The sequence below is a fragment of the Scyliorhinus torazame genome, chromosome 20 (genome assembly GCF_047496885.1).
Source record: "Scyliorhinus torazame isolate Kashiwa2021f chromosome 20, sScyTor2.1, whole genome shotgun sequence".
NCBI lineage: Eukaryota > Metazoa > Chordata > Chondrichthyes > Carcharhiniformes > Scyliorhinidae > Scyliorhinus > Scyliorhinus torazame.
Window position 1 is genome coordinate 104,966,459 of NC_092726.1, and position 288,358 is coordinate 105,254,816.

At 53.0% G+C, this 288,358-nt stretch overlaps 1 long non-coding RNA gene across 1 annotated transcript; it reads left to right on the forward strand.

Moving 5' to 3' along the window:
• The first annotated feature begins 33,716 nt into the window (after nucleotides 1-33,716).
• Nucleotides 33,717-195,530, forward strand: LOC140396765 (uncharacterized). Its single transcript, XR_011936631.1, has 5 exons — nucleotides 33,717-33,866; nucleotides 41,132-41,285; nucleotides 47,143-47,296; nucleotides 53,484-53,637; nucleotides 194,518-195,530. It is a non-coding gene; the product is annotated as an uncharacterized lncRNA (long non-coding RNA).
• Nucleotides 195,531-288,358: the final 92,828 nt, after the last annotated feature.

Sequence of the window (288,358 nt, forward strand, 5' to 3'; positions counted from 1 at the left end):
AAAATTATGAGGGGCATAGACAGAGTGGATAGTCAGAGGCTTTTCCCCAGGGTAGAGGGGTCAATTACTAGGGGGCATAGGTTTAAGGTGAGAGAGGCAAGGTTTAGAGTAGATGTACGAGGCAAGTTTTTTACGCAGAGGGTAGTGGGTGCCTGGAACTCACTACCGGAGGAGGTAGTGGAAGCAGGGACGATAGGGACATTTAAGGGGCATCTTGACAAATATATGAATAGAATGGGAATAGAAGGATACGGACCCAGGAAGTGTAGAAGATTGTAGATTAGTCGGGCAGTATGGTCGGCACGGGCTTGGAGGGCCGAAGGGCCTGTTCCTGTGCTGTACATTTCTTTGTTCTTTGTTTGTTCTTTGTAATTTCCCGCGTCTCTCCTTTCTCTCTCTGACAGTTAATATACTGGGAATTGTGATTCTGTGTCGGGGGAAGTGTGGCCTCTGTACCTGCACCACTCGCTACCTGGTGGCCATGGCCACGGCGGATCTGCTGTTTATTATCACTCGTATCATACTGAGCAAGATCAGTTATTATTATTTCCCCGTGAGTATCCTGTCCCTCACCCCTGTGTGTAGTGTTAACGGTGTCCTGCAGGCTGCAGCCACTGACTGTTCTGTCTGGTTCACCCTCACTTTCTCCTTTGATCGATTTGTGGCCATTCGCTGCCAGAAACTGAAAACTAAATATTGCACCGGGAAAACTGCGGCTGTGGTTCTGTCCACAAGCGGCCTCCTGCTCTGTGTAAAAAACATCCCCTGGTACTTTACATTGGAACCTTGGGAGATAATCGACAATGTCCAGTCGGGATGTCGGACAAAGAGCAGCTATTACACTGACCCGGGATGGGGTGGATATAACTGGTTTTCTCGGGTTTTAACCCCATTGATGCCGTTCTTCTCAATCCTGTTGACCAACGCTCTGACAGTCAGACACATTTTACTCAGCAGTCGGGTCCGGAAGGCACTGAGGGCTCAGAGTCAGGGAGACAATCGCACCGACCCAGAGATGGAGAGCAGAAGGAAGTCAATGATTTTACTCTTCAGCATTTCTGGAGCTTTCATCCTCCTCTGGACCGTGTCTGTTTTAAAAATTTTCTATATGGATGTGAGAGGATTAGTTTACCTCACCCTTCCTCAATATAATTTACAAGTCGGATTTATGCTGCGGGATTTAAATTGCTGCACAAACACATTTATTTATGTGGTTACTCAGTCCAGGTTCAGGGAGCAGATCAAGATCGCGGTGAAATATCCGGTTAAATCAATTATTAAATTAATGAGAAAATAAAACTGACTGACAGCATCTCAGCCAATCAGGAATTCCACTCGCTGACTGACAGCCTCTCAGCCAATCAGGAGTTCCAGCCACTGATTGACAGCCGTTCAGCCAACCAGGAGCTCCAGCCGCTGACTCACAACCTGTCAGCCAATCATGAACTCCAGCGCCTGAGTGACAGCATCTCAGCCAATCAGGATCTCCAGTCGCTGACTCACAGCCTCTCAGCCAATCAGGAGGTGCAGCGCCAGACAGACAGCGTCTCAGCCAATCAAAAGCTCCAGCCGTTGACTCACAGCCTCACAGAAAATCAGCAGCTCCAGCCACAGACTGACAGCATCTCAGCCAATCAGCAGCTCCAGCGCCTGACTGACAATCTTTGAGTCAATCAGCAGCTCCAGTGGTTGACTGACAGCCTATCAGACAATCAGCAGCCCCAGCCGCTGTAACAGCCCCTCAGCCAATCAGCTGCTCCAGCCGCTGTGACAGCCCCTCAGCCACTCAGCATCTCCAACCGCTGCTGACAATTGTGTGGAGAGCACTGGCAGTGCTTGCTTTGGGGAGCACTGGCAGTGCTGGCTGTGGGGGGCACTGGCAGTGCTGGATGTAGGGAGCACTGGCAGTGCTGGCTGTGGGGAGCACTGGTACTCCTGGCTGTGGGGGTGGGGTGGTGGCACTGGCAGTGCTGGCTGTTGGTGGAGGGCACTGGCAGTGCTGGCTGGGGGACACTGCCAGAGCTGGATGTGTGGGAGCACTGGCAGTGCTGGCTGAGTGTGGGGGGGAGGGCACTGACAGTGCTGGCTGCGGGGTGGGGTGGCACTGGCAGTGCTGGCTGTGGTGGGGAGCACTGGCATTGCAAGCTGTGGGGGGTGGCACTGGCAGTGCTGGCTGCGGGTGGGGGGTGGCACCGGCAGTGCTGGATGTGTGGGGAGCACTGGCAGTGCTGGCTGTGGGGGGTGGCACTGGCAGTGCTGGCTGCGGGGGTGGGGTGGCACCGGCAGTGCTGGATGTGTGGCGAGCACTGGCAGTGCTGGCTGTAGGGGGATAAGCACTGGCAGTGCTGGTTGTGGGGGGTTCGGGAGTACTGGCAGTGCTGGATGTGGGTAGCACTGGCTGTCCTGGCTTTCGGGAGGTTGCGGAGCACTGACAGTACTGGTTGTGGGGTTGCACCGGCAGTGCTGGGTGGATAGGGGAGCACAGGCAATACTGGCTGTGTGAGGAGCACTGGGAGGGCTGGCTGTGGGGAGCACTGGCAGTGCTGGATGTGGGAGTACAGGAGCACTGGCAGTGCTGGATGTGGGGGAGGGAGCGAAGGCTGTGGGGAGCACTGACAGAGCTGGCTGTGGGGGATCACTGCCAGTGCTGGCCTTGTGGGGGATCACTGCCAGTGCTGGACTTGTGGGGGAGCACAGGCATTGCTGTCTGTGTGTGGGAGCACTGGCAGTGTAGGATGTGTGTGGGGAGCACTGGCAGTACTGGGTGTGGAGAGGCACTCGAAGTGCTGGCTGTGGGGGTGGGTACTGGCAGTGCTGGCTGTGGGGGGTGGAACACTGTCACTGCTGGTCGTGGGCAGCAATGGCACTGCTGGTTGTGAGGAGCACTGGCAGTGCTGGCTGCGTGGGGGAGGGAGCGGTGGCTGTGTGGGGACCACTGGCTGTGCTGGCTGTGTTGGGGCAGCACTGGCTGCTGGATAAGTGGAGGAGTTCTGGCTGTGGGAGCACTGGCAGTGCTAGCTGTGGAGCTGAGCACTGCAAGTGCTAGCATTAGGTGGGAGCGCTGGCTGTGCTGGCAATGGGGGCAGCACTGGAAGTGCTGGCTGTGGGGAGCACCAAGAGTGCTGGGTGTGGGGAGCACTGTCAGGGCTGGCTGTGAGGCGGAGAACTAGCAGTGCTGGCTGTGGGGGGCAGTGGCAGTGCTTGCTGTGGGGAGCACTGGCAGTGATGGCAGTGAGGGGGAGCACTGGAAGTGTTGGCTTGGGGGAGCACTGCAAGTGCTGGCTGTGAGGGGAGCATTGGCAGTGCTGGTTGTGGGGAGGATCTCTGGCAGTGCTGGTTATGGGGAGTAGTGGCAGTGCTTGCTGTAGGGGAGCACTGGCAATGATGGCTGTGTGGGGTGTGCACAGGCAGTGCTGGCTGTGGGGGAGCACTGGCAATGTTGGCTTTGTGTGGGAGCATTGGCAGTGCTGGTTATGGGGGTGCGCACTGGCATTGCTGGCTGTGGGGAGCACTGGCAGTGCTGGCTGTGTGGGGGGTGCACAGGAAATACTGGCTGTCGGGGAGCACTGGCAATGCTGGCTTTGTGTGCGACCAATGGCAGTAATGGCTGTGGTGGAGGGAGCGCTGGCTGTGTGGGGAGCAGTGGCAGTGCTGGCTTTGTTTTGAGGGAGTGCTGGATGTGGGGAGCGCTGGCTGTGGGATCACTGGCGGTGCAGGCTGTGGGGGAGCACAGGCAGTACTGGCTGTGGGGAGCACTGGCAGTGCTGGCAGTTGGGGAGCACTGGCAGTGCTGGCTGCGTTGGGAGTAGCATTCGGTTCTGGATACGTGTGGGGCTGCACAGGCGGTGCTGGCTGTGCGGGGCGGGAGCACTGACAGTGCTATCTGTGGGGATAGCGCAGGCAGTGCTGGCTGTGGGGGAGCACTGGAAGTGCTGCCTGTGGGGGGGGAGCACTGACAGTGCTGGCTGTGTGGTGGGAGCACTGACAGTGCTGGCTGTGTGGGGGGAGCACTGACAGTGCTGGCTGTGTGGGGGGAGCACTGACAGTGCTGGCTGTGTGGGGGAGCACTGACAGTACTAGCTGTGTGGGGAGCACTGACACTGCTGGCTGTGTGGGGGGAGCACTGACAGTGCTGGCTGTGTGGTGGGAGCACTGACAGTACTAGCTGTGTGGGGAGCACTGACACTGCTGGCTGTGTGGAGGGAGCACTGACAGTGCTGGCTGTGTGGAGGGAGCACTGACAGTGCTGGCTGTGTGGCGGATTCAGAGAAAGTTGTAATGTGAAAGATTGCAAGGACTTAGTGATGGATAACCGATGCAAATCCATTGTTTCACTGTTCCGTCTATCCAGCAGTTTTCTTCTGCTGTGGGTGACTCAAGTGATATTCTACACCTACCAGAGAATTGCTAATGTGCATTCTTATTCTACCACTGACAGACTTTACGTTGTGGAGGTTGTCGCCAGCATGCTTCAGGTTTTCAGTTCTTGTACTAACACGGGTAGCTATGTCCTGACACAGAGGAAGTTCCGAGAGGAGTTGAAGATGATGCTGAAATACCCACTAAAACTAATTGTTAATTTATTAGCATCACATCACAGTAAGGATCGTTTCTTGCAATGAAGCAACAGAATACAATCGGCATCCACTGCGCACCTTTATTTAAGGACATTATTAGTCCTCAAAAAACATTGAAATTTGCTTGTTACATATCACAAGGAAAGGAAGAGATGGAGAGGAAGGGTATGTGTGGGAGAGAGGGTGTGGGAGATTGAGTGAGGGGGTGGGGAAGAGAAAGCGAGATTAGTAACTAAATGGTTGGTGACTGATATCGATGAGGATAAGGTAATATGAACTCGAAGGAACGATAAGCAGAGAGAAATACAGTAACCAAATGGCGAAGTGACGGTAATGTAGATAGTGGGCGTACAGAATGATAGATCAAAATGATAACTGACGAATAGATACTAAATTAGAACGAGAAATAGAACATGAAGATAATAAGTAGATATCAGTAGAAGAAGACCCGTAAGGGAAGGGCTTTGTAACATAATATGCTGTTAAGGAAATACATGTGGAAAGAGAAAACAGATCTTACAATATCCGAAATTAAGATTTGAAAAATGTGATCGGAAACACGGAGGATAACAAATTACATATTTCTGCAGGTATTTTAAACAGAAACAATCGCATCCTCAATGCCAGCAAAACTAAAGATCTGGTCATTGACTTCAGGAAGCAAAGTACTGTACACACCCCTGTCAGCATCAATGGGGCCGAGGTGGAGATGATTAGCAGTTTCTAATTCCTCGGGGTGCTCATCTCCAAAAATCTGTCCTTGTCCACCCACGTCAACGCTACCACCAAGAAAGCACAACAGCGCCTATACTTCCTGAGTAAACTAAGGAAATTCGGCATGTCCACATGAACCCTTACCAACTTTTACAGATGCACCATAGAAAGCATCCTATCTGGCTGCATCACAGCCTCGTATGGCAACTGCTCGGCCCAGGGCCGAAACTGCAGAGAGTCGTGGACATCACCCAGTCCATCACACGAACCATCCTCCCATCCATTGAGTCTATCTACACCTCCCGCTGCCTGGGGAAAGTGGGCAGCATACTCAAAGGCCCCTCCCACCCGGCTTACTCACTCTTCCAACTTCTTCCATGGGGCAGGAGCTACAGAAGTCTGAGAACACGCACGAACAGACTCAAAAACAGCTTCTTCCCCGCTGTCACCAGATTCCTAAACGACACTCTTATGGACTGACCTCATTAACGCTACACCCCTATATGCTTCATCCGATGCCGGCGCTTATGCAGTTAGATTATATACCTCGTGTTGCTCTATTATGGATTTTCTTTTATTCCCTTTTCTTCCCATGTACTTAATGAACTGTTGAGATACTCGCAGAAAAATACTTTTCACTGTACCACGGTACAAGAGGCAATAAACAAATCCAATCCAATCCAAAACAAAGTGGGGGATGGCATTAATTAGACGTCTGTTTTGCTCTTTGCCTCGACATGACAGCAGAATCGAAAGTCCACAGTCCTTTCAATTCAGTTATATCAGGCTTGCTTCATTCAATCAGTAACTTCTGAATTGTATTGAGAGATGTGCAACCGAATGGGTGAAGCAACAACATAATTGTTCATCTGTTAACGGAAATAAAAAAACGTGCGACAATATTGACTTATAAACTGACAAATGTACCGTCATTGACTTACATAAACAATATAATTATCCACAAACACAGAATAATTAGTAACACGGTTAAATTACATGTGAATAAACAATTTAGGAATATTGTGAATTCAATTGGAAAATATCGTGCGCTGTGTGTAGGAGGCGAGGGGCAGACTGTCAGAGGCACTGAAAGGATAATGCAACAAACAGGATGGGCAGAGGTCGAGAATTATTACTGAGAGAAGCAACAGGGATGCTGACAGAGGGCGCTCTAATCGATGTATATAAGATCGATGCAAGGACGGGCGGGGGTAAATATAAATATAGTGTCCCTTGGGAACTTACCTTAACAGGAACAACAGGAGCAGCTAGGAATCATGGGAGCAGTGACCGGAGGGCGGAGCCTCGCGACCGGTTCACAGGGCAGAATCTCAGCTATATTCTGCAAGGTAAGAGTTGTGGTTTTTTGAAGGGGGCAGCAAGCTACAGTTATATCATACAGCAGAATCACCAATTTTAGAGGGTTCACTAGAGAGTAGCAACAATATTTTTAAGGGCCTAACGGGTGTTAACCTTGCTTTTATTTCCTTTTGCATCACTTTAGGAATTCGGATCAGAAGGGATGAAACTTAAGGCTCCTCCTGTAGGATGTGGGAGGTAAGGGAAACGACTGGAAAGAATGCTTCACATCTGCAGAAACGGAGGTATCGAGGAAGGCTTGTCTACTGAGTCAGTATGGGTGGAAGTCAGAAACAAGAAACGAGCCGTCACTTTATTTGGAGTCTTCTATAGATCTCCCAATAGCAACAGATATCTGGAGAAACAGGTTGGGCGGCAGATCTTGAAAAGGTGCAGAAGTAACAGAGACGTCGTGGGTGACTTCCAGTTGCCTAACATTGACTGCAACATCCTTAGTGCAAATGGTTTTGTGGAGCAGATTTTGTCAGGTGTGTCGATGAAGGATTCCTGACTCATTATGCCATATTTGATTTGGTGCTTGGCAACGAACCAGGCCAGGTTTCAGATGTCTCGGTGAGAGAGCATTTCAGTGACAGTGACCACAACCCTTGACCCGTACCATAGTCATGGCGAGGGAGATGAACAGTCAGTATGGGAAGGTATTTAATTGGGGGACATTATGCTGTTTTAAACAGGAACTTAGGAGCATTAACAGGGAACAGTTGTTCTTGGGGAAATGTACAATGGTAATGTGGGGATTGTTTAATGAGCATTTGCTGCGTGCGCTGAATAGTTTTGTCCCACTGAGACGAGGAAGGAATGGTAAGGTGAAGGAGCTTTGGTTGACAAGAGAAGTGGAGCTTCAGGTCATGAGAAAGAAGGAAGCTTACGTAAGGTTGAGGAAGCAAGAATCTGACTCGGCTCTAGAGCGTTACAGGGTCGCCAGAAAGGAAATAAAAAATGGACTGAGGAGAGCTAGAATGGGGCATGAAAAAGTCCAGGCGGGAAGGGTTAGGGGAAACCCCAAGGCGTTCTACACGTATGTGAGAAGTAAGATGATGATAAGAGTGAGAGTGGGGGCGATCAGGGATAGTGGAGGGAACATGTGCCGAGAGTCTGAGGAGGTAGGGGCGGCCCGAAGTGAATATATTATTTCAGTATTCACTAGAGAGAGGGACATTGTTGCCCATGAGAACAGTGTGAACCAGGTTAATAGGCTCAAATAGGTTGATATTAAGAAGGAGGATGTGCTGGATATTTTGAAAAGCATCAGGATAGATACGTCCCCTGCGCATGACGGGATATACCCAAGGTTACTACGGGAAGCCAGGATGGAGATTGCTGCTCCGTTGCCCATCACCTTTGCGTCCAGACTCTCCACTGGAGTAGTACCGGATGATTGGAGGGAGGCGAATGTTGTTACCCTGTTTAAAAAAGGAATAGGGAAATCCCTGGGATTTACAGATTATTGGAAAGGATTCTGAGAGATAGGATTTACGATTATTTAGAAAAACATAGTTTGCTTAAAGATAGTTAGAATGGCTTTGTGACGGGCAGGTCGTGCCTCACAAGCCTCATGAATTCTTTGAGGATGTGACGAGAAACATTGATGAAGATCGGGCAGTGGATGTAGTGTATATGGATTTCAGTAAGGCATTTGATAAGATTCCCCATGGTATGCTCATTCAGAAATTTACGAGACATGGGTTCCAGGGAAAATTGGATGACTGGATACAAAATTGGTTAACCAAAAGAAGATAAGAATATAAGAACTAGGAGAAAGCCATCTGGCCCCTCGAGCCTGCTCCGCCATTCAATGAGATCATGGCTGATCTTTTGTGGACTCAGCTCCGCTTTCCGGCACGAACACCATAACCCTTAATCCCTTAATTCTTCAAAAAACTATCTCTCTTTCTCTTAAAAACATTTAATGAAGAAGCCTCCACTGCTTCACTGGGCAAGGAATTCCATAGATTCACAACTCTTTGGGTGAAGAAGTTCCTCCTAAACTCAGTCCTAAATCTACTTCCCCTTATTTTGAGGCTATGTTCTGCTTTCACCTGCTAGTGGAAACAACCTGCGCGCATCTATCCTATCTATTCCCTTCATAATTTTATGTGTTTCTATAAGACCCCCCCCCCCCATCCTTCTAAATTCCAACGAGTACAGGCCCAGTCTACTCAACCTCTCCTCGTAATCCAATCCACTTAACTCTGGGATTAACCTAGTGAGTCTCCTCTGCACATCCTCCAGCGCCAGTATGTTTTTTCTCAGGCAAGGAGGCCAAAACGGAACACAATACTCCAGGTGTGGACTCACAATACTCCAGGTGTGGCCTCGTACAATAGCAGCATTACATCCCTAGTCTTAAACTCCATCCCTCTCGCAATGAAGGACAACATTCCATTTTCCTTCTTAATCACATGTTGCACCTATAAACCAACTTTTTGCGACTCATGCACTAGCACACCCAGGTCTCTCTGCACGGCAGCATGTTTTAATAATACACCCCACTCTTGGAAAAAGCTTGTTGCTATCCACCCTGTCCATACCTCTCATATTCCCTTTTGCTGTTATTCCTCCCAAAATGGATCACCTCACATTTGTCAACATTGTATTCCATCTGCCAGACCTTTGCCCATTCACTTAGCCTATCCAAATCCCTCTGCAGACTTCTGGTATTCTCTGCACTTTTTGCATTATCACTCATCCTACTGTCGTCTGCAAACTTGGACACATTGCACTTGGTCCCTAACTCCAAATCATATATATAGGTTGTGCACAATTGTGGGCCCAAAACTGATGCCCGAGGGACACCACTATCTGCTAATTGCCAACCAGAGAAACACCCATTAAACCGCACTCTTTGCTTTCCATACATTAACCAATCACCTATCCAAGCTACTACTTTCCCCTTAACGCCATGCATCTTAATCTTATGCAGCAACCTTTTTTGTGGCACCTTGTCAAAAGATTTCTGGAAATCCAGGTATACCTCATCCATTGGCTCCCCGTTATCTACCATAATGATAAAGTCCTAAACAAATTCCACTAAATTAGTTAGGCACGACCTGCCCTTTATGAACCCATGCTGCGTCTGCCCAATGGGACAATTTCAATCCAGATGCCTCGCTATTTCTTCCTTGATGATGGATTCCCTGCTACCGAAGTTCTGCTCGCTGGCCTATAATTAGCCGCTTTTGGCCGACCTCCTTTTTTAAATAGTGGTGTCACGTTTGCTAATTTACAATCCGCCGACCCACCCCAGAGTCTAGTGAATTTTGGTAACTTATCGCTAGTGCATTTGCAATTTCCCAAGCCATCTCTTTTAGCACTCTTGGATGCATTCCATCAGGGTCAGGAGACCCGTCTACCGTCAGCCCCATTAGCTTGCCCATCACTCCCTCTTTAGAGTTAACAATCCTCTCAAAGTCCTCACCTGTCATAGCCTCATTTCTATCAGTCACTGGCATGTTATTTGTGTCTTCCACTGTGAAGACCGACCCAAAAAATCTGTTCAGATCCTCAGCCATTCCCTGATCTCCCATTATTAAATCTACTTTGTCATACTTTAAAGGACCAATATTTACTTCAGCCATTCTTTTTTATTTTATATATTTGTAGAAACGTTTAGTATCTGTTTTTATATTCTGAGCAAGTTTACTCTCATAAACTATCTACTTTATAACTTATTTAGTAGCTTTCTGTTGCCCCCTAAAGATTTCCCAGCCCTCTAGTTTCCCACTAATCATTGCCGCTTTGTATGCAATCCTTCAATTTGATACTGCTGCACGATCAATCACTACTGAAGCGAGATTGTAGTCCAATTGAAGGCTGTAATGAACAAGTAGTTACCCCGGCAGCTCCGGTGCAGAATGACTGCTGTGGGTGAAACACAGAATCTTATGCTCCGCCTGCTGGGCGGAACCAGCAGGCAGGTTCTACCACTCATACTACAGTATAAGGTACATACTACCTAGGTACCGCGATACCTCTAATATAGCTTACCACATTCATCCCCTGTTTTAAAAAGCGTCCGGCGGGGGCGTTGGCCTTGCTTTTACAGTGGTAGAGGTTATAGCAGTACCCTTCGGTGCCTTTACATGCAATACACATATTTACAGACAATTATTTACAAGTTCATTTTACAATGAAGCTATCAGCCGGTGGGGGGCCCTGGTCATCCACTGCGATCGTCGCAGTCCCGGCAGTAATGCTGGCGTCGACTCTGGGAACCGTGGCTCTGGGGGGCGGGGGGAGGGGGGGCGTCAAAGAACAAAGAATATTATAGCCCAGGAATTCCATAGATTCACAGCCTGCGCCGATCCAGATCCTTTATCTAAACCTTTCTTCTATTTTCCAAGGATCTACTTCCCTCTGTTCCCCGACCGTTCATATATCTGTCTAGCTGTATCAGAAATGGTGCGATCGTTTCCGCCTCTACAACCTCCGCTGGCAAAGCGTTCAAGGCACCTACCACCCTCTGTGTAAAAAACCCTCCACGCACATCTCGCTTAAACCTTCCCCTCTCAACTTGAAATCGTGACCCCTTGTAATTGACACCCCAACTCTTGGAAAAGGCTTGTTGCTATCCATCCTGTCCATACCTCTCGTAATTTTGTAGACCTCAATCAGGTCCCCCCTCAACCTCCGTCTTTCCAACGAAAACAATCCTAATCTACTCAACCTTTCTTCATAGCTAGCACCCTCCATACCAGGCAATATCCTGGTGAACCTCCTCTGCACCGTCTCTAAAGCATCCACATCCTTCTGGTAATGTGGCGACCAGAACTGCATGCAGTATTCCAAATGTGGCCTAACCAAAGTCCTGTACAACTGTAACATGACCTGCCGACTCTTGTACACAATACCCCGTCCGATGAAAGCAAGCATGCTGTATGCCTTCTTGACCACTCTATCGACCTGCGTTGTCACCTTCAGGGTACAATGGACCTGAACACCCAGATCTCTCTGTACATAAATTTTCCCCAGGACTCTTCATTGACCGTATAGTCCACTCTTGAACTCGATCTTACAAAATGCATCACCTCCCATTTGCCTGGATTGAACTCCATCTACTTATTCTCTGCCCAACTCTCCAATCTACCTATATTTTGCTGTATTCTCTGACAGTCCTCCTCGCTATCTGCAACTCCACCAATCTTAGTATCATCTGCAAACTTGCTAATCAGAGCAACTGTACCTTCGTCCAGATCATTTATGTATACCACAAACAACAGTGGTCCGAGCACGGATCCCTATGGAACACCAATAGTCACCTTTCCCCATTTTGAGACACTCCCTTCTACCACTTTTCTCTGTCTCCTGTTGCCCAACCAGTTCTTTATCCATCTAGCTAGTCCACCCTGAACCCCATACGAATTCACTTTTTCCATCAACCTGCCATGGGAAGCTTTATCAAAAGCATTACTGAAGTCCATGTGTATGACATCTAGAGACCTTCCCTCATTAATTAACTTTGTCATTTCCTCAAAGAATTCTATTAGGTTTGTAAGACATGACCTTCCCTGCACAAAATCTATCACTGACAAGTCTATTTTCTTCCAAATGTGAATAGAACCTATCCCTCAGTATCTTCTCCAACAGTTTGCCTACCACTGACGTCAAGGTCACAGGTCTATAATTCCCTGGATTATCCCTGCTACCCTTCTTAAACAAAGGGAAAACATTCGTAATTCTCCAGTCCTCCGGGACCTCACCCGTGCTCAAGGATGCTGGAAAGATATCTGTTAAGGCCACGGGTATTTCGTCCCTCGCTTCCCTCAGTAACCTGGGATAGATCCCATTCGGACCTGGGGACTGGTTCATCTTAATGCCTTTTAGAATATCCCAAACTTCCCCCTTCCTTATGCCGACCTGACCTAGAGTATTTAAACATCCACCCCTAGCCTCAACATCCGTCATGTTCCGGTCCTTGGTGAATACCGATGCTAAGTACTCATTCGGAATCTCACCCATTTCCTCTGACTCCACGCATAAATTCCCTCTTTTGTCTTTGAGTGGGCCAATCCTTTCTCTAGTTACCCTCTTGCTCCTTATATACGAATAAAAGGCTTTGGGAATTTCCTTAACCCTGTTAGCCAAAGACATTTCATGACCCCTTTTAGCCCTCTTTATTGCGCCTTTGAGATTTGTCCTACTTTCCCGATATTCCTCCAAAGCTTCATCAGTTTTAAGTCGCCTAGATCTCATGTATGCGTCCTTTTTCGTCTTAGCTAGTCTCACAATTCCACCCAATTTAGCACTCTTCCTTTTGGCCCACGCTCGTCTTTGTCCATGAGTATTCTAAAACTTACGGAACTGTGATCGTTATTCCCAAAGTAATCACCGCTTGAAACTTCAACCACCTGGCCGGGATCATTTCCTTATACCAGGTCCAGTATGGACCCTTCCCGAGTTGGACTATTTACTTATAGCTCTAAAAAAAACTCTCCTGGATGCTCCTTACAAATTTTGCTCCATTTACGCCTCCAACACTACATGAGTCCCATTCAATGTTGGGGAATTTCAAATCTCCCATCACGACCACCGTATTGCTCCTACATTTTTCAATAATCTGTCCACATATTTGTTCCTCTACTTCACACTCGCTTTTGGTAGGTCTGTAGTAAAATCCCAACAATGTTACTGCACCCTTCCTACGTCTTAGCTCTACCCATTTTGCTTCAGTGCTCGAATCCATCATCGTTCCCTCCTTCATCACAGCTGTGATATCATCTCTGACCAGTAATCCAACTCCTCCACTCATTTTACCTCCCTCTCCATCCTTCCTGAAGCATCTATACACTGGGATATTTAGTTGCCAGGCTTGCCCTTCCCTGAACCAAGTCTCAGTAATACCATAAACATCATATTGCCAGGTACTAATCCAAGCCTAAATTCATCTGCCTTACCTGCTACACTTCTCGCATTGAAACAAATGCACCTCAGACCACCTGTCCCTTTGCGTTCATCATCTCTTCCCTGTCTACTCTTCCCCTTAGTCACATTGAGTTCCTTATCTAGTACCTTACTGGCTTTAGTTGCTGCCTCTTTACTGACCTCTAACTTCCTAACCTGGTTCCGATCCCCTTGCCACATTAGTTTAAAACCTCCCCAACGGTGTTAGGAAAAGCGGTGTTAGGACAATCGTTCCAGTCCTGCCCAGGTGTAGCCCATCTGATTTGTAATGGTTCCACCGCCCCCAGAACCGGTTCCATTGTCCCAAAAATCTGAACCCCTCCCTACCGCACCATCTCTCAACACACGTATTCATTCTGAATATTCTTGAATTGCTACTCTGACAGTCTCGTCGCACTGGTAGCAATCCTGAGATGACTAGCTTTGAGGTCCTACTTTTTAACTTATCTCCTAACTCCCTAAATTCTGATTGTAGGACCTCATCCCGTTTTTCTACCTATATCGCTGGTGCCTATATGCACCAGGACAACTGGCTATTCACCTTCCCCCTTCAGCATGTCCTGCAGCCGATCTGAGACATTTCTGAGCCGTGCACCCGCGAGGCAACATACAATTCGGGAGTCTCGTTTGTTTTCGACACAGAAACGCCTGTCTACTCCCCTTACGATTGAATCCCCTGTGACTAAACCCCTGCCAGTCTTTTTCCCGCCGTTCTGTGCAACAGAGCCAGACACGGTGCCATGAGCCTGGCTACTACTGCCTTCCCCTGGTGAGTAATCTCCCCCAACAGTATCCAAAACAGTATACCTGTTTTGGAGGGAGATGACCGCAGGGGAGACCTGCACTGCCTTCCTGCTCTTTCTCTGCCTTTTGGTCACCTATTCCCTGTCTCCCTCACCAGTCCTAATCTGCGGTGTGACCAGCTCACTGAACATGCTATCCACGACCTCCTCAGCATCGTGGTTGCTCCAAAGTGAGTCCATCGCCAGCTCCAGAGCTGTCATTCGGTATAACAGGAGTTGCAGCTGGACACACTTCCCGCACATGAAGGAGTCAGGGGCATCGGCCGCGTCCCTGAACTCCCACATTGAGCACGAGGAGCATAGCACGGGTCTAAGATCTCCTGACATTTTTACACTTTACCTTAACTGATTACAAATATAATATCAACTAATGAATAAGTGAAAGGAATAAAGATTTTACTTACCAATCACAATACTTACCAACACACGAAGAGTTACATTTCTCCCAGCTACTACTAATTGGAGCACTTTCCTTACCAGCCAATCAGGTCACAGCTTTTGTCACTCTTCATGGTAAGTTTTTAAAGAGGAAATCTTACCTTCCCGACAGATCCCTGGCCACTGCTTCTGCCGAAATTCTGAAGGCCGCTTCTCCGGGAGCTGTGCCCCGCCACCCTCCTCGCGCTTATTTATCCTGTGTCCCCGCCGCTCTCCTCGCGCTCTTTCACTGCAGGCTGTGACGTCACTGTTCAACTTCTTCCTACTTCTACCTGCCCTCGAGTCTCCCTCTTGATCTTTACTCGGCTGGGATCCTTACAGTGATTGTTTTTCTATGGTTAGAGGAGGATAACACCGTTGTCATGTGAGAGTACCTTTCAGAAATGGGTGTTTACGAAATGTACCTTTAAGAAAATCGGTGTTGATCAGTGATGTCAGAGTGTGGGTGGAGCTGGGCTGTCTGTCAGCTTTCTACTTTCGTTTTAGGCTGTTTGCAACAGGGTGTGTTTTAGTTTAGTTTTCAGAGCTGGATAGCTGCAGCCACAGCCAGAAGGGGTACTAGTCTATTTCTCTGTAATCGAAAGATTCTAAATCGATCCTTTGGTGATTAAAAACTAGTGACTGCTCTCAGTAGTGACATTAACCTGATGTGCATCTGTTAAAATATATTTTTTAAGTCTTATGGATGTTAAAACGACAGCGTAAGTATCACTTAGTGTTGTATTCTTTGGGGCTTGTATTTGAATTAATGGTTGCTAATATGTTCTCTGTATGTTTTAAAAAGGTTAACTTGAGTTCATAGAATAAACATTGTTTTGCTTTAAAAAATGCTTTTCCATTTCTGCTGTACCACACCTGTAGAGTGGGCCGTGTGCTCCCCATACCACAATCTATTAAATCTCAGGTCAGGTAAACTCCGTGATACACTTTGGGGTTCTCTAAATCTTGGCCCATGACAAATTTGGGGCTCCAGGGGGATAAAAGTCTATCTGTTGGATTGGCTGAGTGAACTTCAAGCACTGAGGGGTGAGAATATTGTGGTTCCTTTTCAAGTGTTGTATTTCAGTTTACATACTTAGTGTGTTGTGGACAATGGCTCTTTCAGAGGCTCTGAGGTTTCTGGGGTTGGAGTCGGTCACACGCAGTTCCTTATGGACAGAGACTAAAAGCAGACTGTTCGATTTGGCAACAATATAGCACTTGCTATTACCTGACAAAATGCGAAAAGATGAGGTAATTATGACGGTGGCTAAGCATTTAAAGTTCTCTGAGACACAGTTTGACTCATTGGAAATGGCAAAAAATCAGTTACAAATTAAACAAATGGAACATGAGAAAGAATTAAAGCAGCTTTAATACGAAAGACAGGATAAAGAAAAGGGGAGAGAAGAAAGGAGAAAAGAAAGAATAGCCCTAGCAGGACAAAAAGAAAGAGAAAGGGAGATACAGATCAGGGAAAAAGATAAAGAGAGAGAGTTTGAACTTCAGAAAATGGCCATGAAGCATGCCAGTCAGTTAAAATTGGCAGACGTAAAGGGAAATGTACAGTTGGATGATAGTAATGAGGATAGTGAGAAAGAGCGTCAAAGTCGAAGGCGGGGTGGGGACCTATTTAAATATGTCCAAGCATTGCCAAGGCTCGACGAGAAGGAGGTAGAAGCCTTTTTCATTTCATTTGAGAAGGTAGCTAAACAAGTATAATGGCTACAAACATGTGGGTGCTACTGATTCAAACAACGTTAATAGGGAGGGCTAGTGAAGTGTTTTCATCACTACCGGAGGAGGTATCTGGTGCGTATGAGGAGGTGAAAAATTCCATCTTAGGTGCATATGAACTAGTGCCTGAAGCCTACAGACAAAGGTTTAGAAATGTAAGGAAAGAACTTGGTCAAACACACATCGAGTTTGAAAGGCTCAAACAGAGAAATTTTGATAGGTGGATAAGGGCTTTTAAAATGGACCAAACGTATGAAGCTCTCAGAGAAATTATACTTTTGGAGGAGTTTAAAAATTCAACTCCTCATGTAATGAGAACTCACGTGGAAAGCAGAGGGTTAAAACTGCGAGATTAGCAGCAGAAGTGGCAGAGGCTTGTGACTTAGTTCAAAAATCAAAGCTTTGTTTCCGACATCCGCTTCAGCCTGTGAAGGACAGCAACTGGGGATATGAGAAAATCACAAGGGGGAGAGGTAAAGGTGATCAGATGGGAGATAATTAAGAGAGCGTACCTCATATTAAAAAGGAAATCCAGGCGGGTGGAAAAGAAATCAAAAGTTTCAAATGTTTTCACTGTAATAAACTAGGCCATGTAAAGTCACAGTGTTGGTGGTTAAAGAAAAGCACTGGGAAGGCTGACGTGGTAAAACAGGATAAGATAAGTGGGGTTTGCTTAAGTGGTAAAGGAAAGCCCAAGTGAAGCGAAGCAGGTGTAATAGATTGTGCAGCCTGATCAAGAGGTGATTGATAAGAAGGTGCCAGATCTCTTTAAAGAATTTACTTATGTGGCTATAGTTTACTCATGTGTGTCCGAAGGAGAGGTAAGGAAGACACAATTTTAAGAGATACGGCAGGTAGTCAATCTTTAATGGTAAGAGATGAGGAGTTATGTAGTTTGGGAAGAATATTGCCAGAAAAGGTGGTAATATGTGGAATTCAGGGTGAGAGGAGTAGTGTTCCATTATAGAAGATAAGGTTGGAAAGTCCAGTGAAGAGTGGTGAGGTGGTAGTCGGAGAAATAGAGAAATTACCTTGTCCAGGAATAGACTTTATCTTGGGTAATGATAGAGCTGGATCGAAGGTGGGAGTGATGCCTACTGTGGTTGAAAAGCCAATGGACAATCAGACAACTGAAGTGGTGGAGGACGAGTATCCTAGGATTTTTCTGGATTGTGTAGTAACAAGGCGCAAAATCACAGGTTAAGACAAGAGTATAATTCAAAGAGTGAAGATGACGTTGTCGTGCAATTATCAGAAACGATTTTTGATCAGATGGTTGCAAAAAGAACAAGAACAGGTGAAGGATGGGGCGGATATTTTTAGTTCAGGAAAATTGGCGGAGTTACAACAGAAAGCTATAGAATTAAAACGGATGTATCAGAAAGCATACACAGAAGAGGAATATGACTATATACCAGAGTGTTATTACATTAAAAGTAGTGTCTTGATGAGATAATGGAAGACCTTTACATATGCAGGCGGATGAAAAGTGGGCTGAATTTCATCATTTAGTATTGCCAGTAGGGTATAGAAAAGAGGTATTGCGAGTTGAACATCAGGTACCAATGGGAGACCATTTGGGAATAAGGAAATCTCAAGCTAAAATCTAGAAACATTTTTATTGGCCTGGACTACATAATGATGTAGTTCAATTTTGTCAATCATGTCACACATGTCAAGTGATAGGGAAACCTCAAGCAGTGATAAAACCAGCGCACTTAATACACATTCCAGCATCTGAGGAACCGTTTACAAGGGTCCTAATTGATTGCGTAGCACTTAAAACAAAACGTGGGAGTCAATATCTTTTGACTATAATGGATGTGTCTACTAGGTTTCCAGAGGCCATTCCAGTATGTAATATTACAGCTAAAAAGATTGTGGAAGAGGTACTTCAATTATTTACTAGATATGGACTACCCACAGAAATACAATCGGATCAAGGATCAAATTGTACCTCAAGGTTATTCAAAGTAGTTATAGACATTTTAGGAATAAAACAATTTATATCAACTGCGTACCCTGCAGAATCGCAGGGAGCGTTAGAATGGTGGCATCAGACATTAAAGACAATGTTGTGGGCTTATTGTCAAGATTATCCAGAGGATTGGGATAAAGGAATTCCATTCGTTCTGTTAGCATTAGGGATGCACTTAATGAGTCAACCAAATGCAGTGTATTTGAACGAATTTTTCAGCATCTGGTAAGAGGACAAATTAAATTGATTAAAGAAAAATTGGTGAGTAAGAAATCGGAACTTACATTATTGGATTACGTGTCAAATTTTAGGGAAGGATTAAATAGAGCAGATAAGTTGACTGGACAACATTTAAAAGCTGCACAAAATGTGATGGAACGGGTAGCGCACAAGAATTCCAAAGTTCGTAGTTTTGCCAGTGGAGGTAAAGTTTTAGTGTTGTTGCCAGTGGCAGGTGAACCTTTAATAGCTAGGTTTTGTGGACCTTATCAGATTGAAAGGAAATTAAGTGAGGTGAATTATGTGGTAAAAACACCAGATGGAAGTGAGACTCACCGAGTGTGTCATATGAATATGTTTAAAAGTTACTTTGAAACGGAAGGAGAGAAAAAGCAGGAGGTTTTAATGATTCTAACTCAAAGTGACGAACCAAATCCAGATGACCTAATTTGACATACCTCAAATAAAATTGGAAAACGAGGATGTTCTTAAAAATTGGGCTAAATTGTTTAGTTACCTTCCAGAGGAAAAACGGACCGACCTGAAAGAGTTATTGATATCACGTGGGCAAGTTTGTAGAGATAAATTGAGAATTACAAAAATGGCTATACATGATGTAGATGTGGGAAATGCTGTTCCAATCAAACAACATCCATACAGACTTAACTCTTCAACATTGGCACAGGTTAACAAAGAGATTGAGAGTCTGCTTAATAATGACAGAATTGAAGTGGGCTGCAGCTGATTCAGTGACTGAGTGATCCGGCCGAGGAAAAAATAACCTGAAAAGTGGCATCACAGGAAGGCTTTCATTTGATTCGCTAATAAGGAATCTGTGCAACTTTGAAAAAACGTTTTACATTTTACATGTAACCTAATACATTTAGGGTAAAAAACTAGTGCTGAGAAGCATATAGTGAACTGCAGCTTATTTTAGTTTAATAAGTATTTATTTTTCAATTAATGTATTAATTATTTCTAGAAATGACAGTTAGAGGGTTGAAATGCTTCACTTGTGAGATGTAGGAGATCTGTCAATATTACTGCATTCGGGACAACTAGATCTACAGGAAGTGTACTCAATTGCAGCTACTCGCAGACCACAGGGGTCGGCTTGAGCAGCAATTGGTTGCACTTCAGAGCATGCAGGTGGCGGAAAGCGCCATAGATAGGAGTTTTGGAGACGTGGTTACACCCAAGATGCAGGAAGAGTGACAGGTGACCGCCATATAGGGAGACAGTCAATTCAGGAATTGCATGTGGCTGCCCTTCCCTTTAACAAGACAATCGTTTTGGATATTGTTGGAGTGGATGGCCTATCAGGGAAAACAGCAGCAGCATTTAGAGCAGTGGCACAATGACTGGCTCTGTATTTAAGTAGGAGGTACAAAGCGCAGAAGGGAAATAGTTATAGTGGACTGTATAGTCATGGGCACAGACCGACGCTTTTGAGGCAGTGAACGGGCCTCAAAATTGGCATGTTGACTCCATGGTGCGAGGGTACAGGATGTATCTGAATGGCAGAAATCATCCTGACGGAAGAGGGTGAACAGCAAGATGCCGTGGTACATATTGGTACCAACGATAGACCAGAGGAGTGACGGGGTCCTAGAGCAGGCGTACAGGAGTGTAAAGTTAAAAATAAAACAGGATATCCCTGTACTGACTGCTTCCTCCCAGCCCCTCTCACCGTCACCCATCTATCTTGATTCTTCGGAGTAGCTACATCCCTGAAGCTACTATCTTTGACCACCTCTGCCTCCCGAATGATCCGATGTTCATCCAGCTCCAGCTCCAGCTCCTTAACGCGGTTTCTGAGGAGCTGGAGATGGGTGCACTTCCCACAGGTGAAATCAGCAGGGACACTGACGGTGTCCCTCACCTCAAAGATTCTGCAGGAGGAACATTGCACTGCCTTCCCCCCTAGATTGGCAACCGCCCAACTTAAATACAGGTGAAAATAAAACACTTAAGCAGCAACCACTGCGTCCCGCACGATAACAGGAATCAGCTTTTGCGGACCCGCGCAAATAATTTAAATCTGTACTACTTACCCAGCAGTCACTCTTTCCTCACTCTGACAGGATTCAGTTGAAAACACCCGACGGTAAGATTTTTAAAAATTCGGTCGCCTTCCTAGAAGCACTCGGCAACCACTGCGTCCCGCACTATAACAGCAATCAGCTGTACCTTTCAATAAGATCCCCCTAATCCTTCTAAACTCCGAGAAGTACAGACTCAGATATCTCAACCCTTCCAAATATGAGATGGTCTTCATTGCTTCTTGTGAACCTCCTCTGGCCCCTTTCCAAGGCCAGCACATGCTTTCCTAGATATGGAGCCCAATATTGCTCACAATACTCCAAATGGGATCTGACCAGGGCCTTGTATAGCCTCGGAATGACATGCCCGCTCTTGTATTCTATTGTATGACAATCACTGATGAAATCGGTGTAGATTAGATGGACCGAATAGCTCTAGTGGCGTCTTTCTCCACTGTTGGGCTTCTCTGATTCCATGGTGTGTGAACCCATGCCAGGAGTCACAGAGCCTAATTCCATATGGGAAGTCACAGATTCACACTGGCGGTGTGTGGGGTAACATGTCTCCACAGGGGAAGCAGGTATTTTCTGCCTACTCCTCCTGAGCCTCTCAGCATATCGTACACGCCAATAAAAACACCCTTGCGTCTCCAAATAATATAACATTGACCTGTCCGATTCTTCCACGTAGCTGTAATTTAGAAGCTTCGGCAGCTTCAAAAGAAAGTAACATTTGTCTGACAGCAGCAAATCCCTCCTTCCTCTAACGTCGCGCCCATACATGCGCAGACAACTCCAGGCTTTTCCTAACAACCGTTTCATTCGGTTGCATCGTTACATCATTGATTTTCTACTTTACACTTTTAAATTGCTGACTCTGTGCAGTAGATTTGTCCTCAAGTGTTCTGTGCATTTCCTCAGAAAAATATAATAATATCGAGGCGACCCCGGGCATCACCATCATCAAGTCTGGTGAGATTCCCGCGTTGTAACATTTCCCAACAATAAGTTCTCTGGTTCCACTTTTTTTCTTCTAATTTGTACCTTAAGTTTTTTGGTTCATGGTGCGGCGCGGGGAGGGAGGCTGCAACGTCTCAGCGCGTCGGGCAGCATCAGTGAAACGAAAAACAGAGCAAACGGGGAGGAGTAATCTCGATAACCCTGCACCAGATATTTTGGTTTGCTGTTTTTTTAGTTCTTTCCAGAGACAGGTGTTTCCAGTCTCGTTTGTATTGATTTTGATCAGATATGTTTTTGTAACATTGAACAGACGCAAAGCGGTGCGTGTTTTACCAGAAGCAGCGGCCTGGTTGGTTTTAACACTGTGTGATGTGAAAATGCGATGCTTGTCGAGTTGCTTTGAAAGCGGTGTGAGCCTCCTGCCCTGACGTTGTTGCTGTAGTGTTGGACACGGCAAGCAGGTCAGCAAGGCTGCAACACAGAATGTTCCAACAGAGCTCCGAAAAAATAAATATCCCTGCTCCATTTCTTTGAACCAGTGTCAGTTGCAAGATAATATTGGAATCGGTCCCTGACAATTCATGCAGACTCCAGTTTAAGATGTACGAACTCCTCGTATAAGGAACAAAGGACAAGGAAATGTGCAGCGCAGGCACCGGCCCTTCGGCTTTCCAAGCCTCCGGCGATCATGTTGCCCGTCTTATAAAATATCGTCTACACTTCCGGGTTCCACCTCACACTTTCTCCATCCTATTCATGTATTTGGAAAGACCCTCCTTAAACGTTGCTATTGTACGTGCTTCCATAATCTACTTCGGCAGCGGGTTCCAGGCATCCACTACCCTCTGCGTAAAACACTTTCCTCACATCTCCTTTAAATGTTGCCCCTCTCACCTTATCAATATGCGCCCTAGTAATTAGCACTTACTCCCTTGAAAAATGCTGAGAACTATCCACATTGCCCATGGCCCTCAGAATTTGGTAGGCTTTAAGTCGGTTGCCCCTCAACATCCGTCGTTACAGTGAGAACAAATGGAGTAGATCCAATCGCCTCTCAAAGGAAATGCCCGCCATTCCAGGCAACATCCTGGTAAATCTCTTCTGTGTCCTCTCCAACGCCTCCACATCCTTCTGGAAGTGTTGCGACCAGAATTGAATGCTATATTCCAAGTGCGGCCGAACTAAAGTTCTGCACAGCCGCAGTACGACGTGCTAACTATTATACTCAATGCCACGGCCGATGAAGGCCAGCATGCTGTATACCTTCTTGTCTACGCTCTCCACCTGCATCTCCGCTTTCAGTGACCCGTGGGCCTGTACTCCAGATCCCTCTGCCTATAAATACTCTCAATGGTTTCACCATTTACTGCATATTTCCCATCTGTATTAGACCTTGCATAATGCATTACCTCACATTTGTCCGGATTAAACTCCACCTGTCATCTCTCCGCCCACGTCTCCAACTGGTCTATAACCTGTTGTATCCTCTGACTGTCCTTATTGCTATCTGCTATTCTACCAAACTTTCTGTCATCCACAAAGCTACTGCTCAGACCAGTTACATTGTTCTCCTAATCGATCGTATATACTACAATCTGCAAAGGTCCCAACATTGATCGCTGTGGAAGCACCCCTATTTACAGCACTCCATTCAGAAAAACAAACTTCTACTGCTATCCTCTGTCTTCTATGACCGAACCAGTTCTGTCTCATTCTTGCCAGCTCACCTCTGATCCCGTGTGACGTCACCTTCTGTACCAGCCTGACAGGAGGTACCTTGTAACAGTCTTTCCTGAAGAGCGTGTAGACAACTGGCCTACCTTCATGATTCATCTTCGTCACTTCCTTTAAAACACTGGATCAAGTTACTGAGACATGACCTCCCCTTCACAAAACCGTGCTGCATCTTGCCTATACGTCCAATTGCTTTCGAATGTGTGAAAATGATGACGCGAGGAATCCTCTCCAATAATTTACGTACCACTGACGTAAGGATCACTCACTCTAAGTTACCTGATTATCCACGATACCCTTCTTAATCAATGGAACAACTTTGGCTCCTCTCCAAGCTATTCTCCAGGAAGTCCTGTCCGATTAGGAACTAGGGAGACCATCTCAGAATGTGACTTTTACGATTTAAAATGAAGATGAGGAATGATTTCCTATCCCAAGGCTTTAATCTTTAATCGATTGTATTTTCTTTCCCAGAGAGGGGGAGAGAGAGAGAGAGAGAGAGAGCAGAGGAGGTTGACCTTCGAATACATTTTACTCTAATGTCGTTTCATTGAAGTTATTTGCAGTGGTGATTGGGATTAGGCAGGATGGAAATTGGGCTCTTGAACAAGCTCCACATTTCCATTGTGCCCATCCCCTGCAGTTTTCCTCTCCATCCGATGCATCCTAAGTCTTGCCTCATCGCATCATAATTGCCTTTCCCCATGACCCCAAAATGACCCCAATTATCCAGAAATCTGAAATGCTCCCTCCTGCACATGGGAGTGAGAGTGGGTGACAGTGAGGGGAGTGAGAGTGGGAGACAGTGAGGGGAGTGGGAGTGGGAAACAGTGAGGGGAGTGAGCGTGGGAGACAGTGAGGGGAGTGAGAGTGGGAGACAGTGAGGGGAGTGAGAGTGGGAGACAGTGAGGTGAGTGAGAGTGGGAGACAGTGAGGGGTGTGAGAGTGGGAGTCAATGAGGGGAGTGAGAGTGGGAGACAGTGAGGGGAGTGTGAGGGGGAGACAGTGAGGGGAGTGAGATTGGGTGACAGTGAGGGGAGTGAGAGTGCGAGACAGTGAGGGGTGTGAGAACGGGAGACAGTGAGGGGAGTGAGAGTGGGAGACAGTGAGGGGTGTGAGAGTGGGAGACAGTGAGGGGAGTGAGAGTGGGAGACAGTGAGGTGTGTGAGAGTGGGAGACAGTGAGGGGAGTGAGAGTGGGAGACAGTGAGGGGAGTGAGAGTGGGAGACAGTGAGGGGAGTGAGAGTGGGAGACAGTGAGGGGGTGAGAGTGGGAGACAGTGAGGGGAGTGAGGGTGAGAGACAGTGAGGGGTGTGAGAGTGGGAGACAGTGAGGGGAGTGAGAGTGGGAGACAGTGAGGGGTGTGAGAGTGGGAGACAGTGAGGGGAGTGAGAGTGGGAGACAGTGAGGTGTGAGAGATTGGGAGACAGTGAGGGGAGTGAGAGTGGGAGACAGTGAGGGGAGTGAGATTGAAGACAGTGAGGGGGGTGAGAGTGGGAGACAGTGAGGGGAGTGAGAGTGAGAGACAGTGAGGTGTGTGAGAGTGGGAGACAGTGAGGGGAGTGAGAGTGGGAGACAGTGAGGTGTGTGAGATTGGGAGACAGTGAGGGGAGTGAGAGTGGGAGACAGTGAGGGGAGTGAGATTGCAGGCAGTGAGGGGTGTGAGAGTGGGAGACAGTGAGGGGAGTGATAGTGGGAGACAGTGAGATTTGTGAGCGTGGGAGACAGTGACGGGAATGAAAGTGGAGACTGTAAAGGGTGTGAGAGTGGGTGTCAATGAGGGAGTGAGAGCGGAGACTGTGAGGGTGGGGCACCGTGACCCGTGTGAGCGTGGGAGACAGTGAGGTGTGTGAGAGTGGGGCAAAGTGAGGGGTGAGCGTGGGAGACAGTGAGGGGTCTGAAGTGGGGAGACAGTGAGGAGAATGAGTGTGGGGCACAGTGAGGGGTGGGAGAGTGGGAGGCAGTGAGGGGAATGAGAGTGGGAGACAGTGAGGGGAGTGAGAGTGGGAGACAGTGAGGGGAGTTAGAGTGGGTGACAGTGAGGGGAGTGAGAGTGGGAGGCAGTGAGGGGAGTGAGAGTGGGAGACAGTGAGGGGAGTGAGAGTGGGAGACAATGAGGTTTGTGAGAGTGGGAGACAGTGACGGGAATGAAAGTGGAGACTGTAAAGGGTGTGAGAGTGGGTGTCAATGAGGGAGTGAGAGCGGAGACTGTGAGGGTGGGGCACCGTGACCCGTGTGAGCGTGGGAGACAGTGAGGTGTGTGAGAGTGGGGCAAAGTGAGGGGTGAGCGTGGGAGACAGTGAGGGGTCTGAAGTGGGGAGACAGTGAGGAGAATGAGTGTGGGGCACAGTGAGGGGTGGGAGAGTGGGAGGCAGTGAGGGGAATGAGAGTGGGAGACAGTGAGGGGAGTGAGAGTGGGAGACAGTGAGGGGAGTGAGAGTGGGAGACAGTGAGGGGAGTTAGAGTGGGTGACAGTGAGGGGAGTGAGAGTGGGAGGCAGTGAGGGGAGTGAGAGTGGGAGACAGTGAGGGGAGTGAGAGTGGGAGACAGTGAGGGGTGTGAGTCTGGGAGACAGTGAGGGGAGTGAGAGCAGGAGAAAGTGAGGGCGTGAGAGTGGGAGACTACACACACATCAGTTAAAACACACACATCCTTTAACACGAAAACATCCATTAACACACACACATCCATTAACACACACACATTAACACACACACATCCAGTGACACACATATCCATTAACACACTTCCAGTGACACACACATCCATTAACACACACACACACACATCCAGTGACACAAACTGATCCAGTGACACTCACATCCAATAACACACACACATCCATTAACACGCACACACATCCATGAACACACACACACACATCCAGTGACACATACACATCCAGTGACACACGCATCCATTGCCGGACATACACAGCCATTAACACACACACGAATCCATTAGCACACACATACGTCCACAAAACACACACACACAATAATGGAACATCAGGAAAGCAGCAGAATAAATCGTGCTGGTGTTTCAACCATTCTGCAATGTGGGTGATTGGAGAAGGCAGTGCGCTGCATCCCACCTTCGGGCAGCAACAACAACTGAGTGACAACCAAGTTGTTCTGGAAACCCGAGCGGTTTCTCTTTATACATTTGAACCTGGCTCACTGTGGTGCCTGTTTGGAACAATTTTATTTCATCTCTTTTCTCCCGTAGGATGTTGGACACTTCACTAACAGTGTTTTGGAGATTCAAGAATTGGTTTTCAAACCTGGTTTACTTCCCTCCTGTAGGATCAAAGTATTTTTAAAACTCCTAATTCAGCAAAGGATGATCAAGACAGAATTCGGAAAAAACACAATGGAGCAGGTGTATTATACGGTCTGTCTGAGAGGCCAGCGATTGGCTGGTCTCCAGGGAATTGGAAAGCGTCATAAACAGCAGCTGTTGGAAGTGAGCTTCACTCAGTGTCCCCGCAGGAGACAGACAGCTTTTCACAATACAAGAGCCGCCTTTACAAAATGTAAAATACAGCATAATTCTAGAAACAGGCTCAACGGCAGCGAGGCTCAAAGACAGTTATTACATTCATAGAGAGAAAATCAGCAAGTATTGAAACATTCACCTGCAACAACAATCGAGTTGAGCAACCTGCCTTTCTAATCTGGCCACTGAATTCTCTCAATCCCACTGAATTCTCTCAATCCCACTGAATTCTCTCAATCCCAATCTGTGCGCTGACTCTCAGCCGCCAGAGCTCATTTCAAACGCTCAAACAATCCATCAGTTTACGGACTGATTTAGTTCAGTTCTCTAACCCGCTGCCTGCGCCAAATCAAAAACCCAGGTTTACCTGTCCGGCAGACTGCAGCTGATCCATCTCCTTCACCCTGCAGCAGTGTTGTCCTGGGAAACAGGCAGCTTGGAGTTTCAGTGTGAACCAGGTGAGGAGCCGCCCCGATTGACAAAGGGAGTTACAGACACGCCCCTTAAACTGGCATTCAGATCTTGAGCAGAAAAATATATTTAAATATCTAGCAATATTTAAATGGTATAGAAAACTTTTTAAAAGTTGTTACATTTTAAATACAATTAACATTTCAAAAATGTGTTTAAAACTGAGAAACAGCGATGAAATCATTACTCCGACAGATTCGGGGTTTCTGTTAAACTATTAATTCAGCAAAGAATCTGCAAAACTGACATCTGAAAAGCACAATAGTTTGCGAATGTTACTCATTCCGCCTGACAGGGAGAGATTGACTGGTGTCCAGGGAATGGGAAAGCGTCATAAACAACAGATGTTGCAAGACAGCGTCGCTCAGTGTAACCGCAGGGGAGAGACATCGGAGAGTTAAAATATAGCTTTTTGTAATACAAGAGCAGCCTTTACAACATGTATCGTTTAGTACGATCAGGGAGACAGGCACAAGGATAGGAAGGTTGAATACAATTAATACACTTATATGATAAAATGAACAAATATTTCAACATTCACCGACAACAACTATCGAGTTGAGCATTCTGCATTTCCAGTCTGCTCACTGAATCCTCTCAATCCCAATCTGCGTACTGTATCTCAGCCGCTTGCACAATATCATTTCATTTCAAAGGTTCAAATAATTCAACATAGAACATAGAATATTACAGCGCAGTACAGGCCCTTCGGCCCTCGATGTTGCGCCGACCTGTGAAACCACTTTGTACTGCTGCAACATGACCTCATGGCTCTGAAACTCAGTCCCTCTACCAATAAACGCTAACACCGCCTTCTTAACAACCCTCTCAACCTGGGTGGCAACTTTCAGGGATCTATGTGCATGGACACCGAGATCTCTCTGCTCATCCACACTACCAAGAATCTTACCATTAGCCCAGTACTCTGTCTTCCTGTTATTCCTTCCAAAATGAATCACCTCACACTTTTCTGCATTAAACTCGATTTGACAGTTCTCAGCCCAGATCTGTAGCTTATCTATGCCCCTCTGTAACTTGGAACATGCTTCCTCACTGTCACAACTCTACCGACTTTAGTGTCATCTGGAAATGTACTCACCCATCCTTCTACGCCCTCCTCCAGGTCATTTATAAAAATGACAAACAGCAGTGGCCCCAAAACAGATGCTTGTGGCACACCACTAGTAACTTGACTGCAGGCTGAACATTTCCCATCAACCACCGCACTTTGTCTGATTCCGCTAGCCAATTTCTGATCCAAACTGCTAAATCACCCTGAATACCATGCCTCCGTATTTTCTGCAATAGCCTACCGTGGGGAACCTTATCAAATGATTTAGTGAAATGCATATACACCACATTAACTGCTTTACCCTCATCCACCTGCTTGGTCACCTTCTCAAAGAACTCAATAAGGTTTGTGAGGTACGACCTACCTTTCACAAAACCATGTTGAATGTCTCTAATCAAATTATTCCCTTTCCAGATGATTATACATACTATCTCTCATTACTCTTTCCAAGACATTGCAAACAACTGAAGTAAGGCTCACTGGTCTATACTTACCGGGGTTGTCTCTACTCCCCTTCTTGAACAAGGGAACAACATTTGCTATCCTCCAGTCTTCTGGCACTATTACTGTAGACAAAGATGACTTAAAGATCAGAACCAAGGGCTTAGCAATCTCCTCCCTAGCTTCCCAGAGAATCCTAGGATAAATCCCATCCGGCCCAATTGACTTATCTATTTTCACACTTTCCAGAATCACTCCCCTCACTATCTCCCACTCTCACTCACTTCACTGTCTCCCAAGCTCACTCCCCTCACTGTCTCCCACTCTCACCTCCCTCACTGTCTCCCACTCTCACTCCCCTCACTGTCTCCCACTCTCACTCCCCTCACGGTCTCCCACTCTCACTCCTCTCACTGTCACCCACTCACACTCCCCTCACTGTCTCGCACTCTCACTCCCCTCACTGTCTCCCACTGTCACTCCCCTCACTGTCTCCCACTTTCACTCCCTCAACTGTCTCCCACTCTCACACCCATCACTGCCTCCCACTCTCATTCCCCCTACTGTCTCCCACTCTCAGACCCCTCACTGTCTCTCCCTCTCGCTCCCCTCACTGTCTCCCACTCTCACACGCCTCACTGTCTCCCACTCTCACTCCCCTCACTGTCGCCCACTCGCACACCCCTCACTGTCTCTCCCTCTCACTCCCCTCAGTGTCTCCCCCTCTCACACCCCTCACTACCTCCCACTCTCACTCCCCTCACTGTTTCACACTCTCACTCCCCCCACTGTTTCCCACTCTCACAACCTCATTGTCTCCCACTCTCACACCCCTCACTGTCTCCCACTCTCACTCCCCTCACTGTCTCCCACTCTCACTCCCCTCACTGTCTCCCACTCTCACTCCTCTCACTGTCACCCACTCTCACTCCCCTCACTGTCCCGCACTCTCACTCCCCTCACTGTCTCTCACTCTTACACACCTCACTGTCTCCCACTCTCACTCCCCTCACTGTCTCCCACTCTCGCTCCCCTCACTGTCTCCCACTCTCACGCCCCTCACTGTCTCCCACTTTCACTCTCCTCACTGTCTCCCAATCTTACACCCATCACTGTCTTTCACTCTCATTCCCCTCACTGTCTCCCAATCTCACTCCCCTCACTGTCTCCCACTCTCACTCCTCTCACTGTATCCCACTCTCACTCACCTGACTGTCTCCCACTCTCACTCCCCTCACTGTCTCCCACTCTCACTCACCTCACTGTCTCCCTCGCTCACTCCCCTCACTGTCTGCCACTCTCATCTCCCTCACTGTCTCCCACTCTCACTCCGCTCACTGTCTCCCACTCTCACTCCCCTTTCGATTTCGGCGGCGTGAGAGCAGCTGGTTAGTCAATTTCAGCGGGAGCATTGCGGAAGGAGGTTGCTGGGAGGTAAGTCAACCTTTAAAAGCACTTCTCTTTGCAGGGGCAGGCCAGTCGATTTCGGCGGCGTGAGAGCAGCTGGTTAGTCAATTTCAGCGGGAGCATTGCGGAAGGAGGTTGCTGGGAGGTAAGTCAACCTTTAAAAGCACTTCTCTTTGCAGGGGCAGGCCAGTCGATTTCGGCGGCGTGAGAGCAGCTGGTGAGTCAGTTTCAGCGGGAGCATTGCGGAAGGAGGTTGCTGGGAGGTAAGTCAACCTTTAAAAGCACTTCTCTTTGCAGGGGCAGGCCAGTCGATTTCGGCGGCGTGAGAGCAGCTGGTGAGTCAGTTTCAGCGGGAGCATTGCGGAAGGAGGTTGCTGGGAGGTAAGTCAACCTTTAAAAGCACTTCTCTTTGCAGGGGCAGGCCAGTCGATTTCGGCGGCGTAAGAGCAGCTGGTTAGTCAATTTCAGCGGGAGCATTGCGGAAGGAGGTTGCTGGGAGGTAAGTCAACCTTTAAAAGCACTTCTCTTTGCAGGGGCAGGCCAGTCGATTTCGGCGGCGTGAGAGCAGCTGGTGAGTCAGTTTCTGCGGGAGCATTGAGGAAGGAGGGGGCAGGCCAGTCGATTTCGGCGGGAGTGGAGCTGGCTGGTTAGTCAATTTCAGCAGGAGCTGAGAATTTTTCTTTTTTTTTTTAAATTAGTTTTTTAGGCGGGATCAGGAAGTCGACCCGCGGACGTCTGGGAAGACCCTCACCAATAAATTCCCACTCTCACTCCCCTCACTGTCTCCCACTCTCACTCCTCTCACTGTCACCCACTCACACTCCCCTCACTGTCTACCACTCTCACTCCCCTCACAGTCTCCCACTCTCACACGCCTCACTATCTTCAATTCTGATACCCCTCACTCTGTCCCATTCTCACACCACTTTTTGTCTCCCATTCACACACCTCATTCTTTCCCAACATCACACATTTTACTGTCCCCGTCTTTCATTCCTTCACTGTATCCCACCCTCACTCCTCACTGTGTCCCTCGCTCACAACCCTCACTGTCTCCCACTCAAACGTCTCTGTTACCTACTCTCACAGCCCTCATTATCTTCCACTCTCACACCCCTCACTGACTCTCACTCTAAAACACCTCACTCTCTCCCACTCTCACTCCCCTCACTGCCTCCCACTCTCACTCCCCTCACTTTCTCCCACTCTCACACCCCTCACAGTCACCCACTCACACTCCCCTCACTGTCTCCCACTCTCACTCCCCTCACTGTCTCCCACTCTCACACCCCTCACTGTCTCCCACTCTCACTCCCCTCACTGTCTCCCACTCTCACTCCCCTCATTGTCTACCACTCGCACACCCCTCACAGTCACCCACTCTCACTCCCCTCACTGTCTCCCACTCTCACACCCCTCACTGTCTCCCACTCTCACTCTCCTCACTGTCTCCCACTCTCACTCCCCTCATTGTCTACCACTCGCACACCCCTCACAGTCACCCACTCTCACTCCCCTCACTGTCTCCCACTCTCACTCCCCTCACTGTCTCCCACTCTCACACCCCTCACTGTCTCCCACTCTCACTCCCCTCACTGTCTCCCACACTCACTCCCCTCATTGTCTACCACTCTCACACCCCTCACTGACTCCCACTCTAAAACACCTCACTGTCTCCCACTCTCACTCCCCTCACTGTCTCCCACTCTCACACCCCTCACTGTCTCCCACTCTCACTCCCCTCACTGTCTCCCACTCTCACTCCCCTCATTGTCTACCACTCTCACACCCCTCACTGATTCCCACTCTCACTCCCCTCACTGTCTCTCACTCTAACAACCCTCACAGTCTTCCTCTCTAACATCCCTCACTGTCTCCCACTCTCATTCGCCTCACTGTATCCCACACTCACACCCCTCACTCTCTCCCTCTCTCACGCCCCTCACTGTCTCTCAATCCCACTCTCCTCACTGTCTCCTTCTCTCATTCCCCTCACTGGCTCCCACTCTCACAACCCACACCCTCTCCCGCTCTCACTCCCCTCACTGCCTCCTACCTTAATATCCCTCACTCTCACCCACTCTCACACCCCTCACTATCTACCACGCTCACACACCTCATTCTGTCCCACTCCCATTCGCCTCTCGGTCTCCCACTCTCACTCCCCTCACTGTCTCCCACTCTCACACACCTCACTGTCTCCCATTCTCACACCCCTCACTGTCACAAACTCTCACACCCCTCACTGCCTGCACTCGAACTCCCCTCACTGTCTCCCACTCTCACTCCCCTCACTGTCACCCAGTCTCACACCCCTCACTGTCTGAACTCTCACTCCCCTCACTGTCCCCCACTCTCACACCCCTCACTGCCTTCCACTCTAACTCCCCTCACTGTCTCCCACTCTAACTCCCCTCATTGTCTGCCACTCTCACTCCCATCACTGTCTCCCACTATCATACACCTCACTCTCAACTCTCACTCCCCTCACTGCCTTCCACTCTAACTCCCCTCACCGTCCCCCACTCTTACTCACCTCACCCTCAACTCTCACTTTCCTCACTGCCTTCCACTCTCACTCCCCTCACTGCCTCCAACTCTCACACCCCACACTCTCTCAAAACCTAACTCCCAATCTCACACGCATTAGTAAGGAGATTGTGTAAACGGCTGAGATACAGACAGAGATCGGGATTTAGAGATTTCAGTGAGCAGGCTGGAAAAGCAGAATGCTCAACTCGGTTATGGTTGTCGGTGAATGTTGAAATATTTGTATTTTTATCATACAAGTGTATTAATTGTATTCAAGCATCCCGATCCTTGCGCCTGTCTCCCTGATTGTACTAAACTATACGTTTTGTAAAGTACGCTCTTGTATTACGAAAAGCTTTATTTTAACTCTCCGAGGTCTCTCCCCTGCGGTTACACTGAGCGACGCTGTCTTGCAACATCTGTTGTTTATGACGCTTTCCCATTCCCTGGACACCAGTCAATCTCTCCCTGTCAGGCGGACTGAGTAACATTCGCAAACTATTGTGCTTTTCAGAAGTCAGTTTTGCAGATATTTGCTGAATTAATAGTTTAAATGAAAAGCACATAACAAAATACGAATCTTTGTCCTCACAGACAGACCGAATAACATTTGCAGCCTATTGTGCTTTTCAGATGTTAGTTTTGCAGATTCTTTGCTGAACTAATAGTTTTAAAGGAACCCCGAAACTGTCGGAGTCATGATTTCATCGTTGTTTCTATGCTTTTAACGCATTTTAGAAGTGCTAATTGTATTTAAAAAGTAATAACTTTAAAAGTTTTCTATACCATTTAAATATTGATAGGTATTTAAATGTGTATTTCTGCTCAAGATCTGAATGCCAGTTTAAGGGGCGTGTCTGTAACTCCCTTTGTCAATCGGGGCGGATCCTCACCTGGTTCACACTGAAACTCCAAGCTGCCTGTTTCCCAGGACAACACTGCTGCAGGGTGAAGGAGATGGATCAGCTGCAGTCTGCCGGACAGGTAAACCTGGGTGTTTGATTTGGCGCAGGCAGCGGGTTAGAGAACTGAACTAAATCAGTCCGTAAACTGATGGATTGTTTGAGCGTTTGAAATGAGCTCTGGCGGCTGAGAGTCAGCGCACAGATTGGGATTGAGAGAATTCAGTGGGATTAAGAGAATTCAGTGGGATTGAGAGAATTCAGTGCCCAGACTAGAAAGGCAGGATGGTCAACTCGATTGTTGTTGCAGGTGAATGTTTCAATACTTGCTGATTTTCTCTCTATGAATGTAATAACTGTCTTTGAGCCTCGCTGCCGTTGAGCCTGTTTCTAGAATTATGCTGTATTTTACATTTTGTAAAGGCGGCTCTTGTATTGTGAAAAGCTGTCTGTCTCCTGCGGGGACACTGAGTGACGCTCACTTCCATCAGCTGCTGTTTATGACGCTTTCCAATTCCCTGGAGAGCAGCCAATCGCTGGCCTCTCAGACAGACCGTATAATACACCTGCTCCATTGTGTTTTTTCCGAATTCTGTCTTGATCATCCTTTGCTGAATTAGGAATTTTAAAAATACTTTGATCCTGCAGGAGGGGAGTAAGCCAGGTTTGAAAACCAATTCTTGAATCTCCAAAACACTATTAGTGAAGTGTCCAACATCCTGCTGGAGACAAGAGATGAAATCAAATTGTTCCAAACAGGCACCACAGTGAGCCAGGTTCAAATGTATACAGAGAAATCGCTCGGGTTTCCAGAACAACTTGGTTGTCACTCAGTTGTTGTTGCTGCCCGAAGGTGGGATGCAGCGCACTGCCTTCTCCAATCACCCACATTGCAGAATGGTTTAAACACCAGCAAGATTTATTCTGCTGCTTTCCTGATGTTCCATTATTGTGGGTGTGTGTTTTGTGGACGTATGTGTGTGCTAATGGATTCGTGTGTGTGTTAATGGATGTGTATGTCCGTTAATGGATGCGTGTGTCACTGGATGTGTATGTGTCACTGGAGGTGTGTGTGTTAATGGATGTGTGTGCGTGTCACTGGATGTGTGTGTGTTAATGGATGTGTGTGCGTGTCACTGGATGCCTGTGAGTGTGTTCATGTGTGTGTTAATGGATGTGTGTGCGTGTCACTGGATGCCTGTGAGTGAGTTCATGTGTGTGTCTTAATGGATGTATGTGCGTGTTAATGGATGTATGTGTGCTAATGGACGTGAGTGTCACTGGATCAGTGTGTGCGTTAATGGATGTGTGTGTCACTGGAAGAGTGTGTGTGTTAATGGAAGTGTGTGTTGTCTCCTCCACTCACTACTTCACTCTCTCTCACTCTCACTCCCCTCACTGTCTCCCACTGTCACACACCTCACTGTCTCCCACTTTCACTCCCCTCACTGTCTCCTACTCTCACTCCCCTCACTGTCTCCCACTCTCACTCCCCTCACTGTCTCCCAATCTCACTCCCCTCAGTGTCTCCCCCTCTCACACCCCTCACTGTCACCCACTCTCACTCCCCTCACTGTCTCCCCACACTCACACCCCTCACTGTCTCCCACTCTCACACCCCTCACTGTCTCCCACTCATACTCCCCTCACTGTCTCCCACTCTCACACCCCTCACTGTCTCCCCACTCTCACAGCCCTCACTGTCTCCCACACTCACACGCCTCACTGTCTCCCACTCTCACACGCCTCACTGTCTCCCCACTCTCACGCCTCACTGTCACCCACTCAGAAACCCCTCACTGTCTCCCACTCAGAAACCCCTCACTGTCTCCCACTCCCACTCCCCTCACTGTCTCCCACTCTCACACACCTCACTGTCTCTCCCTCTCGCTCCCCTCACTGACTCCCACTCTCACAAACCTCACTGTCTCCCACTCTCACTCCCCTCACTCCCACTCTCACACCCCTCACTGTCTCACCCTCTCACTCACCTCAGTGTCTCCCCCTCTCACAACCCTCACTGTCTCCCACTCTCACACACCTCACTATCTACCACTCTCACTCCCCTCACTGTCTCCCATTCTCACACCCCTCACTATCTCCCACTATCACTCCCCTCACTGTCTCCCGCTCTCACTCCCCTCACTATCTCCCACGCTCACTCCCCTCACTGTCTCCCACTCCCACCTCCCTCACTGCCTCCCACTCTCACTCCCCTCACTGTCTCCGACTCTCACTCCCCTCACTCTCTCCCACTGTCACTCCCCTCACTGTCACACACTGTCACTCCCTTCACTGTCTCGCACTCTCACTCCGCTCACTGTCTCCCACTCTTACACACCTCACTGTCTCCCACTCTCACTCTCCTCACTGTCTCCCACTCGCGAACCCCTCACGGTCTCCCACTCTCACTCCTCTCACTGTCCCCCACTCTCACTCCCCTCACTGTCTCCCACTCTCAAACACCTCACTGTCTCCCACTCTCATTCCCCTCACTGTCGCCCACTCTCACTCCCCTCACTGCCTCCCCCTCTAACTCCCCTCACTGCCTCCCCCTCTAACTCCCCTCACTGTCTCCCACTCTCACTCACCTCACTGTCTCCTACTCTCACTCCCCTCACTATCTCCCAGTCTCACTCCACTCACTGTCTCCCACTCTCACACCCCTCACTGTCTCCCACTCTCACTCCCCTCACTGTTTCCCACTCTCACTCCCCTCACTGTCACCCACTCTCACTCCCCTCACTGTCTCGCACTCTCACTCCCCTCACTGTCTCCCACTCTCACTCCCCTCACTGTCTCCCACTCTCACTACCCTCACTGCCTCCCACTCTAACTCCCCTCACTGTCGCCCACCTCTCACACCCCTCACTGTCTCCAACTCTCACTCCCCTCACGGTTCCCCACTCTCACTCCCCTCACTGTCTCTCACTCTCACTCCCCTTAATGTCTCCCACTCTCACAACACTCACTCTCTCCCACTCTTACACCCCTCACTGTTTCCCACTCTCACTCGCCTCACTGTCTCCCACTCTCACTCCCCTCACTGTCTCCCACTCTCACTCCCCACAGTGTCTCCCACTCTCACTCCCCTCACTGTCTCCCACTCTCACTCCCCTCACTGTCTCCCACTCTCACTCCTCTCACTGTTTCCCACTCTCACTCCCCTCACTGTTTCCCACTCTCACTCCCCTCACTGTCACCCACTCTCACTCCCCTCACTGTCTCGCACTCTCACTCCCCTCACTGTTTCCCACTCTCACTCCCCTCACTGTCACCCACTCTCACTCCCCTCACTGTCTCGCACTCTCACTCCCCTCACTGTCTCCCACTCTCACTCCCCTCACTGCCTCTCACTCTCACTCCCCTCACTGTCTCCCACTCTCACTCCCCTCACTGTCTCCCACACACACACACCTCACTGCCTCCCACTCTCACACCCCTCACTGTCTGCACTCACAGCCCTCACTGTCTCCCACTCTCACTCCCCTCACTGTCTCCCACTCTCACTCCCCTCACTGTTTCCCACTCTCATTCCCCTCACTGTCTCCCACTCTCACTCCCCTCACTGTCTCCCACACTCATTCCCCTCACTGTCTCCCACCCTCACTCCCCTCACTGTCTCCCACTCTCACACACCTCAATGTCTGAACTCTCACTCACCTCATTGTCTCCAACTCTCACGACCCTTACTGTCTCCCACTCTCACTCCCCTCACTGTCTCCCACTCTCACTCCCCTTACTGTCTCCCACTCTCCCACCCCTCATTGTCTCCCACTCTCACTCCCCTCAATGTCTCCCAATCTCACTCCCCTCACTTTCTCCCACTCTCACAACCCTGACTGTCTCCCACTCGCACTCCCTCAATGTCTCGCACTCTCACTCCCCTCACTGTTTCCCTCTCTTACTCCCCTCACTGACTCCCACTCTCACTCCCTCACTGACTCCCAACCCTCACTGTCACCCGCTCTCACTCTCCTCACTGTCACACACTCTCACACCCCTCACTGTCTGCACTCTCACTCCCCTCACTGTCTCCACTCTCACTCCCCTCACTGTCTCCCACTCCCTCTCCCCTCACTGTCTGTGAATCTCACTCCCCTCACTGTCTCCCACTCTCACTCCCCTCGCTGTCTCCCACTCTCACACGCCTCACTGTCTCCCACTCTCATTCCCCTCACTGCCTCCCACTCTCACTCCCCTCACTGTCGCCCACTCTCACACCCCTCACTCTCTCTCACTCTCACTCCCCTCACTGTCACCCACTCTCACACCCCTCACTGTCACCCACTCTCACTCCCCTCACTGTCTCCCACTCTCATTCCCCTCACTGACTCCCACTCTCACTCCCCTCACTGTCTCCCACTCTCACTCCCCTCCCTCTTTCCCACTCTCACTCCCTTCACTGGCTCCCACTCATCTCTCTGTCTCCCACTCACACTACCCTCACTGTCTCCCACTCTCACTCCATACACTGTCTCCCACTCAGAATCCCCTCACTGTCTCCCACTCTCACTCCCGTAACTGTCTCCCACTCTCACTCCCCTCACTGTCTCCCACTCTCACTCCCCTCACTGTCTCCCACTCTCACTCCCCTCACTGTTTCCCACTAACACTCCCCTCACGGTCACCCAGTCTCACTCCCCGTAATGTCTCCCAGTCTGACACTCTTCAATGTCTCCACACTCACTAATCTCACTGTCTCCCACTCTCGCACCCCTCACCGATTCCCACTCAAACCCTCTCTGTTACCTACTCTCACGCCCCTTCTTATCTTCCATTGTCACTCCCCTCATTGCCTCACAGTCGAAAACACCGCACTGTCTCCCATTCTCACAAAACTCACCGTCTCACACTCTCACTCCCCTCACTGTCTCCTACCTTAATAACCCAAACTGTCATCCACTCTCCCACACCTCACTGTCTCCCACTCTCACTCCCCACACTGTCTCCCACTTTCACTCCCCTCACTGCCTCCCACTCTCACACCCCTCACTGTCACACACTCTCACACCCCTCACTGTCTGCACACTCACTCCCCTCACTGTCTCCCACTCTCACTACCCTCACTGTCTCCCACTCTCACTCCCCTCACTGTTTGTGAATCTCACTCCCCTCACTGTCTCCCACTCTCACACCCCTCACTGTCTCCCACTCTCATTCCCCTCACTGCCTCCCACTCTCACTCCCCTCACTGTCTCCCACTCTCACACCCCTCACTATCTCCCACTCTCACTCCCCTCCCTGTCACCCACTCTCACACCCCTCACTGTCACCCTCTCTCACTCCCCTCACTGTCTCCCACTCTCACTCCCCTCACTGTCTCCCACTCTCACACCACTCAATGTCTCCCACTCTCATTCCCCTCACTGTCTCCCACTCTCAATCCCCTCACTGTCTCCCACTCTCACTCCCCTCACTGTCTCCCACTCTCACTCTCCTCACTGTCTACCACTCTCACTCCCCTCACTGTCGCCCACTCTCACACGCCTCACTATCTTCAATTCCGACACCCCTCACTCTGTCCCATTCTCACACCTCTTTTTGTCTCCCATTCACACACCTCATTGTTTCCCAACATCACACATTTTACTGTCCCCGTCTTTCATTCCCTCACTGTATCCCACCCTCACTCCTCACTGTATCCCTCGCTCACAACCCTCACTGTCTCCCACTCAAACGTCTCTGTTACTTACTCTGACAGCCCTCATTATCTTCCACTCTGACACGCCTCACTGACTCCCACTCCAAAACACCTCACTCTCTCCCACTCTCACGCACCTCACTTTCTCCCACTCTAACAACCCTCACAGTCTTCCTCTCTAACATCCCTCACTGTCTCCCACTCGTAGTCGCCTCACTCTATTCCACACTCACACCCCTCACTCTCTCCCTCTCTCAAGCCCCTCATTGTCTCTCAATCCCACTCTCCTCACTGTCTCCTTCTCTCATTCCCCTCATTGGCTCCCACTCTCACAACCCACACCCTCTCCCGCTCTCACTCCCCTCACTGTCTCCTACCTTAATATCCCTCACTCTCACCCACTCTCCCACACCTCACTGTCTCTCACTCTTAAACCCCTCACTATCTCTCATTCTCGCTCTCCTCATTATCTCCCACTCTCACACCCCTCACTATCTACCACTCTCACACACCTCATTGTGTCCCACTCTCATTCGCCTCTCGGTCTCCCACGCTCACTCCCCTCACTGTCTCCCACTCTCACACACCTCACTGTCTCCCACTCTCACACCCCTCATTGTCACACACTCTCACACCCCTCACTGCCTGCACTCGCACTCCCCTCACTGTCTCCCACTCTTACTCCCCTCACTGTCACCCACTCTCACACCCCTCACTGCCTACCACTCTAACTCCCCTCACTGTCTCCCACTCTAACTCCCCTCATTGTCTGCCACTCTCACTCCCATCACTGTCTCCCACTATCACACACCTCACTCTCAACTCTCACTCCCCTCACTGCCTTCCACTCTAACTCCCCTCACCGTCTCCCACTCTTACTCACCTCACGCTCAACTCTCACTTTCCTCACTGCCTTCCACTCTCACTCCCCTCACTGTCTCCAACTCTCACACCCTACAATCTCTGAAAACCTAACTCCCAATCTCACACGCATTAGTAAGGAGATTGTGTAAACGGCTGAGATACAGACAGAGATCGGGATTGAGAGATTTCAGTGAGCAGGCTGGAAAAGGAGAATGCTCAACTCGATTATGGTTGTCGGTGAATGTTGAAATATTTTTATCATACAAGTGTATTAATTGTATTCAAGCCTCCCGATCCTTGTGCCTGTCTCCCTGATTGTACTAAACTATACGTTTTGTAAAGGATGCTCTTGTATTACGAAAAGCTTTATTCTTACTCCCCGAGGTCTCTCCCCTGCGGTTACACTGAGCGACGCTGTCTTGCAACATCTGTTGTTTATGACGCTTTCCCATTCCCTGGACACCAGTAAATCTCTCCCTGTCAGGCGGACTGAGTAACATTCGCAAACTATTGTGCTTTTCAGAAGTCAGTTTTGCAGATATTTGCTGAATTAATAGTTTAAAAGAAAAGCACATAACAAAATACGAATCTTTGTCCTCACAGACAGACCGAATAACATTTGCAGCCTATTGTGCTTTTCAGATGTTAGTTTTGCAGATTCTTTGCTGAACTAATAGTTTTAAAGGAACCCCGAAACTGTCGGAGTCATGATTTCATCGCTGTTTCTATGCTTTTAACGCATTTTAAAAGTGCTAATTGTATTTAAAAAGTAATAACTTTAAAAGTTTTCTATACCATTTAAATATTGATAGGTATTTAAATGTGTATTTCTGCTCAAGATCTGAATGCCAGTTTAAGGGGCGTGTCTGTAACTCCCTTTGTCAATCGGGGCGGATCCTCACCTGGTTCACACTGAAACTCCAAACTGCCTGTTTCCCAGGACAACACTGCTGCAGGGTGAAGGAGATGGATCAGCTGCAGTCTGCCGGACAGGTAAACCTGGGTGTTTGATTTGGCGCAGGCAGCGGGTTAGAGAACTGAACTAAATCAGTCCGTAAACTGATGGATTGTTTGAGCGTTTGAAATGAGCTCTGGCGGCTGAGAGTCAGCGCACAGATTGGGATTGAGAGAATTCAGTGGGATTAAGAGAATTCAGTGGGATTGAGAGAATTCAGTGCCCAGACTAGAAAGGCAGGATGGTCAACTCGTTGTTGTTGCAGGTGAATGTTTCAATAGTTGCTGATTTTCTCTCTATGAATGTAATAACTGTCTTTGAGCCTCGCTGCCGTTGAGCCTGTTTCTAGAATTATGCTGTATTTTACATTTTGTAAAGGCGGCTCTTGTATTGTGAAAAGCTGTCTGTGTCCTGCGGGGACACTGAGTGACGCTCACTTCCATCAGCTGCTGTTTATGACGCTTTCCAATTCTCTGGAGAGCAGCCAATCGCTGGCCTCTCAGACAGACCGTATAATACACCTGCTCCATTGTGTTTTTTCCGAATTCTGTCTTGATCATCCTTTGCTGAATTAGGAGTTTTAAAAATACTTTGATCCTGCAGGAGGGAAGTAAGCCAGGTTTGAAAACCATTTCTTGAATCTCCAAAACACTATTAGTGAAGTGTCCAACATCCTGCTGGAGAAAAGAGATGAAATCAAATTGTTCCAAACAGGCACCACAGTGAGCCAGGTTCAAATGTATACAGAGAAATCGCTCGGGTTTCCAGAACAACTTGGTTGTCACTCAGTTGTTGTTGCTGCCCGAAGGTGGGATGCAGCGCACTGCCTTCTCCAATCACCCACATTGCAGAATGGTTTAAACACCAGCACGATTTATTCTGCTGCTTTCCTGATGTTCCATTATTGTGTGTGTGTGTTTTGTGGACGTATGTGTGTGCTAATGGATTCGTGTGTGTGTTAATGGATGTGTATGTCCGTTAATGGATGCGTGTATCACTGGATGTGTATGTGTCACTGGAGGTGTGTGTGTTAATGGATGTGTGTGCGTGTCACTGGATGTGTGTGTGTTAATGGATGTGTGTGCGTGTCACTGGATGCCTGTGAGTGTGTTCATGTGTGTGTTAATGGATGTGTGTGCGTGTCACTGGATGCCTGTGAGTGAGTTCATGTGTGTGTCTTAATGGATGTATGTGCGTGTTAATGGATGTATGTGTGCTAATGGACGTGAGTGTCACTGGATCAGTGTGTGCGTTAATGGATGTGTGTGTCACTGGAATAGTGTGTGTGTTAATGGAAGTGTGTGTTGTCTCCTCCACTCACTACTTCACTCTCTCTCACTCTCACTCCCCTCACTGTCTCCCACTGTCACACCCCTCACTGTCTCCCACTTTCACTCCCCTCACTGTCTCCTACTCTCACTCCCCTCACTGTCTCCCACTCTCACTCCCCTCACTGTCTCCCACTCTCACTCCCCTCAGTGTCTCCCCCTCTCACACCCCTCACTGTCACCCACTCTCACTCCCCTCACTGTCTCCACACACTCACACCCCTCACTGTCTCCCACTCTCACACCCCTCACTGTCTCCCACTCACACTCCCCTCACTGTCTCCCACTCTCACACCCCTCACTGTCTCCCCACTCTCACACCCCTCACTGTCTCCCACACTCACACGCCTCACTGTCTCCCACTCTCACACGCCTCACTGTCTCCCCACTCTCACGCCTCACTGTCTCCCCACACTCACACCCCTCACTGTCTCCCACTCTCACTCCCCTCACTGTCTCCCACTCTCACAAACCTCACTGTCTCCCACTCTCACTCCCCTCACTGTCTCCCACTCTCACAAACCTCATTGTCTCCCACTATCACTCACCTCACGGTCTCGCAGTCTCACTCCCTTCAATGTCTCCACACTCACTAATCTCACTGTCTCCCACTCTCGCACCACTCACCGTTTCCCACTCAAACCGGCTCTGTTACACATTCTCACACCCCTTCTTATCTTCCACTGTCACTCCCCTCATTCTCTCACAGTCTAAAACACCGCACTGTCTCCCATTCTCACAAAACTCACCGTTTCCGACTATCATACCCCTCACTTTCTCAAACTCTCAGAAACCTCACTATCTCCCACTCTCACACCCCTCACTGTATCCCACTCTCACTCCCCTCACTGTCTCCCACTCTCACACCCCTCACTGTCACGTTTTCTCACTCCCCTCACTGTCTGCACTCAGCCCCCTCACTGTCTCCAACTCTCACTCCCCTCACTGTCTCCCACTCTCACTCCCCTCACTGTCTCGCACTCTCACTCCCCTCACTGTCTCCCACTCTCACTCCCCTCACTGTCTCCCACTCTTACTCCCCTCACTGTTCCCACTCTCACTCCCCTCACTGTCTCCCACTCTCACTCACCTCACTGTCTCCCACTCTCACTCCTCTCACTGTCTCCCACTCTCACTCCCCTCACTGTCTCCCACTCTCACTCCCCTCACTGTCTCCCACTCTCACTCCCCTCCCTGTCACCCACTCTCACACCCCTCACTGTCTCCCACTCTCACTCCCCTCACTGTTCCCACTCTCACTCCCCTCACTGTCTCCCACTCTCACTCACCTCACTGTCTCCCACTCTCACTCCTCTCACTGTCTCCCACTCTCACTCCCCTCACTGTCTCCCACTCTCACTCCCCTCACTGTCTCCCACTCTCACTCCCCTCCCTCTCTGCACTCACACCCCTCACTGTATGCCACTCTCACTCCCCTCACTGTCTCCCACTCTCACACCCCTCACTGTCACGTTTTCTCACTCCCCTCACTGTCTGCACTCAGCCCCCTCACTGTCTCCAACTCTCACTCCCCTCACTGTCTCCCACTCTCACTCCCCTCACTGTCTCGCACTCTCACTCCCCTCACTGTCTCCCACTCTCACTCCCCTCACTGTCTCCCACTCTCACTCCCCTCACTGTTCCCACTCTCACTCCCCTCACTGTCTCCCACTCTCACTCACCTCACTGTCTCCCACTCTCACTCCTCTCACTGTCTCCCACTCTCACTCCCCTCACTGTCTCCCACTCTCACTCCCCTCACTGTCTCCCACTCTCAGTCCCCTCCCTGTCTGCACTCACTCTCCTCACTGTCTCCCACTCTCACTCCCCTCACTGTCTCACACTCTCACTCCCCTCACTGTCTCCCACTTTCACTCCCCTCACTGTCTCCCACTCTCACTCCCCTCACTGTCTCCCACTCCCACTCCCCTCACTGTCTGCACTCTCACTCCCCTCACTGTCTCCCACTCTCACTCCCCTCACTGTCTCCCACTCTCACTCCCCTCACTGTCTACACTCTCACTCACCTCACTGTCTCCTACTCTCACTCCCCTCACTATCTCCCAGTCTCACTCCACTCACTGTCTCCCACTCTCGCTCCCCTCCCTGTCGCCCACCTCTCACACCCCTCACTGTCTCCCACTCTCACTCCCCTCACTGTTCCCCACTCTCACTCCCCTCACTGTGTCCCACTCTCACTCCCCTCACTGTCTCCCACTCTCACTCCCCTCACTGTCTCCCACTCTCACTACCCTCACTGTCTCCCACTCTAACTCCCCTCACTGTCGCCCACCTCTCACACCCCTCACTGTCTCCAACTCTCACTCCCCTCACGGTTCCCCACTCTCACTCCCCTCACTGTCTCTCACTCTCACTCCCCTCACTGTCTCCCACTCTCACAACACTCACTTTCTCCCACTCTTACACCACTCACTGTCTCCCACTGTCACTCGCCTCACTGTCTTCCACTCTCACTCCCCTCACTGTCTCCCACTCACACCACTCACTGTCACGTTTTCTCACTCGCCTCACTGTCTCAAACTCTCACTCCCCTCACTGTCTCCCACTCTCACTCCCCTCACTGTCTCCCACTCTCACTCCCCTCACTGTCTCCCACTCCCCCTCCCCTCACTGTCTCCCTCTCTCACTCCCCTCATTGTCTCCCACTCTCACTCACCTCACTGTCTCCCACTCTCACTACCCTCAGTGTCTCTCCCTCTCGCTCCCCTCACTGTCTCCCACTCTCACACCCCTCACTGTCTCCCACTCTCACTCCCCTCACTGTCTCCCACTCTCACACACCTCACTGTCTCTCCCTCTCACTCCCCTCAGTGTCTCCCCCTCTCACACCCTCACTGCCTCCCACTCACACTCCCCTCACTGTCTCCCCCTCTCACTCCCCTCACGGTCTCCCACTCTCACTCCCCTCACTGTTTCCCACTCTCACTCCCCTCACTGTTTCCCACTCTCACACCCTCATTGTCTCCCACTCTAACACCCCTCACTATCTCCCACTCTCACTCCCCTCACTGTCTCCCATTCTCACACCCCTCACTATCTCCCACTCTCACTCCCCTCACTGTCTCCCACTCTCACTCCCCTCACTGTCTCCCACCCTCACTCCCCTCACTGTCTCCCACTCTCACTCCCCTCACTGTCTCCCACTCTCACTCCTCTCACTGTGCCCCACTCTCACACCACTCACTGTCTCCCACTCACACTCCACTCACTGTCTCCCCCTCTCACTCCCCTCACGGTCTCCCACTCTCGCACCCCTCACTGTCTCCCACTCTCACACCCCTCACTGTCTCCTATTCTCACTCCCCTCACTGTCTCCCAGTCTAACTCCCCTCACTGTCTACCTCTCTCACTCCCCTCACTGTCTCCCTCTCTCACACCCCTCACTGTCTCCCACTCTCACACCCCTCATTGTCACACACTCTCACACCCCTCACTGCCTGCACTCGCACTCCCCTCACTGTCTCCCTCTCTCACTCCCCTCACTGTCACCCAGTCTGACTCCCCTCACTGTCTCCCACTCTCACTCCAATCACTGATTGCACTTTCACTCCCCTCACTGCCTACCACTCTAACTCCCCTCACTGTCTCCCACTCTAACTCCCCTCATTGTCTGCCACTCTCACTCCCATCACTGTCTCCCACTATCACACACCTCACTCTCAACTCTCACTCCCCTCACTGCCTTCCACTCTAACTCCCCTCACCGTCTCCCACTCTTACTCACCTCACGCTCAACTGTCACTTTCCTCACTGCCTTCCACTCTCACTCCCCTCACTGTCTCCAACTCTCACACCCTTCAATCTCTCAAAACCTAACTCCCAATCTCACACGCATTAGTAAGGAGATTGTGTAAACGGCTGAGATACAGACAGAGATCGGGATTTAGAGATTTCAGTGAGCAGGCTGGAAAAGCAGAATGCTCAACTCGATTATGGTTGTTGGTGAATGTTGAAATATTTTTATCATACAAGTGTATTAATTGTATTCAAGCCTCCCGATCCTTGTGCCTGTCTCCCTGATTGTACTAAACTATACGGTTTGTAAAGGATGCTCTTGTATTACGAAAAGCTTTATTCTTACTCCCCGTTGTCTCTCCCCTGCGGTTACACTGAGCGACGCTGTCTTGCAACATCTGTTGTTTATGACGCTTTCCCATTCCCTGGACACCAGTCAATCTCTCCCTGTCAGGCGGACTGAGTAACATTCGCAAACTATTGTGCTTTTCAGAAGTCAGTTTTGCAGATATTTGCTGAATTAATAGTTTAAAAGAAAAACACATAACAAAATACGAATGTTTGTCCTCACAGACAGACCGGATAACATTTGCAGCCTATTGTGCTTTTCAGGTGTTAGTTTTGCAGATTCTTTGCTGAACTAATAGTTTTAAAGGAACCCCGAAACTGTCGGAGTCATGATTTCATCGTTGTTTCTATGCTTTAAACGCATTTTAGAAGTGCTAATTGTATTTAAAATGTAATAACTTTTTAAAAGTTTTCTATACCATTTAAATATTGATAGATATTTAAATATATTTTTCTGCTCAAGATCTGAATGCCAGTTTAAGGGGCGTGTCTGTAACTCCCTTTGTCAATCGGGGCGGCTCCTCACCTGGTTCACACTGAAACTCCAAGCTGCCTGTTTCCCAGGACAACACTGCTGCAGGGTGAAGGAGATGGATCAGCTGCAGTCTGCCGGACAGGTAAACCTGGGTGTTTGATTTGGTGCAGGCAGCGGGTTAGAGAACTGAACTAAATCAGTCCGTAAACTGTTGGAGTGTTTGAACGTTTGAAATGAGCTCTGGCAGCTGAGAGTCAGCGCACAGATTGGGATTGAGAGAATTCAGTGGGATTAAGAGAATTCAGTGGGATTGAGAGAATTCAGTGCCCAGACTAGAAAGGCAGGATGGTCAACTCGATTGTTGTTGCAGGTGAATGTTTCAATAGTTGCTGATTTTCTCTCTATGAATGTAACAACTGTCTTTGAGCCTCGCTGCCGTTGACCCTGTTTCTAGAATGATGCTCCCACTCTCACTCCCCTCACTGTCACACACTCTCACTCCCCTCACTGTCTCCTACTCTCACTCCCCACACTGTGCCCCACTCTCACACCACTCACTGTCTCCCACTCTCACTCCCCTCACTGACTCCCACTCTCACTCCCCTCACTGTCTCCCACTCTCACTCCCCTCACTGTCTCCCACTCTCACTCCCCTCACTGTCTCCCACTCTCACTCCCCTCACTGTCTCCCACTCTCACTCCCCTCACTGTCTCCCACTCTCACTCCCCTCACTGTCTCCCATTCTCACTCCCCTCACTGTCTCCCACTCTCACTCCCCTCACTGTCTCACACTCTCACCCCCTCACTGTCTCCCACTCTCACTCCCCTCACTGTCTCCCTCTCTCACTCCCCTCACTGACTCCCACTCTCACTCCCCTCACTGTCTCCAACTCTCACTCCCCTCACTGTCTCCCACTCTCACTCCTCTCACTGTCTCCCACTCTCACTCCCCTCACTGTCTCCAACTCTCACTCCCCTCACTGTCTCCCACTCTCACCCCCCTCACTGTATCCCAACTCTCACACAGCTCACTGTCTCCCAACTCTCACACCCCTCACTGTCTCCCACTCTCACTCCCCTCACTGTCTCCCAATCTCACTCCCCTTACTGTCTCCCACTATCACCCCCTCACTGTCTCCCAACTCACACACCCCTCACTGTCTCCCACTCTCTCCCCCCTCACTGTCTCACACTCTCACAACCCTCACTGTCTCCCACTCCCCCTCCACTCACTGTCTCACACTCTCACTCCCCTCACTGTCTCCCAACTCTCACACCCCTCACTGTCTCCCACTCTCACTCCCCTCACTGTCTCCCACCTCTCACTCCCGTTACGGTCGCCCCTCTCACTCCCTCATTGTCACCCACTCCTTCTCCCTTTACAGTCTCCACTTTCATTCCCGTCACTGTCTCCCACTCTCACAAACCTCATTGTCTCCCACTCTCACTCCCCTCACTGTCTCCCAATCTCACTCCCCTTACTGTCTCCCACTATCACCCCCTCACTGTCTCCAAACTCTCACACCCCTCACTGTCTCCCACTCTCTCCCCCCTCACTGTCTCACACTCTCACAACCCTCACTGTCACCCACTCTCACTCCCCTCACTGTCTCTCACTCTCACTCCCCTCACTGTCTCCCACTCCCACTCCACTCACTGTCTCCCACTCTCACTCCCCTCACTGTCTCCCAACTCTCACACCCCTCACTGTCTCCCACTCTCACTCCCCTCACTGTCTCCCACTCTCACTCCCCTCACTGTCTCCCACTCCCACTCCACTCACTTTCTCCCACTCTCACTCCCCTCACTGTCTCCCAACTCTCACACCCCTCACTGTCTCCCACTCTCACTCCCCTCACTGTCTCCCACTCCCACTCCACTCACTGTCTCCCACTCTCACTCCCCTCACTGTCTCCCAACTCTCACACCCCTCACTGTCTCCCACTCTCACTCCCCTCACTGTCTCCCACCTCTCACTCCCGTTACGGTCGCCCCTCTCACTCCCTCATTGTCACCCACTCCTTCTCCCTTTACAGTCTCCACTTTCACTCCCGTCACTGTCTCCCACTCTCACAAACCTCACTGTCTCCCACTCTCACAAACCTCATTGTCTCCCACTATCACTCACCTCACGGTCTCGCAGTCTCACTCCCTTCAATGTCCACACTCAGTAATATCACTGTCCCCCACTGTCGGACCCCTCACCGTTTCCCACTCAAGCCCTCTCTGTTACCCACTCTCACACCCCTTCTTATCTTCCACTGTCACTTCCCTCATTGCCTCACAGTCTAAAACACCTCACTGTCTCCCATTCTCACAAAACTCACCGTTTCCCACTATCATACCCCTCACTTTCCCAAACTCTCAGAAACCTCACTATCTCCCACTCTAACACCCTTCACGGTCCCCAACTCTCATTCACCTCACTGTATCCCACTCTCACAACCCACACCCTCTCCCACTCTCACTCCACTCACTGTCACCTACCTTAATACCCCTCACTGTCACACAATCTCCCACACCTCACTGTCTCTCACTCGAAAACCCCTCACTGTCTCTCATTCTCGCTCTCCTCACTGTCTCACAATTTCACTCCCCTCACTCTCTCCCACTCTCACCCCCCCAATCTCTCCCACTTTCATTCGCCTCTCTGTCTCCCACTCTCACACCCCTTACTGTCTCCCACTCTCACACACCGCACTGTCTCCCACTCTCACTCCCCTCACTGTCTCCCACTCTCACTCCCCTCACTGTCTCCCGTTCTCACTCCCCTCACTGTCTCCCAACCTCACTCCCCTCACTGTCTCCCACTCTCACTCCCCTCACTGTCTCCCACTCTCACTCCCCTCACTGTCTCCTACTCTCACACATCTCACTGTCTCCCACTCTCACTCCCCTCACTGTCTCCCACTCTCACTCCCCTCACTGTCTCCCACTCTAACTCCCCTCACTGTCTCCCACTCTCACTCCCCTCACTGTCTCCCACTCTCACTCCCCTCACTGTCTCCTACTCTCACTCCCCTCACTGTCTCCCACTCAAACCCTCTCTGTTACCCACTCTCACACTCCTCACTGTCTCCCTCTCTCACACATCTTACTCTCTCCCACTCTCACTCCCCTCACTGTCTCCCACTCTCACTCCCCTCACTGTCTCCCACTCTCACTCCCCTCACTGTCTCCCACTCTCACTCCCCTCACTGTCTCCCACTCTCACTCCCCTCACTGTCTTCCACTCTCACTCCCCTCACTGTCTCCCACTCTCACTCCCCTCACTGTCTCCCAGTCTCACTCCCCTCACTGTCTCCCACTCTCTCTCCCCTCACTGTCCCCCACTCTCGCTCTCCTCACTGTCTCCCACTCTCACTCCCCTCACTGTCTCCTACTCTCACACATCTCACTGTCTCCCACTCTCACTCCCCTCACTGTCTCCCACTCTATCTCACCTCTCTGTCTCCCATTCTCACTCCCCTCACTGTCTCCCACTCTCACTCCCCTCACTGTCTCCCACTCTCACTCCCCTCACTGTCTCCAACTCTCACTCCCCTCACTGTCTCCCACTCTCACTCCCCTCACTGTCTCCCACTCTCACTCCCCTCACTGTCTCCCACTCTCACTCCCCTCACTGTCTCCCACTCTCACTCCCTTCACTGTCTCCCACTCTCACTCCCCTCACTCTCTCCCACTCTCACTCCCCTCACTGTCTCTCACTCTCACTACCCTCACTGTCTCCCACTCTCACCCCCTCACTGTCTCCCACTCTAACTCCCGTCACTGTCTCCCACTCTCACTCGCCTCACTGGCTACCACTCAAACCCTCTCTGTTACCCACTCTCACACTCCTCACTGTCTCCCTCTCTCACACATCTTACTGTCTCCCACTCTCACTCCCCTCACTGTCTCCCACTCTCACTCCCCTCACTGTCTCCCACTCTCACTCCCCTCACGGTCTCCCACTCTCACTCCCTCACTGTCTCCCACTCTCACTCCCCTCACTGTCTTCCACTCTCACTCCCGTCACTGACTCCCACTCTCACTCCCCTCACTGTCTCCCAGTCTCACTCCCCTCACTGTCTCCCACTCTCTCTCCCCTCACTGTCCCCCACTCTCGCTCCCCTCACTGTCTCCCAGTCTCACTCCCCTCACTGTCTCCCACTCTCAATCCCCTCACTGTCTCCCACTCTCACTCCCCTCACTGTCTCCCACTCTCACTCCCCTAACTGTCTCCCACTCTCACTCCCCTCACTGTCTCCCACTCTCACTCCCTTCACTGTCTCCGACTCTCACTCCCCTCACTCTCTCCCACTCTCACTCCCCTCACTCTCTCCCACTCTCACTCCCCTCACTGTCTCTCACTCTCACTCCCCTCACTGTCTCCCACTCTTACCCCCTCACTGTCTCCCACTCTCACTCCCGTCACTGTCTCCCACTCTCACTCCCCTCACTGTCTCCCACTCTCACTCCCCTCACTGTCTCCCACTCTCACTCCCCTCACTGTCTCCCATTCTCACTCCCCTCACTGTCTCCCACTATCACTCCCCTCACTGTCTCCCACTCTCACTCCCCTCACTGTCTCCCACTCTCACTCCCCTCACTGTCTCCCACACCCACTCCCCTCACTGTCTTCCACTCTCTCTCCCCTCACTGTCTCCCACTCTCATTCCCCTCACTATCTCCCACTTTCACTCCCCTCACTGTCTCCCACTCTCACTCCCCTCACTGTCTCCCACTCTCACTCCCCTCACTGTCTCCCACTCTCACTCCTCTCACTGTCTCCCACTCTCACTCCCCTCACTGTCTCCCACTCTCACTCCCCTCACTGTCTCCCACTGTCACTCCCCTCACTGTCTCCCACTCTCACACCCCTCGCTATCTCCCACTCTCACTCTCCTCATTGTCTCTTACTCTCACACCCCTCACTGTCTCCCACTCTCACTCCCATTACAGTCTCCTCTTTCATTCCCTTTACTGTCTCCCACTCTCACTCCCCTCAAAATCTCCCACTCTCACTCCCCTCACTGTCTCCCACACTCACTCCCCTCACTGTCTCCCACTCTCACTCCCCTCACTGTCTCCAACTCTCACTCCCCTCACTGTCTCCCACTCTCACTCCCCTCACTGTCTCCCACTCTCACTCCCCTCACTGTCTCCCACTCTCAATCCCCTAACTGTCTCCCACTCTCACACCCCTCACTGTCTCCCACTCTCTCACCCCTCACTGCCTGCACTCGCACTCCCCTCACTGTCTCCCTCTCTCACTCCCCTCACTGTCACCCAGTCTGACTCCCCTCACTGTCTCCCACTCTCACTCCAATCACTGATTGCACTTTCACTCCCCTCACTGCCTACCACTCTAACTCCCCTCACTGTCTCCCACTCTAACTCCCCTCATTGTCTGCCACTCTCACTCCCATCACTGTCTCCCACTATCACACACCTCACTCTCAACTCTCACTCCCCTCACTGCCTTCCACTCTAACTCCCCTCACCATCTCCCACTCTTACTCACCTCACGCTCAACTGTCACTTTCCTCACTGCCTTCCACTCTCACTCCCCTCACTGTCTCCAACTCTCACACCCTTCAATCTCTCAAAACCTAACTCCCAATCTCACACGCATTAGTAAGGAGATTGTGTAAACGGCTGAGATACAGACAGAGATCGGGATTTAGAGATTTCAGTGAGCAGGCTGGAAAAGCAGAATGCTCAACTCGATTATGGTTGTTGGTGAATGTTGAAATATTTTTATCATACAAGTGTATTAATTGTATTCAAGCCTCCCGATCCTTGTGCCTGTCTCCCTGATTGTACTAAACTATACGGTTTGTAAAGGATGCTCTTGTATTACGAAAAGCTTTATTCTTACTCCCCGTTGTCTCTCCCCTGCGGTTACACTGAGCGACGCTGTCTTGCAACATCTGTTGTTTATGACGCTTTCCCATTCCCTGGACACCAGTCAATCTCTCCCTGTCAGGCGGACTGAGTAACATTCGCAAACTATTGTGCTTTTCAGAAGTCAGTTTTGCAGATATTTGCTGAATTAATAGTTTAAAAGAAAAACACATAACAAAATACGAATGTTTGTCCTCACAGACAGACCGGATAACATTTGCAGCCTATTGTGCTTTTCAGGTGTTAGTTTTGCAGATTCTTTGCTGAACTAATAGTTTTAAAGGAACCCTGAAACTGTCGGAGTCATGATTTCATCGTTGTTTCTATGCTTTAAACGCATTTTAGAAGTGCTAATTGTATTTAAAATGTAATAACTTTTTAAAAGTTTTCTATACCATTTAAATATTGATAGATATTTAAATATATTTTTCTGCTCAAGATCTGAATGCCAGTTTAAGGGGCGTGTCTGTAACTCCCTTTGTCAATCGGGGCGGCTCCTCACCTGGTTCACACTGAAACTCCAAGCTGCCTGTTTCCCAGGACAACACTGCTGCAGGGTGAAGGAGATGGATCAGCTGCAGTCTGCCGGACAGGTAAACCTGGGTGTTTGATTTGGTGCAGGCAGCGGGTTAGAGAACTGAACTAAATCAGTCCGTAAACTGTTGGAGTGTTTGAACGTTTGAAATGAGCTCTGGCGGCTGAGAGTCAGCGCACAGATTGGGATTGAGAGAATTCAGTGGGATTAAGAGAATTCAGTGGGATTGAGAGAATTCAGTGCCCAGACTAGAAAGGCAGGATGGTCAACTCGATTGTTGTTGCAGGTGAATGTTTCAATAGTTGCTGATTTTCTCTCTATGAATGTAACAACTGTCTTTGAGCCTCGCTGCCGTTGACCCTGTTTCTAGAATTATGCTCCCACTCTCACTCCCCTCACTGTCACACACTCTCACTCCCCTCACTGTCTCCTACTCTCACTCCCCACACTGTGCCCCACTCTCACACCACTCACTGTCTCCCACTCTCACTCCCCTCACTGACTCCCACTCTCACTCCCCTCACTGTCTCCCACTCTCACTCCCCTCACTGTCTCCCACTCTCACTCCCCTCACTGTCTCCCACACTCACTCCCCTCACTTTCTCCCACTCTCACTCCCCTCACTGTCTCCCACTCTAACTTTCCTCACTGTCTCTCACTCTCATTCCCCTCACTGTCTCCCACTCTCACTCCCCTCACTGTCTCCCACTCTCACTCCCCTCACTGTCTCCCATTCTCACTCCCCTCACTGTCTCCCACTCTCACTCCCCTCACTGTCTCACACTCTCACCCCCTCACTGTCTCCCACTCTCACTCCCCTCACTGTCTCCCTCTCTCACTCCCCTCACTGACTCCCACTCTCACTCCCCTCACTGTCTCCAACTCTCACTCCCCTCACTGTCTCCCACTCTCACTCCTCTCACTGTCTCCCACTCTCACTCCCCTCACTGTCTCCAACTCTCACTCCCCTCACTGTCTCCCACTCTCACCCCCCTCACTGTATCCCAACTCTCACACAGCTCACTGTCTCCCAACTCTCACACCCCTCACTGTCTCCCACTCTCACTCCCCTCACTGTCTCCCAATCTCACTCCCCTCACTGTCTCCCAATCTCACTCCCCTTACTGTCTCCCAACTCACACACCCCTCACTGTCTCCCACTCTCTCCCCCCTCACTGTCTCACACTCTCACAACCCTCACTGTCTCCCACTCCCCCTCCACTCACTGTCTCCCACTCTCACTCCCCTCACTGTCTCCCAACTCTCACACCCCTCACTGTCTCCCACTCTCACTCCCCTCACTGTCTCCCACCTCTCACTCCCGTTACGGTCGCCCCTCTCACTCCCTCATTGTCACCCACTCCTTCTCCCTTTACAGTCTCCACTTTCATTCCCGTCACTGTCTCCCACTCTCACAAACCTCATTGTCTCCCACTCTCACTCCCCTCACTGTCTCCCAATCTCACTCCCCTTACTGTCTCCCACTATCACCCCCTCACTGTCTCCAAACTCTCACACCCCTCACTGTCTCCCACTCTCTCCCCCCTCACTGTCTCACACTCTCACAACCCTCACTGTCACCCACTCTCACTCCCCTCACTGTCTCTCACTCTCACTCCCCTCACTGTCTCCCACTCCCACTCCACTCACTGTCTCCCACTCTCACTCCCCTCACTGTCTCCCAACTCTCACACCCCTCACTGTCTCCCACTCTCACTCCCCTCACTGTCTCCCACTCTCACTCCCCTCACTGTCTCCCACTCCCACTCCACTCACTGTCTCCCACTCTCACTCCCCTCACTGTCTCCCAACTCTCACACCCCTCACTGTCTCCCACTCTCACTCCCCTCACTGTCTCCCACTCCCACTCCACTCACTGTCTCCCACTCTCACTCCCCTCACTGTCTCCCAACTCTCACACCCCTCACTGTCTCCCACTCTCACTCCCCTCACTGTCTCCCACCTCTCACTCCCGTTACGGTCGCCCCTCTCACTCCCTCATTGTCACCCAGTCCTTCTCCCTTTACAGTCTCCACTTTCACTCCCGTCACTGTCTCCCACTCTCACAAACCTCATTGTCTCCCACTATCACTCACCTCACGGTCTCGCAGTCTCACTCCCTTCAATGTCCACACTCAGTAATATCACTGTCCCCCACTGTCGGACCCCTCACCGTTTCCCACTCAAGCCCTCTCTGTTACCCACTCTCACACCCCTTCTTATCTTCCACTGTCACTTCCCTCATTGCCTCACAGTCTAAAACACCTCACTGTCTCCCATTCTCACAAAACTCACCGTTTCCCACTATCATACCCCTCACTTTCCCGAACTCTCAGAAACCTCACTATCTCCCACTCTAACACCCTTCACGGTCCCCAACTCTCATTCACCTCACTGTATCCCACTCTCACAACCCACACCCTCTCCCACTCTCACTCCACTCACTGTCACCTACCTTAATACCCCTCACTGTCACACAATCTCCCACACCTCACTGTCTCTCACTCGAAAACCCCTCACTGTCTCTCATTCTCGCTCTCCTCACTGTCTCACAATTTCACTCCCCTCACTCTCTCCCACTCTCACCCCCCCAATCTCTCCCACTTTCATTCGCCTCTCTGTCTCCCACTCTCACACCCCTTACTGTCTCCCACTCTCACACACCGCACTGTCTCCCACTCTCACTCCCCTCACTGTCTCCCACTCTCACTCCCCTCACTGTCTCCCGTTCTCACTCCCCTCACTGTCTCCCAACCTCACTCCCCTCACTGTCTCCCACTCTCACTCCCCTCACTGTCTCCCACTCTCACTCCCCTCACTGTCTCCTACTCTCACACATCTCACTGTCTCCCACTCTCACTCCCCTCACTGTCTCCCACTCTCACTCCCCTCACTGTCTCCCACTCTAACTCCCCTCACTGTCTCCCACTCTCACTCCCCTCACTGTCTCCCACTCTCACTCCCCTCACTGTCTCCTACTCTCACTCCCCTCACTGTCTCCCACTCAAACCCTCTCTGTTACCCACTCTCACACTCCTCACTGTCTCCCTCTCTCACACATCTTACTCTCTCCCACTCTCACTCCCCTCACTGTCTCCCACTCTCACTCCCCTCACTGTCTCCCACTCTCACTCCCCTCACTGTCTCCCACTCTCACTCCCCTCACTGTCTCCCACACTCACTCCCCTCACTGTCTTCCACTCTCACTCCCCTCACTGTCTCCCACTCTCACTCCCCTCACTGTCTCCCAGTCTCACTCCCCTCACTGTCTCCCACTCTCTCTCCCCTCACTGTCCCCCACTCTCGCTCTCCTCACTGTCTCCCACTCTCACTCCCCTCACTGTCTCCTACTCTCACACATCTCACTGTCTCCCACTCTCACTCCCCTCACTGTCTCCCACTCTATCTCACCTCTCTGTCTCCCATTCTCACTCCCCTCACTGTCTCCCACTCTCACTCCCCTCACTGTCTCCCACTCTCACTCCCCTCACTGTCTCCAACTCTCACTCCCCTCACTGTCTCCCACTCTCACTCCCCTCACTGTCTCCCACTCTCACTCCCCTCACTGTCTCCCACTCTCACTCCCCTCACTGTCTCCCACTCTCACTCCCTTCACTGTCTCCCACTCTCACTCCCCTCACTCTCTCCCACTCTCACTCCCCTCACTGTCTCTCACTCTCACTACCCTCACTGTCTCCCACTCTCACTCCCCTCACGGTCTCCCACTCTCACTCCCCTCACTGTCTCCCACTCTCACTCCCCTCACGGTCTCCCACTCTCACTCCCCTCACTGTCTCCCACTCTCACTCCCCTCACTGTCTTCCACTCTCACTCCCGTCACTGACTCCCACTCTCACTCCCCTCACTGTCTCCCAGTCTCACTCCCCTCACTGTCTCCCACTCTCTCTCCCCTCACTGTCCCCCACTCTCGCTCCCCTCACTGTCTCCCAGTCTCACTCCCCTCACTGTCTCCCACTCTCAATCCCCTCACTGTCTCCCACTCTCACTCCCCTCACTGTCTCCCACTCTCACTCCCCTAACTGTCTCCCACTCTCACTCCCCTCACTGTCTCCCACTCTCACTCCCTTCACTGTCTCCGACTCTCACTCCCCTCACTCTCTCCCACTCTCACTCCCCTCACTCTCTCCCACTCTCACTCCCCTCACTGTCTCTCACTCTCACTCCCCTCACTGTCTCCCACTCTTACCCCCTCACTGTCTCCCACTCTCACTCCCGTCACTGTCTCCCACTCTCACTCCCCTCACTGTCTCCCACTCTCACTCCCCTCACTGTCTCCCACTCTCACTCCCCTCACTGTCTCCCACTCTCACTCCCCTCACTGTCTCCCATTCTCACTCCCCTCACTGTCTCCCACTATCACTCCCCTCACTGTCTGCCACTCTCACTCCCCTCACTGTCTCCCACTCTCACTCCCCTCACTGTCTCCCACACCCACTCCCCTCACTGTCTTCCACTCTCTCTCCCCTCACTGTCTCCCACTCTCATTCCCCTCACTATCTCCCACTCTCACTCCCCTCACTGTCTCCCACTCTCACTCCCCTCACTGTCTCCCACTCTCACTCCCCTCACTGTCTCCCACTCTCACTCCTCTCACTGTCTCCCACTCTCACTCCCCTCACTGTCTCCCACTCTCACTCCCCTCGCTGTCTCCCACTGTCACTCCCCTCACTGTCTCCCACTCTCACACCCCTCGCTATCTCCCACTCTCACTCTCAACATTGTCTCTTACTCTCACACCCCTCACTGTCTCCCACTCTCACTCCCATTACAGTCTCCTCTTTCATTCCCTTTACTGTCTCCCACTCTCACTCCCCTCAAAATCTCCCACTCTCACTCCCCTCACTGTCTCCCACACTCACTCCCCTCACTGTCTCCCACTCTCACTCCCCTCACTGTCTCCAACTCTCACTCCCCTCACTGTCTCCCACTCTCACTCCCCTCACTGTCTCCCACTCTCACTCCCCTCACTGTCTCCCACTCTCAATCCCCTAACTGTCTCCCACTCTCACACCCCTCACTGTCTCCCACTCTCTCACCCCTCACTGTCGCACACTCTCACTCACTCACTGTCTCTCACTCTCACGCCCCTCACTGTCTCCCACTCTCACTCCCCTCACTGTCTCCCACTCTCACTCCCCTCACTGTCTCCCACTCTCACTCCCCTCACTGTCTTCCACTCTCACTCCCCTCACTGTCTCCCACTCTCACTCCCCTCACTGTCTCCCAGTCTCACTCCCCTCACTGTCTCCCACTCTCTCTCCCCACACTGTCCCCCACTCTCGCTCTCCTCACTGTCTCCCACTCTCACTCCCCTCACTGTCTCCTACTCTCACACATCTCACTGTCTCCCACTCTCACTCCCCTCACTGTCTCCCACTCTATCTCACCTCTCTGTCTCCCATTCTCACTCCCCTCACTGTCTCCCACTCTCACTCCCCTCACTGTCTCCCACTCTCACTCCCCTCACTGTCTCCAACTCTCACTCCCCTCACTGTCTCCCACTCTCACTCCCCTCACTGTCTCCCACTCTCACTCCCCTCACTGTCTCCCACTCTCACTCCCCTCACTGTCTCCCACTCTCACTCCCTTCACTGTCTCCCACTCTCACTCCCCTCACTCTCTCCCACTCTCACTCCCCTCACTGTCTCTCACTCTCACTACCCTCACTGTCTCCCACTCTCACTCCCCTCACGGTCTCCCACTCTCACTCCCCTCACTGTCTCCCACTCTCACTCCCCTCACGGTCTCCCACTCTCACTCCCCTCACTGTCTCCCACTCTCACTCCCCTCACTGTCTTCCACTCTCACTCCCGTCACTGACTCCCACTCTCACTCCCCTCACTGTCTCCCAGTCTCACTCCCCTCACTGTCTCCCACTCTCTCTCCCCTCACTGTCCCCCACTCTCGCTCCCCTCACTGTCTCCCAGTCTCACTCCCCTCACTGTCTCCCACTCTCAATCCCCTCACTGTCTCCCACTCTCACTCCCCTCACTGTCTCCCACTCTCACTCCCCTAACTGTCTCCCACTCTCACTCCCCTCACTGTCTCCCACTCTCACTCCCTTCACTGTCTCCGACTCTCACTCCCCTCACTCTCTCCCACTCTCACTCCCCTCACTCTCTCCCACTCTCACTCCCCTCACTGTCTCTCACTCTCACTCCCCTCACTGTCTCCCACTCTTACCCCCTCACTGTCTCCCACTCTCACTCCCGTCACTGTCTCCCACTCTCACTCCCCTCACTGTCTCCCACTCTCACTCCCCTCACTGTCTCCCACTCTCACTCCCCTCACTGTCTCCCACTCTCACTCCCCTCACTGTCTCCCATTCTCACTCCCCTCACTGTCTCCCACTATCACTCCCCTCACTGTCTGCCACTCTCACTCCCCTCACTGTCTCCCACTCTCACTCCCCTCACTGTCTCCCACACCCACTCCCCTCACTGTCTTCCACTCTCTCTCCCCTCACTGTCTCCCACTCTCATTCCCCTCACTATCTCCCACTCTCACTCCCCTCACTGTCTCCCACTCTCACTCCCCTCACTGTCTCCCACTCTCACTCCCCTCACTGTCTCCCACTCTCACTCCTCTCACTGTCTCCCACTCTCACTCCCCTCACTGTCTCCCACTCTCACTCCCCTCACTGTCTCCCACTGTCACTCCCCTCACTGTCTCCCACTCTCACACCCCTCGCTATCTCCCACTCTCACTCTCCTCATTGTCTCTTACTCTCACACCCCTCACTGTCTCCCACTCTCACTCCCATTACAGTCTCCTCTTTCATTCCCTTTACTGTCTCCCACTCTCACTCCCCTCAAAATCTCCCACTCTCACTCCCCTCACTGTCTCCCACACTCACTCCCCTCACTGTCTCCCACTCTCACTCCCCTCACTGTCTCCAACTCTCACTCCCCTCACTGTCTCCCACTCTCACTCCCCTCACTGTCTCCCACTCTCACTCCCCTCACTGTCTCCCACTCTCAATCCCCTAACTGTCTCCCACTCTCACACCCCTCACTGTCTCCCACTCTCTCACCCCTCACTGTCGCACACTCTCACTCACTCACTGTCTCTCACTCTCACGCCCCTCACTGTCTCCCACTCTCACTCCCCTCACTGTCTCCCTCTCCCACTTCCATCACTGTCTCCCATTCTCACTCCCCTCGCTGTCTCCCACTCTCACACCCCTCACTGTCTACACTCTCACTCCCCTCACTGTCTCCCACTCTCACTCCCCTCACTGTCTCCCACTCTCACTCCCCTCATTGTCTCCCACTCTCACACCCCTCACTGTCTCCCACTCTCACTCCCCTCACTGTCTCCCACTCTCACTCCCCTCACTGTCTCCCACTCTCACACCCCTCACTGTCTCCCTCTCTCTCACCCCTCACTGTCTCCCACACTCACTCCCCTCACTGTCTCACACTCTCACACCCCTCCCTGTCTCCCACTCTCACTCACCTCACTGTCTCCCAGTTTCACTCCCCTCACTGTCTCCCACTCTCACTCACCTCACTGTCTCCCACTCTCACTCCCCTCACTGTCTCCCACTCTCACACCCCTCACTGTCTCCCACTCTCACTCCCGTCACTGTCTCCCACTGTCACTCCCCTCACTGTCTCCCACTCTCACTCCCCTCACTGTCTCCCACTCTCACTCCCCTCACTGTCTCCCACTCTCACTCCCCTCACTGTCTCCCATTCTCACTCCCCTCACTGTCTCCCACTATCACTCCCCTCACTGTCTCCCACTCTCACTCCCCTCACTGTCTCCCACTCTCACTCCCCTCACTGTCTCCCACACCCACTCCCCTAACTGTCTTCCACTCTCTCTCCCCTCACTGTCTCCCACTCTCACTCCCCTCACTATCTTCCACTCTCACTCCCCTCACTGTCTCCCACTCTCACTCCCCTCACTCTCTCCCACTCTCACTCCCCTCACTGTCTCTCACTCTCACTACCCTCACTGTCTCCCACTCTCACCCCCTCACTGTCTCCCACTCTCACTCCCGTCACTGTCTCCCGCTCTCACTCCCCTCACTGTCTCCCACTCTCACTCCCCTCACTGTCTCCCACTCTCACTCCCCTCACTGTCTCCCACTCTCACTCCCCTCACTGTATCCCATTCTCACTCCCCTCACTGTCTCCCACTATCACTCCCCTCACTGTCTCCCACTCTCACTCCCCTCACTGTCTCCCACTCTCACACCCCTCACTGTCTCCCACACCCACTCCCCTCACTGTCTTCCACTCTCTCTCCACTCACTGTCTCCCACTCTCACTCCCCTCACTATCTCCCACTCTCACTCCCCTCACTGTCTCCCACTCTCACTCCCCTCACTGTCTCCCACTCTCACTCCCCTCACTGTCTCCCACTCTCACTCCTCTCACTGTCTCCCACTCTCACTCCCCTCACTGTCTCCCACTCTCACTCCCCTCACTGTCTCCCACTGTCACTCCCCTAACTGTCTCCCACTCTCACTCCCCTCACTGTCTCCCACTCTCACTCCCTTCACTGTCTCCGACTCTCACTCCCCTCACTCTCTCCCACTCTCACTCCCCTCACTCTCTCCCACTCTCACTCCCCTCACTGTCTCTCACTCTCACTCCCCTCACTGTCTCTCACTCTCACTCCCCTCACTGTCTCCCACTCTTACCCCCTCACTGTCTCCCACTCTCACTCCCGTCACTGTCTCCCACTCTCACTCCCCTCACTGTCTCCCACTCTCACTCCCCTCACTGTCTCCCACTCTCACTCCCCTCACTGTCTCCCACTCTCACTCCCCTCACTGTCTCCCATTCTCACTCCCCTCACTGTCTCCCACTATCACTCCCCTCACTGTCTGCCACTCTCACTCCCCTCACTGTCTCCCACTCTCACTCCCCTCACTGTCTCCCACACCCACTCCCCTCACTGTCTTCCACTCTCTCTCCCCTCACTGTCTCCCACTCTCATTCCCCTCACTATCTCCCACTCTCACTCCCCTCACTGTCTCCCACTCTCACTCCCCTCACTGTCTCCCACTCTCACTCCCCTCACTGTCTCCCACTCTCACTCCTCTCACTGTCTCCCACTCTCACTCCCCTCACTGTCTCCCACTCTCACTCCCCTCGCTGTCTCCCACTGTCACTCCCCTCACTGTCTCCCACTCTCACACCCCTCGCTATCTCCCACTCTCACTCTCAACATTGTCTCTTACTCTCACACCCCTCACTGTCTCCCACTCTCACTCCCATTACAGTCTCCTCTTTCATTCCCTTTACTGTCTCCCACTCTCACTCCCCTCAAAATCTCCCACTCTCACTCCCCTCACTGTCTCCCACACTCACTCCCCTCACTGTCTCCCACTCTCACTCCCCTCACTGTCTCCAACTCTCACTCCCCTCACTGTCTCCCACTCTCACTCCCCTCACTGTCTCCCACTCTCACTCCCCTCACTGTCTCCCACTCTCAATCCCCTAACTGTCTCCCACTCTCACACCCCTCACTGTCTCCCACTCTCTCACCCCTCACTGTCGCACACTCTCACTCACTCACTGTCTCTCACTCTCACGCCCCTCACTGTCTCCCACTCTCACTCCCCTCACTGTCTCCCACTCTCACTCCCCTCACTGTCTCCCACTCTCACTCCCCTCACTGTCTTCCACTCTCACTCCCCTCACTGTCTCCCACTCTCACTCCCCTCACTGTCTCCCAGTCTCACTCCCCTCACTGTCTCCCACTCTCTCTCCCCACACTGTCCCCCACTCTCGCTCTCCTCACTGTCTCCCACTCTCACTCCCCTCACTGTCTCCTACTCTCACACATCTCACTGTCTCCCACTCTCACTCCCCTCACTGTCTCCCACTCTATCTCACCTCTCTGTCTCCCATTCTCACTCCCCTCACTGTCTCCCACTCTCACTCCCCTCACTGTCTCCCACTCTCACTCCCCTCACTGTCTCCAACTCTCACTCCCCTCACTGTCTCCCACTCTCACTCCCCTCACTGTCTCCCACTCTCACTCCCCTCACTGTCTCCCACTCTCACTCCCCTCACTGTCTCCCACTCTCACTCCCTTCACTGTCTCCCACTCTCACTCCCCTCACTCTCTCCCACTCTCACTCCCCTCACTGTCTCTCACTCTCACTACCCTCACTGTCTCCCACTCTCACTCCCCTCACGGTCTCCCACTCTCACTCCCCTCACTGTCTCCCACTCTCACTCCCCTCACGGTCTCCCACTCTCACTCCCCTCACTGTCTCCCACTCTCACTCCCCTCACTGTCTTCCACTCTCACTCCCGTCACTGACTCCCACTCTCACTCCCCTCACTGTCTCCCAGTCTCACTCCCCTCACTGTCTCCCACTCTCTCTCCCCTCACTGTCCCCCACTCTCGCTCCCCTCACTGTCTCCCAGTCTCACTCCCCTCACTGTCTCCCACTCTCAATCCCCTCACTGTCTCCCACTCTCACTCCCCTCACTGTCTCCCACTCTCACTCCCCTAACTGTCTCCCACTCTCACTCCCCTCACTGTCTCCCACTCTCACTCCCTTCACTGTCTCCGACTCTCACTCCCCTCACTCTCTCCCACTCTCACTCCCCTCACTCTCTCCCACTCTCACTCCCCTCACTGTCTCTCACTCTCACTCCCCTCACTGTCTCCCACTCTTACCCCCTCACTGTCTCCCACTCTCACTCCCGTCACTGTCTCCCACTCTCACTCCCCTCACTGTCTCCCACTCTCACTCCCCTCACTGTCTCCCACTCTCACTCCCCTCACTGTCTCCCACTCTCACTCCCCTCACTGTCTCCCATTCTCACTCCCCTCACTGTCTCCCACTATCACTCCCCTCACTGTCTGCCACTCTCACTCCCCTCACTGTCTCCCACTCTCACTCCCCTCACTGTCTCCCACACCCACTCCCCTCACTGTCTTCCACTCTCTCTCCCCTCACTGTCTCCCACTCTCATTCCCCTCACTATCTCCCACTCTCACTCCCCTCACTGTCTCCCACTCTCACTCCCCTCACTGTCTCCCACTCTCACTCCCCTCACTGTCTCCCACTCTCACTCCTCTCACTGTCTCCCACTCTCACTCCCCTCACTGTCTCCCACTCTCACTCCCCTCACTGTCTCCCACTGTCACTCCCCTCACTGTCTCCCACTCTCACACCCCTCGCTATCTCCCACTCTCACTCTCCTCATTGTCTCTTACTCTCACACCCCTCACTGTCTCCCACTCTCACTCCCATTACAGTCTCCTCTTTCATTCCCTTTACTGTCTCCCACTCTCACTCCCCTCAAAATCTCCCACTCTCACTCCCCTCACTGTCTCCCACACTCACTCCCCTCACTGTCTCCCACTCTCACTCCCCTCACTGTCTCCAACTCTCACTCCCCTCACTGTCTCCCACTCTCACTCCCCTCACTGTCTCCCACTCTCACTCCCCTCACTGTCTCCCACTCTCAATCCCCTAACTGTCTCCCACTCTCACACCCCTCACTGTCTCCCACTCTCTCACCCCTCACTGTCGCACACTCTCACTCACTCACTGTCTCTCACTCTCACGCCCCTCACTGTCTCCCACTCTCACTCCCCTCACTGTCTCCCTCTCCCACTTCCATCACTGTCTCCCATTCTCACTCCCCTCGCTGTCTCCCACTCTCACACCCCTCACTGTCTACACTCTCACTCCCCTCACTGTCTCCCACTCTCACTCCCCTCACTGTCTCCCACTCTCACTCCCCTCATTGTCTCCCACTCTCACACCCCTCACTGTCTCCCACTCTCACTCCCCTCACTGTCTCCCACTCTCACTCCCCTCACTGTCTCCCACTCTCACACCCCTCACTGTCTCCCTCTCTCTCACCCCTCACTGTCTCCCACACTCACTCCCCTCACTGTCTCACACTCTCACACCCCTCCCTGTCTCCCACTCTCACTCACCTCACTGTCTCCCAGTTTCACTCCCCTCACTGTCTCCCACTCTCACTCACCTCACTGTCTCCCACTCTCACTCCCCTCACTGTCTCCCACTCTCACACCCCTCACTGTCTCCCTCTCTCTCACCCCTCACTGTCTCCCACACTCACTCCCCTCACTGTCTCACACTCTCACACCCCTCACTGTCACCCACTCTCACTCACCTCACTGTCTCCCAGTCTCACTCCCCTCACTGTCTCCCACTCTCAATCCCCTCACTCTCTCCCACTCTCACTCCCCTCACTGTCTCTCACTCTCACTACCCTCACTGTCTCCCACTCTCACCCCCTCACTGTCTCCCACTCTCACTCCCGTCACTGTCTCCCACTGTCACTCCCCTCACTGTCTCCCACTCTCACTCCCCTCACTGTCTCCCACTCTCACTCCCCTCACTGTCTCCCACTCTCACTCCCCTCACTGTCTCCCATTCTCACTCCCCTCACTGTCTCCCACTATCACTCCCCTCACTGTCTCCCACTCTCACTCCCCTCACTGTCTCCCACTCTCACTCCCCTCACTGTCTCCCACACCCACTCCCCTAACTGTCTTCCACTCTCTCTCCCCTCACTGTCTCCCACTCTCACTCCCCTCACTATCTTCCACTCTCACTCCCCTCACTGTCTCCCACTCTCACTCCCCTCACTCTCTCCCACTCTCACTCCCCTCACTGTCTCTCACTCTCACTACCCTCACTGTCTCCCACTCTCACCCCCTCACTGTCTCCCACTCTCACTCCCGTCACTGTCTCCCGCTCTCACTCCCCTCACTGTCTCCCACTCTCACTCCCCTCACTGTCTCCCACTCTCACTCCCCTCACTGTCTCCCACTCTCACTCCCCTCACTGTATCCCATTCTCACTCCCCTCACTGTCTCCCACTATCACTCCCCTCACTGTCTCCCACTCTCACTCCCCTCACTGTCTCCCACTCTCACACCCCTCACTGTCTCCCACACCCACTCCCCTCACTGTCTTCCACTCTCTCTCCACTCACTGTCTCCCACTCTCACTCCCCTCACTATCTCCCACTCTCACTCCCCTCACTGTCTCCCACTCTCACTCCCCTCACTGTCTCCCACTCTCACTCCCCTCACTGTCTCCCACTCTCACTCCTCTCACTGTCTCCCACTCTCACTCCCCTCACTGTCTCCCACTCTCACTCCCCTCACTGTCTCCCACTGTCACTCCCCTCACTGTCTCCCACTCTCACACCCCTCGCTATCTCCCACTCTCACTCACCTCATTGTATCTTACTCTCACACCCCTCACTGTCTCCCACTCTCACTCCCATTACAGTCTCCTCTTCCATTCCCTTTACTGTCTCCCACTCTCACTCCCCTCAAAATCTCCCACTCTCACTCCCCTCACTGTCTCCCACACTCACTCCCCTCACTGTCTCCCACTCTCACTCCCCTCACTGTCTCCAACTCTCACTCCCCTCACTGTCTCCCACTCTCACTCCCCTCACTGTCTCCCACTCTCAATCCCCTCACTGTCTCCCACTCTCACCCCCTCACTGTCTCCCACTCTCACACCCCTCACTGTCTCCCACTCTCTCACCCCTCACTGTCGCACACTCTCACTCACTCACTGTCTCTCACTCTCACGCCCCTCACTGTCTCCCACTCTCACTCCCCTCACTGTCTCCCTCTCCCACTTCCATCACTGTCTCCCACTCTCACTCCCCTCGCTGTCTCCCACTCTCACTCCCCTCACTGTCTACAATCTCACTCCCCTCACTGTCTCCCACTCTCACTCCCCTCACTGTCTCCCACTCTCACTCCCCTCACTATCTCCCACTCCCACTCCCCTCACTGTCTCCCACTATCACTCCCCTCACTGTCTCCCACTCTCACTCCCATCACTGTCTCCCACACTCACTCCCCTCACTGTCACCCTCTCTCACTCCCCTCACTGTCTCCCACTCTCACTCCCCTCACTGTCTCCCACACTCACTCCCCTCACTGTCTCCCACTCTCACTCCCCTCACTGTCACCCTCTCTCACTCCCCTCACTGTCTCCCACTCTCACTCCCCTCACTGCCTCCCACTCTCACTCCAATCACAGTCTCCCACTCTCACTCCCCTCACTGTCTCCCACTCTCACTCCCCTCACTCTCTCCCACTCTCGCTCCCGTCACTGTCTCCCTCTCTCACTCCCCTCACTGTCTCCCACTCCCACTCCCCTCACTGTCTCCCACTCTCACTCCCCTCATTGTCTCCCACTCTCACTCCCCTCACTGTCTCCCACTCTCACTCCACTCACTGTCTCCCACTCTCACTCCCCTCACTGTCTCCCACTCTCACTCCACTCACTGTCTCCCACTCTCACCCCCTCACTGTCTCCCACTCTCACTCCGCTCACTGTCACCCACTCTCACACCCCTCACTGTCTTCCACTCTCACTCCCCTCACTGTCTCCCACTCTCACTCTCCTCACTGCCTCCCACTCTCACTCCCCTCACTGTCTCCCACTCTCACACACCTCACTGTCTCCAACTATCTCTCCCCTCACTGTCTCCAACTCTCACTCCCCTCACTGTCTCCCACTCTCACTCCCCTCACTGTCTCACACTTTCACTCCTCTCATTGTCAACTACTCTCACTCCCCTCACTGTCTCCCACTCTCACTCCCCTCACTGTGCCCCACTCTCACACCGCTCACTGTCTCCCGCTCTCACTCCCCTCACTGTCCCCCCCTCTCACTCCCCTCACTGTCTCCCACTCTCGCACCCCCCACTGTCTCCTACTCTCACTCCCTTCACTGTCTCCCAGTCTCTCTCCCCTCACTGCCTCCTCTCTCACTCCCCTCACTGTCTCCCACTCTCACTCCCCTCACTGTTTCCCTCTCTCACGCCCCTCACTGTCTCACACTCTCACTCCCCTCACTGTCTCACACTCTCACTTCCCTCACTGTCTCCCACTCTCACTCCCCTCACTGTATCCCAGTCTCACTCCCCTCACTGTCTCCCACGCTCACTCCCCTCACTGTCTCCCACTCTCACTCCCCTCACTGTCTCCCACTCTCACTCCCCTCACTGTCTCCCACTCTCACTCCCCTCACTGTCTCCCACTCTCACTCCCCTCACTGTCTCCCACTCTCACTCCTCTCACTGTCTCCCACTCTCACTCCCCTCACTGTCTCCCACTCTCACTCCCCTCACTGTCTCCCACTGTCACTCCCCTCACTGTCTCCCACTCTCACACCCCTCGCTATCTCCCACTCTCACTCTCCTCATTGTCTCTTACTCTCACACCCCTCACTGTCTCCCACTCTGACTCCCATTACAGTCTCCTCTTTCATTCCCTTTATTGTCTCCCACTCTCACTCCCCTCAAAATCTCCCACTCTCACTCCCCTCACTGTCTCCCACACTCACACCCCTCACTGTCTCCCACTCTCACTCCCCTCACTGTCTCCAACTCTCACTCCCCTCACTGTCTCCCACTCTCACTCCCCTCACTGTCTCCCACTCTCAATCCCCTCACTGTCTCCCACTCTCACCCCCTCACTGTCTCCCACTCTCACACCCCTCACTGTCTCCCACTCTCTCACCCCTCACTGTCGCACACTCTCACTCACTCACTGTCTCTCACTCTCACGCCCCTCACTGTCTCCCACTCTCACTCCCCTCACTGTCTCCCTCTCCCACTTCCATCACTGTCTCCCATTCTCACTCCCCTCGCTGTCTCCCACTCTCACTCCCCTCACTGTCTACACTCTCACTCCCCTCACTGTCTCCCACTCTCACTCCCCTCACTGTCTCCCACTCTCACTCCCCTCATTGTCTCCCACTCTCACTCCCCACACTGTCTCCCACTCTCACACCCCTCACTGTCTCCCTCTCTCTCACCCCTCACTGTCTCCCACACTCACTCCCCTCACTGTCTCACACTCTCACACCCCTCACTGTCTCCCACTCTCACTCACCTCACTGTCTCCCAGTCTCACTCCCCTCACTGTCTCCCACTCTCACTCCCCTCACTGTCTCCCACTCTCACTCCCCTCACTGTCTCCCACTCTCACACCCCTCACTGTCTCCCTCTCTCTCACCCCTCACTGTCTCCCACACTCACTCCCCTCACTGTCTCACACTCTCACACCCCTCACTGTCACCCACTCTCACTCACCTCACTGTCTCCCAGTCTCACTCCCCTCACTGTCTCCCACTCTCAATCCCCTCACTCTCTCCCACTCTCACTCCCCTCACTGTCTCTCACTCTCACTACCCTCACTGTCTCCCACTCTCACCCCCTCAATGTCTCCCACTCTCACTCCCGTCACTGTCTCCCACTGTCACTCCCCTCACATTCTCCCACTCTCACTCCCCTCACTGTCTCCCACTCTCACTCCCCTCACTGTCTCCCACTCTCACTCCCGTCACTGTCTCCCACTCTCACTCCCCTCACTGTCTCCCACTCTCACTCCCCTCACTGTCTCCCACACCCACTCCCCTCACTGTCTTCCACTCTCTCTCCCCTCACTGTCTCCCACTCTCACTCCCCTCACTATCTCCCACTCTCACTCCCCTCACTTTCTCCCACTCTCACTCCCCTCACTCTCTCCCACTCTCACTCCCCTCACTGTCTCTCACTCTCACTACCCTCACTGTCTCCCACTCTCACCCCCTCACTGTCTCCCACTCTCACTCCCGTCACTGTCTACCACTCTCACTCCCCTCACTGTCTCCCACTCTCACTCCCCTCACTCTCTCCCACTCTCACTCCCCTCACTGTCTCCCACTCTCACTCCCCTCACTGTATCCCATTCTCACTCCCCTCACTGTCTCCCACTATCACTCCCCTCACTGTCTCCCACTCTCACTCCCCTCACTGTCTCCCACTCTCACTCCCCTCACTGTCTCCCACACCCACTCCCCTCACTGTCTTCCACTCTCTCTCCCCTCACTGTCTCCCACTCTCACTCCCCTCACTATCTCCCACTCTCACTCCCCTCACTGTCTCCCACTCTCACTCCCCTCACTGTCTCCCACTCTCACTCCACTCACTGTCTCCCACTCTCACTCCTCTCACTGTCTCCCACTCTCACTCCCCTCACTGTCTCCCACTCTCACTCCCCTCACTGTCTCCCACTGTCACTCCCCTCACTGTCTCCCACTCTCACACCCGTCGCTATCTCCCACTCTCACTCTCCTCATTGTCTCTTACTCTCACACCCCTCACTGTCTCCCACTCTCACTCCCATTACAGTCTCCTCTTCCATTCCCTTTACTGTCTCCCACTCTCACTCCCCTCAAAATCTCCCACTCTCACTCCCCTCACTGTCTCCCACACTCACTCCCCTCACTGTCTCCCACTCTCACTCCCCTCACTGTCTCCAACTCTCACTCCCCTCACTGTCTCCCACTCTCACTCCCCTCACTGTCTCCCACTCTCAATCCCCTCACTGTCTCCCACTCTCACCCCCTCACTGTCTCCCACTCTCACACCCCTCACTGTCTCCCACTCTCTCACCCCTCACTGTCGCACACTCTCACTCACTCACTGTCTCTCACTCTCACGCCCCTCACTGTCTCCCACTCTCACTCCCCTCACTGTCTCCCTCTCCCACTTCCATCACTGTCTCCCATTCTCACTCCCCTCGCTGTCTCCCACTCTCACTCCCGTCACTGTCTACAATCTCACTCCCCTCACTGTCTCTCACTCTCACTCTCCTCACTGTCTCCCACTCTCACTCCCCTCACTGTCTCCCACTCCCACTCCCCTCACTGTCTCCCACTCCCACTCCCCTCACTGTCTCCCACTCTCACTCCCATTACTGTCTCCCACTCTCACTCCCCTCACTGTCACCCTCTCTCACTCCCCTCACTGTCTCCCACTCTCACTCCCCTCACTGTCTCCCACTCTCACTCCCCTCACTGTCTCCCACTCTCACTCCAATCACAGTCTCCCACTCTCACTCCCCTCACTGTCTCCCACTCTCACTCCCCTCACTCTCTCCCACTCTCGCTCCCGTCACTGTCTCCCTCTCTCACTCCCCTCACTGTCTCCCACTCCCACTCCCCTCACTGTCTCCCACTCTCACTCCCCTCATTGTCTCCCACTCTCACTCCCCTCACTGTCTCCCACTCTCACTCCACTCACTGTCTCCCACTCTCACTCCCCTCACTGTCTCCCACTCTCACTCCACTCACTGTCTCCCACTCTCACCCCCTCACTGTCTCCCACTCTCACTCCGCTCACTGTCACCCACTCTCACACCCCTCACGGTCTTCCACTCTCACTCCCCTCACTGTCTCCCACTCTCACTCTCCTCACTGCCTCCCACTCTCACTCCCCTCACTGTCTCCCACTCTCACACACCTCACTGTCTCCCACTACCTCTCCCCTCACTGTCTCCAACTCTCACTCCCCTCACTGTGTCCCACTCTCACTCCCCTCACTGTCTCACACTATCAATCCTCTCACTGTCTACTACTCTCACTCCCCTCACTGTCTCCCACTCTCACTCCCCTCACTGTGCTCCACTATCACACCGCTCACTGTCTCCCGCTCTCACTCCCCTCACTGTCTCCCCCTCTCACTCCCCTCACTGTCTCCCACTCTCGCACCCCCCACTGTCTCCTACTCTCACTCCCTTCACTGTCTCCCAGTCTCTCTCCCCTCACTGCCTCCTCTCTCACTCCCCTCACTGTCTCCCACTCTCACTCCCCTCACTGTTTCCCTCTCTCACGCCGCTCACTGTCTCACACTCTCACTTCCCTCACTGTCTCCCACTCTCACTCCCCTCACTGTATCCCAGTCTCACTCCCCTCACTGTCTCCCACGCTCACTCCCCTCACTCTCTCCCACTCTCACTCCCCTCACTGTCTCCCACTCTCACTCCCCTCACTGTCTCCCACTCTCACTCCCCTCACCTTCTCCCACTCTCACTCCCCTCACTCTCTCCCACTCTCACTTTCCTCACTGTCTCTCACTCTCATTCCCCTCACTGTCTCCCACTCTCACTCCCCTCACTGTCTCCCACTCTCACTCCCCTCACTGTCTCCCATTCTCACTCCCCTCAATGTCTCCCACTCTCACTCCCCTCACTGTCTCCCACTCTCACCCCCTCACTGTCTCCCACTCTCACTCCCCTCACTGTCTCCCACTCTCACTCCCCTCACTGACTCCCACTCTCACTCCCCTCACTGTCTCCAACTCTCACTCCCCTCACTGTCTCCCACTCTCACTCCCCTCACTGTCTCCCACTCTCACTCCCCTCACTGTCTCCCCCTCTCACTCCCCTCACTGTGCCCCACTCTCACACCACTCACTGTCTCCCACTCTCACTCCCCTCACTGTCTCCCCCTCTCACTCCCCTCACTGTCTCCCACTCTCGCACCCCCCACTGTCTCCTACTATCACTCCCTTCACTGTCTCCCAGTCTCTCTCCCCTCACTGCCTCCCTCTCTCACTCCCCTCACTGTCTCCCACTCTCACTCCCCTCACTGTCTCCCTCTCTCACGCCCCTCACTGTCTCCCACTCTCACTCCCCTCACTGTCTCCCACTCTCACCCCCCTCACTGTCTCCCACTATCACTCACCTCACGGTCTCGCAGTCTCACTCCCTTCAATGTCCACACTCAGTAATATCACTGTCACCGACTCTCGGACCCCTCACCGTTTCCAACTCAAGCCCTATCTGTTACCCACTCTCACACCCCTTCTTATCTTCCACTGTCACTTCCCTCATTGCCTCACCGTCTAAAACACCTCACTCTCTCCCATTCTCACAAAACTCACCGTTTCCCACTATCATACCCCTCACTTTCCCAAACTCTCAGAAACCTCACTATCTCCCACTCTCACACCCCTCACGGTCCCCCACTCTCATTCACCTCACTGTATCCCACTCTCACAACCCACACCCTCTCCCACTCTCACTCCACTCACTGTCACCTACCTTAATACCCCTCACTGTCACACACTCTCCCACATCTCACTGTCTCCCACTCTCACTCCCCTCACTGTCTCCCACTCTCACTCCCCTCACTGTCTCCCACTCTCACTCCCCTCACTGTCTCCCACTCTCACACCCCTCACTGTCTTCCTCTCTCTCACCCCTCACTGTCTCCCACACTCACTCCCCTCACTGTCTCACACTCTCACACCCCTCACTGTCTCCCACTCTCACTCACCTCACTGTCTCCCAGTCTCACTCCCCTCACTGTCTCCCACTCTCACTCCCCTCACTGTCTCCCACTCTCACTCCCCTCCCTGTCTCCCACTCTCACTCCCCTCACAGTCTCCCACTCTCACTCCACACACTGTCTCCTACTCTCACTCCCCTCACTGTCTCCCACTCAAACCCTCTCTGTTACCCACTCTCACACTCCTCACTGTCTCCCTCTCTCACACATCTTACAGTCTCCCACTCTCACTTCCCTCACTGTCTCCTACTCTCACTCCCCTCACTGTCTCCCACTCTCACTCCCCTCACTGTCTCCCACTCTCACTCTCTTCACTGTCTCCCACTCTCTCACCCCTCATTGTCTCCCACTCTCACTCCCCTCACTGTCTCCCACTCTCACTCCCCTCACTGTCTCCCAGTCTCACTCCACTCACTGTCTCCCACTCTCACACCCCTCACTGTCTCCCTCTCTCTCACCCCTCACTGTCTCCCACACTCACTCCTCTCACTGTCTCACACTCTCACTCCCCTCACTGTCTCCCACTCTCACTCCCCTCACTGTCTCCCACTCTCACTCCCCTCACTCTCTCCCACTCTCACCCCCCCCAATCTCTCGCACTTTCATTCGCCTCTCTATCTCCCACTCTCACACCCCTCACTGTCTCCCACTCTCACTCCCCTCACTGTCTCCCACTCTCACTCCCCTCACTGTCTCCCACTCTCACTCCCCTCACTGTCTCCCACTCTCTCTCCCCTCACTCACTCTCACTCCCCTCACTGTCTCCCACTCCCACTCCACTCACTGTCTCCCACTCTCACTCCCCTCACTGTCTCCCACTCTCTCTCCCCTCACTATTACCCACTCTCACTCCCCTCACTGTCTCCCATTCTCACTCCCCTCACTGTCTCCCAACCTCACTCCCCTCACTGTCTCCCACTCTCACTCCCCTCACTGTCTCCCGCTCTCACTCCCCTCACTGTCTCCCACTCTCACTCCCCTCACTGTCTCCCACTCTCACTCGCCTCACTGTCTCCCACTCTCACTCCCCTCACTGTCTCCCACTCTCACTCCCCTCACTGTCTCCCACTCTCACCCCCCTCACTGTCTCCCAACTCTCACTCAACTCACTGTCTCCCACTCTCACTCCCCTCACTGTCTCCCACTCTCACTCCCCTCACTGTCTCACACTCTCACAACCCTCACTGTCTCCCACTCCCACTCCACTCACTGTCTCCCACTCTCACTCCCCTCACTGTCTCCCAACTCTCACACCCCTCACTGTCTCCCACTCTCACTCCCCTCATTGTCTGCCACTATCACTCACCTCACTGTCTCACATTCTCGCTCTCCTCACTATCTCCCGCTCTCACACCCCTCACTGTCTCCCAGTCTCACTCCCCTCACTGTCTCCCACTCTCACTCCCCTCACTGTCTCCCACTCTCACTCCACTCACTGTCACCTACCTTAATACCCCTCACTGTCTCTCATTCTCGCTCTCCTCACTGTCTCACAATCTCACTCCCCTCACTGTCTCCCACTCTAACTCCCTTCTCTGTCTCCCACTCTCACTCCCCTCACTGTCTCCCACTCTCACTCCCCTCACTGTCTCTCATTCTCGCTCTCCTCACTGTCTCACAATCTCACTCCCCTCACTGTCTCCCACTCTCACTCCCCTCACTGTCTCCTACTCTCACTTCCCTCACTGTCTCCCACTCTCACTCCCCTCACTGTCTCCCACTCTCTCTCCCCTCACTGTCTCCCACTCTAACTCCCTTCTCTGTCTCCCACTCTCACTCCCCTCACTGTCTCCCACTCTCACTCCCCTCACTGTCTCCTACTCTCACTCCCCTCACTGTCTCCCACACAAACCCTCTCTGTTACCCACTCTCACACTCCTCACTGTCTCCCTCTCTCACACATCTTACTGTCTCCCACTCTCACTCCCCTCACTGTCTCCCACTCTCACTCCCCTCACTGTCTCCCAGTCTCACTCCCCTCACTGTCTCCCACTCTCACTCCCCTCACTGTCTCCCACTCTCACTCCCCTCACTGTGTTCCACTCTCACTCCCCTCACTGTCTCCCACTCACACTCCCCCACTGTCTCCCAGTCTCACTCCCCTCACTTTCTCCCACTCTCTCTCCCCTCACTGTCCCCCACTCTCGCTCCCCTCACTGTCTCCCACTCTCACTTTCTTCACTGTCTCACAATCTCACTCCCCTCACTGTATCCCACTCTCACTCCCCTCACTGTCTCCTACTCTCACTTCCCTCACTGTCTCCTTCTCTCACTCCCCTCACTGTCTCCCACTCTCACTCCCCTCACTGTCTCCCACTCTAACTCCCTTCTCTGTCTCCCACTCTCACTCCCCTCACTGTCTCCCACTCTCACTCCCCTCGCTGTCTCCTACTCTCACTCCCCTCACTGTCTCCCACACAAACCCTCTCTGTTACCCACTCTCACACTCCTCACTGTCTCCCTCTCTCACACATCTTACTGTCTCCCACTCTCACTCCCCTCACTGTCACCCACTCTCACTCCCCTCACTGTCTCCCACTCTCACTCCCCTCACTGTCTCCTACTCTCACTCCCCTCACTGTCTCCCACTCTCACTCCCCTCACTGTGTTCCACTCTCACTCCCCTCACTGTCTCCCACTCACACTCCCCCACTGTCTCCCAGTCTCACTCCCCTCACTGTCTCCCACTCTCTCTCCCCTCACTGTCCCCCACTCTCGCTCCCCTCACTGTCTCCCACTCTCACTTTCTTCACTGTCTCACAATCTCACTCCCCTCACTGTCTCCCACTCTCACTCCCCTCACTGTCTCCTACTCTCACTTCCCTCACTGTCTCCTTCTCTCACTCCCCTCACTGTCTCCCACTCTCACACCTCTCACTGTCTCCCTCTCTCTCACCCCTCACTGTCTCCCACACTCACTCCTCTCACTGTCTCACACTCTCACACCCCTCACTGTCTCCCACTATCACTCCCCTCACTGTCTCCCACTCTCACTCCCCTCACTGTCTCCCACTCTCACTCCCCTCACTGTCTCCCACTCTCACTCCCCTCACTGTCTCCCACTCTCACTCCCCTCTCTGTCTCCCACTCTCACTCCTCCCCTCACTGTCTCCCACTCTCACTCCCCTCACTGTCTCCCACTCTCACACCCCTCACTGTCTCCCACTCTCACTCCCCTCACTGTCTCCCACTCTCACTCCCCTAACTGTCTCCCACTCTCACACCCCTCACTGTCTCCCTCTCTCTCACCCCTCACTGTCTCCCACACTCACTCCCCTCACTCTCTCACACTCTCACACCCCTCACTGTCTCCCACTCTCACTCACCTCACTGTCTCCCAGTCTCACTCCCCTCACTGTCTCCCACTCTCACTCCCCTCACTGTCTCCCACTCTCAATCCACTCACTGTCTCCCACTCTCACTCCCCTCACTGTCTCCCACTCTCACTCCCCAAACTGTCTCCCACTCTCACTCCCCTCACTGTCTCCCACTCTCACTCCCCTCACTGTCTCCCACTCTCACTCCCCTCACTGTCTCCTACTCTCACTCCCCTCACTGTCTCCCACTCAAACCCTCTCTGTTACCCACTCTCACACTCCTCACTGTCTCCCTCTCTCACACATCTTACTGTCTCCCACTCTCACTCCCCTCACTGTCTCCCACTCTCACTCCCCTCACTGTCTCCCACTCTCACTCCCCTCACTGTCTCCCACTCTCACTCCCGTCACTGTCTCCCACTCTCACTCCCCTCACTGTCTCCCACTCTCACTCCCCTCACTGTCTTCTACTCTCACTCCCCTCACTGTCTCCCACTCTAACTCCCCAACTGTCTCCCACTCACACTCCCCCACTGTCTCCCAGTCTCACACCCCTCACTGTCTCCCACTCTCACTCCCCTCACTGTCTCCCACTCTCACTCCCCTCACTGTCTCCCACTCTCACTCCCCTCACTGTCTCCCACTCTCACTCCCCTCACTGTGTTCCACTCTCTCTCCCCTCACTGTCCCCCACTCTCGCTCCCCTCACTGTCTCCCACTCTCACTTTCTTCACTGTCTCCCACTCTCACTCCCCTCACTGTCTCCTACTCTCACTCCCCTCACTGTCTCCCACTCTCACTCCCCTCACTGTCTCCCACTCTCTCACCCCTCATTGTCTCCCACTCTCACTTCCCTCACTGTCTCCCACTCTCACTCCCCTCACTGTCTCCCACTCTCACTCCCCTCACTGTCTCCCACTCTCATACCTCTCACTGTCTCCCTCTCTCTCACCCCTCACTGTCTCCCACACTCACTCCCCTCACTGTCTCACACACTCACACCCCTCACTGTCTCCCACTCTCACTCACCTCTCTGTCTCCCACTCTCACTCCTCCACTCACTGTCTCCCACTCTCACTCCCCTCACTGTCCCCCACTCTCACACCCCTCACTGTCTCTCACTCTCACTCCCCTCACTGTCTCCCACTCTCACTCCCCTCACTGTCTCCCACTCTCACACCCCTCACTGTCTTCCTCTCTCTCACCCCTCACTGTCTCCCACACTCACTCCCCTCACTGTCTCACACTCTCACACCCCTCACTGTCTCCCACTCTCACTCACCTCACTGTCTCCCAGTCTCACTCCCCTCACTGTCTCCCACTCTCACTCCCCTCACTGTCTCCCACTCTCAATCCCCTCACTGGCTCCCACTCTCACTCCCCTCACTGTCTCCCACTCTCACTCCCCAAACTGTCTCCCACTCTCACTCCCCTCACTGTCTCCCACTCTCACTCCCCTCACTGTCTCCCACTCTCACTCCCCTCACTGTCTCCTACTCTCACTCCCCTCACTGTCTCCCACTCAAACCCTCTCTGTTACCCACTCTCACACTCCTCACTGTCTCCCTCTCACACATCTTACTGTCTCACACTCTCACTCCCCTCACTGTCTCCCACTCTCACTCCCCTCACTGTCTCCCACTCTCACGCCCCTCACTGTCTCCCACTCTCACTCCCCTCACTGTCTCCCACTCTCACTCCCCTCACTGTCTCCCACTCTCACTCCCCTCACTGTCTTCCACTCTCACTCCCCTCACTGTCTCCCACTCTAACTCCCCAACTGTCTCCCACTCTCACTCCCCTCACTGTCTCCCACTCTCACTCCCCTCACTGTCTCCCACTCTCACTCCCCTCACTGTCTCCTACTCTCACACTTCTCACTGTCTCCAACTCTCACTCCCCTCACTATCTCCCACTCAAACCCTCTCTGTTACCCACTCTCACACTCCTCACTGTCTCCCTCTCTCACACATCTTTCTGTCTCCCACTCTCACTACCCTCACTGTCACCCACTCTCACTCCCCTCACTGTCTCCCACTCTCACTCCCCTCACTGTCTCCCACTCTCACTCCCCTCACTGTCTCCCACTCTCACTCCCCTCACTGTCTTCCACTCTCACTCCCATTACTGTCTCCCACTCTCACCCCCCCTCACTGTCTCCCAAGTCTCACTCCCCTCACTGTCTCCCACTCTCACTCCCCTCACTGTCTCCCACTCTCACTCCCCTCACTGTCTCACACTCTCACAACCCTCACTGTCTCCCACTCCCACTCCACTCACTGTCTCCCACTCTCACTCCCCTCACTGTCTCCCAACTCTCACACCCCTCACTGTCTCCCACTCTCACTCCCCTCACTGTCTCCCACTCTCATACCTCTCACTGTCTCCCTCTCTCTCACCCCTCACTGTCTCCCACACTCACTCCTCTCACTGTCTCACACACTCACACCCCTCACTGTCTCCCACTATCACTCCCCTCACTGTCTCCCACTCTCACACCCCTCACTGTCTCCCACTCTCACTCCCCTCACTGTCTCCCACTCTCACTCCCCTCACTGTCTCCCACTCTCACTCCCCTCTCTGTCTCCCACTCTCACTCCTCCCCTCACTGTCTCCCACTCTCACTCCCCTCACTGTCCCCCACTCTCACACCCCTCACTGTCTCCCACTCTCACTCCCCTCACTGTCTCCCACTCTCACTCCCCTCACTGTCTCCCACTCTCACACCCCTCACTGTCTTCCTCTCTCTCACCCCTCACTGTCTCCCACACTCACTCCCCTCACTGTCTCACACTCTCACACCCCTCACTGTCTCCCACTCTCACTCACCTCACTGTCTCCCAGTCTCACTCCCCTCACTGTCTCCCACTCTCACTCCCCTCACTGTCTCCCACTCTCAATCCCCTCACTGTCTCCCACTCTCACTCCCCTCACTGTCTCCCACTCTCACTCCCCAAACTGTCTCCCACTCTCACTCCCCTCACTGTCTCCCACTCTCACTCCCCTCACTGTCTCCCACTCTCACTCCCCTCACTCTCTCCTACTCTCACTCCCCTCACTGTCTCCCACTCAAACCCTCTCTGTTACCCACTCTCACACTCCTCACTGTCTCCCTCTCACACATCTTACTGTCTCCCACTCTCACTCCCCTCACTGTCTCCCACTCTCACTCCCCTCACTGTCTCCCACTCTCACGCCCCTCACTGTCTCCCACTCTCACTCCCCTCACTGTCTCCCACTCTCACTTCCCTCACTGTCTCCCACTCTCACTCCCCTCACTGTCTTCCACTCTCACCCCCCTCACTGTCTCCCACTCTAACTCCCCAACTGTCTCCCACTCTCACTCCCCTCACTGTCTCCCACTCTCACTCCCCTCACTGTCTCCCACTCTCACTCCCCTCACTGTCTCCTACTCTCACACTTCTCACTGTCTCCTACTCTCACTCCCCTCACTATCTCCCACTCAAACCCTCTCTGTTACCCACTCTCACACTCCTCACTGTCTCCCTCTCTCACACATCTTTCTGTCTCCCACTCTCACTACCCTCACTGTCTCCCACTCTCACTCCCCTCACTGTCTCCCACTCTCACTCCCCTCACTGTCTCCCACTCTCACTCCCCTCACTGTCTCCCACTCTCACTCCCTTCACTGTCTTCCACTCTCACTCCCCTTACTGTCTCCCACTCTCACCCCCCCTCACTGTCTCCCAAGTCTCACTCCCCTCACTGTCTCCCACTCTCACTCCCCTCACTGTCTCCCACTCTCACTCCCCTCACTGTCTCACACTCTCACAACCCTCACTGTCTCCCACTCCCACTCCACTCACTGTCTCCCACTCTCACTCCCCTCACTGTCTCCCAACTCTCACACCCCTCACTGTCTCCCACTCTCACTCCCCTCACTGTCTGCCACCTCTCACTCCCGTTACGGTCTCCCCTCTCACTCCCTCATTGTCACCCACTCCTTCTCCCTTCACAGTCTCCACTTTCATTCCCGTCTCTGTCTCCCACTCCCACACACCTCATTGTCTGCCACTATCACTCACCTCACTGTCTCACATTCTCGCTCTCCTCACTATCTCCCGCTCTCACACCCCTCACTGTCTTCCAGTCTCACTCCCATCACTGTCTCCCACTCTCTCTCCCCTCACTGTCCCCCACTCTCGCTCCCCTCACTGTCTCCCACTCTCACTCCCCTCACTGTCTCCCACTCTCACTCCACTCACTGTCACCTACCTTAATACCCCTCACTGTCTCTCATTCTCGCTCTCCTCACTGTCTCACAATCTCACTCCCCTCACTGTCTCCCACTCTCACTCCCCTCACTGTCTCCCACTCTCACTCCCCTCACTGTCTCATACTCTCACTCCCCTCACTGTCTCTCATTCTCGCTCTCCTCACTGTCTCACAATCTCACTCCCCTCACTGTCTCCCACTCTCACTCCCCTCACTGTCTCCTACTCTCATTTATTTCACTGTCTCCCACTCTCACTCCCCTCACTGTCTCCCACTCTCACTCCCCTCACTGTCTCCCACTCTAACTCCCTTCTCTGTCTCCCACTCTCACTCCCTTCACTGTCTCCCACTCTCACTCCCCTCACTGTCTCCCACTCTCACTCCCCTCACTGTCTCCTACTCTCACACTTCTCACTGTCTCCCACTCTCACTCCCCTCACTGTCTCCCACTCACACTCCCCTCACTGTCTCCCACTCTAACTCCTCTCACTGTCTCCCACTCTCACTCCCCTCACTGTCTCCCACTCTCACTCCCCTCACTGTCTCCTACTCTCACTCCCCTCACTATCTCCCACTCAAACCCTCTCTGTTACCCACTCTCAAACTCCTCACTGTCTCCCCCTCTCACACATCTTACTGTCTCCCACTCTCACTCCCCTCACTGTCTCCTACTCTCACTCCCCTCACTGTCTCCCACTCTCACTCCCCTCACTGTCTCCCACTCTCACTCCCCTCATTGTCTCCCACTCTCACTCCCCTCACTGTCTTCCACTCTCACTCCCCTTACTGTCTCCCACTCTCACCCCCCTCACTGTCTCCCAACTCTCACTCCCCTCACTGTCTCCCACTCTCACTCCCCTCACTGTCTCCCACTCTCACTCCCCTCACTGTCTCACACTCTCACAACCCTCACTGTCTCCCACTCCCACTCCACTCACTGTCTCCCACTCTCACTCCCCTCACGGTCTCCCAACTCTCACACCCCTCACTGTCTCCCACTCTCACTCCCCTCACGGTCTCCCAACTCTCACACCCCTCACTATCTCCCGCTCTCACACCCCTCACTGTCTCCCAGTCTCACTCCCCTCACTGTCTCCCACTCTCACTCCCCTCACTGTCTCCCACTCTCAACCCACTCATTGTCACCTACCTTAATACCCCTCACTGTCTCTCATTCTCGCTCTCCTCACTGTCTCACAATCTCACTCCCCTCACTGTCTCCCACTCTCACTCCCCTCACTGTCTCCCACTCTAACTCCCTTCTCTGTCTCCCACTCTCACTCCCCTCACTGTCTCCCACTCTCACTCCCCTTACTGTCTCTCATTCTCGCTCTCCTCACTGTCTCACAATCTCACTCCCCTCACTGTCTCCCACTCTCACTTCCCTCACTGTCTCCTACTCTCACTTCCCTCACTGTCTCCCACTCTCACTCCCCTCACTGTCTCCCACTCTCACTGCCCTCACTGTCTCCCACTCTAACTCCCTTCTCTGTCTCCCACTCTCACTCCCCTCACTGTCTCCCACTCTCACTCCCCTCTCTGTCTCCTACTCTCACTCCCCTCACTGTCTCCCACACAAACCCTCTCTGTTACCCACTCTCACACTCCTCACTGTCTCCCTCTCTCACACATCTTACTGGCTCCCACTATCACTCCCCTCACTGTCTCCCACTCTCACTCCCCTCACTGTCTCCCACTCTCACTCCCCTCACTGTCTCCCACTCTCACTCCCCTCACTGTCTCCCACTCTCACTCCCCTCACTGTGTTCCACTCTCACTCCCCTCACTGTCTCCCACTCAAACTCCCCCACTGTCTCCCAGTCTCACTCCCCTCACTCTCTCCCACTCTCTCTCCCCTCACTGTCCCCCACTCTCGCTCCCCTCACTGTCTCCCACTCTCACTTTCTTCACTGTCTCACAATCTCACTCCCCTCACTGTCTCCCACTCTCACTCCCCTCACTGTCTCCTACTCTCACTTCCCTCACTGTCTCCCACTCTCACTCCCCTCACTGTCTCCCACTCTCACTCCCCTCACTGTCTCCCACTCTAACTCCCTTCTCTGTCTCCCACTCTCACTCCCCTCACTGTCTCCCACTCTCACTCCCCTCGCTGTCTCCTACTCTCACTCCCCTCACTGTCTCCCACACAAACCCTCTCTGTTACCCACTCTCACACTCCTCACTGTCTCCCTCTCTCACACATCTTACTGTCTCCCACTCTCACTCCCCTCACTGTCTCCCACTCTCACTCCCCTCACTGTCTCCCACTCTCAATCCCCTCACTGTGTCCCACTCTCACTCCCCTCACTGTCTCCCACTCTCACTCCCCTCACTGTGTTCCAATCTCACTCCCCTCACTGTCTCCCACTCACACTCCCCCACTGTCTCCCAGTCTCACTCCCCTCACTGTCTCCCACTCTCTCTCCCCTCACTGTCCCCCACTCTCGCTCCCCTCACTGTCTCCCACTCTCACTTTCTTCACTGTCTCCCACTCTCACTCCCCTCACTGTCTCCCACTCTCACTCCCCTCACTGTCTCCCACTCTCACTCCCCTCACTGTCTCCCACTCTCTCACCCCTCATTGTCTCCCACTCTCACTCCCCTCACTGTCTCCCACTCTCACTCCCCTCACTGTCTCCCACTCTCACTCCCCTCACTGTCTCCCACTCTCACACCTCTCACTGCCTCCCTCTCTCTCACCCCTCACTGTTTCCACACTCTCACCCCTCACTGTCTCCCACACTCACTCCTCTCACTGTCTCACACTCTCACACCCCTCACTGTCTCCCACTATCACTCCCCTCACTGTCTCCTACTCTCACTTCCCTCACTGTCTCCCACTCTCACTCCCCTCACTGTCTCCCACTCTCACTCCCCTCACTGTCTCCCACTCTAACTCCCTTCTCTGTCTCCCACTCTCACTCCCCTCACTGTCTCCCACTCTCACTCCCCTCACTGTCTCCCACTCTCACTCCCCTCACTGTCTCCCACTCTCACTCCCCTCACTGTCTCCCACTCTCACTCCCCTCACTGTCTTCCACTCTCACTCCCCTTACTGTCTCCCACTCTCACCCCCCTCACTGTCTCCCAACTCTCACTCCCCTCACTGTCTCCCACTCTCACTCCCCTCACTGTCTCCCACTCTCACTCCCCTCACTGTCTCACAATCTCACAACCCTCACTGTCTCCCACTCCCACTCCACTCACTGCCTCCCACTCTCACTCCCCTCACTATCTCCCAACTCTCACACCCCTCACTGTCTCCCACTCTCACTCCCCTCATTGTCTGCCACTATCACTCACCTCACTGTCTCACATTCTCGCTCTCCTCACTATCTCCCGCTCTCACACCCCTCACTGTCTCCCAGTCTCACTCCCCTCACTGTCTCCCACTCTCACTCCCCTCACTGTCTCCCACTCTCACTCCACTCACTGTCACCTACCTTAATACCCCTCACTGTCTCTCATTCTCGCTCTCCTCACTGTCTCACAATCTCACTCCCCTCACTGTCTCCCACTCTCACTCCCCTCACTGTCTCCTACTCTCACATCCCTCACTGTCTCCCACTCTCACTCCCCTCACTGTCTCCCACTCTAACTCCCTTCTCTGTCTCCCACTCTCACTCCCCTCACTGTCTCCCACTCTCACTCCCCTCACTGTCTCTCATTCTCGCTCTCCTCACTGTCTCACAATCTCACTCCCATCACTGTCTCCCACTCTCACTCCCCTCACTGTCTCCTACTCTCACTTCCCTCACTGTCTCCCACTCTCACTCCCCTCACTGTCTCCCACTCTCACTGCCCTCACTGTCTCACACTCTAACTCCCTTCTCTGTCTCCCACTCTCACTCCCCTCACTGTCTACCACTCTCACTCCCCTCACTGTCTCCTACTCTCACTCCCCTCAGTGTCTCCCACACAAACCCTCTCTGTTACCCACTCTCACACTCCTCACTGTCTCCCTCTCTCACACATCTTACTGTCTCCCACTCTCACTCCCCTCACTGTCTCCCACTCTCACTCCCCTCACTGTCTCCCACTCTCACTCCCCTCACTGTCTCCCACTCTCACTCCCCTCACTGTCTCCCACTCTCACTCCCCTCACTGTGTTCCACTCTCACTCCCCTCACTGTCTCCCACTCACACTCCCCCACTGTCTCCCAGTCTCACTCCCCTCACTGTCTCCCACTCTCTCTCCCCTCACTGTCTCCCACTCTCACTCCCCTCACTGTCTCCTCTTCTCACTTCCCTCACTGTCTCCCACTCTCACTCCCCTCACTGTCTCCCACTCTCACTCCCCTCACTGTCTCCCACTCTAACTCCCTTCTCTGTCTCCCACTCTCACTCCCCTCACTGTCTCCCACTCTCACTCCCCTCGCTGTCTCCTACTCTCACTCCCCTCACTGTCTCCCACACAAACCCTCTCTGTTACCCACTCTCACACTCCTCACTGTCTCCCTCTCTCACACATCTTACTGTCTCCCACTCTCACTCCCCTCACTGTCTCCCACTCTCACTCCCCTCACTGTCTCCCACTCTCACTCCCCTCACTGTCTCCCACTCTCACTCCCCTCACTGTCTCCCACTCTCACTCCCCTCACTGTGTTCCACTCTCACTCCCCTCACTGTCTCCCACTCACACTCCCCCACTGTCTCCCAGTCTCACTCCCCTCACTGACTCCCACTCTCTCTCCCCTCACTGTCCCCCACTCTCGCTCCCCTCACTGTCTCCCACTCTCACTTTCTTCACTGTCTCCCACTCTCACTCCCCTCACTGTCTCCCACTCTCACTCCCCTCACTGTCTCCCACTCTCACTCCCCTCACTGTCTCCCACTCTCTCACCCCTCATTGTCTCCCACTCTCACTCCCCTCACTGTCTCCCACTCTCACTCCCCTCACTGTCTCCCACTCTCACTCCCCTCACTGTCTCCCACTCTCACACCTCTCACTGTCTCCCACTCTCACTCCCCTCACTGTCTCCCACTCTCACTCCCCTCTCTGTCACCCACTCTCACTCCTCCCCTCACTGTCTCCCACTCTCACTCCCCTCACTGTCTCCCACTCTCACACCCCTCACTGTCTCCCAATCTCACTCCCCTCACTGTCTCCCACTCTCACTCCCCTCACTGTCTCCCACTCTCACACCCCTCACTGTCTCCCTCTCGCTCACCCCTCACTGTCTCCCACACTCACTCCCCTCACTGTCTCACACTCTCACACCCCTCACTGTCTCCCACTCTCACTCACCTCACAGTCTCCCAGTCTCACTCCCCTCACTGTCTCCCACTCTCACTCCCCTCACTGTCTCCCACTCTCAATCCACTCACTGTCTCCCACTCTCACTACCCTCACTGTCTCCCACTCTCACTCCCCAAACTGTCTCCCACTCTCACTCCCCTCACTGTCTCCCTCTCTCACTCCCCTCACTGTCTCCCACTCTCACTCCCCTCACTGTCTCCTACTCTCACTGCCCTCACTGTCTCCCACTCAAACCCTCTCTGTTACCCACTCTCACACTCCTCACTGTCTCCCTCTCTCACACATCTTACTGTCTCCCACTCTCACTCCCCTCACTGTCTCCCACTCTCACTCCCCTCACTGTCTCCCACTCTCACTCCCCTCACTGTCTCCCACTCTCACTCCCGTCACTGTCTCCCACTCTCACTCCCCTCACTGTCTCCCACTCTCACTCCCCTCACTGTCTTCCACTCTCACTCCCCTCACTGTCTCCCACTCTAACTCCCCAACTGTCTCCCACTCTCACTCCCCTCACTGTCTCCCACTCTCACTCCCCTCACTGTCTCCCACTCTCACTCACCTCACTGTCTCCCACTCTCGCTCCCCTCACTGTCTCCCAATCTCACTCCCCTCACTGTCTCCTACTCTCACACATCTCACTGTCTCCCACTCTCACTCCCCTCACTGTCTCCCACTCTCACTCCCCTCACTGTCTCCAACTCTCACTCCCCTCACTGTCTCCCACTCTCACTCCCCTCACTGTCTCCCACTCTCACTCCGCTCACTGTCTCCCACTCTCACTCCCCTCACTGTCTCCCACTCTCTCACCCCTCAGTGTCTCCCACTCTCACTCCCCTCACTGTCTCCCACTTTCACTCCCCTCACTGTCTCCCACTCTCACACCCCTCACTGTCTCTCTCTCTCTCACCCCTCACTGTCTCCCACAATCACTCCTCTCACTGTCTTACACTCTCACACCCCTCACTGTCTCCCTCTCTCATTCACCTCACTGTCTCCCAGTCTCACTCCCCTCACTGTCTCCCATCTCACTCCCCTCACTGTCTCTCACTCTCACTCCCCTCACTGTCTCCCACTCTCACTCCCCTCACTGTCTCCCACTCTCACTCCCCTCACTGTCTCCCACTCTCACTCCCCTAACTGTCTCCCACTCTCACTCCCCTCACTGTCTCCCACTCTCACTCCCTTCACTGTCTCCCACTCTCACTCCCCTCACTCTCTCCCACTCTCACTCCACTCACTGTCTCTCACTCTCACTCCCCTCACTCTCTCCCACTCTCACTCCCCTCACTGTCTCTCACTCTCACATCCCTCACTGTCTCCCACTCTCACTCCCCTCACTGTCTCCCACTCTCACTCCCCTCACTGTCTCCCACTCTAACTCCCTTCACTGTCTCCCACTCTCACTCCCCTCACTGTCTCCCACTCTCACTCCCCTCACTGTCTCCTACTCTCACTCCCCTCACTGTCTCCCACTCAAACCCTCTCTGTTACCCACTCTCACACTCCTCACTGTCTCCCTCTCTCACACATCTTACTGTCTCCCACTCTCACTTCCCTCACTGCCTCCCACTCTCACTCCACTCACTGTCTCCCACTCTCACTCCCCTCAATGTCTCCCACTCTCACTCTCTTCACTGTCTCCCACTCTCTCACCCCTCATTGTCTCCCACTCTCACTCCCCTCACTGTCTCCCACTCTCACTCCCCTCACTGTCTCCCAGTCTCACTCCCCTCACTGTCTCCCACTCTCACACCCCTCACTGTCTCCCTCTCTCTCACCCCTCACTGTCTCCCACACTCACTCCTCTCACTGTCTCACACTCTCACACCCCTCACTGTCTCCCACTATCACTCCCCTCACTGTCTCCCACTCTCACTCCCCTCACTGTCTCCCACTCTCACTCCCCTAACTGTCTCCCACTCTCACTCCCCTCACTGTCTCCCACTCTCACTCCCCTCACTGTCTCCCACTCTCACTCTCTTCACTGTCTCCAACTCTCTCACCCCTCATTGTCTCCCACTCTCACTCCCCTCACTGTCTCCCACTCTCACTCCCCTCACTGTCTCCCAGTCTCACTCCCCTCACTGTCTCCCACTCTCACACCCCTCACTGTCTCCCACACTCACTCCTCTCACTGTCTCACACTCTCACACCCCTCACTGTCTCCCACTATCACTCCCCTCCCTGTCTCCCACTCTCACACCCCTCACTGTCTCCCTCTCTCTCACCCCTCACTTTCTCCCACACTCACTCCCCTCACTGTCTCACACTCTCACACCCCTCACTGTCTCCCACTCTCACTCACCTCACTGTCTCCCAGTCTCACTCCCCTCACTGTCTCCCACTCTCACTTCCCTCACTGTCTCCACTCTCAATCCCCTCACTGTCTCCCACTCTCACTCCCCTCACTGTCTCCCAGTCTCACTCCCCTCACTGTCTCCCACTCTCACACCCCTCACTGCCTCTCTCTCTCTCACCCCTCACTGTCTCCCACACTCACTCCCCTCACTGTCTCACACTCTCACACCCCTCACTGTCTCCCACTCTCACTCACCTCACTGTCTCCCAGTCTCACTCCCCTCACTGTCTCCCACTCTCACTCCCCTCACTGTCTCCCACTCTCAATCCCCTCAATGTCTCCCACTCTCACTCCCCTCACTGTCTCCCAGTCTCACTCCCCTCAAAATCTCCCACTCTCACTCACCTCACTGTCTCCCACACTCACTCCCCTCACTGTCTCCCACTCTCACTCCCCCCACTGTCTCCCACTCTCACTCCCCTCACTGTCTCCCACTCTCACCCCCTCACTGTCTCCCACTCTCACTCCCCTCACTGTCTCCCACTCTCACTCCCCTCACTGTCTCCCACTCTCACTCCCCTCACTGTCTCCCACTCTCACTCCCCTCACTGTCTCCCACTCTCACTCCCCTCACTGTCTCCCACACTCACTCCCCTCACTGTCTCCCACTCTCACTCCCCTCTGTCTCCCACTCTCACTCCCCTCACTGTCTCCCACTCACACTCCCCTCACTGCCTCCCACTCTCATCCCCTCACTGTCTCCCACTCTCACTCCCCTCACTGTCTCCCACTCTCACTCCCCTCACTGTCTCCCACTCTCACTCCCCTCACTGTCTCCCACTCTCACTCCCCTCACTATCTCATACTCTCACTCCCCTCACTGTCTCTCATTCTCGCTCTCCTCACTGTCTCACAATCTCACTCCCCTCACTGTCTCCCACTCACACTCCCCTCACTGTCTCCTACTCTCACTTCCCTCACTGTCTCCCACTCTCACTCCCCTCACTGTCTCCCACTCTCACTCCCCTCACTGTCTCCCACTCTAACTCCCTTCTCTGTCTCCCACTCTCACTCCCCTCACTGTCTCCCACTCTCACTCCCCTCACTGTCTCCCACTCTCACTCCCCTCACTGTCTCCTACTCTCACACTTCTCACTGTCTCCCACTCTCACTCCCCTCACTGTCTCCCACTCACACTCCCCTCACTGTCTCCCACTCTAACTCCCTTCACTGTCTCCCACTCTCACTCCCCTCACTGTCTCCTACTCTCACTCCCCTCACTGTCTCCCACTCAAACCCTCTCTGTTACCCACTCTCACACTCCTCACTGTCTCCCTCTCTCACACATCTTACTGTCTCCCACTCTCACTTCCCTCACTGCCTCCCACTCTCACTCCACTCACTGTCTCCCACTCTCACTCCCCTCAATGTCTCCCACTCTCACTCTCTTCACTGTCTCCCAGTCTCACTCCCCTCACTGTCTCGCACTCTCACACCCCTCACTGTCTCCCTCTCTCTCACCCCTCACTGTCTCCCACACTCACTCCTCTCACTGTCTCACACTCTCACACCCCTCACTGTCTCCCACTATCACTCCCCTCACTGTCTCCCACTCTCACTCCCCTCACTGTCTCCCACACTCACTCCCCTAACTGTCTCCCACTCTCACTCCCCTCACTGTCTCCCACTCTCACTCCCCTCACTGTCTCCCACTCTCACTCCCCTCACTGTCTCCCACTCTCACTCTCTTCACTGTCTCCAACTCTCTCACCCCTCATTGTCTCCCACTCTCACTCCCCTCACTGTCTCCCACTCTCACTCCCCTCACTGTCTCCCAGTCTCACTCCCCTCACTGTCTCCCACTCTCACTCCCCTCACTGTCTCCCTCTCTCTCACCCCTCACTGTCTCCCACACTCACTCCTCTCACTGTCTCACACTCTCACACCCCTCACTGTCTCCCACTATCACTCCCCTCCCTGTCTCCCACTCTCACACCCCTCACTGTCTCCCTCTCTCTCACCCCTCACTTTCTCCCACACTCACTCCCCTCACTGTCTCACACTCTCACACCCCTCACTGTCTCCCACTCTCACTCACCTCACTGTCTCCCAGTCTCACTCCCCTCACTGTCTCCCACTCTCACTCCCCTCACTGTCTCCACTCTCAATCCCCTCACTGTCTCCCAATCTCACTCCCCTCACTGTCTCCCAGTCTCACTCCCCTCACTGTCTCCCACTCTCACTCCCCTCACTGTCTCCCACTCTCACACCCCTCACTGTCTCCCTCTTTCTCACCCCTCACTGTCTCCCACACTCACTCGCCTCACTGTCTCACACTCTCACACCCCTCACTGTCTCCCACTCTCACTCACCTCACTGTCTCCCAGTCTCACTCCCCTCACTGTCTCCCACTCTCACTCCCCTCACTGTCTCCCACTCTCAATCCCCTCACTGTCTCCCACTCTCACTCCCCTCACTGTCTCCCAGTCTCACTCCCCTCAAAATCTCCCACTCTCACTCACCTCACTGTCTCCCACACTCACTCCCCTCACTGTCTCCCACTCTCACTCCCCGCACTGTCTCCCACTCTCACTCCCCTCACTGTCTCCCACTCTCACCCCCTCACTGTCTCCCACTCTCACTCCCCTCACTGTCTCCCACTCTCACTCCCCTCACTGTCTCCCACTCTCACTCCCCTCACTGTCTCCCACTCTCACTCCCCTCACTGTCTCCCACTCTCACTCCCCTCACTGTCTCCCACACTCACTCCCCTCACTGTCTCCCACTCTCACTCCCCTCTGTCTCCCACTCTCACTCCCCTCACTGTCTCCCACTCACACTCCCCTCACTGCCTCCCACTCTCATCCCCTCACTGCCTCTCACTCTCACTCCCTTCACTGTCTCCCACTCTCACTCCCCTCACTGTCTCCCACTCTCACTCCCCTCACTGTCTCCCACTCTCACTCCCCTCACTGTCTCCCACTCTCACCCCCTCACTGTCTCCCACTCTCACTCCCCTCACTGTCTCCCACTCTCACTCCCCTCACTGTCTCCCACTCTCACTCCCCTCACTGTCTCCCACTCTCACTCCCCTCACTGTCTCCCACTCTCACTCCCCTCACTGTCTCCCACACTCACTCCCCTCACTGTCTCCCACTCTCACTCCCCTCTGTCTCCCACTCTCACTCCCCTCACTGTCTCCCACTCACACTCCCCTCACTGCCTCCCACTCTCATCCCCTCACTGCCTCTCACTCTCACTCCCTTCACTGTCTCCCACTCTCACTCCCCTCACTGTCTCCCACTCTCACTCCCCTCACTGTCTCCCACTCTCACTCCCCTCACTGTCTCCCACTCTCACTCCCCTCACTGTCTCCCACTCTCACTCTCTTCACTGTCTCCAACTCTCTCACCCCTCATTGTCACCCACTCTCACTCCCCTCACTGTCTCCCACTCTCACTCCCCTCACTGTCTCCCAGTCTCACTCCCCTCACTGTCTCCCACTCTCACACCCCTCACTGTCTCCCTCTCTCTCACCCCTCACTGTCTCCCACACTCACTCCTCTCACTGTCTCACACTCTCACACCCCTCACTGTCTCCCACTATCACTCCCCTCCCTGTCTCCCACTCTCACACCCCTCACTGTCTCCCTCTCTCTCACCCCTCACTTTGTCCCACACTCACTCCCCTCACTGTCTCACACTCTCACACCCCTCACTGTCTCCCACTCACACTCACCTCACTGTCTCCCAGTCTCACTCCCCTCACTGTCTCCCACTCTCACTCCCCTCACTGTCTCCACTCTCAATCCCCTCACTGTCTCCCACTCTCACTCCCCTCACTGTCTCCCAGTCTCACTCCCCTCACTGTCTCCCACTCTCACACCCCTCACTGTCTCCCTCTCTCTCACCCCTCACTGTCTCCCACACTCACTCCCCTCACTGTCTCACACCCCTCACTGTCTCCCACTCTCACTCACCTCACTGTCTCCCAGTCTCACTCCCCTCAGTGTCTCCCACTCTCACTCCCCTCACTGTCTCCCACTCTCAATCCCCTCACTGTCTCCCACTCTCACTCCCCTCACTGTCTCCCAGTCTCACTCCCCTCAAAATTTCCCACTCTCACTCACCTCACTGTCTCCCACACTCACTCCCCTCACTGTCTCCCACTCTCACTCCCCCCACTGTCTCCCACTCTCACTCCCCTCACTGTCTCCCACTCTCACCCCCTCACTGTCTCCCACTCTCACTCCCCTCACTGTCTCCCACTCTCACTCCCCTCACTGTCTCCCACTCTCACTCCCCTCACTGTCTCCCACTCTAACTCCCTTCTCTGTCTCCCACTCTCACTCCCCTCACTGTCTCCCACTCTCACTCCCCTCACTGTCTCCCACTCTCACTCCCCTCACTGTCTCCTACTCTCACACTTCTCACTGTCTCCCACTCTCACTCCCCTCACTGTCTCCCACTCACACTCCCCTCACTGTCTCCCACTCTAACTCCCTTCACTGTCTCCCACTCTCACTCCCCTCACTGTCTCCCACTCTCACTCCCCACACTGTCTCCTACTCTCACTCCCCTCACTGTCTCCCACTCAAACCCTCTCTGTTACCCACTCTCACACTCCTCACTGTCTCCCACTCTCACTCCCCTCACTGTCTCCTACTCTCACACTTCTCACTGTCTCCCACTCTCACTCCCCTCACTGTCTCCCACTCACACTCCCCTCACTGTCTCCCACTCTAACTCCCTTCACTGTCTCCCACTCTCACTCCCCTCACTGTCTCCCACTCTCACTCCCCTCACTGTCTCCCACTCTCACTCCCCTCACTGTCTCCCAGTCTCACTCCCCTCACTGTCTCCCACTCTCACACCCCTCACTGTCTCCCTCTCTCTCACCCCTCACTGTCTCCCTCACTCACTCCTCTCACTGTCTCACACTCTCACACCCCTCACTGTCTCCCACTATCACTCCCCTCACTGTCTCCCACTCTCACTCCCCTCACTGTCTCCCACTCTCACTCCCCTAACTGTCTCCCACTCTCACTCCCCTCACTGTCTCCCACTCTCACTCCCCTCACTGTCTCCCACTCTCACTCCCCTCACTGTCTCCCACTCTCACTCTCTTCACTGCCTCCAACTCTCTCACCCCTCATTGTCTCCCACTCTCACTCCCCTCACTGTCTCCCACTCTCACTCCCCTCACTGTCTCCAAGTCTCACTCCCCTCACTGTCTCCCACTCTCACACCCCTCACTGTCTCCCTCTCTCTCACCCCTCACTGTCTCCCACACTCACTCCTCTCACTGTCTCACATTCTCACACCCCTCACTGTCTCCCACTATCACTCCCCTCCCTGTCTCCCACTCTCACACCCCTCACTGTCTCCCTCTCTCTCACCCCTCACTTTCTCCCACACTCACTCCCCTCACTGTCTCACACTCTCACACCCCTCACTGTCTCCCACTCTCACTCACCTCACTGTCTCCCAGTCTCACTCCCCTCACTGTCTCCCAGTCTCACTCCCCTCACTGTCTCCACTCTCACTCCCCTCACTGTCTCCACTCTCAATCCCCTCACTGTCTCCCACTCTCACTCCCCTCACTGTCTCCCAGTCTCACTCCCCTCACTGTCTCCCACTCTCACACCCCTCACTGTCTCCCACTCTCACTCCCCTCACTGTCTCCCACTCTCAATCCCCTCACTGTCTCCCACTCTCACTCCCCTCACTGTCTCCCAGTCTCACTCCCCTCAAAATCTCCCACTCTCACTCACCTCACTGTCTCCCACACTCACTCCCCTCACTTTCTCCCACTCTCACTCCCCCCACTGTCTCCCACTCTCACTCCCCTCACTGTCTCCCACTCTCACCCCCTCACTGTCTCCCACTCTCACTCCCCTCACTGTCTCCCACTCTCACTCCCCTCACTGTCTCCCACTCTCACTCCCCTCACTGTCTCCCACTCTCACTCCCCTCACTGTCTCCCACTCTCACTCCCCTCACTGTCTCCCACTCTCACTCCCCTCTGTCTCCCACTCTCACTCCCCTCACTGTCTCCCACTCACACTCCCCTCACTGCCTCCCACTCTCATCCCCTCACTGCCTCTCACTCTCACTCCCTTCACTGTCTCCCACTCTCACTCCCCTCACTGTCTCCCACTCTCACTCCCCTCACTGTCTCCCACTCTCACTCCCCTCACTGTCTCCCACTCTCACTCCCCTCACTGTCTCCCACTCTCACTCTCTTCACTGTCTCCAACTCTCTCACCCCTCATTGTCTCCCACTCTCACTCCCCTCACTGTCTCCCACTCTCACTCCCCTCACTGTCTCCCAGTCTCACTCCCCTCACTGTCTCCCACTCTCACACCCCTCACTGTCTCCCTCTCTCTCACCCCTCACTGTCTCCCACACTCACTCCTCTCACTGTCTCACACTCTCACACCCCTCACTGTCTCCCACTATCACTCCCCTCCCTGTCTCCCACTCTCACACCCCTCACTGTCTCCCTCTCTCTCACCCCTCACTTTCTCCCACACTCACTCCCCTCACTGTCTCACACTCTCACACCCCTCACTGTCTCCCACTCTCACTCACCTCACTGCCTCTCACTCTCACTCCCCTCACTGTCTCCACTCTCAATCCCCTCACTGTCTCCCACTCTCACTCCCCTCACTGTCTCCCAGTCTCACTCCCCTCACTGTCTCCAACTCTCACACCCCTCACTGTCTCCCTCTCTCTCACCCCTCACTCTCTCCCACACTCACTCCCCTCACTGTCTCACACTCTCACACCCCTCACTGTCTCCCACTCTCACTCACCTCACTGTCTCCCAGTCTCACTCCCTTCAGTGTCTCCCACTCTCACTCCCCTCACTGTCTCCCACTCTCAATCCCCTCACTGTCTCCCACTCTCACTCCCCTCACTGTCTCCCAGTCTCACTCCCCTCAAAATCTCCCACTCTCACTCACCTCACTGTCTCCCACACTCACTCCCCTCACTGTCTCCCACTCTCACTCCCCCCACTGTCTCCCACTCTCAGTCCCCTCACTGTCTCCCACTCTCACCCCCTCACTGTCTCCCACTCTCACTCCCCTCACTGTCTCCCACTCTCACTCCCCTCACTGTCTCCCACTCTCACTCCCCTCACTGTCTCCACTCTCACTCCCCTCACTGTCTCCCACTCTCACTCCCCTCACTGTCTCCCACACTCACTCCCCTCACTGTCTCCCACTCTCACTCCCCTCTGTCTCCCACTCTCACTCCCCTCACTGTCTCCCACTCACACTCCCCTCACTGCCTCCCACTCTCATCCCCTCACTGCCTCTCACTCTCACTCCCTTCACTGTCTCCCACTCTCACTCCCCTCACTGTCTCCCACTCTCACTCCCCTCACTGTCTCCCACTCTCACTCCCCTCACTGTCTCCCACTCTCACTCCCCTCACTGTCTCCCACTCTCACTCCCCTCACTGTCTCCCACTCTCACTCCCCTCACTGTCTCCCACTCTCACTCCCCTCACTGTCTCCCACTCTCACTCCCCTCACTGTCTCATACTCTCACTCCCCTCACTGTCTCTCATTCTCGCTCTCCTCACTGTCTCACAATCTCACTCCCCTCACTGTCTCCCACTCTCACTCCCCTCACTGTCTCCTACTCTCACTTCCCTCACTGTCTCCCACTCTCACTCCCCTCACTGTCTCCCACTCTCACTCCCCTCACTGTCTCCCACTCTAACTCCCTTCTCTGTCTCCCACTCTCACTCCCCTCACTGTCTCCCACTCTCACTCCCCTCGCTGTCTCCTACTCTCACTCCCCTCACTGTCTCCCACACAAACCCTCTCTGTTATCCACTCACACACCTCACTGTCTCCCTCTCTCACACTCCCCTCACTGTCTCCCACTCTAACTCCTCTCACTGTCTCCCACTCTCACTCCCCTCACTGTCTCCCACTCTCACTCCCCTCACTGTCTCCTACTCTCACTCCCCTCACTATCTCCCACTCAAACCCTCTCTGTTACCCACTCTCACACTCCTCACTGTCTCCCCCTCTCACACATCTTACTGTCTCCCACTCTCACTCCCCTCACTGTCTCCCACTCTCACTCCCCTTACTGTCTCCCACTCTCACTCCCCTCACTGTCTCCCACTCTCACTCCCCTCACTGTCTCCCACTCTCACGCCCCTCACTGTCTTCCACTCTCACTCCCCTTACTGTCTCCCACTCTCACCCCCCTCACTGTCTCCCAACTCTCACTCCCCTCACTGTCTCCCACTCTCACTCCCCTCACTGTCTCCCACTCTCACTCCCCTCACTGTCTCACACTCTCACAACCCTCACTGTCTCACACTCCCACTCCACTCACTGTCTCCCACTCTCACTCCCCTCACTGTCTCCCAACTCTCACACCCCTCACTGTCTCCCACTCTCACTCCCCTCACTGTCTCCCACTCTCACTCCCCTCACTGTCTCCCACTCTCACTCTCCTCACTATCTCCCGCTGTCACACCCCTCACTGTGTTCCACTCTCACTCCCCTCACTGTCTCCCACTCTCACTCCCCTCACTGTCTCCCACTCTCACTCCCCTCACTGTCTCCCACTCTCACACCTCTCACTGTCTCCCTCTCTCTCACCCCTCACTGTCTCCCACACTCACTCCTCTCACTGTCTCACACTCTCACACCCCTCACTGTCTCCCACTATCACTCCCCTCACTGTCTCCCACTCTCACTCCCCTCACTGTCTCCCACTCTCACTCCCCTCACTGTCTCCCACTCTCACTCCCCTCACTGTCTCCCACTCTCACTCCCCTCTCTGTCTCCCACTCTCACTCCTCCCCTCACTGTCTCCCACTCTCACTCCCCTCACTGTCTCCCACTCTCACACCCCTCACTGTCTCCCACTCTCACTCCCCTCACTGTTTCCCACTCTCACTCCCCTCACTGTCTCCCACTCTCACACCCCTCACTGTCTCCCTCTCTCTCACCCCTCACTGTCTCCCACACTCACTCCCCTCACTGTCTCCCACTCTCAATCCACTCACTGTCTCCCACTCTCACTCCCCTCACTGTCTCCCACTCTCACTCCCCAAACTGTCTCCCACACTCACTCCCCTCACTGTCTCCCACTCTCACTCCCCTCACTGTCTCCCACTCTCACTCCCCTCACTGTCTCCTACTCTCACTCCCCTCACTGTCTCCCACTCAAACCCTCTCTGTTACCCACTCTCACACTCCTCACTGTCTCCCTCTCTCACACATCTTACTGTCTCCCACTCTCACTCCCCTCACTGTCTCCCACTCTCACTCCCCTCACTGTCTCCCACTCTCACTCCCCTCACTGTCTCCCACTCTCACTCCCGTCACTGTCTCCCACTCTCACTTCCCTCACTGTCTCCCACTCTCACTCCCCTCACTGTCTTCCACTCTCACTCCCCTCACTGTCTCCCACTCTAACTCCCCAACTGTCTCCCAGTCTCACTCCCCTCACTGTCTCCCACTCTCACTCACCTCACTGTCTCCCACTCTCGCTCCCCTCACTGTCTCCCAATCTCACTCCCCTCACTGTCTCCTACTCTCACACATCTCACTGTCTCCCACTCTCACTCACCTCACTGCCTCCCACTCTCACTCCCCTCACTGTCTCCAACTCTCACTCCCCTCACTGTCTCCCACTCTCACTCCCCTCACTGTCTCCCACTCTCACTCCGCTCACTGTCGCCCACTCTCACTCCCCTCACTGTCTCCCACTCTCTCACCCCTCAGTGTCTCCCACTCTCACTCCCCTCACTGTCTCCCACTTTCACTCCCCTCACTGTCTCCCACTCTCACACCCCTCACTGTCGCCCTCTCTCTCACCCCTCACTGTCTCCCACACTCACTCCTCTCACTGTCTTACACTCTCACACCCCTCACTGTCTCCCTCTCTCATTCACCTCACTGTCTCCCAGTCTCACTCCCCTCACTGTTTCCCATCTCACTCCCCTCACTGTCTCTCACTCTCACTCCCCTCACTGTCTCCCACTCTCACTCCCCTCACTGTCTCCCACTCTCACTCCCCTCACTGTCTCCCACTCTCACTCCCCTAACTGTCTCCCACTCTCACTCCCCTCACTGTCTCCCACTCTCACTCCCTTCACTGTCTCCCACTCTCACTCCCCTCACTCTCTCCCACTCTCACTCCCCTCACTGTCTCTCACTCTCACTCCCCTCACTCTCTCCCACTCTCACTCGCCTCACTGTCTCTCACTCTCACTACCCTCACTGTCTCCCACTCTCACTCCCCTCACTGTCTCCCACTCTCACTCCCCTCACTGTCTCCCACTCTAACTCCCTTCACTGTCTCCCACTCTCACTCCCCTCACTGTCTCCCACTCTCACTCCCCTCACTGTCTCCTACTCTCACTCCCCTCACTGTCTCCCACTCAAACCCCCTCTGTTACCCACTCTCACACTCCTCACTGTCTCCCTCTCTCACACATCTTACTGTCTCCCACTCTCACTTCCCTCACTGCCTCCCACTCTCACTCCCCTCACTGTCTCCCACTCTCACTCCCCTCAATGTCTCCCACTCTCACTCTCTTCACTGTCTCCCACTCTCTCACCCCTCATTGTCTCCCACTCTCACTCCCCTCACTGTCTCCCACTCTCACTCCCCTCACTGTCTCCCAGTCTCACTCCCCTCACTGTCTCCCACTCTCACACCCCTCACTGTCTCCCTCTCTCTCACCCCTCACTGTCTCCCACACTCACTCCTCTCACTGTCTCACACTCTCACACCCCTCACTGTCTCCCACTATCACTCCCCTCACTGACTCCCACTCTCACTCCCCTCACTGTCTCCCACTCTCACTCCCCTAACTGTCTCCCACTCTCACTCCCCTCACTGTCTCCCACTCTCACTCCCCTCACTGTCTCCCACTCTCACTCTCTTCACTGTCTCCAACTCTCTCACCCCTCATTGTCTCCCACTCTCACTCCCCTCACTGTCTCCCACTCTCACTCCCCTCACTGTCTCCCAGTCTCACACCCCTCACTGTCTCCCTCTCTCACACATCTTACTGTCTCCCACTCTCACTCCCCTCCCTGTCTCCCACTCTCACTCCCCTCACTGTCTCCCACTCTCAATCCACTCACTGTCTCCCACTCTCACTCCCCTCACTGTCTCCCACTCTCACTCCCCAAACTGTCTCCCACACTCACTCCCCTCACTGTCTCCCACTCTCACTCCCCTCACTGTCTCCCACTCTCACTCCCCTCACTGTCTCCTACTCTCACTCCCCTCACTGTCTCCCACTCAAACCCTCTCTGTTACCCACTCTCACACTCCTCACTGTCTCCCTCTCTCACACATCTTACTGTCTCCCACTCTCACTCCCCTCACTGTCTCCCACTCTCACTCCCCTCACTGTCTCCCACTCTCACTCCCCTCACTGTCTCCCACTCTCACTCCCGTCACTGTCTCCCACTCTCACTTCCCTCACTGTCTCCCACTCTCACTCCCCTCACTGTCTTCCACTCTCACTCCCCTCACTGTCTCCCACTCTAACTCCCCAACTGTCTCCCAGTCTCACTCCCCTCACTGTCTCCCACTCTCACTCACCTCACTGTCTCCCACTCTCGCTCCCCTCACTGTCTCCCAATCTCACTCCCCTCACTGTCTCCTACTCTCACACATCTCACTGTCTCCCACTCTCACTCACCTCACTGCCTCCCACTCTCACTCCCCTCACTGTCTCCAACTCTCACTCCCCTCACTGTCTCCCACTCTCACTCCCCTCACTGTCTCCCACTCTCACTCCGCTCACTGTCGCCCACTCTCACTCCCCTCACTGTCTCCCACTCTCTCACCCCTCAGTGTCTCCCACTCTCACTCCCCTCACTGTCTCCCACTTTCACTCCCCTCACTGTCTCCCACTCTCACACCCCTCACTGTCGCCCTCTCTCTCACCCCTCACTGTCTCCCACACTCACTCCTCTCACTGTCTTACACTCTCACACCCCTCACTGTCTCCCTCTCTCATTCACCTCACTGTCTCCCAGTCTCACTCCCCTCACTGTTTCCCATCTCACTCCCCTCACTGTCTCTCACTCTCACTCCCCTCACTGTCTCCCACTCTCACTCCCCTCACTGTCTCCCACTCTCACTCCCCTCACTGTCTCCCACTCTCACTCCCCTAACTGTCTCCCACTCTCACTCCCCTCACTGTCTCCCACTCTCACTCCCTTCACTGTCTCCCACTCTCACTCCCCTCACTCTCTCCCACTCTCACTCCCCTCACTGTCTCTCACTCTCACTCCCCTCACTCTCTCCCACTCTCACTCGCCTCACTGTCTCTCACTCTCACTACCCTCACTGTCTCCCACTCTCACTCCCCTCACTGTCTCCCACTCTCACTCCCCTCACTGTCTCCCACTCTAACTCCCTTCACTGTCTCCCACTCTCACTCCCCTCACTGTCTCCCACTCTCACTCCCCTCACTGTCTCCTACTCTCACTCCCCTCACTGTCTCCCACTCAAACCCCCTCTGTTACCCACTCTCACACTCCTCACTGTCTCCCTCTCTCACACATCTTACTGTCTCCCACTCTCACTTCCCTCACTGCCTCCCACTCTCACTCCCCTCACTGTCTCCCACTCTCACTCCCCTCAATGTCTCCCACTCTCACTCTCTTCACTGTCTCCCACTCTCTCACCCCTCATTGTCTCCCACTCTCACTCCCCTCACTGTCTCCCACTCTCACTCCCCTCACTGTCTCCCAGTCTCACTCCCCTCACTGTCTCCCACTCTCACACCCCTCACTGTCTCCCTCTCTCTCACCCCTCACTGTCTCCCACACTCACTCCTCTCACTGTCTCACACTCTCACACCCCTCACTGTCTCCCACTATCACTCCCCTCACTGACTCCCACTCTCACTCCCCTCACTGTCTCCCACTCTCACTCCCCTAACTGTCTCCCACTCTCACTCCCCTCACTGTCTCCCACTCTCACTCCCCTCACTGTCTCCCACTCTCACTCTCTTCACTGTCTCCAACTCTCTCACCCCTCATTGTCTCCCACTCTCACTCCCCTCACTGTCTCCCACTCTCACTCCCCTCACTGTCTCCCAGTCTCACTCCCCTCACTGTCTCCCACTCTCACACCCCTCACTGTCTCCCTCTCTCTCACCCCTCACTGTCTCCCACACTCACTCCTCTCACTGTCTCACACTCTCACACCCCTCACTGTCTCCCACTATCACTCCCCTCCCTGTCTCCCACTCTCAATCCCCTCACTGTCTCCCACTCTCACTCCCCTCACTGTCTCCCAGTCTCACTCCCCTCACTGTCTCCCACTCTCACTCCCCTCACTGTCTCCCACTCTCACTCCCCTAAAAGTCTCCCACTCTCACTCCCCTCACTGTCTCCCACTCTCACTCCCTTCACTGTCTCCCACTCTCACTCCCCTCACTCTCTCCCACTCTCACTCCCCTCACTGTCTCTCACTCTCACTCCCCTCACTCTCTCCCACTCTCACTCCCCTCACTGTCTCCCACTCAAACCCTCTCTGTTACCCACTCTCACACTCCTCACTGTCTCCCTCTCTCACACATCTTACTGTCTCCAACTCTCACTTCCCTCACTGCCTCCCACTCTCACTCCCCTCACTGTCTACCACTCTCACTCCCCTCAATGTCTCCCACTCTCACTCTCTTCACTGTCTCCCACTCTCTCACCCCTCATTGTCTCCCAGTCTCACTCCCCTCACTGTCTTCCACTCTCACTCCCCTCACTGTCTCCCAGTCTCACTCCCCTCACTGTCTCCCACTCTCACACCCCTCACTGTCTCCCTCTCTCTCACCCCTCACTGTCTCCCACACTCACTCCTCTCACTGTCTCACACTCTCACACCCCTCACTGTCTCCCACTATCACTCCCCTCACTGTCTCCCACTCTCACTCCCCTCACTGTTTCCCACTCTCACTCCCCTAACTGTCTCCCACACTCACTCCCCTCACTGTCTCCCACTCTCACTCCCCTCACTGTCTCCCACTCTCACTCTCTTCACTGTCTCTAACTCTCTGATCCCTCATTGTCTCCCACTCTCACTCCCCTCACTGTCTCCCACTCTCACTCCCCTCACTGTCTCCCAGTCTCACTCCCCTCACTGTCTCCCACTCTCACACCCCTCACTGTCCCCCTCTCTCTCACCCCTCACTGTCTCCCACACTCACTCCTCTCACTGTCTCACACTCTCACATCCCTCACTGTCTCCCACTATCACTCCCCTCCCTGTCTCCCACTCTCACACCCCTCACTGTCTCCCTCTCTCTCACCCCTCACTTTCTCCCACACTCACTCCCCTCACTGTCTCACACTCTCACACCCCTCACTGTCTCCCACTCTCACTCACCTCACTGTCTCCCAGTCTCACTCCCCTCACTGTCTCCCACTCTCACTCCCCTCACTGTCTCCCACTCTCAATCCCCTCACTGTCTCCCACTCTCACTCCCCTCACTGTCTCCCAGTCTCACTCCCCTCACTGTCTCCCACTCTCACACCCCTCACTGTCTCCCTCTCTCTCACAACTCACTGTCTCCCACACTCACTCCCCTCACTGTCTCACACTCTCACACCCCTCACTGTCTCCCACTCTCACTCACCTCACTGTCTCCCAGTCTCACTCACCTCACTGTCTCCCACTCTCACTCCCCTCACTGTCTCCCAATCTCAATCCCCTCACTGTCTCCCACTCTCACTCCCCTCACTGTCTCCCAGTCTCACTCCCCTCACTGTCTCCCACTCTCACACCCCTCACTGTCTCCCTCTCTCTCACCCCTCACTGTCTCCCACACTCACTCCTCTCACTGTCTCACACTCTCACACCCCTCACTTTCTCCCACTATCACTCCCCTCACTGTCTCCCACTCTCACTCCCCTCACTGTCTCCCACTCTCACTCCCCTAACTGTCTCCCACTCTCACTCCCCTCACTGTCTCCCACTCTCACTCCCTTCACTGTCTCCCACTCTCACTCCCCTCACTCTCTCCCACTCTCACTCCCCTCACTTTCTCTCACTCTCACTACCCTCACTGTCTCCCACTCTCACCCCCTCACTGTCTCCCACTCTCACTCCCCTCACTGTCTCCCACTCTCACTCCCCTCACTGTCTCCCACTCAAACCCTCTCTGTTACCCACTCTCACACTCCTCACTGTCTCACTCTCTCACACATCTTACTGTCTCCCACTCTGACTCCCCTCACTGTCTCCCACTCTCACTCCCCTCACTGTCTCCCACTCTCACTCCCCTCACTGTCTCCCAATCTCACTCCCCTCACGGTCTCCCACTCTCACTCCCCTCACTGTCTCCCACTCTCACTCCCCTCACTGTCTTCCACTCTCACTCCCCTCACTGTCTCCCACTCTCACTCCCTTCACTGTCTCCCAGTCTCACTCCCCTCACTGTCTCCCACTCTCTCTCCCCTCACTGTCCCCCACTCTCGCTCCCCTCACTGTCTCCCACTCTCACTCCCCTCACTGTCTCCTACTCTCACACATCTCACTGTCTCCCACTCTCACTCCCCTCACTGACTCCCACTCTTTCTCACCTCACTGTCTCCCACTCTCACTCCCCTCACTGTGTCCCACTCTCACTCCCCTCACTGTCTCCAACTCTCACTCCCCTCACTGTCTCCCACTCTCACTCCCCTCACTGTCTCCCACTCTCACACCCCTCACTGTCTCCCACTCTCACTCCCCTCACTGTCTCCCACTCTCACTCCCCTCACTGTCTCCCACTCTCACACCCCTCACTGTCTCCCTCTCTCTCACCCCTCACTGTCTCCCACACTCACTCCCCTCACTGTCTCACACTCTCACACCCCTCACTGTCTCCCCCTCTCACTCACCTCACTGTCTCCCAGTCTCACTCCCCTCACTGTCTCCCACTCTCACTCCCCTAACTGTCTCCCACTCTCACTCCCCTCACTGTCTCCCACTCTCACTCCCCTCACTGTCTCCCACTCTCACCCCCTCACTGTCTCCCACTCTGACTCTCTCACTGTCTCCCACTCTCACTCCCCTCACTGTCTCCCACTCTCACTCCCCTCACTGTCTCCCACTCTCACACCCATCACTGTCTCCCTCTCTCTCACCCCTCACTGTCTCCCACACTCACTCCTCTCACTGTCTCACACTCTCACATCCCTCACTGTCTCCCACTATCACTCCCCTCCCTGTCTCCCACTCTCACACCCCTCACTTTCTCCCTCTCTCTCACCCCTCACTTTCTCCCACACTCACTCCCCTCACTGTCTCACACTCTCACACCCCTCACTGTCTCCCACTCTCACTCACCTCACTGTCTCCCAGTCTCACTCCCCTCACTGTCTCCCACTCTCACTCCCCTCACTGTCTCCCACTCTCAATCCCCTCACTGTCTCCCACTCTCACTCCCCTCACTGTCTCCCAGTCTCACTCCCCTCACTGTCTCCCACTCTCACACCCCTCACTGTCTCCCTCTCTCTCACAACTCACTGTCTCCCACACTCACTCCCCTCACTGTCTCACACTCTCACACCCCTCACTGTCTCCCACTCTCACTCACCTCACTGTCTCCCAGTCTCACTCCCCTCACTGTCTCCCACTCTCACTCCCCTCACTGTCTCCCACTCTCAATCCCCTCACTGTCTCCCACTCTCACTCCCCTCACTGTCTCCCAGTCTCACTACCCTCACTGTCTCCCACTCTCACACCCCTCACTGTCTCCCTCTCTCTCACCCCTCACTGTCTCCCACACTCACTCCTCTCACTGTCTCACACTCTCACACCCCTCACTGTCTCCCACTATCACTCCCCTCACTGTCTCCCACTCTCACTCCCCTCACTGTCTCCCACTCTCACTCCCCTAACTGTCTCCCACTCTCACTCCCCTCACTGTCTCCCACTCTCACTCCCTTCACTGTCTCCCACTCTCACTCCCCTCACTCTCTCCCACTCTCACTCCCCTCACTGTCTCTCACTCTCACTACCCTCACTGTCTCGCACTCTCACCCCCTCACTGTCTCCCACTCTCACTCCCCTCACTGTCTCCCACTCTCACTCCCCTCACTGTCTCCCACTCAAACCCTCTCTGTTACCCACTCTCACACTCCTCACTGTCTCCCTCTCTCACACATCTTACTGTCTCACAATCTCACTCCCCTCACTGTCTCCCACTCTCACTCCCCTCACTGTCTCCCACTCTCACTCCCCTCACTGTCTCCCAATCTCACTCCCCTCACGGTCTCCCACTCTCACTCCCCTCACTGTCTCCCACTCTCACTCCCCTCACTGTCTTCCACTCTCACTCCCCTCACTGTCTCCCACTCTCACTCCCCTCACTGTCTCCCAGTCTCACTCCCCTCACTGTCTCCCACTCTCTCTCCCCTCACTGTCCCCCACTCTCGCTCCCCTCACTGTCTCCCACTCTCACTCCCCTCACTGTCTCCTACTCTCACACATCTCACTGTCTCCCACTCTCACTCCCCTCACTGACTCCCACTCTATCTCACCTCACTGTCTCCCACTCTCACTCCCCTCACTGTCTCCCACTCTCACTCCCCTCACTGTCTCCAACTCTCACTCCCCTCACTGTCTCCCACTCTCACTCCCCTCACTGTCTCCCACTCTCACTCCCCACACTGTCTCCCACTCTCACTCCCCTCACTGTCTCCCACTCTCACTCCCCTCTCTGTCTCCCACTCTCACTCCTCCCCTCACTGTCTCCCACTCTCACTCCCCTCACTGTCTCCCACTCTCACACCCCTCACTGTCTCCCACTCTCACTCCCCTCACTGTCTCCCACTCTCGCTCCCCTCACTGTCTCCCACTCTCACACCCCTCACTGTCTCCCTCTCTCTCACCCCTCACTGTCTCCCACACTCACTCCCTTCACTGTCTCACACTCTCACACCCCTCACTGTCTCCCACTCTCACTCACCTCACTGTCTCCCAGTCTCACTCCCCTCACTGTCTCCCACTCTCACTCCCCTCACTGTCTCCCACTCTCAATCCCCTCACTGTCTCCCACTCTCACTCCCCTCACTGTCTCCCACTCTCACTCCCCTAACTGTCTCCCACTCTCACTCCCCTCACTGTCTCCCACTCTCACTCCCCTCACTGTCTCCCACTCTCACTCACTCACTGTCTCCCACTCTCACCCCCTCACTGTCTCCCACTCTCACTCTCTCACTGTCTCCCACTCTCACTCCCCTCACTGTCTCCCACTCTCACTCCCCTCACTGTCTCCCACTCGCACACCCCTCACTGTCACCCACTCTCACTCCCCTCACTGTCTCCCACTCTCACTCCCCTCACTGTCTCCCACTCTCACTCCCCTCACTGTCTCCCACTCTCACTCCCCTCACTGTCTGCCACTCTCACTCCCCTCACTGTCTCCCACACTCACTCCCCTCACTGTCTCCCACTCTCACTCCCCTCTGTCTCCCACTCTCACTCCCCTCACTGTCTCCCACTCTCACTCCCCTCACTGTCTCCCACTCTCCCTCCCCTCACTGTCTCCCACTCTCACACCCCTCACTGTCTTCCACTCTCACTCCCCTCACTGTCTCCCAGTCTCACTCCCCTCACTGTCTCCCACTCTCACACCCCTCACTGTCTCCCTCTCTCTCACCCCTCACTGTCTCCCACACTCACTCCTCTCACTGTCTCACACTCTCACACCCCTCACTGTCTCCCACTATCACTCCCCTCACTGTCTCCCACTCTCACTCCCCTCACTGTTTCCCACTCTCACTCCCCTAACTGTCTCCCACACTCACTCCCCTCACTGTCTCCCACTCTCACTCCCCTCACTGTCTCCCACTCTCACTCTCTTCACTGTCTCTAACTCTCTGATCCCTCATTGTCTCCCACTCTCACTCCCCTCACTGTCTCCCACTCTCACTCCCCTCACTGTCTCCCAGTCTCACTCCCCTCACTGTCTCCCACTCTCACACCCCTCACTGTCCCCCTCTCTCTCACCCCTCACTGTCTCCCACACTCACTCCTCTCACTGTCTCACACTCTCACATCCCTCACTGTCTCCCACTATCACTCCCCTCCCTGTCTCCCACTCTCACACCCCTCACTGTCTCCCTCTCTCTCACCCCTCACTTTCTCCCACACTCACTCCCCTCACTGTCTCACACTCTCACACCCCTCACTGTCTCCCACTCTCACTCACCTCACTGTCTCCCAGTCTCACTCCCCTCACTGTCTCCCACTCTCACTCCCCTCACTGTCTCCCACTCTCAATCCCCTCACTGTCTCCCACTCTCACTCCCCTCACTGTCTCCCAGTCTCACTCCCCTCACTGTCTCCCACTCTCACACCCCTCACTGTCTCCCTCTCTCTCACAACTCACTGTCTCCCACACTCACTCCCCTCACTGTCTCACACTCTCACACCCCTCACTGTCTCCCACTCTCACTCACCTCACTGTCTCCCAGTCTCACTCACCTCACTGTCTCCCACTCTCACTCCCCTCACTGTCTCCCAATCTCAATCCCCTCACTGTCTCCCACTCTCACTCCCCTCACTGTCTCCCAGTCTCACTCCCCTCACTGTCTCCCACTCTCACACCCCTCACTGTCTCCCTCTCTCTCACCCCTCACTGTCTCCCACACTCACTCCTCTCACTGTCTCACACTCTCACACCCCTCACTTTCTCCCACTATCACTCCCCTCACTGTCTCCCACTCTCACTCCCCTCACTGTCTCCCACTCTCACTCCCCTAACTGTCTCCCACTCTCACTCCCCTCACTGTCTCCCACTCTCACTCCCTTCACTGTCTCCCACTCTCACTCCCCTCACTCTCTCCCACTCTCACTCCCCTCACTTTCTCTCACTCTCACTACCCTCACTGTCTCCCACTCTCACCCCCTCACTGTCTCCCACTCTCACTCCCCTCACTGTCTCCCACTCTCACTCCCCTCACTGTCTCCCACTCAAACCCTCTCTGTTACCCACTCTCACACTCCTCACTGTCTCACTCTCTCACACATCTTACTGTCTCCCACTCTGACTCCCCTCACTGTCTCCCACTCTCACTCCCCTCACTGTCTCCCACTCTCACTCCCCTCACTGTCTCCCAATCTCACTCCCCTCACGGTCTCCCACTCTCACTCCCCTCACTGTCTCCCACTCTCACTCCCCTCACTGTCTTCCACTCTCACTCCCCTCACTGTCTCCCACTCTCACTCCCTTCACTGTCTCCCAGTCTCACTCCCCTCACTGTCTCCCACTCTCTCTCCCCTCACTGTCCCCCACTCTCGCTCCCCTCACTGTCTCCCACTCTCACTCCCCTCACTGTCTCCTACTCTCACACATCTCACTGTCTCCCACTCTCACTCCCCTCACTGACTCCCACTCTATCTCACCTCACTGTCTCCCACTCTCACTCCCCTCACTGTGTCCCACTCTCACTCCCCTCACTGTCTCCAACTCTCACTCCCCTCACTGTCTCCCACTCTCACTCCCCTCACTGTCTCCCACTCTCACACCCCTCACTGTCTCCCACTCTCACTCCCCTCACTGTCTCCCACTCTCACTCCCCTCACTGTCTCCCACTCTCACACCCCTCACTGTCTCCCTCTCTCTCACCCCTCACTGTCTCCCACACTCACTCCCCTCACTGTCTCACACTCTCACACCCCTCACTGTCTCCCCCTCTCACTCACCTCACTGTCTCCCAGTCTCACTCCCCTCACTGTCTCCCACTCTCACTCCCCTAACTGTCTCCCACTCTCACTCCCCTCACTGTCTCCCACTCTCACTCCCCTCACTGTCTCCCACTCTCACCCCCTCACTGTCTCCCACTCTGACTCTCTCACTGTCTCCCACTCTCACTCCCCTCACTGTCTCCCACTCTCACTCCCCTCACTGTCTCCCACTCTCACACCCATCACTGTCTCCCTCTCTCTCACCCCTCACTGTCTCCCACACTCACTCCTCTCACTGTCTCACACTCTCACATCCCTCACTGTCTCCCACTATCACTCCCCTCCCTGTCTCCCACTCTCACACCCCTCACTTTCTCCCTCTCTCTCACCCCTCACTTTCTCCCACACTCACTCCCCTCACTGTCTCACACTCTCACACCCCTCACTGTCTCCCACTCTCACTCACCTCACTGTCTCCCAGTCTCACTCCCCTCACTGTCTCCCACTCTCACTCCCCTCACTGTCTCCCACTCTCAATCCCCTCACTGTCTCCCACTCTCACTCCCCTCACTGTCTCCCAGTCTCACTCCCCTCACTGTCTCCCACTCTCACACCCCTCACTGTCTCCCTCTCTCTCACAACTCACTGTCTCCCACACTCACTCCCCTCACTGTCTCACACTCTCACACCCCTCACTGTCTCCCACTCTCACTCACCTCACTGTCTCCCAGTCTCACTCCCCTCACTGTCTCCCACTCTCACTCCCCTCACTGTCTCCCACTCTCAATCCCCTCACTGTCTCCCACTCTCACTCCCCTCACTGTCTCCCAGTCTCACTACCCTCACTGTCTCCCACTCTCACACCCCTCACTGTCTCCCTCTCTCTCACCCCTCACTGTCTCCCACACTCACTCCTCTCACTGTCTCACACTCTCACACCCCTCACTGTCTCCCACTATCACTCCCCTCACTGTCTCCCACTCTCACTCCCCTCACTGTCTCCCACTCTCACTCCCCTAACTGTCTCCCACTCTCACTCCCCTCACTGTCTCCCACTCTCACTCCCTTCACTGTCTCCCACTCTCACTCCCCTCACTCTCTCCCACTCTCACTCCCCTCACTGTCTCTCACTCTCACTACCCTCACTGTCTCGCACTCTCACCCCCTCACTGTCTCCCACTCTCACTCCCCTCACTGTCTCCCACTCTCACTCCCCTCACTGTCTCCCACTCAAACCCTCTCTGTTACCCACTCTCACACTCCTCACTGTCTCCCTCTCTCACACATCTTACTGTCTCACAATCTCACTCCCCTCACTGTCTCCCACTCTCACTCCCCTCACTGTCTCCCACTCTCACTCCCCTCACTGTCTCCCAATCTCACTCCCCTCACGGTCTCCCACTCTCACTCCCCTCACTGTCTCCCACTCTCACTCCCCTCACTGTCTTCCACTCTCACTCCCCTCACTGTCTCCCACTCTCACTCCCCTCACTGTCTCCCAGTCTCACTCCCCTCACTGTCTCCCACTCTCTCTCCCCTCACTGTCCCCCACTCTCGCTCCCCTCACTGTCTCCCACTCTCACTCCCCTCACTGTCTCCTACTCTCACACATCTCACTGTCTCCCACTCTCACTCCCCTCACTGACTCCCACTCTATCTCACCTCACTGTCTCCCACTCTCACTCCCCTCACTGTCTCCCACTCTCACTCCCCTCACTGTCTCCAACTCTCACTCCCCTCACTGTCTCCCACTCTCACTCCCCTCACTGTCTCCCACTCTCACTCCCCACACTGTCTCCCACTCTCACTCCCCTCACTGTCTCCCACTCTCACTCCCCTCTCTGTCTCCCACTCTCACTCCTCCCCTCACTGTCTCCCACTCTCACTCCCCTCACTGTCTCCCACTCTCACACCCCTCACTGTCTCCCACTCTCACTCCCCTCACTGTCTCCCACTCTCGCTCCCCTCACTGTCTCCCACTCTCACACCCCTCACTGTCTCCCTCTCTCTCACCCCTCACTGTCTCCCACACTCACTCCCTTCACTGTCTCACACTCTCACACCCCTCACTGTCTCCCACTCTCACTCACCTCACTGTCTCCCAGTCTCACTCCCCTCACTGTCTCCCACTCTCACTCCCCTCACTGTCTCCCACTCTCAATCCCCTCACTGTCTCCCACTCTCACTCCCCTCACTGTCTCCCACTCTCACTCCCCTAACTGTCTCCCACTCTCACTCCCCTCACTGTCTCCCACTCTCACTCCCCTCACTGTCTCCCACTCTCACTCACTCACTGTCTCCCACTCTCACCCCCTCACTGTCTCCCACTCTCACTCTCTCACTGTCTCCCACTCTCACTCCCCTCACTGTCTCCCACTCTCACTCCCCTCACTGTCTCCCACTCGCACACCCCTCACTGTCACCCACTCTCCCCTCACTGTCTCCCACTCTCACTCCCCTCACTGTCTCCCACTCTCACTCCCCTCACTGTCTCCCACTCTCACTCCCCTCACTGTCTGCCACTCTCACTCCCCTCACTGTCTCCCACACTCACTCCCCTCACTGTCTCCCACTCTCACTCCCCTCTGTCTCCCACTCTCACTCCCCTCACTGTCTCCCACTCTCACTCCCCTCACTGTCTCCCACTCTCCCTCCCCTCACTGTCTCCCACTCTCACACCCCTCACTGTCTCCCTCTCTCTCACCCCTCACTGTCTCCCACACTCACTCCTCTCACTGTCTCACACTCTCACAGCCCTCACTGTCTCTCACTCTCACTCCCCTAACTGTCTCCCACTCTCACTCCCCTAACTGTCTCAAAATCACTCCCCTCACTGTCTCCCACTCTCACTCCCCTCACTGTCTCCCACACTCACTCACTCACTGTCTCCCACCCTCACCCCCTCACAGTCTCCCACTCTCACTCTCTCACTGTCTCCCACTCTCACTCCCCTCACTGTCTCCCACTCTCACTCCCCTCACTGTCTCCCAATCTCACTCCCCTCACTGTCTCCCACTCTCACTCCCCTCACTGTCACCCTCTCTCACTCCCTTCACTGTATCCCACTCTCACTCCCCTCACTGTCTCCCACTCTCACTCCCCTCACTGTCTCCCATTCTCACTCCCCTCACTGTCTCCCACTCTCACTCCCCTCACTGTCTCCCACACTCACTCCCCTCACTGTCTCCCACTCTCACTCCCCTCTGTCTCCCACTCTCACTCCCCTCACTGTCTCCCACTCTCACTCCCCTCACTGTCTCCCACTCTCCCTCCCCTCACTGTCTCCCACTCTCACACCCCTCACTGTCTCCCTCTCTCTCACCCCTCACTGTCTCCCACACTCACTCCTCTCACTGTCTCACACTCTCACAGCCCTCACTGTCTCCCACTATCACTCCCCTCACTGTCTCCCACTCTCACACATCTTACTGTCTCCCACTCTCACTCCCCTCACTGTCTCCCACTCTCACTCCCCTCACTGTCTCCCACTCTCACTCCCCTCACTGTCTCCCACTCTCACTCCCCTCACGGTCTCCCACTCTCACTCCCCTCACTGTCTCCCACTCTCACTCCCCTCACTGTCTCTCACTCTCACACCCCTCACTGTCTCCCACTCTCACTCCCCTCACTGTCTTCCACTCTCACTCCCCTCACTGTCTCCCACTCTCACTCCCCTCACTGTCTTCCACTCTCACTCCCCTCACGGTCTCCCACTCTCACTCCCCTCACTGTCTCCCACTCTCACTCCCCTCACTGTCTTCCACTCTCACTCCCCTCACTGTCTCCCACTCTCACTCCCCTCACTGTCTCCCACTCTCACTCACTCACTGTCTCCCACTCTCACCCCCTCACTGTCTCCCACTCTCACTCTCTCACTGTCTCCCACTCTCACTCCCCTCACTGTCTCCCACTCTCACTCCCCTCACTGTCTCCCACTCACACTCCCCTCACTGTCTCCCACACTCACACCCCTCACTGTCACCCACTCTCACTCCCCTCACTGTCTCCCACTCTCACTCCCCTCACTGTCTCCCACTCTCACTCCCCTCACTGTCTCCCACTCTCACTCCCCTCACTGTCTCCCACACTCACTCCCCCCACTGTCTCCCACTCTCACTCCCCTCTGTCTCCCACTCTCACTCCCCTCACTGTCTACCACTCTCACTCCCCTCACTGTCTCCCACTCTCCCTCCCCTCACTGTCTCCCACTCTCACACCCCTCACTGTCTCCCTCTCTCTCACCCCTCACTGTCTCCCACTCTCACCCCCTCACTGTCTCCCACTCTCACTCCCGTCACTGTCTCCCACTCTCACTCCCCTCACTGTCTCCCACTCTCACTCCCCTCACTGTCTCACACTCTCACCGTCTCCCAAGTCTCACACCGCTCACTGTCTCCCACTCTCACTCACCTTACTGTCTCCCACTCTCACACACCTCACTGTCTCCCACTCTCACACACCTCACTGTCTCCCACTCTCACTCCCCTCACTGTCTCCCACTCAAACCCTCTCTGTTACCCAGTCTCACACTCCTCACTGTCTCCCTCTCTCACACATCTTACTGTCTCCCACTCTCACTCCCCTCACTGTCTCCCACTCTCACTCCCCTCACTGTCTCCCACTCTCACACCCCTCACTGTCTCCCACTCTCACACCCCTCACTGTCTTCCACTCTCACTCCCCTCACGGTCTCCCACTCTCACTCCCCTCACTGTCTCCCACTCTCACTCCCCTCACTGTCTTCCACTCTCACTCCCCTCACTGTCTCCCACTCTCACTCCCCTCACTGTCTCCCAGTCTCACTCCCCTCACTGTCTCCCACTCTCACTCCCCTCACTGTCTCCCACTCTCACTCCCCTCACTGTCTCCCACTCTCACTCCCCTCACTGTCTCCCACTCTCACTCCCCTCACTGTCTCCCACTCTCACTCCCCTCACTGTCTACCACTCTCACTCCCCTCACTGTCTCCCGCTCTCACTCCCCTCTCTGTCTCCCACTCTCACTCCTCCCCTCACTGTCTCCCACTCTCACACCCCTCACTGTCTCCCACTCTCACTCCCCTCACTGTCTCCCACTCTCACTCCCCTCACTGTCTCCCACTCTCACACCCCTCACTGTCTCCCTCTCTCTCACCCCTCACTGTCTCCCACTCTCACCCCCTCACTGTCTCCCACTCTCACTCCCGTCACTGTCTCCCACTCTCACTCCCCTCACTGTCTCCCACACAAACCCTCTCTGTTACCCACTCTCACACTCCTCACTGTCACCCTCTCTCACACATCTTACTGTCTCCCACTCTCACTCCCCTCACTGTCTCAAACTCTCACTCCCCTTACTGTCTCTCACTCTCACTAACCTCACTGTCTCCGACTCTCACTCACCTCACTGTCTCCCACTCTCATTCCCGTCACTGTCTCAAACTCTCACTCCCCTTACTGTCTCCCACTCTCACTCCCCTCACTGTCTCCCACTCTCACTCCCCCCTTACTGTGTTCCACTCTCACTCCCCTCACTATCTCCCACTCTCACTCCCCTCACTGTCTCCCACTCTCACTCCCCTTACTGTCTCCCACTCTCTCTCCCCTCACTGTCCCCCACTCTCGCTCCCCTCACTGTCTCCCACTTTCACTCCCCTCACTGTCTCCTACTCTCACACATCTTACTGTCTCCCACTATCACTCCCCTCACTGACTCCCACTCTATCTCACCTCACTGTCTCCCACTCTCACTCCCCTCACTGTCTCCCACTCTCACTCCCCTCACTGTCTCCCACTCTCACTCCCCTCACTGTCTCCAACTCTCACTCCCCTCACTGTCTCCCACTCTCACTCCCCTCACTGTCTCCCACTCTCACACCCCTCACTGTCTCCCACTCTCACTCCCCTCTCTGTCTCCCACTCTCACTCCCCTCACTGTCTCCCACTCTCACTCCCCTCACTGTCTCCCACTCTCACACCCCTCACTGTCTCCCACTCTCACTCCCCTCACTGTATCCCACTCTCACTCCCCTCACTGTCTCCCACTCTCACTCCCCTCACTGTCTCCCACTCTCACTCCCCTCACTGTCTCCCACACTCACTCCCCTCACTGTCTCCCACTCTCACTCCCCTCTGTCTCCCACTCTCACTCCCCTCACTGTCTCCCACTCACACTCCCCTCACTGCCTCCCACTCTCATCCCCTCACTGTCTCTCACTCTCACTCCCTTCACTGTCACCCACTCTCACTCCCCTCACTGTCTCCCACTCTCACTCCCCTCACTGTCTCTCACTCTCACTCCCCTCACTGTCTCCCACTCTCACTCCCCTCACTGTCTGCCACTCTCACTCCACTCACTGTCTCCCACTCTCACTCCCCTCACTGTCTCCCACTCTCACTCCCCTCACTGTCTCCCACTCTCAGTCCCCTCACTGTCTCCCACTCTCACTTCCCTCACTGTCTCCCACTCTCACTCCCCTCACTGTCTCCCACTCTCACTCCCCTCACTGTCTCCCACTCTCACTCCCCTCACTGTCTCCCACTCTCACACCCCTCGCTATCTCCCACTGTCACTCTCCTCATTGTCTCTTACTCTCACACCCCTCACTGTCTCCCACTCTCACTCCCATTACAGTCTCCTCTTTCATTCCCTTTACTGTCTCCCACTCTCACTCCCCTCAAAATCTCCCACTCTCACTCCCCTCACTGTCTCCCACACTCACTCCCCTCACTGTCTCCCACTCTCACTCCCCCCACTGTCTCCCACTCTCACTCCTGTCACTGTCTCCCACTCTCACCCCTCACTGTCTCCCACTCTCACTCCCCTCACTGTCTCCCACTCTCACTCCCCTCACTGTCTCCAACTCTCACTCCCCTCACTGTCTCCCACTCTCACTCCCCTCACTGTCTCCCACTCTCACTCCCCTCACTGTCTCCCACTCTCACTCCCCTCACTGTTTGCCACTCTCACCCCCCTCACTGTCTCCCACTCTCACACCCCTCACTGTCTCCCACTCTCTCACCCCTCACTGTCTCCCACACTCACCCCCTCACTGTCTCCCACTATCACTCCCCTCACTGTCTCCCTCTCTCACTCCCCTCACTGTCTCCCACTCTCACTCCCCTCACTGTCTCCCACTCTCACTCCCCTCACTGTCTCCCACTCTCACTCCCCTCACTGTCTCCCACTCTCACTCCCCTCACTGTCTCCCACTCTCACTCCCCTCACTGTCTCCCACTCTCACTCCCCTCACTGTCTCCCACTCTCACTCCCCTCACTGTCTACCACTCTCACTCACCTCACTGTCTCCCACTCTCACACCCCTTGCTATCTCCCACTCTCACTCTCCTCATTGTCTCTTACTCTCACACCCCTCACTGTCTCCCACTCTCACTCCCATTACAGTCTCCTCTTTCATTCCCTTTACTGTCTCCCACTCTCAGTCCCCTCAAAATCTCCCACTCTCACTCCCCTCACTGTCTCCCACACTCACTCCCCTCACTGTCTCCCACTCTCACTCCCCCCACTGTACCCACTCTCACTCCCCTCACTGTCTCCCACTCTCACCCCCTCACTGTCTCCCACTCTCACTCCCCTCACTGTCTCCCACTCTCACTCCCCTCACTGTCTCCAACTCTCACTCCCCTCACTGTCTCCCACTCTCACTCTCCTCACTGTCTCCCACTCTCACTCCCCTCACTGTCTCCCACTCTCACTCCCCTCACTGTTTGCCACTCTCACCCCCCTCACTGTCTCCCACTCTCACACCCCTCACTGTCTCCCACTCTCTCACCCCTCACTGTCTCCCACACTCACTCCCCTCACTGTCGCACACTCTCAAACCACTCACTGTCTCCCACTCTCTCAACTCACTGTCTCACAGTCCCACTCCCCTCACTGTCTCCCACTCTCACTCCCCTCACTGTCTCCCACACTCACTCCCCTCACTGTCTCCCACTCTCACTCCCCTCTGTCTCCCACTCTCACTCCCCTCACTGTCTCCCACTCACACTCCCCTCACTGCCTCCCACTCTCATCCCCTCACTGTCTCTCACTCTCACTCCCCTCACTGTCTCCCACTCTCACTCCCCTCACTGTCTCCCACTCTCACTCCCCTTACTGTCTCCCACTCTCACTCCCCTCACTGTCTCCCACTCTCACTCCCCTCACTGTCTCCCACTCTCACTGCCCTCACTGTCTCCCACTCTCACTCCCCTCACTGTCTCCCACTCTCACTCCCCTCACTGTCTCCCACTCTCACTCCCCACACTGTCTCCCACTCTCACTCCCCTCACTGTCTCCCACTCTCACTCCCCTCACTGTCTCCCACTCTCACACCCCTCGCTATCTCCCACTCTCACTCTCCTCATGGTCTCTTACTCTCACACCCCTCACTGTCTCCCACTCTCACTCCCCTCACTGTCTCCCTCTCTCACTCCCCTCACTGTCTCCCACTCTCACTCCCCTCACTGTCTCCCACTCTCACTCCACTCACTGTCTCCCACTCTCACTCCCCTCACTGTCTCCCACTTTAACTCCCCTCACTGACTCCCACTCTCACTCCCCTCACTGTCTCCCACTCTCACTCCCCTCGCTGTCTCCCACTCTCACTGCCCTCACTGTCTCCCACTCTCACTCCCCTCACTGTCTCCCACTCTCACTCCCCTCACTGACTCCCACTATCACTCCGCTCACTTTCACCCACTCTCACCCCTCACTGTCTCCCACTCTCACTCCCCTCAATGTCTCCCACACTCACCCCCTCACTGTCTCCCACTATCACTCCCCTCACTGTCTCCCTCTCTCACTCCCCTCACTGTCTCCCACTCTCACTCCCCTCACTGTCTCCCACTCTCACTCCCCTCACTGTCTCCCACTCTCACTCCCCTCACTGTCTCCCACTCTCACTCCCCTCACTGTCTCCCACTCTCACTCCCCTCACTGTCTCCCACTCTCACTCCCCTCACTGTCTCCCACTCTCACTCCCCTCACTGTCTACCACTCTCACACCCCTTGCTATCTCCCACTCTCACTCTGCTCATTGTCTCTTACTCTCACACCCCTCACTGTCTCCCACTCTCACTCCCATTACAGTCTCCTCTTTCATTCCCTTTACTGTCTCCCACTCTCAGTCCCCTCAAAATCTCCCACTCTCACTCCCCTCACTGTCTCCCACACTCACTCCCCTCACTGTCTCCCACTCTCACTCCCCTCACTGTCTCCCACTCTCACTCCCCTCACTGTTTGCCACTCTCACCCCCCTCACTGTCTCCCACTCTCACACCCCTCACTGTCTCCCACTCTCTCACCCCTCACTGTCTCCCACACTCACTCCCCTCACTGTCGCACACTCTCAAACCACTCACTGTCTCCCACTCTCTCAACTCACTGTCTCACAGTCCCACTCCCCTCACTGTCTCCCACTCTCACTCCCCTCACTGTCTCCCACACTCACTCCCCTCACTGTCTCCCACTCTCACACCCCTCTGTCTCCCACTCTCACTCCCCTCACTGTCTCCCACTCACACTCCCCTCACTGCCTCCCACTCTCATCCCCTCACTGTCTCTCACTCTCACTCCCCTCACTGTCTCCCACTCTCACTCCCCTCACTGTCTCCCACTCTCACTCCCCTCACTGTCTCCCACTCTCACTCCCCTCACTGTCTCCCACTCTCACTCCCCTCACTGTCTCCCACTCTCACTCCCCTCACTGTCTCCCACTCTCACTCCCCTCACTGTCTCCCACTCTCACTCCCCTCACTGTCTCCCACTCTCACTCCCCTCACTGTCTCCCACTCTCACTCCCCTCACTGTCTCCCACTCTCACTCCCCTCACTGACTCCCACTATCACTCCGCTCACTTTCACCCACTCTCACCCCTCACTGTCTCCCACTCTCACTCCCCTCAATGTCTCCCACACTCACCCCCTCACTGTCTCCCACTATCACTCCCCTCACTGTCTCCCTCTCTCACTCCCCTCACTGTCTCCCACTCTCACTCCCCTCACTGTCTCCCACTCTCACTCCCCTCACTGTCTCCCACTCTCACTCCCCTCACTGTCTCCCACTCTCACTCCCCTCACTGTCTCCCACTCTCACTCCCCTCACTGTCTCCCACTCTCACTCCCCTCACTGTCTCCCACTCTCACTCCCCTCACTGTCTACCACTCTCACTCACCTCACTGTCTCCCACTCTCACACCCCTTGCTATCTCCCACTCTCACTCTGCTCATTGTCTCTTACTCTCACACCCCTCACTGTCTCCCACTCTCACTCCCATTACAGTCTCCTCTTTCATTCCCTTTACTGTCTCCCACTCTCAGTCCCCTCAAAATCTCCCACTCTGACTCCCCTCACTGTCTCCCACACTCACTCCCCTCACTGTCTCCCACTCTCACTCCCCTCACTGTCTCCCACTCTCACTCCCCTCACTGTTTGCCACTCTCACCCCCCTCACTGTCTCCCACTCTCACACCCCTCACTGTCTCCCACTCTCTCACCCCTCACTGTCTCCCACACTCACTCCCCTCACTGTCGCACACTCTCAAACCACTCACTGTCTCCCACTCTCTCAACTCACTGTCTCACAGTCCCACTCCCCTCACTGTCTCCCACTCTCACTCCCCTCACTGTCTCCCACACTCACTCCCCTCACTGTCTCCCACTATCACACCCCTCTGTCTCCCACTCTCACTCCCCTCACTGTCTCCCACTCACACTCCCCTCACTGCCTCCCACTCTCATCCCCTCACTGTCTCTCACTCTCACTCCCCTCACTGTCTCCCACTCTCACTCCCCTCACTGTCTCCCACTCTCACTCCCCTCACTGTCTCCCACTCTCACTCCCCTCACTGTCTCCCACTCTCACTGCCCTCACTGTCTCCCACTCTCACTCCCCTCACTGTCTCCCACTCTCACTCCCCTCACTGTCTCCCACTCTCACTCCCCTCACTGTCTCCCACTCTCACTCCCCTCACCGTCTCCCACTCTCACTCCCCTCACTGTCTCCCACTCTCACACCCCTCGCTATCTCCCACTCTCACTCTCCTCATGGTCTCTTACTCTCACACCCCTCACTGTCTCCCACTCTCACTCCCCTCACTGTCTCCCACTCTCACTCCCCTCACTGTATCCCACTCTCACTCCCGTCACTGTCTCTCACTCTCACTACCCTCACTGTCTCCCACTCTCACCCCCCTCACTGTCTCCCACTCTCACTCCCCTCACTGTATCCCACTCTCACTCCCCTCACTGTCTCCCACTCTCACTCCCCTCACTGTCTCCCACTCTCTCACACCTCACTGTCTCCCACTCTCACTCTCCTCACTGTCTCACACTCTCACTCCCCTCACTGTCTCCCACTCTCACTCCCCTCACTGTCTCCCACTCTCACTCCCCTCACTGTCTCCCACTCTCACTCCCCTCACTGTCTCCCACTCTCACTCCCCTCACTGTCTCCCTCTCTCACTCCCCTCACTGTCTCCCACTCTCACTCCCCTCACTGTCTCCCACTCTCACTCCACTCACTGTCTCCCACTCTCACTCCCCTCACTGTCTCCCACTTTAACTCCCCTCACTGACTCCCACTCTCACTCCCCTCACTGTCTCCCACTCTCACTCCCCTCGCTGTCTCCCACTCTCACTGCCCTCACTGTCTCCCACTCTCACTCCCCTCACTGTCTCCCACTCTCACTCCCCTCACTGACTCCCACTATCACTCCGCTCACTTTCACCCACTCTCACCCCTCACTGTCTCCCACTCTCACTCCCCTCACTGTCTCCCACAATCACCCCCTCACTGTCTCCCACTATCACTCCCCTCACTGTCTCCCTCTCTCACTCCCCTCACTGTCTCCCACTCTCACTCCCCTCACTGTCTCCCACTCTCTCACCCCTCACTGTCTCCTCTTTCATTCCCGTTACTGTCTCCCACTCTCACTCACCTCATAATCTCCCACTCTAACTCCCCTCACTGTCTTCCACACTCTCTCCCCTCACTGTCTCCCACTCTCACTCCCCTCACTGTCTCCCACTCTCACTCCCCTCACTGTCTCCCACTCTCACCCCTCACTGTCTCCCACTCTCACTCCCCTCACTGTCTCCCACTCTCTCACCCCTCACTGTCTCCCACACTCACCCCCTCACTGTCTCCCACTATCACTCCCCTCACTGTCTCCCTCTCTCACTCCCCTCACTGTCTCCCACTCTCACTCCCCTCACTGTCTCCCACTCTCACTCCCCTCACTGTCTCCCACTCTCACTCCCCTCACTGTCTCCCACTCTCACTCCCCTCACTGTCTCCCACTCTCACTCCCCTCACTGTCTCCCACTCTCACTCCCCTCACTGTCTCCCACTCTCACTCCCCTCACTGTCTACCACTCTCACTCACCTCACTGTCTCCCACTCTCACACCCCTTGCTATCTCCCACTCTCACTCTCCTCATTGTCTCTTACTCTCACACCCCTCACTGTCTCCCACTCTCACTCCCATTACAGTCTCCTCTTTCATTCCCTTTACTGTCTCCCACTCTCAGTCCCCTCAAAATCTCCCACTCTCACTCCCCTCACTGTCTCCCACACTCACTCCCCTCACTGTCTCCCACTCTCACTCCCCCCACTGTACCCACTCTCACTCCCCTCACTGTCTCCCACTCTCACCCCCTCACTGTCTCCCACTCTCACTCCCCTCACTGTCTCCCACTCTCACTCCCCTCACTGTCTCCAACTCTCACTCCCCTCACTGTCTCCCACTCTCACTCTCCTCACTGTCTCCCACTCTCACTCCCCTCACTGTCTCCCACTCTCACTCCCCTCACTGTTTGCCACTCTCACCCCCCTCACTGTCTCCCACTCTCACACCCCTCACTGTCTCCCACTCTCTCACCCCTCACTGTCTCCCACACTCACTCCCCTCACTGTCGCACACTCTCAAACCACTCACTGTCTCCCACTCTCTCAACTCACTGTCTCACAGTCCCACTCCCCTCACTGTCTCCCACTCTCACTCCCCTCACTGTCTCCCACACTCACTCCCCTCACTGTCTCCCACTCTCACTCCCCTCTGTCTCCCACTCTCACTCCCCTCACTGTCTCCCACTCACACTCCCCTCACTGCCTCCCACTCTCATCCCCTCACTGTCTCTCACTCTCACTCCCCTCACTGTCTCCCACTCTCACTCCCCTCACTGTCTCCCACTCTCACTCCCCTTACTGTCTCCCACTCTCACTCCCCTCACTGTCTCCCACTCTCACTCCCCTCACTGTCTCCCACTCTCACTGCCCTCACTGTCTCCCACTCTCACTCCCCTCACTGTCTCCCACTCTCACTCCCCTCACTGTCTCCCACTCTCACTCCCCACACTGTCTCCCACTCTCACTCCCCTCACTGTCTCCCACTCTCACTCCCCTCACTGTCTCCCACTCTCACACCCCTCGCTATCTCCCACTCTCACTCTCCTCATGGTCTCTTACTCTCACACCCCTCACTGTCTCCCACTCTCACTCCCCTCACTGTCTCCCTCTCTCACTCCCCTCACTGTCTCCCACTCTCACTCCCCTCACTGTCTCCCACTCTCACTCCACTCACTGTCTCCCACTCTCACTCCCCTCACTGTCTCCCACTTTAACTCCCCTCACTGACTCCCACTCTCACTCCCCTCACTGTCTCCCACTCTCACTCCCCTCGCTGTCTCCCACTCTCACTGCCCTCACTGTCTCCCACTCTCACTCCCCTCACTGTCTCCCACTCTCACTCCCCTCACTGACTCCCACTATCACTCCGCTCACTTTCACCCACTCTCACCCCTCACTGTCTCCCACTCTCACTCCCCTCAATGTCTCCCACACTCACCCCCTCACTGTCTCCCACTATCACTCCCCTCACTGTCTCCCTCTCTCACTCCCCTCACTGTCTCCCACTCTCACTCCCCTCACTGTCTCCCACTCTCACTCCCCTCACTGTCTCCCACTCTCACTCCCCTCACTGTCTCCCACTCTCACTCCCCTCACTGTCTCCCACTCTCACTCCCCTCACTGTCTCCCACTCTCACTCCCCTCACTGTCTCCCACTCTCACTCCCCTCACTGTCTACCACTCTCACACCCCTTGCTATCTCCCACTCTCACTCTGCTCATTGTCTCTTACTCTCACACCCCTCACTGTCTCCCACTCTCACTCCCATTACAGTCTCCTCTTTCATTCCCTTTACTGTCTCCCACTCTCAGTCCCCTCAAAATCTCCCACTCTCACTCCCCTCACTGTCTCCCACACTCACTCCCCTCACTGTCTCCCACTCTCACTCCCCTCACTGTCTCCCACTCTCACTCCCCTCACTGTTTGCCACTCTCACCCCCCTCACTGTCTCCCACTCTCACACCCCTCACTGTCTCCCACTCTCTCACCCCTCACTGTCTCCCACACTCACTCCCCTCACTGTCGCACACTCTCAAACCACTCACTGTCTCCCACTCTCTCAACTCACTGTCTCACAGTCCCACTCCCCTCACTGTCTCCCACTCTCACTCCCCTCACTGTCTCCCACACTCACTCCCCTCACTGTCTCCCACTCTCACACCCCTCTGTCTCCCACTCTCACTCCCCTCACTGTCTCCCACTCACACTCCCCTCACTGCCTCCCACTCTCATCCCCTCACTGTCTCTCACTCTCACTCCCCTCACTGTCTCCCACTCTCACTCCCCTCACTGTCTCCCACTCTCACTCCCCTCACTGTCTCCCACTCTCACTCCCCTCACTGTCTCCCACTCTCACTCCCCTCACTGTCTCCCACTCTCACTCCCCTCACTGTCTCCCACTCTCACTCCCCTCACTGTCTCCCACTCTCACTCCCCTCACTGTCTCCCACTCTCACTCCCCTCACTGTCTCCCACTCTCACTCCCCTCACTGTCTCCCACTCTCACTCCCCTCACTGACTCCCACTATCACTCCGCTCACTTTCACCCACTCTCACCCCTCACTGTCTCCCACTCTCACTCCCCTCAATGTCTCCCACACTCACCCCCTCACTGTCTCCCACTATCACTCCCCTCACTGTCTCCCTCTCTCACTCCCCTCACTGTCTCCCACTCTCACTCCCCTCACTGTCTCCCACTCTCACTCCCCTCACTGTCTCCCACTCTCACTCCCCTCACTGTCTCCCACTCTCACTCCCCTCACTGTCTCCCACTCTCACTCCCCTCACTGTCTCCCACTCTCACTCCCCTCACTGTCTCCCACTCTCACTCCCCTCACTGTCTACCACTCTCACTCACCTCACTGTCTCCCACTCTCACACCCCTTGCTATCTCCCACTCTCACTCTGCTCATTGTCTCTTACTCTCACACCCCTCACTGTCTCCCACTCTCACTCCCATTACAGTCTCCTCTTTCATTCCCTTTACTGTCTCCCACTCTCAGTCCCCTCAAAATCTCCCACTCTGACTCCCCTCACTGTCTCCCACACTCACTCCCCTCACTGTCTCCCACTCTCACTCCCCTCACTGTCTCCCACTCTCACTCCCCTCACTGTTTGCCACTCTCACCCCCCTCACTGTCTCCCACTCTCACACCCCTCACTGTCTCCCACTCTCTCACCCCTCACTGTCTCCCACACTCACTCCCCTCACTGTCGCACACTCTCAAACCACTCACTGTCTCCCACTCTCTCAACTCACTGTCTCACAGTCCCACTCCCCTCACTGTCTCCCACTCTCACTCCCCTCACTGTCTCCCACACTCACTCCCCTCACTGTCTCCCACTATCACACCCCTCTGTCTCCCACTCTCACTCCCCTCACTGTCTCCCACTCACACTCCCCTCACTGCCTCCCACTCTCATCCCCTCACTGTCTCTCACTCTCACTCCCCTCACTGTCTCCCACTCTCACTCCCCTCACTGTCTCCCACTCTCACTCCCCTCACTGTCTCCCACTCTCACTCCCCTCACTGTCTCCCACTCTCACTGCCCTCACTGTCTCCCACTCTCACTCCCCTCACTGTCTCCCACTCTCACTCCCCTCACTGTCTCCCACTCTCACTCCCCTCACTGTCTCCCACTCTCACTCCCCTCACCGTCTCCCACTCTCACTCCCCTCACTGTCTCCCACTCTCACACCCCTCGCTATCTCCCACTCTCACTCTCCTCATGGTCTCTTACTCTCACACCCCTCACTGTCTCCCACTCTCACTCCCCTCACTGTCTCCCACTCTCACTCCCCTCACTGTATCCCACTCTCACTCCCGTCACTGTCTCTCACTCTCACTACCCTCACTGTCTCCCACTCTCACCCCCCTCACTGTCTCCCACTCTCACTCCCCTCACTGTATCCCACTCTCACTCCCCTCACTGTCTCCCACTCTCACTCCCCTCACTGTCTCCCACTCTCTCACACCTCACTGTCTCCCACTCTCACTCTCCTCACTGTCTCACACTCTCACTCCCCTCACTGTCTCCCACTCTCACTCCCCTCACTGTCTCCCACTCTCACTCCCCTCACTGTCTCCCACTCTCACTCCCCTCACTGTCTCCCACTCTCACTCCCCTCACTGTCTCCCTCTCTCACTCCCCTCACTGTCTCCCACTCTCACTCCCCTCACTGTCTCCCACTCTCACTCCACTCACTGTCTCCCACTCTCACTCCCCTCACTGTCTCCCACTTTAACTCCCCTCACTGACTCCCACTCTCACTCCCCTCACTGTCTCCCACTCTCACTCCCCTCGCTGTCTCCCACTCTCACTGCCCTCACTGTCTCCCACTCTCACTCCCCTCACTGTCTCCCACTCTCACTCCCCTCACTGACTCCCACTATCACTCCGCTCACTTTCACCCACTCTCACCCCTCACTGTCTCCCACTCTCACTCCCCTCACTGTCTCCCACAATCACCCCCTCACTGTCTCCCACTATCACTCCCCTCACTGTCTCCCTCTCTCACTCCCCTCACTGTCTCCCACTCTCACTCCCCTCACTGTCTCCCACTCTCTCACCCCTCACTGTCTCCTCTTTCATTCCCGTTACTGTCTCCCACTCTCACTCACCTCATAATCTCCCACTCTAACTCCCCTCACTGTCTTCCACACTCTCTCCCCTCACTGTCTCCCACTCTCACTCCCCTCACTGTCTCCCACTCTCACTCCCCTCACTGTCTCCCACTCTCACCCCTCACTGTCTCCCACTCTCACTCCCCTCACTGTCTCCCACTCTCACTCCCCTCACTGTCTCCCAGTCTCATACCCTCACTGTCTCCCACACTCACTCCCCTCACTGTCTCGCACCCTCACTCTCCTCACTGTCTCCCACTCTCACTCCCCTCACTGTCTCCCACTCTCACTCCCTTCACTGTCTCCCACTCTCACTCCCCTCACTGTCTCCCACTCTCACTCCCCTCACTGTCTCCCACTCTCACTCCCCTCATTGTCTCCCACTCTCACTCCCTTCACTGTCTCCCACTCTCACTCCCCTCACTGTCTCCCACTCTCACTCCCCTCACTGTCTCCCACTCTCACTCACCTCACTGTCTCCCACTCTCACTCCCCTCGCTGTCTCCCACTCTCACTCCCCTCACTGTCTCCCACTCTCACTCTCCTCACTGTCTCCCACTCTCACTCCCCTCACTGTCACCCACTCTCACTCCCTTCACTGTCTCCCACTCTCACTCCCCTCACTGTCTCCCACTCTCACTCCCCTCACTGTCTCCCACTCTCACTCCCCTCACTGTCTCCCACTCTCACTCCCCTCACTGTCTCTCACTCTCACTAACCTCACTGTCTCCCACTCTCTCCCCCCTCACTGTCTCCCACTCTCACTCCCCTCACTGTCTCCCACTCTCACTCCCCTCACTGTCTCCCACTCTCACTCCCCTCACTGTCTCCCACTCTCTCACCCCTCACTGTCTCCCGCTCTCACTCTCCTCACTGTCTCACACTCTCACTCCCCTCACTGTCTCCCACTCTCACTTCCCTCACTGTCTCCCACTCTCACTCCCCTCACAGTCTCCCACTCTCACTCCCCTCACTGTCTCCCACTCTCACTCCCCTCACTGTCTCCCTATCTCACTCCCCTCACTGTCTCCCACTCTCACTCCCTTCACTGACTCCCAGTCTCACTCCCCTCACAGTCTCCCACTCTCACTCCCCTCACTGTCTCCCACTCTCACTGCCCTCACTGTCTCCCACTCTCACTCCTCTCACTGTCTCCCACTCTCACTCCCCTCACTGTCTCCCACTCTCACTCCCCTCACTGACTCCCACTCTCACTCCACTCACTTTCACCCATTCTCACCCCTTACTGTCTCCCACTCTCACTCCCCTCACTGTCTCCCACACTCACCCCCCTCACTGTCTCCCACTATCACTCCCCTCACTGTCTCCCTCTCTCACTCCCCTCACTGTCTCCCACTCTCACTCCCCTCACTGTCTCCCACTCTCACTCTCCTCACTGTCTCCCACTCTCACTCCCCGCACTGTCTCCCACTCTCACTCCCTTCACTGTCTCCCACTCTCACTCCCCTCACTGTCTCCCACTCTCACTCCCCTCACTGTCTCCCAAACTCACTCCCCTCACTGTCTCTTACTCTCACTCCCTTCACTGTCTCCCACTCTCACTCCCCTCACTGTCTCCCACTCTCACTCCCCTCACTGTCTCCCACTCTCACTCCCCTCAATGTCTCCCAGTCTCACCCCCCTCACTGTCTCCCACTCTCACTCCCCTCACTTTCTCACAACTCTCACTCCGCTCACTGTCTCCCACTCTCACTCCCCTCACTGTCTCCCAGTCTCACTCCCCTCACTGTCTCCACTCTCACTCCCCTCACTTTCTCCCAACTCTCACTCCGCTCACTGTCTCCCACTCTCACTCCCCTCACTGTCTCCCACTCTCATTCCTCTCACTGTCTCCCACTCTCACTCCCCTCACTGTCTCCCACTCTCACTCCCCTCACTGTCTCCCACTCTCACTCCGCTCACTGTCTCCCACTCTCACTCCCCTCACTGTCTCCCACTCTCACTCCCCTCACTGTCTCCCACTCACACTCCCTTCACTGTCTCCCACTCTCACTCCCCTCACTGTCTCCCACTCTCTCACACCTCACTGCCTCCCACTCTCTCACCCCTCACTGTCTCCCACTCTCACTCCCCTCACTGTCTCCCACTCTCACTCCCCTCACTGTCTCCCACTCTCACTCCCCTCACTGTCTACCACTCTCACTCACCTCACTGTCTCCCACTCTCACACCCCTTGCTATCTCCCACTCTCACTCTCCTCATTGTCTCTTACTCTCACACCCCTCACTGTCTCCCACTCTCACTCCCATTACAGTCTCCTCTTTCATTCCCTTTACTGTCTCCCACTCTCAGTCCCCTCAAAATCTCCCACTCTCACTCCCCTCACTGTCTCCCACACTCACTCCCCTCACTGTCTCCCACTCTCACTCCCCCCACTGTACCCACTCTCACTCCCCTCACTGTCTCCCACTCTCACCCCCTCACTGTCTCCCACTCTCACTCCCCTCACTGTCTCCCACTCTCACTCCCCTCACTGTCTCCAACTCTCACTCCCCTCACTGTCTCCCACTCTCACTCTCCTCACTGTCTCCCACTCTCACTCCCCTCACTGTCTCCCACTCTCACTCCCCTCACTGTTTGCCACTCTCACCCCCCTCACTGTCTCCCACTCTCACACCCCTCACTGTCTCCCACTCTCTCACCCCTCACTGTCTCCCACACTCACTCCCCTCACTGTCGCACACTCTCAAACCACTCACTGTCTCCCACTCTCTCAACTCACTGTCTCACAGTCCCACTCCCCTCACTGTCTCCCACTCTCACTCCCCTCACTGTCTCCCACACTCACTCCCCTCACTGTCTCCCACTCTCACTCCCCTCTGTCTCCCACTCTCACTCCCCTCACTGTCTCCCACTCACACTCCCCTCACTGCCTCCCACTCTCATCCCCTCACTGTCTCTCACTCTCACTCCCCTCACTGTCTCCCACTCTCACTCCCCTCACTGTCTCCCACTCTCACTCCCCTTACTGTCTCCCACTCTCACTCCCCTCACTGTCTCCCACTCTCACTCCCCTCACTGTCTCCCACTCTCACTGCCCTCACTGTCTCCCACTCTCACTCCCCTCACTGTCTCCCACTCTCACTCCCCTCACTGTCTCCCACTCTCACTCCCCTCACTGTCTCCCACTCTCACTCCCCTCACTGTCTCCCACTCTCACTCCCCTCACTGTCTCCCACTCTCACACCCCTCGCTATCTCCCACTCTCACTCTCCTCATGGTCTCTTACTATCACACCCCTCACTGTCTCCCACTCTCACTCCCCTCACTGTCTCCCTCTCTCACTCCCCTCACTGTCTCCCACTCTCACTCCCCTCACTGTCTCCCACTCTCACTCCACTCACTGTCTCCCACTCTCACTCCCCTCACTGTCTCCCACTTTAACTCCCCTCACTGACTCCCACTCTCACTCCCCTCACTGTCTCCCACTCTCACTCCCCTCGCTGTCTCCCACTCTCACTGCCCTCACTGTCTCCCACTCTCACTCCCCTCACTGTCTCCCACTCTCACTCCCCTCACTGACTCCCACTATCACTCCGCTCACTTTCACCCACTCTCACCCCTCACTGTCTCCCACTCTCACTCCCCTCAATGTCTCCCACACTCACCCCCTCACTGTCTCCCACTATCACTCCCCTCACTGTCTCCCTCTCTCACTCCCCTCACTGTCTCCCACTCTCACTCCCCTCACTGTCTCCCACTCTCACTCCCCTCACTGTCTCCCACTCTCACTCCCCTCACTGTCTCCCACTCTCACTCCCCTCACTGTCTCCCACTCTCACTCCACTCACTGTCTCCCACTCTCACTCCCCTCACTGTCTCCCACTCTCACTCCCCTCACTGTCTACCACTCTCACTCACCTCACTGTCTCCCACTCTCACACCCCTTGCTATCTCCCACTCTCACTCTGCTCATTGTCTCTTACTCTCACACCCCTCACTGTCTCCCACTCTCACTCCCATTACAGTCTCCTCTTTCATTCCCTTTACTGTCTCCCACTCTCAGTCCCCTCAAAATCTCCCACTCTCACTCCCCTCACTGTCTCCCACACTCACTCCCCTCACTGTCTCCCACTCTCACTCCCCCCACTGTACCCACTCTCACTCCCCTCACTGTCTCCCACTCTCACCCCCTCACTGTCTCCCACTCTCACTCCCCTCACTGTCTCCCACTCTCACTCCCCTCACTGTCTCCAACTCTCACTCCCCTCACTGTCTCCCACTCTCACTCTCCTCACTGTCTCCCACTCTCACTCCCCTCACTGTCTCCCACTCTCACTCCCCTCACTGTTTGCCACTCTCACCCCCCTCACTGTCTCCCACTCTCACACCCCTCACTGTCTCCCACTCTCTCACCCCTCACTGTCTCCCACACTCACTCCCCTCACTGTCGCACACTCTCAAACCACTCACTGTCTCCCACTCTCTCAACTCACTGTCTCACAGTCCCACTCCCCTCACTGTCTCCCACTCTCACTCCCCTCACTGTCTCCCACACTCACTCCCCTCACTGTCTCCCACTCTCACACCCCTCTGTCTCCCACTCTCACTCCCCTCATTGTCTCCCACTCACACTCCCCTCACTGCCTCCCACTCTCATCCCCTCACTGTCTCTCACTCTCACTCCCCTCACTGTCTCCCACTCTCACTCCCCTCACTGTCTCCCACTCTCACTCCCCTCACTGTCTCCCACTCTCACTCCCCTCACTGTCTCCCACTCTCACTGCCCTCACTGTCTCCCACTCTCACTCCCCTCACTGTCTCCCACTCTCACTCCCCTCACTGTCTCCCACTCTCACTCCCCTCACTGTCTCCCACTCTCACTCCCCTCACCGTCTCCCACTCTCACTCCCCTCACTGTCTCCCACTCTCACACCCCTCGCTATTTCCCACTCTCACTCTCCTCATGGTCTCTTACTCTCACACCCCTCACTGTCTCCCACTCTCACTCCCCTCACTGTCTCCCACTCTCACTCCCCTCACTGTATCCCACTCTCACTCCCGTCACTGTCTCTCACTCTCACTACCCTCACTGTCTCCCACTCTCACCCCCCTCACTGTCTCCCACTCTCACTCCCCTCACTGTATCCCACTCTCACTCCCCTCACTGTATCCCACTCTCACTCCCCTCACTGTCTCCCACTCTCTCACACCTCACTGTCTCCCACTCTCACTCTCCTCACTGTCTCACACTCTCACTCCCCTCACTGTCTCCCACTCTCACTCCCCTCACTGTCTCCCACTCTCACTCCCCTCACTGTCTCCCACTCTCACTCCCCTCACTGTCTCCCACTCTTACTCCCCTCACTGTCTCCCTCTCTCACTCCCCTCACTGTCTCCCACTCTCACTCCCGTCACTGTCTCCCACTCTCACTCCACTCACTGTCTCCCACTCTCACTCCCCTCACTGTCTCCCACTTTAACTCCCCTCACTGACTCCCACTCTCACTCCCCTCACTGTCTCCCACTCTCACTCCCCTCGCTGTCTCCCACTCTCACTGCCCTCACTGTCTCCCACTCTCACTCCCCTCACTGTCTCCCACTCTCACTCCCCTCACTGACTCCCACTATCACTCCGCTCACTTTCACCCACTCTCACCCCTCACTGTCTCCCACTCTCACTCCCCTCACTGTCTCCCACAATCACCCCCTCACTGTCTCCCACTATCACTCCCCTCACTGTCTCCCTCTCTCACTCCCCTCACTGTCTCCCACTCTCACTCCCCTCACTGTCTCCCACTCTCTCACCCCTCACTGTCTCCTCTTTCATTCCCGTTACTGTCTCCCACTCTCACTCACCTCATAATCTCCCACTCTAACTCCCCTCACTGTCTTCCACACTCTCTCCCCTCACTGTCTCCCACTCTCACTCCCCTCACTGTCTCCCACTCTCACTCCCCTCACTGTCTCCCACTCTCACCCCTCACTGTCTCCCACTCTCACTCCCCTCACTGTCTCCCACTCTCACTCCCCTCACTGTCTCCCAGTCTCATACCCTCACTGTCTCCCACACTCACTCCCCTCACTGTCTCGCACACTCACTCTCCTCACTGTCTCCCACTCTCACTCCCCTCACTGTCTCCCACTCTCACTCCCTTCACTGTCTCCCACTCTCACTCCCCTCACTGTCTCCCACTCTCACTCCCCTCACTGTCTCCCACTCTCACTCCCCTCATTGTCTCCCACTCTCACTCCCTTCACTGTCTCCCACTCTCACTCCCCTCACTGTCTCCCACTCTCACTCCCCTCACTGTCTCCCACTCTCACTCACCTCACTGTCTCCCACTCTCACTCCCCTCGCTGTCTCCCACTCTCACTCCCCTCACTGTCTCCCACTCTCACTCTCCTCACTGTCTCCCACTCTCACTCCCCTAACTGTCACCCACTCTCACTCCCTTCACTGTCTCCCACTCTCACTCCCCTCACTGTCTCCCACTCTCACTCCCCTCACTGTCTCCCACTCTCACTCCCCTCACTGTCTCCCACTCTCACTCCCCTCACTGTCTCTCACTCTCACTAACCTCACTGTCTCCCACTCTCTCCCCCCTCACTGTCTCCCACTCTCACTCCCCTCACTGTCTCCCACTCTCACTCCCCTCACTGTCTCCCACTCTCACTCCCCTCACTGTCTCCCACTCTCTCACCCCTCACTGTCTCCCGCTCTCACTCTCCTCACTGTCTCACACTCTCACTCCCCTCACTGTCTCCCACTCTCACTTCCCTCACTGTCTCCCACTCTCACTCCCCTCACAGTCTCCCACTCTCACTCCCCTCACTGTCTCCCTCTCTCACTCCCCTCACTGTCTCCCTATCTCACTCCCCTCACTGTCTCCCACTCTCACTCCCTTCACTGACTCCCAGTCTCACTCCCCTCACAGTCTCCCACTCTCACTCCCCTCACTGTCTCCCACTCTCACTGCCCTCACTGTCTCCCACTCTCACTCCTCTCACTGTCTCCCACTCTCACTCCCCTCACTGTCTCCCACTCTCACTCCCCTCACTGACTCCCACTCTCACTCCACTCACTTTCACCCATTCTCACCGCTTACTGTCTCCCACTCTCACTCCCCTCACTGTCTCCCACACTCACCCCCCTCACTGTCTCCCACTATCACTCCCCTCACTGTCTCCCTCTCTCACTCCCCTCACTGTCTCCCACTCTCACTCCCCTCACTGTCTCCCACTCTCACTCTCCTCACTGTCTCCCACTCTCACTCCCCGCACTGTCTCCCACTCTCACTCCCTTCACTGTCTCCCACTCTCACTCCCCTCACTGTCTCCCACTCTCACTCCCCTCACTGTCTCCCACTCTCACTCCCCTCACTGTCTCTTACTCTCACTCCCTTCACTGTCTCCCACTCTCACTCCCCTCACTGTCTCCCACTCTCACTCCCCTCACTGTCTCCCACTCTCACTCCCCTCAATGTCTCCCAGTCTCACTCCCCTCACTGTCTCCCACTCTCACTCCCCTCACTTTCTCACAACTCTCACTCCGCTCACTGTCTCCCACTCTCACTCCCCTCACTGTCTCCCAGTCTCACTCCCCTCACTGTCTCCACTCTCACTCCCCTCACTTTCTCCCAACTCTCACTCCGCTCACTGTCTCCCACTCTCACTCCCCTCACTGTCTCCCACTCTCACTCCTCTCACTGTCTCCCACTCTCACTCCCCTCACTGTCTCCCACTCTCACTCCCCTCACTGTCTCCCACTCTCACTCCGCTCACTGTCTCCCACTCTCACTCCCCTCACTGTCTCCCACTCTCACTCCCCTCACTGTCTCCCACTCACACTCCCTTCACTGTCTCCCACTCTCACTCCCCTCACTGTCTCCCACTCTCTCACCCCTCACTGCCTCCCACTCTCTCACCCCTCACTGTCTCCCACTCTCACTCCCCTCACTGTCTCCCACTCTCACTCCCCTCACTGTCTCCCACTCTCACTCCCCTCACTGTCTACCACTCTCACTCACCTCACTGTCTCCCACTCTCACACCCCTTGCTATCTCCCACTCTCACTCTCCTCATTGTCTCTTACTCTCACACCCCTCACTGTCTCCCACTCTCACTCCCATTACAGTCTCCTCTTTCATTCCCTTTACTGTCTCCCACTCTCAGTCCCCTCAAAATCTCCCACTCTCACTCCCCTCACTGTCTCCCACACTCTCTCCCCTCACTGTCTCCCACTCTCACTCCCCCCACTGTACCCACTCTCACTCCCCTCACTGTCTCCCACTCTCACCCCCTCACTGTCTCCCACTCTCACTCCCCTCACTGTCTCCCACTCTCACTCCCCTCACTGTCTCCAACTCTCACTCCCTTCACTGTCTCCCACTCTCACTCCCCTCACTGTCTCCCACTCTCACTCCCCTCACTGTCTCCCACTCTCACTCCCCTCACTCTCTCCCACTCTCACTCCCCTCACTGTCTCCCACTCTCACTCCCCTCACTGTCTACCACTCTCACTCACCTCACTGTCTCCCACTCTCACACCCCTTGCTATCTCCCACTCTCACTCTCCTCATTGTCTCTTACTCTCACACCCCTCACTGTCTCCCACTCTCACTCCCATTACAGTCTCCTCTTTCATTCCCTTTACTGTCTCCCACTCTCAGTCCCCTCAAAATCTCCCACTCTCACTCCCCTCACTGTCTCCCACACTCTCTCCCCTCACTGTCTCCCACTCTCACTCCCCCCACTGTACCCACTCTCACTCCCCTCACTGTCTCCCACTCTCACCCCCTCACTGTCTCCCACTCTCACTCCCCTCACTGTCTCCCACTCTCACTCCCCTCACTGTCTCCAACTCTCACTCCCCTCACTGTCTCCCACTCTCACTCTCCTCACTGTCTCCCACTCTCACTCCCCTCACTGTCTCCCACTCTCACTCCCCTCACTGTTTGCCACTCTCACCCCCCTCACTGTCTCCCACTCTCACACCCCTCACTGTCTCCCACTCTCTCACCCCTCACTGTCTCCCACACTCACTCCCCTCACTGTCGCACACTCTCAAACCACTCACTGTCTCCCACTCTCTCAACTCACTGTCTCACAGTCCCACTCCCCTCACTGTCTCCCACTCTCACTCCCCTCACTGTCTCCCACACTCACTCCCCTCACTGTCTCCCACTCTCACTCCCCTCTGTCTCCCACTCTCACTCCCCTCACTGTCTCCCACTCACACTCCCCTCACTGTCTCCCACTCTCATCCCCTCACTGTCTCTCACTCTCACTCCCCTCACTGTCTCCCACTCTCACTCCCCTCACTGTCTCCCACTCTCACTCCCCTCACTGTCTCCCACTCTCACTCCCCTCACTGTCTCCCACTCTCACTGCCCTCACTGTCTCCCACTCTCACTCCCCTCACTGTCTCCCACTCTCACTCCCCTCACTGTCTCCCACTCTCCCTCCCCTCACTGTCTCCCACTCTCACTCCCCTCACTGTCTCCCACTCTCACTCCCCTCACTGTCTCCCACTCTCACTCCCCTCACTGTCTCCCACTCTCACACCCCTCGCTATCTCCCACTCTCACTCTCCTCATGGTCTCTTACTCTCACACCCCTCACTGTCTCCCACTCTCACTCCCCTCACTGTCTCCCACTCTCACTCCCCTCACTGTATCCCACTCTCACTCCCGTCACTGTCTCTCACTCTCACTACCCTCACTGTCTCCCACTCTCACCCCCCTCACTGTCTCCCACTCTCACTCCCCTCACTGTATCCCACTCTCACTCCCCTCACTGTCTCCCACTCTCACTCCCCTCACTGTCTCCCACTCTCTCACACCTCACTGTCTCCCACTCTCACTCTCCTCACTGTCTCACACTCTCACTCCCCTCACTGTCTCCCACTCTCACTCCCCTCACTGTCTCCCACTCTCACTCCCCTCACTGTCTCCCACTCTCACTCCCCTCACTGTCTCCCACTCTCACTCCCCTCACTGTCTCCCTCTCTCACTCCCCTCACTGTCTCCCACTCTCACTCCCCTCACTGTCTCCCACTCTCACTCCACTCACTGTCTCCCACTCTCACTCCCCTCACTGTCTCCCACTTTAACTCCCCTCACTGACTCCCACTCTCACTCCCCTCACTGTCTCCCACTCTCACTCCCCTCGCTGTCTCCCACTCTCACTGCCCTCACTGTCTCCCACTCTCACTCCCCTCACTGTCTCCCACTCTCACTCCCCTCACTGACTCCCACTATCACTCCGCTCACTTTCACCCACTCTCACCCCTCACTGTCTCCCACTCTCACTCCTCTCACTGTCTCCCACACTCACCCCCTCACTGTCTCCCACTATCACTCCCCTCACTGTCTCCCTCTCTCACTCCCCTCACTGTCTCCCACTCTCACTCCCCTCACTGTCTCCCACTCTCTCACCCCTCACTGTCTCCTCTTTCATTCCCGTTACTGTCTCCCACTCTCACTCACCTCATAATCTCCCACTCTAACTCCCCTCACTGTCTTCCACACTCTCTCCCCTCACTGTCTCCCACTCTCACTCCCCTCACTGTCTCCCACTCTCACTCCCCTCACTGTCTCCCACTCTCACCGCTCACTGTCTCCCACTCTCACTCCCCTCACTGTCTCCCACTCTCACTCCCCTCACTGTCTCCCAGTCTCATACCCTCACTGTCTCCCACACTCACTCCCCTCACTGTCTCGCACCCTCACTCTCCTCACTGTCTCCCACTCTCACTCCCCTCACTGTCTCCCACTCTCACTCCCTTCACTGTCTCCCACTCTCACTCCCCTCACTGTCTCCCACTCTCACTCCCCTCACTGTCTCCCACTCTCACTCCCCTCATTGTCTCCCACTCTCACTCCCTTCACTGTCTCCCACTCTCACTTTCCTCACTGTCTCCCACTCTCACTCCCCTCACTGTCTCCCACTCTCACTCACCTCACTGTCTCCCACTCTCACTCCCCTCGCTGTCTCCCACTCTCACTCCCCTCACTGTCTCCCACTCTCACTCTCCTCACTGTCTCCCACTCTCACTCCCCTCACTGTCACCCACTCTCACTCCCTTCACTGTCTCCCACTCTCACTCCCCTCACTGTCTCCCACTCTCACTCCCCTCACTGTCTCCCACTCTCACTCCCCTCACTGTCTCCCACTCTCACTCCCCTCACTGTCTCTCACTCTCACTAACCTCACTGTCTCCCACTCTCTCCCCCCTCACTGTCTCCCACTCTCACTCCCCTCACTGTCTCCCACTCTCACTCCCCTCACTGTCTCCCACTCTCACTCCCCTCACTGTCTCCCACTCTCTCACCCCTCACTGTCTCCCGCTCTCACTCTCCTCACTGTCTCACACTCTCACTCCCCTCACTGTCTCCCACTCTCACTTCCCTCACTGGCTCCCACTCTCACTCCCCTCACTGTCTCCCACTCTCACTCCCCTCACTGTCTCCCACTCTCACTCCCCTCACTGTCTCCCTATCTCACTCCCCTCACTGTCTCCCACTCTCACTCCCTTCACTGACTCCCAGTCTCACTCCCCTCACAGTCTCCCACTCTCACTCCCCTCACTGTCTCCCACTCTCACTGCCCTCACTGTCTCCCACTCTCACTCCTCTCACTGTCTCCCACTCGCACTCCCCTCACTGTCTCCCACTCTCACTCCCCTCACTGACTCCCACTCTCACTCCACTCACTTTCACCCATTCTCACCCCTTACTGAATCCCACTCTCACTCCCCTCACTGTCTCCCACACTCACCCCCCTCACTGTCTCCCACTATCACTCCCCTCACTGTCTCCCTCTCTCACTCCCCTCACTGTCTCCCACTCTCACTCCCCTCACTGTCTCCCACTCTCACTCTCCTCACTGTCTCCCACTCTCACTCCCCGCACTGTCTCCCACTCTCACTCCCTTCACTGCCTCCCACTCTCACTCCCCTCACTGTCTCCCACTCTCACTCCCCTCACTGTCTCCCACTCTCACTCCCCTCACTGTCTCTTACTCTCACTCCCTTCACTGTCTCCCACTCTCACTCCCCTCACTGTCTCCCACTCTCACTCCCCTCACTGTCTCCCACTCTCACTCCCCTCAATGTCTCCCAGTCTCACTCCCCTCACTGTCTCCCACTCTCACTCCCCTCACTTTCTCACAACTCTCACTCCGCTCACTGTCTCCCACTCTCACTCCCCTCACTGTCTCCCAGTCTCACTCCCCTCACTGTCTCCACTCTCACTCCCCTCACTTTCTCCCAACTCTCACTCCGCTCACTGTCTCCCACTCTCACTCCCCTCACTGTCTCCCACTCTCACTCCTCTCACTGTCTCCCACTCTCACTCCCCTCACTGTCTCCCACTCTCACACCCCTCACTGTCTCCCACTCTCTCACCCCTCACTGTCTCCCACTCTCACTGCCCTCACTGTCTCCCACTCTCACTCCTCTCACTGTCTCCCACTCTCACTCCCCTCACTGTCTCCCACTCTCACTCCCCTCACTGACTCCCACTCTCACTCCACTCACTTTCACCCATTCTCACCCCTTACTGAATCCCACTCTCACTCCCCTCACTGTCTCCCACACTCACCCCCCTCACTGTCTCCCACTATCACTCCCCTCACTGTCTCCCTCTCTCACTCCCCTCACTGTCTCCCACTCTCACTCCCCTCACTGTCTCCCACTCTCACTCTCCTCACTGTCTCCCACTCTCACTCCCCGCACTGTCTCCCACTATCACTCCCTTCACTGTCTCCCACTCTCACTCCCCTCACTGTCTCCCACTCTCACTCCCCTCACTGTCTCCCACTCTCACTCCCCTCACTGTCTCTTACTCTCACTCCCTTCACTGTCTCCCACTCTCACTCCCCTCACTGTCTCCCACTCTCACTCCCCTCACTGTCTCCCACTCTCACTCCCCTCAATGTCTCCCAGTCTCACTCCCCTCACTGTCTCCCACTCTCACTCCCCTCACTTTCTCACAACTCTCACTCCGCTCACTGTCTCCCACTCTCACTCCCCTCACTGTCTCCCAGTCTCACTCCCCTCACTGTCTCCACTCTCACTCCCCTCACTTTCTCCCAACTCTCACTCCGCTCACTGTCTCCCACTCTCACTCCCCTCACTGTCTCCCACTCTCACTCCTCTCACTGTCTCCCACTCTCACTCCCCTCACTGTCTCCCACTCTCACTCCCCTCACTGTCTCCCACTCTCTCACCCCTCACTGTCTCCCACACTCACTCCCCTCACTGTCGCACACTCTCAAACCACTCACTGTCTCCCACTCTCTCAACTCACTGTCTCACAGTCCCACTCCCCTCACTGTCTCCCACTCTCACTCCCCTCACTGTCTCCCACACTCACTCCCCTCACTGTCTCCCACTCTCACACCCCTCTGTCTCCCACTCTCACTCCCCTCACTGTCTCCCACTCACACTCCCCTCACTGCCTCCCACTCTCATCCCCTCACTGTCTCTCACTCTCACTCCCCTCACTGTCTCCCACTCTCACTCCCCTCACTGTCTCCCACTCTCACTCCCCTCACTGTCTCCCACTCTCACTCCCCTCACTGTCTCCCACTCTCACTGCCCTCACTGTCTCCCACTCTCACTCCCCTCACTGTCTCCCACTCTCACTCCCCTCACTGTCTCCCACTCTCACTCCCCTCACTGTCTCCCACTCTCACTCCCCTCACCGTCTCCCACTCTCACTCCCCTCACTGTCTCCCACTCTCACACCCCTCGCTATCTCCCACTCTCACTCTCCTCATGGTCTCTTACTCTCACACCCCTCACTGTCTCCCACTCTCACTCCCCTCACTGTCTCCCACTCTCACTCCCCTCACTGTATCCCACTCTCACTCCCGTCACTGTCTCTCACTCTCACTACCCTCACTGTCTCCCACTCTCACCCCCCTCACTGTCTCCCACTCTCACTCCCCTCACTGTATCCCACTCTCACTCCCCTCACTGTCTCCCACTCTCACTCCCCTCACTGTCTCCCACTCTCTCACACCTCACTGTCTCCCACTCTCACTCTCCTCACTGTCTCACACTCTCACTCCCCTCACTGTCTCCCACTCTCACTCCCCTCACTGTCTCCCACTCTCACTCCCCTCACTGTCTCCCACTCTCACTCCCCTCACTGTCTCCCACTCTCACTCCCCTCACTGTCTCCCTCTCTCACTCCCCTCACTGTCTCCCACTCTCACTCCCCTCACTGTCTCCCACTCTCACTCCACTCACTGTCTCCCACTCTCACTCCCCTCACTGTCTCCCACTTTAACTCCCCTCACTGACTCCCACTCTCACTCCCCTCACTGTCTCCCACTCTCACTCCCCTCGCTGTCTCCCACTCTCACTGCCCTCACTGTCTCCCACTCTCACTCCCCTCACTGTCTCCCACTCTCACTCCCCTCACTGACTCCCACTATCACTCCGCTCACTTTCACCCACTCTCACCCCTCACTGTCTCCCACTCTCACTCCCCTCACTGTCTCCCACAATCACCCCCTCACTGTCTCCCACTATCACTCCCCTCACTGTCTCCCTCTCTCACTCCCCTCACTGTCTCCCACTCTCACTCCCCTCACTGTCTCCCACTCTCTCACCCCTCACTGTCTCCTCTTTCATTCCCGTTACTGTCTCCCACTCTCACTCACCTCATAATCTCCCACTCTAACTCCCCTCACTGTCTTCCACACTCTCTCCCCTCACTGTCTCCCACTCTCACTCCCCTCACTGTCTCCCACTCTCACTCCCCTCACTGTCTCCCACTCTCACCCCTCACTGTCTCCCACTCTCACTCCCCTCACTGTCTCCCACTCTCACTCCCCTCACTGTCTCCCAGTCTCATACCCTCACTGTCTCCCACACTCACTCCCCTCACTGTCTCGCACCCTCACTCTCCTCACTGTCTCCCACTCTCACTCCCCTCACTGTCTCCCACTCTCACTCCCTTCACTGTCTCCCACTCTCACTCCCCTCACTGTCTCCCACTCTCACTCCCCTCACTGTCTCCCACTCTCACTCCCCTCATTGTCTCCCACTCTCACTCCCTTCACTGTCTCCCACTCTCACTTTCCTCACTGTCTCCCACTCTCACTCCCCTCACTGTCTCCCACTCTCACTCACCTCACTGTCTCCCACTCTCGCTCCCCTCGCTGTCTCCCACTCTCACTCCCCTCACTGTCTCCCACTCTCACTCTCCTCACTGTCTCCCACTCTCACTCCCCTCACTGTCACCCACTCTCACTCCCTTCACTGTCTCCCACTCTCACTCCCCTCACTGTCTCCCACTCTCACTCCCCTCACTGTCTCCCACTCTCACTCCCCTCACTGTCTCCCACTCTCACTCCCCTCACTGTCTCTCACTCTCACTAACCTCACTGTCTCCCACTCTCTCCCCCCTCACTGTCTCCCACTCTCAATCCCCTCACTGTCTCCCACTCTCACTCCCCTCACTGTCTCCCACTCTCACTCCCCTCACTGTCTCCCACTCTCTCACCCCTCACTGTCTCCCGCTCTCACTCTCCTCACTGTCTCACACTCTCACTCCCCTCACTGTCTCCCACTCTCACTTCCCTCACTGTCTCCCACTCTCACTCCCCTCACTGTCTCCCACTCTCACTCCCCTCACTGTCTCCCACTCTCACTCCCCTCACTGTCTCCCTATCTCACTCCCCTCACTGTCTCCCACTCTCACTCCCTTCACTGACTCCCAGTCTCACTCCCCTCACAGTCTCCCACTCTCACTCCCCTCACTGTCTCCCACTCTCACTGCCCTCACTGTCTCCCACTCTCACTCCCCTCACTGACTCCCACTCTCACTCCACTCACTTTCACCCATTCTCACCCCTTACTGAATCCCACTCTCACTCCCCTCACTGTCTCCCACACTCACCCCCTCACTGTCTCCCACTATCACTCCCCTCACTGTCTCCCTCTCTCACTCCCCTCACTGTCTCCCACTCTCACTCCCCTCACTGTCTCCCACTCTCACTCTCCTCACTGTCTCCCACTCTCACTCCCCGCACTGTCTCCCACTCTCACTCCCTTCACTGTCTCCCACTCTCACTCCCCTCACTGTCTCCCACTCTCACTCCCCTCACTGTCTCCCACTCTCACTCCCCTCACTGTCTCTTACTCTCACTCCCTTCACTGTCTCCCACTCTCACTCCCCTCACTGTCTCCCACTCTCACTCCCCTCACTGTCTCCCACTCTCACTCCCCTCAATGTCTCCCAGTCTCACTCCCCTCACTGTCTCCCACTCTCACTCCCCTCACTTTCTCACAACTCTCACTCCGCTCACTGTCTCCCACTCTCACTCCCCTCACTGTCTCCCAGTCTCACTCCCCTCACTGTCTCCACTCTCACTCCCCTCACTTTCTCCCAACTCTCACTCCGCTCACTGTCTCCCACTCTCACTCCCCTCACTGTCTCCCACTCTCACTCCTCTCACTGTCTCCCACTCTCACTCCCCTCACTGTCTCCCACTCTCACTCCCCTCACTGTCTCCCACTCTCACTCCGCTCACTGTCTCCCACTCTCACTCCCCTCACTGTCTCCCACTCTCACTCCCCTCACTGTCTCCCACTCAAACTCCCTTCACTGTCTCCCACTCTCACTCCCCTCACTGTCTCCCACTCTCTCACCCCTCACTGCCTCCCACTCTCTCACCCCTCACTGTCTCCCACACTCACTCACCTCACTGTCTCACACTCTCAAACCCCTCACTGTCTCCCACTCTCTCACCTCACTGTCTCCCAGTTTCACTCCCCTCACTGTCTCCCACTCTCACTCCCCTCACTGTCTCCCACTCTCACTCTCCTCAATGTCTCCCACTCTCACTCCCCTCACTGTCTCCCACTCTCACTCCCTTCACTGTCTCCCACTCTCACTCCCCTCACTGTCTCCCACTCTCACTCCCCTCAATGTCTCCCACTCTCACTCCCCTCACTGTCTCCCACTCTCTCACCCCTCACTGTCTCCCACTCTCACTCTCCTCACTGTCTCACACTCTCACTCCCCTCACTGTCTCCCACTCTCACTCCCCTCACTGTCTCCCACTCTCACTCCCCTCACTGTCTCCCACTCTCACTCCCCTCACTGTCTCCCACTCTCACTCCCCTCACTGTCACCCTCTCTCACTCCCCTCACTGTCTCCCACTCTCACTCCCCTCACTGTCTCCCACTCTCAATCCCCTCACTGACTCCCACTCTCACTCCCCTCACTATCTCCCACTCTCACTCCCCTCACTGTCTCCCACTCTCACTGCCCTCACTGTCTCCCACTCTCACTCCTCTCACTGTCTCCCACTCTCAGTCCCCTCACTGTCTCCCACTCTCACTCCCCTCACTGACTCCCACTCTCACTCCACTCACTTCGACCAACCTCACCCCTCACTGTCTCCCACTCTCACTCCCCTCAATGTCTCCCACACTCACCCCCTCACTGTCTCCCACTATCACTCCCCTCACTGTCTCCCTCTCTCACTCCCCTCACTGTCTCCCACTCTCACTCCCCTCACTGTCTCCCACTCTCACTCCCCTCACTGTCTCCCACTCTCACTCCCCTCACTGTCTCCCACTCTCACTCCCCTCACTGTCTCCCACTCTCACTCCCCTCACTGTCTCCCACTCTCACTCCCCTCACTGTCTCCCACTCTCACTCCCCTCACTGTCTACCACTCTCACTCACCTCACTGTCTCCCACTCTCACACCCCTTGCTATCTCCCACTCTCACTCTGCTCATTGTCTCTTACTCTCACACCCCTCACTGTCTCCCACTCTCACTCCCATTACAGTCTCCTCTTTCATTCCCTTTACTGTCTCCCACTCTCAGTCCCCTCAAAATCTCCCACTCTCACTCCCCTCACTGTCTCCCACACTCACTCCCCTCACTGTCTCCCACTCTCACTCCCCCCACTGTACCCACTCTCACTCCCCTCACTGTCTCCCACTCTCACCCCCTCACTGTCTCCCACTCTCACTCCCCTCACTGTCTCCCACTCTCACTCCCCTCACTGTCTCCAACTCTCACTCCCCTCACTGTCTCCCACTCTCACTCTCCTCACTGTCTCCCACTCTCACTCCCCTCACTGTCTCCCACTCTCACTCCCCTCACTGTTTGCCACTCTCACCCCCCTCACTGTCTCCCACTCTCACACCCCTCACTGTCTCCCACTCTCTCACCCCTCACTGTCTCCCACACTCACTCCCCTCACTGTCGCACACTCTCAAACCACTCACTGTCTCCCACTCTCTCAACTCACTGTCTCACAGTCCCACTCCCCTCACTGTCTCCCACTCTCACTCCCCTCACTGTCTCCCACACTCACTCCCCTCACTGTCTCCCACTCTCACACCCCTCTGTCTCCCACTCTCACTCCCCTCACTGTCTCCCACTCACACTCCCCTCACTGCCTCCCACTCTCATCCCCTCACTGTCTCTCACTCTCACTCCCCTCACTGTCTCCCACTCTCACTCCCCTCACTGTCTCCCACTCTCACTCCCCTCACTGTCTCCCACTCTCACTCCCCTCACTGTCTCCCACTCTCACTGCCCTCACTGTCTCCCACTCTCACTCCCCTCACTGTCTCCCACTCTCACTCCCCTCACTGTCTCCCACTCTCACTCCCCTCACTGTCTCCCACTCTCACTCCCCTCACCGTCTCCCACTCTCACTCCCCTCACTGTCTCCCACTCTCACACCCCTCGCTATCTCCCACTCTCACTCTCCTCATGGTCTCTTACTCTCACACCCCTCACTGTCTCCCACTCTCACTCCCCTCACTGTCTCCCACTCTCACTCCCCTCACTGTATCCCACTCTCACTCCCGTCACTGTCTCTCACTCTCACTACCCTCACTGTCTCCCACTCTCACCCCCCTCACTGTCTCCCACTCTCACTCCCCTCACTGTATCCCACTCTCACTCCCCTCACTGTCTCCCACTCTCACTCCCCTCACTGTCTCCCACTCTCTCACACCTCACTGTCTCCCACTCTCACTCTCCTCACTGTCTCACACTCTCACTCCCCTCAGTGTCTCCCACTCTCACTCCCCTCACTGTCTCCCACTCTCACTCCCCTCACTGTCTCCCACTCTCACTCCCCTCACTGTCTCCCACTCTCACTCCCCTCACTGTCTCCCTCTCTCACTCCCCTCACTGTCTCCCACTCTCACTCCCGTCACTGTCTCCCACTCTCACTCCACTCACTGTCTCCCACTCTCACTCCCCTCACTGTCTCCCACTTTAACTCCCCTCACTGACTCCCACTCTCACTCCCCTCACTGTCTCCCACTCTCACTCCCCTCGCTGTCTCCCACTCTCACTGCCCTCACTGTCTCCCACTCTCACTCCCCTCACTGTCTCCCACTCTCACTCCCCTCACTGACTCCCACTATCACTCCGCTCACTTTCACCCACTCTCACCCCTCACTGTCTCCCACTCTCACTCCCCTCACTGTCTCCCACAATCACCCCCTCACTGTCTCCCACTATCACTCCCCTCACTGTCTCCCTCTCTCACTCCCCTCACTGTCTCCCACTCTCACTCCCCTCACTGTCTCCCACTCTCTCACCCCTCACTGTCTCCTCTTTCATTCCCGTTACTGTCTCCCACTCTCACTCACCTCATAATCTCCCACTCTAACTCCCCTCACTGTCTTCCACACTCTCTCCCCTCACTGTCTCCCACTCTCACTCCCCTCACTGTCTCCCACTCTCACTCCCCTCACTGTCTCCCACTCTCACCCCTCACTGTCTCCCACTCTCACTCCCCTCACTGTCTCCCACTCTCACTCCCCTCACTGTCTCCCAGTCTCATACCCTCACTGTCTCCCACACTCACTCCCCTCACTGTCTCGCACCCTCACTCTCCTCACTGTCTCCCACTCTCACTCCCCTCACTGTCTCCCACTCTCACTCCCTTCACTGTCTCCCACTCTCACTCCCCTCACTGTCACCCTCTCTCACTCCCCTCACTGTCTCCCACTCTCACTCCCCTCACTGTCTCCCACTCTCAATCCCCTCACTGACTCCCACTCTCACTCCCCTCACTATCTCCCACTCTCACTCCCCTCACTGTCTCCCACTCTCACTGCCCTCACTGTCTCCCACTCTCACTCCTCTCACTGTCTCCCACTCTCAGTCCCCTCACTGTCTCCCACTCTCACTCCCCTCACTGACTCCCACTCTCACTCCACTCACTTCGACCAACCTCACCCCTCACTGTCTCCCACTCTCACTCCCCTCAATGTCTCCCACACTCACCCCCTCACTGTCTCCCACTATCACTCCCCTCACTGTCTCCCTCTCTCACTCCCCTCACTGTCTCCCACTCTCACTCCCCTCACTGTCTCCCACTCTCACTCCCCTCACTGTCTCCCACTCTCACTCCCCTCACTGTCTCCCACTCTCACTCCCCTCACTGTCTCCCACTCTCACTCCCCTCACTGTCTCCCACTCTCACTCCCCTCACTGTCTCCCACTCTCACTCCCCTCACTGTCTACCACTCTCACTCACCTCACTGTCTCCCACTCTCACACCCCTTGCTATCTCCCACTCTCACTCTGCTCATTGTCTCTTACTCTCACACCCCTCACTGTCTCCCACTCTCACTCCCATTACAGTCTCCTCTTTCATTCCCTTTACTGTCTCCCACTCTCAGTCCCCTCAAAATCTCCCACTCTCACTCCCCTCACTGTCTCCCACACTCACTCCCCTCACTGTCTCCCACTCTCACTCCCCCCACTGTACCCACTCTCACTCCCCTCACTGTCTCCCACTCTCACCCCCTCACTGTCTCCCACTCTCACTCCCCTCACTGTCTCCCACTCTCACTCCCCTCACTGTCTCCAACTCTCACTCCCCTCACTGTCTCCCACTCTCACTCTCCTCACTGTCTCCCACTCTCACTCCCCTCACTGTCTCCCACTCTCACTCCCCTCACTGTTTGCCACTCTCACCCCCCTCACTGTCTCCCACTCTCACACCCCTCACTGTCTCCCACTCTCTCACCCCTCACTGTCTCCCACACTCACTCCCCTCACTGTCGCACACTCTCAAACCACTCACTGTCTCCCACTCTCTCAACTCACTGTCTCACAGTCCCACTCCCCTCACTGTCTCCCACTCTCACTCCCCTCACTGTCTCCCACACTCACTCCCCTCACTGTCACCCACTCTCACACCCCTCTGTCTCCCACTCTCACTCCCCTCACTGTCTCCCACTCACACTCCCCTCACTGCCTCCCACTCTCATCCCCTCACTGTCTCTCACTCTCACTCCCCTCACTGTCTCCCACTCTCACTCCCCTCACTGTCTCCCACTCTCACTCCCCTCACTGTCTCCCACTCTCACTCCCCTCACTGTCTCCCACTCTCACTGCCCTCACTGTCTCCCACTCTCACTCCCCTCACTGTCTCCCACTCTCACTCCCCTCACTGTCTCCCACTCTCACTCCCCTCACTGTCTCCCACTCTCACTCCCCTCACCGTCTCCCACTCTCACTCCCCTCACTGTCTCCCACTCTCACACCCCTCGCTATCTCCCACTCTCACTCTCCTCATGGTCTCTTACTCTCACACCCCTCACTGTCTCCCACTCTCACTCCCCTCACTGTCTCCCACTCTCACTCCCCTCACTGTATCCCACTCTCACTCCCGTCACTGTCTCTCACTCTCACTACCCTCACTGTCTCCCACTCTCACCCCCCTCACTGTCTCCCACTCTCACTCCCCTCACTGTATCCCACTCTCACTCCCCTCACTGTCTCCCACTCTCACTCCCCTCACTGTCTCCCACTCTCTCACACCTCACTGTCTCCCACTCTCACTCTCCTCACTGTCTCACACTCTCACTCCCCTCACTGTCTCCCACTCTCACTCCCCTCACTGTCTCCCACTCTCACTCCCCTCACTGTCTCCCACTCTCACTCCCCTCACTGTCTCCCACTCTCACTCCCCTCACTGTCTCCCTCTCTCACTCCCCTCACTGTCTCCCACTCTCACTCCCGTCACTGTCTCCCACTCTCACTCCACTCACTGTCTCCCACTCTCACTCCCCTCACTGTCTCCCACTTTAACTCCCCTCACTGACTCCCACTCTCACTCCCCTCACTGTCTCCCACTCTCACTCCCCTCGCTGTCTCCCACTCTCACTGCCCTCACTGTCTCCCACTCTCACTCCCCTCACTGTCTCCCACTCTCACTCCCCTCACTGACTCCCACTATCACTCCGCTCACTTTCACCCACTCTCACCCCTCACTGTCTCCCACTCTCACTCCCCTCACTGTCTCCCACAATCACCCCCTCACTGTCTCCCACTATCACTCCCCTCACTGTCTCCCTCTCTCACTCCCCTCACTGTCTCCCACTCTCACTCCCCTCACTGTCTCCCACTCTCTCACCCCTCACTGTCTCCCACTATCACTCCCCTCACTGTCTCCCTCTCTCACTCCCCTCACTGTCTCCCACTCTCACTCCCCTCACTGTCTCCCACTCTCTCACCCCTCACTGTCTCCTCTTTCATTCCCGTTACTGTCTCCCACTCTCACTCACCTCATAATCTCCCACTCTAACTCCCCTCACTGTCTTCCACACTCTCTCCCCTCACTGTCTCCCACTCTCACTCCCCTCACTGTCTCCCACTCTCACTCCCCTCACTGTCTCCCACTCTCACCCCTCACTGTCTCCCACTCTCACTCCCCTCACTGTCTCCCACTCTCACTCCCCTCACTGTCTCCCAGTCTCATACCCTCACTGTCTCCCACACTCACTCCCCTCACTGTCTCGCACCCTCACTCTCCTCACTGTCTCCCACTCTCACTCCCCTCACTGTCTCCCACTCTCACTCCCTTCACTGTCTCCCACTCTCACTCCCCTCACTGTCTCCCACTCTCACTCCCCTCACTGTCTCCCACTCTCACTCCCCTCATTGTCTCCCACTCTCACTCCCTTCACTGTCTCCCACTCTCACTCCCCTCACTGTCTCCCACTCTCACTCCCCTCACTGTCTCCCACTCTCACTCACCTCACTGTCTCCCACTCTCACTCCCCTCGCTGTCTCCCACTCTCACTCCCCTCACTGTCTCCCACTCTCACTCTCCTCACTGTCTCCCACTCTCACTCCCCTCACTGTCACCCACTCTCACTCCCTTCACTGTCTCCCACTCTCACTCCCCTCACTGTCTCCCACTCTCACTCCCCTCACTGTCTCCCACTCTCACTCCCCTCACTGTCTCCCACTCTCACTCCCCTCACTGTCTCTCACTCTCACTAACCTCACTGTCTCCCACTCTCTCCCCCCTCACTGTCTCCCACTCTCACTCCCCTCACTGTCTCCCACTCTCACTCCCCTCACTGTCTCCCACTCTCACTCCCCTCACTGTCTCCCACTCTCTCACCCCTCACTGTCTCCCGCTCTCACTCTCCTCACTGTCTCACACTCTCACTCCCCTCACTGTCTCCCACTCTCACTTCCCTCACTGTCTCCCACTCTCACTCCCCTCACAGTCTCCCACTCTCACTCCCCTCACTGTCTCCCACTCTCACTCCCCTCACTGTCTCCCTATCTCACTCCCCTCACTGTCTCCCACTCTCACTCCCTTCACTGACTCCCAGTCTCACTCCCCTCACAGTCTCCCACTCTCACTCCCCTCACTGTCTCCCACTCTCACTGCCCTCACTGTCTCCCACTCTCACTCCTCTCACTGTCTCCCACTCTCACTCCCCTCACTGTCTCCCACTCTCACTCCCCTCACTGACTCCCACTCTCACTCCACTCACTTTCACCCATTCTCACCCCTTACTGTCTCCCACTCTCACTCCCCTCACTGTCTCCCACACTCACCCCCCTCACTGTCTCCCACTATCACTCCCCTCACTGTCTCCCTCTCTCACTCCCCTCACTGTCTCCCACTCTCACTCCCCTCACTGTCTCCCACTCTCACTCTCCTCACTGTCTCCCACTCTCACTCCCCGCACTGTCTCCCACTCTCACTCCCTTCACTGTCTCCCACTCTCACTCCCCTCACTGTCTCCCACTCTCACTCCCCTCACTGTCTCCCACTCTCACTCCCCTCACTGTCTCTTACTCTCACTCCCTTCACTGTCTCCCACTCTCACTCCCCTCACTGTCTCCCACTCTCACTCCCCTCACTGTCTCCCACTCTCACTCCCCTCAATGTCTCCCAGTCTCACTCCCCTCACTGTCTCCCACTCTCACTCCCCTCACTTTCTCACAACTCTCACTCCGCTCACTGTCTCCCACTCTCACTCCCCTCACTGTCTCCCAGTCTCACTCCCCTCACTGTCTCCACTCTCACTCCCCTCACTTTCTCCCAACTCTCACTCCGCTCACTGTCTCCCACTCTCACTCCCCTCACTGTCTCCCACTCTCACTCCTCTCACTGTCTCCCACTCTCACTCCCCTCACTGTCTCCCACTCTCACTCCCCTCACTGTCTCCCACTCTCACTCCGCTCACTGTCTCCCACTCTCACTCCCCTCACTGTCTCCCACTCTCACTCCCCTCACTGTCTCCCACTCACACTCCCTTCACTGTCTCCCACTCTCACTCCCCTCACTGTCTCCCACTCTCTCACCCCTCACTGCCTCCCACTCTCTCACCCCTCACTGTCTCCCACTCTCACTCCCCTCACTGTCTCCCACTCTCACTCCCCTCACTGTCTCCCACTCTCACTCCCCTCACTGTCTACCACTCTCACTCACCTCACTGTCTCCCACTCTCACACCCCTTGCTATCTCCCACTCTCACTCTCCTCATTGTCTCTTACTCTCACACCCCTCACTGTCTCCCACTCTCACTCCCATTACAGTCTCCCCTTTCATTCCCTTTACTGTCTCCCACTCTCAGTCCCCTCAAAATCTCCCACTCTCACTCCCCTCACTGTCTCCCACACTCTCTCCCCTCACTGTCTCCCACTCTCACTCCCCCCACTGTACCCACTCTCACTCCCCTCACTGTCTCCCACTCTCACCCCCTCACTGTCTCCCACTCTCACTCCCCTCACTGTCTCCCACTCTCACTCCCCTCACTGTCTCCAACTCTCACTCCCTTCACTGTCTCCCACTCTCACTCCCCTCACTGTCTCCCACTCTCACTCCCCTCACTGTCTCCCACTCTCACTCCCCTCACTGTCTCCCACTCTCACTCCCCTCACTGTCTCCCACTCTCACTCCCCTCACTGTCTACCACTCTCACTCACCTCACTGTCTCCCACTCTCACACCCCTTGCTATCTCCCACTCTCACTCTCCTCATTGTCTCTTACTCTCACACCCCTCACTGTCTCCCACTCTCACTCCCATTACAGTCTCCTCTTTCATTCCCTTTACTGTCTCCCACTCTCAGTCCCCTCAAAATCTCCCACTCTCACTCCCCTCACTGTCTCCCACACTCTCTCCCCTCACTGTCTCCCACTCTCACTCCCCCCACTGTACCCACTCTCACTCCCCTCACTGTCTCCCACTCTCACCCCCTCACTGTCTCCCACTCTCACTCCCCTCACTGTCTCCCACTCTCACTCCCCTCACTGTCTCCAACTCTCACTCCCCTCACTGTCTCCCACTCTCACTCTCCTCACTGTCTCCCACTCTCACTCCCCTCACTGTCTCCCACTCTCACTCCCCTCACTGTTTGCCACTCTCACCCCCCTCACTGTCTCCCACTCTCACACCCCTCACTGTCTCCCACTCTCTCACCCCTCACTGTCTCCCACACTCACTCCCCTCACTGTCGCACACTCTCAAACCACTCACTGTCTCCCACTCTCTCAACTCACTGTCTCACAGTCCCACTCCCCTCACTGTCTCCCACTCTCACTCCCCTCACTGTCTCCCACACTCACTCCCCTCACTGTCTCCCACTCTCACTCCCCTCTGTCTCCCACTCTCACTCCCCTCACTGTCTCCCACTCACACTCCCCTCACTGTCTCCCACTCTCATCCCCTCACTGTCTCTCACTCTCACTCCCCTCACTGTCTCCCACTCTCACTCCCCTCACTGTCTCCCACTCTCACTCCCCTCACTGTCTCCCACTCTCACTCCCCTCACTGTCTCCCACTCTCACTGCCCTCACTGTCTCCCACTCTCACTCCCCTCACTGTCTCCCACTCTCACTCCCCTCACTGTCTCCCACTCTCCCTCCCCTCACTGTCTCCCACTCTCACTCCCCTCACTGTCTCCCACTCTCACTCCCCTCACTGTCTCCCACTCTCACTCCCCTCACTGTCTCCCACTCTCACACCCCTCGCTATCTCCCACTCTCACTCTCCTCATGGTCTCTTACTCTCACACCCCTCACTGTCTCCCACTCTCACTCCCCTCACTGTCTCCCACTCTCACTCCCCTCACTGTATCCCACTCTCACTCCCGTCACTGTCTCTCACTCTCACTACCCTCACTGTCTCCCACTCTCACCCCCCTCACTGTCTCCCACTCTCACTCCCCTCACTGTATCCCACTCTCACTCCCCTCACTGTCTCCCACTCTCACTCCCCTCACTGTCTCCCACTCTCTCACACCTCACTGTCTCCCACTCTCACTCTCCTCACTGTCTCACACTCTCACTCCCCTCACTGTCTCCCACTCTCACTCCCCTCACTGTCTCCCACTCTCACTCCCCTCACTGTCTCCCACTCTCACTCCCCTCACTGTCTCCCACTCTCACTCCCCTCACTGTCTCCCTCTCTCACTCCCCTCACTGTCTCCCACTCTCACTCCCCTCACTGTCTCCCACTCTCACTCCACTCACTGTCTCCCACTCTCACTCCCCTCACTGTCTCCCACTTTAACTCCCCTCACTGACTCCCACTCTCACTCCCCTCACTGTCTCCCACTCTCACTCCCCTCGCTGTCTCCCACTCTCACTGCCCTCACTGTCTCCCACTCTCACTCCCCTCACTGTCTCCCACTCTCACTCCCCTCACTGACTCCCACTATCACTCCGCTCACTTTCACCCACTCTCACCCCTCACTGCCTCCCACTCTCACTCCTCTCACTGTCTCCCACACTCACCCCCTCACTGTCTCCCACTATCACTCCCCTCACTGTCTCCCTCTCTCACTCCCCTCACTGTCTCCCACTCTCACTCCCCTCACTGTCTCCCACTCTCTCACCCCTCACTGTCTCCTCTTTCATTCCCGTTACTGTCTCCCACTCTCACTCACCTCATAATCTCCCACTCTAACTCCCCTCACTGTCTTCCACACTCTCTCCCCTCACTGTCTCCCACTCTCACTCCCCTCACTGTCTCCCACTCTCACTCCCCTCACTGTCTCCCACTCTCACCGCTCACTGTCTCCCACTCTCACTCCCCTCACTGTCTCCCACTCTCACTCCCCTCACTGTCTCCCAGTCTCATACCCTCACTGTCTCCCACACTCACTCCCCTCACTGTCTCGCACCCTCACTCTCCTCACTGTCTCCCACTCTCACTCCCCTCACTGTCTCCCACTCTCACTCCCTTCATTGTCTCCCACTCTCACTCCCCTCACTGTCTCCCACTCTCACTCCCCTCACTGTCTCCCACTCTCACTCCCCTCACTGTCTCCCACTCTCACTCTCCTCACTGTCTCCCACTCTCACTCCCCTCACTGTCACCCACTCTCACTCCCTTCACTGTCTCCCACTCTCACTCCCCTCACTGTCTCCCACTCTCACTCCCCTCACTGTCTCCCACTCTCACTCCCCTCACTGTCTCCCACTCTCACTCCCCTCACTGTCTCTCACTCTCACTAACCTCACTGTCTCCCACTCTCTCCCCCCTCACTGTCTCCCACTCTCACTCCCCTCACTGTCTCCCACTCTCACTCCCCTCACTGTCTCCCACTCTCACTCCCCTCACTGTCTCCCACTCTCTCACCCCTCACTGTCTCCCGCTCTCACTCTCCTCACTGTCTCACACTCTCACTCCCCTCACTGTCTCCCACTCTCACTTCCCTCACTGTCTCCCACTCTCACTCCCCTCACTGTCTCCCACTCTCACTCCCCTCACTGTCTCCCACTCTCACTCCCCTCACTGTCTCCCTATCTCACTCCCCTCACTGTCTCCCACTCTCACTCCCTTCACTGACTCCCAGTCTCACTCCCCTCACAGTCTCCCACTCTCACTCCCCTCACTGTCTCCCACTCTCACTGCCCTCACTGTCTCCCACTCTCACTCCTCTCACTGTCTCCCACTCTCACTCCCCTCACTGTCTCCCACTCTCACTCCCCTCACTGACTCCCACTCTCACTCCACTCACTTTCACCCAGTCTCACCCCTTACTGAATCCCACTCTCACTCCCCTCACTGTCTCCCACACTCACCCCCCTCACTGTCTCCCACTATCACTCCCCTCACTGTCTCCCTCTCTCACTCCCCTCACTGTCTCCCACTCTCACTCCCCTCACTGTCTCCCACTCTCACTCTCCTCACTGTCTCCCACTCTCACTCCCCGCACTGTCTCCCACTCTCACTCCCTTCACTGTCTCCCACTCTCACTCCCCTCACTGTCTCCCACTCTCACTCCCCTCACTGTCTCCCACTCTCACTCCCCTCACTGTCTCTTACTCTCACTCCCTTCACTGTCTCCCACTCTCACTCCCCTCACTGTCTCCCACTCTCACTCCCCTCACTGTCTCCCACTCTCACTCCCCTCAATGTCTCCCAGTCTCACTCCCCTCACTGTCTCCCACTCTCACTCCCCTCACTTTCTCACAACTCTCACTCCGCTCACTGTCTCCCACTCTCACTCCCCTCACTGTCTCCCAGTCTCACTCCCCTCACTGTCTCCACTCTCACTCCCCTCACTTTCTCCCAACTCTCACTCCGCTCACTGTCTCCCACTCTCACTCCCCTCACTGTCTCCCACTCTCAATCCTCTCACTGTCTCCCACTCTCACTCCCCTCACTGTCTCCCACTCTCACACCCCTCACTGTCTCCCACTCTCTCACCCCTCACTGTCTCACACACTCACTCCCCTCACTGTCGCACACTCTCAAACCACTCACTGTCTCCCACTCTCTCAACTCACTGTCTCACAGTCCCACTCCCCTCACTGTCTCCCACTCTCACTCCCCTCACTGTCTCCCACACTCACTCCCCTCACTGTCTCCCACTCTCACACCCCTCTGTCTCCCACTCTCACTCCCCTCACTGTCTCCCACTCACACTCCCCTCACTGCCTCCCACTCTCATCCCCTCACTGTCTCTCACTCTCACTCCCCTCACTGTCTCCCACTCTCACTCCCCTCACTGTCTCCCACTCTAACTCACCTCACTGTCTCCCACTCTCACTCCCCTCACTGTCTCCCACTCTCACTGCCCTCACTGTCTCCCACTCTCACTCCCCTCACTGTCTCCCACTCTCACTCCCCTCACTGTCTCCCACTCTCACTCCCCTCACTGTCTCCCACTCTCACTCCCCTCACCGTCTCCCACTCTCACTCCCCTCACTGTCTCCCACTCTCACACCCCTCGCTATCTCCCACTCTCACTCTCCTCATGGTCTCTTACTCTCACACCCCTCACTGTCTCCCACTCTCACTCCCCTCACTGTCTCCCACTCTCACTCCCCTCACTGTATCCCACTCTCACTCCCGTCACTATCTCTCACTCTCACTACCCTCACTGTCTCCCACTCTCACCCCCCTCACTGTCTCCCACTCTCACTCCCCTCACTGTATCCCACTCTCACTCCCCTCACTGTCTCCCACTCTCACTCCCCTCACTGTCTCCCACTCTCTCACACCTCACTGTCTCCCACTCTCACTCTCCTCACTGTCTCACACTCTCACTCCCCTCACTGTCTCCCACTCTCACTCCCCTCACTGTCTCCCACTCTCACTCCCCTCACTGTCTCCCACTCTCACTCCCCTCACTGTCTCCCACTCTCACTCCCCTCACTGTCTCCCTCTCTCACTCCCCTCACTGTCTCCCACTCTCACTCCCCTCACTGTCTCCCACTCTCACTCCACTCACTGTCTCCCACTCTCACTCCCATCACTGTCTCCCACTTTAACTCCCCTCACTGACTCCCACTCTCACTCCCCTCACTGTCTCCCACTCTCACTCCCCTCGCTGTCTCCCACTCTCACTGCCCTCACTGTCTCCCACTCTCACTCCCCTCACTGTCTCCCACTCTCACTCCCCTCACTGACTCCCACTATCACTCCGCTCACTTTCACCCACTCTCACCCCTCACTGTCTCCCACTCTCACTCCCCTCACTGTCTCCCACAATCACCCCCTCACTGTCTCCCACTATCACTCCCCTCACTGTCTCCCTCTCTCACTCCCCTCACTGTCTCCCACTCTCACTCCCCTCACTGTCTCCCACTCTCTCACCCCTCACTGTCTCCTCTTTCATTCCCGTTACTGTCTCCCACTCTCACTCACCTCATAATCTCCCACTCTAACTCCCCTCACTGTCTTCCACACTCTCTCCCCTCACTGTCTCCCACTCTCACTCCCCTCACTGTCTCCCACTCTCACTCCCCTCACTGTCTCCCACTCTCACCCCTCACTGTCTCCCACTCTCACTCCCCTCACTGTCTCCCACTCTCACTCCCCTCACTGTCTCCCAGTCTCATACCCTCACTGTCTCCCACACTCACTCCCCTCACTGTCTCGCACCCTCACTCTCCTCACTGTCTCCCACTCTCACTCCCCTCACTGTCTCCCACTCTCACTCCCTTCACTGTCTCCCACTCTCACTCCCCTCACTGTCTCCCACTCTCACTCCCCTCACTGTCTCCCACTCTCACTCCCCTCATTGTCTCCCACTCTCACTCCCTTCACTGTCTCCCACTCTCACTTTCCTCACTGTCTCCCACTCTCACTCCCCTCACTGTCTCCCACTCTCACTCACCTCACTGTCTCCCACTCTCGCTCCCCTCGCTGTCTCCCACTCTCACTCCCCTCACTGTCTCCCACTCTCACTCTCCTCACTGTCTCCCACTCTCACTCCCCTCACTGTCACCCACTCTCACTCCCTTCACTGTCTCCCACTCTCACTCCCCTCACTGTCTCCCACTCTCACTCCCCTCACTGTCTCCCACTCTCACTCCCCTCACTGTCTCCCACTCTCACTCCCCTCACTGTCTCTCACTCTCACTAACCTCACTGTCTCCCACTCTCTCCCCCCTCACTGTCTCCCACTCTCACTCCCCTCACTGTCTCCCACTCTCACTCCCCTCACTGTCTCCCACTCTCACTCCCCTCACTGTCTCCCACTCTCTCACCCCTCACTGTCTCCCGCTCTCACTCTCCTCACTGTCTCACACTCTCACTCCCCTCACTGTCTCCCACTCTCACTTCCCTCACTGTCTCCCACTCTCACTCCCCTCACTGTCTCCCACTCTCACTCCCCTCACTGTCTCCCACTCTCACTCCCCTCACTGTCTCCCTGTCTCACTCCCCTCACTGTCTCCCACTCTCACTCCCTTCACTGACTCCCAGTCTCACTCCCCTCACAGTCTCCCACTCTCACTCCCCTCACTGTCTCCCACTCTCACTGCCCTCACTGTCTCCCACTCTCACTCCTCTCACTGTCTCCCACTCTCACTCCCCTCACTGTCTCCCACTCTCACTCCCCTCACTGACTCCCACTCTCACTCCACTCACTTTCACCCATTCTCACCCCTTACTGAATCCCACTCTCACTCCCCTCACTGTCTCCCACACTCACCCCCTCACTGTCTCCCACTATCACTCCCCTCACTGTCTCCCTCTCTCACTCCCCTCACTGTCTCCCACTCTCACTCCCCTCACTGTCTCCCACTCTCACTCTCCTCACTGTCTCCCACTCTCACTCCCCGCACTGTCTCCCACTCTCACTCCCTTCACTGTCTCCCACTCTCACTCCCCTCACTGTCTCCCACTCTCACTCCCCTCACTGTCTCCCACTCTCACTCCCCTCACTGTCTCTTACTCTCACTCCCTTCACTGTCTCCCAATCTCACTCCCCTCACTGTCTCCCACTCTCACTCCCCTCACTGTCTCCCACTCTCACTCCCCTCAATGTCTCCCAGTCTCACTCCCCTCACTGTCTCCCACTCTCACTCCCCTCACTTTCTCACAACTCTCACTCCGCTCACTGTCTCCCACTCTCACTCCCCTCACTGTCTCCCAGTCTCACTCCCCTCACTGTCTCCACTCTCACTCCCCTCACTTTCTCCCAACTCTCACTCCGCTCACTGTCTCCCACTCTCACTCCCCTCACTGTCTCCCACTCTCACTCCTCTCACTGTCTCCCACTCTCACTCCCCTCACTGTCTCCCACTCTCACTCCCCTCACTGTCTCCCACTCTCACTCCGCTCACTGTCTCCCACTCTCACTCCCCTCACTGTCTCCCACTCTCACTCCCCTCACTGTCTCCCACTCACACTCCCTTCACTGTCTCCCACTCTCACTCCCCTCACTGTCTCCCACTCTCTCACCCCTCACTGCCTCCCACTCTCTCACCCCTCACTGTCTCCCACACTCACTCACCTCACTGTCTCACACTCTCAAACCCCTCACTGTCTCCCACTCTCTCACCTCACTGTCTCCCAGTTTCACTCCCCTCACTGTCTCCCACTCTCACTCCCCTCACTGTCTCCCACTCTCACTCTCCTCAATGTCTCCCACTCTCACTCCCCTCACTGTCTCCCACTCTCACTCCCTTCACTGTCTCCCACTCTCACTCCCCTCACTGTCTCCCACTCTCACTCCCCTCAATGTCTCCCACTCTCACTCCCCTCACTGTCTCCCACTCTCTCACCCCTCACTGTCTCCCACTCTCACTCTCCTCACTGTCTCACACTCTCACTCCCCTCACTGTCTCCCACTCTCACTCCCCTCACTGTCTCCCACTCTCACTCCCCTCACTGTCTCCCACTCTCACTCCCCTCACTGTCTCCCACTCTCACTCCCCTCACTGTCACCCTCTCTCACTCCCCTCACTGTCTCCCACTCTCACTCCCCTCACTGTCTCCCACTCTCAATCCCCTCACTGACTCCCACTCTCACTCCCCTCACTATCTCCCACTCTCACTCCCCTCACTGTCTCCCACTCTCACTGCCCTCACTGTCTCCCACTCTCACTCCTCTTACTGTCTCCCACTCTCAGTCCCCTCACTGTCTCCCACTCTCACTCCCCTCACTGACTCCCACTCTCACTCCACTCACTTCGACCAACCTCACCCCTCACTGTCTCCCACTCTCACTCCCCTCACTGTCTCCCACACTCACCCCCCTCACTGTCTCCCACTATCACTCCCCTCACTGTCTCCCACTCTCACTCCCCTCACTGTCTCCCACTCTCTCACCCCTCACTGTCTCCTCTTTCATTCCCGTTACTGTCTCCCACTCTCACTCACCTCAAAATCTCCCACTCTAACTCCCCTCACTGTCTTCCACACTCTCTCCCCTCACTGTCTCCCACTCTCACTACCCTCACGATCTCCCACTCTCACTCCCCTCACTGTCTCCCACTCTCACCCTCCTCACTTTCTCCCAACTCACACTCCCCTCACTGTCTCCCACTCTCACTCCCCTCACTGTCTCCCACTCTCACTCCCCTCACTGTCTCCCACTCTCACTCCCCTCACTGTCTCCCACTCTGACTCCCTTCACTGTCTCCCACTCTCACTCCCCTCACTGTCTCCCACTCTCCCTCCCCTCACTCTCTCCCACTCTCACTCCCCTCATTGTCTCTCACTCTCACTTCCCCCACTGTCTCCCACTCTCACCCCCTCACTGTCTCCCACTCTCACTCCCCTCACTGTCTCCCACTCTCTCACCCCTCACTGTCTCCCGCTCTCACTCTCCTCACTGTCTCCTATCTCACTCCCCTCACTGTCTCCCACTCTCACTCCCCTCACTGTCTCCCACTCTCACTCACCTCACTGTCTCCCACTCTCACTCCCCTCACTGTCTCCCACTCTCACTCCCCTCACTGTCTCCCTATTTCACTCCCCTCACTGTCTCCCACTCTCACTCCCCTCACTGTCTCCCACTCTCACTCCCCTCACTGTCTCCCACTCTCACTCCCCTCACTGTCTCCCACTCTCACTCCCCTCACTGACTCCCACTCTCACTCCCCTCACTGTCTCCCACTCTCACTCCCCTCACTGTCTCCCACTCTCACTGCCCTCACTGTCTCCCACTCTCACTCCTCTCACTGTCTCCCACTCTCACTCCCCTCACTGTCTCCCAGTCTCACTCCCCTCACTGACGCCCACTCTCACTCCACTCACTTTCACTCACTCTTACCCCTCACTGTCTCCCACTCTCACTCCCCTCACTGTCTCCAACACTCACCCCCCTCACTGTCTCCCACTATCACTCCCCTCACTATCTCCCACTCTCACTCCCCTCACTGTCTCCCACTCTCACTGCCCTCACTGTCTCCCACTCTCACTCCTCTCACTGTCTCCCACTCTCAGTCCCCTCACTGTCTCCCACTCTCACTCCCCTCACTGACTGCCACCCTCACTCCACTCACTTCGACCAACCTCACCCCTCACTGTCTCCCACTCTCACTCCCCTCACTGTCTCCCACACTCACCCCCCTCACTGTCTCCCACTATCACTCCCCTCACTGTCTCCCACTCTCACTCCCCTCACTGTCTCCCACTCTCTCACCCCTCACTGTCTCCTCTTTCATTCCCGTTACTGTCTCCCACTCTCACTCACCTCAAAATCTCCCACTCTAACTCCCCTCACTGTCTTCCACACTCTCTCCCCTCACTGTCTCCCACTCTCACTACCCTCACTATCTCCCACTCTCACTCCCCTCACTGTCTCCCACTCTCACCCCCCTCACTTTCTCCCAACTCACACTCCCCTCACTGTCTCCCACTCTCACTCCCCTCACTGTCTCCCACTCTCACTCCCCTCACTGTCTCCCACTCTCACTCCCCTCACTGTCTCCCACTCTGACTCCCTTCACTGTCTCCCACTCTCACTCCCCTCACTGTCTCCCACTCTCACTCCCCTCACTCTCTCCCACTCTCACTCCCCTCATTGTCTCTCACTCTCACTTCCCTCACTGTCTCCCACTCTCACCCCCTCACTGTCTCCCACTCTCACTCCCCTCACTGTCTCCCACTCTCTCACCCCTCACTGTCTCCCTCTCTCACTCTCCTCACTGTCTCCTATCTCACTCCCCTCACTGTCTCCCACTCTCACTCCCCTCACTGTCTCCCACTCTCACTCCCCTCACTGTCTCCCACTCTCACTCCCCTCACTGTCTCCCACTCTCACTCCCCTCACTGTCTCCCTATCTCACTCCCCTCACTGTCTCCCACTCTCACTCCCCTCACTGTCTCCCACTCTCACTCCCCTCACTGTCTCCCACTCTCACTCCCCTCACTGTCTCCCACTCTCACTCCCCTCACTGACTCCCACTCTCACTCCCCTCACTGTCTCCCACTCTCACTCCCCTCACTGTCTCCCACTCTCACTGCCCTCACTGTCTCCCACTCTCACTCCTCTCACTGTCTCCCACTCTCACTCCCCTCACTGTCTCCCAGTCTCACTCCCCTCACTGACGCCCACTCTCACTCCACTCACTTTCACTCACTCTTACCCCTCACTGTCTCCCACTCTCACTCCCCTCACTGTCTCCAACACTCACCCCCCTCACTGTCTCCCACTATCACTCCCCTCACTGTCTCCCTCTCTCACTCCCCTCACTGTCTCCCACTCTCACTCCCCTCACTGTCTCCCACTCTCTCACCCCTCACTGCCTCCTCTTTCATTCCCCTTACTGTCTCCCACTCTCACTCACCTCAAAATCTCCCACTCTAGCTCCCCTCACTGTCTTCCACACTCTCTCCCCTCACTGTCTCCCACTCTCACTCCCCTCACTGTCTCCCACTCTCACTCCCCTCACTGTCTCCCACTTTCACCCCCCTCACTTCCTCCCAACTCTCACTCCCCTTACTGCCTCCCACTTTCACCCCCCTCACTTTCTCCCAACTCTCACTCCCCTCACTGTCTCCCTCTCTCACTCCCCTCACTGTCTCCCACTCTCACTCCCCTCACTGTCTCCCACTCTCTCACCCCTCACTGTCTCCCACTCTCACTCCCCTCACTGTCTCCCACTTTCACCCCCCTCACTTTCTCCTAACTCTCACTCCCCTCACTGTCTCCCACTCTCACTCCCCTCACTGTCTCCCAGTCTCACTCCCCTCACCGTCTCCACTCTCACTCCCCTCACTGTCTCCCACCCTCACTACCCTCACTGTCTCCCACTCTCACTCCCCTCACTGTCTCCCACTCTCACTCCCCTCACTGTCTCCCACTCTCACTCCCCTCACTGTCTCCCACTCTCACTCCCCTCACTGTCTCTCACTCTCACTACCCTCACTGTCTCCCACTCTCACTCCCCTCACTGTCTCCCACTCTCACTCCCCTCACTGTCTCCCACTCTCACTCCCCTCACTGTCTCCCACTCTCTCACCCCTCACCGTCTCCCACTCTCACTCTCCTCACTTTCTCACACTCTCACTCCCCTCACTGTCTCCCACTCTCACTCCCCTCACCGTCTCCCACTCTCACTCCCCTCACTGTCTCCCACTCTCACTCCCCTCACTGTCTCCCACTCTCACTCCCTTCACTGTCTCCCTCTCTCACTCCCTCACTGTCTCCCACTCTCACTCCCCTCACTGTCTCCCACTCTCACTCCCCTCACTGTCTCCCACTCTCACTCCCCTCACTGTCTCCCACTCTCAATCCCCTCACTGACTCCCACTCTCACTCCCCTCACTGTCTCCCACTCTCACTCCCCTCACTGTCTCCCACTCTCACTGCCCTCACTGTCTCCCACTCTCACTCCTCTCACTGTCTCCCACTCTCAGTCCCCTCACTGTCTCCCACTCTCACTCCCCTCACTGACTCCCACTCTCACTCCAGTCACTTTCACCCACTCTCACCCCTCACTGTCTCCCACTCTCACTCCCCTCACTGTCTTCCACACTCTCTCCCCTCACTGTCTCCCACTCTCACTACCCTCACTATCTCCCACTCTCACTCCCCTCACTGTCTCCCACTCTCACCCCCCTCACTTTCTCCCAACTCACACTCCCCTCACTGTCTCCCACTCTCACTCCCCTCACTGTCTCCCACTCTCACTCCCCTCACTGTCTCCCACTCTCACTCCCCTCACTGTCTCCCACTCTGACTCCCTTCACTGTCTCCCACTCTCACTCCCCTCACTGTCTCCCACTCTCACTCCCCTCACTCTCTCCCACTCTCACTCCCCTCATTGTCTCTCACTCTCACTTCCCTCACTGTCTCCCAGTCTCACCCCCTCACTGTCTCCCACTCTCACTCCCCTCACTGTCTCCCACTCTCTCACCCCTCACTGTCTCCCGCTCTCACTCTCCTCACTGTCTCCCACACACACTCCCCTCACTGTCTCCCACTCTCACTCCCCTCACTGTCTCCCACTCTCACTCCCCTCACTGTCTCCCACTCTCACTCCCCTCACTGTCTCCCACTCTCACTCCCCTCACTGTCTCCCACTTTCACCCCCCTCACTTTCTCCTAACTCTCACTCCCCTAACTGTCTCCCACTCTCACTCCCTTCACTGTCTCCCAGTCTCACTCCCCTCACCGTCTCCACTCTCACTCCCCTCACTGTCTCCCACTCTCACTACCCTCACTGTCTCCCACTCTCACTCCCCTCACTGTCTCCCACTCTCACTCCCCTCACTGTCTCCCACTCTCACTCCCCTCACTGTCTCCCACTCTCACTCCCCTCACTGTCTCTCACTCTCACTACCCTCACTGTCTCCCACTCTCACTCCCCTCACTGTCTCCCACTCTCACTCCCCTCACTGTCTCCCACTCTCACTCCCCTCACTGTCTCCCACTCTCTCACCCCTCACCGTCTCCCACTCTCACTCTCCTCACTTTCTCACACTCTCACTCCCCTCACTGTCTCCCACTCTCACTCCCCTCACCGTCTCCCACTCTCACTCCCCTCACTGTCTCCCACTCTCACTCCCCTCACTGTCTCCCACTCTCACTCCCTTCACTGTCTCCCTCTCTCACTCCCCTCACTGTCTCCCACTCTCACTCCCCTCACTGTCTCCCACTCTCACTCCCCTCACTGTCTCCCACTCTCACTCCCCTCACTGTCTCCCACTCTCAATCCCCTCACTGACTCCCACTCTCACTCCCCTCACTGTCTCCCACTCTCACTCCCCTCACTGTCTCCCACTCTCACTGCCCTCACTGTCTCCCACTCTCACTCCTCTCACTGTCTCCCACTCTCAGTCCCCTCACTGTCTCCCACTCTCACTCCCCTCACTGACTCCCACTCTCACTCCAGTCACTTTCACCCACTCTCACCCCTCACTGTCTCCCACTCTCACTCCCCTCACTGTCTTCCACACTCTCTCCCCTCACTGTCTCCCACTCTCACTACCCTCACTATCTCCCACTCTCACTCCCCTCACTGTCTCCCACTCTCACCCCCCTCACTTTCTCCCAACTCACACTCCCCTCACTGTCTCCCACTCTCACTCCCCTCACTGTCTCCCACTCTCACTCCCCTCACTGTCTCCCACTCTCACTCCCCTCACTGTCTCCCACTCTGACTCCCTTCACTGTCTCCCACTCTCACTCCCCTCACTGTCTCCCACTCTCACTCCCCTCACTCTCTCCCACTCTCACTCCCCTCATTGTCTCTCACTCTCACTTCCCTCACTGTCTCCCAGTCTCACCCCCTCACTGTCTCCCACTCTCACTCCCCTCACTGTCTCCCACTCTCTCACCCCTCACTGTCTCCCGCTCTCACTCTCCTCACTGTCTCCCACACACACTCCCCTCACTGTCTCCCACTCTCACTCCCCTCACTGTCTCCCACTCTCACTCCCCTCACTGTCTCCCACTCTCACTCCCCTCACTGTCTCCCACTCTCACTCCCCTCACTGTCTCCCTATCTCACTCCCCTCACTGTCTCCCACTCTCACTCCCCTCACTGTCTCCCACTCTCACTCTCCTCACTGTCTCCCACTCTCACTCCCCTCACTGTCTACCACTCTCACTCCCCTCACTGACTCCCACTCTCACTCCCCTCAATGTCTCCCACTCTCACTCCCCTCACTGTCTCCCACTCTCACTGCCCTCATTGTCTCCCACTCTCACTCCTCTCACTGTCTCCCACTCTCACTCCCCTCACTGTCTCCCAGTCTCACTCCCCTCACTGACTCCCACTCTCACTCCACTCACTTTCACTCACTCTTACCCCTCACTGTCTCCCACTCTCACTCCCCTCACTGTCTCCAACACTCACCCCCCTCACTGTCTCCCACTATCACACCCCTCACTGTCTCCCTCTCTCACTCCCCTCACTGTCTCCCACTCTCACTCCCCTCACTGTCTCCCACTCTCTCACCCCTCACTGCCTCCTCTTTCATTCCCGTTACTGTCTCCCACTCTCACTCACCTCAAAATCTCCCACTCTAGCTCCCCTCACTGTCTTCCACACTCTCTCCCCTCACTGTCTCCCACTCTCACTCCCCTCACTGTCTCCCACTCTCACTCCCCTCACTGTCTCCCACTTTCACCCCCCTCACTTCCTCCCAACTCTCACTCCCCTTACTGCCTCCCACTTTCACCCCCCTCACTTTCTCCCAACTCTCACTCCCCTCACTGTCTCCCTCTCTCACTCCCCTCACTGTCTCCCACTCTCTCACCCCTCACCGTCTCCCACTCTCACTCTCCTCACTTTCTCACACTCTCACTCCCCTCACTGTCTCCCACTCTCACTCCCCTCACCGTCTCCCACTCTCACTCCCCTCACTGTCTCCCACTCTCACTCCCCTCACTGTCTCCCACTCTCACTCCCTTCACTGTCTCCCTCTCTCACTCCCCTCACTGTCTCCCACTCTCACTCCCCTCACTGTCTCCCACTCTCACTCCCCTCACTGTCTCCCACTCTCACTCCCCTCACTGTCTCCCACTCTCAATCCCCTCACTGACTCCCACTCTCACTCCCCTCACTGTCTCCCACTCTCACTCCCCTCACTGTCTCCCACTCTCACTGCCCTCACTGTCTCCCACTCTCACTCCTCTCACTGTCTCCCACTCTCAGTCCCCTCACTGTCTCCCACTCTCACTCCCCTCACTGACTCCCACTCTCACTCCAGTCACTTTCACCCACTCTCACCCCTCACTGTCTCCCACTCTCACTCCCCTCACTGTCTTCCACACTCTCTCCCCTCACTGTCTCCCACTCTCACTACCCTCACTATCTCCCACTCTCACTCCCCTCACTGACTCCCACTCTCACTCCAGTCACTTTCACCCACTCTCACCCCTCACTGTCTCCCACTCTCACTCCCCTCACTGTCTTCCACACTCTCTCCCCTCACTGTCTCCCACTCTCACTACCCTCACTATCTCCCACTCTCACTCCCCTCACTGTCTCCCACTCTCACCCCCCTCACTTTCTCCCAACTCACACTCCCCTCACTGTCTCCCACTCTCACTCCCCTCACTGTCTCCCACTCTCACTCCCCTCACTGTCTCCCACTCTCACTCCCCTCACTGTCTCCCACTCTGACTCCCTTCACTGTCTCCCACTCTCACTCCCCTCACTGTCTCCCACTCTCACTCCCCTCACTCTCTCCCACTCTCACTCCCCTCATTGTCTCTCACTCTCACTTCCCTCACTGTCTCCCAGTCTCACCCCCTCACTGTCTCCCACTCTCACTCCCCTCACTGTCTCCCACTCTCTCACCCCTCACTGTCTCCCGCTCTCACTCTCCTCACTGTCTCCCACACACACTCCCCTCACTGTCTCCCACTCTCACTCCCCTCACTGTCTCCCACTCTCACTCCCCTCACTGTCTCCCACTCTCACTCCCCTCACTGTCTCCCACTCTCACTCCCCTCACTGTCTCCCACTCTCACTCCCCTCACTGTCTCCCTATCTCACTCCCCTCACTGTCTCCCACTCTCACTCCCCTCACTGTCTCCCACTCTCACTCTCCTCACTGTCTCCCACTCTCACTCCCCTCACTGTCTACCACTCTCACTCCCCTCACTGACTCCCACTCTCACTCCCCTCACTGTCTCCCACTCTCACTCCCCTCACTGTCTCCCACTCTCACTGCCCTCACTGTCTCCCACACACACTCCCCTCACTGTCTCCCACTCTCACTCCCCTCACTGTCTCCCACTCTCACTCCCCTCACTGTCTCCCACATTCACTCCCCTCACTGTCTCCCACTCTCACTCCCCTCACTGTCTCCCACTCTCACTCCCCTCACTGTCTCCCACTCTCACTCCCCTCACTGTCTCCCACTCTCACTCTCCTCACTGTCTCCCACTCTCACTCCCCTCACTGTCTCCCACTCTCACTCCCCTCACTGTCTCCCACTCTCACTCCCTTCACTGTCTCCCTCTCTCACTCCCCTCACTGTCTCCCACTCTCACTCCCCTCACTGTCTCCCACTCTCACTCCCCTCACTGTCTCCCACTCTCACTCCCCTCACTGTCTCCCACTCTCAATCCCCTCACTGACTCCCACTCTCACTCCCCTCACTGTCTCCCACTCTCACTCCCCTCACTGTCTCCCACTCTCACTGCCCTCACTGTCTCCCACTCTCACTCCTCTCACTGTCTCCCACTCTCAGTCCCCTCACTGTCTCCCACTCTCACTCCCCTCACTAACTCCCACTCTCACTCCAGTCACTTTCACCCTTTCTCACCCCTCACTGTCTCCCACTCTCACTCCCCTCACTGTCTTCCACACTCTCTCCCCTCACTGTCTCCCACTCTCACTACCCTCACTATCTCCCACTCTCACTCCCCTCACTGTCTCCCTCTCTCACCCCCCTCACTTTCTCCCAACTCACACTCCCCTCACTGGCTCCCACTCTCACTCCCCTCACTGTCTCCCACTCTCACTCCCCTCACTGTCTCCCACTCTCACTCCCCTCACTGTCTCCCACTCTGACTCCCTTCACTGTCTCCCACTCTCACTCCCCTCACTGTCTCCCACTCTCACTCCCCTCACTCTCTCCCACTCTCACTCCCCTCATTGTCTCTCACTCTCACTTCCCTCACTGTCTCCCAGTCTCACCCCCTCACTGTCTCCCACTCTCACTCCCCTCACTGTCTCCCACTCTCTCACCCCTCACTGTCTCCCGCTCTCACTCCCCTCACTGTCTCCCTATCTCACTCCCCTCACTGTCTCCCACTCTCACTCCCCTCACTGTCTCCCACTCTCACTCTCCTCACTGTCTCCCACTCTCACTCCCCTCACTGTCTACCACTCTCACTCCCCTCACTGACTCCCACTCTCACTCCCCTCACTGTCTCCCACTCTCACTCCCCTCACTGTCTCCCACTCTCACTGCCCTCACTGTCTCCCACTCTCACTCCTCTCACTGTCTCCCACTCTCACTCCCCTCACTGTCTCCCAGTCTCACTCCCCTCACTGACTCCCACTCTCACTCCACTCACATTCACTCACTCTTACCCCTCACTGTCTCCCACTCTCACTCCCCTCACTGTCTCCAACACTCACCCCCCTCACTGTCTCCCACTATCACTCCCCTCACTGTCTCCCTCTCTCACTCCCCTCACTGTCTCCCACTCTCACTCCCCTCACTGTCTCCCACTCTCTCACCCCTCACTGCCTCCTCTTTCATTCCCGTTACTGTCTCCCACTCTCACTCACCTCAAAATCTCCCACTCTAGCTCCCCTCACTGTCTTCCACACTCTCTCCCCTCACTGTCTCCCACTCTCACTCCCCTCACTGTCTCCCACTCTCACTCCCCTCACTGTCTCCCACTTTCACCCCCCTCACTTCCTCCCAACTCTCACTCCCCTTACTGCCTCCCACTTTCACCCCCCTCACTTTCTCCCAACTCTCACTCCCCTCACTGTCTCCCTCTCTCACTCCCCTCACTGTCTCCCACTCTCACTCCCCTCACTGTCTCCCACTCTCTCACCCCTCACTGTCTCCCACTCTCACTCCCCTCACTGTCTCCCACTTTCACCCCCCTCACTTTCTTCCAACTCTCACTCCCCTCACTGTCTCCCACTCTCACTCCCCTCACTGTCTCCCAGTCTCACTCCCCTCACCGTCTCCACTCTCACTCCCCTCACTGTCTCCCACTCTCACTACCCTCACTGTCTCCCACTCTCACTCCCCTCACTGTCTACCACTCTCACTCCCCTCACTGTCTCCCACTCTCACTCCCCTCACTGTCTCCCACTCTCACTCCGCTCACTGTCTCTCACTCTCACTACCCTCACTGTCTCCCACTCTCACTCCCCTCACTGTCTCCCACTCTCACTCCCCTCACTGTCTCCCACTCTCACTCCCCTCACTGTCTCCCACTCTCTCACCCCTCACCGTCTCCCACTCTCACTCTCCTCACTTTCTCACACTCTCACTCCCCTCACTGTCTCCCACTCTCACTCCCCTCACCGTCTCCCACTCTCACTCCCCTCACTGTCTCCCACTCTCACTCCCCTCACTGTCTCCCACTCTCACTCCCTTCACTGTCTCCCTCTCTCACTCCCCTCACTGTCTCCCACTCTCACTCCCCTCACTGTCTCCCACTCTCACTCCCCTCACTGTCTCCCACTCTCACTCCCCTCACTGTCTCCCACTCTCAATCCCCTCACTGACTCCCACTCTCACTCCCCTCACTGTCTCCCACTCTCACTCCCCTCACGGTCTCCCACTCTCACTGCCCTCACTGTCTCCCACTCTCACTCCTCTCACTGTCTCCCACTCTCAGTCCCCTCACTGTCTCCCACTCTCACTCCCCTCACTGACTCCCACTCTCACTCCACTCACTTTCACCCACTCTCACCCCTCACTGTCTCCCACTCTCACTCCCCTCACTGTCTCCCACACACACCCCCCTCACTGTCTCCCACTATCACTCCCCTCACTGTCTCCCTCTCTCACTCCCCTCACTGTCTCCCACTCTCACTCCCCTCACTGTCTCCCACTCTCTCACCCCTCACTGTCTCCTCTTTCATTCCCGTTACTGTCTCCCACTCTCACTCACCTCAAAATCTCCCACTCTAACTCCACTCACTGTCTTCCACACTCTCTCCCCTCACTGTCTCCCACTCTCACCCCCCTCACTTTCTCCCAACTCTCACTCCCCTCACTGTCTCCCACTCTCACTCCCCTCACTGTCTCCCACTCTCACTGTCCTCACTGTCTCCCACTCTCACTCCCCTCACTGTCTCCCACTCTCACACCCCTCACTGTCTCCCACTCTCACTCGCCTCACTGTCTCCCACTCTCACTCCCCTCACTGTCTCCCACTCTCACACCCCTCACTGTCTCCCTCTCTCTCACCCCTCACTGTCTCCCACACTCACTCACCTCACTGTCTCACACTCTCATACCCCTCACTGTCTCCCATTCTCACTCACCTCACTGTCTCCCAGTCACACTCCCCTCACTGTCTCCCACTCTCACTCCCCTCACTGTCTCCCACTCTCACTCCCCTCACTGTCTCCCACTCTCACTCCCCTCACTGTCTCCCACTCTCACTCCCCTAACTGTCTCCCACTCTCACTCCCCTCACTGTCTCCCACTCTGACTCCCTTCACTGTCTCCCACTCTCACTCCCCTCACTGTCTCCCACTCTCACTACCCTCACTGTCTCTTACTCTCACTACCCTCACTGTCTCCCACTCTCACCCCCTCACTGTCTCCCACTCTCACCCCCGTCACTGTCTCCCACTCTCACTCCCCTCACTGTCTCCCACTCTCACTCCCCTCACTGTCTCCCACTCTCACTCCCCTCACTGTCTCCCACTCTCACTCCCCTCACTGTCTCCCACTCTCACTCCGATCACTGTCACCCACTCTCACTCCCCTCACTGTCTCCCACTCTCACTCCCCTCACTGTCTCCCACTCTCACTCCCCTCACTGTCTCCCACTCTCACTCCCCTCACTGTCTCCCACTCTCTCACCCCTCACTGTCTCCCACTCTCACTCCCCTCACTGTCTCACAATCTCACTCCCCTCAAAATCTCCCACTCTCACTCATCTCACTGTCTCCCACTCTCACCCCCTCACTGTCTCCCACTCTCACTCCCCTCACTGTCTCCCACTCTCACTCCCCTCACTGTCTCCATCTCTCACTCCCCTCACTGTCTCGCACTCTCACACCCCTCACTGTCTCCCACTCTCTCTCCCCTTACTGTCTCCCACTCTCACTCCCCTCACTATCTCCCACTCTCACCCCCCTCACTGTCTACCACTCTCACACCCCTCACTTTATCCCACTCTCTTACCCCTCACTGTCTCCCACACTCACTCCCCTAACTGTCTCACACTCTCACACCCCTCACTGTCTCCCACTATCTCATCTCACTGTCTCCCAGTCTCACTCCCCTCACTGTCTCCCACTCTCACTCCCCTCACTGTCTCCCACTCTCACTCCCCTCACTGTCTCCCACTCTCACTCCCCTCACTTTCTCCCACTCTCACTCCCATCACTGTCTCCCACTCTCACTCCCCCCCACTCTCACTCCCCTCACTGTCTCCCACTCTCACTCACCACACTGTCTCCCACTCTCACTCCCCTCACTGTCTCCCACTCTCACTCCCCTCACTGTCTCCCACTCTCACTCCCCTCACTGTCTCCCACTCTCACTCCCCTCACTGTCTCCCACTCTCTCACCCCTCACTGTCTCCCACTCTCACTCCCCTCACTGTCTCCCACTCTCACTCCCCTCACTGTCTCCCACTCTCACTCCCCTCACTGTCTCCCACTCTCACTCCCCTCACTGTCTCCCACTCTCACTCCCCTCACTGTCTCCCACTCTCACTCCCCACACTGTCTCCCACTCTCACTCCCCTCACTGTCTCCCACTCTCACTCCCCTCACTGTCTCCCACTCTCACTCCGATCACTGTCTCCCACTCTCACTCCCCTCACTGTCTCCCACTCTCACTCCCCTCACTGTCTCCCACTCTCACTCCCCTCACTGTCTCCCACTCTCACTCCCCTCACTGTCTCCCACTCTCTCACCCCTCACTGTCTCCCACTCTCACTCCCGTACTGTCTCCCACTCTCACTCCCCTCACTGTCTCCCACTCTCACTCCCCTCACTGTCTCCCACTCTCAGTCCCCTCACTGTCTCCCACTCTCACTCCCCTCACTGACTCCCACTCTCACTCCACTCACTTTCACCCACTCACACCCCTCACTGTCTCCCACTCTCACTCCCCTCACTGTCTCCCACACTCACCCCCCTCACTGTCTCCCACTATCACTCCCCTCACTGTCTCCCTCTCTCACTCCCCTCACTGTCTGCCACTCTAACTCTCCTCACTGTCTCCCACTCTCTCACCCCTCACTGTCTCCTCTTTCATTCCCGTTACTGTCTTCCACACTCACTCCCCTCACTGTCTCCCACTCTCACTCCCCTCACTGTCTCCCACTCTCACTCCACTCACTGTCTCCCACTCTCACCCCCTCACTGTCTCCCAACTCTCACTCCCCTCACTGTCTCCCACTCTCACTCCCCTCACTGTCTCCCACTCTCACTCACCTCACTGTCTCCCACTCTCACTCCGCTCACTGTCTCCCACTCTCACTCCCCTCACTGTCTCCAACTCTCACTCCCCTCACTGTCTCCCACTCTCACTCCCCTCACTGTCTCCCACTCTCACTCCTCTCACTGTCTCCAACACTCTCAGTCCCCTCACTGTTTCCCACTCTCACTCCCCTCACTGTCTCCCACTCTCACTCCCCTCACTGTCTCCCACTCTCACTCCCATCACTGTCTCCCACTCTCACTCCCCCCCACTCTCACTCCCCTCACTGTCTCCCACTCTCACTCCCCTCACTGTCTCCCACTCTCACTCCCCACACTGTCTCACACTCTCACTCCCCTCACTGTCTCCCACTCTCACTCACCTCACTGTCTCCCACTCTCACTCCGATCACTGTCTCCCACTCTCACTCCCCTCACTGTCTCCCACTCTCACTCCCCTCACTGTCTCCCACTCTCACTCCCCTCACTGTCTCCCACTCTCACTCCCCTCACTGTCTCCCACTCTCTCACCCCTCACTGTCTCCCACTCTCACTCCCCTCACTGTCTCCCACTCTCACTCCCCTCACTGTCTCCCACTCTCACTCCCCTCACTGTCTCCCACTCTCACTCCCCTCACTGTCTCCCACTCTCACTCCCCTCACTGTCTCCCACTCTCACTCCCCACACTGTCTCCCACTCTCACTCCCCTCACTGTCTCCCACTCTCACTCCCCTCACTGTCTCCCACTCTCACTCCGATCACTGTCTCCCACTCTCACTCCCCTCACTGTCTCCCACTCTCACTCCCCTCACTGTCTCCCACTCTCACTCCCCTCACTGTCTCCCACTCTCACTCCCCTCACTGTCTCCCACTCTCTCACCCCTCACTGTCTCCCACTCTCACTCCCGTCACTGTCTCCCACTCTCACTCCCCTCACTGTCTCCCACTCTCACTCCCCTCACTGTCTCCCACTCTCAGTCCCCTCACTGTCTCCCACTCTCACTCCCCTCACTGACTCCCACTCTCACTCCACTCACTTTCACACACTCACACCCCTCACTGTCTCCCACTCTCACTCCCCTCACTGTCTCCCACACTCACCCCCCTCACTGTCTCCCACTATCACTCCCCTCACTGTCTCCCTCTCTCACTCCCCTCACTGTCTGCCACTCTAACTCTCCTCACTGTCTCCCACTCTCTCACCCCTCACTGGCTCCTCTTTCATTCACGTTACTGTCTTCCACACTCACTCCCCTCACTGTCTCCCACTCTCACTCCCCTCACTGTCTCCCACTCTCACTCCACTCACTGTCTCCCACTCTCACCCCCTCACTGTCTCCCAACTCTCACTCCCCTCACTGTCTCCCACTCTCACTCCCCTCACTGTCTCCCACTCTCACTCACCTCACTGTCTCCCACTCTCACTCCGCTCACTGTCTCCCACTCTCACTCCCCTCACTGTCTCCAACTCTCACTCCCCTCACTGTCTCCCACTCTCACTCCCCTCACTGTCTCCCACTCTCACTCCTCTCACTGTCTCCAACACTCTCAGTCCCCTCACTGTTTCCCACTCTCACTCCCCTCACTGTCTCCCACTCTCACTCCCCTCACTGTCTCCCACTCTCACACCCCTCACTGTCTCCCACTCTCACTCCCTTCACTGTCTCCCACTCTCACTCCCTTCACTGTCTCCCACTCTCACTCCCCTCACTGTCTCCCACTCTCACTCACCTCACTGTCTCCCACTCTCACTCCCCTCACTGTCTCCCACTCTCACTCCCCTCACTGTCTCCCACTCACACTCCCCTCACTGTCTCCCACTCTCACTCCCCTCACTGTCTCCCACTCTCACTCCCCTCACTTTCTCCCACTCTCACTCCCATCACTGTCTCCCACTCTCACTCCCCCCCACTCTCACTCCCCTCACTGTCTCCCACTCTCACTCCCCTCACTGTCTCCCACTCTCACTCCCCACACTGTCTCCCACTCTCACTCCCCTCACTGTCTCCCACTCTCACTCCCCTCACTGTCTCCCACTCTCACTCCCCTCACTGTCTCCCACTCTCACTCCCCTCACTGTCTCCCACTCTCACTCCCCTCACTGTCTCCCACTCTCACTCCGATCACTGTCTCCCACTCTCACTCCCCTCACTGTCTCCCACTCTCACTCCCCTCACTGTCTCCCACTCTCACTCCCCTCACTGTCTCCCACTCTCACTCCCCTCACTGTCTCCCACTCTCTCACCCCTCACTGTCTCCCACTCTCACTCCCGTCACTGTCTCCCACTCTCACTCCCCTCACTGTCTCCCACTCTCACTCCCCTCACTGTCTCCCACTCTCAGTCCCCTCACTGTCTCCCACTCTCACTCCCCTCACTGACTCCCACTCTCACTCCACTCACTTTCACCCACTCACACCCCTCACTGTCTCCCACTCTCACTCCCCTCACTGTCTCCCACACTCACCCCCCTCACTGTCTCCCACTATCACTCCCCTCACTGTCTCCCTCTCTCACTCCCCTCACTGTCTGCCACTCTAACTCTCCTCACTGTCTCCCACTCTCTCACCCCTCACTGGCTCCTCTTTCATTCCCGTTACTGTCTTCCACACTCACTCCCCTCACTGTCTCCCACTCTCACTCCCCTCACTGTCTCCCACTCTCACTCCACTCACTGTCTCCCACTCTCACCCCCTCACTGTCTCCCAACTCTCACTCCCCTCACTGTCTCCCACTCTCACTCCCCTCACTGTCTCCCACTCTCACTCACCTCACTGTCTCCCACTCTCACTCCGCTCACTGTCTCCAACTCTCACTCCCCTCACTGTCTCCAACTCTCACTCCCCTCACTGTCTCCCACTCTCACTCCCCTCACTGTCTCCCACTCTCACTCCTCTCACTGTCTCCAACACTCTCAGTCCCCTCACTGTTTCCCACTCTCACTCCCCTCACTGTCTCCCACTCTCACTCCCCTCACTGTCTCCCACTCTCACACCCCTCACTGTCTCCCACTCTAATTCCCTTCACTGTCTCCCACTCTCACTCCCTTCACTGTCTCCCACTCTCACTCCCCTCACTGTCTCCCACTCTCACTCACCTCACTGTCTCCCACTCTCACTCCCCTCACTGTCTCCCACTCTCACTCCCCTCACTGTCTCCCACTCTCACTCCCCTCACTGTCTCCCACTCTCACTCCCCTCACTGGCTCCCACTCTCACTCCCCTCACTTTCTCCCACTCTCACTCCCATCACTGTCTCCCACTCTCACTCCCCCCCACTCTCACTCCCCTCACTGTCTCCCACTCTCACTCCCCTCACTGTCTCCCACTCTCACTCCCCACACTGTCTCCCACTCTCACTCCCCTCACTGTCTCCCACTCTCACTCCCCTCACTGTCTCCCACTCTCACTCCCCTCACTGTCTCCCACTCTCACTCCCCTCACTGTCTCCCACTCTCACTCCCCTCACTGTCTCCCACTCTCACTCCCCTCACTGTCTCCCACTCTCACTCCCCACACTGTCTCCCACTCTCACTCCCCTCACTGTCTCCCACTCTCACTCCCCTCACTGTCTCCCACTCTCACTCCGATCACTGTCTCCCACTCTCACTCCCCTCACTGTCTCCTACTCTCACTCCCCTCACTGTCTCCCACTCTCACTCCCCTCACTGTCTCCCACTCTCACTCCCCTCACTGTCTCCCACTCTCTCACCCCTCACTGTCTCCCACTCTCACTCCCGTCACTGTCTCCCACTCTCACTCCCCTCACTGTCTCCCACTCTCACTCCCCTCACTGTCTCCCACTCTCAGTCCCCTCACTGTCTCCCACTCTCACTCCCCTCACTGACTCCCACTCTCACTCCACTCACTTTCACCCACTCACACCCCTCACTGTCTCCCACTCTCACTCCCCTCACTGTCTCCCACTCTCACTCCCCTCACTGTCTCCCACTCTCACACCCCTCACTGTCTCCCACTCTCACTCCCTTCACTGTCTCCCACTCTCACTCCCTTCACTGTCTCCCACTCTCACTCCCCTCACTGTCTCCCACTCTCACTCACCTCACTGTCTCCCACTCTCACTCCCCTCACTGTCTCCCACTCTCACTCCCCTCACTGTCTCCCACTCTCACTCCCCTCACTGTCTCCCACTCTCACTCCCCTCACTGTCTCCCACTCTCACTCCCCTCACTTTCTCCCACTCTCACTCCCATCACTGTCTCCCACTCTCACTCCCCCCCACTCTCACTCCCCTCACTGTCTCCCACTCTCACTCCCCTCACTGTCTCCCACTCTCACTCCCCACACTGTCTCCCACTCTCACTCCCCTCACTGTCTCCCACTCTCACTCCCCTCACTGTCTCCCACTCTCACTCCCCTCACTGTCTCCCACTCTCACTCCCCTCACTGTCTCCCACTCTCACTCCCCTCACTGTCTCCCACTCTCACTCCGATCACTGTCTCCCACTCTCACTCCCCTCACTGTCTCCCACTCTCACTCCCCTCACTGTCTCCCACTCTCACTCCCCTCACTGTCTCCCACTCTCACTCCCCTCACTGTCTCCCACTCTCTCACCCCTCACTGTCTCCCACTCTCACTCCCGTCACTGTCTCCCACTCTCACTCCCCTCACTGTCTCCCACTCTCACTCCCCTCACTGTCTCCCACTCTCAGTCCCCTCACTGTCTCCCACTCTCACTCCCCTCACTGACTCCCACTCTCACTCCACTCACTTTCACCCACTCACACCCCTCACTGTCTCCCACTCTCACTCCCCTCACTGTCTCCCACACTCACCCCCCTCACTGTCTCCCACTATCACTCCCCTCACTGTCTCCCTCTCTCACTCCCCTCACTGTCTGCCACTCTAACTCTCCTCACTGTCTCCCACTCTCTCACCCCTCACTGGCTCCTCTTTCATTCCCGTTACTGTCTTCCACACTCACTCCCCTCACTGTCTCCCACTCTCACTCCCCTCACTGTCTCCCACTCTCACTCCACTCACTGTCTCCCACTCTCACCCCCTCACTGTCTCCCAACTCTCACTCCCCTCACTGTCTCCCACTCTCACTCCCCTCACTGTCTCCCACTCTCACTCACCTCACTGTCTCCCACTCTCACTCCGCTCACTGTCTCCCACTCTCACTCCCCTCACTGTCTCCAACTCTCACTCCCCTCACTGTCTCCCACTCTCACTCCCCTCACTGTCTCCCACTCTCACTCCTCTCACTGTCTCCAACACTCTCAGTCCCCTCACTGTTTCCCACTCTCACTCCCCTCACTGTCTCCCACTCTCACTCCCCTCACTGTCTCCCACTCTCACACCCCTCACTGTCTCCCACTCTAATTCCCTTCACTGTCTCCCACTCTCACTCCCTTCACTGTCTCCCACTCTCACTCCCCTCACTGTCTCCCACTCTCACTCACCTCACTGTCTCCCACTCTCACTCCCCTCACTGTCTCCCACTCTCACTCCCCACACTGTCTCCCACTCTCACTCCCCTCACTGTCTCCCACTCTCACTCCCCTCACTGTCTCCCACTCTCACTCCCCTCACTTTCTCCCACTCTCACTCCCATCACTGTCTCCCACTCTCACTCCCCCCCACTCTCACTCCCCTCACTGTCTCCCACACTCACTCCCCTCACTGTCTCCCACTCTCACTCCCCACACTGTCTCCCACTCTCACTCCCCTCACTGTCTCCCACTCTCACTCCCCTCACTGTCTCCCACTCTCACTCCCCTCACTGTCTCCCACTCTCACTCCCCTCACTGTCTCCCACTCTCACTCCCCTCACTGTCTCCCACTCTCACTCCCCTCACTGTCTCCCACTCTCACTCCCCACACTGTCTCCCACTCTCACTCCCCTCACTGTCTCCCACTCTCACTCCCCTCACTGTCTCCCACTCTCACTCCGATCACTGTCTCCCACTCTCACTCCCCTCACTGTCTCCTACTCTCACTCCCCTCACTGTCTCCCACTCTCACTCCCCTCACTGTCTCCCACTCTCACTCCCCTCACTGTCTCCCACTCTCTCACCCCTCACTGTCTCCCACTCTCACTCCCGTCACTGTCTCCCACTCTCACTCCCCTCACTGTCTCCCACTCTCACTCCCCTCACTGTCTCCCACTCTCAGTCCCCTCACTGTCTCCCACTCTCACTCCCCTCACTGACTCCCACTCTCACTCCACTCACTTTCACCCACTCACACCCCTCACTGTCTCCCACTCTCACTCCCCTCACTGTCTCCCACTCTCACTCCCCTCACTGTCTCCCACTCTCACTCCCCTCACTGTCTCCCACTCTCACTCCCCTCACTGTCTCCCACTCTCACTCCCCTCACTGTCACCCACTCTCTCACCCCTCACTGTCTCCCACTCTCACTCCCCTCACTGTCTCCCACACTCACCCCCCTCACTGTCTCCCACTATCACTCCCCTCACTGTCTCCCACTCTCACTCCCCTCACTGTCTGCCACTCTAACTCTCCTCACTGTCTCCCACTCTCTCACCCCTCACTGTCTCCTCTTTCATTCCCGTTACTGTCTCCCACTCTCACTCACCTCACTGTCTCCCACTCTCACTCCGCTCACTGTCTCCCACTCTCACTCCCCTCACTGTCTCCAACTCTCACTCCCCTCACTGTCTCCCACTCTCACTCCCCTCACTGTCTCCCACTCTCACTCCTCTCACTGTCTCCAACACTCTCAGTCCCCTCACTGTTTCCCACTCTCACTCCCCTCACTGTCTCCCACTCTCACTCCCCTCACTGTCTCCCACTCTCACACCCCTCACTGTCTCCCACTCTAATTCCCTTCACTGTCTCCCACTCTCACTCCCTTCACTGTCTCCCACTCTCACTCCCCTCACTGTCTCCCACTCTCACTCACCTCACTGTCTCCCACTCTCACTCCCCTCACTGTCTCCCACTCTCACTCCCCTCACTGTCTCCCACTCTCACTCCCCTCACTGTCTCCCACTCTCACTCCCCTCACTGTCTCCCACTCTCACTCCCCTCACTTTCTCCCACTCTCACTCCCATCACTGTCTCCCACTCTCACTCCCCCCCACTCTCACTCCCCTCACTGTCTCCCACTCTCACTCCCCTCACTGTCTCCCACTCTCACTCCCCACACTGTCTCCCACTCTCACTCCCCTCACTGTCTCCCACTCTCACTCCCCTCACTGTCTCCCACTCTCACTCCCCTCACTGTCTCCCACTCTCACTCCCCTCACTGTCTCCCACTCTCACTCCCCTCACTGTCTCCCACTCTCACTCCCCTCACTGTCTCCCACTCTCACTCCCCACACTGTCTCCCACTCTCACTCCCCTCACTGTCTCCCACTCTCACTCCCCTCACTGTCTCCCACTCTCACTCCGATCACTGTCTCCCACTCTCACTCCCCTCACTGTCTCCTACTCTCACTCCCCTCACTGTCTCCCACTCTCACTCCCCTCACTGTCTCCCACTCTCACTCCCCTCACTGTCTCCCACTCTCTCACCCCTCACTGTCTCCCACTCTCACTCCCGTCACTGTCTCCCACTCTCACTCCCCTCACTGTCTCCCACTCTCACTCCCCTCACTGTCTCCCACTCTCAGTCCCCTCACTGTCTCCCACTCTCACTCCCCTCACTGACTCCCACTCTCACTCCACTCACTTTCACCCACTCACACCCCTCACTGTCTCCCACTCTCACTCCCCTCACTGTCTCCCACTCTCACTCCCCTCACTGTCTCCCACTCTCACTCCCCTCACTGTCTCCCACTCTCACTCCCCTCACTGTCTCCCACTCTCACTCCCCTCACTGTCACCCACTCTCTCACCCCTCACTGTCTCCCACTCTCACTCCCCTCACTGTCTCCCACACTCACCCCCCTCACTGTCTCCCACTATCACTCCCCTCACTGTCTCCCACTCTCACTCCCCTCACTGTCTGCCACTCTAACTCTCCTCACTGTCTCCCACTCTCTCACCCCTCACTGTCTCCTCTTTCATTCCCGTTACTGTCTTCCACACTCACTCCCCTCACTGTCTCCCACTCTCACTCCCCTCACTGTCTCCCACTCTCACTCCACTCACTGTCTCCCACTCTCACCCCCTCACTGTCTCCCAACTCTCACTCCCCTCACTGTCTCCCACTCTCACTGCCCTCACTGTCTCCCACTCTCACTCACCTCACTGTCTCCCACTCTCACTCCGCTCACTGTCTCCCACTCTCACTCCCCTCACTGTCTCCAACTCTCACTCCCCTCACTGTCTCCCACTCTCACTCCCCTCACTGTCTCCCACTCTCACTCCTCTCACTGTCTCCAACACTCTCAGTCCCCTCACTGTTTCCCACTCTCACTCCCCTCACTGTCTCCCACTCTCACTCCCCTCACTGTCTCCCACTCTCACTCCCATCACTGTCTCCCACTCTCACTCCCCCCCACTCTCACTCCCCTCACTGTCTCCCACACTCACTCCCCTCATTGTCTACCACTCTCACACCCCTCACTGACTCCCACTCTAAAACACCTCACTGTCTCCCACTCTCACTCCCCTCACTGTCTCCCACTCTCACTCCGATCACTGTCTCCCACTCTCACTCCCCTCACTGTCTCCCACTCTCACTCCCCTCACTGTCTCCCACTCTCACTCCCCTCACTGTCTCCCACTCTCACTCCCCTCACTGTCTCCCACTCTCTCACCCCTCACTGTCTCCCACTCTCACTCCCCTCACTGTCTCCCACTCTCACTCCCCTCACTGTCTCCCACTCTCACTCCCCACACTGTCTCCCACTCTCACTCCCCTCACTGTCTCTCACTCTCACTCCCCTCACAGTCTCCCACTCTCACTCCGATCACTGTCTCCCACTCTCACTCCCCTCACTGTCTCCCACTCTCACTCCCCTCACTGTCTCCCACTCTCACTCCCCTCACTGTCTCCCACTCTCAGTCCCCTCACTGTCTCCCACTCTCACTCCCCTCACTGACTCCCACTCTCACTCCACTCACTTTCACCCACTCACACCCCTCACTGTCTCCCACTCTCACTCCCCTCACTGTCTCCCACACTCACCCCCCTCACTGTCTCCCACTATCACTCCCCTCACTGTCTCCCTCTCTCACTCCCCTCACTGTCTGCCACTCTAACTCTCCTCACTGTCTCCCACTCTCTCACCCCTCACTGTCTCCTCTTTCATTCCCGTTACTGTCTTCCACACTCACTCCCCTCACTGTCTCCCACTCTCACTCCCCTCACTGTCTCCCACTCTCACTCCACTCACTGTCTCCCACTCTCACCCCCTCACTGTCTCCCAACTCTCACTCCCCTCACTGTCTCCCACTCTCACTCCCCTCACTGTCTCCCACTCTCACTCACCTCACTGTCTCCCACTCTCACTCCGCTCACTGTCTCCCACTCTCACTCCCCTCACTGTCTCCAACTCTCACTCCCCTCACTGTCTCCCACTCTCACTCCCCTCACTGTCTCCCACTCTCACTCCTCTCACTGTCTCCAACACTCTCAGTCCCCTCACTGTTTCCCACTCTCACTCCCCTCACTGTCTCCCACTCTCACTCCCCTCAGTGTCTCCCACTCTCACACCCCTCACTGTCTCCCACACTCACTCCCTTCACTGTCTCCCACTCTCACTCCCTTCACTGTCTCCCACTCTCACTCCCCTCACTGTCTCCCACTCTCACTCACCTCACTGTCTCCCACTCTCACTCCCCTCACTGTCTCCCACTCTCACTCCCCTCACTGTCTCCCACTCTCACTCCCCTCACTGTCTCCCACTCTCACTCCTCTCACTGTCTCCACTCTCACCCCCTCACTGTCTCCCACTCTCATACCCCTCACTGTCTCCCAACTCTCACACCCCTCACTGTCTCCCACTCTCACTCCCCTCACTGTCTCCCACTCTCACTCCCCTCACTGTCACCCACTCTCACTCCCCTCACTGTCTCCCACTCTCACACACCTCACTGTGCCCCACTCTCACTCACCTCACTGTCTCCCACTCTCACTCTCCTCACTGTCTCCCACTCTCACCTCACTGTCTCCCACTCTCACACCCCTCACTGTCTCCCACTCTCACTACCATCACTGTCTCCCACTCTCACTCCCCTCACTGTTTCCCACTCTCACACCCCTCACTGTCTCCCACTCTCACTCCTCTCACTGTTTCCCACTCTCACACCCCTCCCTCACTGTCTCCCACTCTCACTCCCCTCACTGTCTCCCACTCTCACTCCCCTCACTGTCTCCCACTCTCACACCCCTCACTGTCTCTCACTCTTACTCCCCTCACTGTCTCCCACTCTCACTCCCCTTACTGTCTCCCACTCTCACTAACCTCACTGTCTCCCACTCTCGGACCCCTCACCGTTTCCCACTCAAACCCTCTCGGTTACCCACTCTCACACCCCTTCTTATCTTCCACTGTCACTCCCCTCATTGCCTCACAGTCTAAAACACCTCACTGTCTCCCACTCTCACTCCCCTCACACTCTCACACCCCTCAAAGTCTCCCACTCTCAGTCCCCTCACTGTCTGCCACTCTCACTTCCCTCACTGTCTCCCACTCTCACACCCCTCACTGTCTCCCACTCTCACTTCCCTCACTGTCTCCCAATCTCACTCCCCTCACTGTCTCCTACTCTCACTCCCCTCACTGTCTCCCACTCTCACTTCCCTCACTGTCTCCCACTCTCACTCCCCTCACTGTCTCCCACTCTCACTCCCCTCACTGTCTCCCACTCTCACTCCCCTCACTGACTCCCACTCTCACTTCCCTCACTGTCTCACACTCTCACTCCTCTCACTGTCTCCCACTCTCACTCCCCTCACTGTCTCCCACTCTCACACCCCTCAAAGTCTCCCACTCTCACTCCCATCACTGCCTCTCACTCTCACTCCCCTCACTGTCTCCCACTCTCACTCCCCTCACTGTCACCCACTCTCCCTCCCCACACTGTCTCTCACTCTCACTCCCCTCACTGTCTCCCACTCTCACTCCCCTCACTGTCTCCCACTCTTACTCCCCTCACTGTCTCCCACTCTCACACTCCTCACTGTCTCCCACTCTCACTCCCCTCACTGTCTCCCACTCTCTCTCCCCTCACTGTCTCCCTCTCTCACTCCCCTCACTGTCTCCCAATCTCACTCCCCTCACTGTCTCCCTCTCTCACTCCCCTCACTGTCTCCCACTCTCACTCCCCTCACTGTCTCCAACTCTCACTCCCCTCACTGCCTCCCACTCTCACTCTCCTCACTGTCTCCCAGTCTCACTCTCCTCACTGTCTCCCACTCTCACTCCCCTCACTGTCTCCCACTCTCACTCCCCTCACTGTCTCCCACTCTCACTCCCCTCACTGTCTCCCACTCTCACTCCCCTCACTGTCTTCCACTGGCACTCCCCTCACTGTCTCCCACTCTCACTCCCCTCACTGTCTCCCACTCTCACTCCCCTCACTCTCTCCCACTCTCACTCCCCTCACTGTCTCCCACTCTCACTCCCCTCACTGTCTCCCACTCTCACTCCCCTCACTGTCTTCCACTCTCACTCCCCTCACTGTCTCCCACTCTCACACAACTCACTGTCTCCCACTCTCACTCCCCTCACTGTCTCCCATTCTCACTCCCCTCACTGTCTCCCACTCTCACTCACCTCACTGTCTCCCACTCTCACTCCCCTCACTGTCTCACACTCACACTCCCCTCACTGTCTCCCACTCTCACTCCCCTCACTGTCTCCCACTCTCACTCCCATCACTGCCTCTCACTCTCACTCCCCTCACTGTCTCCCACTCTCACTCCCCTCACTGTCTCCCACACTTACTCCCCTCACTGTCCCCCACTCTCACTCCCCTCACTGTCTCCCACTCTCACTCCCCTCACTGTCTCCCACTCTCACTCTCCTCACTGTCTCCCAATCTCACTCTCCTCACTGTCTCCCACTCTCACGCCCCTCACTGTCTCCCACTGTCACTCCCCTCACTGTCTCCCACTCTCACTTCCCTCACTGTCTCCCACTCTCACACCGCTCACTGTCTCCCACTCTCACTCCCCTCACTGACTCCCACTCTCACTCCCCTCACTGTCTCCCACTCTCACTCCCCTCACTGTCTACCACTCTCACTCCCCTCACTGTCTCTCACTCTCACTCCCCTCACTCTCTCCCACTCTCACTCCCCTCACTGTCTCCCTCTCTCACTCCCCACACTGTCTCTCACTCTCACTCCCCTCACTGTCTCCCACAATCACTCCCCTCATTGTCTCTCACTCTCACTCCCCTCACTGTCTCCCACTCTCACTCCCCTCACACGCGCACACCCCTCAAAGTCTCCCACTCTCACTCCCCTCACTGTCTGCCACTCTCACTTCCCTCACTGTCTCCCACTCTCACACCCCTCACTGTCTCCCACTCTCACTTCCCTCACTGTCTCCCAATCTCACTCCCCTCACTGTCTCCCTCTCTCACTCCCCACACTGTCTCTCACTCTCACTCCCCTCACTGTCTCCCACAATCACTCCACTCATTGTCTCTCACTCTCACTCCCCTCACTGTCTCCCACTCTCACTCCCCTCACACGCTCACACCCCTCAAAGTCTCCCACTCTCACTCCCCTCACTGTCTGCCACTCTCACTTCCCTCACTGTCTCCCACTCTCACACCCCTCACTGTCTCCCACTCTCACTTCCCTCACTGTCTCCCAATCTCACTCCCCTCACTGTCTCCCACTCTCACTCCCCTCACTGTCTCCCACTCTCACTTCCCTCACTGTCTCCCACTCTCACTCCCATCACTGTCTCCCACTCTCACTCCCCTCACTGTCTCCCACTCTCACTCCCCTCACTGTCTCCCACTCTCACTTCCCTCACTGTCTCACACTCTCACACCTCTCACTGTCTCCCACTCTCACTCCCCTCACTGTCTGCCACTCTCACACCCCTCAAAGTCTCGCACTCTCACTCCCATCACTGCCTCTCACTCTCACTCCCCTCACTGTCTCCCACTCTCACTCCCCTCACTGGCGCCCACTCTCCCTCCCCACACTGTCTCTCGCTCTCACTCCCCTCACTGTCTCCCACTCTCACTCCCCTCACTGTCTCCCACTCATACTCCCCTCACCGTCTCCCACTCTCACACTCCTCACTGTCTCCCACTCTCACTCCCCTCACTGTCTCCCACTCTCTCTCCCCTCACTGTCTCCCTCTCTCACTCCCCTCACTGTCTCCCAATCTCACTCCCCTCACTGTCTCCCTCTCTCACTCCCCTCACTGTCTCCCACTCTCACTCCCCTCACTGTCTCCCACTCTCAATCCCCTCACTGTCTCCCACTCTCACTCTCCTCACTGTCTCCCAGTCTCACTCTCCTCACTGTCTCCCACTCTCACGCCCCTCACTGTCTCCCACTGTCACTCCCCTCACTGTCTCCCACTCTCACTCCCCTCAATGTCTCCCACTCTCACACCGCTCACTGTCTCCCACTCTCACTCCCCTCACTGTCTCCCACTCTCACTCCCCTCACTGTCTCCCACTCTCACTCCCCTCACTGTCTACCACTCTCACTCCCCTCACTGTCTCCCACTCTCACTCCCCTCACTGTCTACCACTCCCACTCCCCTCACTGTCTCCCACTCTCACTCCCCTCACTGTCTCCCACTCTCACACCCCTCACTGTCTCCCACTCTCACTCCCCTCACTGTCTCCCACTCTCACTCCCCTCACTGTCTCCCACTCTCACTCCCCTCACTGTCTCCCACTCTCACTCCCCTCACTGTCTCCCACTCTCACACAACTCACTGTCTCCCATTCTCACTCCCCTCACTGTCTCCCATTCTCACTCCCCTCACTGTCTCCCACTCTCACTCCCCTCACTGTCTCCCACTCTCCCTCCCCACACTGTCTCTCACTCTCACTCCCCTCACTGTCTCCCACTCTCACTCCCCTCACTGTCTCCCACTCTTACTCCCCTCACTGTCTCCCACTCTCACTCCCCTCACTGTCTCCCACTCTCACTCCCCTCACTGTCTCCCACTCTCACTCTCCTCACTGTCTCCCAGTCTCACTCCCCTCACTGTCTCCCAGTCTCACTCCCCTCACTGTCTCCCAGTCTCACTCCCCCACTGCCTCTCACTCTCACTCCCCTCACTGTCTCCCACTCTCACTCCCCTCACTGTCTCACACTCACACTCCCCTCACTGTCTCCTACTCTCACTCCCCTCACTGTCTCCCACTCTCACTCCCCTCACTGTCTCCCACTCTCACTCCCCTCACTGTCTCCCACTCTCACTCCCCTTACTGTCTCCCACTCTCACACCACTCACTGTCTCCCACTCTCACTCCCCTCACTGTCTCCCACTCTCACACCCCTCACTGTCTCCCATTCTCACTCCCTTCACTGTCTCCCACTCTCACTCCCCTCACTGTCTCCCACTCTCATACCCCTCACTTTCTCCCACTCAAACCCTCTCTGTTACCCACTCTTACACCCGTCATTATATTCCACTGTCACTCCCCACCATCTCCCCCACTCTAAAACACATTACTCTCTCCCACTCTCACACACCTCACTGCCTCCTACCCTAACACCCCTCCCTATCTCCCACTCTCACTCCCCTCACTGTCTCCCACTCTCACTCCCCTCACTGTCTCCCACTCTCACTCCCCTCACTGTCTCCCACTCTCACTCCCCTCACTGTCTCCCAGTCTCACTCCCCTCACTGTCTCCCACTCTCACTCCCCTCACTGTCTCCCACTCTCATACCCCTCACTTTCTCCCACTCAAACCCTCTCTGTTACCCACTCTTACACCCGTCATTATATTCCACTGTCACTCCCCACCATCTCCCCCACTCTAAAACACCTTACTCTCTCCCACTCTCACACACCTCACTGCCTCCCACTCTAACACCCCTCCCTATCTCCCACTCTCATTCGCCTCAATGTATACCACTCTCGCACACCTCACTATCTCCCACTCTAAGACCCTCACTGTCTCCCACTGTCGTGGAAATCATAATAAAGACAAATTCCTCGAGGTTCGATTTAAGGAAATGTATTTACACAAATATATTGCACAGCACTCTGAGATTCGATTGAAGTTAGCACGTTTATATAATCTGAAGTAAACAAGCAAGTTTATGTTAAATCTGCCTTGGAAAGTACGTACGATGAAATGCTTAATACGTATGTTTGCTTTGTTATCTTTCGGAGGACAATGTGTTTTCATAATAAGACTGAAACCAGAATATTTCAGCAGTATTTCATTTATGTTAATTTCCCTTCCACAATTCCCTAATTGTTGATCTTTTGATCAACACCTTTTAGTAAATTATCGTGTACTCCGTAGAGAAGGATGGTTTATAATGTAAGGGAACGGACGTGTGACAGTTCCCTGCGTGTTATGAGCTGGTAGCAAGGAGGTCAGGTGGCTAGGGCTGTTCCCGTGTTAGTACAATAAAAATATCTTGCGCAATATTAAAACAGTAACCATCGACAATCAAGATTACAATGGCGATTATAATCCAGAACACAACCCTCTGTCCTGACGATCCTACCATCCAAAGTCAAAGTCCCATCCCTGCTTCTCATGAAATCTTGTTCCCTCTCCACGAATGTGATCCGCCTGATTATCAATTTTTCTGAGTTATCAGGGATTTATGTGCAACAGTAACTTCCAGTCAGGGCACAGGTGCCTCCCTTTTCAGCTAACAAGAAATCAGGAGCCATCCTATTCTGCAGGGCAACCGCTCTTACAGCGACCATTTCAGTTTCTATCTGGTTAACAGCTTCTGCAGTGTCATTAGCTACCTGCTCAAGGATGTCTCGCAGTTCGCGTAGTTCGTATGCATTACTGGCTATTCCTAATGGTGGTATCATTATTCCCAGCATTTGTGCCCATTTCATACCACTTCGTGTCGTCCTGTGATGGGGATTGTCCTGCAGTTGCTGGACGTGATGTTACATAAGGGGATACATATCCCAAATATCAGGAGCCTTCCCAATTTTCTGGTAACCACGGGTGCGCCTTACGTCCACAGATAAAATATGTGCTGTTACATGCGGTCAGGTTTCCTTTACTATCAGTCATCATTAGTCTAATCGGTCCCCTTCCCAGGAGCCTCCACTAGTTTGATTTTCGTCTCCTGACTAATCAAAGATGAATAGTCCTTTAGCTGTAGTGCCAATTCAAGGTCTGGTCGCACTGACTCGTGCCTACTGAGTGGGTCCCATATGTTATATGATTCTTAAAGCATATTGTTCCTTTTGGGACTCCAGTATAATTGGGAAGGATCAACCAGGGCGTTCGACGTGTTACATTAAACCTAGGCCCCCACCATTCCTCAAACATATTCGTATCGTATCCAGTTAATCTCCAATCGAACATATTCTGTGTCTCTTCACCACGTCCTGTACTATTTTGTCTTAGAGCCCATTCTGCTAACTCTTTATTGGTGAATGGGATAGGTCGCACAGGGAAGCCCTCCCCAAACGTCTTGGAATGTGTGTACAAACCCAACAACTGAATTTATTTACTCTCTCTGCGCATAAGTGAGACATGTATATTAAGGTGTTAGAATGCAGTCTACCCTCTACATGAAGTTGGAGTAATATGATAATATTAAAACATCAACGCCGTCATTCTCTTCAGGCTAGCGTTTCGCTAGTCCTCTGAAAGTTCCGTATGATGTAGTTTACACGAGTTGCGTGGATCCCATCTGGATTTTCTTTTCATTTAACGGCTGTTCGGGTTATTAGCAGTCCTTGGTAGCGTCCATTCCACCGAGGAGAAAAAGAATCTTTCTTTACTGTGTCAGGTGAGAGTACCTTTATGACATTGATGTTGAAACAATGTACCTTTAAGAAAGCAGTGATGTCAGAGAGTGGGTGGGGCTGAGCTCAGGGCAGCCATTTTGGAAGTTTCAGTTAGGAAAAGCAGCTTGTGTGTGTCTGTGTGTTTCCAGAGAGCTGCAGTTTTGCAGTTTGTAAAGAGTTGGCAGTGTCTGTGTTTGCAGTTAGCTGTAGCTCTGCCATGAAAGACTATCTCTGGATCATTTTGGTCATTTAAACTCATAATAGTAAAGCCTTTGACCTGATGTGATTCTGTTTAAAGGTGTTAAGTCTCTTGGACGTGTGAAGGAACATTTTGAGGAATTATTTACTGTTGCAATATTTTCGGAGTTATCTTTGAAGTAAGGGGTGTTAAGAGTTCCAATGTTTATTTCAGATTTTAAGTTGAGTTCATGGAATAAACATTGTTTTGTGTTTAAAAACCCACTTGTCCATAATTGTAATTCCATCCTAGGGAACAAGCCATGTGCTAGGAAAAGCAACAAATCCTTTAAAGGGGAGGTTGGTTGAACTCCATGATACATTTTGGGGTTCTGAAAACTCCTCAACCATAACAATTGGGGGCTCGAGGGGGAGAAAAATCTATCTATTGGATTGGCTTTTGTGAACTTTAAGACAGTGAAAGATTGTTGCTTTTTGGTGTGGTATTTTAAGTGGGGAGAATGTTGTGAACAATGGCTCTTTCAGAGGCTCAAAGTTTTGGGATGGAGAATGTCACATGTAGTGCTTTACGGACAGAAACGAAAAGCAGACTGTAGGATTTGGCATGGACATTGCAGTTAACATTACCTGACAAAATACGAAAGGATGAGGTAATTATGGCGGTGGTTAAGCATTTAAAGTTGCCTGAGATAGAGTTTGACTCATTGGAAATGGCAAAAATTCAGTTGCAAATTAAACAAATGGAACATGAGAAAGAATTGAAGAGGCTGGCATACGAGAGTGAGAGAGAGGAAAAATAAAGTGAAACTGATAGAGGAAAAAGCAAGAAAAAGAGAGAAAGAGGAAAAATAAAAGGAGAGAGAAGAATGGAGAAAAGAAAGATTAGCCCTAGCAGAACAAAAAGAAAAGAAACATGATAAGGATCAGGGAAAAAGATAAAGAGAGGGAGATAGAATTCAGAAAATGGCCATGAAACATGACAGTCAGGTAAAATTGGCAGACATAAAGGGAAATGTACAGTTGGATGATAGTGATGAGGATAGTGAGAAAGAGCGTCATAGTCGAAGGCTTGGTGGGAATCTATTTAAATATGTCCAAGCATTGCCAAGGTTTGACGAGGAGGAAGTGGAAGTATTTTTCATTTAATTTGAGAAGGTAGCTAAACAAATGAAATGGCCACTGGACATGTGGGTGTTACTGATTCAAACAAAGCTGTTAGGTAGAGAGAGTGAAGTGTTTGCATCACTGCCGGAGGAGGTTTCTGGAACGTATGAGGAGGTAGAGAAATCCATCTTAAGTGCATATGAGCTAGTGCCTTAAACTTACAGACAAACGTTTAGGAATTTAAGGAAAGAATTTGGTCAAACATATATGGAGTTTGAAATGCTCAAACAGAGTAATTTTGATAGGTGCATCAGGGCTTTGAAAATAGACCAAACGTATGAAGCTCTCAGAGAAAATATACTTTTGGAGGAGTTTAAAAATTCAATTCCTGATGCAGTGAGAGGGCACAGGGCCAAATCGCTGGCTTTGAAAGCAGACCAAGGCAGGCCAGCAGCACGGTTCAATTCCCGTAACAGCCTCCCCGAACAGGCGCCGGAATGTGGCGACAAGCTGCTTTTCACAGTAACTTCATTTAAGTCTACTTGTGACAATAAGCAATTTTCATTTAATTTCATTTCATATGGAAGAACAGAGGGTTCAAACTGCGAGATTAGCAGCGGAAATGGCAGATGATTATGTATTAGTTCATAAACCAAAGATTGGTTTCCGACATCAGTTTCAGCCGGTGAGGGATATAAACTGGGGACATGAGAAATACTCAAGTGGTAAAGGTAAAGGTGATCTGATGGGAGACAATAAAGACAGTGTACTTCAGATTAAAAAAGAAATCCAGGAGGGTGGAAAAGAAATGAAAAGTCTCAGATGTTTTCACTGTAATAAAGTAAGCCATGTAACGTCACAGTGTTGGTGGTTGAAGAAAAGCACTGGGAAGGCTGATGTGGTAAAACAGGATAAGACAGTGGGGTTTGTTAGAGTGGCCATGGAAAGCCCAAGGGAAGCGAAGGAGGTGCAAACGATTGTACAGCCTGTTCAAGAAGTAATTGTTAAGAAGGTGCCAGATGTTTTTAAATAATTTACTTGTGTGGGTAAAGTTTACTCATGTGTATCAAGAGGAACAGGTAAAGAAGTCACAATTTTATGAGATACAGGGGCTAGCCAACGTTTAATGGTAAGTGATGAGGGATTATGTAGTTTGCGATGAATGTTGCCAGAAAAGGTGGTGATATGTGGAATTTAGGGTGAGAGGAGTAGCGTTCCATTATATAAGGCAAGGTTGGAAAGTCTAGTGAAGAGTGGTGAAGTGGTAGTAGGAGTAATAGATAAATTATCTTGTCCAGTAATACAGTTTATCTTGGGTAATGATATAGCTGGATCGCAGGTGGGAGTGATGCCGACTGTGGTTGATAAGCCAGCGTAAAACCAGTCAACTGAATTGTTGAACGGCGAATATCCTGGGATTGTTCCGGATTGTGTAGTAACCGGGTCGCAAAGTCACAGGTTAAGACAAGAGGAGAAATCAAAGAGTGAAGATGAAGTAGAAGTGCAATTATCAAATACGATTTTTGATCAGATGGTTGAAAAAGAACAAGAACAGGTGGAGGATGAGGCGGATATTTTTAGTTCAGGAAAATTGGCGGAGTTACAACAGAAAGATGTAGAAATAAAATGGACAAATCAGAAAGCATATACGGAAGAGGAATCTGACAGTATACCAGAGTGTTATTACTGTAAAAATGATGTCTTGATGAGGAAATTGAGACCTGTACATATTCTGGCGGATGAAAAGTGGGCAGAAGTTCATCAAGTTGTCTTGCCGGTAGGGCATAGGAAGGAGGTGTTGCGAGTTGCACAGGCGGTACCAGTGGGAGGTCATTTGGGAATAAGGAAAACTCAAGCTAAAATCCAGAAACATTTTTATTGGCCTAGACTACATAAAGATGTACTTAAATTGTGTCAATCATGTCACACATGTCAAATGATAGGGAAACCTCAAGCATGATAAAACCAGCACCCTTAATACCCATTCCAGCATTTGAGGAACCTTTTACAAGGGTCCTAATCGATTGTGTAGAACCGCTTTCTGAAACAAAAAGTGTGAATCAATATCTTTTGACTGTAATGGATCTGTCTACTCGGTTTCCAGAGGCCATTCCAGTACGTAATATTACAGCTAAAAGGATTGTGGAGGAGTTACTTAAATTATTTACTAGATGTGGACGACCCACAGAAATTCAATCGGATCAAGGAACGAATTTTACTTCACAGTTATTCAACAAAGTTATGGACTGCTTAAGAATAAAACAATTTAAATCAACTGCGTACCATCCAGAATCACAGGGAGCGTTAGAAAAGTGGCATCAGACATTAAAGATAATGTTGAGTGTCTATTGTCAAGACTATCCAGAGGATTGGGATAAATGAATCCCATTCGTATTGATTGCAATTAGGGATGCACCTAATGAGTCTACCAAATTTAGTCCTTTTGAACTAACTTTTGGTCATGAGGTATGAGGACCACTTAAATTGATTGAGGAAAAATTGGTGGGTGAGAAATCGGAAATTACACGATTGGATTACGTGTCAAATGTTAGGGAACGATTAAATAGAGCAGGTGAAATGGCTAAACAACATTTGAAAGTTGCACAAAATGTGATGAAACGGGTAGCGGACAAGAAATCCAACCTTTGTAGTTTTGCCACTGGGGATAAAGTTTTGTTACCAGTGGTAGGGGAGCCTTTAAAAGCTCGGTTTTGTGGACCGTATCCGATTGAAAGGAAATTAAGTGACGTGAATTATGTGGTAAAAACACCAGATAGAAGGAAGATTCACCGAGTGTGTCATGTGAATATGCTTAAAAAGTACTTTGAAAGGGAAGGAGAGAAAAAGGAGGTTTTAATGATTCTAACTCAAAGTGACGAACCAAATCCAGATGTTTGTGAATTTTGCTCAAACCAAATTAGAAAAAGAGGATGTTCTTAAACATTGGGATGAATTGTTAAGTTACCGTCCAGAGGAAAAACGAACTGACCTGAAAGATTTATTGATATCACATCGGCAAGTTTGTAGAGATATATTGGGATGTACTAAAATGGCTATGCATGATGTAGATGTGGGAAATGCTGTTCCTATCAAACAACATCCATATAAACTTAATCCTTTAAAATTGGCATAGGTTAACAAAGAGATTGAAAGTATGCTTAAAAATGCCATAATTGAACTGGGTTGCAGCAACTGGAGCTCACCCATAGTGATGGTACCTAAAGCAGACGGTACCCAACGGTTGTGTTTGGACTACAGAAAGGTGAATACAGTTACATGAATGGACTCTTATCCTGCCCCACCATTGAAGGATTGCATTGAGAAAGTGGGATAATCTTCTTTTATTTCTAACTTCCAGGCATGGAAAGAACATTTAAAACATCGTATGGTGTTCTTCGATCGACTTCAGTAGGCGGGTTTGGTGATAAACCTAGCCGAACGTGAATTTGGAGAAGCCCGAATCACTTTCCTTGCGGAGTTTCCGTTATCCTCAAGACGAAGGGAAATAATGCGAATTCTTATCATGAATTGCTTTGGTCGAACAGTTGTGCAGAAGGTTTGTGGAGTGATTACTTGACTGATGGACTTGCTAAAGAAACGTCAAAAATTTCTAGGGACAGCGGACTTTCAACAGGCATTTGACTGCCTGAAAGCTGTGGTAACCAATGTTCCTGTATTGGAGAATTGCAAGGAGCTCTGTGGTCAGATTGACCTAAATTATATGATTCTGAAGAGAAATGCCGAAATCGAGAAGGATTTCGGTTGGAGGAAGAACAGCAAAGAAAAATGGACTATATTATTATATCTGTTAGAGGGTGTTGTTTTTTTTTTTTAAATGAAAATGTATATTTACTGTCTGCATTTCTTAGTGGATGGTGCAAACGTGAAAAATAAAACCACCTTGAAGTTCATTGTTTATTTTTTTTTCTGGGGGGCGGGGGGAGGTGTCATGTGAGAGTGCCTTTAAGACATGGATGTTTAAGCAATGTACCTTTAAGAAAACAGTGATGTCAGAGAATGGGTGGGGCTGAGCTCAGGTCAGTCATTTTGGAAGATTCAGTTTGGAAAAGCAGCTTGTGTGTGTGTGTTTCCAGAGAGCTGCAGTTTTGCAGTTTAAAAATAGCTTGGCAGTGTCTGTGTTTGCAGTGAGCTGCAGCTCTGCCATGAAAGACTATCTCTGGATCATTTGGGTGATTTAAACTCGTAATAGTAAAGCCTTTATCCTGATGTGATTCTGTTTAAAGGTGTTAAGTCTCTTGGAAGTTTGAAGGAACAATTTGAGGAATTATTTACTGTTGCAATATTTTCGGAGTTATCTTTGAAGTAAGGGGTGTTAAGAGATCCAATGTTTATTTAAGATGTTTAGTTGAGTTCATGGCATAAACATTGTTTTGTGTTTAAAAACCCACGTGTCCATAATTGTAATTCCACACCTAGGGAACAAGCGTGCGCTAGGAAAAGCAAGAAATACATTAAAGGTGGAGGTTGGTTGAACTCCATAGTACATTTTGGGGTTCTGAAAATGCCTCGCCCATAACAACTGCTTTCACATAAACATTCTCCAGGTTTAAAGGGTGTGTATTTCCCTCTTTTGGCTGCATCTGAGTCTGCCGCACCTTTTCATGGTGTTGTTTCAGCGGTTTCACACACGGCCTGGACATATTGTAATGATGCTTCATCTGCCCATATTAAGGCATACCCTTGACCACAGTACATAAGGCCACCGAGTAATAGGCAAGCGGTCTTTTCACTCCTCAATGCTCTTGCACCAGGACCCCTGTTGCAATCCCCCTGCTTCATTCACATAAAGAGTAAAGGGCTTGCTGAAATTAGAAATTTCCAACGCAGGAACTTGTTTCAAATTACGAAATGCTTGCTCCCTCTCTGGGATCCAGGTAACAACTGAAGGGGCATCCTGTAGGGTAGCCTTGCGCAATACTGTGTCCATCTCTCTACAGTCCGGGATCCTCTGCCTTCAATAGCCCACCATTCCGAGGAAGGTAACGGTTTCCTTTTCCGTGCGTGGTGTTGGAACCCTTGCTGCAGACTGTCCGCTTTCAGACCCAAGCCTCCGCTGTCCTTGCTGCAGCTGAAAGCCCAAATACTGACCAGCCTCCTGACAGAATTGCAGGTTGTCCATTGAGACCCTATGCCCTCTTTCTACAAGATGTGATAATAACAGAAGGGTATTATGTTGACAAATTAGCCCTCCCTCTGAGGCTGTCAGTATATTGAGGGAATGTTCGTCCTGCAGACAACTGGCATTCGTCCAAGTCTCTTTTAATGCTGTTAATTCCGATATGTAAAGGGAAATATATATTGACTTTCTGGGTATGGTATGGAGAAAAAGGCTGAGAAAGGATCCGTTGTTAATGGTATAGAAGACAAAATTACATTTATGTCAATGGAGCAATAGTGACAACAATTTTATTGATGGCTCTAAGATCTTGCACAAACCACCACTCGTTGGGTCTTCCTACCTTTGGAATGGGGAGTATAGGGGTGTTACGGGGGCTTTGTGTTCTCCTTAGCACCCCTTGCTGTAATAGTGCATTGTTCACTTCCTCTATCACGTTTTCTGCTTCCGTTGCCAACGTGTATAGTTTTAAGCAGGGCAGGGCAATGTTCTTCTGTATCTGCGCCCTATGCGCAGGGGCAGAATGTACTTCTCCAGCATGCTATTTATGTTGGGCCCATAGATGTGGCAGTACCTCGGTCAGGATTGAAGGGAGTAAATGCAGGCTCTCTCGGGGAGGTTGTTGTCTTTCAAATGTAGCGGCCATTGCTCCTCTTTCCAGGTCACTTTGCCCTCCTGTTTGCCATAAAATTTTATCAGGCAATTTCGTCCGTCCATTTCTAGGTAAACCCCACTGATTACTTTTTTCCTTTGGCCTCTTTGATCAGTTCTCCTATTTGCTTTGCCTCAGCGGGATGTTTTCCAGCCAATGTTAAATGGGGTTCTGAAGTTAAACCCATCCTAAAAATGTCTCTCTGACTATGGCTCAACTGTACTAACATTCCTAATCTCACAACACCGAAAAATATAAACGAGTGATATGCAATTTGGTCTGCTTTCCTTAGTGACTTTATGTTTGTAAATTGGATGCGCGCTCATCCTCATGAGCACACCAACACGTACAATGGGTCACTAGATTTTCTCGTCTGGACTATATCAGGTGTTTTAATAACTGTGCCCAAGGGTCATTAATCCTTTTTAAGACTTCCTGCAGTTTTTAACGATCGGGCGCAGGCTCACAAGTTATTACATTTTGCAGCTGGTGAGCTCGTATTTGAGACAGTTCTATAAACATTCCGTTATCAATGCGATGTATTACTGCTCCTAAGTTACAGAGTGGATGTCTGCTTAATAGGGTCAGGTGACGCTAGTTGCGGCACATCGTTCCTGGGGGTTAAATACTCCTTGGCCCCCTTGCATGACAGCCTCTTTCCCTCTATTTCCAACCAGTATTCGAGGGACTCATTTCCTTCATTCAAATGATCATTGTTATTGGGAACTCAGCCGCCATTTATGCCGTCGGGACTGCAATCCCATCACTCAAAGCTGACCAAGATGCACCATAAGAGTATTTCAGAAGCAGCAAAACGTCCCCTGGGATGCACACATTTAAGTAAATTTCCAATGATTGATTTTATCGGCATTAGCTATTCTTGGAGACGTATATTTTTTCTTTGTCAATTCAGAAAAGGTCAACTGTCTGCTGAAATGGTTAATGTTTCCTGCAGAATCTAAGCGGCGGTGAACTTGGCATGATGCCATTTACGACTTTTCACATAATATAAAAACTGATTCGTATTCAATTACTTTTATTCGTAAGGGCACATTCTTTCTTTTAAACTGATCGTAATTTCCAATGTTTCAATTCATTGGAGAAACATCAACACGCATCACTTAAGTTATAATCTCTGACTCTGACTCACAATGACAGACGATAAAAAAAATACAACCCACTTAGCACTTCATGCTTTGACTAAAATTAATTGGTTTTAACAAAACACACAGATTCTCACAGCTCACAAATATCACAGTTAACCAGTAGCCTTATCTCGTACACAAATCTGAATTCCTTTTTCGACAGGAACCCATCTGTTACATTTTTACCTTAATCTTCCATTTACTTTCACTCTCCTGTTTTTTTTGTCCGAAAGGGGGTCAGCTTCATTAGATTCCTATGCGGGACATATAGGTTCACCAACCTCATCTGTTGCTTTACGATTGTTTTTTTCCATTTTCGGACTCATTTTGACTCCCTTATCTGTCCTCTTTACGGACTTCACCTTCTTTCTCGCTCCGGATATCTTTACCGAGGCTTTGGGACGACCTGTGAGGGAGCGGCGAGTTTAGTGCTCATCGTTGCTTCTGCAAAATACTTTAGAACATATAAATAACAATAACAACAACCGCGCAAATCGGAAATCATTTACAAATACCACAGGGAGTGCACACCGCTGTTTATCATTTCACGAACTTCGAAGTCTTTTTTTATTTATTTTAATCTCTAAGGCACCTTTTTCTTCCCATGCAGCTATCATTAATTTATTAACTAAGATAACTCTCCGAGCATGAGTCACTGGCCGGTAATTAAGGCTGCCGAGCCGCAGACCCCCCTTTCAGCTGGGGTCGCGCTGTAGCTCTCTCCCTTTCAGCTGAGAGAGCCCTGTTTAGAGATTCGTTTCTAGGTTCACGTCCCTTTAAATTAGGGAAACTGCAACGACGACGCCAATTTGTCATGGAAATCATAATAAAGACAAATTCCTCGAGGTTCGATTTAAGGAAATTTATTTACACAAATATATTCGCCGAGAGAGAGTGTTCTAGCTGCAAAGCCATTGCACCGCACTCTGAGATTTGATTGCAGACAGCATGATTTTTATAATCAGGCAAGTTTATATTAAATAGACCTTGGAAAGTACGTACGATGAAACATGTAGCACGTATGTTCTTGCCCTTCGCTATAAGCAACTCTAGTACACATTTTGTTATCTTTCGGAGGACAATGTATTTTCATAATAAGGCTGAAACCAGCATATTTCAGCATTATTTCATGTATGTTCATTTCCCTTCCACACACTCTCTCCCTCTCTCTCTCACACTCTGTGTCTCACGCACTCTTCCTCTCTCACATTATCTCCCTCTCTCACACTCTCCCATTCCATCCCACACTCTCTCCCTCTCTCACACACTCTACCTCTCTCTCACATTCTCCCTCTCACAGTTTCTCCCCCTCTCACAGTTTCTTCCTCTCTCACTCCCTCCCTCTCTCACACTCTCTCTCCCTCACTGACACACACTATGCTTCTCTCGCAGACACTCCCTCTCTCACACTCTCCCTCCCTCACACTCACTCCCTCTCGCACATTCCCACCCCCTCTCACACACTTTCCCTCTCTCTCTCACACACTCTCACTCAGTCTCTCTCTCACTCTCTCACACTCTCTCTCCCTCACACACACACTCTGTGCCTCTCTCACAGACTCTCCCTCTCTCACACACTCTCCCTCCCTCACAGACTCTCCCTCTCTCACACACTCTCCCTCCCTCACACTCACTCCCTCTCGCACACTCCAACCCCCTCTCACACACTTTCTCTCTCTCCCTCTCTCACACACTATCACTCACTCACTTTCTCCATCTATCACGCACTCTCCCTCTCTCACACACTCTCCCTGTCTCACATTCTCTCCATCGAAAACTCTCCCACTCACATACTCTCCCGCTCTCACACTCTCTCCCTCTCTCACACACTCCCTACCTCTCTCACCCTCTCCCTCTCTCACACTCTCCATCTCTCACACACTCTCCCTCTGTCACTCTCGCTTCCACTCACATACTCTCCCTCTCACACACACTCTCTTCATCTTTGATACAATATCCCTATCTCACACACTCACCCTCTCTCACACACTCTCCCTCTTTGTCACTCTTTCCCTCTCTCGCACACTCTCCCTCTCTCAAAGTTTCTCCCTCTCACACACTCTCGCCCTCACTCATACTCTCTCCCTCACTCACAATCTGACAATCTCTCATACACTCTCACTCCCTTCCACACTCTCCCTCTCACGGTTTCTCCCCCTCTCACAGTTTCTCCCTCCTGCCACTTTCTCCCTCTCTCGCACACTCTCCCTCTCTCACACACATTCTCCCTCTCAAACATTCCCTCGCTCTGTCGCACTTGTCCCTCTCTCACACTCTATCCGCCTCTCACACACTCTCCCTCTCTCACAATCGCACCCCTCTCACAGTTTCTCCCTCTCTCACACACTCTCCCTCTCGTACACTCCCTCCCCCTCTCACAGTATCTCCCCCTCTCACACTCTCTCCCTCTCGCACACTCCCTCCCCCTCTCACAGTTTCTCCCACTCTCAAACTCTCTCCCTCTCTCACACTCCCCCCTCTTTCTCACTCTCTCACTCCATCACGCACTCGCCCTCTCTCCCCTCTCTCACACTCCCTCCCTCTCTCTCATTCACTCACTATCACACACTTTGCCTCTCTCACAGTTTCTCACTCTCTCACAGTTTCTCCCTCGCACACACTCTCGCCCTCACTCATACTCTCTCCCTCTCCCACGCACTCTCCTCTCACACACTCTCCCTATCTCCCTCTCTCACGCACTCTCCCTCTATTCCCCCTCTCCCACAACCTCTCCCACTCTCCCTCTCGCACACACTCTCCTTCTCTCACACACTCTCCCGCTCTCACGCTCTCTCTATCTCTCACTCTCTCTCTCTCATACACTATCCCTGTCTCTCAAAGTTTCTCCCTCACCACCTCGCCGCCACTCACACTCTCTCCGTCTCCCAGACACTCTATTCCTCTCTCACACACTCTCCCTCTCTCACATACTCTCTTCCTCTCTCACGGTTTCTCCCTCTCTCACAGTTTCTTTCCTCTCTCACACACTCCCTCTCTCACAGACTCTCTCCCACTCACACACGCTCTTCCACTCTCACACACTCTACCTCTGTCACACACTCTCCCTCTGTTAAACACTCTACCTCTATCCCTCTCTCACTCACTCCTTCTCTCACACACTCCCTCTCTAACACTCTCACACACTCTCCCTCTCTCATACACTCTCCCTGTCTCGCACATTCTCTCTCTTTGACAAACTCTCCCTCTCTCACACTTCCTCCCTCTCCCGCACTCTCCACTGTCTCTCGCACTCTCCCTCTCTCACACTCACTCCCTGTCTCACACACTCTCCCTCTCTCACAAATTCTCCCTCTCGCTCCCTTTCCCACACCCTCTTCCACTCTCTCCCTATCTCTCACACACTCTCCCGCTCTCACACTCTCTCTCTCACACTCTTCACTCTCTCTCACTTTCTCCCTCTCTCATACACTATCCCTCTCTCAAAGTTTCTCCCTCTCACACTCTCGCCCTCACTCACACTCGCTCCCTCTCTCACACACTCTCTTCCTCTCTCACATACTCTCTCTCTTTCACGCAATCTCCTTCTCACGCATACTCTCTTCCTCTCTCACAGTTTCTCCCTCTCTCACAGTTTCTTTGCTCTCTCACACGCTCCCTCTCTCACAGACTCTCTCCCTCACTCACACACTCTCTTTCTCTCTCGCACACTCTACCTCTGTTAAACACTCTCGCTCTATCCCTCTCTCACTCTCTCCTTCTCTAACACACTCCCTCTCTAACATACTCCCCCTCTCCCACACCCTCCCTCTCTCGCACACTCTCCCTGTCTCCCACATTCTCTCTCTTTCACACACTCCGTCTCTCACAGTTTCTACCTCTCCCGCACTCTCCCCCTCTCTCTCGCACTCTCCCTCTCTCACACTCACTCCCTCTCTCACACAATCTCCCTCTCTCACACACTCCGTCTCTCACAGTTTCTTCCTCTCTCACACTCTCCCTCTCTCACAAACTGTCCCTCTCACACACTCCGTCTCTCACAGTTTCTTCCTCTCTCACACTTTCTCCCGCTTTCACACTCTCCCACTCTCTCAGACACCCTCCCTCTCTCTCCTTCTCTCACACCCCTCCCTCTCTCAGTCTCCCTCTCTCACACACTATCCGTCGCTTACACTCTCTCCCTCTCTCACAGACTCTCCGCATCTCACTGTTTCTCCCTCCCTTACACACTGTCCCTCTCTCCCACACCCTCCCTCTCTCGCACACTCTCCCTGTCTCCCACATTCTCTCTCTTTCACACACTCCGTCTCTCACAGTTTCTACCTCTCCCGCACTCTCCCCCTCTCTCTCGCACTCTCCCTCTCTCACACTCACTTCCTCTCTCACACAATCTCCCTCTCCCACACACTCCGTCTCTCACAGTTTCTTCCTCTCTCACACTCTCCCTCTCTCACAAACTGTCCCTCTCACACACTCCGTCTCTCAAAGTTTCTTCCTCTCTCACACTTTCTCCCGCTTTCACACTCTCCCACTCTCTCAGACACCCTCCCTCTCTCTCCTTCTCTCACACCCCTCCCTCTCTCAGTCTCCCTCTCTCACACACTATCCGTCGCTAACACTCTCTCCCTCTCTCACAGACTCTCCGCATCTCACTGTTTCTCCCTCCCTTACACACTGTCCCTCTCTCTCACTCTCTCCCTCTCTCACACTCCTTCACTCTCTCATGCTCCAGTCGTCTCACACCCTCCCACCCCCTTTGACATTCTCCCCCTCTCTCACACTCCCTACCTCTCTGTCCCTCTCTCCTTCTCTCACTCTTTCCCTCACTCATCCTCTAATCCTCTCTCACTCTCCCTCCCTTTGTTACACAGCCTCTCTCACACTCCCACCCCGTCTCACACTGCTTGTCTCGCTCTCATTGTCTACAACTCTCACACACTCTCCCTCTCTCACACACTCTCCCTCTCTCACACTCCCTCTCTCACACTCTATCCCTCTCTCACCCTTTCTCGCTCTCTCGCACTCTATCTCTCTCACACTCCGTCCGTCTCTCACAGTTTTTCCCTCTTTCACACTCCTTTCCTCTCTCACTTTACCTCCGTTTTTCACACACCCTCTCTCACACTCCCACCTCCTCTCACACTCCTTGTCTCTCTCTCTCATTGTCTTCCTCTCTCACACACTCTCCCTCTCTCACACTCTCTCCGTCTCTCAGTTTCTCCCTCTCTCACACACTATTCCTCTCTCACACACTCTCCCTCTCTCAAACACTCTCCCTCTCTCACACTCTCTCCGTCTATCACAATTTATCCCTCTCTCACACATTCTCCCTCTCTCAAACACTCTCCCTCTCTCACACTCTCTCCGTCTCTCACAGTTTCTCCCTCTCTCACACAACATCCCTCTCTCACACACTCTCCCTCTCTCAAACACTCTCCCTCTCTCACAGTCTCTCCGTCTCTCGCAGTTTCTCCCTCTCTCACACAACATCCCTCTCTCACACACTCTCCCTCTCTCAAACACTCTCCCTCCCTCACACTCTCTCCGTCTCTCACAGTTTCTCCCTCTCTCACACAACATCCCTCTCTCACACACTCTCCCTCTCTCAAACACTCTCCCTCTCTCACACTCTCTCCGTCTCTCACAGTTTCTCCCTCTCTCACACACTTCGGCTCTCACAGTATCTCCTTATCCCACACACTCTCGCTCACTCACACTTTCTCCCTCTCTCAAACTCTCCCCCTCTTTCACAATCTCTCCCTCTGACCTACCCTCCCTATCGCAAAGTCTTTGCCTTTCTCACACTCTCATTCTCACGTACCCTCACTCTCTCACAATACCAACCTCAATCTCGGTCCCTCCCGTTCTCATAGTCTCAGCTTCCTTCGCACTCTATTCCACTCTTACACTCTCTACCTCTCTCACACTCTACCTCTCTCACATCCTAACCTTTCTCTGTCGCTCACTCTCATTATATTTATGGCAACGGAGAGTTCTCACTAGGATTATGATAGTATTTTACACACCACACTTCCCACACCATCTTTCTGCCTCGTCCACTTGCCCGCTCTGTCTTCACCCTCTCCCGTTCCATTTCTCTCACAGAATCAACATCTTTCTCTCGTGTTAACATGTATTTCTCCAACCCTCTTCCTCTCCCACCGGCTGTCTCTCTCATCCTCTTTCTCTCTCACGCTTTTTCTTTCCCACCCTCTTTCTCTCTCACGCACTTGGCCTATCACGCTTTTCTCGATCACCATCTTTCACACTCATCATATTTCTTTAACACCCTGATTCTTACCCTCTTTAACTCTCACCCTATCTTCCAACAGATCATCTCTGTTCCTCCATATCAAAACTAACCTCACTTCAATTTAAATGTGTCTCTCAGTTAGAGGCAGTGAATGAGTTTTCACAGCTGAACAAATTTTCTTTTCTGCTTTTCGATGAGGTGATGGTTTGTATCTCTGCAGGCTCCGAGTTTTCTGAGATGATGCAACGTTTCAGAATGTGTTCTTTGTTTGAGGAGCTGTGGCAGATTCAGGGTTGTAATCAATTACTTGGACTTCAAATATTTCCAGATTTTCGAATAATTGAAATTTGCTTTTCATGGTCACCCTGAAACCACTAAAAACTCCTTACTGAATGGTCACATTTAAAGAGGCAACGTCATCTCAAAGTGCAGTGGGACCACCCAGAGAAATACACTGACAATTGGAACTGAGTCACTGAATGGTCACAGTTACAGAGGCAGCTACACCCCAGAGTGCAGTGGAACCACCCAGAGAAACACACTGACAATTGGAACTGAATCACTGAATGGTCACAGTTACAGAGGCAGCTACAGCCCAGAGTGCAGTGGAACCACACAGAGAAACACACTGACAATTGGAACTGAATCACTGAATGGTCACAGTTACAGAGACAGCTACACCCCAGAGTGCAGTGGAACCACCCATAGAAACACACTGACAATTGGAACTGAATCAATGAATGGTCACAGTTACAGAGGCAGTAACACCCAAGAGTGCAGTGGGACCACCCAGAGAAACACATTGACAATTGGAACTGAATCACTGAGTGGTCACAGTTACAGAGGCAGCTACACCCCAGAGTGCAGTGGAACCACCCAGAAAAACACACTGACAATTGGAACTGAATCACTGAATGGTCACAGTTACAGAGACAGCTACACCCAAGAGTGCAGTGGAACCACCCACAGAAACACACTAAAATTTAGAACTGATTCACTGAATGGACACTGTCGATTGACTGAAATCACTGCAACAATGTGAGATGTAGTGATGGGACTGATGGCATTTGAGTGGACAGCATCCTTTCTGTTATTATGAGCCGAAGAATGTTATCAAAACAGTCCAGTATTTGCAACGTGCTCACTCACTCAAAAAATGTATTTTATTGAAACCCATGTCACCTGTTTGCTCCGAACTATAAAAACTAAACTAAACGATGTTGCAACCTGAATATCGCTGAGATGATTCCACGGGGTATTAATTAAAGGTTTTGGGAATATATAACTCAGAGATTAAGAAAGAGAGACGGCCAGCACCACGAAGCGACACACCACTTCACACTGAAAATGCATCGTCCAATTGATATGGTTGAAAAAATTGCCTACCCAATCCTTGCTATTGTGGGTGTTCCTGGTAAGTGACTATCATCATTGATGTTGTGTAATTCTATGTGCGAGCGACTTTCTGATTACAAACTCTGACTGAAAATGTTTTTCGCTGATTTCATTCTAACTGGTACACAGACACATGGTCAACGATATAATTCACTTAAGTCAAATGTCTTTCAATATGTCTGGTTTGAATCATCTTTATCAACTAACAATAAACTTTTGTTTGTAACTCACGGGATCTGTGAGCACTGAAGTTATTATATTGAGTGGATATTGTGTAATGATGGATTGGATCTCAGTGAAGGCAATCTCTCTGAAGGTTAGTTTAGTGTCAGAAAGAATGAAATCACACAGGTGTGGATTACTAACAAGTGTGTAATATCTGACAGCAATGAACAAGTATTACTGGAAGTAACGGTCACTGTGAAACTGTACTGAGTGTTGGTCTCTCACCAAAGTGTAATATCTGACAGCAATGAACAAGTATTACTGGAAATAATGGTCCCTGTGAAACTGTGCTGAGTGTGGGTCTCTCACCAAAGTGGAATATCTGACAGCAGTGAACATGTATTACAGGAAGTATCTGTCAGTGTGTAATTGTACTGTATTTGGGTCTCTGACCAGAACGGAATACCTGACAGCAGTGAACAAATATTACTGGAACTATCTGTCAGTGTAGAACTGTACAGAATGCGGGTCTCTCAGCAGAGTGGAATATCTGACAGCAGTGAACAAGTATTATGGGAACTATCTGTCAGTGTAGAACTGGACAGAATGCGGGTCTCTCAGCAGAGTGGAATATCTGGCAGCAGTGAACAAGTATGATGGGAAATATCTGTCAGTGTAGAACTGTACAGAATGCGGGTCTCTCAGCAGAGTGGAATATCTGGCAGCAGTGAACAAGTATGATGGGAAATATCTGTCAGTGTAGAACTGTACAGAATGCGGGTCTCTCGGCAGAGTGGAATATCTGGCAGCAGTGAACAAGTATTATGGGAAATATCTGTCAGTGTAGAACTGTAGAGAATGCGGGTCTCTCAGCAGAGTGGAATATCTGACAGCAGTGAACAAGTATTATGGGAAATATCTGTCAGTGTGTAATTGTACTGTATTTGGGTCTCTGACCAGAACGGAATACCTGACAGCAGTGAACATATATTACTGGAACTATCTGTCAGTGTAGAACTGTACAGAATGCGGGTCTCTCGGCAGAGTGGAATATCTGGCAGCAGTGAACAAGTATTATGGGAAATATCTGTCAGTGTAGAACTGTACAGAATGCGGGTCTCTCAGCAGAGTGGAATATCTGGCAGCAGTGAACAAGTATTACTGGAACTATCTGTCAGTGTGTAATTGTACTGTATTTGGGTCTCTGACCAGAACGGAATACCTGACAGCAGTGAACATATATTACTGGAACTATCTGTCAGTGTAGAACTGTATAGAATGCGGGTCTCTCGGCAGAGTGGAATATCTGGCAGCAGTGAACAAGTATTATGGGAAATATCTGTCAGTGTAGAACTGTACAGAATGCGGGTCTCTCAGCAGAGTGGAATATCTGGCAGCAGTGAACAAGTATTACTGGAACTATCTGTCAGTGTAGAACTGTACAGAATGCGGGTCTCTCAGCAGAGTGGAATATCTGACAGCAGTGAACAAGTATTACTGGAACTACCTGTCAGTGTAGAACTGTAGAGAATGCGGGTCTCTCAGCAGAGTGGAATATCTGACAGCAGTGAACAAGTATTACTGGAACTACCTGTCAGTGTAGAACTGTAGAGAATGCGGGTCTCTCGGCAGAGTGGAATATCTGACAGCAGTGAACAAGTATTACTGGAACTACCTGTCAGTGTAGAACTGTAGAGAATGCGGGTCTCTCAGCAGAGTGGAATATCTGACAGCAGTGAACAAGTATTATGGGAAATATCTGTCAGTGTAGAACTGTACAGAATGCGGGTCTCTCAGCAGAGTGGAATATCTGGCAGCAGTGAACAAGTATGATGGGAAATATCTGTCAGTGTAGAACTGTACAGAATGCGGGTCTCTCAGCAGAGTGGAATATCTGACAGCAGTGAACAAGTATTATGGGAAATATCTGTCAGTGTAGAACTGTACAGAATGCGGGTCTCTCAGCAGAGTGGAATATCTGGCAACAGTGAACAAGTATGATGGGAAATATCTGTCAGTGTAGAACTGTACAGAATGCGGGTCTCTCAGCAGAGTGGAATATCTGACAGCAGTGAACAAGTATTACTGGAACTACCTGTCAGTGTAGAACTGTACAGAATGCGGGTCTCTCAGCAGAGTGGAATATCTGACAGCAGTGAACAAGTATTATGGGAAATATCTGTCAGTGTAGAACTGTACAGAATGCGGGTCTCTCGGCAGAGTGGAATATCTGACAGCAGTGAACAAGTATTATGGGAAATATCTGTCAGTGTAGAACTGTACAGAATGCGGGTCTCTCAGCAGAGTGGAATATCTGGCAGCAGTGAACAAGTATTATGGGAAATATCTGTCAGTGTAGAACTGTACAGAATGCGGGTCTCTCGGCAGAGTGGAATATCTGACAGTAGTGAACAAGTATGATGGGAAATATCTGTCAGTGTAGAACTGTAGAGAATGCGGGTCTCTCAGCAGAGTGGAATATCTGGCAGCAGTGAACAAGTATTATGGGAAATATCTGTCAGTGTAGAACTGTACAGAATGCGGGTCTCTCAGCAGAGTGGAATATCTGACAGTAGTGAACAAGTATTATGGGAAATATCTGTCAGTGTAGAACTGTACAGAATGCGGGTCTCTCAGCAGAGTGGAATATCCGACAGCAGTGAACAAGTATGATGGGAAATATCTGTCAGTGTAGAACTGTAGAGAATGCGGGTCTCTCAGCAGAGTGGAATATCTGGCAGCAGTGAACAAGTATGATGGGAAATATCTGTCAGTGTAGAACTGTAGAGAATGCGGGTCTCTCAGCAGAGTGGAATATCTGACAGCGGTGAACAAGTATTATGGGAAATATCTGTCAGTGTAGAACTGTACAGAATGCGGGTCTCTCAGCAGAGTGGAATATCTGGCAGCAGTGAACAAGTATTATGGGAAATATCTGTCAGTGTAGAACTGTACAGAATGCGGGTCTCTCAGCAGAGTGGAATATCTGACAGCAGTGAAGAAGTATGATGGGAAATATCTGTCAGTGTAGAACTGTACAGAATGCGGGTCTCTCAGCAGAGTGGAATATCTGGCAGCAGTGAACAAGTATTACTGGAAATATCTGTCAGTGTAGAACTGTACAGAATGCTGGTCTCTCAGCAGACTGGAATATCTGACAGCGGTGAACAAGTATTATGGGAAATATCTGTCAGTGTAGAACTGTAGAGAATGCGGGTCTCTCAGCAGAGTGGAATATCGGACAGCAGTGAACAAGTATGATGGGAAATATCTGTCAGTTTAGAACTGTACAGAATGCGGGTCTCTCAGCAGAGTGGAATATCTGACAGCAGTGAACAAGTATGATGGGAAATATCTGTCAGTTTAGAACTGTAGAGAATGCGGGTCTCTCGGCAGAGTGGAATATCTGGCAGCAGTGAACAAGTATGATGGGAAATATCTGTCAGTTTAGAACTGTACAGAATGCGGGTCTCTCAGCAGAGTGGAATATCTGGCAGCAGTGAACAAGTATGATGGGAAATATCTGTCAGTGTAGAACTGTAGAGAATGCGGGTCTCTCAGCAGAGTGGAATATCTGACAGCAGTGAACAAGTATTATGGGAAATATCTGTCAGTGTAGAACTGTACAGAATGCGGGTCTCTCAGCAGAGTGGAATATCTGACAGCAGTGAACAAGTATTATGGGAAATATCTGTCAGTGTAGAACTGTACAGAATGCGGGTCTCTCAGCAGAGTGGAATATCTGGCAGCAGTGAACAAGTATTATGGGAAATATCTGTCAGTGTAGAACTGTACAGAATGCGGGTCTCTCAGCAGAGTGGAATATCTGGCAGCAGTGAACAAGTATTATGGGAAATATCTGTCAGTGTAGAACTGTAGAGAATGCGGGTCTCTCAGCAGAGTGGAATATCTGGCAGCAGTGAACAAGTATTATGGGAAATATCTGTCAGTGTAGAACTGTAGAGAATGCGGGTCTCTCAGCAGAGTGGAATATCTGGCAGCAGTGAACAAGTATGATGGGAAATATCTGTCAGTGTAGAACTGTAGAGAATGCGGGTCTCTCAGCAGAGTGGAATATCTGACAGCAGTGAACAAGTATTATGGGAAATATCTGTCAGTGTAGAACTGTACAGAATGCGGGTCTCTCGGCAGAGTGGAATATCTGGCAGCAGTGAACAAGTATTATGGGAAATATCTGTCAGTGTAGAACTGTACAGAATGCGGGTCTCTCAGCAGAGTGGAATATCTGGCAGCAGTGAACAAGTATGATGGGAAATATCTGTCAGTGTAGAACTGTACAGAATGCGGGTCTCTCAGCAGAGTGGAATATCTGGCAGCAGTGAACAAGTATGATGGGAAATATCTGTCAGTGTAGAACTGTACAGAATGCGGGTCTCTCAGCCGAGTGGAATATCTGGCAGCAGTGAACAAGTATTATGGGAAATATCTGTCAGTGTAGAACTGTACAGAATGCGGGTCTCTCAGCAGAGTGGAATATCTGACAGCAGTGAACAAGTATGATGGGAAATATCTGTCAGTGTAGAACTGTACAGAATGCGGGTCTCTCAGCAGAGTGGAATATCTGACAGCAGTGAACAAGTATGATGGGAAATATCTGTCAGTGTAGAACTGTAGAGAATGCGGGTCTCTCAGCAGAGTGGAATATCTGACAGCAGTGAACAAGTATTATGGGAAATATCTGTCAGTTTAGAACTGTACAGAATGCGGGTCTCTCAGCAGAGTGGAATATCTGGCAGCAGTGAACAAGTATGATGGGAAATATCTGTCAGTGTAGAACTGTACAGAATGCGGGTCTCTCAGCAGAGTGGAATATCTGACAGCAGTGAAGAAGTATTATTGGAAGTAACTGTCAGTGTAGAATTGTACTAATGAGTGCGAGTCAGGATCTGGACTAAAATAAGTTCGTCCTCTTTTGATACAATGCATTTTATTAGTGAGTGGTCACTCCAGTCTATGGAACTCACTCTCTCTCTCTCTGCGTTTTACGTTGGGGCAGGACGAGTTTGACTGTGTTATGAGGATGTTTGATCTTTAATATACGAAGTGAAATATCTCGATATCTCTGTTTTGCATTGAACTGCTTCATCAAAAACAGATACCATCTCCGCTTTGACAATTATTAAAACTCACAACAGTACATTATTTTAATAGCTTTTGTGATATTTTCTCATTTCTATTAATCTGGAATTGAACTCCAAAGTTTGTGCCATTTTAATGGGTTTCTAAACTGTGTTGCTGCTTCAAACGATTTATGAACCTGTTCAGCTGAACCCAGACACCCTTCCAATCAATTCAGATACATGTTTTCGAAGGAGTGATTGGAGATTTATTGTTCAGATCAAAATTCAGCAGCGGACGCAGAGTTATCAGGGAATCAATTTATCATTGAAATACACACGTTGCAAGTCTTTAATTGATGATTAACGTGACATTGTTTTTTGCTGTATTCTTCCTCAGAATTCGCTGTCACTCAACTTGTTTTCTCTGCAAATTCCACGATTATCATTTTGCTACCCGGTTCCATATTGTTGGTGTAAATGGTGTAGGAGAGTGTCGATCCTTGTGGAACACCATTTCCCACTTTTTACCAATCAGACTAAATCCTTTTTGCCCTCTCACTGTTGTATGTGTGTGTATCCAACTTGCTGCCCATGCTGTTGTCGTGTACCCTAACTCCACTTTTACTGAGATTCCTAATTAGCCTATTATGTCGGATGTTACTGAAGGTTTTAGAAATCAGATTGTTGGACATTTATCATACTAATCAAATCTATAATTTCTAATAGTTTTTAATTTAATTTATTAATTTTAAATAATTTAACGAAATCTGCCAGGAATTGAGTTGACTTTAAAATATGTGCTGCCTATTTATTATACTCTGTGTAACTAGATTTTATTTCCTCATAATTGTATTTCAATGTTTTCTGACGACTGACGTTGCGACTGGGAGATAATTTTCTGGAATTACTTCATTCCTGTTTAAAGACAAGAATAATATAAAACGATTGCTGCCTTAAAATTCTTTGGTAATATCCTGATGATGATTAGTGAATAGATAATAACGTCTCAGATGTTTCTCGCTGCTTATTCAATGAATATTTATGGCTCAAATCCGTCCACCTTCAGTCATCTCCCTCTCCATTGCGCCCACACTTTCACCGCCTACCCGCTCTTCGTCTTTTGATTGCGACCTCTCAATGCGACATTGAAATCATCACCTCACTGCCCCTCTCGCCCACTCTCTTCTGTCTCCCTCTGCACTTAGTCAAAAACTCTCCCTAATATCCAATCCTGACTTTGTGACCTAAGCAGCTCATTAAAGTAAAGCCATTATTGTCTGGTGTACAGACCTCTTCCTCACAGCGGGTTAAAGTCAACTCTCAGGCACATTCTGCCACGCCCCTCTCCCCTACGGCAGGACATTGACTGACCCCACCCAAATATGATGTAATTGTTTCCAGAACTTTCACTGACTTCATTGACTCTGGAGATCATCCGCCAACAGCCGCTATCATCATAGCCCCGCAGCCTCACACGTCCTGCATGTGCCTTCTCCCCAAACATCCAGAAACAATACTGTCCCAGGAGACCCATTACTTCCACCTGCCCAAGCCCTACCGAACTCATTTCTTACTATCTTGACTTCACCCTCTCTTCCCTTGTTTTGTCCGTTCTCACCGACCTTCCAAATTACACAGATATCGTACATTACACAAACAAGGTCACCTTCTCTAGTCCTAACCGCCTAATCTTTACTGTGGATGGCCAATCACTCTACACATCCGTTTCACTTCGCTAAAACACTTCTTCAGTGTTTCCCTCCCTACTCCCTCCTCTAACGAAAAAAAAACAACCGCTGTAAGGATCAAAAGGAAGGCTCGAAGGCAGGTAGAAATGGAAAGTTGAACCGTGACGTCACAGCCTGCAGGTAAGGGATTGGCTGGTGACTGGTAAGTAGTTTTTATTTATTTTCCCTCAGGTGTTATCGTGCGGGGCGCAGAGGTTGCTGAGTGAGTGCTTGCTGAGAAGGGGAGTGAATAACAGGTCAGCTCTTTCTTTCTTTCTTTTAATCTGGTGGGGATGACAGGGAAGGTAGTGCAATTTTCCTCCTGCAGAATGTTTGAGGTGAGGGACGCCGTCAGTGTCCCTGCTGATTTCATCTGTGGGAAGTGCACCCATCTCCAGCTCCTCAGAAACCGCGTTAGGGAACTGGAGCTGGAGCTGGATGAACTTCGGATCATTCGGGAGGCAGAGGTGGTCATAGATAGACGCTTCAGAGATGTAGTTACTCCGAAGAATAAAGATAGATGGGTGACGGTGAGAGGGGCTGGGAGGAAGCAGTCAGTATAGGGATCCCCTGTGGTCGTTCCCCTTAGTAACAAGTATACCGCTTTTGGTAGTATTGGGGGGGGGGGGGACTTACCAGGGTTAAGCCATGGGGTACAGGTCTCTGGCCCAGAGTCTGTCCCTGTTGCTCAGAAGGGAAGGGGTAGAGGAGTAGAGTATTAATCATCGGAGTCTCCATAGTTAGGGGGATAGATAGGAGATTCTGTGGGAATGAGAGAGACTCACGGTTGGCGTGTTGCCTCCCAGGTGCCAGGGTGCGTGATGTCTCGGATCGTGTTTTCTGGATCCTTAAGGGGGAGGGGGAGCAGCCCCAAGTCGTGGTCCACATAGGTACCAACGACATAGGTAGGAAAAGGGATAGGGATGTAAGGCAGGAACTCAGGGAGACTAGGGTGGAAACATAGGTCTAGGACTAACAGAGTCATTATTTCTGGGTTGTTACCCATGCCACGTGATAGCGAGACGAGGAATAGGGAGAGAGAGGAGTTGAACACGTGGCTACAGGGATGGTAAAGGTGGGAGGGCTTCAGATTTCTGGATAATTGGGGCTCATTCTGGGGTCGGTGAGACCTCTACAAACGGGATGGTCTGCACCTGGACCAGAGGGGTACCAATATTCTGGGGGGGGGGGGATTTGCTAATGCTCTTCGTGAGGGTTTAAAATAGTTTAGCAGGGGCTTGGGAACCTAAATTGTAGCTCCAGTATACAGGAGGTTGAGAGTAGTGATGTCATGAGTAAGGTTTTAAAGTTGCAGGAGTGTACCGGCAGGCAGGAAGGTGGTTTAAAGTGTGTCTTATTCAATGACAGGAGCATCCGGAATAATGTGGGTGAACTTGCGGCATGGGTTGGTACCTGGGACTTCGATGTTGTGGCCATTTCGGAGACATGGATAGAGCAGGGAAAGGAATGGTTGTTGCAGGTGCCGGGATTTAGATATTTCAGTAAGCTCAGGGAAGTTGGTAAAAGAGGTGGAGGGGTGGCATTGTTAGTCAAGGACAGTATTACGGTGGCAGAAAGTACGTTTGATGAGGACTCGTCTACTGAGGTAGTATGGGCTGAGGTTAGAGACAGAAAAGGAGAGGTCACCCTGTTAGGCGTTTTATATAGGCCTCCGAAAAGTTCCAGAGATGTAGAGGAGAGGATTGCAAAGATGATTCTGGATAGGAGCGAACGCAACAGGGAAGTTGTCATGGGGGACTTTGACTTTCCAAATATTGACTGGAAACTCTATAGTTCGAGTACATTAGATGGGTCCGTGTTTGTGCAATGTGTGCAGGAGGGTTTCCTGACACAGTATGTAGATAGGCCAACGAGAGGCGAGGCCATATTGGATTTGGTACTGGGTAATGAACCAGGACAGGTGTTAGATTTGGAGGTAGGTGAGCACTTTGGTGATAGTGACCAGAATTCGATTATGTTTACTTTAGTGATGGAAAGGGATAGGTATATACCGCAGGGCAAAGGTTTTATCTGGGGGAAAGGCAATTATGATGCGATGAGGCAAGACTTAGGATACATCGGATGGAGAGGAAAACTGCAGGGGATGGGCACAATGGAAATGTGGAGCTTGTTCAAGGAACAGCTACTACGTGTCCTTGGTAAGTATATACCTGTCAGACAGGGAGGAAGTGGTCGAGTGAGGGAACCGTGGTTTATACAGCAGTCGAAACACTTGTCAAGAGGAAGAAGGAGTCTTATGTAAAGATGAGATGTGAAGGTTCAGTTAGGGCGCTCGAGAGTTACAGGTTAGCTAGGAAGGACGTAAAGAGAGAGCTAAGAAGAGCCAGGACGGAACATGAGAAGTCTTTGGCAGGTACGATCAAGGATAACCCTAAAGCTTTCTATAGATATGTCAGGAATAAAAGATTGACTAGGGTAAGAGTAGGGCCAGTCAAGGACAGTAGTGGGAAGTTGTGCTTGGAGTACTAGGAGATAGGAGAGGTGCTAAATGAATATATTTCGTCAGTATTCACACAGGATAAAGACAATGTTATCGAGGAGTATACTGAGATTCAGGCTACTAGACTAGAAGGGCTTGAGGTTCATAAGGAGGAGGTTTTAGCAATTCTGGTAAATGTGAAAATAGGTAAGTCACCTGGGCCAGATGGGATTTATCCTAGGATTCTCTGGGAAGCTAGGGAGGTGAATGCTGAGCCTTTGGCTTTGATCTTTAAGTCATCTTTGTCTACAGAAATAGTGCCAGAAGACTGGAGGATAGCAAATGTTGTCCCCTTGTTCAAGAAGGGGAGTCGAGATAAATAACCCCCGTAACTATAGACCAGTGAGCCGTACTTCTGTTGTGGGAAAAATCTTGGAAAAGTTTATAAGAGATAGGATGTATAGTCATCTGGAAAATAATAATTTGATTAGAGATAGTCAACACGGTTTTGTGAAGGGTAGGTCGTGCCTCACAAACCTTATTGAGTTCTTTGAGAAGGTGACCAAACAGGTGTGTGGGGGTAAAGCAGTTGATGTGGTGTATATGGATTTCAGGAAAGCATGTGATAAGGTTCCCCGTGGTAGGCTACTGCAGAAAATACGGAGGCATGGGTTTCAGGGTGATTTAGAAGTTTGGATCAGAAATTGTCTAGCTGGAAGAAGACAAAGGGTGGTGGTTGATGGGAAATGTTCAGACTGGAGTCCAGTTACTAGTGGTGTACAACAAGGATCTGTTTTGGGGCCACTGCTGTTTGTCATTTTTATAAATGATGGGTAGAAGGATGGGTGAGAAAATTTGCAGATGACACTGAAGTCGGTGGAGTTGTGGATAGTGCGGAAAGATGTTACACGTTGCAGAGGGACATAGATAAGCTGCAGCGCTGGGCTGAGAGGGGCCGAGTTTAATGCAGAAAAGTGTGAGGTGATTCATTTTGGAAGGAATTACAGGAAGACAGAGTCCTGGGCTAATGGTAAGGTTCTTGGCAGTGTGGATGAGCAGAGAAATCTCGGTGTCCATGTACATAGAGCCCTGAAAGTTGCCACCCAGGTTGAGAGGGTTGTTAAGAAGGCGTACGGTGTGTTAGCTTTTATTGGTAGAGGGATTGAGTTTAGGAGCCATGAGGACATGTTGCAGCTATACGATACTCTGGTACGGCCGCATTTGGAGTATTGTGTGCAATTCCTGTCGCCGCATTATAGGAAGCATGTGGAAGCATTGGAAAGGGCGCAGAGGAGATTTACCAGAGTGTTGCCTGGTATGGAGGGAAGATCTTATGAGGAAAGGCTGAGGGACTTGAGGCTGTTTTCGTTAGAGAGAAGAAGGTTAAGAGGTGACTTAATTGAGGCATACAAGATGATCAGAGGATTGGATCGGGTGGACAGTGAGAGCCTTTTTCCTCGGATGGTGATGTCTAACATGAGGGGACATAGCTTTAAATTGAGGGGATATAGATATAAGACAGATGTCAGAGGTAGGTTCTTTACTCAGAGGGTAGTAAGGGCGTTGAATGCCCTGCCTGCAACAGTAGTGGACTCGCCAACACTAAGGACATTCAAATGGTCATTGGATAGACATATGGACAATAAGGGAATAGTGTAGATGGGCTTTAGAGTGGTTTCACAGGTCGGCGCAACATCGAGGGCCGAAGGGCCTGTACTGCGCTGTAATGTTCTATGTTCTATGTGTCCAATTGGAGGGTCCGAGGGATCTCAGCTTCTCCCTTTATTGGAGGCCCGGACAATCCACGACAACTCCCACCCTCCTCCAACTGCCTGAACGTGTTCAATGACTCATTAATTTCTCCTTTAACTGGTCTCACATCTTGGAAATAAAACGTGTGTCCATGGGTACCTTATTGGACTCCACGAAGTCTGTCCTTTTGTGGGTTATGTGGAACAGTCCGTGTTCCTGAGCTAGCACGGTCCCGTCCCACAACTCAATTTCGGTAACATCTATGACTGCATTGGTGACACGTCTTGCATCTTGTCTGATCATGAAGTCATTAATCGACTTTGTTTCCAATGTCCATCCTCTGCACCCTTCATGGAGTCCACTCCGACACTCCGCTTCCTTTCCTTGAGCTTTCTGTCTCCGTTTGCAGCAATAGACTGACCTTCTATATTAATTACAAGCCCAACGAATCCAGTGCTACCTCGTGTTTAAATCCTTATACTCTGCTTCTGTTAAGGACAGAATCACTTTTCCCCAGCGTCTCCGCCTCTGTTGCCATTTTTGTGATGAATTCACCTTTGAAAACGGCCTTTCTGGCACGCCTGCCTTTTTCTTCACCGGGGTTGCTTGCCCCCACCACCTTCCGTTTGATGACAGGTCTCTCAAACATGTTCAATTCATTTCCCACACCTCTGCCCTCACATATCCTCCTCCCTCCAAAACATGATAGGGTCCCGCTATTCTCTCTTTCCTAACCATTGTCCTCCGCATTCAAAGGATTATTCGCCGCCATTTCCGTCCAGGAGAGCATGATGTCACAACGTGCACATTGTCACCTCTCTCCAAACAACGCCAACTATTTTTTGCATTCCACAGTTACCACTCACAACTTGGAACCTTTATCCACTCCTCAACCCCATCCGACACCCCTTCCACTGTATCTTCCTTTGCAATCGCAGACAGTGCAACGGCAGCCCCTTTACCTCGTCCAGTCTCATGATTCTCCGCAGCAAACTCTGCTTTCCTGCGAAACAGCGTTTCACTCATGAATCATTCAATTTGATTTACTGTACTCGCTGCTCTCAATACCGTCTCCTCGACATTGGGGAGACTAAACGCCGACTGCGTGACCGCTTTATGTAACACCTTCACTCAGCCCAGAAACATGGCCCCAGCCTTCATGCTGTTTGCCATTTTAAGTCAGCCCATTGCTCTCATGCCCACATGTCTGTCCTTGGCCTGCTGCAGGTTCGAATGAAGCCCAACGCAATCAGGAGAGCAGCATCTCATCTACCAATTAGGTGCGTTACAATCTCAAGACTCAACATTATGCTTCAGACATTAGATGTGAACCTTCTCCTCCATATTGATTTTGGATTATCCCATTTGTTGATCGAATGCACTGGTGAGACTGGATTCCTGGCATCTAAACCCCAAGGAATTTGTAATGCCGGAGAGGGAAAGTCACTGCGAAAGACCTTTCAGGGATTGTGTCCACATTCAGGAGCGGATGCATTCCTGGGAAAAGCGTAATCAGGAGATGTTTTGCACATGGAAACGATGAGGGTTACTTATAAATGTAAGTGGGAATGTTGTGCTCTGGGAATGTTCTGGAGACTGACAGGCTCTGTTAGTCCCATGTTTATGAACTGGGGAGGTCCTGAGCCTGTTCTATTTTTCATTGACTATGAAGGATTACAATAAACTCGGCTTGATGTCGAACTGCATCAGGAATCCATTCCAGGATAAGGTGGCAAGTCAGGAAGGCCGACAATCTCTGATCTGTTTGGATCCGATTGGGCACGTGGCCAGTCTTAGTTAATCATGAAAATCAGACTAAATGATAACTCTTCTCTCTCCCAAAGGTATTTTCATTATGAATATTTTCCTGCCACTGAGATCAAACTGACAAGGCTGCAATCCACGCCGCCGCCCCCACCCCCGTCTCTGTCTTAATGAATTGTGTTCCATTAACTTGTACCTTCTCTGCGATTTTAATCTTTGCACCCTCTCCTCTACCAACATTCCCACACATCTGCTGACAATTTTATTGATGCTGAAACCCTGTGCTGGTCCGAAACTGGAGAACGTTTAATCTGTAATTTCCATGTTCTTCTCACTCTCTCTCTGGCAGTTAATTTACTGGGAATCGCGATTCTGTGTCGAGGAAAGTGTGGCCTCTCTGCTTGCACTACTCGCTACCTGGTGGCCATGGCAACGGCGGATCTACTGGTTATCATCACTGTCCCAATACTGACCATGATCAATCGTTATTATTTTTCCTGGAATTTCGTGGACCTCACCCCTATATGTCGTGTTAATAGTGTCCTCATGTCTGCAGCGATGGACTGTTCTGTCTGGTTCACCCTCACTTTCTCCTTTGATCGATTTGTGGCCATTCGCTGCCAGAAACTGAAAACTAAATACTGCACCGGGAAAACTGCGGCTGTGGTTCTGTCCACAAGCGGCCTCCTGCTCTGTGTAAGAAACATCCCCCAGTACTTTACAAATGAACATAGATACATAATCAACGATGTCCAATGGTTGTGTCGAACGAAGAGCAGCTATTTTACTGACCAAGGATGGGTTGCATATTCCTGGTTTGATCAGGTTTTAACCCCATTGATGCCGTTCTTCTCAATCCTGTTGATCAACGCTCTGACAGTCAGACACATTTTACTCACCAGTCGGGTCCGGAAGGCACTGAAGTCTCAGAGTCAGGGAGACAATCGCACCGACCCAGAGATGGAGAGCAGACGGAAGTCAATGATTTTGCTCTTCAGCATTTCCGGAACTTTCATCTTCCTCTGGACCGTGTCTGTTATTAAATTTTTCAAGATCGATTTGTCAGATTTTTATTACCTCACCCTTCCTCAATATACTTTACAACAAGTCGGATTTATGCTGCGGGATTTAAATTGCTGCACAAACACATTTATTTATGTGGTGACTCAGTCCAGGTTCAGGGAACAGATCAAGTTCGCGGTGAAATATCCGGTTACATCAATTATTAAATTAATCAATAAATGAAACTGACGGACAGCCCCTCAGCCAACCAGGAACTACATCCGCTGTCTGTCAGTCCCTCAGCCAACCGTGTACTCCAGCGCTGACTGACAGCCACTCAGCCAATCAGAAGCTCCAAAATCAGACTGGCAGTGTCTTCAGCCAATCAGGAGGCCAAATGCTGTCCGGAAGTCCGTCAGCCTATCATGCAGCTTCATCTGAATACTGAAAGTCGCCTCAAACAATCGGAAGCATCGCATGTTGGCTGACAATAACCAGGAGCCAATCAGGACACCGCGACGAAGAGCCGGGCGCGCAAATCGGGGGCCTCGGAACGCTGACGGCTAGAACGTTAAGGCAATAAGAGACTTAGTTTCAGACTGACAGCTATCACAGCTAATCAGAGAGCTCGGAACACATGCTCATAGAAACCTCAACCAATCAGGCTTGCGAAACTCCACCCTGCCCTGCCTTGAGACAATTCATTCCTCTTTAACCTGTGATTATCCTTCTCTCCAGTTGCTCTAACTGGACCGGTAAAGAGTTAATTAGCTGCAAAGACTCGCATTCAAAGTATCGTTTTGCATCTTTGACTTTGTCTGTATATATCTTTCTGGAACCCACCTCTCCATTCACCTGAGGAAAGAGATGTGCTCGAAAGCCAGTGGTTCGAAACAAACCTGTTGAATTTGAACGTGGTGTTGTAAGATTCTTCCTGTGCTCACCCCAGTCCAACGCCGGCATCTCCCCAAATAGATACATGGCGAGCTGACTGACACCTGCCGCAGCCAGTTAGAGAGCTCCAGCAGCGGATACGAGCCACCTCAGCCAATCAGAGATTCTAGTTTCAGACTAAAAGCTTCTGCAGCAATCGGGAATCGTCTCCTACTGGCCGAGAACAACCTTTGACAATCCGAGATCCTGGATTCGTGTGACAGTCACGTCAGCGAATCAGAGATTCCGCCGCTGACTGACAGGTGCTTCATCCACTCATGGAGCGTTATCCAGTGATATACACACTGCTCAACAAATCAGGTGGAACGCTCGGGAAACGGGATCCGCCACAACCTATCAGGAAGTGTGAATCCGATCACTAACTTTCTCATGAGCCAATCATCGAGCTCCGCCTGAGGTCTCAGGCAATCAGCTATGCACATCTAGTACACGCCTTAGCTAGGATTGTGCTCCTATCATTGGTCAGATGTTGCCGCCGCAGCGAACGGGAAAGACAGAGAATCCCGAAAGTCAAATATATTTTGCGCGACCAACAAATAACACTGCATTGGATTCACTTTCAGATGAAAGTCTAATAGCCTTTGCATACTTCAATTGAGCTGCTCTTCACCACACACGCGGGCAGTGGATTCCCCTCCTCACCAGTCGCTGAGTGAAAAAGTCATCGTTTATATCCACATTGCTTCATTTACTCATGAATTTGAAACATAGCGCCAATCTCAATATTGTTACCAATGAAAAGCTTTCCTCCCCATCTCCTTCCAACAACTTATGATTCTCGTCCCCAAGGGAAACGAACTTAAATTCTCCAATCTCTCTAAATAACTGAAGATGCTCAGCACTGGGAACACTGGTGAATCCTCCCTGTAGTCGAAAAATATCTCCAAATCCTTCCTGAACTGTGGCATCTGGAACTGGACGCAAAACACCATCCAGACTTTCACAAGTTTAATAGAATGTATGTGCTCTTTTACTCTATTCCCCCACTAAACAGCTGATTGCTAGATTTCGATTCTATATTCAATGAAAATGTCCCTCTGTTCAACGACAATCCTTCTTTTCATGATGGTTTTATTGATGTTGTCTTTATTTTATATAGTTTTGATCCGCTCGCCGACTGATACGACCTGTCATCAGACCAGCTTCCCAAATTGTTAAATTCCCCAATCCAACCCCAGTTTTTTGCTGGTCAGGCTGAGGACGAATCTGCTGCCTACACGTCCTTTCAACGCCCTGGTTTGGTTGAAAAGACAATGATTAAAAAGTAACCTAATTCGCCGTTGCTAACCTTTTATTTTTTGGTTTTAGAAAGAGCAAATGAAAACTTTGTTTTTCATGTGAGCAGCAGCTACACAGACTCATTTCCACTCTGTGTAACAGCTCCCACGTTGATTATTTTCGCCTCTCATTGAACAGTGCCCACCGTGACAAATATCCCCTCACAGTGAAGAGCTCCTGCCCTGACTAATAACCCCATACTGTGAACAGCCCCTACACTGACTAATATCCTCACACTGTGAACAGCTCCTACACTGACTAATATCCTCACACTGTGAACAGCTCCTTTACTGACTAATATCCCCACACTGTGAACAACTCCTACACTGACTAATATCCGCACACTGTGAACAGCCTCTACACTGACTAATATCCTCACACTGTGAACAACTCCTACACTCACTAATATCCTCACACTGTGAAGAGCTCCTACACTGACTAATATCCCGACACTGTGAACAGCCCCTACACTGACTAATATCTCACACTGTGAACAACTCTTACACTCACTAATATCCTCACACTGTGATCAGCTCCTACACTGACTAATACAACCTCACTGTGAACAGCTCCGATACTCACTAATATCCTCACACTGTGAACAGCCCTTACACTGACTAATATCCCCTCACTGTGAACAGCTCCTACACTGACTAATATCCCCTCACTGTGAACAGCCCCTACACTGACTAATATCCCTTCACTGTGAACAACCCCTACACTGACTAATATCCCCACACTGTGAACATCTCCGACACTGACTAATATACCCATACTGTGAACAGCTCCTACACTGACTAATATCCTCACACTGTGAACAGCCCCTTCACTGACTAATATCCCCTCACTGTGAACAGCTCCTACACTGACTAATATCCCCTCACTTTGAACAGCCCCTACACTGACTAACACCCCGTCACTGTGAACAGCCCCTACACTGACTAATATCCCCACAGTGTGAATATCTCCTACACTGACTAATATCCCCACACTGTGAACATCTCCTACAATGACCAATATCCTCACACTGTGAACAGCACCTACACTGACTAATATCCCCACACTGTGAACAGCTCATACACTGACTAATATCCTCACACTGTGAACAGCTCCTTTTCTGACTAATATCCCCTCACTGTGAACACCTCCTACACTCACTAATATCCTCACACTGTGAACAGCCCCTACACTGACTAATATCTTCACACTGTGAACAGCTCCTACACTGACTAATACCCCGTCACTGTGAACAACCCCTACACTGACTAATATCCCCTCACTGTGAACAGCCCCTACACTGACTAATATCCTCACACTGTGAACAGCTCCTTTACTGACTAATATCCCCTCACTATGAACAACTCCAACAATCACTAATATCCTCACACTGTGAACAGCCCCTACACTGACTAATATCCTCACACTGTGAACAACTCCTACACTCACTAATATCCTCACACTGTGAAGAGCTCCTACACTGACTAATATCCCCACACTGTGAACAGCCCCTACACTGACTAATATCCTCACACTGTGAACAGCCCCTACACTGACTAATATCCCCACAGTGTGAACATCTCCTACACTGACTAATATCCCCACACTGTGAACATCTCCTACAATGACCAATATCCTCACACTGTGAACAGCACCTACACTGACTAATATCCCCACACTGTGAACAGCTCATACACTGACTAATATCCTCACACTGTGAACAGCTCCTTTTCTGACTAATATCCCCTCACTGTGAACAACTCCTACACTCACTAATATCCTCACACTGTGAACAGCCCCTACACTGACTAATACCTTCACACTGTGAACTGCTCCTACACTGACTAATACCCCGTCACTGTGAACAACCCCTACACTGACTAATATCCCCTCACTGTGAACAGCCCCTACACTGACTAATATCCTCACACTGTGAACAGCTCCTTTACTGACTAATATCCCCTCACTGTGAACAACTCCAACAATCACTAATATCCTCACACTGTGAACAGCCCCTACACTGACTAATATCCTCACATTGTGAACAACTCCTCCACTGATTAATATCCTCACACTGTGAACAGCTCCTACACTGACTAATATCCCCACACTGTGAACAGCCCCTACACTGACTAATATCCCCTCACTGTGAACATCCGCTACACTGACTAATATCCTCACACTGTGAACAACTCCTACACTCACTAATATCCTCACACTGTGAACTGCTCCTACACTGACTAATGTCCTCACACTGTGAACAGCCCCGACACTGACTAATATCCCCTCACTGTGAACAGCTCCGATACTCACTAATATCCCCTCACTGTGAACAGCCCCTACACTGGCTAATATCCCCTCACTGTGAACAGCTCCTACACTGACTAATATCCCCTCAATGTGAACAGCTCCTACACTGACTAATATCCCCTCACTGTGAACAGCCCCTACACTGACTAATATCCCCTCACTGTGAACAGCTCCTAGAATGACTAAAATCCACTCACTGTGAACAGCCCCTACACTGACTAATATCCCCTCACTGTGAACAGCTCCTACACTGACTAATATCCCCTCACATTGAACAGCCCCTACACAGACTAATATCCCCACACTGTGAACAGCTCCTACACTGACTAATATACTCACACTCTGAACAGCTCCTATCCTGACTACTATCCCCTCACTGAGAACAACTCCTACACTGACTAATATCCTCACACTGTGAACAGCCCCTATACTGACTAATATCCCCACACTCTGAACAGCTCCTTTTCTGACTACTATCCCCTCACTGAGAACAACTCCTACACTGACTAATATCCCGTCACTGTGAACAGCCCCTACACTGGCTAATATCCCCTCACTGTGAACAGTCCATACACTGTCTTATATCCCGTCACTGTGAACAGCTCCTACACTGACTAATATCCCCTCACTGTGAACAGCTCCGACACTGACTAATATCCTCACACTGTGAACAGCCCCTACACTGACTAATATCCCTTCACTGTGAACAGACCCTACACTGACTAATATCCCCACATTGTGAACAGCTCCTACACTGACTAATATCCCCACACTGTGAACAGCCCCTACCCTGACTAATATCCCCTCATTGTGAACAGCTCCTACACTGATTAATATCCTCACACTGTGAACAGCCCCTACACTGACTAATATCCCCACACTGTGAACAGCCCCTACACTGGCTAATATCCCCTCACTGTGAACAGCTCCTACACTGACTAATATCCTCACACTGTGAACAACTCCTACACTGACTAATATCCCCTCACTGTGAACAGCCCCTACACTGGCTAATATCCCCTCACTGTGAACAGCTCCTACACTGACTAATATCCTCACACTGTGAAACGCTCCTATCCTGACTAGCATCCCCTCACTGTTAACAGCCCCGACACTCACTAATATCCTCACACTGTGAACAACTCCTATACTGACAAATACACCCTCACCGTGGACAGCTCCAACGTGAACTATTATCCACCCACTGTGAAGAGACCCTGCCCTGACTAATATCCCGTCACTGTGAACAGCCCCTACCCTGACTAATATCCCGTCACTGTGAACAGCCCCTACACTGACTAATATCCTCACACTGTGAACAGCTCCTATACTGACTAATATCCGCACACTGTGAACAGCCCCTACACTGACTAATATCCCGTCACTGTGAACAGATCCTACACTGACTAATATCCTCACACTGTGAACAGCCCCTACACTGACTAATATCCCTTCACTGTGAACAGCTCCTTTACTGACTAATATCCCCACACTGTGAACAACTCCTACACTGACTAATATCCCCACACTGTGAACAGCCCCTACACTGACTAATATCCCGTCACTGTGAACAGCTCCTACACTGACTAATATCCTCACACTGTGAACAGCTCCTTTTCTGACTACTGTCCCCTCGCTGTGAACAACTCCTACACTGACTAATATCCCCTCACTGTGAACAGCCCCTACACTGGCTAATATCCCCTCACTGTGAACAGTCCATACACTGACTAATATCCTCGCACTGTGAACAGCTCCTATCCTGACTAGTATCCCCTCACTGTGAACAGCTCCTACACTGACTAATATCCTCACACTGTGAACAGCTCCTTTTCTGACTACTATCCCCACACTGTGAACAACTCCGACACTGACTAATATCCCCTCACTGTGAACAGCCCCTACACTGGCTAATATCCCCTCACTGTGAACAGCCCATACACTGACTAATATCCTCGCACTGTGAACAGCTCCTATCCTGACTAGTATCCCCTCACTGTGAACAGCTCCTACACTGACTAATATCCTCACACTGTGAAAAGCCCCGACACAGACTAGTATCCCCTCACTGTGAACAGCCCCGACACTCACTAATATCCTCACAATGTGAACAACTCCTATACTGACAAATACACCCTCACCGTGGACAGCTCCAACGTGAACTATTATCCACTCATTGTGAAGAGACCCTGCCCTGACTACAATCCCGTCACTGTGAACAGCCCCTACCCTGACTAATATCCTCACACTGTGAACAGCCCCTACACTGACTAATGTCCCTTCACTGTGAACAGCCCCTACACTGACTAATATCCTCACACTGTGAACAGCTCCTATACTGACTAATATCCCCACACTGTGAACAGCCCCTACACTGACTAATATCCCGTCACTGTGAACAGCTCCTACACTGACTAATATCCTCACACTGTGAACAGCCCCTACACTGACTAATATCCCTTCACTGTGAAGAGGTCCTTTAATGACTAATATCCCCACACTATGAACAACTCCTACACTGACTAATATCCCCAAACTGTGAACAGCCCCTACACTGACTAATATTCCGTCACTGTGAACAGCTCCTACACTGACTAATATCCTCACACTGTGAAAAGCCCCGACACAGACTAGTATCCCCTCACTGTGAACAGCCCCGACACTCACTAATATCCTCACAATGTGAACAACTCCTATACTGACAAATACACCCTCACCGTGGACAGCTCCAACGTGAACTATTATCCACTCATTGTGAAGAGACCCTGCCATGACTACAATCCCGTCACTGTGAACAGCCCCTACCCTGACTAATATCCTCACACTGTGAACAGCCCCTACACTGACTAATGTCCCTTCACTGTGAACAGCCCCTACACTGACTAATATCCTCACACTGTGAACAGCTCCTATACTGACTAATATCCCCACACTGTGAACAGCCCCTACACTGACTAATATCCCGTCACTGTGAACAGCTCCTACACTGACTAATATCCTCACACTGTGAACAGCCCCTACACTGACTAATATCGCTTCACTGTGAAGAGGTCCTTTAATGACTAATATCCCCACACTATGAACAACTCCTACACTGACTAATATCCCCAAACTGTGAACAGCCCCTACACTGACTAATATTCCGTCACTGTGAACAGCTCCTACACTGACTAATATCCTCACACTGTGAACAGCCCCTACACTGACTAATATCCCTTCATTGTGAACAGCTCCTTTACTGACTAATATCCCCTCACTGTGAACAGCTCCTACACTGACTAATATCCCCTCACTGTGAACAGCTCCTTTACTGACTAATATCCCCACACTGTGAACAACTCCTACACTGACTAATATCCGCACACTGTGAACAGCCCCTACACTGACTAATATCCTCACACTGTGAACAACTCCTACACACACTAATATCCTCACACTGTGAACAGCTCCTACACTGACTAATACAACCTCACTGTGAACAGCTCCGATACTCACTAATATCCTCACACTGTGAACAGCCCCTACACTGACTAATATCCCCTCACTGTGAACAGCTCCTACACTGACTAATATCCCCTCACTGTGAACAGCTCCTACACTGACTAATATCCCCACACTGTGAACATCTCCTACAATGACCAATATCCTCACACTGTGAACAGCACCTACACTGACTAATATCCCTACACTGTGAACAGCTCCTACACTGACTAATATGCTCACACTGTGAACAGCTCCTTTTCTGACTAATATCCCCTCACTGTGAACAACTCCTACACTCACTAATATCCTCACACTGTGAACAGCCCTTACACTGACTAATATCCTTACACTGTGAACAGCTCCTACACTGACTAATACCACGTCACTGTGAACAACCCCTACACTGACTAATATCCCCTCACTGTGAACAGCCCCTACACTGACTAATATCCTCACACTGTGAACAGCTCCTTTACTGACTAATATCCCCTCACTGTGAACAACTCCAACAATCACTAATATCCTCACACTGTGAACAGCCCCTACACTGACTAATATCCTCACACTGTGAACAGCTCCTATACTGACTAATATTCCCACACTGTGAACAGCCCCTACACTGACTAATATCCCGTCACTGTGAACAGCTCCTATCCTAACTAGTATCCCCTCACTGTGAACAGCCCCTACACTGATTGATATCCTCAAACTGTGAACAGCTCCTATACTGACTAATATCCCCACACTGTGAACAGCCCCTACACTGACTAATATCCCGTCACTGTGAACAGCTCCTACACTCACTAATTCCCCTCACTGTGAACAGCTCCTACACTGACTAATATCCTCACATTGTGAACAGCTCCTTTTCTGACTACTATCCCCTCACTGTGAACAACTCCTACACTGACTAATATCCCCTCACTGTGAACAGCCCCTACACTGGCTAATATCCCCTCATTGTGAACAGTCCCTACACTGACTAATATCCTCGCACTGTGAACAGCTCCTATCCTGACTAGTATCCCCTCACTGTGAACAGCCCCTACACTGACTAATATCCTCACACTGTGAACAGCACCTACACTGACTAATTTCCTCACACTGTGAACAGCCCCTACACTGACTAATATCCTCGCACTGTGAACAGCTCCTATCCTGACTAATATCCCGTCACTGTGAACAGCTCCTACACTGACATATATCCTCGCACTGTGAACAGCCCCTACACTGACTAATATCCTCACACTGTGAAAAGCCCCGACACTGACTAATATCCCCTCACTGTGAACAGCCCCGACACTCACTAATATCCTCACAATGTGAACAACTCCTATACTGACAAATACACCCTCACCGTGGACAGCTCCAACGTGAATATTATCCACTCACCGTGAAGAGCCCCTGCCCTGACTAATATCCCGTCACTGGGAACAGCTCCTACACTGACTAATATCCCGTCACTGTGAACAGCTCCTACACAGACTATTATCCACTCACTGTGAAGAGCCCCTGCCCTGACTAATGTCCCGTCACTGTGAACAGCCCCTACACTGACTAATATCCCCTCACTCTAAACAGCCCCTACACTGACCAATATCCTCACACTGTGAACAGCCCCTACACTCACTAATATCCCCACACTGTGAACAGCTCCTACACTGACTAATATCCCCTCACTGTGAACAGCACCGATACTCACTAATATCCTCACATTGTGAACAGCCCCTACAGTCACGAATATCCCCTCACTGTGAACAGCTCCTACACTGACTAATATCCCCTCACTGTGAACAGCCCCTACACTGACTAATATCCCCTCACTGTGAACAGCCCCTACACTGACTAATATGCCCTCACTGTGAACAGCTCCGATACTCACTAATATCCTCACACTGTGAACAGCCCCTACTGTCACGAATATCCCCTCACTGTGAACAGCTCCTACACTGACTAACATCCCCTCATTGTGAACGGCCCCTGCACTGACTAATATCCCCTCACTGTGAACAGCCCCTACAATGACTAATATCCCCTCACTGTGAACAGCCCGTACACTGGCTAATATCCCCTCACTGTGAAGAGCCCCTACACTGACTAATATCCCCTCACTGTGAACAGCTCCTACACTGACTAATATCCCCTCACTGTGAACAGCTCCTACACTGACTAATAGCCCCACACTGTGAACAACTCCTACACTGACTAATGCCCCGTCACTGTGTAGAGCCCCTACACTCACTAATATCCCCACACTGTGAACAACTCCTACACTGACTAATATCATCAAAATGTGAACTGGTCAGGTACTGACTAATATCCCCACACTGTGAACAGCTCCTATCCTGACTCGTATCCCCTCACTGTGAACAGCCCCTACAGTCACTAATAGTGTGGCCTCTCTGCTTGCACTACTCGCTACCTGGTGGCCATGGCAACGGCGGATCTACTGGTTATCATCACTGTCCCAATACTGACCATGATCAATCGATATTATTTTTCCTGGAATTTCGTGGACCTCACCCCTATATGTAGTGTTAATAGTGTCCTCATGTCTGCAGCTATGGACTGTTCTGTCTGGTTCACCCTCGCTTTCTCCTTTGATCGATTTGTGGCCATTCGCTGCCAGAAACTGAAAACTAAATACTGCACCGGGAAAACTGCGGCTGTGGTTCTGTCAACAAGCGGCCTCCTGCTCTGTGTAAGAAACATCCCCCGGTACTTTACAAATGAACATAGATACATAATCAACGATGTCCAGTGGTTGTGTCGAACGAAGAGCAGCTATTTTACTGACCAAGGATGGGTTGCATATTCCTGGTTTGATCAGGTTTTAACGCCATTGATGCCGTTCTTCTCAATCCTGTTGACCAACGCTCTGACAGTCAGACACATTTTACTGACCAGTCGGGTCCGAAAGGCACTGAGGTCTCAGATTCAGGGAGACAATCGCACAGACCCAGAGATGGAGAGCAGACGGAAGTCAATGATTTTACTCTTCAGCATCTCCGGAACTTTCATCCTCCTCTGGACCGTGTCTGTTATTAAATTTTTCTATATCGATTTGTCAGATTTTTATTACCTCACCCTTCCTCAATATACTTTACAACAAGTCGGATTTATGCTGCGGGATTTAAATTGCTGCACAAACACATTTATTTATGTGGTGACTCAGTCCAGGTTCAGGGAACAGATCAAGTTCGCGGTGAAATATCCGGTTACATCAATTATTAAATTAATCAATAAATGAAACTGACGGACAGCCCCTCAGCCAATCAGGAACTACATCCGCTGTCTGACATTCCCTCAGCCAACCGTGTACTCCAGCGCTGACTGACAGCCACTCAGCCAATCAGAAGCTCCAAAATCAGACTGGCAGTGTCTTCAGCCAATCAGGAGGCCAATTGCTGTCCGGAAGTCCGTCAGCCTATCATGCAGCTTCATCTGAATACTGAAAGTCGCCTCAAACAATCGGAAGCATCGCATGTTGGCTGACAATAACCAGGAGCCAATCAGGACACCGCGACGAAGAGCCGGGCGCGCAAATCGGGGGCCTCGGAACGCTGACGGCTAGAACGTTAAGGCAATAAAAGACTTAGTTTCAGACTGACAGCTACCACAGCTAATCAGAGAGCTCGGAACACATGCTCATAGAAACCTCAACCAATCAGGCTTGCGAAACTCCACCCTGCCCTGCCTTGAGACAATTCATTCCTCTTTAACCTGTGATTATCCTTCTCTCCAGTTGCTCTAACTGGACCGGTAAAGAGTTAATTAGCTGCAAAGACTCGCATTCAAAGTATCGTCTTGCATCTTTGACTTTGTCTGTATATATCTTTCTGGAACCCACCTCTCCATTCACCTGAGGAAGGAGATGTGCTCGAAAGCTAGTGGTTCGATACAAACCTGTTGAATTTGAACCTGGTGTTGTAAGATTCTTCCTGTGCTCACCCCAGTCCAACGCCGGCATCTCCCCAAATAGATACATGGCGAGCTGACTGACACCTGCCGCAGCCAGTTAGAGAGCTCCAGCAGCGGATACGAGCCACCTCAGCCAATCAGAGATTCTAGTTTCAGACTAAAAGCTTCTGCAGCAATCGGGAATCGTCTCCTACTGGCCGAGAACCACCTTTGACAATCCGAGATTCTGGATTCGTGTGACAGTCACGTCAGCGAATCAGAGATTCCGCCGCTGACTGACAGGTGCTTCATCCACTCATGGAGCGTTATCCAGTGATATACACACTGCTCAACAAATCAGGTGGAACGCTCGGGAAACGGGATCCGCCAAAACCTATCAGGAAGTGTGAATCCGATCACTAACTTTCTCATGAGCCAATCATCGAGCTCCGCCTGTGGTCTCAGGCAATCAGCTATGCACATCTAGTACACGCCTTAGCTAGGATTGTGGTCCTATCATTGGTCAAATGTTGACGCCGCAGCGAACGGGAAAGACCGAGAATCCCTAAAGTCTGATATATTTTGCGCGTCCAACAAATAACACTGCATTGGATTCACTTTCAGATGAAAGTCTAATAGCCTTTGCATACTTCAATTGAGCTGCTCTTCACCACACACGCGGGCAGTGGATTCCCCTCCTCACCAGTCGCTGAGTGAAAAAGTCATCGTTTATATCCACATTGCTTCATTTACTCATGAATTTGAAACATAGCGCCAATCTCAATATTGTTACCAATGAAAAGCTTTCCTCCCCATCTCCTTCCAACAACTTATGATTCTCGTCCCCAAGGGAAACGAACTTAAATTCTCCAATCTCTCTAAATAACTGAAGATGCTCAGCACTGGGAACACTGGTGAATCCTCCCTGTAGTCGAAAAATATCTCCAAATCCTTCCTGAACTGTGGCATCTGGAACTGGACGCAAAACACCATCCAGACTTTCACAAGTTTAATAGAATGTATGTGCTCTTTTACTCTATTCCCCTACTAAACAGCTGATTGCTAGATTTCGATTCTATATTCAATGAAAATGTCCCTCTGTTCAACGACAATCCTTCTTTTCATGATGGTTTTATTGATGTTGTCTTTATTTTATATAGTTTTGATCCGCTCGCCGACTGATACGACCTGTCCTCAGACCAGCATCCCAAATTGTTAAATTCCCCAATCCAACCCCAGTGTTGTGCTGGTCAGGCTGAGGACGAATCTGCTGCCTCCACGTCCTTTCAACACCCTGGTTTGGTTGAAAAGACAATGAATAAAAAGTAACCTAATTCGCCGTTGCTAACTTTTTATTTTTTGGTTTTAGAAAGAGCAAATAAATACTTTGTTTTGCATGTGAGCAGCAGCTACACAGACTCATTTCCACTCTGTGTAACAGCTCCCACGTTGATTATTTTCGCCTCTCATTGAACAGTGCCCACCGTGACAAATATCCCCTCACAGTGAAGAGCTCCTACCCTGACTAATAACCCCATACTGTGAACAGCCCCTACACTGGCTAATATCCTCACACTGTGAACAGCCCCTACACTCACTAATATCCCCTCACTGTGAACAGCCCCTACACTGACTAATATCCCCTCACTGTGAACAGTCCCTACACTGGCTAATATCCCCTCACTGTGAACAGCCCCTACACTGACTAATATCCTCACACTGTGAACAGCTCCTTTTCTGACTACTATCCCCTCACTGTGAACAACTCCTACACTGACTAATATCCCCTCACTGTGAACAGCCCCTACACTGGCTAATATCCCCTCACTGTGAACAGTCCATACACTGACTAATATCCTCGCACTGTGAACAGCTCCTATCCTGACTAGTATCCCCTCACTGTGAACAGCCCCTACATTGGCTAATATCCTCACACTGTGAACAGCCCCTACACTGCCTAATATCCCCTCACTGTGAACAGCCCCTACACTGACTAATATCCTCACACTGTGAACAGCACCTACACTGACTAATATCCTCACACTGTGAACAGCCCCTACACTCACTAATATCCCCTCACTGTGAACAACCCCTACACTGCCTAATATCACCTCACTGTGAACAGTCCCTACACTGGCTAATATCCCCTCACTGTGAACAGCCCCTACACTGACTAATATCCCCTCACTGTGAACAGCCCCTTCACTCACTAATATCCCCACACTGTGGACAGCTCCTTTACTGACAAATACACCCTCACCGTGGACAGCTCCAACGTGGACTATTATCCCCTCACTGTGAACAGCCCCTGCCCTGACTAATATCCCGTCACTGTGAACACCCCCTACACTGACTAATGTCCCGTACTGTGAACACCCCCTACACTGACTAATATCCCCTCACTGTGAACAGCCCCTACACTGACTAATATCCCCTCACTGTGAAGAGCCCCTACACTGACTAATATCCCGTCACTGTGAACAGCTCCTACACTGACTAATATCCCCACACTGTGAACAGCTCCTGCAAAGACTAATATCCCCACACTGTGGACAGCCCCTACACTGACTAATATCCCCAGACTGTGAACAGCTCCTGCAAAGACTAATATCCCCACAGTGTGGACAGCCCCTACACTGACTAATATCCCCACACTGTGAACAGCTCCTGCAAAGACTAATCTCCCCACACTGTGGACAGCCCCTACACTGACTAATATCCCGACACTGTGAACAGCTCCTGCAAAGACTAATATCCCCACACTGTGGACAGCCCCTACACTGACTAATATCCCCACACTGTGAACAGCTCCTACACTGACTAATATCCTCACACTGTGAACAGCTCCTACACTGACTAATTCAACCTCACTGTGAACAGTTCCGATACTCACTAATATCCTCACACTGTGAACATCCCCTACACTGACTAATATCCTCACACTGTGAACAGCCCCTACACTGACTAATATCCTCACACTGTGAAAAGCCCCTACACTGACTAATATCCCCTCACTGTGAACAGCTCCTACACTGACTAATATCCCCTCACTGTGAACAGCCCCTACACTGACTAATACCCCGTCACTGTGAACAGCCCCTGCACTGACTAATATCCCCACAGTGTGAACACCTCCTACACTGACAAATATCCCCACACTGTGAACATCTCCTACACTGACTAATATCCCCACACTGTGAACATCTCCTACAATGACCAATATTCTCACACTGTGAACAGCACCTAAACTGACTAATATCCCCACACTGTGAACAGCTCCTACACTGTCTAATATCCTCACACTGTGAACAGCTCCTTTTCTGACTAATATCCCCTCACTGTGAACAACTCCTACACTCACTAATATCCTCACACTGTGAACAGCCCCTACACTGACTAATATCCTCACACTGTGAACAGCTCCTACACTGACTAATACCCCGTCACTGTGAACAACACCTACACTGACTAATATCCCCTCACTGTGAACAGCCCCTACACTGACTAATATCCTCACACTGTGAACAGCTCCTTTACTGACTAATATCCCCTCACTGTGAACAACTCCAACAATCACTAATATCCTCACACTGTGAACAGCCCCTAACTGACTAATCTCCTCACACTGTGAACAACTCCTACACTCACTAATATCCTCACACTGTGAACAGCTCCTACACTGACTAATATCCCCACACTGTGAACAGCCCCTACACTGACTAATATCCCCTCACTGTGAACAGCCGCTACACTGACTAATATCCTCACACTGTGAACAACTCCTACACTTACTAATATACCGTCACTGTGAACAGCTCCTACACAGACTATTATCCACTCACTGTGAAGAGCCCCTGCCCTGACTAATATCCCGTCACTGTGAACAGCCCCTACACTGACTAATATCCCCTCAACCTAAACGGCCCCTACACTCACTAATATCCTCACACTGTGAACAGCCCCTACAGTCACTAATATCCCCTCATGTGAACAGCCCCTACACTGACCAATATCCTCACACTGTGAACAGCCCCTACACTCACTAATATCCCCACACTGTGAACAGCTCCTACACTGACTAATATCCCCTCATTGTGAACAGCCCCTGCACTGACTAATATCCCCTCACATTGAACAGCCCCTACACTGACTAATATCCCCGCACTGTGAACAGCTCCGATACTCACTAATATCCTCACACTGTGACCAGCCCCTACAGTCACGAATATCCCCTCACTGTGAACAGCTCCTACACTGACTAATATCCACTCACTGTGAACAGCTCCTACACTGACTAATATCCCCTCACTGTGAACAGCCCCTACACTGACTAATATCCCCTCACTGTGAACAGCCCCTACACTGACTAATATCCCCTCACTGTGAACAGCTCCGATACTCACTAATACCATCACACTGTGAACAGCCCCGACAGTCACGAATATCCCCTCACTGTGAACAGCTCCTACACTGACTAATATCCCCTCATTGTGAACAGCCCCTGCACTGACTAATATCCCCTCAATGTGAACAGCCCCTGCAATGACTAATATCCCCTCACTGTGAACAGCCCGTACACTGGCTAATATCCCCTCACTGTGAAGAGCCCCTACACTGACTAATATCCCCTCACTGTGACCAACTCCTACACCGTCTAATATCCCCTCACTGTGAACAGCCCCTACACTGACTAATATCCTCACACTGTGAACAGCCCCTACACTGACTAATATCCTCACACTGTGAACAGCCCCTACACTGACTAATATCCTCGCACTGTGAACAGCTCCTATCCTGACTAATATCCCGTCACTGTGAACAACTCCTACACTCACTAATATCCTCACACTGTGAACAGCCCCTACACTGACTAATATCCTCACACTGTGAACAGCTCCTACACTGACTAATACCCCGTCACTGTGAACAACACCTACACTGACTAATATCCCCTCACTGTGAACAGCCCCTACACTGACTAATATCCTCACACTGTGAACAGCTCCTTTACTGACTAATATCCCCTCACTGTGAACAACTCCAACAATCACTAATATCCTCACACTGTGAACAGCCCCTAACTGACTAATATCCTCACACTGTGAACAACTCCTACACTCACTAATATCCTCACACTGTGAACAGCTCCTACACTGACTAATATACCCACACTGTGAACAGCCCCTACACTGACTAATATCCCCTCACTGTGAACAGCCGCTACACTGACTAATATCCTCACACTGTGAACAACTCCTACACTTACTAATATCCTCACACTGTGAACAGCTCCTACACTGACTAATATCCTCACACTGTGAACAGCCCCGACACTGACTAATATCCCCTCACTGTGAACAGCTCCGATACTCACTAATATCCCCTCACTGTGAACAGCCCCTACACTGGCTAATATCCTCACACTGTGAACAGCCCCGACACTGACTAATATCCCCTCACTGTGAACAGCTCCGATACGCACTAATATCCCCTCACTGTGAACAGCCCCTACACTGGCTAATATCCCCTCACTGTGAACAGCTCCTACACTGACTAATATCCCCTCAGTGTGAACAGCTCCTACACTGACTAATATCCCCTCACTGTGAACAGCCCCTACACTGACTACTATCCCCTCACTGTGAACAGCTCCTACACTGACTAAAATCCACTCAATGTGAACAGCCCCTACACTGACTAATATCCCCTCACTGTGAACAGCTCCTACACTGACTAATATCCCCTCACATTGAACAGCCCCTACACTGACTAATATCCCCACACTGTGAACAGATCCTACACTGTCTAATATCCCCACACTGTGAACAGCTCCTACACTGACTAATATCCTCACACTGTGAACAGCTCCTTTTCTGACTTCTATCCCCTCACTGTGAACAACTCCTACACTGACTAATATCCCCTCACTGTGAACAGCCCCTACACTGTCTAATATCCCCTCACTGTGAACAGTCCATACACTGAATAATATCCCGTCACTGTGAACAGCTCCTACACTGACTAATATCCCCTCACTGTGAACAGCTCCTCCACTGACTAATATTCTCACACTGTGAATAGCCCCTACACTGACTAATATCACTTCACTGTGAACAGACCCTACACTGACTAATATCCCCACATTGTGAACAGCTCCTACACTGACTGATATCCCCACACTGTGAACAGCCCCTACCCTGACTAATATCGCCTCACTGTGAACAGTTCCTACACTGACTAATATCCTCACACTGTGAACAGCCCCTACACTGACTAATATCCCCACACTGTGAACAGCTCCTACACTGACTAATATCCTCACACTGTGAACAACTCCTTTTCTGGCTACTATCCCCTCACTGTGAACAACTCCTACACTGACTAATATCCCCTCACTGTGAACAGCCCCTACACTGGCTAATATCCCCTCACTGTGAACAGTCCATACACTGACTAATATCCTCGCACTGTGAACAGCTCCTATCCTGACTAGTATCCCCTCACTGTGAATAGCTCCTACACTGACTAATATCCACACACTGTGAAAAACCCCGACACAGACTAGTATCCCCTCACTGTGAACAGCCCCGACACTCACTAATAACCTTACACTGTGAATAACTCCTATACTGACAAATACACCCTCACTGTGGACAGCTCCAACGTGAACTATTATCCACTCACTGTGAAGAGACCCTGCCCTGACTAATATCCCGTCACTGTGAACAGCCCCTACCCTGACTAATATCCCCTCACTGTCAACAGCTCCTACAATGACTAATATCCTCACAATGTGAACAGCCCCTACACTGACTAATATCCCTTCACTGTGAACAGCCCCTACCCTGACTAATATCCCCTCACTGTGAACAGCCCCTACACTGACTAATACCCTCACACTGTGAACAGCCCCTACACTGACTAATATCCCTTCACTGTGAACAGCCCCTACACTGACTAATATCCTCACACTGTGAACAGCTCCTATACTGACTAATATCCCCACACTGTGAACAGCCCCTACACTGACTAATATCCCGTCACTGTGAACAGCTCCTACACTGACTAATATCCTCACACTGTGAACAGCCCCGACACTGACTAATATCCTCACACTGTGAACAGCCCCTAAACTGACTAATATCCCTTCACTGTGAACAGCCTCTACACTGACTAATATCCTCACACTGTGAAGCTCCTATACTGACTAATATACCCACACTGTGAACAGCCCCTACACTGACTAATATCCCGTCACTGTGAACAGCTCCTACACTCACTAATTCCCCTCACTGTGAACAACTCCTACACTCACTAATATCCTCACACTGTGAACAGCTCCTACACTGACTAATACCCCGTCACTGTGAACAACACCTACACTGACTAATATCCCCTCACTGTGAACAGCCCCTACACTGACTAATATCCTCACACTGTGAACAGCTCCTTTACTGACTAATATCCCCTCAATGTGAACAACTCCAACAATCACTAATATCCTCACACTGTGAACAGCCCCTAACTGACTAATCTCCTCACACTGTGAACAACTCCTACACTCACTAATATCCTCACACTGTGAACAGCTCCTACACTGACTAATATCCCCACACTGTGAACAGCCCCTACACTGACTAATATCCCCTCACTGTGAACAGCCGCTACACTGACTAATATCCTCACACTGTGAACAACTCCTACACTTACTAATATACCGTCACTGTGAACAGCTCCTACACAGACTATTATCCACTCACTGTGAAGAGCCCCTGCCCTGACTAATATCCCGTCACTGTGAACAGCCCCTACACTGACTAATATCCCCTCAACCTAAACGGCCCCTACACTCACTAATATCCTCACACTGTGAACAGCCCATACAGTCACTAATATCCCCTCATGTGAACAGCCCCTACACTGACCAATATCCTCACACTGTGAACAGCCCCTACACTCACTAATATCCCCACACTGTGAACAGCTCCTACACTGACTAATATCCCCTCATTGTGAACAGCCCCTGCACTGACTAATATCCCCTCACATTGAACAGCCCCTACACTGACTAATATCCCCGCACTGTGAACAGCTCCGATACTCACTAATATCCTCACACTGTGACCAGCCCCTACAGTCACGAATATCCCCTCACTGTGAACAGCTCCTACACTGACTAATATCCACTCACTGTGAACAGCTCCTACACTGACTAATATCCCCTCACTGTGAACAGCCCCTACACTGACTAATATCCCCTCACTGTGAACAGCCCCTACACTGACTAATATCCCCTCACTGTGAACAGCTCCGATACTCACTAATACCCTCACACTGTGAACAGCCCCTACAGTCACGAATATCCCCTCACTGTGAACAGCTCCTACACTGACTAATATCCCCTCATTGTGAACAGCCCCTGCACTGACTAATATCCCCTCAATGTGAACAGCCCCTGCAATGACTAATATCCCCTCACTGTGAACAGCCCGTACACTGGCTAATATCCCCTCACTGTGAAGAGCCCCTACACTGACTAATATCCCCTCACTGTGACCAACTCCTACACCGTCTAATATCCCCTCACTGTGAACAGCCCCTACACTGACTAATATCCTCACACTGTGAACAGCCCCTACACTGACTAATATCCTCACACTGTGAACAGCCCCTACACTGACTAATATCCTCGCACTGTGAACAGCTCCTATCCTGACTAATATCCCGTCACTGTGAACAACTCCTACACTCACTAATATCCTCACACTGTGAACAGCCCCTACACTGACTAATATCCTCACACTGTGAACAGCTCCTACACTGACTAATACCCCGTCACTGTGAACAACACCTACACTGACTAATATCCCCTCACTGTGAACAGCCCCTACACTGACTAATATCCTCACACTGTGAACAGCTCCTTTACTGACTAATATCCCCTCACTGTGAACAACTCCAACAATCACTAATATCCTCACACTGTGAACAGCCCCTAACTGACTAATATCCTCACACTGTGAACAACTCCTACACTCACTAATATCCTCACACTGTGAACAGCTCCTACACTGACTAATATACCCACACTGTGAACAGCCCCAACACTGACTAATATCCCCTCACTGTGAACAGCCGCTACACTGACTAATATCCTCACACTGTGAACAACTCCTACACTTACTAATATCCTCACACTGTGAACAGCTCCTACACTGACTAATATCCTCACACTGTGAACAGCCCCGACACTGACTAATATCCCCTCACTGTGAACAGCTCCGATACTCACTAATATCCCCTCACTGTGAACAGCCCCTACACTGGCTAATATCCTCACACTGTGAACAGCCCCGACACTGACTAATATCCCCTCACTGTGAACAGCTCCGATACGCACTAATATCCCCTCACTGTGAACAGCCCCTACACTGGCTAATATCCCCTCACTGTGAACAGCTCCTACACTGACTAATATCCCCTCAGTGTGAACAGCTCCTACACTGACTAATATCCCCTCACTGTGAACAGCCCCTACACTGACTACTATCCCCTCACTGTGAACAGCTCCTACACTGACTAAAATCCACTCAATGTGAACAGCCCCTACACTGACTAATATCCCCTCACTGTGAACAGCTCCTACACTGACTAATATCCCCTCACATTGAACAGCCCCTACACTGACTAATATCCCCACACTGTGAACAGATCCTACACTGTCTAATATCCCCACACTGTGAACAGCTCCTACACTGACTAATATCCTCACACTGTGAACAGCTCCTTTTCTGACTTCTATCCCCTCACTGTGAACAACTCCTACACTGACTAATATCCCCTCACTGTGAACAGCCCCTACACTGTCTAATATCCCCTCACTGTGAACAGTCCATACACTGAATAATATCCCGTCACTGTGAACAGCTCCTACACTGACTAATATCCCCTCACTGTGAACAGCTCCTCCACTGACTAATATTCTCACACTGTGAATAGCCCCTACACTGACTAATATCACTTCACTGTGAACAGACCCTACACTGACTAATATCCCCACATTGTGAACAGCTCCTACACTGACTGATATCCCCACACTGTGAACAGCCCCTACCCTGACTAATATCGCCTCACTGTGAACAGTTCCTACACTGACTAATATCCTCACACTGTGAACAGCCCCTACACTGACTAATATCCCCACACTGTGAACAGCTCCTACACTGACTAATATCCTCACACTGTGAACAACTCCTTTTCTGGCTACTATCCCCTCACTGTGAACAACTCCTACACTGACTAATATCCCCTCACTGTGAACAGCCCCTACACTGGCTAATATCCCCTCACTGTGAACAGTCCATACACTGACTAATATCCTCGCACTGTGAACAGCTCCTATCCTGACTAGTATTCCCTCACTGTGAATAGCTCCTACACTGACTAATATCCACACACTGTGAAAAACCCCGACACAGACTAGTATCCCCTCACTGTGAACAGCCCCGACACTCACTAATATCCTTACACTGTGAATAACTCCTATACTGACAAATACACCCTCACTGTGGACAGCTCCAACGTGAACTATTATCCACTCACTGTGAAGAGACCCTGCCCTGACTAATATCCCGTCACTGTGAACAGCCCCTACCCTGACTAATATCCCCTCACTGTCAACAGCTCCTACAATGACTAATATCCTCACAATGTGAACAGCCCCTACACTGACTAATATCCCTTCACTGTGAACAGCCCCTACCCTGACTAATATCCCCTCACTGTGAACAGCCCCTACACTGACTAATACCCTCACACTGTGAACAGCCCCTACACTGACTAATATCCCTTCACTGTGAACAGCCCCTACACTGACTAATATCCTCACACTGTGAACAGCTCCTATACTGACTAATATCCCCACACTGTGAACAGCCCCTACACTGACTAATATCCCGTCACTGTGAACAGCTCCTACACTGACTAATATCCTCACACTGTGAACAGCCCCTACACTGACTAATATCCTCACACTGTGAACAGCCCCTAAACTGACTAATATCCCTTCACTGTGAACAGCCTCTACACTGACTAATATCCTCACACTGTGAAGCTCCTATACTGACTAATATACCCACACTGTGAACAGCCCCTACACTGACTAATATCCCGTCACTGTGAACAGCTCCTACACTCACTAATTCCCCTCACTGTGAACAGCTCCTACACTGACTAATATCCTCACATTGTGAACAGCTCCTTTTCTGACTACTATCCCCTCACTGTGAACAACTCCTACACTGACTAATATCCCCTCACTGTGAACAGCCCCTACACTGGCTAATATCCCCTCACTGTGAACAGTCCCTACACTGACTAATATCCTCGCACTGTTTACAGCTCCTATCCTGACTAGTATCCCCTCACTGTGAACAGCCCCTACACTGACTAATATCCTCACACTGTGAACAGCCCCTACACTGACTAATATCCTCACACTGTGAACAGCCCCTACACTGACTAATATCCTCGCACTGTGAACAGCTCCTATCCTGACTAATATCCCGTCACTGTGAACAGCTCCTACACTGACTAATATCCTCGCACTGTGAACAGCCCCTACACTGACTAATATCCTCTCACTGTGAAAAGCCCCGACACTGACTAATATCCCCTCACTGTGAAAAGCCCCGTCACTCTCTAATATCCTCACAATGTGAACAACTCCTATACTGACAAATACACCCTCACCGTGGACAGCTCCAATGTGAATATTATCCACTCACCGTGAAGAGCCCCTGCCCTGACTAATATCCCGTCACTGTGAACAGCTCCTACGCTGACTAATATACCGTCACTGTGAACAGCTCCTACACAGACTATTATCCACTCACTGTGAAGAGCCCCTGCCCTGACTAATATCCCGTCACTGTGAACCGCCCCTACACTGACTAATATCCCCTCAATCTAAACGGCCCCTACACTCACTAATATCCTCACACTGTGAACAGCCCCTACAGTCACTAATATCCCCTCATGTGAACAGCCCCTACACTGACCAATATCCTCACACTGTGAACAGCCCCTACACTCACTAATATCCCCACACTGTGAACAGCTCCTACACTGACTAATATCCCCTCATTGTGAACAGCCCCTGCACTGACTAATATCCCCTCACTTTGAACAGCCCCTACACTGACTAATATCCCCGCACTTTGAACAGCTCCGATACTCACTAATATCCTCACACTGTGACCAGCCCCTACAGTCACGAATATCCCCTCACTGTGAACAGCTCCTACACTGACTAATATCCCCTCACTGTGAACAGCTCCTACACTGACTAATATCCCCTCACTGTGAACAGCCCCTACACTGACAAATATCCCCTCACTGTGAACAGCCCCTACACTGACTAATATCCCCTCACTGTGAACAGCTCCGATACTCACTAATAACCTCACACTGTGAACAGCCCCTACAGTCACGAATATCCCCTCACTGTGAACAGCTCCTACACTGACTAATATCCCCTCATTGTGAACAGCCCCTGCACTGACTAATATCCCCTCAATGTGAACAGCCCCTGCAATGACTAATATCCCCTCACTGTGAACAGCCCGTACACTGGCTAATATCCCCTCACTGTGAAGAGCCCCTACACTGACTAATATCCCCTCACTGTGACCAACTCCTACACCGTCTAATATCCCCTCACTGTGAACAGCCCCTACACTGACTAATATCCTCACACTGTGAACAGCCCCTACACTGACTAATATCCTCACACTGTGAACAGCCCCTACACTGACTAATATCCTCGCACTGTGAACAGCTCCTATCCTGACTAATACCCCGTCACTGTGAACAACTCCTACACTCACTAATATCCTCACACTGTGAACAGCCCCTACACTACTAATATCCTCACACTGTGAACAGCTCCTACACTGACTAATACCCCGTCACTGTGAACAACACCTACACTGACTAATATCCCCTCACTGTGAACAGCCCCTACACTGACTAATATCCTCACACTGTGAACAGCTCCTTTACTGACTAATATCCCCTCACTGTGAACAACTCCAACAATCACTAATATCCTCACACTGTGAACAGCCCCTAACTGACTAATATCCTCACACTGTGAACAACTCCTACACTCACTAATATCCTCACACTGTGAACAGCTCCTACACTGACTAATATCCCCACACTGTGAACAGCCCCTACACTGACTAATATCCCCTCACTGTGAACAGCCGCTACACTGACTAATATCCTCACACTGTGAACAACTCCTACACTTACTAATATCCTCACACTGTGAACAGCTCCTACACTGACTAATATCCTCACACTGTGAACAGCCCCGTCACTGACTAATATCCCCTCACTGTGAACAGCTCCGATACTCACTAATATCCCCTCACTGTGAACAGCCCCTACACTGGCTAATATCCCCTCACTGTGAACAGCTCCTACACTGACTAATATCCCCTCAGTGTGAACAGCTCCTACACTGACTAATATCCCCTCACTGTGAACAGCCCCTACACTGACTAATATCCCCTCACTGTGAACAGCTCCTACACTGACTAAAATCCACTCACTGTGAACAGCCCCTACACTGACTAATATCCCCTCACTGTGAACAGCTCCTACACTGACTAATATCCCCTCACTTTGAACAGCCCCGACACTGACTAATATCCCCACACTGTGAACAGATCCTACACTGTCTAATATCCCCACACTGTGAACAGCTCCTACACTGACTAATATCCTCACACTGTGAACAGCTCCTTTTCTGACTACGAACCCCTCACTGTGAACAACTCCTACACTGACTAATATCCCCTCACTGTGAACAGCCCCTACACTGGCTAATATCCCCTCACTGTGAACAGTCCATACACTGAATAATATCCCGTCACTGTGAACAGCTCCTACACTGACTAATATCCCCTCACTGTGAACAGCTCCTACACTGACTAATATCCTCACACTGTGAACAGCCCCTACACTGACTAATATCCCTTCACTGTGAACAGACCCTACACTGACTAATATCCCCACATTGTGAACATCTCCTACACTGACTAATATCCCCACACTGTGAACAGCCCCTACCCTGACTAATATCCCCTCACTGTGAACAGTTCCTACACTGACTAATATCCTCACACTGTGAACAGCCCCTACACTGACTAATATCCCCACACTGTGAACAGCTCCTACACTGACTAATATCCTCACACTGTGAAAAGCTCCTTTTCTGACTACTATCCCCTCACTGTGAACAACTCCTACACTGACTAATATCCCCTCACTGTGAACAGCCCCTACACTGGCTAATATCCCCTCACTGTGAACAGTCCATACACTGACTAATATCCTCGCACTGTGAACAGCTCCTATCCTGACTAGTATCCCCTCACTGTGAACAGCTCCTACACTGACTAATATCCTCACACTGTGAACAGCTCCTTTTCTGACTACTATCCCCTCACTGTGAACAACTCCTACACTGACTAATAGCCCTTACTGTGAACAGCCCCTACACTGGCTAATATCCCCTCACTGTGAACAGTCCATACACTGACTAATATCCTCGCACTGTGAACAGCTCCTATCCTGACTAGTATCCCCTCACTGTGAACAGCTCCTACACTGACTAATATCCTCACACTGTGAAAAGCCCCGACACAGACTAGTATCACCTCACTGTGAACAGCCCCGACACTCACTAATATCCTTACACTGTGAACAACTCCTACACTGACAAATACACCCTCACCGTGGACAGCTCCAACGTGAACTATTATCCACTCACTGTGAAGAGACCCTGCCCTGACTAATATCCCGTCACTGTGAACAGCCCCTACCCTGACTAATATCCTCTCACTGTCAACAGCTCCTACACTGACTAATATCCTCACACTGTGAACAGCCCCTACACTGACTAATATCCCCTCACTGTGAACAGACCCTACCCTGACTAATATCCCCTCACTGTGAACAGCCCCTACACTGACTAATATCCTCACACTGTGAACAGCCCCTACACTGACTAATATCCCTTCACTGTGAACAGCCCCTACACTGACTAATATCCTCACACTGTGAACAGCTCCTATACTGACAAATATCCCCACACTGTGAACAGCCCCTACACTGACTAATATCCCGTCACTGTGAACAGCTCCTACACAGACTAATATCCTCACACTGTGAACAGCTCCTATACTGACTAATATCCCCACACTGTGAACAGCCCCTACACTGACTCATATCCCGTCACTGTGAACAGCTCCTACACTGACTAATATCCTCACACTGTTAACAGCCCCTACAATGACTAATATCCCTTCACTGTGAACAGCCCCTAACTGACTAATATCCTCACACTGTGAACAACTCCTACACTCACTAATATCCTCACACTGTGAACAGCTCCTACATTGACTAATATCCCCACACTGTGAACAGCCCCTACACTGACTAATATCCCCTCACTGTGAACAGCCGCTACACTGACTAATATCCTCACACTGTGAACAACTCCTACACTTACTAATATCCTCACACTGTGAACAGCTCCTACACTGACTAATATCCTCACACTGTGAACAGCACCGACACTGACTAATATCCCCTCACTGTGAACAGCTCCGATACTCACTAATATCCCCTCACTGTGAACAGCCCCTACACTGGCTAATATCCCCTCACTGTGAACAGCTCCTACACTGACTAATATCCCCTCAGTGTGAACAGCTCCTACACTGACTAATATCCCCTCACTGTGAACAGCCCCTACACTGACTAATATCCCCTCACTGTGAACAGCTCCTACACTGACTAAAATCCACTCACTGTGAACAGCCCCTACACTGACTAATATCCCCTCACTGTGAACAGCTCCTACACTGACTAATATCCCCTCACTTTGAACAGCCCCTACACTGACTAATATCCCCACACTGTGAACAGATCCTACACTGTCTAATATCCCCACACTGTGAACAGCTCCTACACTGACTAATATCCTCACACTGTGAACAGCTCCTTTTCTGACTACTATCCCCTCACTGTGAACAACTCCTACACTGACTAATATCCCCTCACTGTGAACAGCCCCTACACTGGCTAATATCCCCTCACTGTGAACAGTCCATACACTGAATAATATCCCGTCACTGTGAACAGCTCCTACACTGACTAATATCCCCTCACTGTGAACAGCTCCTACACTGACTAATATCCTCACAATGTGAACAGCCCCTTCACTGACTAATATCCCTTCACTGTGAACAGACCCTACACTGACTATAATCCCCACATTGTGAACAGCTCCTACACTGACTAATATCCCCACACTGTGAACAGCCCCTACCCTGACTAATATCCCCTCACTGTGAACAGTTCCTACACTGACTAATATCCTCACACTGTGAACAGCCCCTACACTGACTAATATCCCCACACTGTGAACAGCTCCTACACTGACTAATTTCCTCACACTGTGTACAGCTCCTTTTCTGACTACTATCCCCTCACTGTGAACAACTCCTACACTGACTAATATCCCCTCACTGTGAACAGCCCCTACACTGGCTAATATCCCCTCACTGTGAACAGTCCATACACTGACTAATATCCTCGCACTGTGAACAGCTCCTATCCTGACTAGTATCCCCTCACTGTGAACAGCTCCAACACTGACTAATATCCTCACACTGTGAACAGCTCCTTTTCTGACAACTATCCCCTCACTGTGAACAACTCCCACACTGACTAATATCCCCTCACTGTGAACAGCCCCTACACTGGCTAATATCCCCTCACTGTGAACATTCCATACACTGACCAATATCCTCGCACTGTGAACAGCTCCTATCCTGACTAGTATCCCCTCACTGTGAACAGCTCCTACACTGACTAATATCCTCACACTGTGAAAAGCCCCGACACAGACTAGTATCACCTCACTGTGAACAGCCCCGACACTCACTAATATCCTTACACTGTGAACAACTCCTATACTGACAAATACACCCTCACCGTGGACAGCTCCAACGTGAACTATTATCCACTCACTGTGAAGAGACCCTGCCCTGACTAATATCCCGTCACTGTGAACAGCCCCTACCCTGACTAATATCCCCTCACTGTCAACAGCTCCTACACTGACTAATATCCTCACACTGTGAACAGCCCCTACACTGACTAATATCCCTTCACTGTGAACAGACCCTACCCTGACTAATATCCCCTCACTGTGAACAGCCCCTACACTGACTAATATCCTCACACTGTGAACAGCCCCTACACTGACTAATATCCCTTCACTGTGAACAGCCCCTACACTGACTAATATCCTCACACTGTGAACAGCTCCTTTACTGACTAATATCCCCACACTGTGAACAGCCCCTACACTGACTAATATCCCGTCACTGTGAACAGCTCCTACACTGACTAATATCCCCACATTGTGAACAGCTCCTACACTGACTAATATCCCCACACTGTGAACAGCCCCTACCCTGACTAATATCCCCTCACTGTGAACAGTTCCTACACTGACTAATATCCTCACACTGTGAACAGCCCCTACACTGACTAATATCCCCACACTGTGAACAGCTCCTACACTGACTAATATCCTCACACTGTGAACAGCTCCTTTTCTGACTACTATCCCCTCACTGTGAACAACTCCTACACTGACTAATATCCCCTCACTGTGAACAGCCGCTACACTGACTAATATCCTCACACTGTGAACAACTCCTACACTTACTAATATCCTCACACTGTGAACAGCTCCTACACTGACTAATATCCTCACACTGTGAACAGCCCCGCACTGACTAATATCCCCTCACTGTGAACAACTCCGATACTCACTAATATCCCCTCACTGTGAACAGCTCCTACACTGACTAAAATCCACTCACTGTGAACAGCCCCTACACTGACTAATATCCCCTCACTGTGAACAGCTCCTACACTGACTAATATCCCCTCAGTGTGAACAGCTCCTACACTGACTAATATCCCCTCACTGTGAACAGCCCCTTCACTGACTAATATCCCCTCACTGTGAACAGCTCCTACACTGACTAAAATCCACTCACTGTGAACAGCTCCTACACTGACTAATATCCCCTCACATTGAACAGCCCCTACACTGACTAATATCCCCACACTGTGAACAGATCCTACACTGTCTAATATCCCCACAATGTGAACAGCTCCTACACTGACTAATATCCTCACACTGTGAACAGCTCCGTTTCTGACTACTATCCCCTCACTGTGAACAACTCCTACACTGACTAATATCCCCTCACTGTGAACAGCCCCTATACTGGCTAATATCCCCTCACTGTGAACAGTCCATACACTGAATAATATCCCGTCACTATGAACAGCTCCTACACTGACTAATATCCCCTCACTGTGAACAGCTCCTACACTGACTAATATCCTCACACTGTGAACAGCCCCTACACTGACTAATATCCCTTCACTGTGAACAGACCCTACACTGACTAATATCCCCACATTGTGAACAGCTCCTACACTGACTAATATCCCCACACTGTGAACAGCCCCTACCCTGACTAATATCCCCTCACTGTGAACAGTTCCTACACTGACTAATATCCTCACACTGTGAACAGCCCCTACACTGACTAATATCCCCACACTGTGAACAGCTCCTACACTGACTAATATCCTCACACTGTGAACAGCTCCTTTTCTGACTACTATCCCCTCACTGTGAACAACTCCTACACTGACTAATATCCCCTCACTGTGAACAGCCCCTACACTGGCTAATATCCCCTCACTGTGAACAGTCCATACACTGACTAATATCCTCGCACTGTGAACAGCTCCTATCCTGACTAGTATCCCCTCACTGTGAACAGCTCCTACACTGACTAAAACCCTCACACTGTGAACAGCTACTTTTCTGACTACTATCCCCTCACTGTGAACAACTCCTACACTGACTAATATCCCCTCACTGTGAACAGCCCCTACACTGGCTAATATCCCCTCACTGTGAACAGTCCATATACTGACTAATATCCTCGCACTGTGAACAGCTCCTATCCTGACTAGTATCCCCTCACTGTGAACAGCTCCTACACTGACTAATATCCTCACACTGTGAAAAGCCCCGACACAGACTAGTATCCCCTCACTGTGAACAGCCCCGACACTCACTAATATCCTTCCACTGTGAACAACTCCTATACTGACAAATACACCCTCACCGTGGACAGCTCCAACGTGAACTATTATCCACTCACTGTGAAGAGACCCTGCCCTGACTAATATCCCGTCACTGTGAACAGCCCCTACCCTGACTAATATCCCCTCACTGTCAACAGCTCCTACACTGACTAAGATCCTCACACTGTGAACAGCCCCTACACTGACTAATATCCCTTCACTGTGAACAGCCCCTACCCTGACTAATATCCCCTCACTGTGAACAGCCCCTACACTGACTAATATCCTCACACTGTGAACAGCCCCTACACTGACTAATATCCCTTCACTGTGAACAGCCCCTACACTGACTAATATCCTCACACTGTGAACAGCTCCTATCCTGACTAATATCCCCACACTGTGAACAGCCCCTACACTGACTAATATCCCGTCACTGTGAACAGCTCCTACACTGACTAATAACCTCACACTGTGAACAGCCCTTACACTGACTAATATCCTCACACTGTGAACAGCCCCTACACTGACTAATATCCCTTCACTGTGAACAGCCCCTACACTGACTAATATCCTCACACTGTGAACAGCTCCTATACTGACTAATATCCCCACACTGTGAACAGCCCCTACACTGACTAATATCCCGTCACTGTGAACAGCTCCTACACTCACTAATTCCCCTCACTGTGAACAGCTCCTACACTGACTAATATCCTCACATTGTGAACAGCTCCTTTTCTGACTAGTATCCCCTCACTGTGAACAACTCCTACACTGACTAATATCCCCTCACTGTGAACAGCCCCTACATTGGCTAATATCCCCTCACTGTGAACAGTCCCTACACTGACTAATATCCTCGCACTGTTAACAGCTCCTATCCTGACTAGTATCCCCTCACTGTGAACAGCCCCTACACTGACTAATATCCTCACACTGTGAACAGCCCCTACACTGACTAATATCCTCGCACTGTGAACAGCTCCTATCCTGACTAATATCCCGTCACTGTGAACAGCTCCTACACTGACTAATATCCTCGCACTGTGAACAGCCCCTACACTGACTAATATCCTCACACTGTGAAAAGCCCCGACACTGACTAATATCCCCTCACTGTGAACAGCCCCGACACTCACTAATATCCTCACAATGTGAACAACTCCTATACTGACAAATACACCCTCACCGTGGACAGCTCCAACGTGAATATTATCCACTCACCGTGAAGAGCCCCTGCCCTGACTAATATCCCGTCACTGTGAACAGCTCCTACACTGACTAATATCCCGTCACTGTGAACAGCTCCTACACAGACTATTATCCACTCACTGTGAAGAGCCCCTGCCCTGACTAATATCCAGTTACTGTGAACAGCCCCTACACTGACTAATATCCCCTCAATCTAAACAGCCCCTACACTCACTAATATCCTCACACTGTGAACAGCCCCTACAGTCACTAATATCCCCTCATGTGAACAGCCCCTACACTGACCAATATCCTCACACTGTGAACAGCCCCTACACTCACTAATATCCCCACACTGTGAACAGCTCCTACACTGACTAATATCCCCTCATTGTGAACAGCCCCTGCACTGACTAATATCCCCTCACTTTGAACAGCCCCTACAGTCACGAATATCCCCTCACTGTGAACACCTCCTACACTGACTAATATCCCCTCATTGTGAACAGCCCCTGCACTGACTAATATCCCCTCACTGTGAACAGCCCCTATAATGACTAATATCCCCTCACTGTGAACAGCCCGTACACTGGCTAATATCCCCTCACTGTGAAGAGCCCCTACACTGACTAATATCCCCTCACTGTGAACAGCTCCTACACTGACTAATATCCCCTCACTGTGAACAGCCCCTACACTGACTAATATCCCCTCACTGTGAACAGCTCCGATACTCACTAATATCCTCACACTGTGAACAGCCCCTACAGTCACGAATATCACCTCACTGTGAACAGCTCCTACACTGACTAATATCCCCTCATTGTGAACAGCCCCTGCACTGACTAATATCCCCTCACTGTGAACAGCCCCTACAATGACTAATATCCCCTCACTGTGAACAGCCCGTACACTGGCTAATATCCCCTCACTGTGAAGAGCCCCTACACTGACTAATATCCCCTCACTGTGAACAGCTCCTACACTGACTAATATCCCCTCACTGTGAACAGCCCCTACACTGACTAATATCCCCTCACTGTGAACAGCTGCGATACTCACTAATATCCTCACACTGTGAACAGCCCCTACAGTCACGAATATCACCTCACTGTGAACAGCTCCTACACTGACTAATATCCCCTCATTGTGAACAGCCCCTGCACTGACTAATATCCCCTCACTGTGAACAGCCCCTACAATGACTAATATCCCCTCACTGTGAACAGCCCGTACACTGGCTAATATCCCCTCACTGTGAAGAGCCCCTACACTGACTAATATCCCCTCACTGTGAACAGCTCCTACACTGACTAATATCCCCTCACTGTGAACAGCCCCTACACTGACTAATATCCTCACACTGTGAACAGCTCCTATCCTGACTAATATCCCGTCACTGTGAACAGCTCCTACACTGACTAATATCCTCGCACTGTGAACAGCCCCTACACTGACTAATATCCTCACACTGTGAAAAGCCCCGACAGTGACTAATATCCCCTCACTGTGAACAGCCCCGACACTCACTAATATCCTCACAATGTGAACAACTCCTATACTGACAAATACACCCTCACCGTGGACAGCTCCAACGTGAATATTATCCACTCACCGTGAAGAGCCGCTGCCCTGACTAATATCCCGTCACTGTGAACAGCTCCTACACTGACTAATATCCCGTCACTGTGAACAGCTCCTACACAGACTATTATCCACTCACTGTGAAGAGCCCCTGCCCTGACTAATATCCCGTCACTGTGAACAGCCCCTACACTGACTAATATCCCCTCAATCTAAACAGCCCCTACACTCACTAATATCCTCACACTGTGAACAGCCCCTACAGTCACTAATATCCCCTCATGTGAACAGCCCCTACACTGACCAATATCCTCACACTGTGAACAGCCCCTACACTCACTAATATCCCCACACTGTGAACAGCTCCTACACTGACTAATATCCCCTCATTGTGAACAGCCCCTGCACTGACTAATATCCCCTCACTGTGAACAGCTCCGATACTCACTAATATCCTCACACTGTGAACAGCCCCTACAGTCACGAATATCCCCTCACTGTGAACAGCTCCTACACTGACTAATATCCCCTCACTGTGAACAGCTCCTATACTGACTAATATCCCCTCACTGTGAACAGCCCCTACACTGACTAATATCCCCTCACTGTGAACAGCCCCTACACTGACTAATATCCCCTCACTGTGAACAGCTCCGATACTCACTAATATCCTCACACTGTGAACAGCCCCTACAGTCACGAATATCCCCTCACTGTGAACAGCTCCTACACTGACTAATATCCCCACATTGTGAACAGCCCCTGCACTGACTAATATCCCCTCACTGTGAACAGCCCCTACAATGACTAATATCCCCTCACTGTGAACAGCCCGTACACTGGCTAATATCCCCTCACTGTGAAGAGCCCCTACACTGACTAATATCCCCTCACTGTGAACAGCTCCTACACTGACTAATATCCCCTCACTGTGAACAGCCCCTACACTGACTAATATCCCCTCACTGTGAACAGCTGCGATACTCACTAATATCCTCACACTGTGAACAGCCCCTACAGTCACGAATATCACCTCACTGTGAACAGCTCCTACACTGACTAATATCCCCTCATTGTGAACAGCCCCTGCACTGACTAATATCCCCTCACTGTGAACAGCCCCTACAATGACTAATATCCCCTCACTGTGAACAGCCCGTACACTGGCTAATATCCCCTCACTGTGAAGAGCCCCTACACTGACTAATATCCCCTCACTGTGAACAGCTCCTACACTGACTAATATCCCCTCACTGTGAACAGCCCCTACACTGACTAATATCCTCACACTGTGAACAGCTCCTATCCTGACTAATATCCCGTCACTGTGAACAGCTCCTACACTGACTAATATCCTCGCACTGTGAACAGCCCCTACACTGACTAATATCCTCACACTGTGAAAAGCCCCGACAGTGACTAATATCCCCTCACTGTGAACAGCCCCGACACTCACTAATATCCTCACAATGTGAACAACTCCTATACTGACAAATACACCCTCACCGTGGACAGCTCCAACGTGAATATTATCCACTCACCGTGAAGAGCCGCTGCCCTGACTAATATCCCGTCACTGTGAACAGCTCCTACACTGACTAATATCCCGTCACTGTGAACAGCTCCTACACAGACTATTATCCACTCACTGTGAAGAGCCCCTGCCCTGACTAATATCCCGTCACTGTGAACAGCCCCTACACTGACTAATATCCCCTCAATCTAAACAGCCCCTACACTCACTAATATCCTCACACTGTGAACAGCCCCTACAGTCACTAATATCCCCTCATGTGAACAGCCCCTACACTGACCAATATCCTCACACTGTGAACAGCCCCTACACTCACTAATATCCCCACACTGTGAACAGCTCCTACACTGACTAATATCCCCTCATTGTGAACAGCCCCTGCACTGACTAATATCCCCTCACTGTGAACAGCTCCGATACTCACTAATATCCTCACACTGTGAACAGCCCCTACAGTCACGAATATCCCCTCACTGTGAACAGCTCCTACACTGACTAATATCCCCTCACTGTGAACAGCTCCTATACTGACTAATATCCCCTCACTGTGAACAGCCCCTACACTGACTAATATCCCCTCACTGTGAACAGCCCCTACACTGACTAATATCCCCTCACTGTGAACAGCTCCGATACTCACTAATATCCTCACACTGTGAACAGCCCCTACAGTCACGAATATCCCCTCACTGTGAACAGCTCCTACACTGACTAATATCCCCACATTGTGAACAGCCCCTGCACTGACTAATATCCCCTCACTGTGAACAGCCCCTAAAATGACTAATATCCCCTCACTGTGAACAGCCCGTACACTGGCTAATATCCCCTCACTGTGAAGAGCCCCTACACTGACTAATATCCCCTCACTGTGAACAGCTCCTACACTGACTAATATCCCCTCACTGTGAACAGCTCCTCCACTGACTAATAGCCCCACACTGTGAACAACTCCTACACTGACTAATGCCCCGTCACTGTGTAGAGCCCCTACACTCACTAATATCCCCACACTGTGAACAACTCCTACACTGACTAATACCTCGTCACTGTGAACAACCCCTACACTCACTAATATCCTCAAAATGTGAACTGGTCAGGTACTGACTAATATCCCCACACTGTGAACAACTCCTAAACTGACCAATACCCCGTCACTGTGAACAACCCCTACTCTCACTAATATCCCCACACTGTGAACAGCTCCTATACTGACAAGTATCCACTCACTGTGAACAGCCCCTACAGTCACTAATACCCCCTCACTGTGAACAGCCCCTACACTGACTAATATCCCCACATTGTGAATATCTCCTACACTGACTAATTCCCCCTCCCTGTGAACAAGTCCTACCATGCCTTTTATCCCCTCGCTGTTAACAGCTCCTACACTGACTAATATCCCGTCATGGGAACAGCCCGTACACTGACTAATATCCACTACCTGCCAACCGCTCCGACATTGACTAATATGCCCTAACAGTGAACAACCCCTACACCGACTGATATCCCCTCAATGTGAGCAGCCCTTACCCTAACTAAGATCCCGTCACTGTGTACAGCTCCTACACTGACTAATGTTCCGTTCCTTTGAACAGCCCCTTCCCTGCCTAATGTTCCCTTGCTGTGAACAGCCCCTGCCCTGAATAATGGTCCCTTCCTGTGACCTGCCCCTCCCCTGCCTAAAGTTCCCTATAGGTGAACAGCCCCTACCCTGTCTAATATCCACACACTATGAACAAGTCCTACACTGACTAATATCCCGTCACTGTGAACAGCCCCGACACTGACTAATATCCCCTCACTGTGAACAGCACCTACACTGACTAATATCCCCTCACTGTGAACAGCCCCTGCCCTGTCTAATATCCCCACACTGTGAACAGCTCCTCCACTGACTAATTCCCCCTCCCTGTGAACAGGTCCTACCATGATTAGTATCCCCTCGCTGTGAACAGCTCCTACACTGACTAAATCCCGTCATGGGAACAGCCCGTACACTGACTAAAATCCCCTACCTGCCAACAGCCCCTACACTGACTAATGTGCCCTCACTGTGAACAACTCCTACACCGACTGATATCCCGTCAATGTGAGCAGCCCTTACACTGACTAATATCCCGTCACTGTGTACAGCTCCTACACTGACTAATGTTCCCTTCCTTTGAACAGCCCCTTCCCTGCCTAATGTTCCCTCTATGTGAACAGCCCCTACCCTGACTAATGCTCCCTTTCTGTGAGTAGCCCCTACCCTGACTAATGTTCCCTATATGTGTACTGCCCCCACCCAGACTAATGTTCCCATCCTGTGAACAGCCCCTACCCTGACTCATGTTCCATTCCTGTGACCAGCCCCTACCCTAAATAATGAACCCTACCTGCGAACAGCCCCTACCCTGACTACTATCCACTCACTGTGAACAGTACCTAATCTGACAATATCCGCTACCTGTGAACAGACCCTACCCTGACTCATGCTCCCTACCTGTGAACAGCCCCTACCCTGACTAATGTTCCTTCTCTGTGAAGAGCCCCTAACCTGACTAATGTTCCCTATCTGTGAACAGCCTCTCCCCTGACTAATGTTCCCTTCCTGTGAATAGCCCCTCCACAGCCTAATGTTCTCTTCCTGTGAACAATCCCAACCCTGACTAATGTTCCCCATATGTGAACAGCCCCTACCCTGACCAACGCTCCACTCCTGTGAACAGCCCCTATCCTGACTAATGTTCCAGCAGAGGGCAGTAGAGAGAATCTGCTGATTGGCTGTTGCGGGGGAAATTAGCGTACGTCCGTTTGCTCTCCCTAACTTGAAGGTGTACCTCGGCTATTCAAGTGAAGACAAGCATCCAGCAGAGGGCAGTACTGCGGAGCTGCTGATTGGCTGTTGCGAGGGAAATTTGCATACGTCCGTGTGCTCACCCTAAGTTGAAGGTGTAACTCAGCAAGAGACCATAGCTGTTCAAGTGAAGACGAGCATCCAGCAGAGGGCAGCAGTGCGGAGCTGCTGATTGGCTGTTGTTGGGGACATGTGCATACCTCCGTGTGCTCATGCTAACTGGAAGGTGGTTTGTGGAGGAGCTGTTGTCAAGTGACACCTAAACCCGAAACACGTCTTCAGTGTTTCCCTCCCTGCCCCCTCCTATAACCAACAAAAAAAACTCTGTTAAGATTAAGAGGAAGGCTCGAGGGTAGGTAGAAGTTGGAAGAAGTTGAACCGGGACGTCAGAGATTGCAGGTAAGGGACTGGCTGGTGACTGATAAGTAGTTTTTATTTTATTTTCCCTCAGGTGTTATCGTGCGGGGCGCAGAGGTTGCTGAGTGATTGCTTGCTGAAAAGGAGAGTGAAAAACAGGTAAGCTCTTTCTGTCTTTTTCTTTTGTTATCTAGAGGGAATGGCAGGGAAGGTACTGCAATGTTCCTCCAGCAGAATGTTTGAGGTGAGGGACGCCGTCAGTGTCCCTGCTGATTTCATCTGTGGGAAGTGCACCCATCTCCAGCTCGTCAAAAACCGCGTTCGGGTACTGGAAATGGATGAACTTCGGATCATTCGGGAGGCACAGGTGGTCATAGATAGAAGCTTCGGATGTAGTTACTCCGAAAAATAAAGATAGATGGGTGACGGTGAGAGGGGCTGGGAGGAAGCAGTCTGTACAGGGATCCCCTGTGGCCGTTTCCCTTAGTAACAAGTACATGGCTTTGGATACTGTTGGGGGGGGGGGGGACATACCATGACATACCATGGTCTACATCTGAACCAGGGGGGGGGGCACAAATATCCTGGGGGGGGGGAGATTTGTTAGTGCTCTTTGGGGGGGGGGGGTTAAACTAATGCAGCAGGGGCATGGGAACCTGGATTGTAGTTTTAGGGTAAGGGAGAATGAGAGTATAGAGGTCAGGAGCACAGATTTGACGTCGCAGGAGGGGGCCAGTGTTCAGGTAGGTGGTTTGAAGTGTGTCTGCTTCAATGCCAGGAGTATACGAAATAAGGTAGGGGAACTGGCAGCATGGGTTGGTACCTGGGACTTCGATGTTGTGGCCATTTCGGAGACATGGATAGAGCAGGGACAGGAATGGATGTTGCAGGTTCCGGCGTTTAGGTGTTTTAGTAAGCTCAGAGAAGGAGGCAAAAGAGGGGGAGGTGTGGCGCTGCTAGTCAAGAACAGTATTACGGTGGCGGAGAGGATGCTAGATGGGGACTCATCTTCCGAGGTAGTATGGGCTGAGGTTAGAAACATGAAAGAGAAGTCACCCTGTTGGGAGTCTTCTATAGGCCTCCAAATAGTTCTACGGAGGTAGAGGAAAGGAGGGCGAGGATGATCCTGGATAAGAGCGAAAGTAACAGGGTAGTTATTATGGGAGACTTTAACTTTACAAATATTGACTGGAAAAGATATAGTTCGAGTACATTAGATGGGTCGTTTTTTGTACAGTGTGTGCAGGAGGGTTTCCTGACACAATATGTTGACAGGCCAACAAGAGGCGAGGCCACGTTGGATTTGGTTTTGGGTAATGAACCATGGTGTTGGATTTGGACGTAGGAGAGCACTTTGGAGACAGTGACCACAATTCGGTGACGTTTACGTTAATGATGGAAAGGGATAAGTATACACCGTAGGGCAAGAGTTATAGCTGGGGAAAGGGCAATTATGATGCCATTAGACGTGACTTGGGAGGGGGGGGGATAAGGTGGAGAAGTAGGCTGCAAGTGTTGGGCACACTGGATAAGTGGAGCTTGTTAAAGGAACAGCTACTGCGTGTTCTTGATAAGTATGTACCGGTCAGGCAGGGAGGAAGGCGTCGAGCGAGGGAACCGTGGTTTACCAAAGAAGTGGAATCTCTTGTTAAGAGGAAGAAGGAGGCCTATGTGAAGATGAGGTGTGAAGCTTCAGTTGGGGCGATGGATAGTTACAAGGTAGCGAGGAAGGATCTAAAGAGAGAGCTAAGACTAGCAAGGAGGGGACATGAGAAGTATTTGGCAGGTAGGATCAAGGAAAACCCAAAAGCCTTCTATAGGTATGTCAGGAATAAGCGAATGACTAGGGAAAGAGTAGGACCAGTCAAGGACAGGGATGGAAAGTTGTGTGTGGAGTCTGAAGAGATAGGCGAGATACTAAATGAATATTTTTCGTCAGTATTCACTCAGGAAAAAGATAATGTTGTGGAGGAGGATGCTGAGACCCAGGCTAATAGAATAGATGGCATTGAGGTACGTAGGGAAGAGGTGCTGGCAATTCTGGACAGGCTGAAAATAGATAAGTCCCCGGGTCCTAATGGGATTTATCCTAGGATTCTCTGGGAGGCCAGGAAAGAGATTGCTGGACCTTTGGCTTTGATTTTTATGTCATCATTGGCTACAGGAATAGTGCCAGAGGACTGGAGGATAGCAAATGTGGTCCCTTTGTTCAAAAAGGGGAGCAGAGACAACCCCGGCAACTATAGACCGGTGAGCCTCACGTCTGTAGTGGGTAAAGTCTTGGAGGGGATTATAAGGGACAAGATTTATAATCATCTAGATAGGAATAATATGATCAGGGATAGTCAGCATGGCTTTGTGAAGGGTAGGTCATGCCTCACTAACATTATCGAGTTCTTTGAGAAGGTGACTGAACAGGTAGACGAGGGAAGAGCAGTTGATGTGGTGTATATGGATTTCAGCAAAGCGTTTGATAAGGTTCCCCACGGTAGGCTATTGCAGAAAATACGGAGGCTGGGGATTGAGGGTGATTTAGAGATGTGGATCAGAAATTGGCTAGCTGAAAGAAGACAGAGGGTGGTGGTTGATGGGAAATGTTCAGAATGGAGTTCAGTTACACGTGGAGTACCACAAGGATCTGTTCTGGGGCCGTTGCTGTTTGTCATTTTTATCAATGACATAGAGGAAGGCGCAGAAGGGTGGGTGAGTAAATTTGCAGACGACACTAAAGTCGGTGGTGTTGTCGATAGTGTGGAAGGATGTAGCAGGATACAGAGGGATATAGATAAGCTGCAGAGCTGGGCTGAGAGGTGGCAAATGGAGTTTAATGTAGAGAAGTGTGAGGTGATTCACTTTGGAAGGAATAACAGGAATGCGGAATATTTGGCTAATGGTAAAGTTCTTGGAAGTGTGGATGAGCAGAGGGATCTAGGTGTCCATGTACATAGATCCCTGAATGTTGCCAGCCAGGTTGATATGGTTGTGAAGAAGGCCTATGGAGTGTTGGCCTTCATTGGTCGAGGGATTGAGTTCCGGAGTCAGGAGGTCATGTTGCAGCTGTACAAAACTTTGGTACGGCAGCATTTGGAGTATTGCGTACAGTTCTGGTCACCGCATTATAGGAAGGACGTGGAGGCTTTGGAGCGGGTGCAGAGGAGATTTACCAGGATGTTGCCTGGTATTGAGGGAAAATCTTATGAGGAAAGGCTGATGGACTTGAGGTTGTTTTCGTTGGAGAGAAGAAGGTTAAAAGGAGACTTAATAGAGGCATACAAAATGATCAGGGGGTTAGATAGGGTGGACAGTGAGAGCCTTCTCCCACGGATGGAAATGGCTGGCACGAGGGGACATAGCTTTAAACTGAGGGGTAATAGATACAGGACAGAGGTCAGAGGTAGGTTCTTTACGCAAAGAGTAGTGAGGCCGTGGAATGCCCTACCTGCAACAGTAGTGAACTCGCCAACATTGAGGGCATTTAAAAGTTTATTGGATAAACATATGGATGATAATGGCATCGTGTAGGTTAGATGGCTTTTGTTTCGGTGCAACATCGTGGGCCGAAGGGCCTGTACTGCGCTGTATCGTTCTATGTTCTATGTTCTATACCAGGGGTAAGCCTTGCGGTATATGTCTCTCGCACAGAGTTTGTCCCAGTTGCTCAGAAGGGAAGGGGGGAGAGGAGTAGAGCATTAATCATTGGAGACTCCATTCTTAGGGGAATAGATAGGAGATTCTATGGGAACGAGAGAGACTCGCGGTTGGAGTGTTGACTCACAGATTCCAGGGTGAGCGATGTCTAGGATCGTGTTTTCGGGACCCTGAAGGGGTCCACATAGGTACCAACGACATAGATAGGGATGTAAGGCAGGAATTCAGGTAGCTAGGATGAGAACTTAGGTCTAGGACAAACAGAGTTATTATCTCTGGGTTGTTACCCGTGCAACGTGATAGCGAGACGACGATTAGGGAGGGAGAGGAGTTGAACAGGTGGCTACAGGGATGGTGCAGGAGGGAGGGTTTCAGCTTTCTGGATAATTGGGGCTCATTCTCCGGTCGGTGGCGCCTCTACAAACGGGATGGTCTACACCTGGACCAGAGGGGCACCAATAACCTTGGGGGGGGGGGGGGGGTGTGGATTTGCTAATGCTCTTCGAGAGGGTTTAAACTAGTTCAGCAGGGGCTTGGGAACCTGAATTGCAGCTCCAGTATACAGGAGGTTGAGAGTAGTGAGGTCATGAGTAAGGTTTCAAAGTTGCAGGAGTGTACCGGCAGGCAGGAAGGTGGTTTAAAGTGTATCTTCTTCAATGCCAGGAGCATCCAGAATAAGGCAGGTGAACTTGCGGCATGGGCTGGTACCTGGGACTTTGATGTTGTGGCCATTTCGGAGACATGGATAGAGCAGGGACAGGAATGGTTGTTGCAGGTGCCGTGGTTTAGATATTTCAGTAAGCTCAGGGAAGCTGGGAAAAGAGGTAGCGGGGTGGCATTGTTAGTCAAGGACAGTATTAATATGGCAGAAAGGACGTTTGATGATGACTCGTCTACTGAGGTAGTATTGGCTGTGGTTTGAAGCAGGAAAGGAGAGGTCACCCTGTTAGGGGTTTTCTACAGGCCTCCGAAAAGTTCCAGAGATGTAGAGTAAAGGATTTCAAAGATGATTCTGAATCGGACCGAAAGCAACAGGGTAGTTGTTATGGGGAACTTTAACTTTCCAAATATTGACTGGAAACTCTATAGTTCGAGTACTTTAGATGGGTCCGTTTTTGTCCGATGTGTGCAGGAGGGTTTTCTGACACAGTATGTAGATCGGCCAACGAGAGGCGAGGCCATATTGGATTTGGTACTGGGTAATGAACCAGGACAGGTGTTAGATTTGGAGGTAGGTGAGCACATTGGTGATAGTGACCGCAATTCGATTACGGTTACTTTAATGATGGAAAGGGATAGGTAAATACCGCTGGGCAAGTGTTATATCTGGGAGAAAGGCAAGTATGATGCGATGAGGCAAGACTTAGGATGCATCGGATGGAGAGGAAAACTGCAGGGGATGGGCACAATGGAAATGTGGAGCTTATTCAAGGAACAGCTACTGCGTGTCCTTGATAAGTATGTACCTGCCAGGCAGGGAGGAAGCGGTCGAGCAAGGTGACCGTGGTTTACTAAAGCAGTCGAAACACTTGTCAAGAGGAAGACGGAGGCTTATGGAAAGATGAGACATGAAGGTTCAGTTCGGGCGTTCGAGTGTTACAAGTTAGCTAGGAAGGACCTACAGAGAGAGCTAAGAATGGCCAGGAGGGGACATGAGAAGTCTTTGGCAGGTAGGATCAAGGATAACCCTAAAGCTTTCTATAGCTATGTCATGAATAAAGGAATGACCATGGTAAGAGTAGGGCCAATCAAGGAAAGTAGTGGGAAGTTGTGCTTGGAGTCCGAGGAGATAGGAAAGGTGCAAAATTAATATTTTTCGTCAGTATTCACACAGGAAAAAGACAATGTTGTCGAGGAGAATACTGAGATTCAGGCTACTAGACTAGAAGGGCTTGAGGTTCATAAGGAGGAGGTGTTAGCAATTCTCGAAAGTGTGAAAATAGATAAGATCCCGGGGCCCGATGGGATTTATCCTACGATTCTGTGGGAAATTGCTGACTCCTTGGCTTTGATCTTTAAGTCATCTTTGTCTACGGGAATAGTGCCAGAAGACTGGAGGATACCAAATGTTGTCCCCTTGTTCAAGAAGGGGAGTAGAGACAACCCCGGTAACCATAGACCAGTGAGCCTTACGTCTGTTGTGGACAAATCCTTGGAAAGATTTATCAGAGATGGGATGTGTAATCATCTGGAAAGGAAGAGTTTCATTAGAGATAGTCAACACGGTTTTGTGAAGGGTAGGTCGTGCCTCACAAACCTTATTGAGTTCTTTGAGAAGGTGACCAAACTGGTGGATGATGGTAAAGCAGTTGATGTGGCGTATATGCATTTTAGTAAAGCGTTTGATAAGGTTCCCCACAGTAGGCTACTGCAGAAAATACGGAGGCATGGGATTCAGGGTGATTTAGCAGTTTGGATCAGAAATTGGCTGGCTGGAAGAAGTCACAGGGTGGTGGTTGATGGGATATGTTCAGACTGGAGTCCAGTTACTAGTGGTGTACCACAAGGATCTGTTTTGGGGCCACTGCTGCTTGTCATTTGTATAAATGACCTGGAGGAGGGCGTAGAAGGATGGGTGAGTAAATTTGCAGATGACACTAAAGTCGGTGGAGTTATGGACAGTGCGAAAGGGTGTTACAAGTTACATAGGGACATAGAGCATTGGTGAGTGAGAACATTTAGCAGAATAATCAGGGCAAATGGAATACATGGGGTTAGAATGCTGTGCAGGAACTGGATTGTTGAACAGACCGGAGAGTACTGAACATCCTTTGTAACCTCACAAATACAGGGCAAGTTCAACAGCTAATACCGATGTGATAACAGAAAATAGCAGAACATGTTCTTCAAACAGCTCAGCACAGTCACTGTTCCCAGAACCACAGCCGCCGTTTTCTCGCTGCAATATTTACTTTTAAGCTTCGGGCAACAAATGGCCACAAATCGATCAAAGGTGAAAGTGACAGTGAGCCAGACAGAACAGTCAGTGGCTGCATAAAGCAGGGCGGCATGGATATTTCACACGCGGATGGACCGCAGGAAATTAAACTGTTCCTCAAAATAATGGGAATGTGTCTCAATATCAGGTCGAGAATAACGACCAGTAGATCCCCCACTGCCATGGCCAACAGGTAACAAGTCACACATTTGGACAGCCCACAGTTTCTTCTCTTCAGGATCACAATTGTGATGAGGTTCACTGTGAGGACGGGAAATAAAAATGAAATTATACATCAGGCTGGGGAAGACATTATCTGTTTGATTGAGGTGGTGTTGACAAAGACAAACACATACACACATGGACACTCACTCACAAACACATAAAGACACAAAGGCGCATACTCAAAGATACAGAGACAAAATACACACTGGCAGATACCGATACTAAGAATCACACACTCACAGGCACACAGAGACAATATTACACACACTCAGAGAGACACATATATACACATACTCACAGACACAGAGACATAAATACCAAAACTCACAGGGGCACAAATAGACACACTGAAAGGGACGCAAAAATGCAAATAAAGCACTCACTGACACAGGGGGACATAAATACAGATTCACAGACATACAGGCAGAGAGCGAAATACATACACTCATAGACACAAGTACACAACAGGACACCAAAATACAAATACACACACTCACCGACGCACTGATACACGCCTACTTTGGTGAGGCCGCACCTGGACTGTTGGGGACAGCTTTGTTCCCCTTGTTTGAGTAAAATAAAGCCAGGGCGCTGCCGGGGATTCAGGGGTGAATTATTGATTGCAGCGATTACGGATTTTCTTCATGAACAGACATTGAACAGTTGACGCCTGTACTCTCCACATTTTAGAAGGGGAGAGTGGAGGTTAAATTGAGGTATATGAGATGAAAATGCTGTGGAGAAAGTGGACGAGGATTGAATGCTTCTTCTTGTTCGGCATTCCAGAATATTGGTCTTACTTACACTCTAAGCAGTAGTACATTGAAAACAGAGATGAAGAGAAACAACTTCTCCCAAAGGGTCGTGAATCTGTGAGAAATTATCTACCCCAGAGTGTGCTGTATCCTGGGACAGTGAGTAAACTTAAGGAGACGTTGAACAGATTTTTACTTGGGAATAGGTTGAAGGATTATGGAGAACGGCAGGACGGTAGAGTTGAGTCCAGGATAAGATCATGTGTGAACTTAATGAACGGCGGCTTCGGCTCAAGAGAGTAAACTGCCTACACCTGTTCTCAGTTCTTAATCTCTCAGAAAATATTATTCTGTCTAACTCGAACTTCCACCCCACATTCTGTCGCTCAATATATCACAGCACCGCGAGCAGAAACCGCACATTGTTGATTTCTAAGGGTATTTTTCGATTATTAAATGTTTCATGTGGTTTAGGGAGAAGGCAGGACAATGTGGATGACGAACATATCACCATGGTTGAATGGTGCAGAAGTCTCAATGGGCCGAATTGCCTATTTGTGCCCTTGTACCTCATGGTCGTATAGTATTGCACACAAAGAACAAAGAACAAAGAAATGTTTGTGGGCAGCACGGTAGCCTTGTGGATAGCACAATTGCTTCACAGCTCCAGGGTCCCAGGTTCGATTCCAGCTTGGGTCACTGTCTGTGCGGAATCTGCACATCCTCCCCGTGTGTGCGTGGGTTTCCTCCGGGTGCTCCGGTTTCCTCCCACAGTCCAAAGATGTGCAGGTTAGGTGGATTGGCCATGATAAATTGCCCTTAGTGTCCAAAATTGCCCTTAGTGTTGGGTGGGGTTGCTGGGTTATGGGGATAGGGTGATGGTGTTGACTTTCCAAGAGCTGGTGCAGACTCGATGGGCCGAATGGCCTCCTTCTGCACTGTAAATTCTAAAAAAAAAAAAAATGTACGGCACAGAAACAGAAATGTACAGCCTATGCTGACCATGCTTCCCATCTAACCGAAAACCTTCTACACACCCAGGGACTGTCTCCCTCTATTCCCATCCTATTTACGCATTTGTCAAGACGCCCCTTAAACGTCAAAATCGTACCTGCTTCCACCAACTCTTCCGGCAGCGAGTTCGAGACGCACACTATTTTCTGTTTAAAAACACTTCCTCGCACACTCCTCTAAATTTTTCCCCTCGCACCTAAACCCTATGTCCCTCAGTAATTGATTATTCCGCACTGGGATAAAAGATTCTGCTATCCATTCTGTTCATGCCCCTCATAATTTGGGAGACTTCTATGAGGTCGCCGCTCAACATCGGTCCTTCCAGTAAGAAAACGAGTTTATTCAACCTCTCCTCATAGATAATGCCCTCCATACCGGGCAACATCCTAGTAAACACCTTCTGTACCCTTTCCAAAACATCCACATCCTTCTGGGAGTTCGGTGACCAGATGGAACACTATATTCCAAGTGTGGTCCAACTATCTAGCTGCAGAATGACTTGCCATTTATTGTAACCAAAGTCCCGGTTGATGAAAGCAAGCAAGCCGTATATCTTCCCGACGAACATCTGCACCTGCGTTGCCGCTTTCAGTGACCTGCGGCTCTGCACACCCAGATCCCTCTGCCTGTGAATAATCTTAGACACTCACAGATACACATTATCATCGATGCACACACTCAAAGAGACACAGGAACGCGAATGCACCCTCTCATAGACACACAGAAACATAAATACACACAGACAGAGACAAGCGGGGCCGTACCAGGCTCCCCGAACAGGCGCCGGAATGTGGCGACTGGGGGATTTTCACAGTAACTTCATTGAAGCCAACTCGTGACAATAAGCGATTTTCATTTTCAAAAGGAGACGTCCACACGCAAAGCTACACAACCACAAGAACAGCAAACACACAGTCACCCCCCACACACAGCCGCACACACACACACAGTCACACCCCCACACACAGTCACACCCCACACACAGTCACACGCCCACACACAGTCACACCCCCACACACAGTCACACCCCCACACACAGCCGCACACACACATCAGCAAACACACAGTCACCCCCCCCCACACACAGCCGCACACACACACACAGTCACACCCCCACACACAGTCACCCCCACACACAGTCACACACCCACACACAGTCACACCCCCACACACAGCCGCACACACACACACAGTCACACCCCCACACACAGTCACCCCCCACACACAGTCACACCCCCACACAGAGTCACCCCCCCACACACAGCCGCACACACACACAGTCACACCCCCACACACAGTCACCCGCCACACACAGTCACACCCCCACACACAGTCACATCCCCACACACAGCCGCACACACACATCAGCAAACACACAGTCAACCCCCCCACACACAGCCGCACACACACATCAGCAAACATACAGTCACACCCCCACACACAGCCGCACACACACATCAGCAAACACACAGTCACCCCCCCCACATACACAGCCGCACACACACATCAGCAAACACACAGTCACACCCCCACACACAGCCGCACGCACAGTCACACCCCCACACACAGTCACACCCCCACACACAGCCGCACACACACACACAGTCACACCCCCACACACAGTCACCCCCCACACACAGCCGCACACACACATCAGCAAACACACAGTCACCCCCCCACACACAGCCGCACACACACATCAGCAAACAAACAGTCACACCCCCACACACAGCCGCACACACACATCAGCAAACACACAGTCACACCCCCACACACAGTCACCCCCCACACACAGTCACCACCCCACACACAGTCACACCCCCACACACAGCCGCACACACACATCAGCAAACACACAGTCACCCCCCACACACGCCGCACACACACATCAGCAAACACACAGTCACACCCACACACACATCAGCAAACACACAGTCACACCCCCACACACAGCCGCACACACACATCAGCTAACAAACAGTCACCCCCCCCACACACAGCCGCACACACACACCAGCAAACACACAGTCACACCCCCACACACAGCCGCACACACACCAGCAAACACACAGTCACCCCCCACACACAGCCGCAAACACACACCAGCAAACACACTCACGTGCAGACACTCACCCCAACACAAGTAGCAACGGATATACACACTCTCACGCAAACAGACCCACACACACATGCACAGAAACATCCGCACACAAACGCACACATACACAAAAACACACATTCACACAGACATCCAGACACACAGAAATAAACGCAAATATACATGCACCAAAACACACACACACACTTGCACACATAAACGTACTCTCACACTAAGACACACGCAAACACGCACACATTGATACAGAAAACATACTCATGCACACACAAATACACGTACACAATAAGATATACACACTTAATCACAATTGAATCACGCAAAAGCACTCACACCCACAAACACGCACTCACGCGTACAATCAAACACACACACACTCATCAAACATACACATGCAAACATACTCACACAGCCCGACACACACTCACGCACACAGATGCCCCCCCCACACTAACGCCCCACATACACTCATACACAACCACACACGCAGCAAGTAAACACACACAGTAATACACACTGACAAACAAGCAAACATACAAGCACACTCATGCACACAGATATCCTCACCCAAATACACACAGACACACATACAAGCAAACACCCTCACACGAACGCACACACTTATCATTTCTCTGTCTGTCTGTCTTTCTCTATCTCACACACACGCACTCAGGAATCTTGATACGCACATACTCTCTCTCTCTCTTTTCTTTTTCTCTATCTCACTCACATACAGACCAAAGCGCACACCCACACACACTCACATACACACAAAAACACCCTCACTCAACGACACATACACACACATGAGCTCAGAAACACAGGTTGAGACACACAGCTCACACAATCTGAGGCACGCACACACCTTCACACACCCACACCAATACTCACCCACTCACCCACACATAATGACACGTATTCGCACACCGAGACACACTCATAGAGAGAGACACGTATACACCTTCACACACCCACACCAGCACTCCCACACTCAACCACACATAATAAGACGTATTCAGACACCGAGACACTTTCACACTCAGGGTGACATGCACACACCTACAAACACTCATACCAACAGGCACACATACTCACACTCACACAAACTAAATCTCTCTCACCCACACGCACACCCACACACAGCATGGCACACACAAACACGCACAGGCACTCAACAACACGGATACACACTTCCCAGGCAAACAGTCCTTTCACAATTAAAAACGAACATCACACTCTCACAAACACACACACAGACACACACACACAACCTCCAGACGCCCTCTCTCTCACACACAAAATAACAAAGAACTGCACTCTTCATCTCACACACAAAAACCCTCTCACGCAGAGCCCCCACGCATACTCACACGCACATACTGACACAAGCGCATATGCACACATAAATATACACATACGTACACACAAACACATTCACAAAAACACATGTACAAACATGCACACACACACATATACACAACATTGCACACAACACACCCGCACAAACATACAGCCACTTACATAAGCAAGCAAAAACCCACACAACATTCTTCGCACACACTCACACTAAATTCCGCTCATATGCTCACACACACTTGAGCACATGCACACAATCCCACACATCCACGCACGCACTCACACATATGCAGATACGCACACCCAGACACATTAACACACACACGCACTCACACAAACACGCACCCACACGGCTAGAAACGTATAAAGACACACAAAACATACACACCTGGAAGTACCCACACTTCACACACAACGGTACCACCCACATAATCACCCATTCGCACACCCATTCGCAAACACAGGCCCGCACACACCAGAGGACTAACTGATTCAGTCGCTAGGGTCTGTTGCAGTGGCACAGTATGGAAAGTTGCAATTCAGTCCACCGTATCTCTTATACGAGAAGGGAGAAATGTAGGCCATTTATTACATTGATACTGTTACACCGGAACAGGAAGAGGATGAGGCCATTCAGACTCTCCTCCTGGAACATTCATTCCCTCGGGTCTGTTACACCGGAACAAAATGCCCTACAGTGCCACTTGCCTGTTCCAGCAGATCAGCAGGATCTTAAGGCCCTTCAGTACCGTGTGTCTGGTACAGCAGATCAGGGGGATCAGGAGGCCGTTCAATACCGTGTGTCTGGTACAGCAGATCAGGGGATCAGGAGGCCGTTTAGATACGTGTGTATTGTACAGCAGATCATGGGGATCAGGAGGCCGTTCAGTACCGTGTGTCTGGTACAGCAGATCAGGGGGATCAGGAGGCCGTTCAGTACCGTGTGTCGGTACTGCAGATCAGGGGGATCAGGAGGCCGTTCAGTACCGTGTGTATGGTACAGCAGATCAGGGGGATCAGGAGGCCGTTTAGATACGTGTGTCTGGTACAGCAGATCATGGGGATCAGGAGGCCGTTCAGTACCGTGTGTCTGGTACAGCAGATCAGGGGGATCCGGAGGTCGTTCAGTACCGTGTGTCTGGTACAACAGATCAGGGGGATCAGGAGGCCGTTCAGTACCGTGTGTCTGGTACAGCAGATCAGGGGGATCAGGAGGCCGTTCAGTACCTTGAGTCTGTTACAGCAGGTCAGGGGTATCAGTAGGCCGTTCAGCACCGTGTGTCGAGTACAGCAGACCAGGGGGATCAGGAGGCCGTTCAGTACCTTGTGTCTAGTACAGCAGATCAGGGGGATCAGGACGCCGTTCAGTACCGTGTGTCTAGTACAGCAGATCAGGGGGATCAGGAGGCCGTTCAGTACCGTGTGTCTGGTACAGCAGATCAGGGGGATCAGGAGGCCGTTCAGTACCGTGTGTCTGGTCCAGCAGATCAGGGGGATCAGGAGGCCGTTCAGGACCGTGTGTCTGGTACAGCAGATCAGGGGGATCAGGAGGCCGTTCAGTACCGTGTGTCTGGTACAGCAGATCAGGGGGATCAGGAGGCCGTTCAGTACCTTGTGCCTAGTACAGCAGATCAGGGGGATCAGGACGCCGTTCAGTACCGTGTGTCTAGTACAGCAGATCAGGGGGATCAGGAGGCCGTTCAGTACCGTGTGTCTGGTACAGCAGATCAGGGGGATCAGGAGCCCGTTCAGTATCGTCTGTCTAGTACAGCAGATCAATGGGATCAGGAGGCCGTTTAGATACGTGTGTCTGGTACAGCAGATCATGGGGATCAGGAGGCCGTTCAGTACCGTGTGTCTGGTACAGCAGATCAGGGGGATCAGGAGGCCGTTCAGTACCGTGTGTCTGGTACAGCAGATCAGGGGGATCAGGAGGCCGTTCAGTATCGTCTGTCTAGTACAGCAGATCAATGGGATCAGGAGGCCGTTTAGATACGTGTGTCTGGTACAGCAGATCATGGGGATCAGGAGGCCGTTCAGTACCGTGTGTCTGGTACAGCAGATCAGGGGGATCAGGAGGCCGTTCAGTACCGTGTGTCTGGTACAGCAGATCAGGGGGATCAGGAGGCCGTTCAGTACCGTGTGTCTGGTACAGCAGATCAGGGGGATCAGGAGGCCGTTCAGTACCTTGAGTCTGTTACAGCAGGTCAGGGTTATCAGTCGGCCGTTCAGTACCGTGTGTCTAGTACAGCAGACCAGGGGGATCAGGACGCCGTTCAGTACCTTGTGTCTAGTACCGCAGATCAGCGGGATCAGGAGGCCGTTCAGTACCGTGTGTCTAGTACAGCAGATCAGGGGGATCAGGAGGCCGTTCAGTACCGTGTGTCTGGTACAGCAGATCGGGGGGATCAGGAGGCTGTTCAGTACCGTGTGTCTAGTACAGGCGTTCAGGGGGATCAGCAGGCCGTTCAGTACCGTGTGTCTGGTACAGCAGCTCAGGGGGATCAGGAGGCCGTTCGGTACCGTGTGTCTGGTACAGCAGATCAGGGTGGTCATTAGGCCGTTCGGTACCGTGTGTCTGGTACAGCAGATCAGGGTGGGCAGGAGGCCGTTCAGTACCGTGTGTCTGGTACAGCACATCAGGGGGATCAGGAGGCCGTTCAGTAACGTCTGTCTAGTCCAGCAGATCAGGAGGATCAGGAGGCCGTTCAGTACCGTGTGTCTAGTACAGCAGATCAGGGGGATAAGGAGGCCGTTCAGTACCGTGCGTCTGGTACAGCAGATCAGGGGGATCAGGAGGCCGTTCAGTACCTTGTGTCTGGTACAGCAGCTCAGGGGGGTCCGGAGGCCGTTCAGTACCGTGTGTCTGGTACAGCAGATCAGGGGGATCAGGAGGCCCTTCAGTACCGTGTGTCTGGTACAGCAGATCAGGGGGATCAGGAGGACGTTCAGTACCGTGTGTCTGGAACAGCAGGTCAGGGGGATCAGGAGGCCGTTCAGTACCTTGTGTCTGGTACAGCAGATGAGGGGATCAGGAGGCCGTTCAATACCTTGTCTCTGGTAAATCAGATCAGGGGGATCAGGAGGCCGTTCAGTACCGTGTGTCTGGTACAGCAGATAGGGGGGATCAGGAGGCCGTTCAGTACCTTGTGTCTAGGACAGCAGATCAGGGGGATAAGGACGCCGTTCAGTACCGTGGGTCTGGTACAGCAGATCAGGAGGATCAGGAGGCCGTTCAGTACCGTGTGTCTGGTACAGCAGATCAGGAGGATCAGGAGGCCGTTCAGTACCGTGGGTCTGGTACAGCAGATCAGGGGGATAAGGACGCCGTTCAGTACCGTGTGTCTGGTACAGCAGATCAGGAGGATCAGGAGGCCGTTCAGTACCGTGGGTCTGGTACAGCAGATCAGGAGGATCAGGAGGCCGTTCAGTACCGTGTGTCTGGTACAGCAGATCAGGAGGATCAGGAGGCCGTTCAGTACCGTGGGTCTGGTACAGCAGATCAGGAGGATCAGGAGGCCCTTCAGAACCGTGTGTCTGATACAGCAGGTCAGGGGGATCAGGAGGCCGTTCAGTACCTTGTGTCTGGTACAGCAGATGAGGGGGATCAGGAGGCCGTTCAATACCTTGTCTCACTTAAATCAGATCAGTGGGATCAGTAGGCCGTTCAGTACCGTGTGTCTGGTACAGCAGATCAGAGGGATCAGGAGGCCGTTCAATACCTTGTTTCAGGTAAATCTGATCAGGGGGATCAGTAGGCCGTTCAGTACCTTGTGTCTGGTACAGCAAATGAGGGGGATCAGGAGGCCGTTCAATACCTTGTCTCAGGTAAATCAGATCAGGGGGATCAGTAGGCCGTTCAGTACCGTGTGTCTGGTACAGCAGATCAGAGGGATCAGGAGGCCGTTCAATACCTTGTTTCAGGTAAATCAGATCAGGGGGATCAGTAGGCCGTTCAGTACCTTGTGTCTGGTACAGCAAATGAGGGGGATCAGGAGGCCGTTCAATACCTTGTCTCAGGTAGATCAGATCAGGGGGATCAGTAGGCCGTTCAGTACCATGTGTCTAGTACAGCAGATCAGGGCGATCAGGAGGCCGTTCAGTACCGTTTGTCTGGAACAGCAGATCAGGGAGATCAGGAGGCCGTTCAGTACCGTGTGTCTCGTACAGCAGATCAGGGGGATCAGGAGGCCGTTCAGTACCGTCTGTCTGGAACAGCAGATCAAGGGGATCAGGAGGCCGATCAGTACCCTGTGTCTAGTACAGCAGATCAGGGGGATCAGGAGGCCGTTCAGTACCGTGTGTCTGGTACAGCAGATCAGGGGGATCAGGAGGCCGTTCAGTACCATGTGTCTAGTACAGCAGATCAGGGGGATCAGGAGGCCGGTCAGTACCGTGTGTCTGGTCCAGCAGATCAGGGGGATCAGGAGGCCGATCAGTACCCTGTGTCTAGTACAGCAGATCAGGGGGATCAGGAGGCCGTTCAGTACCGTGTGTCTGGTACAGCAGATCAGGGGGATCAGGAGGCCGTTCAGTGCCGTGTGTCTGGTACAGCAGATCAGGGGGATCAGGAGGCCGTTCAGTACCTTGAGTCTGTTACAGCAGGTCAGGGGTATCAGTAGGCCGTTCAGTACCGTGTGTCTAGTACAGCAGACCAGGGGGATCAGGACGCCGTTCAGTACCTTGTGTCTAGTACCGCAGATCAGCGGGATCAGGATGCCGTTCAGTACCGTGTGTCTAGTACAGCAGATCAGGGGGATCAGGAGGCCGTTCAGTACCGTGTGTCTGGTACAGCAGATCAGGGGGATCAGGAGGCTGTTCAGTACCGTGTGTCTAGTACAGCCGATCAGGGGGATCAGCAGGCCGTTCAGTACCGTGTGTCTGGTACAGCAGCTCAGGGGGATCAGGAGGCCGTTCGGTACCGTGTGTCTGGTACAGCAGATCAGGGTGGTCAGGAGGCCGTTCGGTACCGTGTGTCTGGTACAGCAGATCAGGGTGGTCAGGAGGCCGTTCAGTACCGTGTGTCTGGTACAGCACATCAGGGGGATCAGGAGGCCGTTCAGTACCGTCTGTCTAGTACAGCAGATCAGGAGGATCAGGAGGCCGTTCAGTACCGTGTGTCTAGTACAGCAGATCAGGGGGATAATGAGGCCGTTCAGTACCGTGCGTCTGGTACAGCAGATCAGGGGGATCAGGAGGCCGTTCAGTACCTTCTGTCTGGTACAGCAGCACAGGGGGGTCCGGAGGCCGTTCAGTACCGTGTGTCTGGTACAGCAGATCAGGGGGATCAGGAGGCCCTTCAGTACCGTGTGTCTGGTACAGCAGGTCAGGGGGATCAGGAGGCCGTTCAGTACCTTGTGTCTGGTACAGCAGATGAGGGGGATCAGGAGGCCGTTCAATACCTTGTCTCTGGTAAATCAGATCAGGGGGATCAGGAGGCCGTTCAGTACCGTGTGTCTGGTACAGCAGATCAGGGGGATCAGGAGGCCGTTCAGTACCGTGTGTCTGGTACAGCAGATAGGGGGGATCAGGAGGCCGTTCAGTACCGTCTGTCTAGTACAGCAGATCAGGAGGATCAGGAGGCCGTTCAGTACCGTGTGTCTGGTACAGCAGATCAGGGGGATAAGGAGGCCGTTCAGTACCGTGTGTCTGGTACAGCAGATCAGGAGGATCAGGAGGCCGTTCAGTACCGTGGGTCTGGTACAGCAGATCAGGAGGATCAGGAGGCCGTTCAGTACCGTGTGTCTGGTACAGCAGATCAGGAGGATCAGGAGGCCGTTCAGTACCGTGGGTCTGGTACAGCAGCTCAGGGGGGTCAGGAGGCCGTTCAGTACCGTGTGTCTGGTACAGCCGATCAGGGGGATCAGGAGGCCCTTCAGAACCGTGTGTCTGATACAGCAGGTCAGGGGGATCAGGAGGCCGTTCAGTACCTTGTCTCAGGTAAATCAGATCAGGGGGATCAGTAGGCCGTTCTGTACCTTGTGTCTGGTACAGCAGATCAGGGGGATCAGGAGGCCGTTCAATACCTTGTCTCAGGTAAATCAGATCAGGGGGATCAGTAGGCCGTTCAGTACCGTGTGTCTGGTACAGCAGATCAGAGGGATCAGGAGGCCGTTCAATACCTTGTTTCAGGTAAATCAGATCAGGGGGATCAGTAGGCCGTTCAGTACCTTGTGTCTGGTACAGCAGATGAGGGGGATCAGGAGGCCGTTCAATACCTTGTCTCAGGTAAATCAGATCAGGGGGATCAGTAGGCCGTTCAGTACCATGTGTCTAGTACAGCAGATCAGGGCGATCAGGAGGCCGTTCAGTACCGTGTGTCTGGAACAGCAGATCAGGGAGATCAGGAGGCCGTACAGTACCGTGTGTCTCGTACAGCAGATCAGGGGGATCAGGAGGCCGTTCAGTACCGTCTGTCTGGAACAGCAGATCAAGGGGATCAGGAGGCCGATCAGTACCCTGTGTCTAGTACAGCAGATAAGGGGGATCAGGAGGCCGTTCAGTACCGTGTGTCTGGTACAGCAGATCAGGGGGATCAGGAGGCCGTTCAGTACCATGTGTCTAGTACAGCAGATCAGGGGGATCAGGAGGCCGTTCAGTACCGTGTGTCTGGTACAGCAGATCAGGGGGATCAGGAGGCCGATCAGTACCCTGTGTCTAGTACAGCAGATCAGGGGGATCAGGAGGCCGTTCAGTACCGTGTGTCTGGTACAGCAGACCAGGGGGATCAGGAGGCCGTTCAGTACCATGTGTCTAGTACAGCAGATCAGGGGGAACAGGAGGCCGTTCAGTGCCGTGTGTCTGGTACAGCAGCTCAGGGGGATCAGGAGGCCGTTCGGTACCGTGTGTCTGATACAGCAGATCAGGGTGGTCAGGAGGCCGTTCAGTACCGTGTGTCTGGTACAGTACATCAGGGGGATCAGGAGGCCGTTCAGTACCGTGTGTCTGGTACAGCAGATCTGGGGGATCGGGAGGCCGTTCAGTATCGTGTGTCTAGTACAGCAGATCAGGGGGATCAGGAGGCCGTTCAGTACCTTGTGTCTAGTACAGCAGATCAGGGGGATCAGGAGGCCGTTCAGTACCTTGAGCCTAGTACATCAGATCAGGGGGATCAGGAGGCCGTTCAGTACCGTGTGTCTGGTTCAGCAGATTAGGGGATCAGGAGGCCGTTCAGTATCTAGAGTCTGTTATAGCAGATCAGGGGGATCAGGAGGCCGTTCAGTACCTTGTGCCTAGTACATCAGATCAGGGGGATCAGGAGGCCGTTCAGTACCGTGTGTCTGGTACAGCAGCTCAGGGGGATCAGGAGGCCGTTCGGTACCGTGTGTCTGGTACAGCAGATCAGGGTGGTCAGGAGGCCGTTCGGTACCGTGTGTCTGGTACAGCAGAGCAGGGTGGTCAGGAGGCCGTTCAATACCGTGTGTCTGGTGCAGCACATCAGGGGGATCAGGAGGCCGTTCAGTACCGTGTGTCTGGTACAGCAGATCAGGGGGATCAGGAGGCCGTTCAGTACCGTGTGTCTAGTACAGCAGATCAGGGGGATAAGGAGGCCGTTCAGTACCGTGGGTCTGGTACAGCAGATCAGGGGGATCAGGAGGCCGTTCAGTACCTTGTGTCTGGTACAGCAGGTCAGGGGGATCAGGAGGCCGTTCAGTACCTTGTGTCTGGTACAGCAGATGGGGGGGATCAGGAGGCCGTTCAATACCTTGTCTCTGGTAAATCAGATCAGGGGGATCAGGAGGCCGTTCAGTACCGTGTGTCTGGTCCAGCAGATCAGGGGGATCAGGAGGCCCTTCAGTACCGTGTGTCTGGTACAGCAGGTCAGGGGGATCAGGAGGCCGTTCAGTACCTTGTGTCTGGTACAGCAGATGAGGGGGATCAGGAGGCCGTTCCATACCTTGTCTCTGGTAAATCAGATCAGGGGGATCAGGAGGCCGTTCAGTACCGTGTGTCTGGTACAGCAGATCAGGGGGATCAGGAGGCCGTTCAGTACCGTGTGTCTGGTACAGCAGATAGGGGAGATCAGGAGGCCGTTCAGTACCGTCTGTCTAGTACAGCAGATCAGGATGATCAGGCGGCCGTTCAGTACCGTGTGTCTAGTACAGCAGATCAGGGGGATAAGGAGGCCGTTCAGTACCGTGTGTCTGGTACAGCAGATCAGGAGGATCAGGAGGCCGTTCAGTACCGTGGGTCTGGTACAGCAGCTCAGGGGGGTCAGGAGGCCGTTCAGTACCGTGTGTCTGGTACAGCAGATCAGGGGGATCAGGAGGCCCTTCAGTACCGTGTGTCTGGTACAGCAGGTCAGAGGGATCAGGAGGCCGTTCAGTACCGTGTGTCTGGTACAGCAGATCAGGGGGATCAGGAGGCCGTTCAGTACCTTGAGTCTGTTACAGTAGGTCAGGGGTATCAGTCGGCCGTTCAGTACCGTGTGTCTAGTACAGCAGACCAGGGGGATCAGGACGCCGTTCAGTACCTTGTGTCTAGTACCGCAGATCAGCGGGATCAGGAGGCCGTTCAGTACCGTGTGTCTAGTACAGCAGATCAGGGGGATCAGGAGGCCGTTCAGTACCGTGTGTCTGGTACAGCAGATCAGGGGGATCAGGAGGCTGTTCAGTACCGTGTGTCTAGTACAGCCGATCAGGGGGATCAGCAGGCCGTTCAGTACCGTGTGTCTGGTACAGCAGCTCAGGGGGATCAGGAGGCCGTTCGGTACCGTGTGTCTGGTACAGCAGATCAGGGTGGTCATTAGGCCGTTCGGTACCGTGTGTCTGGTACAGCAGATCAGGGTGGTCAGGAGGCCGTTCAGTACCGTGTGTCTGGTACAGCACATCAGGGGGATCAGGAGGCCGTTCAGTAACGTCTGTCTAGTCCAGCAGATCAGGAGGATCAGGAGGCCGTTCAGTACCGTGTGTCTAGTACAGCAGATCAGGGGGATAAGGAGGCCGTTCAGTACCGTGCGTCTGGTACAGCAGATCAGGGGGATCAGGAGGCCGTTCAGTACCTTGTGTCTGGTACAGCAGCTCAGGGGGGTCCGGAGGCCGTTCAGTACCGTGTGTCTGGTACAGCAGATCAGGGGGATCAGGAGGCCCTTCAGTACCGTGTGTCTGGTACAGCAGATCAGGGGGATCAGGAGGACGTTCAGTACCGTGTGTCTGGAACAGCAGGTCAGGGGGATCAGGAGGCCGTTCAGTACCTTGTGTCTGGTACAGCAGATGAGGGGGATCAGGAGGCCGTTCAATACCTTGTCTCTGGTAAATCAGATCAGGGGGATCAGGAGGCCGTTCAGTACCGTGTGTCTGGTACAGCAGATAGGGGGGATCAGGAGGCCGTTCAGTACCGTCTGTCTAGTACAGCAGATCAGGAGGATCAGGAGGCCGTTCAGTACCGTGTGTCTAGTACAGCAGATCAGGGGGATAAGGACGCCGTTCAGTACCGTGTGTCTGGTACAGCAGATCAGGAGGATCAGGAGGCCGTTCAGTACCGTGGGTCTGGTACAGCAGATCAGGAGGATCAGGAGGCCGTTCAGTACCGTGTGTCTGGTACAGCAGATCAGGAGGATCAGGAGGCCGTTCAGTACCGTGGGTCTGGTACAGCAGCTCAGGGGGGTCAGGAGGCCGTTCAGTACCGTGTGTCTGGTACAGCCGATCAGGGGGATCAGGAGGCCCTTCAGAACCGTGTGTCTGATACAGCAGGTCAGGGGGATCAGGAGGCCGTTCAGTACCGTGTGTCTGGTACAGCAGATGAGGGGGATCAGGAGGCCGTTCAATACCTTGTCTCACTTAAATCAGATCAGGGGGATCAGTAGGCCGTTCAGTACCGTGTGTCTGGTACAGCAGATCAGAGGGATCAGGAGGCCGTTCAATACCTTGTCTCAGGTAAATCAGATCAGGGGGATCAGTAGGCCGTTCAGTACCGTGTGTCTGGTACAGCAGATCAGGGGGATCAGGAGGCCGTTCAGTACCATGTGTCTGGTACAGCAGCTCAGGGGGATCAGGAGGCCGTTCGGTACCGTGTGTCTGATACAGCAGATCAGGGGGATCAGGAGGCCGTTCAGTATCGTGTGTCTAGTGCAGCAGATCAGGGGGATCAGGAGGCCGTTCAGTACCTTGTGTCTAGTACAGCAGATCAGGGGGATCAGGAGGCCGTTCAGTTCCGTGTGTCTGGTACAGCAGATCAGGGGGATCAGGAGACCGTTCAGTATCGTGTGTCTAGTGCAGCAGATCAGGGGATCAGGAGGCCGTTCAGTACCGTGTGTCTGGTACGGCAGATCAGGGGGATCAGGAGGCCGTTCAGTACCTTGTGCCTAGTACATCAGATCAGGGGGATCAGGAGGCCGTTCAGTACCGTGTGTCTGGTTCAGCAGATTAGGGGATCAGGAGGCCGTTCAGTATCTAGAGTCTGTTATAGCAGATCAGGGGGATCAGGAGGCCGTTCAGTACCTTGTGCCTAGTACATCAGATCAGGGGGATCAGGAGGCCGTTCAGTATCTTGTGTCTGGTACAGCAGATCAGAGGATCAGGAGGCCGTTCAGTACCGTGTGTCTGGTACAGCAGATCAGGAGGATCAGGAGGCCGTTCAGTACCGTGTGTCTGGAACAGCAGATCAGGGGGATCAGGAGGCCGTTCAGTACCGTGTGTCTGGTACAGCAGATCAGGGGGATCAGGAGGCCGTTCAGTACCTTGTGTCTGGTACAGCAGATCAGGGGGATCAGGAGGCCCTTCAGTACCGTGTGTCTGGTACAGCAGGTCAGGGGGATCAGGAGGCCGTTCAGTACCTTGTGTCTGGTACAGCAGATCAGGGGGATCAGGAGGCCCTTCAGTACCGTGTGTCTGGTACAGCAGGTCAGGGGGATCAGGAGGCCGTTCAGTACCGTGTGTCTGGTACAGCAGATCAGGGGGATCAGGAGGCCCTTCAGTACCGTGTGTCTGGTACAGCAGGTCAGGGGGCTCAGTAGGCCGTTCAGTACCTTGTGTCTGGTACAGCAGATGAGGGGGATCAGGAGGCCGTTCAATACCTTGTCTCAGGTAAATCAGAACAGGGGGATCAGTAGGCCGTTCAGTACCGTGTGTCTGGTACAGCAGATCAGGGGGATCAGTAGGCCGTTCAGTACCATGTGTCTAGTACAGCAGATCAGGGCGATCAGGAGGCCGTTCAGTACCGTGTGTCTGGAACAGCAGATCAGGGTGATCAGGAGTCCGTTCAGTACCGTGTGTCTCGTACAGCAGATCAGGGGGATCAGGAGGCCGTTCAGTACCGTCTGTCTGGAACAGCAGATCAAGGGGATCAGGAGGCCGTTCAGTACCCTGTGTCTAGTACAGCAGATCAGGGGGATCAGGAGGCCGTTCAGTACCGTGTGTCTGGTACAACAGATCAGGGGGATCAGGAGGCCGTTCAGTACCGTGTGTCTGGTACAGCAGCTCAGGGGGATCAGGAGGCCGTTCGGTACCGTGTGTCTGATACAGCAGATCAGGGGGATCAGGAGGCCGTTCAGTATCGTTTGTCTAGTGCAGCAGATCAGGGGGATCAGGACGCCGTTCAGTACCTTGTGTCTAGTACAGCAGATCAGGGGGATCAGGAGGCCGTTCAGTTCCGTGTGTCTGGTACAGCAGATCAGGGGGATCAGGAGACCGTTCAGTATCGTGTGTCTAGTGCAGCAGATCAGGGGATCAGGAGGCCGTTCAGTACCGTGTGTCTGGTACGGCAGATCAGGGGGATCAGGAGGCCGTTCAGTACCTTGTGCCTAGTACATCAGATCAGGGGGATCAGGAGGCCGTTCAGTACCGTGTGTCTGGTTCAGCAGATTAGGGGATCAGGAGGCCGTTCAGTATCTAGAGTCTGTTATAGCAGATCAGGGGGATCAGGAGGCCGTTCAGTACCTTGTGCCCAGTACATCAGATCAGGGGGATCAGGAGGCCGTTCAGTACCGTGTGTCTGGTACAGCAGATCAGAGGATCAGGAGGCCGTTCAGTACCGTGTGTCTGGTACAGCAGATCAGGAGGATCAGGAGGCCGTTCAGTACCGTGTGTCTGGAACAGCAGATCAGGGTGATCAGGAGGCCGTTCAGTACCGTGTGTCTAGTACAGCAGATCAGGGGGATCAGGAGGCCGTTCAGTACCGTGTGTCTGGTACAGCAGATCAGGGGGATCAGGAGGCCGTTCTGTACCTTGAGTCTGTTACAGCAGGTCAGGGGTATCAGTAGGCCGTTCAGTACCGTGTGTCTGGTACAGCAGATCAGGGGGATCAGGAGGCCGTTCAGTACCTTGTGTATAGTACAGCAGATCAGGGGGATCAGGAGGCCGTTCAGTACCGTGTGTCTGGTACAGCAGATCAGGGGGATCAGGAGGCTGTTCCCTACCGTGTGTCTAGTACAGCAGATCAGGGGGATCAGCAGGCCTTCATTACCGTGTGTCTGGTACAGCAGCTCAGGGGGATCAGGAGGCCGTTCGGTACCGTGTGTCTGGTACAGCAGATCAGGGTGGTCAGGAGGCCGTTCGGTACCGTGTGTCTGGTACAGCACATCAGGGTGGTCAGGAGGCCGTTCAGTACCGTGTGTCTGGTACAGCACATCAGGAGGATCAGGAGGCCGTTCAGTACCGTGTGTCTAGTACAGCAGATCAGGGGGATAAGGAGGCCGTTCAGTACCGTGGGTCTGGTACAGCAGATTAGGGGGATCAGGAGGCCGTTCAGTACCTTGTGTCTGGTACAGCAGCTCAGGGGGGTCAGGAGGCCGTTCAGTACCTTGTGTCTGGTACAGCAGGTCAGGGGGATCAAGAGGCCGTTCAATACCTTGTCTCTGGTAAATCAGATCAGGGGGATCAGGAGGCCGTTCAGTAGCGTGTGTCTGGTACAGCAGATCAGGGGGATCAGGAGGCCGTTCAGTACCGTGTGTGTGGTACAGCAGATCAGAGGGATCAGGAGGCCGTTCAGTACCGTGTGTCTGGTACAGCAATCAGGGGGATCAGGAGGCCGTTCAGTACCATGTGTCTGGTGCAGCAGATCTGGGGGATTAGCGGGCCGTTCAGTACCTTGAGTCTAGTACAGCAGATCAGGGGGATCAGGAGGCCGTTCAGTACCGTGTGTCTGGTACAGCAGATAAGGGGGATCAGGAGGCCGTTCAGTACCGTCTGTCTAGTACAGCAGATCAGGAGGATCAGGAGGCCGTTCAGTACCGTGTGTCTAGTACAGCAGATCAGGGGGATAAGGAGGCCGTTCAGTACCGTGTGTCTGGTACAGCAGATCAGGAGGATCAGGAGGCCGTTCAGTACCGTGGGTCTGGTACAGCAGCTCAGGGGGGTCAGGAGGCCGTTCAGTACCGTGTGTCTGGTACAGCAGATCAGGGGGATCAGGAGGCCCTTCAGTACCGTGTGTCTGGTACAGCAGGTCAGGGGGATCAGGAGGCCGTTCAGTACCTTGTGTCTGGTACAGCAGATGAGGGGGATCAGGAGGCCGTTCAATACCTTGTCTCTGGTAAATCAGATCAGGGGGATCAGGAGGCCGTTCAGTAGCGTGTGTCTGGTACAGCAGATAAGGGGGATCAGGAGGCCGTTCAGTACCGTCTGTCTAGTACAGCAGATCAGGGGGATCAGGAGGCCGTTCAGTACCTTGTGTCTGGTACAGCAGCTCAGGGGGGTCAGGAGGCCGTTCAGTACCGTGTGTCTGGTCCAGCAGATCAGGGGGATCAGGAGGCCCTTCAGTACCGTGTGTCTGGTACAGCAGGTCAGGGGGATCAGGAGGCCGTTCAGTACCTTGTGTCTGGTACAGCAGATGAGGGGGATCAGGAGGCCGTTCAATACCTTGTCTCTGGTAAATCAGATCAGGGGGATCAGGAGGCCGTTCAGTACCGTGTGTCTGGTACAGCAGATCAGGGGGATCAGGAGGCCGTTCAGTACCGTGTGTCTGGTACAGCAGATAGGGGAGATCAGGAGGCCGTTCAGTACCGTCTGTCTAGTACAGCAGATCAGGAGGATCAGGAGGCCGTTCAGTACCGTGTGTCTAGTACAGCAGATCAGGGGGATAAGGAGGCCGTTCAGTACCGTGTGTCTGGTACAGCAGATCAGGAGGATCAGGAGGCCGTTCAGTACCGTGGGTCTGGTACAGCAGCTCAGGGGGGTCAGGAGGCCGTTCAGTACCATGTGTCTGGTACAGCAGATCAGGGGGATCAGGAGGCCCTTCAGTACCGTGTGTCTGGTACAGCAGATCAGGGGGATCAGGAGGCCGTTCAGTACCTTGTGTCTGGTACAGCAGATCAGGGGGATCAGGAGGCCCTTCAGTACCGTGTGTCTGGCACAGCAGGTCAGGGGGATCAGGAGGCCGTTCAGTACCTTGTGTCTGGTACAGCAGATCAGGGGGATCAGGAGGCCCTTCAGTACCGTGTGTCTGGTACAGCAGGTCAGGGGGATCAGGAGGCCGTTCAGTACCGTGTGTCTGGTACAGCAGATCAGGGGGATCAGGAGGCCCTTCAGTACCGTGTGTCTGGTACAGCAGGTCAGGGGGATCAGGAGGCCGTTCAGTACCTTGTGTCTGGTACAGCAGATGAGGGGGATCAGGAGGCAGTTCAATACCTTGTCTCAGGTAAATCAGATCAGGGGGATCAGTAGGCCGTTCAGTACCGTGTGTCTGGTACAGCAGATCAGAGGGATCAGGAGGCCGTTCAATACCTTGTCTCAGGTAAATCAGATCAGGGGGCTCAGTAGGCCGTTCAGTACCTTGTGTCTGGTACAGCAGATGAGGGGGATGAGGAGGCCGTTCAATACCTTGTCTCAGGTAAATCAGAACAGGGGGATCAGTAGGCCGTTCAGTACCGTGTGTCTGGTACAGCAGATCAGGGGGATCAGTAGGCCGTTCAGTACCATGTGTCTAGTACAGCAGATCAGGGCGATCAGGAGGCCGTTCAGTACCGTGTGTCTGGAACAGCAGATCAGGGTGATCAGGAGGCCGTTCAGTACCGTGTGTCTCGTACAGCAGATCAGGGGGATCAGGAGGCCGTTCAGTACCGTCTGTCTGGAACAGCAGATCAAGGGGATCAGGAGGCCGTTCAGTACCCTGTGTCTAGTACAGCAGATCAGGGGGATCAGGAGGCCGTTCAGTACCGTGTGTCTGGTACAGCAGATCAGGGGGATCAGGAGGCCGTTCAGTACCGTGTGTCTGGTACAGCAGCTCAGGGGGATCAGGAGGCCGTTCGGTACCGTGTGTCTGATACAGCAGATCAGGGGGATCAGGAGGCCGTTCAGTATCGTGTGTCTAGTGCAGCAGATCAGGGGGATCAGGAGGCCGTTCAGTACCTTGTGTCTAGTACAGCAGATCAGGGGGATCAGGAGGCCGTTCAGTTCCGTGTGTCTGGTACAGCAGATCAGGGGGATCAGGAGACCGTTCAGTATCGTGTGTCTAGTGCAGCAGATCAGGGGATCAGGAGGCCGTTCAGTACCGTGTGTCTGGTACGGCAGATCAGGGGGATCAGGAGGCCGTTCAGTACCTTGTGCCTAGTACATCAGATCAGGGGGATCAGGAGGCCGTTCAGTACCGTGTGTCTGGTTCAGCAGATTAGGGGATCAGGAGGCCGTTCAGTATCTAGAGTCTGTTATAGCAGATCAGGGTGATCAGGAGGCCGTTCAGTACCTTGTGCCTAGTACATCAGATCAGGGGGATCAGGAGGCCGTTCAGTACCGTGTGTCTGGTACAGCAGATCAGAGGATCAGGAGGCCGTTCAGTACCGTGTTTCTGGTACAGCAGATCAGGAGGATCAGGAGGCCGTTCAGTACCGTGTGTCTGGAACAGCAGATCAGGGTGATCAGGAGGCCGTTCAGTACCGTGTGGTAGTACAGCAGATCAGGGGGATCAGGAGGCCGTTCAGTACCGTGTGTCTGGTACAGCAGATCAGGGGGATCAGGAGGCCGTTCAGTACCTTGTGTCTGGTACAGCAGATCAGGGGGATCAGGAGGCCCTTCAGTACCGTGTGTCTGGTACAGCAGGTCAGGGGGATCAGGAGGCCGTTCAGTACCTTGTGTCTGGTACAGCAGATCAGGGGGATCAGGAGGCCCTTCAGTACCGTGTGTCTGGTACAGCAGGTCAGGGGGATCAGGAGGCCGTTCAGTACCGTGTGTCTGGTACAGCAGATCAGGGGGATCAGGAGGCCCTTCAGTACCGTGTGTCTGGTACAGCAGGTCAGGGGGCTCAGTAGGCCGTTCAGTACCTTGTGTCTGGTACAGCAGATGAGGGGGCTCAGGAGGCCGTTCAATACCTTGTCTCAGGTAAATCAGAACAGGGGGATCAGTAGGCCGTTCAGTACCGTGTGTCTGGTACAGCAGATCAGGGGGATCAGTAGGCCGTTCAGTACCATGTGTCTAGTACAGCAGATCAGGGCGATCAGGAGGCCGTTCAGTACCGTGTGTCTGGAACAGCAGATCAGGGTGATCAGGAGGCCGTTCAGTACCGTGTGTCTCGTACAGCAGATCAGGGGGATCAGGAGGCCGTTCAGTACCGTCTGTCTGGAACAGCAGATCAAGGGGATCAGGAGGCCGTTCAGTACCCTGTGTCTAGTACAGCAGATCAGGGGGATCAGGAGGCCGTTCAGTACCGTGTGTCTGGTACAACAGATCAGGGGGATCAGGAGGCCGTTCAGTACCGTGTGTCTGGTACAGCAGCTCAGGGGGATCAGGAGGCCGTTCGTTACCGTGTGTCTGATACAGCAGATCAGGGGGATCAGGAGGCCGTTCAGTACCGTGTGTCTGGTACAACAGATCAGGGGGATCAAGAGGCCGTTCAGTACCGTGTGTCTGGTACAGCAGCTCAGGGGGATCAGGAGGCCGTTCGGTACCGTGTGTCTGATACAGCAGATCAGGGGGATCAGGAGGCCGTTCAGTATCGTTTGTCTAGTGCAGCAGATCAGGGGGATCAGGACGCCGTTCAGTACCTTGTGTCTAGTACAGCAGATCAGGGGGATCAGGAGGCCGTTCAGTTCCGTGTGTCTGGTACAGCAGATCAGGGGGATCAGGAGACCGTTCAGTATCGTGTGTCTAGTGCAGCAGATCAGGGGGATCAGGACGCCGTTCAGTACCTTGTGTCTAGTACAGCAGATCAGGGGGATCAGGAGGCCGTTCAGTTCCGTGTGTCTGGTACAGCAGATCAGGGGGATCAGGAGACCGTTCAGTATCGTGTGTCTAGTGCAGCAGATCAGGGGATCAGGAGGCCGTTCAGTACCGTGTGTCTGGTACGGCAGATCAGGGGGATCAGGAGGCCGTTCAGTACCTTGTGCCTAGTACATCAGATCAGGGGGATCAGGAGGCCGTTCAGTACCGTGTGTCTGGTTCAGCAGATTAGGGGATCAGGAGGCCGTTCAGTATCTAGAGTCTGTTATAGCAGATCAGGGGGATCAGGAGGCCGTTCAGTACCTTGTGCCTAGTACATCAGATCAGGGGGATCAGGAGGCCGTTCAGTACCGTGTGTCTGGTACAGCAGATCAGAGGATCAGGAGGCCGTTCAGTACCGTGTGTCTGGTACAGCAGATCAGGAGGATCAGGAGGCCGTTCAGTACCGTGTGTCTGGAACAGCAGATCAGGGTGATCAGGAGGCCGTTCAGTACCGTGTGTCTAGTACAGCAGATCAGGGGGATCAGGAGGCCGTTCAGTACCGTGTGTCTGGTACAGCAGATCAGGGGGATCAGGAGGCCGTTCTGTACCTTGAGTCTGTTACAGCAGGTCAGGGGTATCAGTAGGCCGTTCAGTACCGTGTGTCTGGTCTGGTACAGCAGATCAGGGGGATCAGGAGGCCGTTCAGTACCTTGTGTATAGTACAGCAGATCAGGGGGATCAGGAGGCCGTTCAGTACCGTGTGTCTGGTACAGCAGATCAGGGGGATCAGGAGGCTGTTCCCTACCGTGTGTCTAGTACAGCAGATCAGGGGGATCAGCAGGCCGTTCATTACCGTGTGTCTGGTACAGCAGCTCAGGGGGATCAGGAGGCCGTTCGGTACCGTGTGTCTGGTACAG